This window comes from Triturus cristatus, chromosome 9, assembly GCF_964204655.1.
Source record: "Triturus cristatus chromosome 9, aTriCri1.1, whole genome shotgun sequence".
Classification (NCBI taxonomy): Eukaryota; Metazoa; Chordata; class Amphibia; order Caudata; family Salamandridae; genus Triturus; species Triturus cristatus.
The window spans coordinates 620,240,173-620,528,530 of record NC_140592.1 but is presented as its reverse complement, the minus strand read 5'-3'; the positions used below and the strand labels follow the sequence as shown (position 1 = coordinate 620,528,530).

The following is a 288,358-nucleotide window of genomic DNA, read 5'->3' as shown; positions in this document are numbered from 1 at the left end:
GATGTGGTGGTGGACATGGTGGTGGACGTGGTGATGGTGGACGTGCTGATGGTGGACGTGCTGATGGTCGATGTGCTGATGGTGGTGGTCCATGTGGTGGTGGACGTGTTGGTGGTGGACATGGTGATAGTGGTGGTGGACGTAGTGGTGGTGGACGTGGTGGTGGTGGATGTGTTGGTGGACATTGTGGTGGTGGTGGATATGGTGGTCATTGTGGTGGTGGACATGGTGGTGGATGTTGTGGTGGTGGACATGGTGGTGGATGTTGTTGTGGTGGACATGGTGGTGGTTGATGTTGTTGTGGTGGACATGGTGGTGGTGGATGTTGTTGTGGTGGACATGGTGGTGGATGTGGTGGTGGTGGATGTGTTATGGATGTGGTGGTGGTGGTGGGCATGGTAGTGGACGTGGTGGACATGGTGGTGGTGGTGGTGGACATGGTGGTGGATGTTGTTGTGGTGGACATGGTGGTGGTGGATGTTGTTGTGGTGGACGTGCTGATGGTGGACGTGCTGATGGTGGACGTGCTGATGGTGGTGGTCCATGTGGTGGTGGATGTGTTGGTGGTGGACATGGTGATAGTGGTGGTAGACGTAGTGGTGGTGGACGTGGTGGTGGTGGATGTGGTGGTGGACATTGTGGTGGTGGTGGATGTGGTGGACATGGTGGTGGTGGACATGGTGGTGGATGTTGTGGTGGTGGACATGGTGGGGGATGTTGTTGTGGTGGACATGGTGGTGGTGGATGTTGTTGTGGTGGACGTGCTGATGGTAGACGTGCTGATGGTGGACGTGCTGATGGTGGTGGTCCATGTGGTGGTGGACGTGTTGGTGGTGGACATGGTGATAGTGGATGTGGTGGTGGTGGATGTGGTGGTGGACATTGTGGTGGTGGTGGATGTGGTAGACATGGTGGTGGTGGACATGGTGGTGGATGTTGTGGTGGTGGACATGGTGGTGGATGTTGTTGTGGTGGACATGGTGGTGGTGGATGTTGTTGTGGTGGACATGGTGGTGGTGGATGTGGTGGTGGTGGTGGATGTGGTGTGGATGTGGTGGTGGTGGTGGGCGTGGTGGTGGTAGACATGGTGGTGGTGGTGGACATGGTGGTGGTGGACGTAGTGGTGGTGGTGGTGGATGTAGTGGTGGTGGACATGGTGGTGGTGTTGATGGTGGACGTGGTGGTGGTGGACATGATGGTGGACGTGGTGGTGGACGTGGTGGTTGTGGACATAGTGGTGGTGATGGACATGGTGGTGGTGGTGGACGTGGTGGTGGTAGACATGGTGGTGGATGTGGTGGTGGTGGACATGGTGATGGTGGACGTGGGGGTGGTACTGGTGGTGGACATGGTGGTGGATGTAGTGGTAGACGTGGGGGTGGATGTGGTGGTGGGGGTGGTGGTGGACATGGTGGTGGTGGTGGTGGACATGGTTGTGGACGTGGTGGACGTGGTAATGGAGGATGTGGTGGTGGTTGATGTGGTGGTGGACATGGTGGTGGTGGACATGGTGGTGGTGGACGTGGTGGTGGTGGATGTGGTGGTGCACATGGTGGTGGTGGTGGTGGACATGGTGGTGGACATGGTGGTGGATGTGGTGGTGGTGGACATGGTGGTGGACGTGGTGGTGGACGTGATGGTGGTGGACATGGAGGTGAATGTGGTGGTAGTGGTGGTGGGCATGGTGGTGGACATGGTGGTGGATGTGGTGGTGGACATGGTGGTGCTAGACGTGGTGGTGGTGGTGGACATGTGGACATGGTGGTGGTGGACATGGTGGACGTGGTGGTGGACATGGTGGTGAATTGGGTGGTAGTGGCAGTGGACATGGTGGTGGACGTGGTGGTGGTGGACGTGGTGGTGGATGTGGTGGTGGACATGGATGTGGTGAAGGTGGACGTGGTGGTGGACATGGTGTTGGTGGACATGGTGGTGGACGTGGTGGACATGGTGGTGGTGGTGGACGTGGAGGTGGTGGTGGACGTGGAGGTGGTGGTGGACGTGGTGGTGGTGGACATAGTGGTGGACATGGTGATGGACATGGTGGTGGTGAACGTGGTGGTGGATGTGGTGGTGGTGGACGTGGTGGTGGTGGACGTGGTGAACGTGGACGTGGTGAACGTGGTGGTGGTGGACATGGTGGTGGTGGTGGATGTGGTGGACATGGTGGTGGATGTGGTGGTGGTGGACATGGTGGTGGTGGATGTGGTGGTGGTGAACGTGGTGGTGGTGGACATGGTGGTGGTGGTGGATGTGGTGGACATGGTGGTGGTGGTGGATGTGGTGATGGTGCACGTGCTGATGGTGGATGTGCTGATGGTGGTGGTCCATGTGGTGGTGGACGTGTTGGTGGTGGACATGCTGGTGGTGGACGTGGTGGTGGTGGACATGGTGGTGGACATGGTGGTAGTGGTGGTAGACGTGGTGGGCGTGGTGGTGGTGGACATGGTGGTGGTGGTGGATGTGGTGGACATGGTGGTGGTGGTGGATGTGGTGGTGGTGGACATGGTGATGGTGGACATGGTGGTAGATGTGGTGGTGGTGGACGTGGTGGAGGATGTGGTGGTGGTGCTGGTGGTGGTGGATATGGTGGTGGTGGATTTGGTGGTGGAGGTGGTGGTGGATGTGGTGGTGGTGGACGTGGTGGTGGTGGTGGATGTGGTGGTGGACGTGGTTGTGGTGGATGTGGTGGTGGTGCTGGCTGTTGGCATGGTGGTGGACGTGGAGGTGGTGGTGGTGGATGTGGTGGATGTGGTGGACATGGTGGTGATCGATGCGGTGGTGGTCGAAGCGGTGGTGGTCGACGTGGTGGTGGTGGTCGATGTGGTGGTGGACATGCTGTTGGATGGGGTGGTGGATGTGATGGTGGTGGACGTGGTGGTGATGGACATGGTGATGGACGTGGAGGTGGTGGTGGACATGGTGGTGGTGGACATGGTGGTGGTGGACGTGGTGGTGGTGGACGTGGTGGTGGTGGACATTGTGGTGGTGGTGGACATGGTGGACATGGCGGTGGTGGACATGGTGGTGGATGTTATGGTTGTGGACATGGTGGTGGTGGTGGATGTTGTGGTGGTGGACGTGGTGGACATGGTGGAGGTGGTGGTGGTGGACATGGTGGTGGACGTGGTGTGGATATGGTGTGGATGTGGTGGTGGTGGACGTGGTGGTGGTAGACGTGGTGGTGGTGGACATTGTGGTGGTGGACGTGGTGGTGGTGGATGTGGTGGTGGTGGACGTAGTGGTGGTGGAAGTGGTGGTGGTGGATGTGGTGGTGGAGGACATGGTGCTGGACGTAGAGGTGGTGGATGTGGTGGAAGTGGTGGTGGTGGACGTGGTGGTGGAAGTGGTGGTGGACATGGTGGTGGTGGATGTGGTGGTGGTGGTGGACATGGTGGTGGTGGACGTGGTGGTGGTAGATGTGGTGGTGGATGTGGTGGTGGATGTGGACGTGGTGGTGGTGAGGGTGGACGTGGTGGTGGTTGACGTGGTGGTGGTGGACATGGTGGTGGTGGACGTAGTTGTGGTGGTGGATGTGGTGGTAGTGGATGTGGTGGTGGTGGACGTGGTGGTGGTATTGACAGTAGACGTGGTGGACATGATGGTGGTGGACGTGGTGGTGGATGTGGTGGTGGTGTTCACGGTGGACGTGGTGGACATGGATCTGGTGGACCTGGTGGTGGTGGTGGACATGGTGGTGGTGGACATAGTGGTAGTGGTGGTGGTGGATGTGGTGGTGGTGGATGTGGTGGTGGACAAGGTGGTGGTGGTGGATGTGGTTGTGGTGGTGGTGGTGGTGGTAGATGTGGTGGTGGTGGACTTGGTGGTGGACATGGTGGACGTGGTGGTGGATTAGGTGGTGGTGGATGTGGTGGACTTGGTGGTGGACATGGTGGATGTGGTGGTGGATTAGGTGGTGGTGGATGTGGTGGTGGACGTAGTGGTGGACATGGTGGTGGATGTGGTGGTGGTGGACATGGTGGTGGACGTGGTGGTGGGGGCATGGTGGTGGAGGACATGGTGTTGGTGGACATGGTGGTGGTGAACGTGGTGGACGTGGTGGTGGATGTGGTGGTGGATGTGGCGGTGGACATGGTGGACGTGGTGGTGGTGGACATGCTGATGGTGGACATGCTGATGGTGGACGTGGTGGTGGTGGACATGGTGGTGGATGTGGTGGTAGTGGATGTGGTGGGGGTGGTGGATGTGGTGGTGGTGCTGGTGGATGTGGTAGTGGACATGGTGGTGGTGGAGGATGTGGTGGTGGTGGTGGATGTGGTGATGGTGCACGTGCTGATGGTGGACATGCTGATGGTGGTGGTCCATGTGGTGGTGGACGTGTTGGTTGTGGACATGGTGGTGGTGGACGTGGTGGTGGTGGACATGGTGGTGGACATGGTGGTAGTGGTGGTGGATGTAGTGGTGGTGGACGTGGTTGGGGTGGACGTGGTGGTGGTGGGCATGGTGGTGGTGGACATGGTGGTGGTGAATGTGGTGGACATGGTGGTGGTGGTGGTGGATATGGTGGTGGTGGACATGGTGGTGGTGGACATGGTGGTGGATGTGGTGGTGGTGGACGTGGTGGAGGATGTGGTGGTGGTGCTGGTGGTGGATATGGTGGTGGTGGACGTGGTGGTGGAGGTGGTGGTGGATGTGGTGGTGGTGGACGTGGTGGTGGATGTGGTGGTGGATGTGGTTGTGGTGGATGTGGTGGTGGTGCTGGTTGTTGGCATGGTGGTGGACGTGGAGGTGGTGGTGGTGGATGTGGTGGTGGTGGATGTGGTGGACATGGTGGTGGTCGATGCGGTGGTGGTCGAAGCGGTGGTGGTCGACGTGGTGGTGGTGGTTGATGTGGTGGTGGTGGATGTGGTGGTGGACATGGTGTTGGATGTGGTGGTGGACGTGATGGTGGTGGATGTGGTGGTGATGGACATGGTGATGGACGTGGAGGTGGTGGTGGTGGTGGACATGGTGGTGGTGGACATGGTGGTGGTGGACGTGGTGGTGGTGGTGGACATTGTGGTGGTGGTGGACATGGTGGACATGGCGGTGGTGGACATGGTGGTGGATGTTATGGTTGTGGACATGGTGGTGGTGGTGGATGTTGTGGTGGTGGACATGGTGGTGGTGGACATGGTGGAGGTGGTGGTGGTGGACATGGTGGTGGATGTGGTGTGGATGTGGTGGTGGTGGACGTGGTGGTGGTAGACGTGGTGGTGGTGGACATGGTGGTGGTGGACGTGGTGGTGGTGGATGTGGTGGTGGTGGACGTAGTGGTGGTGGAAGTGGTGGTGGAGGACGTGGTGGTGGAGGACATGGTGCTGGACGTAGAGGTGGTGGATGTGGTGGAAGTGGTGGTGGTGCATGTGGTGGTGGAAGTGGTGGTGGACATGGTGGTGGTGGATGTGGTGGTGGTGGACATGGTGGTGGTGGACGTGGTGGTGGTAGATGTAGTGGTGGATGTGGTGGTGGTGAGGGTGGACGTGATGGACGTGGTGGTGGTGGACATGGTGGTGGTGGACGTAGTTGTGGTGGTGGATGTGGTGGTGGTGGATGTGGTGGTGGATGTAGTGGTGGTGGACGTGGTGGTGGTATTGACAGTGGACATGGTGGACATGATGGTGGTGGACGTGGTGGTGGATGTGGTGGTGGTGTTGGCGGTGGACGTGGTGGACATGGATGTGGTGGATGTGGTGGTGGTGGTGGACATGGTGGTGGTGGACATAGTGGTAGTGGTGGTGGTAGATGTGGTGGTGGTGGATGGGGTGGTGGTGGACTTGGTGGTGGACATGGTGGACGTGGTGGTGGATTAGGTGGTGGACTTGGTGGTGGACATGGTGGACGTGGTGGTGGTGGATGTGGTGGTGGACGTAGTGGTGGACATGGTGGTGGATGTGGTGGTGGTGGACATAATGGTGGACGTGTCAGTGGGGGCGTGGTGGTGGAGGACATGGTGTTGGTGGACATGGTGGTGGTGAAGGTGGTGGACGTGGGTGTGGATGTGGTGGTGGATGTGGTGGTGGACGTGGTGGACATGGTGGTGGTGGACGTGCTGATGGTGGACGTGCTGATGGTGGACGTGCTGATGGTGGTGGTCCACATGGTGGTGGACGTGTTGGTGGTGGATGTGGTGGTGATCAATGTGGTGGACAAGGTGGTGGTGGACATGGTGGTGGATGTGGTGGTGGACATGGTGGTAGTGGATGTGGTGGTGGTGGAGGATGTGGTGGTGGTGCTGGTGGATATGGTGGTGGTGAACGTGGTGGTGGTGGACATGGTGGAGGTGGTGGTGGATGTGGTGGTGGACGTGGTGGTGGATGTGGTTGTGGTGGATGTGGTGGTGGTGCTGGTGGTGGTGGTGGGCATGGTGGTGGACGTGGTGGTGGTGGATGTGGTGGTGGTGGATGTGGTGGACATGGTGGTGGATGCAGTGGTGGTTGACATGGTGGTGGTGGTCAACGTGGTGGTGGTGGATGTGGTCGTAGACATGGTGGTGGACGTGGTGGTGGACGTGATGGTGGTGGACGTGGTGGTGATGGACTTGGTGGTGAATGTGGTGGTGGATGTAGTGGTGGATGTAGTGGTGGTGGTGGACGTGGTGGTGGACATGGTGGTGGTGGACGTGGTGGTGGACATTGTGGAGGTGTTGGATGTGGTGGACATGGTGGTGGTGGACATGGTGGTGGATGTTGTGGTGGTGGACATGGTGGTGGTGGATGTTGTGGTGGTGGACGTGGTGGTGGTGGTGTACATGGTGGAGGTGGTGGACATGGTGGTGGTGGTGGACGTGGTATGAATGTGGTGGTGGATGTGGTGGTGGTGGATGTGGTGGTGGACATGGTGTGGTAGACGTGGTGGTGGTGGATGTGGTGGTGGTGGATGTGGTGGTGGTGGATGTGGTGGTGGACGTAGTGGTGGTGGAAGTGGTGGTGGTGGATGTGGTGGAAGTGGTGGTGGTGGTGGAAGTGGTGGTGGACATGGTGGTGGTGGACGTGGTGGTGGACGTGGTGGTGGTGGATGTGGTGGAAGTGGTGGTGGAAGTGGTGGTGGACATGGTGGTGGACATGGGGGTGGTGGACATGGGGGTGGTGGACGTGATGGTGGACGTGGTGATGGATGTGGTGGTGGATGTGGTGGTGGAGAAGGTGGACGTGGTGGTTGATGTGGTGGTGGTGGACATAGTGGTGGTGGTGGATGTGGTGGTGGTGGATGTGGTGGTGGATGCAGTGGTGGTGGACATGGTGGTGGTGTTGACAGTGGACGTGGTGGTGGTGGACATGATGGTGGTGGACGTGGTGGTGGACATGGTGGTGGATGTGGTGGTGGTGTTGGCGGTGGACGTGATAATCGTGGATGTGGTGGTGGAGGACGTGGTGGTGGATGTGGTGGTGGACATGGTGGTGGTGGACATAGTGGTGGTGGACGTGGTGGTGGTGGATGTGGTGGTGGTGGACGTTGGTGGACGTGGTGGTAGACGCAGTGGTGGTGGACATGGTGGTGGTGGACATGGTGGTGGTGGACATGGTGGTGGTGGTGGATGAGGTGGTGGTGGTGGACGTGGTGGTGGTGGCTGTGGTGGTGGACGTGGTGGTGGATTAGGTGGTGGAGGTGGATGTGGTGGTGGACGTAGTGGTGGACATGGTGGTGGATGTGGTGGTGGTGGACATGGTGGTGGTGGACATGGTGGTGGACGTGGACGTGGGGACATGGTGGTGGAGGACGTGGTGGTGGTGGACATGGTGGTGATGGACATGGTGGTGGACATGGTGGTGGACGTGGTGGTAGACATGGTGGTGGTGCGAGTGAGAGCGAAAGAGAGTGAGTGAGGGGGGAATGAAGAGAAAACAGCACAGCCCATGCCAGATAAAGTACTGACACTGCTTGAGTTATTCAATGCACTTTATGCCCCGCAGCTGGTAGTAGGAAAGTAACATGCAAAGATAATGCAATGAATGTGATGGGACACTTTGGAGAGAGAGCCGTGCACGAGGGAAAACGTATATTGTGATATTTTAGGGCTCAGTAGTGTCTGCCTCATATTGAGGCTATTGTTAATTGTCGTTACAAAGAGAATTGTAAGACGAATTGCTGTCTCTGTGTGACCTGTGACAAGAAAGAGAGAGAGAGCGAGAGACAGAGTGAGAGCGAAAGAGAGAGCGATTGAGTGATGGGGAGAATGCACTGTGTTTAATGACTGTGAATGACTAATGCTGAAACTCAAACAAGCAGCAGCTGTTTTCAAGCACACTTGTGCTTGTGGTGGCATCCGCCTTGCGGGAGCGAGCAGTGGCCAATTAGCATGCGCGCCACTGCTCGCTCCCGCAAGGTGGATGCCACCACAAGCACGAGTGGGCTTGAAAAGGAGCAGACCAATGGCTAAAGGCCCTCCTAGGGCAGCACATGCACGCTGCCTAGGCGAGAACTAAAAAGACCCAAGCGTGAAGGGAGACAAATGCAGGAACAGATGAAATTAAGAGAGTTAAGAATTAACTAGTGGAACTGCACATGAAACTAAGAAGATTACCACGGAAAAGATATTGAAGCTTGTAAGGAAGAATTGTGCCTGGTAGCCCCACTGGTGTCTATTTTCATCAGACAGCCAGCAGTCCAGGGCATTTGAACAAGTGTGCTTCTGATTGAAATTGCAGCTGCTTCAAACTATGTGTACTGGCAGCGTTTATTTTAGAAAAACCGGCAACATTCAAGTGAACTTGCTACATTAAATTTGAGTGGAACTGGCAGTGAGAACTAGAAAGGAACCAGCAGCGTTTGTTTTGAAGGACAGTGTTTTAGTTTTTCAGTTGTATACTTCATTTTGTGATGTTACTATGATGCGATGATAGGTGGCATTTACAGGATCGCTTCAGTGATGAAACTGACAGCCTTCTTTACACCGAATGCAGCAAAGTGAAGTATGTTAATGCTACAACCGATGCAAGTAAATGGGAATCAGATGGTGTAATGCTGGCGTTAGGAGCACAAGATTGGTAAACTGCACGATGTGGGGCCTGTGTGTCGCCTGCCAACTTAACTTTAACATACCTCTTTGGGGTGGGCAGAAGATGTCCCTATACCTTTGGTGTGGCATTTGAATGCTGCAAGGCTGCCATGCGATGCGGAGCACGTATCCGAAATCCGATGTGGCATTTGAAACGTCGTTCGTGGACTGATGTGCATCCTGCAAAGCCACGGGCGGTGGGAGTCTCTCCATTTTTCGAGGATTTTAGAGGAATTTCGGGAGAGAAGCTGCTCACTGGAGTTAAGAACACTGGATTGCCATTTGGAGTTGCTGCCTGCGTGCATGGTGTATAGGGCTGTGTGCTATGTTAACATGGCGGCTGAGTGTGTTTTGAGATGTAATTATTTTGTGATGTTTAATGCTAATCTGGATTTGTTACATGTGTAATGCAACACCTGCATATGCTATGTTGTTTATGTTTTTAAATTGCTTATGCTGAGTTGTTGTATCAGTGCATGTGTGTTATGCCAAATGTTCCTGGGGCATGTTATGTGCACCCAAACGCTTCTTGGAATTGAGAACCCTGGTCTTGTTTGAACACAGGAGGGGGAGGGGGGGGAGTGAGGTTGGTCCTTATGCGAGACCAGAGTTAAGGAAATCCATTGTCCGGAGGTGAGACCATGTTTGGGTATCTCTAGTCCTGAAATATGACTTTTGTTAAGTGAAATGTTGGTCCCGTGTAAGATTTGCAAGATACCCTTTGGGAGTATGCCTTTTGTGTGTGGCAATGTGGGTTTAAAGACACCAATTCGCAAATACCATGTGTGGTGATGTGTAGAGTTGAAAAGATACCTATTTGCAAGAATGACCTGTGTGGGGATGTGTAAGGGTTTAGATACCTTTTGTGAAATGCCCTGTGTGTGAGGCAATCTAGTGGGAGACACCCATGGTTTAAGGGTTGAAAGATACCCATTGTGAAGATGACTGTGTGTGAGGTGAGGTGATTTGAGAAACAACCATTGCGTAAGGGTTGAAAGATACCCATTGTGAAGACTCCTAGGGGCATGTGTATTGCACCTTATGTTACTGTCTTTCCTAGTTGGGTAAGGGCGTGTTGTATGAACGTGTTTCTACTTTTCCCTGTGGGATTAGAAGAGGGCTTAGGGGGCTCCTGATTAACCTTTTCTATTTGCTGCTTTGGTTTGATATTGATAAATTTGTTAGAAGTGTTGCTTGTGTGTTTTTTATCTTGCGTCCATAGGATTTTCTATTATCTATATAAGGGTGGAGATGTGTTGTAATGTACTGTCTGGTATAATGCATCCTTCCCATTGATGTTCTCTGTCTTGCTGCTCAGCCAGCGTGTGAGGTCATTAGAATGCTGAGAATGTTTGTGCTTAGATAAGAGGCAGCTGGAGTATATGGGCTGAGCAGCAAGGAGGCTGCTCCCGGTGGGCCATTGCTCTGGAACCTACCATCTTCCTGTAACCTATAACTGAAGATATAACTTGAAGGATAAACCTCCATCCTTTTTCTACGTGAACTGACTACGAGGCATACTTTGTTTTAACAAGTACCACAAATGCATTCTGCTGAAATCATTGTCAGATTGCATAGATTACCTGAAAAACACATTCAAACATTTGGACACCCGAGGATTTAGTAAATGGAAAAACAATTTAAGCCCCCCAAAATGAAATGGGAATCAAGCGCTAAGCCCACTCCACCCCTTTTCTCCAGTTCCTGTTCTCTTCTCTTCATTCCATCCCGCGTTCCATGTTAAACCCCACATAACATTCCACTAAACACTTACCATGTAAGACCACACAATAACTTATAAGAGAAAAGGAGGCCGTTTTATACAAATCCCTTTTGAAATTCATATTAAGCAATGGGCTATTATGAAAGAAAATAACAGTTAGTTTTCTAAAGGTAGAGGAACCAATTCACAAAGGTATTTTCTGCAGTAAATGTAAGTATGCAGCAGCAGTATCACAATTTATTTCTGACAGGAATTCAAAAAAGGATTCATGGAAGGCATAAATGGGTTCTCTACTCCAGATTTCTACAAAACGAGTCAGGCAAGATCCACAGTAGTAAGTCCTGTGTAAAGAGGTGGGAAGTGGGAGAAACAAGGCGTGGTTAGCCTTGTAAGATTTAGAGTGCGTACAATTGGTAGATGTGTGTGGAATCTCAAACTCGGTTCTGACCATTTCCACCATGGGAATAGTTGAAGATTTAGTCTAGATCCCGTTCCAGGATAGGCAGGATAAAGAATTCTCTTCGACTTTTCTGAAATCTCCCACCTGGTTTAGGTTTCCTGGTGTACAACTGGGAATGTATATGAAAACAGTAGTAAGTTTGCATCTGTACGTGGACACATTTTTACAACTACAGAATTACTCATTTCTTTCAAATTTCCCCCAGAATGTCACAAATAGTTCAACCTGGGAGGGCAAAAACTGGTTTCTCTTTTTAGGCGAACAGTAACTGTAGTGATGGTTGACTCAAATAAAATGTTAACAAGGCCCTTTGTTTAATGTTTTTTAATTCATGACAATTAATAGATTGTAGACGCTTGATCTATACTGTCAATATAAATGTATTCTTCTGCTGTAGGTTAATGCCAGTGGCCTTTGATGAATAAATCTCTAGTAATGACTAAGTGGACAAACTGCTCAGCGTTTACCTTCAAAAACGCCTGTCGAACTAATGTGAAACAAAAGAGAATTAATCAAATATTATGTCAGCCAACCAACTAGTCAGGCCAGGAACATTGACCCTTTGGCCACAGGCGCCTATGAAAACCTTTGAAGGCGCTGGTGAGTTTCAGCGACGCCCGAGTGGTTTAAGACACTGGGCACCCATTCAAACACAGTGTCTTCGGTGCCAAAGCATACCTGCCACCCTTCCGATTTATGAGGTACTCTGCTACCTTTTTTTGTGTGAAAAACGAAGCCTAATGTTTCTCAGTCTCAACCTACTGGTCTGAGGAGGCAGCAGAGATAACGTGTGAAGTAGTGCCTGAGCAAGAGATTACCAGCAAGTATCTGAGAGCTGCGCAGTTTTGTGAAATGCATACAGAGGGAACGGGTGAAGAGGTGCTCGAGCAAGAGATTACCAACAAGTCTCTGAGAGCTGCGCAGTCTTGTGAAATGCATGCCTCGCAACGGTTGCTGCAGTTACTGACATCACTGCAACACGCATGTTTACTGATGAAGAGATGAAGTGTGCACAGACTGTAATTTACGCCATGACATATATTTCTCAAGAACGGCACCTGGGCCGGAAGTCACGCGGTCCTTTTTCACTGATCCAGGTTCCAGTAGAATATACATGATGTGATTTCCGTGGTTTCATCATAGGCCGGGCATATGTTGTGTGAGGTCATTTCCAGTGATGAAACCGTTCTATTGAACAGTGATTTTAAAACTTGAAAAATCGTGTACTCTTTTTCTCTAGGAACCCTGGAAAGTATGCAAAGTGGGTCTTTGCATACGTTGTGCTATTAGTAAGCTTAGAAGAGAACGTGCGCCATGAGGCAACACTGTACAGTGTGCAGTCTCAAGCAGCAGTTCATGTTTGGGCTATTCTGATATTCCAATGCCGAGTTAGGCAGAAGACGAGAGGCCGCTCTAAGAGAGAAATAAACCATGCCACAAAGATAGACTGCCCACCATTCAAATGTGGCCATCCGTTTTTTGCACCAGATAAATTGCCATCACAGAAAGGGAATTGGACACAGTTTTGGAATCCCAAATGAAGTCTTTCTGGCTTGCGTTAGCATGCTTGGTCCTGGAAGAAATGAATTAAGTAAGGACCTATATCGTTCAATCCAAGACTACTGGAATGGGAGGTGTGGACGTTCTGAAATTGAGTCGTATAGGCTTGGGATGGGCAGGAGATGTTAAACAAAGAGTATTAGACGTTTGCTAAACTGCTTCTGATGGCACCATCAACTGTAGACTGGTTCCAGTGGCGCAGCTAGCTCTATTACCGCCCATGTTCTCTGCTTTTGCCGCCCTATAGGGGCCCCATCGAAGAGAGTGTGTGTGCGTGTGGGTGGGGGGGTTGTTGGCATGATTCGGCTGCAATTGCTGCCCCGCGACGGCCGCAATCTAGGGGGGTGGGGCTATTGCCACTCCCGAGACGGCAGGTAAGAGCGGGAGAGGCCGCCGCCCCCAAAACTCTCGCTCCTTGCTACACCGCTGACTGGTTCCACTGCAGTCACCCGCCATACCACACACCTTTATAACAGTCAGCGTAACTGGCCCAATTCAGTCACTGTGTAAGTTGTCTGCGATACCAGGGCAATCACATTACAAATGCAGATGTCTTTTTTTATGTTTGAAAAAGCTTTATTGAAATAATATTATACAGGAAAATATCAGCAAGAGAAAACATAAAATAGTGAACAAGTAGCACAAGATATGAACATAGCTGATATCATTTTAAAAACCGAAAAAGCTTCTTTTATAAACTTTTAAGGGGAAAAAGAGGGAAGAGGGAGGGAGGGGAAAGAAAGTGGGAAAAAAGGGAAGAAGAAGAAGGGAAAATAATATTTAATGCTAAAACATGTCAACAATAATCATTAAGGAATGCAAAACAGGAGTGATCCACGATCAGTACATAAAATATAAAATATAATACAATATAGATAATAATAAACCAGAGGAGTAAGCAAAAGGCGGCAGAAAAGAAGAGAGTCAAAAAAAGAAAAATAAATAAATAAATAAATATTTCAAGGTGGTTTAAAGTTCTCCGAATTAGTTTGTGAAACCTTCTTCGTGGCCAAAAGATCTAAATAAGAAGTGAGAGGTAACCAGAAAAGATCCACATTACGAGGTGGCTTACAGGAAGAGGCAAAAGAAACATCAAGTCTATGAGTGTGGCATAGTGCGTTCCACCAAGCTTGAATAGAGATGCTGGTGAGGGATTTCCAGTTCGAGGAAATGTGTTGGAAGGCAAGAGCAATCATGAGGTCGTAGAGACCATGAGAGTGTGGGGGAATATCAAGCAAGTCAGAAAGGCTGCCAAGAAAAAGGAGGGGGATAGAATATGGACAGGAAAGATCAAAAATATGGGTGATATATGACCAAACTTTATCCCAAAATTTTAAAACAGAAGGACATAAAAAAAAGAGATGAAAAGTATCAGCCATAGGCGAAGCACAGGTCCAGCAGTTAGCATTAGGAATAGATGGAGAAAAACGAGATAGAGAGAGAGGAGAACGGTAAAGGCGATGATAAAAATAAAATAGGGATTGAGTAAGAGAAGCAGAACGAGAAATTTTTAAAGATCTGGCCCAAATTTTATCCCAAAGAGCAACAGACCAGGAAGAACCCAAATCCAATTCCCAAGAGAGTTCTAATTTAGTTTTATTACGTGCAGGATTGGGGGAAGAAAAGAATTTATAGATAAGAGAAGCCTTGGGCAAAGTAAGAAGAATTGGAAGGAGAGGGGGAGGAATAGAAGTGGATATGGAAGAGGGGAGAGAATAGAAACGGTCAAGAACAATCGTCATAAGGATAGAAAACTTTTGTAAAAAGGAACGGGGACAATGAAACAGAAGTTGAAATTTAGGGAAAGAGCAAGGTACTAAGCCATCAAAAAGCTGATTAACCCATATGATACCTTTTGAACGCCAAGACTTCCAACAGATAGGTCTGTTTTTGAGAAGAATGAGTGAATTATACCAAAGAGGCGAATTTAAAAAAGACTCACGCGTCATGTTGGAAAGGAGAAATAGGGGACGCAAAAGAGAAGAAGTATGTTTAAATAAGGGTGGAAGAGTATATGGTGAGTTGGCGGAAAAGCGTAGGATTTCGGGAAAAGAGAAGGGTAACAACAACGATTGTTCGATCAGGAGCCAAAGAGGAGTAAAAGGAGAGGAGCCTGATGCAAGCCATCTGGATGCCTGGCGGAGAGAGAAAGATTTATGATATAGACGGAAGTCTGGAAAATTGACTCCTCCATTAGACTTAGGCTTTCAAAGGTTAAGTAAAGAGATTCTAGATTTTTTGCCCTTCCAGAGAAATTTTGAGAGACATGAGTCAATTCGTTTAAAATAGAGAAGAGGAATGTGAAGAGGTAACATAGAGAAAGTGTAAATCAAGACAGGAGCTATCATCATTTTTATGGAATCCAATCGACCCCACCAGGAGAGAAAAAGAGGGTTCCAAGTAGTAAACAGTTTTTCAATACGAGATTGAACGGCAGACATATTTAATTTAACGGAAGTGGCAATAGAAGAAGAGAACCAAATTCCTAAATATTTAATTTTTGATTTATTCCATGCAAAACCTGTAGAAGAGAAGAGATGAGGAAGACAAACAGACGTAAGGGGGAGGATCTCAGTTTTGTCAGCATTGATTTTATACCCCGAGACTAAAGAAAAAGAGGTGAATTCAGATAGTAAAGAAGGAATAGAAGAAGTTGGATCAGATATGAATAAGAGAATGTCATCAGCATAAGCAGATAGCTTTAACTGGTTATCACCATATGGGAAACCGGATATAGAGTCATTATTGCGAATAGAAGATAAAAAGGGCTCAAGAGCAAGAACAAAAAGAAGCGGAGATAAAGGACATCCCTGACGAACCCCTCGATGGAGCATAAAAGAAGAAGAGATCTGACCATTGACAAGAACAGAAGCTTTGGGAGCAGAATAAAGTAAGGAAATAAGAGAAATAAAATTGGGTCCAAAACCATGCCAACGTAAAGAAGCAAACAGAAAAGACCAGTCAACTCTATCGAAAGCCTTCTCTGCGTCAACAGAGATGGCTGCTAAGGGGATAGAAAGAGAGGAAGCTTTATTTAAAACGTTTAGAAAAAGACGGGAATTATCAGAAGTAAGCCTACCTTTGACAAAGCCACATTGCTCTTTGCCAATGAGGTGCGCCATAAAGGATTCCAGACGCAGAGCAAGTACTTTAGCCAGTAACTTATAATCCACGTTAACTAGCGAGATCGGGCGGTAATTTTTGCAAAATTGAGGATCCCGACCCTCTTTAGGAATAAGGCAAATAGTAGCGTCCTGAAATGTGCCATCTGACTTACCAGAAGCATAAAAGGATTGAAAAAGAACAAGAAGTTTAGGAAGCAAAAGGTCAGAAAAATGCAAATAAAACTCAACCGAAAAACCATCTGGACCAGGAGTTTTCCCCTTAGTGAGAGTATTCAAGGCGGTGGAGAGTTCATGCAATGAGAGATCAGTTTCTAGATCTGGAAAATTGAGGTGAGAAGTAATGGGTCTAGGGATTGCCTCCAAATAAGTCTGGATAAGAGTAGGGGTAGGAGGGGATTCTGGAGTATAGAGTTGCTGATAAAAGGAACAAAATTGGTCGAGAATTTACCCATCCTTATGTAAAAGAGTATTGTCTGAAGAAAAAATAGAGTCTATAGTAGTACGATCCTTCCGCGCCTTAAGATAATTCGCTAAAAGTTTCCCTGATTTATTGCGACCACCGTAGAAACGGGCACTACTACGGAGAAGAATAGATGAGGCATTGTCCGTGGTACATTTATTGAACTCCAATTTAGCACGCAAAAGGTCCGGAGGAATCAATTTGTCCGAAGATGTATAAAATTTATGTTCTAATGCCTTGATAGCAACTAATGTAGACTTTTTTATTTGGAGACGTTGTTTCTTTTTCTTGGAGACAAAATCAATTATAAAACCTCTAGCAGTAGCCTTAAAGGAATCCCATAAAATATGAGGGGAGATGCTAGGGTCACAGTTAATTAAAAAGAAGTCGCGAGTAAAGGCACGGAATGAGGAGGGAAAAAAGAGGGTCAGTAAGAAGGGAAGCATTAAAACGCCACCTAGAAGATTTAGGAGAAGGAGAGAGTAATTCAAGATCTGTCACAACAGGTGCATGATCCGAGATAACTATGGGCTCAATAGAAGAAGATAGTAAGGATTGAGATAAAGGTTGAGAAAGAAAGATGTAATCAAGACGAGAGAAAGAAAAGTGAGGCGGAGAGAAAAAGGAATAGTCTAGAGTGTCAGGGTGGGCTAGCCGCCAAGAGTCCACAAAGTGAGATTGGAAAAGAGTGTCAAGGAATTGTTTATGAGATTTGTGGGGAAGAAAGCGTACTGCAGATTTACGGTCAAGAAACGGATCAACAATCTGATTACAATCTCCACCTAAAATAAAAAATTCATCTTGGTATTGAATACATTTTTCTGTAATAGAGGGCCAAAAAAGGAAATCAGGTTGCGTGGGGCCATAAACATTGAAAACAGTCAAAGAAACAGAATTAATCAATAACTTAGCAAGGATCCATCGACCATCAGTATCATTTTCTTGAGACAGAATTTTACATTTCAAGCGTTTGTGACATAATATAGCAACCCCGTTTTTTTTGTGAGCAGCAGGGGAAAACAAGACCGTACCCACCCAGTTCCTTTTAAGTTTAAGTGACTCAGCTTCTGTAAGGTGAGTTTCTTGCAAAAGAACTAAATCAGGGTTATAAGATGCTAAGTGAGATAGGACTCTCTGTCGTTTAACTGGGCTAACAAAACCTTTTACGTTCCAGGAAATAACTCTGAAATTGCAAACAGTATAAATCAATAAGAACAAGGATCACATTAACACTCAAAAATATAAATATACCAAAAATCGTATGAAAAGTACAAAGGATAAGAAATAAGGACAGGTAATAAAGAAAAAGAGCATAGTAACAAAAATCAACAAAGTATGAAGAGAAAGAAGATAAATAAGATCGTATAAGGAGGATGATATAAGAAAAATAAAAACAATACGGAAAGGTGGGAGAACTAGAAGAGAAAGGAAAGGAAAGTGGAAAAAAGGAAGAGGAAAAACAGAAGATAGAGAAACAAGAAGAGACAGTACATGTCCAACAGGACGACTGAGGGAAACATACCTGAGGGGAACAGAATGAAGAACGGTGGGGCAATGGCGACACGCAACAAGACGAGCCAGCCAAAGACCGGGGAATCCAGCGACCCCAGGACGGGAGAAGTAAGGGAATAGAGCCAAATATAACGGAGGGAAATACAACGAATTGATCTAAATAAATGAGAAAAGAATGTACAGAAAGAAATTAACAACAAGAAATGGAGAACCAACAAAAACAAAAGCTTCAAAAAGAGATAAAAATACTATGACGCACTTATCATAAAACCTGTGAGGAGAAAAAGTTAGGCATAAAGCAGTAAGCAGTAAAAGAGATGAAAAAACACTATGACGCACTTATCATAAAACCTGTGAGGAGAAAAAGTTAGACAAAAAAGCAGTAAACAGTCAACCATTAGGAGTAGCTGAGGTATCCATGCCGCTATTATTCTGGATATGAATAAAATTTTTAAGTTCAGCAGGATCATGAAAGGACCAGGTGCGATTTTGATGAGTAACTTTAAACAGGCAGGGGTGAAACAAGCCATATCTCGCCCCAAGAGCTCGAAGAGGCGCACGAAGATTTAAGAATTCTTTCCGTCTGGAGGCCGTAGCATTGGAAACATCCTGTGAAAGAAATACACTCTGACCCTGCCATGTTATTTGACGCTTAGATCTTGCTGCTGAAAGAACAGATAAAAGATCAGTGAACTTCAGAAACAGAATAATGACACCTCTTGGCTTAACCGCTGCATCAGGGCGGGGACCCAAACGATGAGCCCTTTGGATGGTAAGGGACGTAGAAGGTGACATATCCAAAAGCTTCGTAAGGAAGGAAGTAAAGAAAGTCACAGGGTCATCTCCCTCAAGGGACTCCGGCAGACCATAAATACGAAGGTTATTCCTCCTATTTCTATTTTCCAAATCTTCAGTGTGCCGCTGAAGGGCAAGAACAGATTTTTCCAAACAGGAAATACGTTGAGAATGGGTATTTGTTTCGGAGATTTGCTGCTCAACCGATGACAATCTACTATCCAAAGCCAGCCATTTCTCCTCAAACTATTGCATCTTGGTATTGGTCTCTTCAACAAAAGGACGCAGAGCGCGAATCTCCTCTAACAATAACTCCATTGAAATAGAGGACGGAGAGGTAGAAGGCGGCGGTGAGTCTTGCTTTTGTCGTTTTGTAGATGAAGAAGAAGAAGCAGGTTTAGTCGAAGACGACTGTGTAGAGGGGAGACGATGAGGAGCAGCCCCAGCCATGTGACCTGCAGGTGAAGAGGGAGTAGATTGTAGAGAAGAGGCTGGTGGAATCGTAACAGAGGTGCCCCTCGACGGAACAAAAATAAATTTGGGTTTGCGCAGTTTGCCCATAGACTCTCTTCCAGAGAAATGAACTATGCGCAAACCGCTTGACGTGAAGAGATGGAGGCCCAACCAAGGCAATACTAGTGAAACCTCAAGGGTGGTATCTAGGTAGACAACGATGACTTGACAGAAAAAAAAAAAAAACAGCTCCCAATATGTATCTCGCCAGTGAAGGATATATTTCAGGCCTTTAAAAAACTGAAAATGGTGGAAAACAGCGCCATCAAAAAACTGACATTTGGATGAAGTTGTCAAAATAAATACATGCCAAGCACCATGACAATTGAAATGTTATATATATAAAAAAAAAAACCTTCAGTCTCACAGGTAAAAGGATGGAAGAAGTCAATGAGCATGCCACCCGAAGCCAGGAACATCACAGAGGCTAATTGTGGGCATATTAACTTAAAGCAGAAGGCTTAATGAAGGAAAAAAATTCTCCACAAAGGGCGCAGTTGCATGAAGAGGCCAGCAGATGGCATCAGCGTATCACGCCATGTTAAAGAAAAAAAGCTTCGTGAGGAGAATGTATCCTCGACGAGAAAAGGACCAAAAACGGCTCAATTCATGCCGCAAAAGCTCTCACCGGCGTCGCGCTGTGTTCCGGTTGACGGAACTAATCCAATTAGGGAAGTTTAATGACCCAGGCCAGGAGCGGCGAAGAAAAAGCCGTCCCGTTGCGGCGGAGCTCCCGTCTCAGGCGGCCATCTTGATCGGCGCCGATACCACGCCCCCCACAAATGCAGATGTCTTGATCTTGCTGGTCAGGGCGTTGTGGCATTGCTAGGGTGCAGGGGTGGGAGGAAGGAACAATCGAAATCGGGCTAGCACAGTCAGGGGCAGGGCAGCACCTCTGTTAAGTACCGCCCATTGAAGGCCCCCTTTCTGCATTTTGTTGCTAGGTAACAGAAGGCCCCTTTGTTTCCAGGACCAGCAGACACAGGTAAGGAGAGGTGGCTGAGGGGTGGAGGGAGCAGCCAGATCAACTGGCTTTTCTTAACCTTTGCATCACCCATGTGAATCTGCATTTCAAATGTATGTAGAACTGCCTGACTGTGGTAGGGCACTGTTTTGCTAAAGGCCTCGTTACTGCTTCGAGCCCCAGGAGAGGGGCCCCCCTTCCCTGGGCCTCGAAGCACTGGAGCAAGCTGCAAGGTCCAGGTGTGGGGGGACCCCTTCCCTGGGCCTTGTAGCTATTGAATATATGTCGTTACTACGCATTCCGTTGCAACGCATGCCTTTACCACGCATGCGTTACAACGGAATGTGTTTTCCACGCTTTGCCGTTACCTCGATTTTACCTTTACTCCGCTTTTTCTTTTTTGGGGGGGAGACCCCCCCAACCCCCATTTCTTCTTTTTTTTTCCTTTTTCCGCAGGTCTCCGCCGACACTGAAAACAGACTGATGCTTTTTTTCGGATTAGGATGACGTTGTTCCGTGATGACGTTGGTTGCGTGGTGAAGATGGTCGTTGAAGCATTACGCGTTGTGAAGACGTTTACGAGGTAAGTGTATCGTTGTAAACGTAATGCGTAGAAAATGCTTCGTGGTAAAGGCTGTTTCCCGTAGCTATTACTCCCTCTTCCCTCTTCATTTATTTATGTGTTCCTCCGTGGATTTGATCACAAAAAGAAAAACACTTTTGCTGGAAATTTCTTTTGTAGACATTTTTCTACTCCAAGGTGCAGCCTCTGGATGGACAGAAATATAAATAACTAAATAAAGCAAGACAGGGTGGGTCGCAAAGTGGCCAGATTGATTTTATTCACACCCAAAACACATTAGCGCCACTTTACAGATTTTGCCATTGAAGCACTATTTTTTTTATCTTGTCTTTCTTTGAACAACATTATTTCCCCAGGTGGGGAAGTGCACCTTTCATGGAGGTACTGTGCAATACATGCTTGACGGGTGGATTAGATAATAAAAGGCGTACCGTGGCTTTGTGTTCACGAATGCAGTCTTTTTAAACCATACTGTTTACGTTTTGTAAGGATATAATAGCTGGATATTGAAATGGGTCCCTTCGGGGCCTTGTAGTCATGTCCTTAACTTTTCAGGCAAAAGCATTTCTTGCATTCCCTTGAGTGTTTGCTTTTTCCAGGATGTTGTTACTTTTCTTTTTTAGGTAGCATATTACTCTGGCCTAGTCCGTAATTTGAATTGAGTCGCATCCAGGTGTTTATAACGGGGCACAATTGGGTTGTATTTGAAGGCAGTGCAAGTTTCTCTCAATAGGATGTGGCACCATTGTCAGAGCTGACGAATTTGGGACTTGAGACCCAGGATCAGCCGACCTGACTACTCTTCTGAGGGAGCACATTCCCATGCTAGACCTTAGAAGGCCCTGGAAGACATTAGAAGCCCTGGTGTCTTAGCACCAGCAGGTGGACCCTAGCAGTGTCAAGTGTGGGTTATCTTTGAAGGACTGTCCACCACAATCCATACTGAACTTCACCTCCAGTCTTGTGGGCAGGCCTCTAAAGCAGCATACCCTAGAGCAACAGTGACTCTGTCACTGAGGGCACAGGACCCTTGAACAGGGAGGCTCTAGGGTGTTGCGACCGGTGAGATTGCACCCATCGCTGACTTCAGGTAGGGGCGTCATGATTACAAGTATATTATGTTTTTAAAAGCACTTGTGGCCTCCTTCCTGGCCTCCAGCAATTTTCGGCAATAATAAAAATGTCATGCTAACTCCAGTGATTGATGTTCTTCCTAGAAAGAGATGGAGTTTGTTAGGTGGAAGTTTTGATACATGAAAAGGTAGCACAGAGGATTGTGCCTGCTGCAAAGGACATGTACCATGCAGATTACAAAGTGCAAATAATGTAAATAGGTCAGTGGGTTACTGATTTTGTCACTGAGATCCTTTTGTTACTTGCAGTTTATAAGTCAAAATCCTAACATAGAACAGTGAGCTAATAACTGTCCTCTAAGAGCTGTATGCAAACTGCAAGGTATAAATTAGATCATTATGTTTTTTTCCCCAGTCTTTGATTATCCTAATGTTGCAGAAAGGATTCTTTTAGATAGAAATCAATTCTGGTTATTAAAGAGAACCCCCAACCATGGCATTACATTCTAAATTCAGAGTTTGTGTTTCTCCAGACCAATCACTATTAAACTTTACTTCCTACTAGTATGATTGTCATGTGACTCCTACACATTGTAGTCCTTTGTCTTATTTTTTTTTTAAACAAACTTTATTGATTTTCTCCGGGATCAGTACGAGAGGAATAAATGCTCAATATAACGGTTACAGCTTAGCATCTGCATATATATGTACAAGGTAGCAGCGATGTTCTTTAACAGATACAACATATGGTGCCCTCATTCGACCGTACTTATCCCATGACTACTAGTACCCGGTACAGCGTTTATCATCTTAACATAACATCTCTTCACGCTATTATTATGTACAAATTGTACAATTTCCAAAATAATTATCTACATAATAAAATAATTTGTATTAACTCCCACCCCCCCACCCCCCTTCCTGCTGGCGAGCCTTCACAAACATGTGTCAAATCTCATAAGAAAAGAGGATTAGTCCAGGACCTAACTTCAGATAGTAGGAAGACGTATATATTTCAGGCACTCAAGGGTAGTGGAATCTCTAAACCCAGCGACTGATCAACCTAGGCTATCAAAGGATGTCTGTACTTTGGATTGGGTCTAAAGGCGGGACAGATTGTCTCATATATAGATTGACCTATGACGTAAGCGTGTCAGATGTTTTGAAAGATTCCAGTAATTAATCCCAGTACAGTGTGATTGGTTCCTTTCTAATGCCTCTTTTCTCCTCTCTGCGGATTGCCACACTCTCTGGCAGTCCCCACCTCTCTACTTCCTCTTTCCAACTAAGTAATGTGGGGAATCTTGGGGATTTCCATCTTCGAGTAATACCTTGTTTAGCAAGGAGTAAAGCTAAATCTGCAAATCTGGCTTGCACTTTCAGTTCTTTACGTCTCTTGTATAGACCCAAGTATACGTGTCTCAATCTTAGACCATCCGAATCCTCCTACCACCTCTTTTAAGACAGTAAGTATTCCCTCGAAATAATTTTTCAAAGCAGGGCAGTCCCAAAGCATATGCAATAAATTTGCGTCTTGTTCAGGACATCTAGGGCAGTGTGGTAGAATGGAAGGAAAGATGGCATGTAATTTATGAGGCGTTAGATACGCTCTCTGCGTAATCATATATTGAATAAACTTGAAATGGGCGCTGCGAGCGGTACGTTTTGGATATTGCAGTATTGTTGCCCATTCCTTGTCAGACAGTGGCCTGTCAAGATCCTGTGCCCATTTGGAGTGAGTTGCAGTAAGGGGGGTGGGACGGTGTGTACGTATGCCCTGGTAGAACCAGTGCGTTAGGTGGCTGCCTGTCCCCATGAGGAACATTAAATGGACAAGTTCATGAGTGTCCGGTTCCGCTCCGTTTAGTGCCCAGTGGTTTTTTAACATATCGTGACAGACTAGCATGGGTCATAAATGAAGTATCCGCGACACCCCGCTCATTTACAAAATCAGTATGTGTGAGTAGCATTTTATCCCTAAATAGGTCTTCAATTGTTATCACCCCTGCTTGCAACCATGGGTTTAATTTACAGGTAGTGAGTGTGCCTAAATTAGTTGGGATACCTAGTAATGGCACATTTGGAGCATATGCAGAGAGAACAGTAGTGTAATTTAATGGCTGTTTCCAATATGTAAATGCAATTCTGAGAAGTGTACCTGCTGTGTGTGGTAATGTTCCACTCGGGGAAAAAAGCCTGTGTAGAGTACCTTGAGCTAGGATTCGGTCCGAAAATGCTATTTCCTGCACGTTACGACCTGCTATCCAATATGATAACCAATGCAATTGTGAGGCCAAGCAGTATGCATAAAAATCTGGGCTCCCATTCCCCCGACATGTGATGGAAGTTGTAACTTTGCTAAACTCAGGAGGCTACATGTCTGTCCCCCAGGTAAATGAGATCAATACTGTATTTAGGGTTGTAAATACAGCTTTCGGGATTACCACTGGAAGATTTACAAAATAATACAATAGACGCGGGAGCATGATCATTTTAGATATAGCCAGACGTCCCGCTATCAACAGAGGGAGTGAAGTCCATAACGCAATCTGTGCCCTCAGTGAACGGATCGCCTTGTGTAGATAAGATCAGTTTTGGTTCTATACACCTGAATCCCTAGATATTAAAAAGTGTTATGAGCTATAGTTATCTCGCTGTGTCCGAATGGTATAGATTGGTCAATTATATTGGAACCGAAGGGGAAGGCATAAGATTTTCCGTAGTAAATGGCTAATCCAGCACTGCGTTTGAATTGCTTAAACAGCCGTGCTACGGGAGTTAAATTAGTCCGCAGTTTCCTAGTATAAAAGATAATATCATCTGCATAAAGAGATACGGCATGGTGCGTGTTGTTAATGTTTAGATCCCACTCACTAGAAGACTCTCGGAGTTTGTGAGCTAAGGGTTCCAGGGCGAACAGTATAGGGGAGAGGGGGCATCCCTGTCTTGTACCTCGCTGTATTTGATAGGGTTCTGAAATATGTGATCCAGTACGCACCTTTGCTGAGGCAAGTCGATATAGGAGTTGGATCCAACAAATGTAGTTATGTGGGATCCCAAATTTCACTAGTGTGGCCATCACGTAATCCTAGCTCAATGTATCAAAACGCTTGGGTGAGATCCAGCTTGATGCATCCTGTTTCAGAGGTCTACTTGGTGCAGGCAAACATTATGTTACACAATCTACGTATATTCAAAGATGTGCTGCGTCCAGGGACAAATACCAACTTTGATACCAGAGGTTGTAAGCAGTTAGCCAGGATTTTACTTAAGATCTTAAATTCTATATTCAACAGTGAGAGCGGGCGATATGATGATACCTGAGAATGATCTCTCTCGGGTTTAGGGAGTGAAGTTATTAATACTTGTGTTGTAGAGAGGGATAGTGTACCTTTCTCAAGAGCTTCATTGTAAAGTTTTGAAGTTGTGGGGTCAATTGTTGTGCATAGGTTGAGTAGAATTCCGCAGGTAGACCATCCAGACCCGGGGTTTTATTCCTAGAAAGATCCTTAATTGATGCTTTTATTTCCACCATTGTTAGGGGGTCAGCTAACATTTTCTTGGTTGTTTTCGCCTGATACCTTCGGTAGCTCTACTGAGTTAAAAAATGGGGACAGTTCTGAGTGGGCGACCTGCGGGGGAGCGGTATACAACGCTTTGTAATAATCATAAAAGGCTGCATTAATATCAGTATGTGTAACAACTTTAGTGTGTTCAGAGGACCAGATTTCCGTTTTTTGGGTGGGGGAGCGGCATTTCTCAGTATACATGCCAATAAAGTACCTGGCCTGTCTGATTCTGCGTGTGTTTTATGCAGATATGAACTGTAGTCAATTATACGCGATTGATCCAATAATTCAGCATATTTAATACGTGCGTCCTGGTGATCAGGTTCAGCCAGGGGGTCTCGGGCTACCCTAGATTCAAGTGTGTGCAATTTATCTTCGATGACATGCAAATCGCGGTGAACCTGTTGTCGGGCTCCAGTGGATGTGCTAATGTCTGTACCGCTGATTACCACTTTAAATGCCTCCCATTCCATTCCTGTTGAGGATGATGTGTCAGCATTTTCTGTAAAATAGTGGGTTATGTGGATGCAAGTGTTGCATGAAATACCCCATCTTCTAAATGGCCAGGGTTAAGGCGCCATATGGGCACCGGTGTCAGAATGTGACCCCAGGGGAGGGTAATTTCCAATGCGCTATGATCCGATATGGTTTTGCCCACATATGCGGCTTGAGTAGTCTGTGTTATAAGTGATAGGCTGCAGGAAATTTAATCAATTTGTGTATGGCGATTGTGTACATCCGAGTAGAATGAATATTCCCTGAAGCCCTTATTGTGGTCCCACCATATATCTGTCAGGTGCCATCCCTGTGCCGAACTAAGTAAGGTTTTCGAGTGGCATATAGATTGTGCCCCAACTAGGGTAGGGTGGGATCTGTCCAAGACAACATCTGCACCTCCAAGTATCCATCCAACATCCGACGAGTCAGCTAATACCGCATTAACTCGGGCATAGAATGCTTCCTGATCCGAGTTGGGTGCATCTAGGCTTCCCAGTACTATTGGGCTCCCATCTAGTGTGCCACGAACTAAGACGAATTTGCTCTCCTTATCTATTCTCGTTGCCTGCTAAACAAATGGGACCCCAGCTCTGAGCCAAATAGTCACCCCCCGGGCGAAAGCAGAGTAAGTTGTATTATATAATTGTCCCCTCCATTTATGTTGTAACTTAGAGGCTTCTTGTGTAGTTAATTGGGTCTCCTGTTAAAACACTATCTGTGCTTTTTGGATGCTCAATTGAGCGTGCACTCTATTTCCCTTATGTGGTGAACCCATCCCTCATATTCCATGTAATACAAGTATACAGTTGTATTGTATTTGATCAAGCCATCAGTATATGTCAGAATAAACCAATAAAGGGTCAGCTGCTGTGAAATCTGGCTCGTCAGCACCCCATTCAAACACCCCAATACATGGTCCAACTGAGGAACTTGGTTCGACCAAACTTTAAAAACAACACATTTAAATACAGAAAATTTTACTTTTGCCATTGCAATAGGGGTCATGGCTAAAAAATGCTTCGGGAGCTAACAATGCTTCGTAATGATTGTCTCGCTTAAGCTAACTAGAGGAGGGGTACTGCCACCTCCTGGCCCCAGGACCCCCACCAACCCGCCGTACGTCAGTGTTAGAGCCTCAACTAATCAAAGGAGCACTGGCACCCTTCTATGTCTGGGGCAAATGTAGGGTTCTAACATGTATTGGGTGCTTGAAACGTCTATCGGACCGTCTTACCTCAGACAGGAAAAACTACAACTTCTCTCCTAGTAGAGTTATAATAACTTACAAGGTACAATACAAGAAGTCCGCTTGGTAATACGACCAGTTCAGTTCCGAAGAGTCTTACTGTGAGACTTTCAGTTAAGGAGTGTATTCTCCGCATGCGAGGAAAATGAAGAAGACAGTGGTGGGCTGCGCTCCGGTTCCGACTGAGCCGCATCTCCTGTGGAAGATTCGTCGTCTGTGATCGTCCTTGTGTCTCTGAAAGTGGCGGCAGAAGTAATAGCCCTCCTCTGATCTTCCAGGGCTTGTGCTGGTGTTGGGGTTGTGTCCTCTTCATATCTCTTAGGTTTAGTTCACTGACGCTGAGATTGTCTTCTTTTGAATTGGGATTCCTGCAATTGCGGGTGAGGTGTATCAATAGTGAGTTCTGGGAAGGTGTGTTCAATCCACTCCCATGCTTCTGTAGGAGTATCGAATAAATGGCTTTTTTGTCGTGCATTATTTTAAGTTTTGCTGGCTATAGTAGTGCATACTGTACATTTATTGTCTGCCGGTGTTGCTTAACCCCTTGATATTGAGCTCTCTGCTTTTGCACTTGGAGAGTGTAGTCAGGAAATAGGCAGATGCGTGCGTTGTCTTTTTATAATGTGTGCCTTCTCCCTAGCAGTTTGTAGTATCTGATCACGGTCTCTGTAGTTAAGCACTCGAGCTATGACAGGGCGGGGTGGCATGCCCAGTACTCGACGTCGTGCAGGAACCCTGTGTGCCCTTTCAATACAGAAGGTGGTGGACAAACTTCCTGGAGGCATAAGGGATTGGAGCCATGCTTCTATGTAGAGCGTATCATTTTGACCCTCAACATTTTCCGGCAGGCCTATAATTTGCACGTTGTTAAGACACAACCTCAATTCTGCATCCTCCACCCTCTCCTGTAGAATCTCAATCTTGTGTTGCATCCGTTCCTGCTCAGTAGAGTGTTCTTTTTACTTCGGAAGTAGATCCTGTACAGCAAATTTGTTGGCAAAAACTTTTTGGCAAGTTTCTTGCGGTTATCGCAAATAAGGGCTATATCCGGCGTCAGGGATCCCAGCTGTTGTTCCATCAGCGCCCAAGACTGACAAATCTCCTGCAAAATTAAATCCAACTTGTCCGGTTGAATACCTTCTGCTCTGGGACGTACTATTACAACAGAGGGAGTGGTCGAGGCTGGACACGATCTACAGTGTCCCGATTTTTGCCCTTCGTGAGTCCCATCTTGCCGTAAATGATGTGACTAGGTTCATTATAGAGTAATAAAAGTAGGATATAGGAACGGTTAGTGCTCGTGCCGTTACACTGTCGAGAATGTAAGTGATTTCTCTAAGAACAGCGATCCGCAAGCCAAGCGTTTTAGATAGATCTGCCCCAGCGTAGGGATCCGTTGGAAGTGTCGGACACGATGCTGTTGGTCTCTACCCGCAAGAGTGATAAGCCAAGGCAAGTGGAGGTTTCAACCATCAGAACCAGGTGCTGGGATTGTGTTGCCTGTGTTTACCTGGCATCTCCCTGCTATTATCTGCGTGCCCTGTGCTTTCTAGGAGATTGCCGGCAGGGTTCCAGCTGAGTGTAGTATTGCAATTCCAGACAGACTACTGCCGAGTAGCCAGTGCTAGAATCCACATAAGCTGCACCGCCCTTCCCTGTTAAAAGCAGCTCACTTCAAGCAAAAGCAGATACAATGTGTTTTGTTGCACGCAGTTATGCTCACCCCCTGGCCGGTCCAAGCTTAAGTCCTCGCCTAGAAACGTTCATCACCGTGCTCGTGCTCAGGAAGGTGAACTACAGTGTCCCAAGAAGGAGTTTTGGCCAGAGTCTGCTACTCCCCAAGCCGGCAATTCTTGTAGCCTTATGATGAGCTGTTTGCACCACCAAAGTAAACGTAGACATGATCTCCGCCTATGAGGGAAACACTGTGAGTGCCTCAGGGGTCAACACGCCACACTCAACAGACTGCGCTGTTGTTCGAACACAGCTTGTAGCCTCTCAGTGCTCCTCAATATGGGGACTGGAGACAAAGCAAATCTCCTCAGGTTTATTGTAACTAGGAAGGTCCTGGGGTGCCCCTCACGTTGATTATTGCCACCGGTTACAGCTATTGGGCCGGTCCCCATTCTCCCGGCAGCAATTTGAGGCCCAGATCAGTCCAGATGGCCCGGCCCAAGCACCGGGCTCTCCGCTGCTCACCTCATAGTATCGTCATTGGCATCATTTTACACCCCTCCAACAATATATACATTTCCCAAGAATAAACACACAACACAGATATTTGTTTGGGTAAAAAATTGCTGCAGGTTTATTACATACACCGTTATGTAATGGGTGGGTTATCTTACGGGCGATTCAAGGGCAGACAACCAACTGGGCCGCCTGCCCGCCTGATGAGCCAGGCAGCACCGGGGCAAACCCCGCATGTGCTGCCCTTGCTAGTGATCCTCTTCTCAGATCACATAACCGTTGGTACCTTCTTACTCACGCCCCTTTCAGTACGGAGCATCACATAGCAAACCCCCCGGTTGTTCAGGCCCACAACTGCCCAAAGGACTAGCGTGGCGCCGACACGGTTTTCCAGGAACCTCCCATGAGGCTCCTATGATTTGGCTCTGGCACCCACCATGGTGCCGCACAGAGGTACCCTTCTGTACCCATTTGCTTCCAGATCGCCCTGTAACTCCACCTGCAACGAAAATGAAAACATTACAATATTCTCTGCCTCCCTCCTGCCACCACCATGCCGGGTAAGCGGTAGGGAGGGAGACGGCGTGCATGGCGACAAAGAAATCAGTGAGTGCTTTTGCCTCAAAAGTTAAGGAAATGCCTACAGGGCCCAGAAGGGACCCATTTCAATATCCATTACTTATATCCTTACAAAATGTAAGCAGTATGGTTTAAAAAGACTGCATTTGTGGACACAGAGCCACGGTACGCCTTTTATTTTCCAATCCACCCGTCAAGCATGTATTGCACAGTACCTCCATGAATGGTGCACTTTCCCACCCAGAGAAATAATGTTGTTCAAAGAAAGACGAGATAACAAAAGTAGCGCTTCAATGGCAAACTGTGTAAAGTGGCGCTAATGTGTTTTGGGTGTGAATAAAATCAATCTGGCCATTTTGCGACCCACTCTGTCTTACTTTATTTAGTTATTTTTAGTTTTCTGCATCCCGAGGCTGCACTTTGGAATAGAAAAAGGTCTACAAAAGATATTTCTTGCAAAACTGTTTTTCCTTTTTGGATCAATTCCATGGAGGAACAAATAAATGAAAGAAGAGGAAAGAAGGCGTAATAGCTACAAGGCCCAGGGAAGGGGTCCCCCCACACCTGGACCTTGCAGCTTGCTCCAGTGCTTCGAGGCCCAGGGAAGGAGGGTCCCTCCCCTGGGGCTCGAAGCAGTAACGAGGCCTTTAGCAAGACACTGCCCTACCACAGGCAGGCAGTTCTACATACATTTGAAATACAGATTCACATGGGTGGTGCAAAGGTTAACAAAAGCCAGTTGATCTGGCTGCTCCCTCCACCCCTCGGCCACCTCTCCTTACCTGTGTCCTCTGGTCCTGGAATAAAAGGGGCCTTCTGTCACATAGCAACAAAATGCAGAAAGGGGGCCTTGAATGGCCGGTACTTCCCAGAGGCGGTGCCCGCCCCAGACTGTGCCAGCCCCATTCTGTTTGTTCCTTCCTCCCACCCATGCACCCTAGGAATGCCACCACGCCCTGACCAGCAAGTGCAAGACATCTGCATTTGTAATGTGATTGCGTGGGCCAGGGGGCCCTGGAGAAGTAGTTGGGCTAACTATGAAAGTATGGCCTTTCACAGTGAAGTGGGCCACCCTCTTATTTAGCTGAGCACGAGGCCCTGGGCAGCTGCCCACCCTGCCCATGCCTGGGGCCAGCCCTGGTTGCAACTTCCTTGTACCCTACAACAGCTTTCATCCTGCATACAGGTGTCTATTCAGCATAGTTGAGAATCAGTGTAAATGAGTGCTCTTAGATGATCTGTTGGTCATTGAAATCTACCCCCTGGAGATGGCCCTGCTCTGATACCACCATCACCACACATGGGTGAATGATGCTTCAAGAGTGCTAAAGGGCCATGGGACTGAGTTGTCCAACAGTGAAGTTAGATGTCGGTAGTGAGCACAGGTCAGGGCCATTTTTGCCCTTGTAAGCTCAGCATGGATGTTCTGGTACTAATAATTTAGCTGCAAAATGGCAGATGTGCGAGGCAGGAAAAGATGTGGGCTTCATGTAAGGCAGGAAGAGGCTAGTTTTGGGTAGATGAGATACGATCCAATGACATTGGTCCAAGCACTTGGGGAGTGGCAACCAGGAAGATTTTAATCTGAGTCTATGCACTGGTAATATCCCTTGGAGTTCTTAGATGGCTGAGGACTAGGTGGTGCTATGGTTATCACTGGAACCCAGAGCTGGGAGCACAATTATTTAACAAACAAACTTTGTCATTTTTATAAACAACATTGTTCTGACAATGCACTACTCGATGTGCAGATGTGCGATGCATTTGTTTACATTGTGCCCATGCAGTTAACACAAATTTCAATTTTACCATTAACAGCCCCACCGGGTATTTCCAGATTTGCTTATTCAGTATAAGTACCTCTTTATTTCTGCTTTGTCTCTTGGGGGGGGGGGTGAGGGGGAGTACCCCCCCACACCCCAGTCAGTCATGTGTCACACTTCTGTATGTGCTGTCATTGTGTCATCCTGTTCTTGAGACTGAAAGTATTGGGTGTTAGCCGTCTCCAAGAGATATTGTTGCAGCGGTTTCCAGATGTCTTGTGGCCTGGATGCTATCGGTTGCAAGTCGGCGTATAGGTCACTATTGGTGTTACAGTAAAATAAAATGTTGAGCCATGCCTTCTGTGTAGGAGTGTGTCTACTTCCCCAGTGAACCGCTATCTCTCGCTTTGCAAGGAGGAGAGCAATTGCTGTGAAACACTGTATTGTTTTAGGGATTTCATGTACATAGCCCATTAGTGCCACTTCTGGTGCTGGTGTGATATTGCTGTGAACCATTTGCGATAGAGCTGTAAATATCTCCCCCAGTAGTGTTTGATCTTAGTACAGTTCCATGTCACAGGAGAAAAATCTGCGCTCGGCGCATTGCATTTGGGGCATTTTGATACCCGCGTTGGGTCCATCTTGTGCAGTTTGGCCAGTGTAGAATAGGCACGCCTGAGAAATTTTAAATGAAGTAGCTTGTGTTTATGATTAAAGGATACTTTTTTGATCTGTTCACAGCAATAGTTCCACTTGGAGTCTGGGATCTAGCAACCAAGGTTCCGTTGCCACGCCTCCCTAACCCTGGCTTCCTTGCTGGGGAATAGGTTTAAACTGGCCCTATATAGTTTAGACACTAAGTGCACCCCCTTAGAGTCAGAGATGATTTGTGCTGGGTGATGCTGTCTGGTTCCAGTGGGAAACTGCATATCTGGGATCTTAAGGCTCCCTGCATTCTACTCAGGACAGACTGATCCATGTATAGAGCCCCTCTAAACCCGGCGTCTTCTCTCCTCGAGTAAACAAGCCCCCCAGGGAACAGGTCTCCCATAGTGGTAAGAGAGTACTTATTGAGGGTGCATGAAGCCAGCGTCTCTTATGTGATTGGTAGCCACGGGTTACCAATCAGTGGGATATTGGCGAGTACAGCAGCCAGTTACCTTTTATTTGAGTCAGTCTTTTCCAGTCCCAGCTGGTTGTCGATACCGTTTGAATGTCTTTCGGGTCTCTGGGCAGGCTGCTTGGTTACAGCACTGCCAGGGGCGTCGGGTCGGCTAGGTCTGCCTCCGGCTTTTTATACGGGATCCCAGCATCTGGGTGGTACCAGTGATGTGCAAAGCTGCACTGCGCCACCAAGTAGTATAGCTGTAAATTGGGGACCCCAAAACACCCAATTTCGAATGATAGGGTCATCATGTCCCAGCCTACCCATGGCTGTTTGCCCCCCCAAATCAGGCGAGTAAGAGTGGTACGTCACGTGCGGAAGAGTTTTTGGGTAAGTGGAATGGGAATGTTCTGAAACATGTACAAAAATGTAGGCAGAACTACCATTTTAACAATAGCCACTCGTCCGGGTAGAGACAAAGGGAGGTTCAGCCAACTTTCCATCTGCATGTTTAACTTTGTCATTGCGGGCCATAGTTCAGTCTCACTGTCTGCTCAGCTTCCTATGAATGTGTATCTGAGTCTTTCTTATTGTTCATGTATCCATAGCTATGGTGCAGTTGTTGGGGCTTCATTCTGTTGAGAAGAGGTCGGTGCTGGTTCTGGAGTTGGATGTGTATCTGAGTCTTTCTTATTGTTCATTTATCCATAGCTATGGTGCGGTTGTTGGGGCTTCATTCTGTTGAGAAGAGGTCGGTGCTGGTTCTGGAGTTGCTGTCGGGAGCGACCCTTGCGGTGCTTCCTTCCTGCATGTTCCATGAGCCCCGAGTAGTTATGGCAAAATTCTTGCACTTCTGTTGGAGTATACAAATTTGCGCCTTGCTGACCACCATGAACCGAAGACGTGCTGGGTATATCAACCAGTATACGAGGCCCAGGATGCGCAGAGTGGCCTTGACACCCGTGTATTTTCGGCGTGCGTCCTGCACCATGGCGGGGAAGTCAGGGTATAGGGACACTTGGGAACCCTGCCAGGTCAGTGACCCCTTTTCTCTGGCCTGTCTTCATGCGTGTTCCTGTCCAGATAGTTCAACAGCCAGGCCACAGGGGGTCATGAGGGGCAACCAAGATTTGAAAACGGTCCTAGTTTTCGGTGGGCCTTCTCCAACGTGAACATTGTCGTGAAGGGTTCCTTACCAAACAAATTGGTGAGTAGCTGTTCCCTCAAAGAGGTCCAAAGGCCCGGTGTTTGTAGATATTGGGATACCTAGAATGTCTATATTATTGTGCATACCCCGTGCTTCTAAGTCTTCATATTTTATTGCAACAGTTTTCAGTAGTTTTTCCATACGGTCCAGTTTTTTTGTCGCTTGTGCTGCACCATCTATAAGGTTGAACACCCTGCCCTCCACCATATCTAATCATTTTTCATGGATACACAGTTGTGCTCCCAAAATGTCTAGTCGCTTTTCCAGTCCATAAAACTGCCCATCGAGGGCTTTGAAACCGGCACCAAGTTCAAGCATGATGTAGTCCACCCCTGCTGGTTTCATGGGTGTGGGCCTACCACAGGGCCCTTGTTTTTTTCAAATTGTAGGTGCTTCTTCTTAGGGTCCCCCGGACCATCGTCCAGGCTGTGGTAGCGCTCCCTCATTCACAAAGACCCGAGGTGCCCCCGCCTCAGCCACCAGTGCAGGGGGGGGTCAATGCAATCCTCCTGTGTTGTCAGTATGTTATGGGGTGCTGCTATTGTGTCTTCTTTACTTTGCAGGGACTTCAGTTGCAAGAGGCCTGTACAGCCAATCGTCGCTGATATTGGGCTGTTGTGCGAGGGAGCAACTGTGAGCTGGGAGCACATTACCTTGCTGCCCTACCTAGAATGTATTGCTGGGATGGAGGTTTATATGTGAGTTCTATTCTTTTCCAGGATCGCATAGGAAATCCTACTCAATTCACAATGTATAGGTTTTAAGAGGATAAACAAAGATACAGGTTTAAAACAAGCATTGGCATAGCCAATAGGTCTTGCTTTTGGGACCTTCTAAGTATTTAGTTATGCAGCACAATATCCTTGGTGCAACCACATCAACTGTTGCGTGGCTAAACACTTATAAGGTCCCAAAGGCGAGACCTATTGGCTATGCCAATGCTTGTTGTGGTTATGTGTGTGGCTGTGTGTGTGGCTGTGTGTGTGGCTGTGTGTGGCTGTGTGTGTGTGGCTGTGTGTGTGTGGCTGTGTGTGTGTGGCTGTGTGTGTGGCAGTGTGTGTGGCTGTGTGTGTGGCTGTGTGTGTGTGTGGTTGTGTGTATGTGTGTGGTTGTGTGTATGTGTGTGGTTGTGTGTATGTGTGTGGTTGTGTGTGTGGTTGTATGGTTGTGTGTGTGTGGTTGTGTGTGGGTACAGTTGTGTGGGTGCGGTTGTGTGGGTGCTGTTGTGGATGCTGATGTGTGTGTGGATGTGTGGCTGTGTGTGTGTGGTTATATGTGTGTGTGGTTGTGTGTGAAGTTGTGTGTGGGGTTGTGTGTGGGGTTGTGTGGGTGTTTGTGTGCGTGGTTGTGTGGGTGTGTGGTTGGGTGTGTGGTTGTGTGTGTGGTTGTGTGTGGTTCTAGTTGTGTGTGTGTGTGTGTTTGTGTGTGTGTGTGGTTGTGTGTGTGTGTGTGGATGTATGTGTGGTTGGTTGTGTGTGGGGTTGGTTGTGTGTGGGGTTGTGTGTGGGGTTGTGTGTGGGGTTGTGTGTGTGGTTGTGTGTGTGTGGGTGTGGGTGGGGGTGTGGGTGGATGTGTGGTTGGGTGTGGTTGGATGTGTGGTTGGGTGTAGTTGTGTGTGGGGGGTTATGTGGTTGTGTGTGTGGTTTTGTAGGTGTGGTTGTGTGTGTGTGGTTGTCTGTGTGGTTGTGTGTGTGGTTTTGTGTGTGGTTGTGTGTGTGGTTGTGTGTGTGTGGTTGTGTGTGTGAAGTTGTGTGTGTGCAGTTGTGTGTGTGCACAGTTGTGTGTGTGTCGTTGTGGGTGTGTGTGGTTGTGTGTGGTTGTGTGTGTGTGGTTGAGTGTGTGGTTGTGTGTTTGTGGTTTTGTGTTTGTGGTTTTGTGTGTGTGGTTGTGTGTGTGGTTGTATGTGTGGTTGTGTGTGTGTGGTTGTGTGTGTGGTTGTGTGTGTGGTTGTGTGTGCGGTTGGGTGTGGGTGTGTGTGTGGTTGGGTGTATGGTTGTGGTTATGTGTGGTTGTGGTTGTGTGTATGGTTGTGTGTGGTTGTCTGGTTGGGTATGTGGTTGTGTGTGTGTGGTTGTGTGTGTGTGGTTGTGTGTGTGATGTGTGTGCGGTTGTGTGGGTGTGTGTGTGTGGGTAAGTTTGTGTGGTTGTGTGTGTGTGGTTGTGTGTGTATGGCAGTGTGTGTGTGGTTGTGTGTGTGGTTGTGTGTGGTTGTGTGTGAGTAGTTGTGTGGTTGTGTGTGGTTGTGCGTGTGGTTGTGGTTGTGTATGTGACAGTAATACTAAAAGCATATCAAATTAAAGTAACACAAACATCAAGTTTGTGGAAAGAGAAAGCACATTGTAAGTCAAACTGGCGCAGCAAAGCATTAACACAACAACATGTTCTTTGATGTTTGGTGTTCTTTGAACGAGATCATCAAAGGGGCGCCGCGAAAGTGATCGCGGGCAAAAGTGAAAGTGATCGCAGGCGCTTAATGAGCATGATGAGGTTTGCCATATGGTGCCTCTGCTCCTAAGCGCGCGCCTGCGCACATGCACTGTAGCTCTAGGCTGGCCATGGTAGCATTTTTTGAGCCCTCACTAAACTTCTCGCCAGACCAGCGCATGTGCTGGGTCAGGCGAGACCTAAAAAAAAGTGTAGAAACCTTTCAGTTTGAGGCAAACACCATTTATTATTTTAAGATTACAAGTTTGTTTTTGCACTATTGATTCATTACGGTCAAGAAACATGAAAACTTTGCATGGGCTATTTAAGGAGACATTTAAAAAAAAATTCATCTCTTGCTTTGACCATTGCTTATCAGACCGCTTCAAACCCCTGTCCCCAAGCATGCCAGGCTAATCAGTGTCTTATATCTTCATTATTTGATTTTTGAATTAATAAAATTAATTTGCATCTCAACTGTATAAAAAGAGAACGACTTAGAACCCATATCACAAACAGAACACCTTATCTGAAAGAACTTATGCTCCAAAGGTACACAGTCAGACATTTCAGAGTGAATCAATGTATTAAGCCTTCTTTTCTGGAGTATTGATTTTATTAAGTTACTCTATAGCAAACCTGCATCAAAAAGGAATACATCAGAACCCCTCATCTGATAAGGACCTACCTGGGCCTGAGCAAGGCTCATAGTTACATTTGAATCTCCCATAGTCAAATAGGTCTCAGGGATCACTCTTGCCTCTTTTTCAGGGCTGCCCAATTATCTACACCCAGGAAGCTACTTGACAACTAAAAGTACACTTCTCAGAGTGCTTAGACTTTCCAATATGGCTGACATGGAACCCGAGTTATTGGACGAGTTTACCCAAGTTCTGAACAAAAGCAGTCAGTCAAACAATAGATTAACTAAGCAACTATTTCTTCAGAAATGGCAATTTGTAAAAACAAATTAGTAATTCCGTAAGGTACCTAATCCATACCATACGTATACATATATAGCTTAGGCAAAAATGTTAGAAAACGGCCGCCAAAAGTGCGAGGTGCGTCCAAGGGAACAACAAAAGCTTTATTCAACATTCAGCAGAACAAAAGTACCAAACTCTACAAGACCTGCCCGATTTAGTTATATTGTTAATAAGAGAGAATAAAATCAAACCTAGAATGAAGCATTTGGTAAAATTACGAAACAGTGAAGCACATAATCCAATTTATGTGGCAGCAGGTTGGAGAGAAATGTGTAATCTTACTGCCATTGCTGTTTTAAGGGGCACATTCCCACTTACCATTCGCATAGTGAACCTAATGCCACAATTGACGAACCACATTGGCAGCTTCAATGAAACAGTAAGGGTTTTTGACCAGTTTCCTTAAACCCTGGAAAACTGGCCATAGTGTAAAAATCTTCGCGGGTGGAATATTTTGCATTTGAATCGTGTGTTTTCTGATGGCTGACGGTATAAACTGGTATACAGTATATTGTGATGTACTTTTGTCTGTTGGTTCAAGAAATGCATCATCTCTAAATAACTGATGGTAAAGTGCAAGTCGTTATTCTGTAAATACAGCCACTGATAATAGTCAAGCAACTGATCTTTACTACCTCTCCAATTAAGAAAGGCATTGACAACGCGCATCTATCCATAGTCTCCGATTTCACAGGAATGGTTTGTTTAGACCATGAACAGTCTCATCCTCGAAATGGTCCACAACAATATACCCAGATTTGAGGCATAGGTAGTCCCTGGTATAGTGTCATTTTGACTCCACCTTTACAAGTCACAAATACATAACCCAAACATGCACTTAGCACATGTTTCATGTGTGGCCCAACGACATTAATGAAAATGGAGCACTTGAAATTATTGATGTGTATTCACTGTAGAATTTAGAGAATTACTGTGTACCTTAACCGTAATAAATGATATTTTCCTTGAATACGCGAAGCATAAACTATCCTCACATATCATGAATGTGACTACTCTAGAAAGGATAATGGATTTATTTAATGTGTGCACTAATGTTGCACATATATTTCATATAAAATGTAAGTCTTAGCCATACTCACACATGACTATTAACGATCTGCCATATCCAACATGCACTATGAATCTAATGTACTGACAAGTTATATTAATTTGTGTTTAAAAGTGCACACACATATTAAAAATGTGCACCATTGATTTAATAGTTAAATTGCCCTTACTAGGCCTCTTTTGCAATCTGCATACATAATGTTCTCCATTTCTGCTGTTATGATTTTCCCTTGCAAGTATTGACGCACAGGGTTAGTTTGAGAATAGCTACAACACTGTATTAGCTATAGAGAGATAGCCTGAGAAGAAGACATTGATGAAAGAACATGGAAAGCTAGAGCGTTAACTGAAGAGTCTTATTCAGCAATGCTATCACATGGGTTGGTTGAAAAAGGATGATGTTGTTCCCATGATCGTGGGAGATAGCTGACCGATGTTTCAGTTTACAACGTGAGAATGGAAAAGGACGATGGAACCCCTGAGGATGCGAACAGAGGGATGTTACCGGAATGATTTTAGCGTGAATAACTGGAGTCTTCACTGCCTGATGCTGGAGCTCTTTTTCTAGACTTTGAGAGGTTTAAACCTATTTGCTTATTCCTTTTGATTCATGCTGAGTGTGGCTTAGGCTAATACTCAAAATTTCCCAGACCTAAGAAGCCTCTTGACAGAGTTTCTGCAATGCTGACACCTTACTTCATTTATCTTACTTCCCGTACTTCCATAGATTTTGCTATTTTGCTGCATTTCCCTGAATTTTGAGATTCCTTAGACTAATGAATCATTCTCTTAGTTTGGACTTTAACTCAGGCGATTGTAGGCCTCCTCATGTATGAAAGACAGGATCAAAAACTCATCTCCCAGCACCTGATTTTAATGCTAATTTTTTTGTTGTATCTTACCACAGGTAGCCTAGATGAGATTTGTAAGATACTTTATTAACTTCTTAGTTGCAGGATAATTAATATATACATCTGTCCAATAGTATGATGTTCCTTAATCTCCAGCCTCTTTAGCTCTTGCACCAGCCCCACAAGGAGCAGCCTGCCTGCTGCTCAGCCCGTCTCCAACTGTCACCACGTATCCACACAGGCACCCAAGCATTCCACGCATCACAGTCACACCAACATTCCAATAACAACTCTCACTCTGGCTGAGCAGCTAGGAGACAGCTAGGCTGGGAAGTATACATGAATACAATCAAGATATAACACTTTTGTATTGCTGTGACTGAACATTTTGTTTGTTTGATTCTGGTACTCCTAAACGTCTTTAGGAGGCTGGGTTTCCGAGTTGTTAATCTGTAGCTCTTATAGCATGCTACTGAGTTTCGTGTACCTTAACTTGATTACTAAATTATAATAAACTTTCTTGACCTTAGTTACCGATTCCTGGTCCTTATTGTGTATCTAAATGGTTTACAGTGTTAATTGGAATTGGTTGTTGTAATGTTAACTCAGTGGACGAATGGTAAGAGGGTAGGCCCAGAACTCTGCATCACCCCCATCACAGTGCTTTCGATTTGTTAAAATATTGGTTTCAAATCAAAAGTCGTTTTAATCAAGGCACTACTGGCATACTAAAAAATAAAAGGTGTTTCTACTTTATGTGACACAGGTCATTTTTAAAGGAGGTTTCAATAACAGACGGAGCTTGAAAGTTTGGCATATTCGTGTACAAGCTTGATACACTAGTGAGTATGAATCCTGGTAATAGAAACACTTAGATTTGGAAAAATGACATGTTGTTCGAGCTAGAAATCTGGTTAGGTAATTGCTGGTGACAGTGTGGATGGAACACATTATCTATCTGGTTGTGTCATGGAGTTGTTGTACATAATATCCCTGTTCTGTGGCTAGGTCACCATCGTGCCAATAGTTCTGGTATCAGTGATTCTTCTAGGAGAAGCTGCTGAATGAAAACAGAAGGACTTAAGGCGTTTGAGGTGGGTCTAGGTTTGTTAACCAGATGGACAGCCCACAATTATGAGACAAAGTCTCTCCCCCTCTCACACACACAAACAAGTTTTATAATCCAATCACTTCTGCATTCACTGCTGCTGCAGGAGTTTTACTCAAAGTGCATCATTTGTTCACCTATTGACTTCTTTTAAGTATATCAGTACACTCTTCATGAGCACTTGGTTTTGGAGGCAAATCTTTATGCAGCATTTTTTTTTCAACAGCATCCTAAATTGTCTTTTCATGTGAGGTCAATGTCATGGGTTCCTACTAGCATTGCTGAATTACAATAATGTTGGGGTTACAAGCTAGCCAAGGGTCTCATAAAAAAAGAACAAGCTATATTGGTCAAGGCACCCAGTTTTGCATACTTCCGTTTTCCTCTAAAATGTCTAGAAAACACCATCAACGTGTCCTGTGATTTCTTCATTTTAATGACTACAAGCAAAGCCCTTCACAAAAAAACTCAACCTTCTATATGACTGTCTCTCAATGCTTTACCGCTAGGTATACACCCCCACCAAGGCCATCTCACTGGGTAGACTTGTTTTCAAGCAATATTTACCTCTGTAGTGCTCCGGATATTGGGTGAAAACATGCAAGCAATGTCAAAAGTTCAACTGGAGCATGCAACACGTGAGGTTACACTGGCAAGCGGCGTCATTTCACCCTTTCAACATGTCCTCCAACTCTGAATATTACTGAAAATTGATTGTAATCTGGTGCAGCCTGTGTTACAGCATGAGTAATATTTGTACTCTGGTAATTCCAATTAGCAAGGGCTGTCACTGTGAGGGCACCTTTCCTAAAAAATCATGTCAGGAACCACAGTCAGTAGATGGGTGGCATTTATAGGACCGATCAAATGATGTATTCATCAAATGTCACAAGAAAATCTGTAGCATGGTATAACAAACTCGCTATGAACTTTGTAGAGATGATTCTGCATAATGCATTTGTCCTCAACAAGAGTAAATCAAGGATTCAAACGCTGGCAGTTTTATACCTCCACATTGCTTTTGTCTCCTGCCTGCTTTACAACCAACGTGCTATCCAGGAGGTGTTAAAATGTAAGATTTTCCTATGCCTTAGAGAGCGACAGTATGGTAGGAGGGTGCTTTACACCTCAAAAAAGGCAAATGCACAGAAATGCTGCAAAGTGAGGAGGTAGACTGAAGTAAGGCGGGACACTCAATTCTGTCGGGACAGCGAACGCCAAAACCTGACCTCTGCCTTGATGGGTGTTTTTAAATGTATTATACCAAAATGGAGTACTGGGTACAGCAATAATTTCCACAATAAAATCAATTTGAGACTTTGCCTTCAAGGTATGTCACTCTGGAAAATTTTGTTAGATGTGATATTTCTCAATTTTGCTCTCAAAACCCTTGTACAACATGACTTTTTAACTTTTTCAGTCATTCCATATATATGACAAATCACAGATAATGCAGGTCTTGCCATCTGTAATTGATGTATATTATAATTTTCACACAAAGTAGATTTAGCTCCAGCCTTAACAGAGTCCTTTACAATTGGTGTAAATATGCTTTTGGAACAAATTTCGACTTAAAAATATATTTAAATTACAGAGGTGTCGCATAGGGAGTGACCTTGATTTACCAAGAGTCACACAGGCTTTGTGGTCAAGTGGTGAAGTTACAACTACAACTCATTTATGCTCATCAAGTATCACAACACCAAGGAGGCTTATGGGAACGATCATACTTTTCCCCAACCAACCATTTATCTGGGAGAAGAGGAGGCAAAAAGGAAATGGTCATTATGAGGATGTTCGCTAAAAAAACACCAAAACCACATAGTCAATGGTACTTTTTCATTGACTTACAATCTGGATCGCCTTCCATCTGAGGTGTCCTATGTAGCAGCACCAAGCGCCTCAAGTAACTATCGCAAGCTGTTTTAAAATGAGATCTTGTTATAGAAAGCAGGATGTAGAAACTGTACTGTTGTGGAAGAAACAACCTGTATGCCTATTGTGATGTGTTGCATGAACCGCTGATTCTTATGTTTTTATCTGTATCTTAACTGGTGTGTTTTGTCTAGTTTCCATGACATGAGTTATCGAAATAAAGCTTATAGTACTACTACATAGTCAATGCAGACTCATTGATCACCAGTCAGAGAGAAGAAGGGCTTGTACTCCGAAATCCCAGGTAAACCAAAAAGTGGTACAAGACTTGGCAGAGAGATTCCTGTGTGAGGGAGACTGAAGATAATTACCATGTGAAAACTCTCTGGTTGTCACAGGTTTCTCTGTGACCATGGGACGGTCTTCCAGAGAAACAAGGAAAAAAAAGCCTACAAATCTACCAAATCTCTACTGGGGGAGCTTAATTTCTGTTCAGCGAATTCCTAGACTCTTATGTGCAAAGTATGTCAGGTATTCATATATTCAAGAGACCAAGGGCAACCCTGGTGTGTGTCAATTCCTGGCAAGCAAATAATCTGCATGAAAGAGACTGGAAAGAAAGAACACGTTTAATAAATCAATTGCTGACACCCTGTCAAAAATCATGTTCAGTGTGTTATCCTGGCCACACAATCACCCAACTCTCAGAGAAACCCCATGTAAATGTTGTATACTCAGGAGACTTTGGGAAACACAGGTGTGGGTCTAGTCTCAGAAGGAATATGTTACAGGACCATGAAGACTGGAGAGAATTACCAAATTTTGGAAATCAAAGTGCTGAAAAGGTGTCAGAAATATTATATAGCAAATTTTCCTGACTTCATAACCAAGTGAGGTCTGGCACATTGCACAAAAATACCCTCAGATGTGTGTAGATGTTGAAGACATTTTTGTAGTAGGTTTCTATATAGATCTTGGTAATCACTGTAGCCAAACACAGCTTACCCAAACAGGCATTTTACTACTTTAAGTTGATTCCAAATTTCTCATATGTAGTGCACCCATTTGAACTTCTGCAGGCACCCCAAACTCACAGACAACAAATACATACTTGGTACATCCCCCCCAGGAGACCTAGAAGATTACCAAGTCAAGACAAAGTTTATTGTGTAGATTACTTAAAACTATGACAATAGAAAACATTTAAAAAGAAGAAACATGATTATACAAAGGCAGAAGAGAATAATGGTTCCTTACAAGACCATATAGTGTAGATGGCTTGTTGTGCCTGAAAAAAGAACTCTTTTGGTGTACAGGCTTTCTCTCTACCTTCTTCCCTTTCCCTTATCTGTTATGGGAATAAGGAATAAAAATAAGTAGAAAATCCACCATAAAATGGATTAAAAGTCTCAACTAAAAAGAGAACTCAATTACAGCGTCGTCAAACTCTTCTGTGCATCAATGTCCGTAATCCAAGAGCTAAGAGATAACGGTTCATGATCATCTCAGTGCTTTGTTGGGAGTTTTTAAGGAAGTCATGCACAGCTTAAAAAAATTTGCTTATTTTTGCCAATTCAAGGGGGACCATGGTGCTAAAAATCCAGTTCATTGCATGGTTACATGTTCTTATACCAGGAATTAAGAAGAGTGGCTTTAATAAGGTTCGGCGGCAGTCGAGCAACGTCGGGCAGCTGCACAGTAGATGGAAAAGAGTTTCCGGTTTGTAGCCACAGAGTCTACACTTTACTACTTTAGAGAGCAGCTGCCAGTTAGGATTAAAATCTTGGATTTGTAATGCCAGCATCCTTACTGCCAAGATTTTAGTCAGGCAAGCTTTCCCTATTGTGCAGTTAAGGTAAGGTTGTGCCCTAAGTCCAACTTGGCTGTCATTGTTGTATGACGCTGCCAGGGCCCTTAATGGCGAGGTAGAATTAATTTTTTGCAGGTCCGTGGTCTTTGAAAGTAGGTTAGTCTGTTTTTTCATTATACTTTTTATTTCAGTGGACATAAGTGAAGAAGTGTTTAGAGTGGTCAGGTCGATTTGTAGGGTTTCTACTGCCGTCCTTAAGTAAGTGGACCATGGGTTGATTTTATATTTGAAAATGTTTTGCAAAATGAATTTCAGGGTACCCGGCGTTGCCGTAATGCATCTGTGGTAGTACTTTATAAAAGACCCCATACTAGACCATACGATGCCCTCCAGGCCAAATTCAAGTCTCACCAAGGGTCCCCTGGTGTAATAGGGCAATTTAAACACTCTTTTATATATTTTTAGATGTAATTTTTCGATGGTTTTGGTGAGTTGACCTGGAAGGCCTCGCTGCTGTAGATAATTGCGGATGGTAATACTGCCCTGAGCACCTTTCTAATTGGCGCGTAGGAGGGACTTTCAAGGGCTGTATAGAGTTGACAAAGTCTTGTAGTTATTAATGCTGCCTTGTTCTTTAAGTGACGCTTGTGTGTTGTTGATGCGCCATTTGCAGAAAACCATGTGATCAAAACGGAGCTGGGTACTTCGGTGCTTGTATTTTCGGTGCTTGTATTTTTGAAATTCCTATACCCCATTCCTCAAGGATGTCCTTGCAGTCTAGTATTTCTTCTGCCAGTGAAGTTGTTTTTAAAGTTAAAAAAGTGGCTTCCCTCCCATTGTGGCACTACGGGGTGTTTTTAAATTCCACACTCAGTATGTCATCTGAGGTTAGCTTTGGGTGAATAGGAGTAGCCTGAAGTAACCTTAGTATGTTGGATCGATTCAGTACGTCGTGCCTCCCTTCCGACGGATAGTATGGGAAGAGGGCCAGCTTGGTCGGTTGATCCTTTCCTAGGCACCTTTTAGTATGACCTTCATTGTTAGGGTGAGCTAGGGGAAAGTGATTATTAATCACTGGTCTAATCGATTCATGTACTAGCGATGATCTCCGTGGGTCTCCACTTTCTGTCGCAGATGGAAAGGCTTCTTGTGGGACTGAAGTCACCACCCATATTGGAGGTTGCTGCGCCCTTTGTGAGTGAATTGAGGGCTCTAAGTTTCGAAGTGGGGGGCTTTGATCGGTGATGGAGCCTAGGTCTTTCTTGGTTGTGGAATGAGCTAATATCTCAGTGCATTCGGATAAAAAATGCCTGCCGTTGTCCTACTTCTGGATCTTTTGTTGTGTTACCACTGTTACAGGGTGGAGGTTTCTTCTGGTCTTGCGTAGTTGAGAGTGGGTGCCCCGGCAGGTGTGTTCCTAATGTAATGGATTGTAATGTTAGGCTTTGTGCCGCGGTGGGGGCTGTATTTGGGTTAGGTAGTGTCATTGACAAATCCAAGGGTGCCCGGGGTAAGAAGGGTTGTGCAGATCGTAATGCATTCTTCACATTGCCACAACCTTTAAACAGCGGATATACGTTAGGCGAATTGTTATCTAATTTTATTAGCTTGAGTGGAAGCTGGTTTGAGAGACAATCTCCCACTGCCTTGTTTCTGGACTTCTTTTGTCTTTTTTTGCTCTTTTAGATAGTGCAACGGGCCATTTGTTGTCATTAGTTGGAGATTTTCTGTGTTGGTAACATGGCGATTTTTCTTCCTTCGCTTCCAGGCCCAATTTGTGCTCTATGTGGGGCAAATCAGCCCCCCTGTTTGTGATTTACTTCCAAGGTGCGTCATGGAAATTTTGCGAGGTCTTGCTTTGGTAGCACCACGCCCAGCAGTAAGGTTTCCCCATCAGCTAGCTCCAGTATGGTAGTCTCTCTTTCCATGTTGCGGCCTCATTCTTGGTCTGTTGCTTTCTGGTCGAGCCTGCTATGGCTACTGCTTAGTTGTTGCAGTAGTGCCAGCTTTATATCCGTTAGCATTAAGTTCAAAGCATCTGGCAGGGAGCATAATTTTTACGCAATCAAATGGCAGGAACTAGAAGATTACCAATGTAGACCAGTCCAGAAAGGCTTATATTTAGGAGCACGCAAGAGAATTTCCACATTTTTGCATTATATCATTTTTTGGATTACTATTTGGGACTCTACAGGGTGGCTCATTGATACATTGGTTACTGTGACCCTGCACATTTCATTTAGTACTTTGAGTGTTATCACATCTTGAGCAGTGAAAGTAACTGCATCATTTAGTCAGACTTTGCAACACCATGCTGTAGAATTGAGAGAGACTTAAAGTGGAAATGTTATGTAAGGAGTGAAATGAATGTTATGCTTCAACACTACCTAGATGTAGTAGTAGTGGTTGAGTGTTCTTAGTAAGAAATTATCAAGGCTCACCTGATGTTTCCACAGGAACGAGAGACAGGAGACAGATGAATAGGTCCCAACTTCCCACTACCACTAGCCCACCCAACAAAGTCATAGCAGGACTAGTGAGCAGGGGGAATAGGGGAAACACAGGGAGAAGAAACTGAAGAGGATCCCTCGGCAAGAACCAGGCAGCAAGGATACGTCACTGGAGATGTTGGTGATCCTGTGAATAAAGTATCGACAATAACCTACTCTGAGCTCTATTGTAACAAAAACACAACCATGAATAACCATCAAACACATATATCATGGATGTCTACCTGGTTTGTTCCCCTCTTCTGCTAGAGTCCAACAAATGAAATCAGGAATCAATACATAATACTGCATAAAAAGAACAGAGAGAAAATGACTGGGAGCACTTAACTATAGTGTGTAATGATGTGATATAAATAAAGCTTACCAGTAAAGGTAGAGTAGAAACTAGCTCTAGCCCAAAAATAATAAAGGCTGACTGAATAGACTCCGTTTAGGTAAGGTGACCAAAATATGCTAAAAAGGTGTGGGCTAAAATTACCTCAACTCCTTAGTAAACAGCAGTTTGTGAGATAGGCTGATATGGGATTGACTAGCCAGGAAGAATTAAGTATAAGGTGCCTCCTTGCTTCAGGAGTTAATGCTGCTGAATATACTAATTCTCTCAGCCAGGAAAAACCAAACATGCGGCTTCTCCTTACATCAGGAGTATGCTATTCTGACCTCAATGTAAATTGCCATCAAGCAGATAATGCCTCCAAAGAAATGCAGGTGCTCAAAATCACCACAAGTGTACTTCAGAGAAGAATCTGCGAGCTGCACATTCGCAGACGTCTGCCACACACACCAGCACTAGCATGTTACCACCATGTTAAGTATGGTTAGTGTTCTGGTGTTCGTTATGGATGAAAGGCCCCACCGAGGGAGATGCGGCTGTGGAGAGCGAAGAGATGAAGTGCACGCCTCGAGGTGCCGGGCGTCAGTGAATGCGGCTGCTTCCGACGTGACCTGGAAGTGAAGGCATGCAAATCCGGACGGGAAGGATACGCTCGACAGAGCTGGAATGCGCTCCTCCCGTCTGGAAGAAAGTACTTATTGGTTAAGGGCTCCGCCCCTGGCGCCGACTGCAGCTGGGACGGAGCAGTTATGACAGAAATTATATATATGTAGCAGATCTCCTGTGGTCCTGGTTGGTATACTTACTGTGTTATTTGCTCTTGATTACTTACTAACTAAACTCACTGGCCCATCTCCAAAGCAGAGAACAACAGAGATAAACAAAATGTAGTTTGTCAATAAATCTGGTTCATCACTTCCACTCAATATACTAATCTGTTTCTCATCTCATGTTCCAGATCTCCTTTAATTCGGACACTTCTATTCCTTAACCCTCCTGTCATCTGGCCACTTTCAACCTAAGATAATTTGAAACAGAGTTTGCATTGCCAAAGGGGGACTTTTGAGGTTGTACTCCAAGAGGGAATAGACTGACAACTCAACATGGGATAGCATGTCACCCAGCCAACACACTCCAAAGACCACATCTTCAACTTTCTGTTCTTGACATCACCAACCATCCTTTGCAAACCACCCCTATCTTTGGATTGGACTAACTACCTCACCATCTCCACGATCATGCTTAGAATCCAACCAATACACTAAGGTCATACCCAAAACAAAATAGCAAATATTCACATCCTTCAAGGACTTCTAAATGGGCAACTTATGCACAGACTCATCTCTCGCAATGCAAACTGTACCCCAAAATCCAATTTCAACTAACTTCTAGATGACTTCAAAATCGTCATCTGCAGAAGTGCGCGAGGACTCAGACTCTAGCCACAGCATACAAGGGAAAGCTGAACCCTCAGCACAGTGGTGTTCCAAAGACCTCACCAACAACAACTGTTCCAACCACAGACAAGAAATAAAATGGATGAAAAGCAGAATGCATAGCAATTTTGCACTATTAATGTCCCTGTGTAAAAAACACTCAAATCACCATCACAACATTCCCTTAAGAAAGTTGCCAACAAAAGCAGGATGCTCTTGGTCAGACTCTGTTTGAGAGACCCACAAAGCAGGCAAGGGCTACTGGATCACAACTATGGTTTTGGCTTTATTTGCCTCTGGTGTCTTAAGGTTCATTCTGTTATGAATCCGCAAACTGGGCTAAGTACACCCCTTCAGAACTTGACTCAAAGTAGCAAAGAAAAACAGTCAAAGACTTCTCAGGGAGGCAGATACTCAGAATCAGCAGTCAATCAACAGAAACAGTAATGCACAATCTAGACCAGTGCTTGTATTAATAAAAGGAGGAGTTTTTTAATGTCTCACCCAAACCAAATACTACACACATTAATTTCAATTCAGCTACAGTGTTTTACGATCCTGTCTACGGGTTCTAGCCAAGTGTCACATCTTCTATAATGCCCTGTCCCAGTTTCTCAGTTCTTAGGATGTCACCAATATCTATAGTGTCTAGAAGAGATAAAAGGAAATAGGCAATATTCAGGCACAGGTGGGATTTCCTTTAGTGACCTCCAAGTTAGGCAACCCTTAGGTCAGTTTTTTCAGTACTTAACTCATAGAGGTCACGCTGGCAATGTTAACTTTCTTAACAGCTGACTTATCTTTACGAGTTCAAGATAAAGCCTCCCTTATTTTGTTCTCAAACCCTGTGTTTCTCCTTCGCTTGGTGTGGCACTGGGTGGTGTACTTGTCAGCTGGCACCATTCCCATCTGAGCCAGTGGTGCAGCACCCCAGGAGGCAGTCTCACTCCTCGCCCGGGTACAAGGATTTACAGCACAACTGGCTTGGTAAGCGAGTGCCCTTTTGTAGGGAGTGAAATTCTCCAGGCTTGGTTGCCGGGCATCTGTTGGGACAATACATCTCACATGAGCACCACACACCAGGAAGGGCCACACAAGGCCCACCAATCATGATGCAAGATTGCTGGACATCACACTGTTGTTCTGGCTTGTATTTCTTCATCTAGTTCACCACATGAACCACGAAGGGGGACAGTAGATTCCTCATAGAAAGTTGGTGTCAACTTCATTACCACTTTATGTCCCCTATTCTGGGTTCTTCACAAACCAGGATATGGCTGGGCTTTGCCTGTGCTGCTCATCTTCCTGCAAGGTAAGGCATTCCCCTTTTCGTTTGAGGAGCAGACAGGCTTCTAGGTGCTAGACAGATCCAAAACTTCTCTAGCAAGTTGCACACTTCATTTGATATGCCTTAATCTCTGAGAAACCGGTTGCCATGAATACATGAGCCCTGGTCTCACAGAATCTCCTCCTGAGCTCTGCAGAGCATGCAATACTTTGGTCAAGAAGATCTTGGAACTGGACAAAGTGGGATGGTTTGGTTGCCACCTTTATACTTTTTTTCCAAATGTGGATCCACAGTGGAGCCACTGGATGTCGATCCACTGTCTAAAGCCTTGGACCCTGGTCAGGGTGGTTCATTTTAAAATGTTATTTTCTGCCTGTACTGCAGACATAGCGTTTTTGCAGAGTTATAACTCTCACAGCAGGTAGTGATAAGGATGGCTCCCAACCGACGAATCCAAAACATGGGCACAATGAAGACAAAGGGCAGGCCCTGCCTGGAAGCTTAACCGTCATTAAGAACAGAATCTGTTGACTCACCCCTTCTACCCTACTTTACACCAAATGTTAGCGAAACAGAAAAACTAATCATCAATCCCTTGCTAAAAGATCTAGAATTTTAAAGAATAGCCCATCTCCATATTCTCTCACTTCAGTGAAAGCAAGCAACACACTTCTACTTTCTGGGGATGCTGTATCCATACACCATCTTGTGTCATGCTAAACAGAGTGCAATCCAAAACACATTCCTTGGTCCCAAAAATCATACACTCAGGACACAAGAAGCATTGCTATCACATATGTTCCATATATACACCAAGCATACATGCACTCGGCATGCATACTGAATATCAATGCCAGTGTCAAGCTGTTGCATCTAAGGAAAACTTTAATCGGCCAAAAATCAGTACACTGCCACCACCCATTTATGTCAACAACAGAGGACATGACTGTACAATGGTCTGTTCTTGGCCTTGGCACAGGTACTAGATTAGCGTGATAGGCCAAGAAAAGGTCTGGATACCAGATTCACATGCAGGCAAGTTACTCATGGTAAGGGACTTTGCCATTTACCGTGCACTGGCCAATCTCCTCTCAACACTCTTCCAGACTATTAGGTATTTCCATCAACCCCCTGCCTAACCCTCCAATCCCACACTCCACAGACAAGTGTAATGCCATCAATCTCTTTTTCAATGAAAAAAAATAAAGATGCTCAACAGCAAATCAACAACACCAAGCCTGATTTTATGTTACACCCATTCCTCCATGCTACAGCCTACAATGTCCATCTTTCAAACCTCAGTGTCTCACAAGTTATACTGACATCTTTAGAGCTACCACCTGTAAGGAAGAGGTCTTGATTTCTTCTTACATAAAGCTCTCTCAGGACAAACACTCTCACACCTACTCAATATTGGTAATTAAATCAAGGTCTCTTCCCAGAAGCTGTCAAGACAGGCAACAGCCTTACTTTCATGTGGAAACCCACAGCAGATCCTAATGAATTTGTCGGCAACTGGCCAATCACTGATCTTCTCTTTATAGACAAGATTATTGGAAAAGCAGCCAACGCAATGCTTCAAAATCACACTAATGTCAATCATCGACGGAATGACTACCAGCCCCACTTCAAATCACATTGCATCATCGAAAAAGCTACCTTATAAAGCGTGGACCACGCTCTCCTGTCCAAAGATAAGGATGAGGCATGCCTCTTGATACTGCCAGGCTGTCTTTAATACCATTGACTGTACAACCTTCATCCACACCCTGAAGTCTTGAATAGGATATTCCGTTGATGTCTTCCATTGGTTCTTCCCCTACCTCTCCAATCAACACCAGTTCATTCACATAGGCTTTTCCAGATCCAAGAATCTCTCAATCACTTGCGAATACTCCAAGGATCCATCTTGTCAACAGTCATTGTTAACCTTTAAATGAAATCCCTTGGAACTTCACCCAGTGTTAACAATATGAAATCCAGCACTAAGCTGTATCTCACATTTACCCATGACATGTACCTCACGCTCAGGGACCACTGTGCCAAGAAAACCAAGATGCCTTGGTAACAAGTCTCTTTACAAAAAAAGGGAAAACTGTTACTCTCAGAAAGGGATTTTAGGATTTCTGTTCAGGCCCTCAGTCTCCTCTGGATGTTGGCAACACCCTTCTTCTTGATTTCACAGACTCCTCATTGGACAACCTATATGCCACAACATTTCTCTTCAAGAACCTAAAGAAAAATGTCCACGTCACCCCTATTCTATTGGAATTCCACTGGCTTCCTTAGCCAGTCCACACCGCTTTCAAAAGCTACAAAGTCATCATGGCCGGAAACTCTAAGTGAGAAGTTTACCATCTCCAGTGGCTCTGGGCACACCCACAACCAGGACACTATGAGACTGGAGACAAAAAGTTCAAGAACAAAAACAGGCAAATGGCCTCTCTATAAACTCCTCTACGGTCTAGAATAACATCCCCGTTTCCAGAAGGACTACATCTCCCCTCCTTCTAAACAGCTGAAGACATACATTTTTTACTCATATATGGTTATTGAAATATCGAGAAAAAAAATGAAGGGCAGGTAAAAACAGATACTGAATGATGGCATCAACACGAACAGTCCCGTCCACCGCCTTCATCAGAACACTCCAAAAGGCTAGTTTGCCATCTTCTCAGATACACATGCTTGTATATATTGTCAGTTTATGGCTGACCCTCCCCCATAACGCCACTCCAACCCCTGTGAGTGCACGCAGAAGTACAGATCATCACTTACCACAACGTGTTGCAAGGTACTAAGCTCTAGTCTGGATAATTATTGTAGCTGCGGAGAACATAATTTTACACATTTATTTTGTATATGGTTCCGATCGTGTGACCGTTTTTCAAGAGCTTAAAGTTTGTCATTCTTTTCCAATAGGCAACTAATAGGAATCTAGTTGCTTCCAGTAAGTTCCATATCAGCTGTGTGTCACTAAAATTACAGAGTTAAATATATTCCCTCTGGAGGCCCATTATATACACCCTGGGTTCAACAGGAACCTTGCTCCCCATAATTGCCTAAATATGACTTTCCATGAGGCACAATGCCAGGACACTTCCACCAGATGTGCATTAGAGCCCCCTTTTCTAGGCTGCATCTTCAGCAGATACCTGGAACATTAGAATGAAATTGATATACGCAAGCAGGGATGATGTGCTTCTGATGAAGCAGAATGTATGCTGCTTCCCTTTTGGGAATACCTCAATGGGCTCTGCAATAATCACCCACAATCCCTTTCATTCCTCCTTGGAGGTGTATGTGACCAAGCGCTCTGGGAATTTCCATAAATTCCTGCAAGAGGCTTTTTGCTGTAGTTTGTACAGTCCCAAAATCATTCCTCAGGTGCCTAAGGGATTTATCACACATTTTCCCATAGGAATTAGGATTCTAGCAGCCACGTGCTTGGTCATAGGGTTCATTACCCAATACCAAATGTGTAACTATTGCAGTGCGCCTTCTTCTGGGATATTGTAGCCTTTCCGAAATTGGGAAATCTCTCCCTGCTGGAACATGTCTGGGATTACCCTGCGCTCCCCCTCTTTCCATAGTTTGTATTCATTTTCTTGCATGGCAGAGGTGAATCCCCAATTTGCATGTGTTGATATATTTGAGGATTTTGCATATTTCTAGAAACCCTGTCCCATACATCCAATACCACCTTGATAGGTATGTACAGATATGCTTGACAGGTTTTATGGTGTTTTGCCAACTGCAGGAGATCTGGATCGACCTGCTGCGGCTTTGTCCATAAACAGCCATTTCTTTTCAGTTTAATTCAATTTCAATTTTTATTCATTATGATTTGGAATTACGAAGAATTCCACATAAAAATACATCTTAAAAACATTACATTCCATAAAAATTGCCAATCCAAATTCATCTTGTCATTTCCTCTAAAAACACAAATGAGCAAATCAGTAGCAGCCATTCTAGAGGTTTCCCAGTGCCAGAAGGGATGAACCATGAGTAGTCGGATTACCATACATGAATTCTTACAGACTTATACGGATTTATAATCTAATACTATCATAAAACATTCAGAATTAAAACTTGTTGTAAAGTGCAAAGATTTAAAATTCGCTAAATAGTACTAGATAATGAACAAAATAACCATGTAATACATTTTTTTTTTTCTATTCACTAAACTGTACTGTATAAACAGCAGCATAATGACAGTGCAAAGTAGTTCAATACTATAGACTCACCTTTTTTAGCGTGAAGTACACGATAGTTTAGCAGAAAAACAAGGATTTAGTAAGGTGCTTGAGATCCTACAGAATGAGTAACTAGCAGCAGAAAAAGTTTGTAAGAGTGCACATGCTCGATTGCAAACATAGTAAAGTGGCTTTAAAGACCGAAGGGTCAAGAAAGTGCAAGTGCTCAGTGCATACATATTAAGAAGATCCTTTCGACTTTAGTATATATTTAAAAATTGTTTAAAAAAACTAAAATATCTGAAACACATAAGTTCAGATGGGGGAGGGGGAGGGGGGGGGGGAAAGCAGACAATTTCGGTCCTCTTCTCCTGTGGTGATATTATGCTTTAAAAAACAATTCCTTAGATACCTACAACGTGTTAATTGTAATGCGGGACAAACAAATAAAACATGATTCAGGTCTTGTATACAGGAATTACATAAATGACAATACCTTTCGTGTCTAGCAATACCCTCCCAAGCTCCTGTTACAATTCTTAGGGGGAGTAAATTCAATCTCAGTAGCAGAATCACCCTGCGTACTCCATGTTTAAGATTCCATAGAACATAAGGATGGGTTTTTTTTCGCAATACTGATCCCCACAATACAATCAGTATTTCTATTCTCTGAGCACATTTTATTATCTCTTTCACGAGAAACACCATAGATTGTTTTCTTAATTATAGTTTTCAATGCCCTTTTGCAAAGCACCGCCACCCCATCCTTATCTAAACCAAACATTATTAATGCTTTTAAATTATTCCTAAAAATAGCACTTTTTTCTTTCGTATTCACAAATATTTCTCTGTACAGTGCTACCCGTGGCAGGTTCTCAGAGCTATTTAACAATGCATTGCTCCATCTTAAGCACGCGGCCATTGATAGCACATAAGTGGAAAGTAAACCAAATTCGAGCCTAAGCGCTGCAATAGGTGCAGAGCGATTCAAATTCCATATTTGGCACCAGATTTGCCCTTCCACTTTCTCAAATTTGTCCCACTCTTTTGCATCTATTGTTTCACTGGCATAGCTCAGGGTTGGTGGGATCTTTATTTTATAGACCGATATATTATGTGAGAAATGTCTTTTCCCAAAGCGTGTGAACAGACGGTTAATTGCAAAGGCTTGTGAGAATGCTTTGCCTTTGCAATGGTCCATATGACTATTAGCTGAGCACCCATTTGTAAATATTTTTCCTAAGTATGGCAAAATTTTACTACTTCCAATTTCTCTTTTCCCAAAAACCAGTTCACATTTTTTCTGACCTTACATCCTTGATAACTAAAAATCATGACTTTACTCTTTAAAATATTTATTTTGAGATAATACTCTTCTGTGTACCTAATTTGCTCGGCGAATCGTCTTTGTAGTCCAATTGGGGTTAAATCCATTATTATGGCGTCATCTGCATATAGCAGACAGCTCAACTCGAAGTTTCCTAATTTAGGGGGATCCCCTTTACTGAGCCCCATTCTTCTTGGCAAATCATTAATATAAATAGAAAAAAGAAAAGGCACCCCTGCTTCAACTCATTATTGGTTACTATTTTCCTTGAGAGGCCTTGTGTTCCCCCCCAATAAAACCTGAGTCCAAGTGGAGGAGTGAAGAGCAATTATTAATCATAAAAGTACCCAGGTATCCTGATGGTGACCAATTTCCTCCACAGCTTCCCCCGATCTACCCTGTTGAATGCTGTGGAGAAATCTATAAAAGCCGAATATAACGGCACACCCCGACTTACTGTACATTTTTCAGTTAAAGTTTGCAAAATGGTGATACTATCCAGGGTGCCACTATTCTTACGAAATCCTGTTGGTTCCAAAGGGATAAAATTATATCCAAATGCCCACTCTTGAAGATGAGTGAGAATACTCTTTGCAAACAATTTCCCAGTTGCATCCAGGAGAGAAATCTGTCTAAAACAGGCAGGGGAATTTTTTGGACTCTTTTTATATAGCGGAGCTAATATACTTCCCTTCCAGGATTGTGGAATTTCACCATGGATATAACAATGGACGAACAATGGATGCAGAAATGTCGCCCTCTCTTCACAATCCTGTTTTATTATGGCTATTGGTACATCATCTGGGCCCATTACGCTGGAATGTCTTGCCTCTTTAATGTAACTCTCAATCTCCATGTAGGACGGTGCACCATAGTTGCTCTCCGCAGTCGGGGTAATGCTAACCTCTTGATTCTGTCCAACTGTGAGATTTGAAGCATAAAGATGGGAAATATACATGGACCATTCTGCTTCTGGGATTAAAATAGGTTTTGACTTCTCTCTCCGCATCACAAAATGTTGCTATCAGAGCCTAATACTTCCTAGTGTCCCCAGAAAGAGCCACCTCATGAAGTCTAACCCATTTTCCATCTTCAGCCCTCCTACGGTCCAATGTTATTTTCCTTTTCTGTACCTGTTTCAGTCTAATTATTTCTCTCTGCCTTTGTATCGTGAGCTTCCTAAATTGGTCTCTAATTAAACCATTAATTTCCTGATTCTGTTTTTTAATTTCCCATAGTGTTATTACAAATGGAGTAAAACTAATGACTTGCTTCTTTCTTCCATAAGTTCTAATTGCAGCCAAGACTCTCTCGAACCTCTGAACCAGGGTTTCTTGGCTGGAAATAAAGGCAGTATTTTCAAAGATATATATCAAAAAAGAAGAGGGGGGGGGACTAGGAGCTAATAAAGGTCCAGTGTCCATGCTCCTAATGCCTATATAAACAACAAGAGGACACTGTTCCTATAGCAGGGTGCAAAAAGTCACCCATGCTTTAGGGTGCAAAGTCACCCATATAAAATTAGAGGAAAAAAAGGAGAAGAGAAAAGAGAGTCCTAGGAATGGAGAACCCATAAAAAGGGAGAAAGGAAGATCAATCTTTGTCCTTTAGTGCCCTCACACACCCCAAGGGGTGTCATGCTTCATCATCGGGCAATTGCTCCTCGTAGGGCCGGCGCTGCAATTCCCTACGGGTCCCCCGAAGGGTCACTTTATCGGAGATCTTTTCAGGACTGCCGGATGGTGCATGGGGGTGTGTGAAGGGAGGGTAAACTGAGGGTAAAGAGGTGCGTGCAAAGTGATACGAAAAGTATATAAATTCAAGGGTAAACTTGCAGCATAGTTGTAAATATTTTGTAAATATTTTACCCTTTACAATAAAAACATCGCCCCAAAGGCACACTATGCCTGGATGTCAGAGGTCATAGGTCAACATGTTTCGCGCCTAAATCGCCATAAAGGTCGGTGGCGCTTCTTCAGGACCAAAATCATCAACAAAGTGTAGTGCACGTGAACCAATATACATTACATTAAAATACCCTCTTTATTCTTCGGTCAGGGCAGGGCAAAATTCTGTATACCCTCATTGTGGTTACAGCTGTGTAGTCGAGACTGCTCATGACCGTGCCTAGGAAAGAGAAAACGATATCAACCACAGATGTGGGCATCAATGAAACTAGATGTTTTCATAATGTGTTAACACTGTGTACACATCGATTAGACAATAGAAACAGAACAGGCACACGAAGCAATTTAATTGTTGATGCTGCATTGAGCCCCAATCATGTATGGTATCATAAGCGATATGTCGGGACCTTACTTCCGTGCAACAGCTAAATTAGCCAAAATGTACCATGCTCGGGTGGCGGTCCCGCCAAAATAATGTTACTAAACTGATAACACACAAACCTCTCTATTGAAAAGGGGGGGTGTGCTTACCTAACAATTTAAGAATGTAACTCCTCTTGGCAAGCGCAATGGATGCCCACATATAACCGGGCTGTAAAGACAGACAAATAACATTTTGTCATAAAACCCAAAGTATTAAATGCACTGAGCAATTTGCTCAGAATATTACAACATATATAAAGCGCTTTTAAAAGTACTCCACTTACAATTTCGTACGGGTGTTCCCTCCTCTGAACCTACCCTGTCCATGCGTATGCCGACAATGAACTGATCATGGCCAGACGTGATACTAATAAAGTCGCGGGATCAGAAGTCAGGGTGGATTCCCCTTCCGGGGTGTGCTCAGGGCTTCCAAACTAGAGGGAGCGCATGCACGAGTGCACAGATGTAATGCGCATGTGCATATGGGGAGAACTACTCCCCAGTATCTGGATTCCGACTCTCAAATTAACAATGCGTTAATAGGGAAATGCTTGAGCGACAGGTACTGACGACAAGAATTCCCGCAATATTGGCCGTGATACATTGTAAAGCTGCCTCACGCTAAACGAACCCTTCTAAAGATATTCTTACTGGGCAAATATCCCATCCCGTATGGGATTCAGTGTGCATTTATATTGTAATTAGTTGGTCTATTAGTCAATACTTTTTGGGAGGTATTTTCTGTCGAATGGGACTTGTGGGGCTGAATCTGGGGCCAAAAGGGCTCTGCACACACAGGTGCCTCTCACCCCAAAATTCACCATAACAGTCAAGTAAAGTGGTGGGCTGGAACTTTAGCCATAACAAATGTTTTGAGGCGAAGTCCGACCACCTTATAATTTAAATATAATAGTGTCTCGTGTGTCTGAGAAAGGTGAAAAGAGAAATTTTATATGGGTGACTTTTGCACCCTAAAGCATGGGTGACTTTTTGCACCCTGCTATAGGAACAGTGTCCTCTTGTTGTTTATATAAGTATTTTCAAAGACCCTCTTAAAATTTGGAAGTGAATCATTTGACCAGCAAGTACGCCCATTATTACGATTATATGAGACCTTTTCATCCCTCCGATTCCAGAGTTCAGGCTTCTCAATTTCTATGTCCATTATTACAGCTAAAATACTATGGTCACTCATATTGGTGGCAGATACCTTAAATTGTGTACATACATTAAATAGTTGAAGAGATACTGCCATATTATCAATTAGGGAGTGACCATATGCACCCCGGAAGGTATAAGCAGCAGGGGGGAGTCCTCTGGGAATCTACCGTTTAACGTTACGAGGTCTAAACTTCTAAAATTTTGCAAAAGTAACAAGCCTCGTTTATCTGACCTTAGATGGTCCAGCAATACAGAATCTGGGATGGCCCATACCTCCTCCAGTTCCGGGTTAGAAAAAGACGTAACTGCACTATTGGATAATTTAGCGTTAAAGTCACCCAACATCATTATACGTGAGCATTCTTCATTGTTACTTAACCTTTGCACAAAAGTACAGATTGAGTCGACCAATACGTTTGATGCAGTCCCTGGAGGAATATACACGTTTACCAGTAAAAGAGAAATTGCTTGCCCCAAGTTATCTTCACCAATCCTCAACTTTACTCCGATACAGCATTTTGAGGAGTGCTTATAGATTACAGGATCCTATCTTATGTCACAGCCAAGTAAAATAGCTAAACCTCCACTTGCGTGCCCTTTTACAGATTTTTTTGCTGTACAACAATACACATAAAAATTCTCAAACTGAAAATCTTCCCCCATCCACATTTCCAGGAGGCAAATTATTTTGGGGTCAAATTATAATAGTGATTTAGGCTTGCAACTCGTTTTTCCTATCCCCACCACATTCCAGGATAGGATGTTTCCCAATTGGCTACCCCCGCACTCTGGGCTTTGTGGTGGATATTTTTGACCCATTCAGGGTACCTGCAACCCAGCTCCACTTTGCTACCTCATCCTCCATATTGGGACTACTAGGCCTTCGGGCTTCAGGGCCTAAAATGTTAATTTCTCTGTTTCCTAGGATTCTCGCCACCGTTATTTCGATGTCTTTAAGGTTTATGGGGATTTTTGCACCCCTATTGTTAGAGAACCCATACCCCTGCATCTGATTAATCGTTCCTGAGCCTTCTGATGGAACTCGGCAAGGGGGTACACTAGAGATCACAGCTATACCTCTTTTTCTAAAGCAGTCTACATTAGCTATAACTAAAGTTGAAACTACCCCTGACGAGAATGTAACTCTAGTACTTGGGGGTGTGCTCCTCCAGTCTAGGTAGACCGTCTCAAGATCTTTACTTGTTATTGGACCCAAGTCCTTTATCTCTGTTAACAACTGTAGGAGGGCACTTCTATTTAATAACATTGGTTCAGTTTCAAACAGAGAGACGAAAAACAAGGTCCTGCTCACCTGCCCAACTCCTGGCCCTGTATTCCTTATTGACCTATTACCGGGCTGCCCTAAGACCGGGTCCCTCTCTAACATGCCCCTATTGCTGTTAAAAACTGTGACCAGGTACCCCTCCCCAACTGTCCCCTGGCCGGAATCAAACCGTGCTGGGAAAGTATCCCGTCCACGGGGATGGAAAGGGGCACCTCTGGTAGCTGAATATTGATCTATTGCAGGCTCATGTAAGTTTTCAGTTACATTTCCGGGTATGGGGTCTCTACTTATCTCATGAATTATCCCACTTTCTTCCTAGCCCTCTTGGCACTGTGGGTGAGTCAGCACCAGGTTCGAACAGATCGACTAGTTATCATTATCTTGCCCAGTTTTTTGACCCGTGTTCAATTTGAGTTGCCCCAAAGTCCCTGTGTCCTTTCTACTCGGAGGAGATTTTGTACTATTTAATTCGTCGCTTACTGGAGGGAACCGCAATTTTTTCTGTTTCCGTTTAGGGATACGTCGAATCCTGTTCTTCTGCTTACCCCTTCTACCAATTCTGATATTACTTTCACTCAATACTGGGGCCTCCCCTCAGGGTGCAATATCTAAAGTATTTGCTAATTCTTCAATTAACTGTAGGCTTGGGTTGTTTGGGTTACGTTTTTTTTAAAAATATGGTAGACTTGTAATGGGGGAGTTCCCGAGGATACTTTTAAATTTAAATTCCCACCTTGGCTGGTATGCTGTGCACTCTCAGGGTGTTTAACTGAGGGTAAACTTACAATTGGACAACCTCTGAACTGGACACTTTTAGAGCCCTCATTCATTTCTTTCGTTTCCCCATCCACAAATTTAGTACCACTTTTGGCATCCCGTTACATATCTGACATAAGCGACTGGGTACCTCAGGAACTTTTACCAAATTCTTTATGGCTTGCTTGATCTGATTGAGCTCTTGGACCCCTCTTAGTATGGGCAAGAGGACTTCCAATATATGATCAGTATTTACTGTGCTTTTTTCTAGCAAAGATAAAATTGAGGAGAGAATTCTCTTTAGTGCGTAGAAAATCTCCAAGGTTCCCCCCATCCGCGCATTCTCAAATGAGTTCATAATGTTCTCTGTCCCCTTATCCGGTAATACTCCTGATGTCCTTTCAGCAGAAAATTCTAATAAATGAGCATGGGGTGAACTAGTAGGTGTACTACTATACAGAGCAGGCATATGTGGTTGACCGGCTAATAAAACCGGAGACACTCCCAGTTCCGGATCCATCTCCATGGCGCCTATCTTTTTCATCTGCGCCGTCAGTTCTTCATTCTTTTCCATTTGTTTAGTGATATCCAGTAGATTGTAATGCTCCATTTTTGCTTGCTCAGTGCTAAAGCTAAGTTTTGTACGCTGTGGTACTTTTAGTGCAGTTCACCCAATTTAGGCGGAGAGAAACCAGACTCAAATCCGTTTGTACTTCTTGGATAGACTTGAATGAAGAAGCATTTATAAAGCGCCTGGTTACCCGGAGGCATCCCCGAGCTAGGAGGACACTAGATCCAGTCAGCAACATATCACGGAAAAAGAAAGATTTTTAGCGGTTTACTGAAGTGACAGTGGTTAGGTTGAGAGCGAATGTGGAGGGGGACCATATTCCAGAGTTTAGCAATACAGTGTGAAAACATACGGCCTCCACATCTGGTTCGTTTCAATTTTGGAGCTATTAGCAGAGGTTTGCCCGCTGATCTTAAGGCTCTTTGTGACTGATAAGGGTGAACCATGGCCTGGATCAGCCGTGATCCTTTTCCTGTCAATGATTTATGTGCGATGCACATAGCTTTAAATTTGATCCTTTCCTGAATGGGAAGCCAATGCAGTGAAGATAAGGCTGATTTGGCTGAGGTGCGTTTCGGGATCTTCAATAAAAGCTGTGCTGCACAATTTTACACAGTCTGTAGTACTTTAATGGTGGACAGCGGAGCTCCAAGATATATAGCATTCGCATAGTCCAACCTTGACAGGATAAGCGCTTGTACCAACAGTCTCCTGGCCAGTAAAGGAAGAATGGGAAGGATTGAGAATTGTCAATGGTGATAAAGGTGTAGGTCCCTTTCTTTTCACATGCTTATTCGAGGGGCCTTCTACTTTGCCCACCGACAGATCCATTTCCGTCTTGCTACTCACCTCTCCTGTTTATAAACCAACCATTTCACCTGGTGACTGTACAGATAACAACTGAGAATTTTCACCATTATTGTTCTGTTTAATAATTACGGCAGGGTATAGGGCTGCCTTAACTTCTAAATTAGTGGACTGAACGCCCTCCTCGTTCTCTGATGTTACATGAGTGTCCATCACCTCATCTTTCTGGACCTCCTTTTTTAACACCTTTAAGCCCTTCCCACGCTTAGAGCACTTTACACCTTTTGTAAACATTGACATCACCGATGGGTAAGTTTCCAGACGAGAGAGGTGATCCTTATTTCTCCTGCACCGAATGATTTTTTTAAGTTTAAGGGGACTCCTATGGCTCGTATAACAACTTTCTGAGCTTGCTGCTTTTTCGCTGATACGCTTGCGCGCAAACACCTAGATGGCATTACAAGATACTTAATTAGATTTTGTTACAGCTTACTGGGCTGCTTGAGGGAAATGGGAGTGGAGATTTCAATTCTCTCAGCTGACCACAACTGTCCTTTACTGGCCTTTACCCATCTTTACTGGACAGTACTGGGAAATATAAGTTCCATGCCTCAAGCCCAGGGGAACCAATAGGCCATAGGCCCTCTGAACTCCACAGAAAGCCGGAGTTTCAGGATCCAAGGCCGTTTCCTTATTCACACCACTCTTGACCACTGCCTTTGCCACTGCCTTTGACCATCACTGACCTTAACCTTCGCCTCCTGCTGCGTACGGGGCAGCCAGGGATGTCGATCGATTGCTCTTGAACTTGAAGCACAGGTCTCAAACAAAAGACAGGACATGAAGAAGCTTGCTCCAATGCACCAGCACTCCAAAGCCTCCACAGCCTCCGCCTCCACTGACCTCAACTGACCTGACCTGAACCACCCGCTACCTCCACCCCCGCCACCTGCCACCTCTTGCAGTAGGCGGGAGGGCCGCAGAGGTCACACAGATGACCCGGGGTTGATCCGGAGCAAATCCGGTCGCGGGGACTGGCACAGGTACTACACTGGCACTGGTACAGGCATGCGCTCCTCCAATACAGAGTTCAGGCACAAATTGCACAAATTGTGAGGGATTCCGTTTCTTGCCCACTCGCTCGCTCAACTCGGCGCTGATCAACCTGCTTCAGCACAGAGGAACAGAGTTCAGGGCAGGGCTGGGGGGGGCGGGATTCCAAACTTCAGGGGCGCAAATCGCCTGCTCGGTACACCTGCTCCTCATCTGCTTGGTCGCAATTCAGGGCACAGGTAGCGGTCGCTGTTACCTCCGGGCTTGCTTCCCGCTCATCGCAAGACTTTCAGGGCACCTGCCACGGTCATAGATACCTCCGCACCCGCTCACTTCACCTACTCCTCTCTCCTCGCAACCTACCACCCAACCTGCCTACAGCCGCGACTTCGGCTTTAGGATTCCGCCATTCAAGCCGTTCAAACCACACAGCTGGCGGCTACACCAATGCTCCGACGCTGCTCCAAAACTCCGACACGGCTCCAACGCTCCGACGCGGCTCTCGGATGATGTACCGGAAATCGCCCCTTCTTCGCAGTTTCCGCTGCCATCCATTCAACAATAATTTTCAAATAGGCTGCCATATAATAAGAGATGAAGCACGCCTCCTGCACTGTGGGTGGAGGGGATTGTAGAAGCTTACCACTGATTCTGGCCTTCTTACCTGCTCATATGAAGCTTGCTAAGTCCCACTGGGGAGATTCAGGCCCTCCCTCAGGTATAGGGACCACACAGGTCTGCAATAGATACAGCAGACAGTATCAACTGGAGATTTTCCATTTACTTAATTCTGAATCTCCAGATGTTCTGTTTATGACAGAGACCTGTTTGACGGACGATTCTGTGCCAGATATCTTGGCAACTCTCCCAAAAATTTCTGTCTACTTAATACCAATCGTTTGCAGGGAAAAAAGGGGGAGGGGTAGCAATTGTCAAAAAACACCTTATATTTGACAATTCCCATTGTGGACAATATTGTGATCAAACTTGATTCCCCTACTTCCTCATTGATATTTGTCCTCATGTACAGAACTCCGGGACATTTACAGAACTTCCTGCAACTTTTGGATGAGTCGCTATCCGCACTGGCCATTGATCACATGAGAATCCTTATCCTTTGTGATTTTAGGGGAGACGCATCGCGCCGTAGCTTGTGCGGCCATCAGCGGGGGCAGAAGCGAGGACTCTAAGGCCCAGAGACCAGCGGGGCCTCAAGCTGACCGGCAGCCCCTCCTCCTCACTATCGGGGGTATTTAACTGCCGGCAGCCTCCCGCGACGCGGGACGCGCGCGGGTGGACGCCGGGCTAAGCCCGGGCAAAGGGCGGGCCGTCTGTGGCCGTCTGAGACCGAAGGAGGCCGGGCTGGGCCATCCCTCTTAGCACCTCATTAAGGTGAGTGATATTAAGCACTATGGGGAGATGTACTGGCCCCTCTACTGCATTTGTCTGGAGGATCAGAGCAGGGTAATTCAATTGCCCCTCTCCCACTATCACCCAACGTATTAATTACAATTTCCAGTAATCGAGAAATGTTGTCTGTGGGCTTTGAGATTGATAAGGATGATGTGGAAATTCCTGACAGTCAACTACGGCCTCAAGTTAATGCTAGTATTGGAAATTTGGCCCCGGTCACTAAAGCAGTGGGGGAAAAAAGGAAGAGAGGTACGTCAAAACTCACTAGCAGTAAGAGGAAACAGCCACCCCGCCTAAAAACCCTACCTACACCCTTGAGTTTGTGGAGACGAGGAACCACTGCCGTGACTGCGAGCCCCATTGAGCAAACAAATGATAGCACCGTAGACTTGACCACATCAGAAGCAGCACTTAACTCCATCCATACTCAAACTGAGCATACAACTGCCCATGGTACTCGTGAAAGGTTGGGTGATACCCTGATCGACATTATAGTGGACTCTGTTTATGACCGTTGAAAAAATTTGGTAGATAAACAATTTAATGCTCTTTTTAAACGTCTGGACAGATTGGAAAACCTGGTTAAGAAGCCGGATATTCATAAAAAAGCTGTCACTATTGTTGATAAAATCAGGGGGGAACAGCACCCAAAATCAATGGAGACAATTGATCAGGGTATATCAAAGGAGAGTGGTGATTGTATGCTTCCTATTGTTAATACTGCATGTGATAAGTGTGGCAACTCTAAGAGCAGTTTTTTCCCCAAACCTATCCCCAGTTTGATGCCCTTGTCAAACGCAGCACTTGGCAATAGAACCATTAGCATTAGTTTGTCTCGAAATTTAGTATCAGCCAACCCTGTGTCGTTGGCCCCCATTCTCACAAGTATGGCAACTGCTCCGAAAGTTACTTCTATTTTTGAAAATCAGGTTAAGAATCCATCTGAAGATGAATTAGACAAAAGCTAAGATGCACCACAGATTTGTAAAACAATCAAAAAATTTTTTTTCAATATATATATATCAAAATCAGTTTCAGAGAGCAGAGTATTTCTTGATTCCAGTATCTTTATTCCAAATTCATTGGACAATGCAATGCGATACAGCCGACGCGTTTCGTCCTAACACAGGACTTCTTCAGGGCTGTTTAAAAAATACATAGATACAATACAATTACAAACAAGTCATACAGTTAAAAATATCCTACACTAGATATTGGTCTAATACACTAAACCTACATTACAACAGACAGTTTTCATAAAATCTTTTAAATTCAGAGACATGATTTACAATCCAATGCAAGTATAATGAGAGTTGTTGTATTATATCTCATGTTCATAATCTTTCAATGGACCCCACACTGAAAATACAGTCAAACAATCTTATATTTTTTTATTATATATACAAGATGTTCCTGTTAATAGTCATCTTGCATGAGCATTCAGGAACACGGAGAAAGCATATGAATTGCAAATAAGAAGATATAATGTATATTAGAGCTATTTAAAGATCTCGATCCTTATCAATAAAATCCCGATCTAACATGGCGATCACTTTATAATATATATATGGTCTGCCTGTAATGATATCTAATGTTTATTTATTACGTTCGAGAAGAAAGCCTTTTACAATTCCTGATCAGTAACAACACCAGTGTGGTAGCCGAAAAGGTATGTGATATATGGACTAACCATGTGTTCTCATTCTATATTTTAAATTTAAATATCCTGTTGAATAGGTACTATATGTTTTTATGTGGACAGCTTCTATAATGGATTTTGTACCTACTCATAATAATTATAAAATAAATATAAATATTATATATATCCTCGTTCTTTTAATAGTATCTGTCTCATATTACAGACTGAGCTATATGGATGAAAAGAATTTGGACAGAAGACTTTCAGCTTCGTTCACACAAAATCAAATTATTATATTTAGGAGTGATCTAACCTCCATTTACAATTTGGTAGGTATATTATAAACTCATTTTAATATATTATATGATCCGGTTTGGACTCATAGGTGTTTTACACACAAAACCTGCAAATAATGAATAACCCTATTTATAAGATATAACATAGTTCGAAGGATCTAAGTGAATAGCAGTATAATTCTATCTCCCTTCCTGTATCTATCTGCTCTTTTCGTCCTTCCTTCCCCTCTTTCTCCGTGTTCCTGAATGCTCATGCAAGATGACTATTAACAGGAACATCTTGTATATATAATAAAAAAATATAAGATTGTTTGACTGTATTTTCAGTGTGGGGTCCATTGAAAGATTATGAACATGAGATATAATACAACAACTCTCATTATACTTGCATTGGATTGTAAATCATGTCTCTGAATTTAAAAGATTTTATGAAAACTGTCTGTTGTAATGTAGGTTTAGTGTATTAGACCAATATCTAGTGTAGGATATTTTTAACTGTATGACTTGTTTGTAATTGTATTGTATCTATGTATTTTTTAAACAGCCCTGAAGAAGTCCTGTGTTAGGACGAAACGCGTCGGCTGTATCGCATTGCATTGTCCAATGAATTTGGAATAAAGATACTGGAATCAAGAAATACTCTGCTCTCTGAAACTGATTTTGATATATATATATTGAAAACATTTTTTTGATTGTTTTACAAATCTGTGGTGCATCTTAGCTTTTGTCTAATTCATCTGATTATGTTCCCTAGGGAACTAGCATTGTAACAATGGGTGCTACTCAGAATGCACACATCCCCTTGGTTTATGTGTAATAACATATCATTGTGGGAAAGATACTATAGGGTGACATTAATTTCAGGTGCTGGCAAAATAGAAGGTCCCATTGTTAGTCCCGTTGGCACTTTTGTAATCCATCTGAAGATGTTCTTCACTTACCACCTGAAGCCTGCCCCTATGTTGTAATTTTAGCAGGCGCTCCTCCCTTGAAGAAAGACCAATCAGAGTCCTGGGAACAACTCAAGAATAAGAGTATTGATTGGTTATCGAAGCTTAAGGGCCTAGGGATGTTAAATGCCAATGACATTTTAATGGTGCGACGTGTAGGATGGGTTGGACCCTCAGATAAGAACATTACAGGTGACTGTATAGTCGTGAATTTTAGACGTCCCTCCCTGGTGAAATGGCTACTGAGAGCACAAATGCACCACAATATTGCCCCAACCCTCATACACTCACTACCTCTGGGCTTTTTCTACAAACCTCCTCTGGGCACACGTAATCTTACTATCCCGACACACATTACACAGAATCAGTTTACCGTTCTGTCTAGTCTGGAGAGCCAGGACTGACTATCGAGTCAACTATCGACTACTGCACCAGAGTTAGTGGAACCCTTAATAGTCTGTCCGGTTTTTACTGAACCCAGATCCCTAGACCCCAACTTAAATGTGCTAAGTTGGAACATCGCAGGACTGAGATCCAAATTGAATTCTATGGAGTGGGTCGATATGGTTAGTAATTATGACATTCTGATGTTCCAGGAGACATGGTGCACAAATGAATTGTTCCTTGAAGGATTTGGATGTTATAATAGCATTGTACCTAGCCCCAAAACAGGTCGTCCATGTGGGGGGTTATCAACATGGATAAAGATCTCAGCCGGGGGTAGTATAAAACCCCTGGTGACAAATAACGAGAACTTCCAAGCCACGGTCTACTCACAGGGGGCCTTGATATGTTTAATTAATTTTTAGAATAATGATTTTACATCACTACCAAATAGGAACTTTATTAATTTGTTTGAATATATTGATAAACTAGAAGACGAGCAGAGGTATGGTAAATTGGACGGAATCTGCCTAGGCGGGGACTTCAATGTACGATTGCATAGCGGTATTGACAATATTACCATTGCCCTGGTTAGGGCCAACCTATGTAAAAGAGGGGAGGAACTTTGCAATTATATATCCTCCCATAATTTAATTAATGTAATGGAAAAGGCAGGCGTTGACTCAAATAAGGGTCCACTGCCTACCTATAGAGGACGTGGCTGTTCATCTATTATAGATTACGTTTTTATATCATCTTCATTGATAAACTTTTAGCAAAGGCTGAGGTTTTATGTACTAGTCAAGGTGACCATAACCCAATTTTAACAACTATTAGATTTGTATCTAAATTTATTACCCAAAGGGAAATAGGGGGCAAACATTTGGAGGCATCAACTGACAAACTTAGAGTGATTTGGAAGGGCATAGATAATAAAGCCCTATTTGCACGCATGATAAAATCGTATCCCCTACTGGTAGAGACGTGCCTATCAAGCAGCACCTTGGGTGCAGAGATTATTGAGGCCTTTAGTGGTTTATGTGTCGGTATCAAACATATAATCTCAAGACCTGTTATGTTATGTTATGTTATGTTATAGTTTTTTGTATAGCGCACAGCTGCCGCAGCAAAGTGGCGTCCTGGCGCTGAGGAGACGGTAACATAACAGAAAGAAGTGCCAATCATAGTAAACTAACAAGAACTAGGTCGTGGCAAACAGAAAAGTTTTCAGAGATTTCCTAAACGGAAGAAGACTGGTGGTAGAGCGCAGCGAAAGGGGGAGGGCGTTCCAGAGCAAGGCAGCCAGCACCGAAAAAGAGCGTCCACCCATTCTGGCTCTTTTAAAGCGGGCTAACAGAGAATTGAGTGAAGCATTAGCGGCCATACCTAGGGATATAACCCTAGTTAGATCATTAAGAGCCTGCTATAAGAAAGCAACTAAACTACACTCAGATGAGATATTGAGAGAACGCTGGGATAACCTTGCTAGTGCTGCCTCACTTAAGGATGTAACTGGATTCTGGAAAGAAGTTAAAGCCATGAGGTCTATGGGCTCGAATGTTACTCCTAAAAGTTGTAATATAACTAGCGAATCATGGGAGGAGCACTTTGCCAAAATCTATACAGCTCCCACAAAGATCTCTAATAGTCATACCTGCCCCCCCCCCCCAGTTTTAAAGGTTGCCATAACTGTAATTGAAGTCGAGGATGCCATAAAACAAAGTATAGGGAATAAAGCCCCAGGCTCGGATGGGCTACCAATCGACCTTATAAAACATGAACCAGATTTTTGGGCTCCCCTTTTATGCAATGTTTTTAATAACTAGACCAATACGGCTATCCTGAGCACTTGGTCGACCAGTATCATTGTGCCCATTTTTTAAAAAGGTGACAGATCCAATCCCAGCTGTTACCGCCCAATTTCCCTGATAGACAATACTTTGAAGATCTTGGGCAGGGTTGTCCTTAATAAGATTAGGAAATGGGCTGAAGACAACCAAATTTTAAATGGTTGTCAGCTGGGCTTTAGAAGCAATGTCGGAACTGTCGAACAGTGTTTGAATTTAAAACTTATTCTGGGCAAATATATGATCGCTCAAAAAGTTCCACTTTGTTTGGGTTTTATGGATTTAACCTCAGCCTTTGATTTTGTTAGTAGATCGCGTTTATGGGAGATCCTTTTCAATTATGGGTTGGATGAGGCTTTGGTCCATTTTTTGGCGTATTTGCACAGGAATTTGAAGGCACGGGTGAGGATAAGCAATGATGCAGAGGTTTCTGGGGATATTGTCATTGGTAGAGGGGTTAGACAAGGTTGTGTTCTAGTCCCGCTACTTTTTATCCTTTATATAAATGAATTACATAACTCCCTGTCTAAATTGACCAATGATGTACCGAAAATTAATGGCAAATTATTCCCCGTGCTTTTATACACAGATGGTGCGGTCCTCATGGGCCGCACCCCCAACGCACTTCCCACTTTAGATACGGGGTTTGTGTCTTTTATGGCCGAATTGGACCTCTGCACTAATTTAAAAAAATCTTATATAATGACGTGTGGGCCGAAAAAGCACTGTATTCATTCTATAACATCGGGCAGCGAATCCCTAACATGCACAAGTACTTTTCCTTATCTGGGCCTAGTTTTCTCAGAATCAGGCTCTTGGCAAGTCCATGTAGCCCACAGCAGAAGCAAACTTTCCAAAGTGGTTAATTCTATAATTAGCCTTCGGCAGCCAAAACAAGCAGAGGTGTTGTTACCTTAAATTCAGATATATAAATCGCAATGTGTATCAATGGCCACCTATGGTGCTGAAGTCTGGGGGTATGTAAATTGTTGCGGGATCCAAAATGAAGAGAATAGATTTTGTAGAAAAATTCTCGGGGCTCAAATTTCATCTCCAACTTACATATGCCACAAGGAATTGAACCTATATTATGTGGAGGACTTTATCAGATCTTGTCCAGCTATATTCTGGCTAAAAATATGGCAGAACCCCGCTGCGATCTTAACAAGAGAGATATTTATAGATTGACTTAAGAGCGATAAGGGTGGTAGTATACCCTGGCTTGCTGCAGTTAAAAACAGTTTAGCCAGTGTGAAGTTGGAGCACATTTTTTTATGTCCACTAGCACTGGAAGGCATAAGTACAAAATCACTCAGGGGGGCACTGTACGACTTGTATCATAAAGAAAGACAGAACATCGAGCACCATAAATCATCGATTGTTAGGTATATGCCCCTTCTGGAGGTACCGAGCATTCAACATCATATGCCACAGAAATATCTCAGGAAGAATATAGGGAGATGGAAATGAGCTTACTTTTACGCCTTAGGGATGGTAGTATAAAGTATTCACTCTGCTTCCCGATAGGATTTAATAGTAGCCTTGAGCAGTTGTGTTGCCCATGCGGTATTGGCAGTTAACAAACATTGTTACATTTTTTACTTTTTTGTAAATTTTATGCTAGATATACAAAACAGTATTTAACTCCCTATTTTAAGGCATGGGCTATTTTTGATTTTAAATTAGCATGTCTTGAAATTTTACGGCTAGGAAGTGATGACTTGATTTTCTGAGTAAGAACGTTCTTACAAGCTGCATGAACGAATTCTAATGTGTCACAAATTTTGTAACACTGCCTAGTGAAATCCACCTTTTACCCTTGCTCTTATAATGGTCATTAATATTGCCCGTAACTAAATATTTTGATAATGCTGCTAGTATTGGTAGAATTGGAAATGGGGTTTTAGTTAAATTATATCTGTACCTTGATGCCTATCATTGTCTGCCTTATTGCATGTTATTGCACTTTATTTGTAACATACTGCCGACTTTGCACATTGGTCTAAACCTCATACTGTGTTATTAATGATGCTAGATTTTGCAGGTTTGTCCAACCTTTTTTTTTTTTTTTTTTTTTGAAACCGTTTATTGCAATCTCAAATATATACAGGTATGGGCCTACAACCTTCCGGCCGGCCGCTAAAGTGACGATAGCAAATGACATACATACAATGAGGCACTTGGCTTTGCATAGACACTAAGGCAGGAGGTATCAACAACGCGGGCCATATGACTCTGAGCCCACCATACGGTTTCATTTTATACAACACAACAACATAAAAAACACACACCCGCAAGGCAACCCACGATCGAAAGTGGCAGCACGTGCTCCTCAAATGGGGGACCCCAAACCATCCACAAAAAACCCCCGAGAGGGGAAGGGAAACAGGTCCGGGACTGGGAGAACACTGTGCCCGGGACTGAGGGAGGGGGTAAACTAGGGGGATGGAGCTGGCGAGGCGGGAGGCAACAACGGCGGCTCGCAGATACCCCCGCGGTAGGCGTTCCAGGGGCCCCATATCTTCACCCATGCCCCAGGCTTACCTCGCGCCACATACACCACCTTTTCTCGGAACATGCACCAATCCATGTGTTCTTTCCAGGCCGACACCGCCGGGGGCCTCTGGGATCCCCACAGCTGCGCGACGTCCCGTTTAGCCACCATATAGCCCAGAGTCACCCATCGCGTCTGCGGAACCGAGTAATCGGTCGGTTCCCACACATTCAGCAAACATCTCCTCGCTTCAGGCAACAGCGCGACATGCGTAACCGCTCGCAGGACCTCATGCACACCACGCCAGAATCGCTCCACCCTCGGACATTCCCACAGAATGTGCAAAAAGGTCGCTGAAGCACCACACCCACGCTTACACAATCCGTCCTCGGCATAGCCCATACGCAGAAGCCTTGGCCCCGTCATGTACACCCGGTGGAGTATCTTAAGCTGGACGAAGCAAAGGCGAGCCGGGATGGCCACCTCCTTCGGAGAGGCCACCGCGGAAATCCAGTCCTCGTCGTCCAACTCCAGCCCATCGGCAACCCAGGCCTCGCGGAGGCCAGTCAGTAAGCCCGAGCGATCATTTATCAATTTCTTGTAAATGAGGGAGATCGTGCTGTCCGGAACATGGCCATCTAGCACTCGATCCTCCAGGGGGGAGGACTCCGGGATGGAGGCCACGTCTGGGAAGACGGAGCCCAGTGCGTGACGGACCTGCAGGTACCGAAAGTATTCACTGCCCCGCAGCTGAAACTCCGCCTGCAGCGTCTCGAATGTTTTGAATCCTCCCCTCGTCCAGAGATCCCCCACTGTACTGATGCCTATCGTGTCCCACTGCTCAAAGCCCTTCGAGGTCCACAGAGAGCCCAACCTCTCAGACGCATACAGCGGTGACGCCCGGGTCAAACGGTCCTTCCAGCCCATAGCTGCATTAGCCGCGTGCCATACTCGCACCATGACACGCGTGGGTCCCGTCAAGCGGGAATCGGGCACGCTAGCATAGAGCGCTCGATTGTAGTCGCCACCGGGCAGGAGCATCTTATCCATTTCAAATGCCGGGTTTAGGGCGGGCCCATAGAGGCCATGATTAATTGCAGCTAACTGGGAGGCCCAGTAATACCGTTTGATATCCGGGAGGGCAATCCCTCCGTCGTACCACGGGAGCGTCAACTTTGCCAGGGCTATACGCGGCCTCCCGTCCCAGAACAGGCGGCGCTGTAAACCTTCCACCTCACGGAAGTAGCGCGCTGGGACCAAGTCCATGGTGTTCTGGAGGGCGTACAGGAAGCGCGGCAGTGACATCATCTTGAACAACGCCGCCCGGCCGAGCGGCGAAAGCGGCAAGCGCCGCCAGCGCGCGACATCCTCCTTCAAGCGCTGGAGGGGGGGAAGCGAATTTCGCTCGTAGCGGGCCACCGGGTCCAGCGTAATGTAGACACCCAAGTATCGAAATCCCTGCGAGGCAATCTGGATCGGACAGCCCCGCGGGAGGACAGGAGCCTCCCCGGAAAGCACATAGACACAGGATTTGGCCCAGTTGATGACAAGGCCTGAATTGCGGCCAAAAGAGCGCAGAACATCGACCAGGACAATCAGTGATTTGCGCGGGGAGGCTAAGTACAAAAGGATGTCGTCTGCATAGAGGGACACGCGGTCCTCATACTCGGGGGTCCAACGGAGACCTCGGATAGAAGGGTGCCACCGCAGCCACTCCGCCAGGGGTTCCAAGGCCAGTGCGAACAGGAGCGGCGACAGGGGGCAACCCTGTCGCGTGCCCCGTCCCAGCACGAATGGGGCCGAGACTCGGCCATTCACCACCACCTGCGCAAGTGGGTCCGAGTACAACAATTTGACCCAGCTGATGAATCCCGGCCCAAAGCCAAATTTCGCCAGCATCGCCCAGATGTACGGCCACTCGAGTGTGTTGAACGCCATAGTGGCGTCCAAAGACGCCAAGATGGCCGGCTCCCGCACGAACGGAACACGCGCTAGCACGCCGTGCAGGCGTCGCAGATTAAGAGCCGTGTTGCGATGGGGTATAAAGCCGGACTGGTCTTGGTGGACCAGGTCGCCCACCACACCGACCAGCCGGTTGGCGAGCACCTTGGCGAGGATTTTAGGCTCCGCATTCAAGAGCGAGATAGGCCGATAGGATGTGACCCGGTCTCGTGGTCTCCCCTCCTTGTGGATGACCACGATGGTAGCCAGACGCTGGTCCGGCGGGAGGGAGCCCCGCGAGTGGGCCGCAAGAAACATTGCGCGGAGGTGGGGTGCCAGTACATCCGGTCGCAGCTTGTATAACTCGATAGGAATGCCGTTCGGGCCCATGGCCTTGCCAGAAGCGACCGAGCGGATGGCGAGGGCGATTGCGTCCGAGGTGGGGGCGGCATCCATCAACTCCCTGTCCTCCACAGAAAGGGAGGGGAGCGCGATGTCACGCAGCAGGGCATGGGAATCCTCCTCCGAGCAGGGAGAAACCGGGGAATATACCTCGCGGAAATAATCCGCGAAGCAAGAAACAATGCCTTCCGGCTCAGTAACACGCACGCCATCCGTCCTCTCAATCAACGGGACCACACGACTAGCTCTCTCCTTCTTATCCAACCACGCAATCAACTTGCCCGCCTTATCACCCACATCATACAATCGCCCCTGTTGCTCTCTGCTGAGGCCCCTGGCCGCCTCCGTGACGAGGGCCCTATAGGCCGCCTGCTTAAGGTGCAGAACGTGGAGCGCAGCGTCAGTCACCTCACTCCCCAAATCACCCTCCAAGTCAGTAATTTCGGCCTCCACCCGGGTCACCTCCTCCTGTGCGCGCCTCCGGGCATGGGAAATAAAGGAGAGGGCCTCCCCTCTAAGCACTGTCTTGAAAGCCTCCCACAGGGAGATAGCCGACAGGACTGACCCCACATTCTCCTCAAAATACCGTTGCAAGGATTTAATCAATTCAGCGCGAATAGTGGGGTCGCGCAAGTACCAAGCATTGATTGGAGCTACCCTGCCCTCCCCCCTCGGGAAGACATCAAAGTGCAACAGGAGTGGGGAGTGATCTGAAATGCCCCTCGCCAGATGGCGCACCTCCCCCACTCTCCCGGCATAGGCCGCAGGGACAAGGATATGATCAAGCCGCGAAAGGCTACCATGGGCACCCGAATGGAAGGTGTACTGCAGCTGAGTGGGATGCTTTAAACGCCAGCAGTCCACCAATCCCAGTGTGTCCAAAAGGCCCGACAGCCACGCCTGAGCCCGGGGGAGGTCCCTAGGGGGATAACGATCCATAGTCCCAGAAACCACCGCGTTGAAGTCCCCCCCAACCACCAGAAGCCCCCCCGGAAGGTCAAGAAGGAGGCGTCCCAGGTCCGCAAAGGTGGTGGACTGTAACCCCGGTGGGACATACACTGAGACAAAGACGACTACTTTGCCCTCCATTCTCCCCACCAAAACGGTGTAGCGTCCCCTCTCATCATGGCGCACCTCGTCTATTTCTAGCGGGAGCGAGGTCTTGACCATAATGCCCACCCCTCGTGAGCCTGATGTAAAGCCCGAATGGGCCACCAAACGATAGCCACGTCGATTCATGGCACAAAAGGAGTTACCAATAAGGTGTGTCTCCTGCAGAAAGACCACATCAGGCGAAATCCGTTTCAGATACTGCAGGACCACACCCCGCTTAATCCTATCCCCCAGTCCGTTAACGTTCCAGGACAACAAAGTCAGGTCCCTACCCCCCATCACATACAGAAGCCATCATTTGTCCCCCCGAGAGCATCTCAAAAACACCAATACAATAAAGGGTTTGCCTTGCGGTAGAAACGAACCACACCCCACCCCAACCCACCCATCCCAACAGAACTCCCCCCACCCTGCACCCCTGCATGAGCCCGAACAGCCCCCCCAAAGTGCAGTGTGCCTGTCGCCCCATAGAAAGAAAACTAACTAGTCCACCAGAGGAGGAGGGAGATCCCCCAAGAGACCCCATACGACCTCCATAGGAGGGGAACTTACCCTAACAGTCAATGGTGACAATAACACAGTCCGGAGCAAGGCCTACCATTAGTCCCTTAGTCCTGATCCGGCGGGCCCTCCCCACCAACCGCTCCCCCCCCCGCCCCCCCGGCCCCGATCTCCGGGCAAAGTGTCCAGCCAGTCCCCGGCCGCCTCGGGACGATCAAAAAAGTGCGTGCGGCCATCTACCTCCACCCTCAGCTTAGCTGGAAAAAGCATCGAATATTTGAGGTTCAGGTCCCGTAGGCGACGTTTGACACCCAGAAAGCTCAGTCTCTGCTTTTGGACCGCCGGAGTAAAGTCAGGATAGAAATTGATATCCATGTTGTCAAGTCTGACTGGCCCTTGGAGCCTAGAAGTCTGCAGGATAGCGTCTCTGTCCCTAAAATTGAAGATCCGGGCGATGAGAGGCCTCGGAGGGGCGCCGATCTTAGGCCTACCCCCGGGGACCCTATGGGCCCGTTCCACTGCAAAGAATTTGCTCAGCCCCCGGGGCTGTAGATGGGTGAGGACCAGGTCCTCCACAAACAGATCCGCTGCCTCTGCCTCGCGTCCCTCCGGCACCCCGATGATGCGGACGTTGTTCCTCCGGGCCCGACCCTCGGAATCCTCCAGTCGACGATTCATCAGGGCGCTCGCCTGGCCAAGCCTGCGCACCTCCTGTTGGAGGGCCGCCACGTCAGTTGTGAGGCCCGAGGTAGAGTGGGCCAAAGAATCGACCCGGTCATTTGTTTTAGACAGATCGGCTCTCACGAGGCCCACGTCCACGAGGACCGAGTCGATCTTCTGCGCCAGAGTGTCAAAGCGCTGGTCCACCGAGGCCTTCATCTCGGCGATGGCGCCCATGACGTCCCGGAGGGTCAGGTCCGTGGGCAGAGCAGGAGCATCAGTCGGGCCCGTGGGGGACCTACGCAGCGCCTCTGGAGATCCCTTCTGGAGGGTGTAGCGGTCCATGTTATTGGATTGATGGGCCGTGCCACGACGGGTCGACTTCACCTTGGCCCGGTCGCCATCTTGTTTTGTGGCCATGGTCGCAATCCCCAAATCGAGCCAATCTTCTCGGAAAGGGGGTAGACAATCCCGTTCAAGGGCTCCGGGGGGGGGCGACCACCGCTCCTCAGGACGGATCGCAGCCGGCGGGCCGGCAGGGCACCCCAACGAGGCCACGGCACCGCACACCGCTCCGCAATCCTACCTCGCCTGGCAGCAAGGAGGGCGCAAAAGCGAAAGCGCGGGGCACGCGAGTCACCCAGCCTTGCCCGCCGCTGTTGTTCGCTTTGTCGCCGGATCGCCCCACTACTCCAGTACGGGGGGCCGGTGTGGAGAAGGCCGCAAACCTCAATCGGTGCTCCCGCCGGTGTCCGAAGTCCGATTGAAAAACGGAAAACGGGCGTCACCTCAGCTCGGGTTCACAAACTCAGTCCCCTCATTCAGGACAGGATTCGGTCAGGATTTATGCAGGAGGTCGCGGAGGTCCTCGGGAGCCTCGCACCTACGCGGCCATCTTGGTTGCGCGCTAGGCTCCTCCTCCTTGTCCAACCTTTTTAATGTGATTTTATTACTGTAATTTTGCATTCGTATTCGATGATATTGTATATTTATACGTTTTAAAACTTGTATTGTATTTTCCATTGGTAGTGATGAACTGTGCTTTTATGGATATTATTATCCGAATAAAGATTATTTGACTTGACTTGACTTTGTGATTTTAATTACTGGGCGAATGAGGTCATTGATAGTCAAACGTCTTTAGACCTGGCTGATATATTAACCAGTCTCAATTTTGATCAAGATGTAATTGAACCAACATTAAAAGTCTTATTTTAGATCAGGTCTGGTCCTCCAATTTAACCATAGCTTACCTTACTGTTTACCCTTGCATTTGGTTGGACCATCACCTCATTAAATTCAGTTTAAAAGATGTATATCTCTTGAAACCCCTTACTTTCCTGGGTATTGTCTCCAGAATCTAGATTTGTACAATTCTTAATTTGTTTTGTGACATACTGACACATTCTTTACCTACTCCCACTGAGAACCTGGAGGTCTACGAGGAAGCAATATCAGACTGGCTAAGGGTAGCCAGCGATATCTAGGCTCATCTCCGAAAAATTAAACTCACCCATCGCCACAAAGCTTCCAAATGTTTTTGGGTGGAGTTGAAAGCTGAAAAATTTGAACTTCAGCAGGCAGAATGGAAATGGCGTAATACCTACCAGCCTGAAAGTAGGGGCGTTTTTGCCCAACAGCTAATAGCATACAAAAAACTAATCCTACAGTTGAAATGTACCTTCATTTCAAATAAAATTAAGAATTCGGAAACTAAAACCAAAGTCATCTTTGAGACAGTTAGAAAACTTTCTAATCTTGACAGACTAACCCTATCTGTGGTTCACACTCAAAATCTATTTACTGACTTGAACTCGCTTTTCATTGAGAAAATAAAAAGTAATAAACGACACTATCCCATCCAGTACACAAACCTTTGCCACTTTACTGGAAGACCGAAATCCCATGACACTCTCTGTCTTTCCTGTCATTATTAAAGAGTGTCTTGCTGAGTTTATGGCCATAGTCAAATCAGGCTCTCAGAATGATATCTGCCCCCCCCCCCCACATGTTCAAAAAACGATTTTCTCCTGTTTTCCTGATATAGCCATTTCTCTTCTCAATTTATCCCTTAACTAAGGCAAAGTCCCTCATTCTTTTAAGGAGGCTGTCGTGTTCCCTCTCTTAAAAAATCCGGGGAGGACCCCGCCATATTAAAGAATTATAGATCGATTTCTCCACTTCCCTAATTAGCAAAACTACTAGACACCCATGTTGCACAACATCTTTGCTATTTTGTGGAGGAGTCCGGTTTTCTTGACTCCCATCAGGCTGGCTTTTGTCCTGCCATTCAACAGAGGCAATCATCTTCTCTGTAATGGATGACATGAGGAAAGAAGCTGATAATGTTACCACTCAGGCACTGGTTCTATAAGATCTTTCAGTAGCCTCTGACACAGTCGACCATGCTATATTGATCGACCTTGTCAGCACCGCAGGACTTTAGGGCACTACCCTTGATTGGTTGGTCTCCTTTCTTAACAATCGAGTCCAATTGGTCTATCTTCCCACGTTTTGCTCTGCTAAGGTTCAACTAAATTGAGAAGTACACTAGGGATCGTCCTTATGCCCCCATTCATTCAATATTTATATTCGCCCTCTGATACATTCCCTTCAGGAGCAAAAGGTGAAAATATACAACTACGATGACAATATGCAGCTGATTTTCACCATTGACAATACCAAGGAATTAAAGGTATTCTTTCAAAATACCATGCTTCACATTCGGGACTGGATGAATAGTCACCAGTTAAAGTTAAACTCAGCCAAAACTGAAACTGTGGTCATGAAGAATAAACTGCATCAATTGAATCCCTTCCTTTGGCACCCCGAGATGGGATCTCCTCCCATCCCAAGAAAGCTATTAAAAGTCTTGGGATTCTCCTTGATAAGGATCTATCCCTGAAACATCGGATAGGAGCTATGTCTTCTTCCTGCTTTCTCCAACTTCGGAGAATAAGGAAAATTAGGAGATAATTAATGGTGGAAGCTGTCATACAAATTCTTATTGCCTTAGTGATATCCATGATTGATTATGCCAACATGCTTTATCTGGAACTCCTTATTAGCTTTAATCATAGGTTAAAATTAGCTCATAATCAGGCAGCCCGGCTGGCCTTCTGTCAGCCTACATTTTGTCACACTAAGCCTTTGATAAAAAAGCTATACTGGCTTCCAGTAGCTCAAAGGACAATTTTCGAAACAGCCTGCGTTATTTTTAAAGCTCTTCATGCCAAAAGCGTGGCCTTCATGTTCCTCTAGAATTTAGCGCTACACCCCAATCAATATCTTAGATCAGCTCATCCGAATGTGCTCACTGTCTCAAGAAGTAAAAGAAAGAGATTAGGAAGGGTCAGATTTTCTGTTTTGGCTACCCACACCTAGAACAATCTTACCCCGACATTAGATCATGAGCCAATTATGCGGGATTCAGAAAACTCTCAGAAACCTGGCTGTTTACACAGGCTTATGGCTAACTAGGCTGCTAGTTGCTGCTTCCACTACCTTAGCGCCAAGAGACCTTATGGTGTACATGTCCTCTATAATTTCCCTATAACATAACAACATTACATAACAGACAGGGGATGACATTCATTTTAAGCACCTGAATTCTACCTATCTAGGATATGTATAGGGAATTCCATCTGTGGAGGTCAGATTGGATTTGATTTGTGAGGTTAGGCTAATTTACCCCTTATACCAAGAATTAATAAGTCTTTGTGATTTTCAGGCCTAGGTATCAGAGTGCACTGGAGGTCCACCGAAAGGAACATGTTGCCAAAGTCAGTACAGACCCGCCCACAAGGTCAAGTTCAGAATTTCAGATTTGCATTGGTTGACCCTAAAGTCAGAAACTTCCTCAAAGTCAGCCAAAATGAACATCACAGTTGGGAGTGAAACCTCTGGGTCTGTAAGCGTTAATAGGACATCATCTGTAAACATGCAGACCTTATATTGCTGGCTATCGAATGTAACCCCCTAGGCTCTCTGCTGCCATCTCCGAGTGCCTGCTAAAGGTTTGGCCACCAAACCAAATAGGAGAAAGGACAGTTGACAGCCTTGCCATCTGTCCCTCATAAGGATAAAGGACTACGAAGGGATGCCATTAACTCTGATCCTTGCCTGGGGGAATTTAAAGTTGGCCAACATCCAATCAGTTATTTCAGTGTCAACATTCAAGCAAGCCAGCAGGGCCTCTATAAATTACCAGCGAACCATATCAAATAGCTTTTCTTCAGAGGCCAAGAAGTACCACTTAGCTTTTTTTGTGTGTGTGACCTTTACAGCCAGATGTGCAATTCTTCTGAAGTTGTCACTACCCTGTCTACAAATCCTGCTTGGTCTACATCAATCAGGACTTTAAGAGTAGCGTCAATCTTTTCTCCAAGACCTTTGTGGAAATGCTCAGGTCTACATGGAGTAATGTAATTGATCTACAAGTGGAAAACTCTTCTAGGTCCTTACTGACTTTATTGGTCAGGGAGATAGTAGTGTATTGCATTTAGAGGACAACTCCAGAAGACCTATTGAAGGAGTTGCATATAACTGTGATTAGTTTTGCCAGTACATGATATACGTTTTGTAAAATAACACTGTGAAGCAGCACAACCCTGTTGATTTAGGAGGATCTCTCCTAGGGCAGCTTAACTTCTGAGGCATCAATAGGCTGCTCTAGTTCCTCCTCCCAATAGGTGTCAAGGAATTGCTTGTCACAGTGCTGAAAATATTCTACATTTTTGTGGTGTCTTGTAAATCATGGAAGTGCAGGGTTTGAAAGAACGTCCTACAACTGTAATATCTGTGTCCTGTTCTGCAACTCCTTCTCTTAACAACTCTTCATTTTCTCTAGAATCCTGCTCAGGACCAAAGAAACGAAACTGCACATCGTCACAAACCTTTTCTACGTCTGTGACACAGTACCACGTGAAAGTGTTCTATTCATTTCTCCTAACCATAAAGAAGGACTGGCAGTGCAAACATTTGGGAATGTTTTGAAGGGAAGGCGGCCGAATAGCAACTGAACCAGATGATGCGAGTTAAAGCCAACTACCACTCAATCCCCCTGAACTGATTTCATGGAATACTCCACCCTGGCCTCCCTTCTTGCCATTAAAATACAGGGTAATAGCTCCACCTGACCCCCTACATGTTTGCTGATCCATTGGAATGCCTTTGTGAAGAGCTGCTCCGTGGTTTCTTTCTGGTTTGGGTTCAGTTTGGGAAAGTTTGCCAAAAGTATCACATAGGGACATGCAACTGTGGGGAGGTCTAGCCTTTTATTGCAACTTTCTTGAGCCTCATTTGCCAATTCATAGTCGAGGCCTCTGGTGGGCGGCACAATGGATCGTATATAGGAATTGGGAGCACTCTGTGAGTTCAGTATGTTGTTACAAAGTTGAATGGGGGTTTCACGGTCTTGCAAAGATAGAGTTTCAGAGTTGCTGATCAGCCCCCCTGCTATCGAACCAGCTAGTTGAGAACCTCTTGGCTTACGGCCACCTCTTTCCAAAAGTATGTTGTCCCGGGAATTAGTAGAGGCACACTGAAGTGTTGAGGGCAAAATAGGTTTCAAGGGTTGCAACATTGGCTCCGTTGCCCTCGCCCCTGCCTGATTAAGGTTAGTTGTGTCAGTTCTGGTGGGGATTAAGGATTCTAGGCAAGTCTCAATTTTAGATAGTCTGTCTAAAATAGGTTGAAGCATGCGAGTAAAGGACTGTTCAATTTTAGAAAGTATATCGACCGGTAGAGATGGATAAACTGACTCGACTCCTAGAGAAGCGGTGGGGGGTGGCTTAGCGATTGATCTACTACCCCCTTTTTTCTTCTTTTAGGGCGGCTCAGCATGGGCCGGTGGCGAGTAAGCTGTGGTATTAGCACAGGAAATTGTGTGTTTTGAGTGAGATGGAACTGCCTTGAGTGGTTGAGAGGGAGCAACCTCCTGCACACTCGGGGGGTCAATAGTGGCACCCTCCTTTGGGCAGTCAGGGGGCATGTGGTCACCCATAGATAGTCTGCGTTCTGCAATCTGTATTTCTTTATTCAGTGCATCGGAGGCCCTAGTGAGAAAAGCATCTAAGGTGTTTGGGTGCTCACCTCCGTTTGTGGTGGGCTTCCTTTTCCCCATCTGGTGGTCCGGGTTTGGTGTGGACTAAAATGTTGAGAGTTCCGGGTGTTAGAGGGGGGCCCAGCCCAGCCTCTTCTGGGCTCTGACGTGCCCACCCTTGGCCCCGGCCGGCCCGCGCACGTCCACGCTGCAGGAGTCCCGAGCAGCCTTTAAGGGCCTCCTGGTGTGAACGATGAGTGTAGGCGGTGCCTGCCGCAATGCCAGGTGGAGGCTCTGGCTCCCCAGGAAAGTGCGATGTTCCAAAATGCAATGAAGGGCTTCCGCTCCGCGGGATCCCAGAGCAGACTTTAAGCAACTCCTGGCGCAAACGAGGAGCGTAGGTGGCGCCTGCTACAGTGTCAGTTGGGGGCTGTGGTCCCCCAGGAAAGTGCAATGTCACAAAATGCGATGAAGGGTTCCCGCGCCAAGGGAGACCCAAGCAGCCTTTAAGCACCTCCTGGCGCGAACGATGAGCGTGGGTGGCGCATGCTGCATGGCCAGGTGGGGGCTGTGGTGCCCCAGGAAAGTGCAATGTGCCAAAATGTGATTAAGGGCTCCGGCGCTGCAGGAGCCCCAAGCAGCCTTTAAGCTCCTCCTGGCACGAACGATGAGCGTAAGCGGTACCTGCGGCAATGCCAAGTAGGGGCTGTGTCTCCCAGGAAAGTTCAATGTGGCAAAATGTGATGAAGGGCTCCTCTTTGATTATTGTTTTGTAGTGCTACGTATCTTTTTAATGATAATTCTGGGGTGACCATACTTTGGTCTGCCACTTTTCACAAAATGCGATGAAGGACTCCCGCACCAAGGGAGACCCGAGCAGCCTTTAAGCACCTTCTGGCGCGAACGATGAGTGTGGGCGGCGCATGCTGCAATGCCAGGTGGGGGTGGTGGTCCCCCAGGAAAGTGCAATGTGCCCAAATGCGATTAAGGGCTCCAGCGCTGCAGGAGCCCCAAGCAGCCTTTAAGCTCCTCCTGGCACAAACGATGAGCGTAAGCGGTACCTGTCGCAATGCCAGGTGGGTGATGTGGTCCTCCAGGAAAGTTCAACGTGGCAAAATGTGAAGAAGGGCTCCTCTTTGATTATTGTCTTGTAGTCCTATGTATCCTTTTAATGATAATTCTAGGGCGAACATACTTTGGTCTGCCACTTTTCTAAGTTAAGTAAAATCTTGCTCTTTGTTTATTAATGCATAAACAATACTATGTTGCTACCTTTTTGTTTGATCCATAGGTTGTCGCTATTAATGATACAAGTTGAGAGGTAGGCCCTCTCTTCATTTATTACATCTAAGCATACTCAACACTTACTATTTGCAGTGTAGAGATACATAGACACAGCCCTGATGAATGCCTTAGAAACACGGCTTAAAAGAGGCAGAAACATGTTGGCATGAATACTTAGTCATATACAGTGATGCATACAGGCCATTATACCTAGTTATGCCTCCTGTATTTACCCATTGGTAATCTTTTAATTAACCTACGATGCCACCAAATTAAATTATACTTTAGTGGTTTATCCTACGGTTTTTAACTTACAGACTGGACCCAATCTTTGTCCTGAAAAAATAGAAATATCTAAGAACTCCCTCAGGTAAGCCCCAATCTGAGGTTGAGTCTGCCCTAGTAGTACCATCTTACCGGGGTGGGACGAGGTGGCAAATGATGAAGCATGCCACATTACGTGAGTGAGCCATCCTCGTCCAATTCTTGAAATTGCCTAGAGATTAGGTTAAGCATAGGTAGAAGCACACAGGGACCTCTTCAGGTCCCTGACAACGATCTGATTATTAGCCAAATAGGCAGATAGCAGATATTTAAGGGCACCACACCAATATTTGTGTTTACTTAGGTAACTAAGAGTAGGCCTGAGCCCTATAACGCCCTACAATCTCTCCTTTTTGTGTGATATAGTAGGAAATGTTACTCCCACTGAGACTAGATGTGATGGATCTCCATTTAATTTAGTTAGGACAGTAGTTTGAGATCAGCTGAGGAAAATGTATCCTAGCAGACCAGATATTGGGTCTCTCATGGCTCAATCAATGCAGACAAATGAGGATCCCGCCCAGTTTCTCAGTAGGATGAAAGAACAAGCATTTGCAATGCAATAGGTCTCGCATTTATGCGAGTTTAAGCTATTGGTATTATAAATGACATTGTGTTTTATTTATGTTTCAAAAACCAAAACATAAATAAAAGGCATTGTCATTTACAATGCCAATAGCTCAAACTATGGTAAATGCAAGACCTTTTGCATTGCAAATGCTCGTTTCCGTTTCAAATTCTGCCAGCAGTAGCATAATACACAAAGATATTTCTTTCACGAAGGAAAGGGTGCAGGACCAGGGACACCTAGTAACAGCCTGTGGTACTGCACCCATTTCTTCGTGAAAGGAATTTCTTTGCGTATTATTATTTTTTTTTTAGGATTAGCGGTTATGATCAAATACGTTTAGATAATCCAGGGAATAAAAGGGAACCGCAAACATAGGGAGCAGATGGATGGCCTGTGGGATCAGAGATCCCAACATGCAGACAACGGGAAATAATTGGAAAGTAATGGAACTCTTTATATTGCCACTGCAGCCGCTGTACTATTGCTCGGTAGCAGGGGAGGGGGACAGCATGGTCGCGGGTTCAGTTTTGCCTGATGTTCTGGTCAGTGGAATTGGTGTACACGCAGACAGCAGCTGTGTTTCTGCAGCGCGAACTCAACCCGAAGGTATTGGAGCGCTTTACATGAACGCCGTATTTACATTACACATTCAGGCACGGGGAGATTAAGTGATTTGCCCAGAATGACAGGATGTGGACGCGACCTCGAGGCTCGAACTCTGGTTTCCAGCACCAAAGTCATCAGTTTATCCCACGGACCACATCCTCTCCCCATGTCCTGGCCTCGCTCGCGACACATGCAGACGGCGTTCACATGCATGACACCCCGAGACATGCCTTGAGAACAGAGGTCCCAGCGGTCGCATGTGCTGGTGACACCATCACAAAAGCATGTTTAATTTTAAAATGAAAACAATCCATTAGCAGACCTTACACACGAATGTGAACATGCGTAACTTCCGGACCATTTTACACACAGGCAGAAGGCGGGCGAGCAGACAGGCCGGTCAGAAATCCTAGACTACCGGGGAATTAATTGTAAATTACAGCCTAAAAGAGCACACATCACAGGGCTATGTAGTATTCTCCGACGCGGGTAGCGGTGCAGTCTACCCGCGTCGGAGGAGTTTGCGCTAGCGCTGGCGTCTTACGTCACGCGCTCAATATAAATAAAGGGACGTGGCCCGCGAAAGGCAGTCGGGACCACGCAGTGACTATAACGAGTGTCCTAGGGTGTTATTACCGCCGCGGCGCTGAGACCATGTGCGCGAGCGGCCTAGTGATCATTACAGGCTATTCCTTTTATTGAGATAAAAACATATTAATGACATCAGATGAGCGCTCCACTTTCTGGGGAACACTTACACCTCCCAAGTGTGAAAAAATGCAGTCACTCCAGAGGTTAATTAGTGGGGAGAAAGATATGCTCCCTCGGTGGAGATGAATCCTAAATGAAGCATTATGTAAATGTGAGCGATTGGTGTTGCAGATGCTAATTGTTTTTTTTCCATTTCAAAGTATGCCAGCAGTACGCAAAGAAATGTATTTCACGAAGGAAAGGGTGCTGGACCAGGGACACCTAGGGACCGCCTGTGGTACTGCACCCTTTTCTTTGTGAAAATAATTTCTTTGTTCATGTTAATGCTGGCATACTTTGAAATGAAATAAAAATTTGCATTTGCAATGTCAATAGCTGGTTTCCATTTCAAAGTATGCCAGCAGTACGCAAAGAAATTTCTTTCACGAAGGAAAGGGTGCAGAACCAGGGACACCTAGGGACAGCCTGTGGTACTGCACCCTTTTGTTCGTGAAAATTATTTCTTTGTTTACGCTAATACTGGCATACTTTGAAATGAAATAAAAATTTGCATTTGCAATGTCAATAGCTGGCTATTTTGAATAATATGAGAGGTATTGCACTGCAAATCCTCTGAGCAGCCTCCTGTGTGGCTTCAGCAGTGAATATGTAATTGCGGCAGGAAGCAAAGAACAAACCTGCAGTTTGCCCAATATAAGTTAAAAGGTAGGACAAAGTGAAAGGAAACACGTGGCTGAATGGAAGTGAGGTATCCTCTGATACAAGGAAACAGGAGGCTGCAAAGACAAGCGGCCGGAACGAGGGAGAGTAGGCCCACCTCCCCCAACCAGATGGCACACTGCAGGCAATTAAGTGCGAACAGAAGCAGACGAAAACAGTAATTAGTCACCGCTGCCTCAGGGACTACATGGAAGTTACCAGAGTATCAACAGCCAACAAAAATCAAGAAAACAACAGCAATGCCAGACTTCATCCAATCGCGAGGAGCAGGAGAAATCACACAGAGTTGAAGCCAATATAAAGATTACTTTAGGTCTCGCTGAGACAGCGCATGCAGCGCATGCGCTGCCAAGGCGAGGCCAAAAAAATTGACCTAATAAGTAGGTCAGGGTCAAAAAGTAACAGAAGGAAATGCTGTTTTATTTTACAACATAGTAAAGAAAGGGTCCCCCTCTGAAATACAGGATTATCTTGATACCATAATGGCACTGGAAGCCAAGCCTTGGGCAGAGAGATACAGGCACATATAATTATTTTGTGAAAGAAAAAGCATCAGAAAAATATGGAAGACCCCCCGACCCAAACGTCTTGGTCTCACTCCATATTGAACAGGGCCAAAGCGGAGGGAACTGCCCTACACATGGATGATACCCTAGTAATACTGAAGTTCCCGATTTCAGCCCCTGGAATCTGATATTAATGATGCTCTAATTAGAGTTAGCTCCAGGGGACACCACAGACAATCTTAACGAAGTGCACCCCGAAACACGCCCACAATAGTATTGATGTCCACACAAAGTCTGGTCATGTGCAGATATCAAATACTACATACGATACGGTTATGTGTAGGTCTAAGGTAATGCAGACGATTACTCTAAGCTGCTAGAGAGACACGGCGGGCGCTGATATACACCCCCCTCCATTAGTTAGGCCCACCCCTTTGCCTTTTTGTGTTTTTAGGTCGAGCCTAGAGCAGCATGCGCAGCTTGCTCGACTTTTAGTAATGGGCCTTAGAAAGCTCACCACACTCTTGCACACGCTCGTGCGTGTGCTTTTGTCCCAGGCTATTGGCCTTTCCGTGCGTCTTTTTAACAAAGATAGCATGCAATTGGGCAAAGGCGGGCGCATGTCCCGCCTTTGCTCCGCCCACGGCCTATTGCGTGCGGTTACCCACACAGGCACCATCTGGTTTGATTTATCGTGCCCAGACGCGTGCGCGATATTTCAAACTAGATGCCTCGCTGTGGCGCGCGCGCACCACTCGTTAGATCTGGTACGGAAACGGCTTTAGCTGTCTCGCCTTCACACACGGGCCGCCGGCGTGAAAGTATTCCCTGCTTCTTGAAAAGCTTTACGAGACATAACATGATGTACACACCCTGCGCTCTGAATGTAGCCGAGAGTGTCGGAAAGGACATGCCGAGACAATCTTTCCCTACCTCTGGAAACACAGCATGCCACAGCCACATCGAGGAAGCGTTCAAGTATAATAGCCGAATTGTTCTAGCAAGCCTTTCACAAGTGTGTCACGCTTCAGCCAAAACCTCTTATTTCTCATTGTCCCAGAAGGACTGCTACTAAATGTATTCAAATGGTTTCCAGGTTTGTGGACGAGACGCCGCGTCGCTTCTAAACAGTAGTGCAGTACAATCTTGCAGACCACAAATAATGTGATATCTGCCCCGAGCTGCGATTATTCAAAGAAACCTTGCCCTGTGTATATCCCCTTATTTCATGTTCTCGCGTGACATCCAGTGGACACGACGGTACACAACCAGCGTAAAATACAGGGATGTCGCGCTTATCCTCGTGCCAACAAGTTACTTCAAAATCGAAACACAATACACGGCACCCTGGAGTATTCAAGGGAATGAGTCACTGTTTATAAAAATGGTGCCCGCTTTTAGCACTGCTACGCATTATATAAGCATTTTCAGCCTTTAGAATGCATTTTTCCAGAGTCAGGCATTTACCGTTTTCCGCTTGGGAAGTATTCCGTGGACTTCGTTTAACGATTTGTTTTAACTCTTATTTCCCTATTCTAACCCACCATTATACTTTTGGCTACTCGCCAAAATACACTTCGAAGCCTCGTCAGGGGTAGTAAGCGCTATATAAATACAATCGCAATTACATTGATGCAAACCCTGACGTAAAACTGAAGGGCAGACCAGTCCTTTTTTGTATCCACGACATGGCTGCAAATGCCGACCAAGCTCCATAGGAACTATATATTAGAGTGCATCACAAGGCCGGAGTCTTACAAATATGTGAGCAACTTTGACTTGAATGCGCACTACGTGAAGTCTACGGGAAACGTTGCAATTCTTAAATCTGCTCCTGCTGTTTTTTTTTAATTAAAAAAATAATTGTGCTGTGATGTATGCCATGAATGCCACACATGGAATTTTATTATAACCGTTACTCGATGCAAGGGGTTTGGGTGTTTATAGAGGGTTTGTTTCATACAAATGTGGTACACATACACAAAGTGGTGTGTGTTGGGGTATTTGCCAACATTTGCAATGCCTTTCCCACATCGCATGCACCTCTAAACTTAAGCATGCGCATGTGTAATTCCCCAATTTTTAAAGGTAATATGGCCAGCGTTCACAATTAAAGTTACTTTCACGGGACTGAAAAATAGAAGGTAAGGGTGAAATTTCACACTAACACCTGTGATTAATTTTTTTCGCTGCTAAAATGCGCACAGGTAGGGTTAATGGTTTCATATATGTCAGGGAAACCTCAACAATGCAATCTCTCCATCACTGCTGCAACAGGAGCTTCAGATTTTTTTTAAAGATTCAAAGGTGCATGTGGCAGATAATCTGATTTTGGTTTCCTGTGTCCTTATGTGCATTCCTCTTTGCTAAACTGGTATAATTCTCATAATGCTTAATACAATATTTTAAATTCATAAAATACTCGTAATTGAAGATTATGTCAGAGCTTTTCTGCAGACGTTTAAACAAGGAAGAAAAACGTTCCATAGTGAAACAACATAAATACAGTCTCTCTGTCCTACACACATTATGTAGCAGGCCAGCCCACATAAGACCTTGTCTGACGACAGTCTTCCTTTTCTTTGCAACAGCCAGCTGTTAATGTTCTCTGGAACGGAAAGCAGAAAGTTGATTGCCAAACGAAAACAAGCATTGGCATAGCCAATAGGTCTCGCCTTTGGGAGATTATAAGTGTTTAGCCATGCAACAGTTAATTTTACACTAAGGATATTGTGCTGCATGATTAAATACTTATAAGGTCCCAAAGGTGAGACCTATTGGCTAGGCCAATGCTTGTTACACATTTGTTACGACTCAGCCGATTGATCAATGGCCACTGGAGATACAACACTGACACATTGTTTTACAAGAGCGCCCAAACCCAGCCCTTGCACATTCAGGTTGGCAACTCCTGCACGAAATATAATGGTCTACTGTCATAGACACATGTCGGATTACTGTAAAAGAACTATTTACTTTAATGCCAAATTGTAGTGTTGACACATGGTTGAATACATGCTATTTGTTGATCAACAATTGCTATGATATGCAAGTCAAGTCAAGTCAAGTATATCAGTCTTTATTGCGAATTTTCTTCTTAAAAGACATACTAAAAAATAAATCCATCAATAGTAGTTATGACAAAAAGAATCACATTAAACATTTGTATATAAAAACATATAAATAGATTTGTATATTAAAAGCACCAATAAAAAAGTATTAAATATGCGACATTACAATGACTTGAGGAAGTAAAATGTTTGATTTAGGTTTATAAATCAGACTGATCAAAATATTGACAACAAAATAGTTATATACTAATGCACCTATTACGTAAAAGCCACGCCCAGCTGATATATTTGGCTACCCCGATGATGACGAAGCTTGATGTATCTGTTGTCAATAATCGGCTGGCACTAGAAGCTGTTCTAGTACCAAGTTTACGACATACAGGGCGCAGCCACAGCTTTCTTGGGCGTGTATAGACCGGGCAAACATATAAAAAGTGATCGACTGATTCGATCATATCCTCACAATGGGGACAACTATCGTTACCTGGAATAGACCAATTTTTGGTGAAGGTACGTAAAGGTAAAGTGCCCACTCTAAATTGATGATAGAGTTTCCTATCCTGCACTTTTGTAATTAGGTCCCAGTATGCCTCGAGGTGTGGATCATCCTTACTGTTCAGATAGGTTATAGTCAGGGGACCTCCAGTCCTAATGAAAAAATGTTTAGCTTTGACCCACTGCCAGTATAAATCCCTAAATTGCTTTTTCTGGGGGAATACCGCTGTCTCAGGGTTAAACCACAATTCGCCCAAACCCATACCAATCAGTACGGATTTGATTTCGGACAACCAGCCTATTCTGTGGGAGCCCCCAAGGTTTTTGACCTCGGCCAAGGCATTGGCATAATGAGACAACTCACATATGCACAAAATGTAACTATGTGATGTTATGCGCTCTTGTTAACCACTTAAGTTTGATATAACCAAAACCGTGGTAAAAAGCCTTGGTGTCTGGGTGGACGCATCTCTTAATTTCCAGACCCACACCAAGAAACTGGCTGCCACCTGTGTGGGCCTGTTGAGGAGCCTTCATCCGATCCTTGGCTTTTTTGACCACCATACGCGCAAAATGATAGTCCAATCCACCATCCTGGCTCGACTGGACTACGCCACTATCCTTTTTCTTGGCCTTAATAAAGCTGAGATGGCGCGGCTACAACGTATACAAAACTCTGCTGCCAGGGCAGTTGTAGGCCTCCCTCGTAGGTGCTCTGCAAGAAACACCATCAAGAAACTACACTGGCTGCGCATGGAAGCCCGAGTTCAGTTTAAAGCCCTCACTACTGTTTTTAAAATTCTCAAAACTGACTGTCCTGGCCTCCTGCGTCCACTCCTAGAGCCCTATACCCCTCAGCGGGCCCTACGCTCCTCGGGTCTAAACTTGGTAGTTACCCCACGTATAAGGCTAAGCAGAATGGGCGGTCGCTCTTTCAGAGTCTTGGGGGCAAGACTCTGGAACTCCCTCCCACCTCACATTAGCTCTATGACTAACCTGCTGGCCTTCCGCAAAGCGATCAAAACATTTCTATTCTCCCCATCTTAATCTCCTACAGCCCGTCCTTTCCTTCTCCCCTCTCAGGTTATTGTTATAGTTCAGCGCCGGGACGCCTCGTTGCTGGGGCAGCTGTTCGCGCTCAATAAAACGTTATAACATAACATCAATAAAACGTTATAACATAACATATGTGTAATCTCTCAAAAAGCCAATTAAAACGGAACAAAAAAATTAAGATGGTGGCTTATATTACGCAAGGTAGTGTGGGGCTTCACTATAACACCCCCCCCCCACTCCCCCGCCCCCACACACTGATCAATGCAAAAATAACAACAGTTTGAGAACAGAATGACATTAAGCTCTCAGCCAACATAGTTGCTCTGGTATCTGGATGAACGAATCAGTTGATCATTTCAGTTCACTCCAGATATTCTTGCCACGGCTAGAGATCAAGATGTTCAGGTCAGGATGGACAACAAATCTACCTAGGCATATATCAGGCTGAAGTGACCTTCAGTTTAGGATGAGTGAATAAGCAAATTTCTTGCTTTCATGCTATGTTCTGCAATCAGTTTCAGGTTCTAGGTGTTTGGGAATTTAGATACATTAACTCTTTGGTGGCTAATGGCCACATTTACTCATTGTCTTCCACTGTACTGTTTCTCTCATCAGTGGGGAAGTTCAGGAAAGAATAAGCTAAAATAGCAATCTTACTCTGTTGTGGCTAACATGGCATTATGTACGTATGGTTTGCTGCACCAGCCGGGGTAGTTTGAGCAGGAACCTTCATACCTCATTGTTATGGCCTTTCTGGAGAATAAATGGATACCAAAAGCAGGAGAAAGAGACAAACAAGCAGAAAGCGACAGAGAAACAGCAGCAAAATTAGTGCAGCAAAAGTTGGTGAAAAAAGGAGCAGTGGAAGAAGCAGGAGTAGCAACCACCACTCAGATGACTGCAGTGTCTGTGGGTTCGGTCCCAGGGACAGCTCAACAACAGTACCCACAGCAGCAGGATAATGTAGTAGAGGAGGTAGTAGAGAGGGACGAGGAGGAATCGGAAGAGACAGGATAAGTCCCCAAAGGATGGACCAAATATGTCATTACTGTCACAGATATGGACATTTTATCGGAGATTGCAGAACTAAGAGATGGGATAAACAAACTTGAAAGACGGAAGTTTACAACCAGCCAGGAAATACAGCAGTACAGCCACAGTCAAACCCAAAAAATTATATAAGTACCTCAGATGCCACCACACAATGTGCAGCAACAGTAATGCCTAAAGCACAACAAGTGCTACCACAGCAAAGTTACCCCCAACGGTGACTCCACCTAAAAGTAGACAGCGAATACAATTGTGAGAGGAGAAAATCCTCTCCAGACAAATTATGTGGGAGGATACACGCAATGAAGGTTCCCCCAGAGTATTTCCATGTGTCCAGTATTGTCAGTGACGCACAGGCCAGATGAGGAAGTCATCGTGACGGTAGCTATCATTAACAAGAGGCATGCATTCCTCATAGATACCTTATAGATACAGGAGCAACTCGATCCTGTATTAGAGGGGGACTTTCCAATCTCTAATAGCTCAATGGACACACAAGGATTCTCTGGGGAACTCATGAGGGTTCTATTTACTAAACCAGTGGAGATGCAAATAGGAGGGAGGTACGTTGATGGCGGTTTTCTCTAGCTGCCCCAGCTAATCTGTTAGGGAGAGATCTTATGGCCCAGTTAAATATGACCATTCATTTTAAGTCTGATGGTACAATGATTTGTTTTACCCCTGGAATACCAGTTTCCAGGATTGTAGCAGTAATAGTAGATTCCTCTACTGGAGATCAAATCAGAGCATGACCTGCTAATGTGGAGGCCTTTACCACAGCAGTGTTGCAGAATCATAGCAGAGACACCATAGTTACTGGGAAAGGAATTCCAGTTACCTAAAGAATTCCTTTTTGGCGACAAGGACAGGAATCTTAGATACCCAGCACTGAATTAATACTGCAAATAGAGGCCATAGATGTAACACCAACCTATGGCGCTCTTAAAGCCAGTGACCATAACCATGTTTTATGGGCGTGCGTTCTATTCATTGAGCTAGTTAAAATGGTTAGGAAATACTGGATGATCAACTCTTTGATGAAAATTCCATGAAGACAGTTGTAGTCTTTCAGGATGACATACCCTTGAGGACAATATTAGAAGTATGAACTCCCACAACAGGTAATGCTTTTTATTCTGTCAGGGAAACATCTTTCTCAAGTACCAGACACCTTGTGGACCAAGGGGCCCCATGATGTTAACCTTATTCATATTGCTACACCATTCAGAATTACATTAAAGGAAGGTGCTATCTTACTACAGTGAGGCAGTGTTCTCTTTTTAAAGAAGCAGATGGGGGCATCGCCCTTACCATACCAGCACTGCTAAGCAAGGAGTGATTTACCGTGTAGTATCTCCTTGTAACTCTCCAAATTACACCAGTTAAGCAGTCCAAGGCTAATACTTAGCATATGGTACTGCGCCCCCTGAACAATGTATTGATATCAGAGTTTCCACTTGTTCCTGACCCCTGCATCATTCTAACACATGTACCTCGGAATGCTAAATATTTTTCTGTTATAGATCTGAAGAATGCCATTTTCAGCATCCCTCTCCATCCAGACAGCCGTTATTTGACAGCATTCTCCACTAACTGGACTCAGTATCTGTACTCTCCTTTATCCAAAGGGTATTGTGAGTCTTCTAGCATTTTCAACAGAGTGGTTAATATGATCTGTCAAACTTTCAGTGTGACAGTACATAATTGAAGTATGTCAATGACATACTTGTTTGCAGTCCTACAGAACAGTGTAGGAAATATACTATATCTCTTTGGGTTACTTTTGCACAGATAGGTTACAAGTTAGAGAACGTTTAGTACTGCCAGGAGGAAGTCCATTATTTACTGCAATTTCAATCAGCTTTTGGTCGATGAGTAACCCCTGAAAAAGGAGCATCCGTGCGTCAAATGACTGAGCCAGAAACTGTTAAAGGAATGTAGACGTTTCTTGGTCTCTGTAATTTTGAGAGACAATGGTTTTTTGTATTACAGCATTTTAATAGCACCTTTGCTGGCTTCTATTAAACAAGCAAAAGACCGGAATGACAATATAACATAGACGCTAAAGATGAGGGAGAGTTTTTAGAAACTGAAAACTGAGTAAACAAATGCTCCAGTTTTGGGAACTCCCGATTATACCAAGGAGTTTTATCTATTTTGCCATTGCAATGGTCAAGTGATGACAGCCATCCTTACGCAGAAATATCCTTAGGACACTAACCAATTGCAACCTTTAGTGGACAGTTGGATTCAGTGATGAGAGGACATTATCCATGTGAGCACGCTCTCACCACTGCAGAATTTGCAGTGCAGAAGAGCACACCCATTGTCATGGGGGGACCGTTGATGCTCTATGAAGAGCATGCAGTGTTTGCTATCATACAGAAGGCTAGGACTACTCTGACTACACAGAGTGTGTCAGGATATGAGGTGATACCATCAGTACCATCTTTGAAGGTAGTGAAGCGTCATACAGTGAATCATGGAATATTCTTTGCTCGTCCTATATTAGATTCTGAGCATGATGTGCATAACTGTGCAACTTACATTCTTTAATGAATTTAGTCAAGCAACAGAGGAGCCTATACCAGGTAGCATTGTCTATTTTGTGGATGGTTCTTCTACTATTGACCAGGATAGAGAAGTAAGACACACGGGTGCTGTAGTAGTCAGAGAACAGCAGCATGACTCTTGACAAGCTTCACATAGTAGATCAGTGAACACTACCAGCATATTATTCTGCACAAGCAGCAGAATTAATAGCCTTGATAGCAGCTCATAAGCAACAAGCAAGAAAAGTCATCACAATTTATTCAGATTTAGTTTATATGACTACCACTGTACATTTCCGCATTATAAGATGGAGTAGGAGAGATTTCTTCAAACCAGACATAAGTCCTGTTATGCACAGGAATCTCCTGGAACCTCTAATAGAGACACTCGTGCTACCACAGGCAGTGGCAGTTGTGAAATGTACAGCACATTCAAATGGACAGGATTGTGTGTCATGGGGTAATGCATTTGCAGATTGGGCTGCAAAGATGCAGGTAGGTGCGCACCCCCATGTGTGCCATCGGGTTCACATGTCTCTGTTTTGGTGGCTCAGACCGTTTGAATCTGAGCCTAGCCCCACCACAGACAATGTCATGTCCCATTATACTGAGACAGTTCATTTACATGTTCGAGATTTGCAAGAGGCTGATCCACACTATGAGAAACAGTGTAGGAGGCTAGAGGATGCTCCCAGTCAGAGGATGACCTAATATATAGACAAATATCCACAGGTAAGCCAGTGATGCCTCAGGCTTTACTTATGATAGCTCTTGATCAGTTGCATTTACAAACTCACGTCTAAAGAGATCCTTTGTCTATGTAAATACAACAAGACCGGTTAATTCTGAATTTGCATAAACTCCTTACCATGTACCTTCACAATTGTACTGTCTGCCAACAATTTTCTCCCAATCCCTCATTAAAAATGAGCACATTAAAAATAGCACGTTTTCTAGTTAATCCCACATTGAAAGTAGAAAATTTGAGTCAATGCCACAAAACATGACTCTTCAGATGTTTCATATATTCTTACAAATAGACAAGACATTAAGTATGAGCTATCACACATGAAGAAGACAGGTCGTCCTACCACTGTAGATTGGATCCAAGTTGTTTTAGATTTAGGGTTTTTAAGAGTAACATACCCGCCCTCGGAGTGTAATAGTTAATCAGTAGATCCTTTACCGCCAGATTGTGATTGTAGGCCAGGATTTAAAGTCCCTGGATCAGTTTTCGGCCATGATCAATGGCATTCTGATATTAAATTCTCCTGTAGGGTCATGTCTTTGTGAAATGGTACTGATGTTAGTCAGGATGCCGTAAAAAAAGTGTGTGCAAATTTGGGGCAACAACTTTGTGCGTTACACTTGGATAGTAAAGTGAGTCCTCAGGCAGTCATGACACTAACATCTGTTTCTTTGTGTTTCAGAGGAAAGGGCACTGTTGATGTATGACACAATACCAACTTTAGAGCCACAATAGATAACACCGACATGAATCGGGGCACCTCCAGGCTCACGGACTATTATTGGCAGCGTGGAGAACTACTGTACGCCCAGTTACCACCGAACTGGGGTGGCCTCTGCACATTGGTCACTTTGCACGCCCGTCTTGGTAATCCCTGGAATTAATATATCAACTCTACATGAACTCCCCATTAGCCATCCAACAAATTTGATACATCATCATCGCAGGAAGAGAACTGCAGAGTATTATGTCACTACCATGTGGAGCAATATTCTTCAAGAATATCAGTTGCTAAATGATTCACAGGTCTTCTGTGGGAGCGTTCTGCTGCTTGTTCACGCTAAGGCAACAGCTTGATGGCTGCAGATAACTTGATGGGAGCTCTTCAAGTGCATCAACACTACAAAAGATGGATTCAATGCCACAAAGGAAGAACTGCGTGCTATAAGAATGAGGATAATGCAGCACCTTTATATACTTGACCTTATGATGGCCATGCAAGGAGGGGTATGATCTAAGATAGGAACTGCTTGCTGTACTTTTATCCCAGAAAACGATGTGGACAATGGAACTTTATCACAGGCTATACAAACTTTGTACAATCTACAGAAGAAAATGGTAAATGAAGGAGGTACCCAAGATAATTGGTTTACCAGATGGTTTTCTTTTCTGCCATCCTGGATGTTGGGCCTATTAGGAGCCTTGTTACCAGCTATTGTGGTCCTACTTGTTGTGTATTGTGATATCCAATTAGTCTTAGCATGTTGTAGAAGGTTTGGTACCAAAGCAGGACATATGTTTCCAGTTAGGACATCAACTCAAGTAGGAGATGCTCAGGGCAACATATATCACCTAGTTCCAGGGGTAGACCAAGGTTTAGATCCAGTAGTTGAAATATCAACTAGAGGGGGGAATGTTATGAAAGAAATAAAATATGAAAACACGGTCCAACAACAGGCAGCATCACACAGCTATACGTGGTGAAAGAGTAGTGCAGGCCAAAAACTTGTGCCGAAAAAGAGGTGAAGAGATAACTTGAGAACAGAGTGCATGACCTGTAAGGTCACAGTTAAAGGAAAATCCATGTTTGACAAGCTTGAAGGAATTTATGACCTTAGCACACAGGCACACATTCTGTGTTTCCAATAGATTGAAAAATGATTAGACAATGGGAGCAAGAAACTGAATTAGCCAAGAACACACACAATTTGATGGGAGGTCTTAGGAGCCCAATGACTAAGCACACACACAAATAAAGTGCATTCAACCCAAATATACATGCTGTTAGAAATGGCGATTTCTGGTTGGCTAGGGCTTGCGCCAAAGCCAGGCAGAAACCACCACTCTAGTCAGGGCAAGGAAGTTACACGCCAAAGATAACCCCTGCTCACCCCCTTGGTAGCTTGGCACGAGCAGTCAGGCTTATCTCTGAGGCAATGTGTAAAGCGTTTGTGCGCGCACCCAGCAACAACACCCAAGGCCCACCACAAAGGAAACTCCACACAAGGTATTATATAAAAATAGCCTTTGTATTACCAAAACACATTAGATAAAAACACACACTTTACAATGTGCCAACAGGCACGGGCAGAGTTTACAAGGGATTATATGTACAGGGGACAGGGCCACATGGACCACTGTCAGGAATTAGCACTTTGTAGAAATTAGCACATAGGATATAAAATACTGTAGTACAGAATAGCAAATGTAGCACACAACCAGTAACTACTGGTAACAGGTAAGTACCACCTACGCAACCCTAACCACCTTAGGAAAAATGTCACGCAGGGAACTAGAACCTCACTAGCACCACCTGTACTAGGAGAAAACAAACAACCACCTAAGTATCACAATACCTGTAGGGGTAATAGCACGTTACACATGATGCATCACATTCAGAGGTATAGGGAAGGAAAACACATGATGCATAAAAACATTCAGCGGTGTAGAACAAGGCACATGATGCATAAACACACATTCAGAGGTGCAGGTTGGGACCAATTGCGCAAAACTCACATTCGCCACCACCTGTGGCAGTCCCTAGGCCAACTGGCCTGGTAGGGGCTAGGACGCCCTGTCCAGTAAGGCTGCGCAAGCCAGAAGCGTAAAGATCCCAACCTAAACGTTGCAGCTGCCCACTAAGTGCTGGGCAGCTGGAGGAATGAGCGTGGGCACCACTGTGCCCTCCAAAACAAATCTGCCGCTCTCGTGGAGCCTCTCCTGGGCTCTAGCCACGCAAAATGCCCCCTCGCAGTTGGAGCGACCTTGCGCTCTACACCAACACTATAGAAATGCCCCCTTCTACCTGGGAGCCTTGCGGGGCTCTGGGAACCACAATGTCCCCAACGTTGGAGCCTTACCGGCTCTGTCAATAATGCGCCCCGTTGGAGCCTCACAGGCTCTAACACGTACAGCCCCTCTTCGTTGGAGCCTCACGGGGCTCGTGAGCACTGCCCCCGCACCCCCAACACATGCACGGAGTCCCCCAGCCCTTCTGCACTCACCGGGCTGCTCTCCGGGGACTCCCGCATCGTCTCTGCTCTCGGCGGACGGGAGGACTCCGAGGCTTCTTTGCAACGCGGAGGGGCAGGCACCGACAATGTGCCTCGCGCCCCCTCCGCACCAGCTCCGGCCGCACTTCTCCTCACGGTCCAGCGCGGGGTGGGCTCCCGCCTGGATCCTCACTTCCCTGAACAGCCGGCAACCGCGCGGGGCTCCCTCAGCTCACGGGAGCCCCGGTCACTTCCTCCACCTCTCCTTCCGGCCTAAGCCCCCGCCCACATCTCCGTCCGCGCTGCCTGACTTCCTGGGCTTCCCCGGCCGCGGCGGTGATTCTCGGCTCATGAGAGGGGTAGGCTCCCTCGCAACCACCACACATAAGCGGGGTGGGCACCCGCCAACTAAAGGTTCCAATAAGCGGGGTGGCCACCCGCCAACGCACCACAATGCGGGGTGGGCTCCCGCTCGATCCGGCACACGAGGGGGGGGGGGAATCCCTATGCCGGGGATTCCCTCGTTTGCGACGAGGCGACCCAGGAGCGCGCTAGAAGCGCCAGGGCATCAAATAAAGCGCTCCTAGCGCTATACAGCAAATCAAAGCGCTCCCAGGCGCTGCAAGCAAAAGTCCAGCAACCAAAAAGTCTTCAAAAGCAGGGGGGCAAAGACTGGGCCCAGGGGCCAGCTCACAGGGCCCTCCAGCAGGGAGGCAGTCCCCAGTGGCGGTCTCTCCTGGCGCCTAGCAGCAGCAGGCCCCCCTCAAGTTGGATCAGCAAGAGAACAACATCTGTGGGGACACAGCCCCATTTTTATACAGTAATACCCTTTGTTCTTGGTTCAGGGTGAGGGGGAAAACCAGTCGCAGCTGTTTGGGGAGCACCCTTGATGTGCTCAGCCCCTCACTCTATTCACTGGCAGGGCTAGGGTCGTCAGTCGCACCACAGGGGGCGGAGCCAGCATTATTCAGGTCCAAGGTGCACTCCTGCCCAGCCATCAGCATGCTAATCTCACACTCACCACTGGGGCAGACCCAACCAGACTCCTGGAGCCAGGCTCACCAGCCAGCTCCAGCCAATCACACGCCAGACACACTGCACACAGAAGTGCCCACTTCTAGAAGTGGCACTTCCACACTAGGTACATGCACGCCGCACACATCATCGCGCAGCATTCAATCACACGAGTCCGCACATACCAAACTCGAGCTTGCACACCCCACGCTTCAGGAACTACCAAGGATACATACATTCCCCATGCATTCCTATGGGAGGGCAGGCCTATCTCACCACGTGCACTCAGAATGCGCACGCACTTTACTTTGGGACACAGGGAAAGTGCCCAGAAACCAAAAATCACTACACCAGGTCACCAATAATAAGCAAAAAGTTTCGGGGGTGAACCTGCCAGAAGGGCCAAGTCTAACACATGCATTCAAAAGAATACTTAGTTTGTTGAGCATTGTTAGAACTGCAATAAAGGATGTGCAGAGAATTAGGTTAAAGTCTAGGGTCACAGGTTACCTCATATTTTTCATAACTAATGTCTACCAATGTGTAACAGCCTAGTAATTCATTGTCTGAACTTTTGTAACAAGCATTGTTTAACTGTGTATAAAAATAGCTGCCTGTGAAGCAGCAATTTGAGACTGGCTGTTTACTTGTCTGAAGACGGTTAGTCTCCCTGCCGTGACAGTAAAGAGCTGTTTTTATATTGCCCAGAGGAGTCTGTCTTTTTCTTCGTTTTTAATTTACCCTGCAACAGTTTCAAGCAAGTGTCTCTTTGCCTTCAGAAACATCCTGAAAATATGCTTGTATGTTTATGATTGCACATTTGCCGACTGCCTTAGATATACCATGTGCAAATAATTATATCCTCCCAATTAACAAGTAATGTATTGACATTCATTTTAATTATCTTGGGAGTTCTATTCTATTTGATAGGGGAGTAGGACAGTGAACTCAAATCTCACTATCATCATTTATAGTGCATATTGTATACATTGGCCAGACAGGAAGCATAATAAGTCAGCCGCCTTATTCACCACCTGACAATTGGGTAAAACAGCCGTAGTTTCCGTATGGTATAGTACCAGGAATATCGAGGACTAAATATTGTCTGTCAAAAATATTGAGTCCTAAATATCGCTTATAAAAATTTTACCTTTTTGGTGTCAATAAAACAATATACACCAAATGTAGTGATATTTTTGTAAATGATATTTAAGCCATGATATTTGTGTCAGAGGTATTTTTGATTTCAGTATTTTGACATACAACCTTCCGTAAATGACATTAGTCCCCAGTGCTGCCAACAGGACCTTTGAAACACTTGAGATCCACAGCCTACCTTCGCATAAGCCCCTTGTGTCTACTGAACTTACTATGGGCTCTTCATTATCGGCAAAAATGTACTTGCCCGGGTCTCCCACATCTCTCTGCATACCAGACTGGTTTATAATCTAGGCTGACCGGTGAGGGGAAATACAAGGACAAGCAACGAAGATCACTTCGCAACCAACTGTAATTAAAGCATGGTGTGGATTCTGAACTATCACATACTTTATTAAGGGAATATTGTGTCTGGAATTACGGTTTTCTGACTCAGTTCCTTCCATTGTACTGGGCAGTTATGACTTTTCAGGCCTGGAATGGATAATAACATGCAGGTCTTGGAATTAAAGAGTACTTTCCCTGATTGTTTTTTCCTCAATCCCAGGCTCTTTTCCACTCAGAATGCCCAACTGCTTTCAGCATGTGGGAATTGTGAGCCGAAATGGAGAGGCACACTAAGTGCAAGCCAACATGGGGTAAACTTGCAGTTGTGCTGAGTGGTATCTCCCGAGTAGATGCAATCCACACAACTTGTAATCAGCACCAGCATACCTCAAGACTGAGAACAGTTTTAAAAAGAATATAGCAAAAGACACAGAATTGATGGACGGAATGCAGAACAAATCAAAACATTCACCCCCAGTCAAGAGATCTGGGTTAAATCCATCATTCTTTTGCTCACCATGCCACCCCAGTTTAGACCTGGCTATATGCAAATCAGTCTTGACCCTGTGCCTCATGGGAACAGTCCAGCCCGAACTGCCAAGCCAGGTCCTCTATTTTTGCATTTAAAAGAATATAGGGCATTCAATTCGGGACACTATTGTCATGGAGATTAGATTTAAACCACAAAGCTGTTAGTTTTTACTCCAAAGATGATTCAGGGACCATAGAGACAGTCAACTCCAAAAACCTTTACAGAGATGGAAGATATCCCTAGGCAACAAGGCTACCCTTAAATAGCCTCTGGAAACATGTCTGCAACATTTTCCTCTATCATCTTTGAAGAAATTGTAGGCCATCAGCAAGTTATCCTGGTAAGACTCTGAAATGTGTCCCATTTTGCAAAGAGGATTTTGTTGCCCATTAAAAAATATGTTTCCAGTCAATAATGATGAATTTGTCAATAGGAGGCATGTTTGGTTAAAACATTACCTTTACAAGGCCCATCTCACAGAACCTATTTAATTTAGCATTAAACTTCCTAGCTAGGCGTACCCTGCAAATAGCAGTAGGGGCTTTAGTAGTCACGATACAGGCAGGAGACAGGGGGACTGTCCTTTGTTTATGTCTCCAGCAAAAGCTTATGACTTCATCAGCACATGCCTGGGATGTAGTAATTTAAGGCGGCGCGGGATGAGGAATCTGTTGCTTCTTCCTTCACCGTGCACCTGCATCCCGGAGCAAACAGGATGACGTGGCAATTCGCTGCATGGGACTGGAGTTTGTTGCACTCCTTGGTCAAAGAGTTCCAGGTGAGTCCGGTGAGCGGAGGGGTGCAGTGGGGGGGAATACATCAATGTAGTCTATGTATTTAGCAAGGATGTTTGGGTGTGTTGTTGCGAGCTAAGGGTCCCTGGGGATCAATGCAAATATTTAGGTAGGACAACCCAGTTTTTGTTTAGATTCCATCCGATTTTATGTGCATGGTCAAGCCTGTGATATTTCTTTTGGGGAAAAGAGCGTCAGTCGGACAGCAACAGCGGGTCCCGGATCAGCATCATAACCTTTATTGCAGTTGAGAGTGCTTTGTACCCTTCGGGGAGGCAGTGCACAATATTAACGCTTTACTGTATGCTCTGCCTGCACAATAACCACGAAATATCATTCATGCCTGGAGTAACATTGTCTACGACAGTAGAGCAGTCTCCCGCCTACAAGAGAGAACCTGCAAAAATGCAAAGTCGACTCTACGTGTAGACAGCCACTCCGGTATAGGTGCTGTCCTTATTTACCCATGCAAAAAGACCTGATGATATATGGAATGCTAAATTAATTAAAACATTCATCCCTAGTCACAGATCTGGCTTAAACCCATAGTTTTTGTGCATGCCACACCATTGCAGTTTAGATCCAGCCAAATGCAAATCAGTCTTGACCCTGTGCCCCATCGGAACAGTCCAGCCCGAACTGCCAGGCCAGGTCCTCCCTGGACCACCAGAAACAAGCATCCTGGGACCGGTTTTGGGGTAACAACCCTGAACAGCCAGGCTAGCTTAAATCTGGTGGCATCGCGAGCACAGGACCCACGTCTGGGCATACACAGAATGTAAGAGTCACCCTTACTAAAAGATGCATTTTAACATTCTGAGTTTAGGCATACTAAACTTTATTTTCCTACTGTGTTCCCAGGGGTAGTTATGTTTATAAGATGTTATAAGCAAACTCCCCATTCTAATCTATGGGAACGGGTAGACTTGCAATAGTGAAAAATGAAATTGGCAGTATTTCACTATCAGGACATGCCACACACACCTGGGCATGTCCTACCTTTTACTTACACTGCACCCTGCCCACAGGGGTACCTTGGGCCTACCGTAGGGGTGACTAATATGTAAGCAACGGGAAGGGTAGGACCTGGCAAGTGGGTGCACTTGCTATGTCGACATGGCAGTACTAAACCGAACTACATTTTCAGGGCTACTCATGTGGGTGGCACAATCAGTGCTGTGGCCCACTAGTAGCATTTGATTTACCGGCCCTGGCACACACAGTGCACTTTACTAGGGACTGACTAGTAAATCAAATATGCCAATCATGGAAACACCAATTCATAATAACAGCTTACAATAGGAGCACTTGCACTTTAACACTGAACAGCAGTGAGAAAGTGCACAGAAACTCTAAACCAGCAAAACCAGAGTCAAAACCAGGAGGTCAGAAAGCAAAAAGACAGGGGAAACGCGCCAAAAGATGCCAAGTCTAACACACTGTGGTGGTGTGGCGAGCAAAAGATCAATGGATTAAACCCAGATCTTTGTGGTTGAGGGTGAATGTTTGCATGTTCAGCATTCCGTCTATCATTTGTTCCTTTTGCTCTTGTCGTTCTAAGTGGGACGGGTATGCTTAGGCATGGGTGACGTGCTCACCGCGCCACTGGACTCAAGCTAGCCTGGCTGATAAGTGATGATGCCCCGAAACCGGTCCCAGGATGCTTGTTTCTGATCCAGAAAGGACCTGACTTGGCAGTTTGGGCTGGATTGTGTAGTGTCCTGGAAGTGGACACTAGGACCTGGGGATGGGCGATAGCCAGGAAGGTCATCGGACACCACATCCGGTCGGGGCGAGAGAGGACACACAACGGGGGAAGTAGGCAAGGAGGAAGGTCATCGGACATGCGATCTGTACACCGAATAAGGAAATAAAAGAATTACACAAGCTTACCAGTGTGTCGTGATCCTTTGCTGTGGTACGACATGACAACTGGCGTACGAAGGCAGGAAGAGACGCCATCTTGGAGTCAGGCAAAACGAGCCAATAGGCTTTCAAGAAAGACGGCAGCCATTTTAAAGTCAGGCAATAGTGGGAAAAGCCTGAAAAACAAAGGAAAAAGAGGAAACAAAGGTCAAAGAACGTGCAATAAAGGAAAATAACAAAAGAAAAGCATATAAACTTCACTTGAGGACACATAAGAAGATAAGAAAAAGAAAGAAAAGGAAAGAATACAGAAAAAGATGAGTGACGAAGACACAAAGAGCACACAAGCTGTGTTCCGCAGGCCGCTACCATTCAGCACATCGGAACCGCAAGCAGGCATCAGATGGGAGAGATGGATACGGAAACTGGAACGCGACATGCGCGCAACAGACGTCGTGGAGAGCAAACAGCTAGATCTGCTTGTAAACCTTGCGGGGGACGAAATAGAGGACCTGCTCCTGACATTCCCGAGTGACAGGACGACAGACTACAAAGGCGCAAAAGTATGCCTCACAGAGAAATCTGACCCCCAACGCAATATCGACTTCGAGAGGTACACATTCAACATGGCGTGCCAACAAACAGAAGAAAGCATGGATGATTTTGTGACAAGACTGCGGAAATTGGTGACGTATTGCGAATTCGAAAAGTTCGACAACGAAGAAGAAATACGTCTACACCTCATCGAAGGGTGTCAGTCGGTAGATTTCAGAGCACGCATTCTAAAGGAACCAACAACACTTGAGAAAATATTGACGATGGCTCGCACAGAAGCACGGGCCACGGAACATGCCAAGCAAATACAGATAGGCAAAGAGAAAGGAATGGCAATGGCGTATCGTGTCACGGAAACCTTCAAAAGAAATGATAACAGGGAGCAGCCACCTACCAGAAAAACTAACAACACGTGCTACAGGTGTGGCCTTGAGTTTCCGCACATCGGCACCTGCCCAGCCATGGGCCAGAAATACAGAAAATGCAATAGAGACAACCACTTTGCAAGTACATGCATGAGCAGGCAGTTCAGGAGTGAGAGGGGACGAACAGCCAGACCAAGGATGACAAGCACAAGACACACCCGACACATGGAGACGGCGTAGAGAGGCTCATCCGAGGAGCCGGATGGAATGACAGCATCAGTAAGGGAAGAGCAGCTATATCTCATGTCCGACGTGCCCAAAGAAGGGAGACAACAAGAACACATCCAGCTGGTGGAGAAACAGCAAATAAAAAAGACAGCCACAGTAGACATCGAGGTCGGACGCCATAGAGCGAAGTTCGTGCTCGACAGCGGAGCAAAATGCAACATAATGTGCATGTCAGAATACATGAAAATGAGAACAAAGCCAACACTGTTGCCATCGACTGTAGATGTGTTCACGTGGGGATCAAAGAAACCGGTCGAAAACATGGAAAAAAATTCACCTAGACTCTCACATATAAAGATACGGCATGCCAAGAAGAGATAGATGTGGTGAAAGGGGACATTCCAGCACCGTGCTTGCTGAGCAACGTCACAGCACAGGTCATGGGGCTACTGGCCATGACTTATCACATGGCGGAAAAAGGCAACATACTACAAGATTATCAAGGAATACTTAAAGGTCTGCGAAAACTAAAAGGCAAGCAGATTACGCTACACATAAATGAAGCAGTCAGACCTGTGGCACAGCACCACAGGAGAGTGCCAATTCATCTGCAACCACAAGTGGAGGAAAAGAAAAACAACCTACTACAGCAAGATATAATAGAGCCTGCAGACGGTCCGACACCGTGGGTGTAACCGATAGTGGCGGTTCCGAAGAAGAACACCTCCAAAATACGGATTTGTGTGGACATGAGAATACCGAACACCGCCATCTCAAGAGAACGTCACCCGGGGCCTCATCTAAACGACATGATAAGTCGTCTGACAGGGGTGTGCAGGTTCTCAAAGCTAGACCTGTGCAAAGGCTATCACCAACTAGAACTGGATCTCCAGTCGAGATACATAACAACCTTCTCCACACACCTAGGACTGTTCAGGTACAAAAGACTAAGTTTTGGTATCTCGTCAGCGGCTGAAATATTCCAGGAGACAATAAGGCAGGTGATACGGCCAGTACACAACAGTTTTAACTACAGCGAACACATCCTAGTATTCGGGAAGTCAGATGAAGAACATGATCGTGCCCTACGTCAAGTGTGCAAACAGCTGGAGCAGGCAGGGCTGACACTGAACGGAGAAAAGTGCGAACTAGGGAGAAAAGAACTTGTATTCTTCGGACACATATTTTCAAAAAAACCGACTTATCATGTCGTTTAGATGAGGCCAGATCCCAGCAAAGTAGAGACATTAAAGAACACAAAGCCACCGACAGATGTAGCAGAAATAAGATCATTACTGGGCCTGGCAAGCTATTGTGCCCGATACATACAAGACTTTGCCACAGTGAGCACACCGCTAAGAGAACTAACAAAACAAGGACAGAAGTTCATCTGGTCTCAACAATGCAATGAAGCGTTCGAGGAAATCAGGAATGCAGTGATGACTGTGGAGCACCTCGCATACTTCGACCCTCTGCTCTGCACTGAACTGACGGTTGATGCAAGCCCAGTAGGGCTAGGAGCGATACTAGCACAGCACCTGCCAGGAAAGGAGTCACCAAGGAAAATTGTTGCCTACGCCAGCAAAAGCCTGACAGACATCGAGAAGGCGTACTCACAGCCAGAGCAAGAAAGATTAGCGGTGGTATGGGCATGTGAGCACTACCACATGTTCACGTACGGGAATCAGTTTACCATCATTACGGACCACCAAGCGCTGGTAACAATATATGGCAACCCAGCGGCAAAGATGCCGCCAAGGATCGAGCGCTGGGGCATCAGACTAATGGACTACGATTTCACAATTGTCCACAAACCAGGGAAAGAACATAATCCGGCGGACTACATGTCGCGACATCCACTACCGCATGCAGAGGAAAAGGCCTCAGTGGCAGATGAATACCTAAACTTCGTGCTCAAACAAAATACACCGGCACCAATAACACTAGCAGAGATAGAGAGAGGAACTGAGGAAGATGCCACTCTCCAAGTGGCCAGAGAAACAATGAGACAACAAAGGTGGAGACATGTCAACAACTACTGCACGTGGAAGGCAGGAGTAAACAAAGAAGAGATGCTAGCACTGCAGAAGATAAGCGGGGAACTGTCAGAGACAAATAACGGAATAATAATGCGAGGCACCAGGATAGTGATGCCAAGTTCACTACGGTGCCAAGTAGTTAGCATTGCACATGAATCGCACATGGGCATCGTTGCAACAAAGAAGCTGCTGAGAGAAAAGGGTGGTTCCCTTGACTAGATCGTCTAGTAGAAAACACGATTGTAGCCTGTCACCTCTGTCAAACAACAGGCCAGCCAGCAAGACAGGAACCTCTGCACATGTCGGAGCTGCCAAGGGCTGTATGGACGACACTAGCAGCTGACTTCTTCGGACCGCTAGACACAGGAACTTACTTACTGGTAATAATGGACGAGTACTCCAGATTCCCAATCGTGAGGCCAGTATCATCGTCAGCAGCAGCAACTCTACCAATAATAGACTATATATTTGCGGCGTGGAGCTCACCAGAACCGTTGAAGACAGAGAATGGTCCTCCGTTCTCAGGAGACGAATTCCGCAAATTCATGGCCTACCTTGGAATACAACACAGGAAGATAACACCGCTGTGGCCACAGGCAAATGGCATGGTCGAACGGTTCATGGGAAACATCAAGAAGGCGGTTCAGAGAGCGAAGCTGTCACAGATCTCCCTGGGCCAAGCGCTATGCCAAATACTGAGAGACTACAGAAACACGCCACATGGGTCCAGAGGGAAATGCCCGGCGGAGCTGGTACTGGAGAGAACAAGCAGAACGAGGCTGCCGCAAGTAGAAGGACAGACAGCGTCAGGGCACGAGAACATAGCGGACAAAGATAAGGAGGCAAAGAGAAAAATGAAGGAATATGCGGACAGCAGACGACACGCCACCAGGTCGCAACTACAAGAAGGAGACACTGTAGTAGTGCGACAGAGACAGCAACGGAAATCTGACAGCCTGTTCGCACAAGAACCATTGACGATAACGAAGAAAAAGGGAACAATGATTACAGCAGAATCGGAATGCCGACGAATAACGAGAAACAGTTCACACTTCAAAGGTCTAAAGGAAGAAATGGACGAAGAGCAAGCATCAGGCACCGAAGAGATGAAGAAACTGGAGAGATATGGCATGGGTCCAGCAGGCAACACAGGGCCAAAAGAAGACCAAGAACTGGAGACAAGGCCGAGAAGAGACATAACGCGACCAAAGAGACTGATAGAAGAAATGTGATACACCTCTCTGGGTACCATTCAATGTTTCACATCTGTCCATATCACCTTATATTACTGATAACTATAGCTTGTCAAGATGTCGCATGTCTGATATTTGGCTAGTATTTGTCATCACATCGTTGGGACAAAGGGGGGGGAGATGTAGTGTCCTGGAAGTGGACACTAGGACCTGGGGATGGGCGATGGCCAGGAAGGTCATCGGACACCACATCCGGACATGCGATCTGTACACCGAATAAGGAAATAAAAGAATTACACAAGCTTACCGGTGTGTCATGATCCTTTGCTGTGGTACGACATGACAGATTGTTTCCATGAGTAACAGGGTCAAGAATGATTTGCACATGGCTGGGTCCAAACTGGGATGGCGTGGTTAGCAAAAGAATGATGGATTAAACCCAGAGCTTTGTGACTGGGGGTGAATGTTTGCATTGTTCAGCATTCCGTCCATCATTTGTTCCTTTTGCTTTTGTCAGCCTAAGTGGGAAGGGTATGCCCAGATGTGAGTCCCGTGCTCGCTGCGCCACTGGATTCAAGCTAGCCTGGCTGATGAAGGGTGCTGCCCCGAAACCGATCCCAGGATGCTTGTTTCTGGTCCACGGAGGACCTGGCTTGGCAGTTCGTGCGGGACTGTTCCCATGAGGCACAGGGTCAAGACTGATTTGCACATGACTGGGTCCAAACTGGGGTGGCATGGGGTGGCATGGTGAGCAAAAGAACGATTGATTAAACCCAGATCTTTGTGACTGGGGGTAAATTTTTGTATTGTTTAGCATTCCAGCCATCACTTGTTCCTTTTGCTTTTGTCGTCCTTATTTACCTTGCTCAATCATTCTAATCCTTCTTTGTCTGCGTCGTACTTGCAGCAGCAGACACCTTTCAGATCTGTATCGTATTCAGCATGACAATTATTCAGCGCACAGGCCGATTTGATTCTGCTTCTTGCCCGCATTGTCTCTTTCATGGCAGGCAGCAATCTACACATCAGCTGGGCAAGGCAGGGCGTTGCTGGTACGGTGAGTTATTGTTGTGTACGATCAGCCAGTTCAGGTCCAGTGCGCATGTGCGTATTTGGGGGGGGGGGGGCTGAGCAGGGGTTAAGGTGTTACCTCACATGTGTACCAGTTGGAGGGGGTGGGATTGTCTCTCCGTAGGCATCATGATAACGAACCTCAAAGTGCTGTCAAAGCTTCCACGTGTTAAAGAATTACACTTTTTTGATTTTAAAGAAACTATTTTACCTGATGTTTGATCACGATGAATAACCTTTTCTTTCATGCTGGGTATCCCTAGTGGAGTCAGTTAAAGGCTGCACCCGAGTTCCCCTACCTAGGCTATAGCGGTGTCCCTGGTCAAGAGATTCACGGAGGTACTAACACGAGGTGCCCTGGACAGGATGTGCGCACCTGGGAGTGCACCCGGTAACAGCACCCAGGTGGTTGTGTAATGAAGGCAGGTAGCGACCTTGCAACTAACTAGATTCTCGCATAAATACGGGAGGAGAGGTCACGTGCATAAAAGTCGCGCGTGGCGGAGCTTCGCCTAATATTTTCTCTCTTTCAATGATAGTATGGCTTCAAAACATGTGCACCCAGCTGCGGATAGCAGCCACTCGGAAGGAACTCTGCTCTTTTGGTGAGCTATGGAAAGCGGGAAAATCCCATGGCATCATTTGGGCCCTGAGGATGGTGTTCGAAGGGCCGAGTAAGGACCAGCAGGCACCTGCCCACGAGGCAGAGGAGAGTACCAGCACGCTATAAGGACTTCCTGCCAGCTCCGGGGAGCAGAGGGGGAGTCTGCAGGGCAACCTAGCCCGCCCCTTCCCCCCCATTAGTGGTCTGAGTACCTTGTGATATTGACGACGCCACAGGGATAGTGGCCCAACAACCGGTCTGCCCTCTCCCTGGTACCTGCAGCTGCGATATCTCCCCATTCATATGGTGCAGTCCAGGCGGGCAACTAGAGCCAAATTTTTTTTGGGGGGGCTGAAAAATATTTGGGGGGGGGGGGCTAAGTCTTCCAGCCATAGGCAGAGTGGTTGTAAGAAGGGGTGAAAAGTAAACACAACAAAAGCCTCATTAACGAGTAAATGGTCTTTTAAAGATCTGTGAAGTACTCGGGTGAGGCTGCAATTAGACGGACGCCAGCCCGCGAGGCTGTCTCAGCCGGGCTGACTCACATGACGGGCGGGGGGCTGAAGCCCGGTGAGCCCAATGGGTGTTGCGCGCCTGGTGCAGTCTCAGCCAGTGTCCTTGGAGTCATCAACATTGATAGAGGGTTCAGGATCCGCGACTACTGCTGGCAGTGTCGTTTTGAGGGGAGGCCTCGGCAGTTCAGCTGTGGGCGGTTACTTACAACTCCCGCTGGTGGGAGCGGGGCGGGCTTTGTTCAACTCAAGCCCTGCTCTCTTCGGCACGGCCTCACCCACTCTTTCTCCCCTGCTATCTGCCATAGCGTGGCATAAACCAGCAGACTCTAGGGAAAAGTTCCAAAAACGGGAGTTTGTGACGTGTTTGACCTGATAAATGCAAGTGTGGTCCTGGGAAAGGAAAACTGGATAAGGAGGGTGAACAGAAACCAAAGAAAGGCTGGGTAGATTGGTCCTTCAAGAATTGGGTGCCTGGGCTTTCTATATACTCAGCAGCCCGGGAAGAAAAGTACCCGGCCTTAGTGCCTGCATTATTTGGATAAACGTCACTAATACACAGTGCTTCCAAGTTCCAGGGTACAGCCTGGTTACATTATGACTCTAAATTCAGACAAATTAAGGCAATCAGGTCTGAGGTAGCGTGGAACCAAAGGTAGACTAAGATGTGTCACTCCAAATTCAACATGGGGCCACCCTCAAGGGAGGTAGCCCCAGTCCTTTCGGTCTGAAAAAGGGTTGGCGATAAGAATTCGGCCTGCTGGCAGTACAATAAGAAAGACTGTCTTAGAGAGTCTACCTGCAACTTCAAACACCTGTGATCATTCTGTGGAACCCTGGGGCATCATGAAACCAAGGGCCATATTACCAACAAAATGCGATAAATATCGCAAAACGCGCTTAGCGCATTTTCTGTCATTGCCGTCTATTGCTGGATCACATCGCCCTCATAGCAGCGTATTATCAACGCTTTGCTAAGAGGCGGTGTGAAATCCAGCGATAGCGGTGATTAGCGTGAGAAATCCTGTGGTAATGCGAGTGCGCTAATGAAAAGCTTGCGAATAGGCAAGCGTGGACTTAACATATCAATCCACCTCCCATTGTAAAGGTGGTTAAGTAATGTTTTTATCATGTGTTAAATAGCTGCGATAAACGGTGCTCAGCGCAACTTTATTCATAGCTTCGCGGATATGGGTCCGCATTGATAATAGTGCGAAGCGGTTTTAGCGACATATTTAATTGACTTTTAGTGAGGAACGCCTACTTTGCATGCCATTAGCGATAAATATCGCTGGCATGCAAAGCGATGTCAAAACAGGCTACTATCGCAAGGAAACAAGCGTTAGCGAGTCCTTGCTAATAGAGCGATACTAATTTTGCCAATTTTTCGGCGAAATGGGCCGCAAAAGTCGCTTGATAATATGCCCCCAAGTGTTTCAGAAAACACAGGTGGCCTGAACAGCAGCCCGCCCTAAAAAGACATTAACGTTCGCAACTATTTAAATAAATCCTCTTGGCTTACTTGCCTAAACATATTGGCACACCTCTTGGGAAAGTACAAACGGAGCTGTGAGTCACAATTGCTGTGTTACGGATTTAGGGATGGTTTCTGCATCCCATCAAGTGCTTCACCAACTCTAGCCCCCACCGAGGATTGAGTGTGTGGACTGGCAGCCGCAAGTAGCCAGGGAAAAGATACAGAAGGAAGGCCGACAGGGAGGGAAGCAGGCCCATTTGATTCTTCACACATGGAAGGCCTGGTCTGCTCCCCATTAGGGCTGGTTCCTAAGAAGGAGCCAGGCACGTTTTGCCTGATTCACAACCTGTCCTTTCATTCCGGGTGATCGGATAATGATGGCCTGGAGCAAGAATGGTGCACTGTTAGGTACACTTCCTTTGATGAGGTAATTGGGAAACTGGAGAAGCTGGGGCAGGGGGCGTTAATGGCCAAATCTGACATTGAAGCTGTGTGCTGCCTTTTGCCGGTACACCAGGAGGACACCCGCCTTCTGGGGTTCACAGCCGAAAGGCAATACTATAAAGACCTGTGCGATAGCATGCTCACCAGTTGAAACCTTTGATTGCTTCCTGAAGTGGGCAATAAAGGATCTGGTAACATCAGACAACATAGAGCACTACTTAGATGATTTCATGTTCTTGGGACCACCGGGCTCCCCAGCTTGTGGGAGGGCCCGGCTGGGTTTCCACGAGCTAACACGAGCATTGGGGGTATCGCTGACAGAGGATAAGACAAAGAGTCCAACAAGCACACTTTTCTTATTGGGTACAGACAGACTCAGTGGAGAGGATTTGTCTGTTACCATACAGAAAGGTATCTGCTTTTAGGGCTTCCATTGATGCATACCAAGTGGGCAAAAAAGTTACTCTACCCCAGCTTCAAGTTCTAGTGGGATAGCTGAATTTTGCACTCAAGTTCATCCTCGGGGGGGGGGACTGGCAATCTCCAGAAATATAGCAAGATCCATGTCCGGTCTCAGGGCTAAACATCACCATACCAGGCTATCCCCTGAGGGTGTCTTGCTGTTCCTGGCAAAGCAGAGGATCAGGGCAAGTCCTTAGCCCTGGACAGTAGGAATCTTTTAGCAAACGCCTTCTGTGCGGGTCTGAGGGACGTTGAGGACCCCACAAAAGACGATAGGGTGAGGAGGTCAATCAACGGATGGGAGCGCTTGGCCCCTGGGGCTCAGGATGGCAGGAGGCTTATTAATGTAGCTAGCCTGTCATGTATCATTGGCATACTGCCTGATGTGTGCTCATCACGTTACAAAACCCAGCTCTTTGGCCTGGCCTACTCTCTCGTTTTATTTGGGGCCCTCAGGATATCCAAACTGGTTGCGACATCCAGGCAGGATCCAGTTGCGAGGTTTGGTATCTCAGACATATTGTAGTCTGACAGCTCCCTCCAGCTTAGAATAAAGAGGTCTAAAACAGATCCACAGGGGAAGGTTGTATCTCTCTGTAGCCCTTGGCACGGCCTAATGCAGGAGTATCTCTGCTGCCAGCCCAGGAGCAGTCTTTCCAACCCATTGGTACACCCGGGTGGTATCCCACTCACGCACTTCTAATCTGCATGGGTTTGCAAGTATGTATTGGCCATTCTGGGGGAACAGACAGATCACTTTAGTTCTTATTTATTCTGGATAGGGGAGGCCACTACAGCAGCAGTGGTGGTTTTGTTTCCAGAAGCCATAAAAGAGGGGGGGGGGGCTAAAGGAGGGCCTCCCCTGCATCTTGCATTCCCCCCCACCTGTCTTGCCTGTGGATACTTGGCCACGCATGGAGCCAGTCCCGGTAACCACTGTCTCCTGTCTTCTCATGCAGCTTCCAATTACATTTTGGCAGTGCTCGACGCTGGAGGCATCCCCTCGCCTGATATTCTAGTCATCCACGCAGGGGGCAACAACAAGGTCCTCTTGGGTAGGCGGGGCATGTGGGAGACACTGTTCTCGAGCCCAGTCTAAAGTGAGAAAGAGGCTCCCAGGAGCCAAGATACTGTGGTCGGAGGAAATATATAAGTCAATATGGCCGAGGGGAGCACCCACTAGAGCTATTAATGAGTCCTGGAGAAGCTCAACCATTTGGTGCAGAAGGTTCTAGAGGGCTCCTCCATAGGCATGAGCTGACATAACCTACTGCTGTTTCAAAGGGATGGGGGCATGTGTCGCCCAGGGACCATGAGCTCTTCATTCACACAATTATAGGGGCCACCACAGAGGCAATTCAGCTGCGCGGGGGGGGGGCATGTTCACAGTTGACCTCATCGCCCTGAGGCGCAATTTCTAGCAGCAGACAAAAAGGGAGCTACCCAAAATATGTACTGGGATTTCCTGGACTGACCCCTTGATGGGGTGTTGATTTCTGAGGGCCGAGGGCTGCCAGGAGGGGGGACTGCCGTGCTGGTGGTCCTGGGCCTTTCTGCCCTACCCTGAGATATCTAGAGGTGGCGATTAAAGGGGGCTTCGCCTGGTGACAGGTACCTTGGCATGGACTGAGCTATATGCGGGGCTCTGGTGTTACGGGTTGGTATGCAATTGTGGGTATTGCCCATCCCTCTGTGAGATAGAGTGGAAGTTGTCATTAAAATGTGTGTTGCCAATAAAGTCTCTGATGCCCGTGAGTGATGCATATGAAGAGGGGCCTCCTGCCACAAAGCATTCTGGAGAGGTTGCAGTCAATAACGTTTGTATTTTTTGTACAATTACAATCTGTGCGCTGTATGCCCATCTAACATCCTGTATGCTCATTACCAATGTCTACATAATGACGTTTTCATTCCTCTCTGGAACTGTGAGAATTATATTAGCTACATGTTGGTAGAACCACCGTAATCAATATTTTGTCGTCTCATTCCTCAGGGGTCTGGGAGGGCGGCTTCGGCAGGGGTGAGCAGCGACTTGCCGGTTGCGAGCGCACAAATACTAAATTGCTCCTTTAGATGCCTCAATTTTCCTAAATTCTTCACTGAGGCTAGGGAGTGGTTGTGAAATCTCTCCGGGCTAGTTTGAGACTCGGGAGCGCGCACCCCATCAACGCAAATAATCATACCCCAACTAGAACCAGCAACATGAACAGAAAAGACAGACCAAAGACCATTAATGTTTATGCGTAGACTACATTTTAATGATGCACCGGTCACAGAAACTCGGAAGGTAAAACCATTTCCACATCATGCCTAGGCACAAAAAAAATTCGTCACCTGTACTCCAAGGAGGCTTGTTACATTTACAAGGGCGTTCACAGTGAGCCGGCGCCTAGATACAGAAAAAAAAGCAGATTGCCTGGAAGACTCTCCAGGTACACTCCCAGTCCATGTCAACACTCCCCGGCCTCCCTCCTCCCCTCGTCCCAGTCAGAGAGAAGTGCGAGCCTCGTGCGACACGCTGAGCACCTGCGGCCACGGCTATGGGCAACACGGTGGCGAGGAAGGATTTTGAATGGGTCTACACAGACCAGCCGCATTCGGACAGAAGAAAGGAGATTCTGGGTGAGTTGCATTCGCCATGGGGGCTCTAAATATTTGTTTGCGGATAGTCAGTGATTTAAATGGGCCGGTTCTGTCCGGTACGGAGTACCGGCACTTTTTTATTTTGAGGAGGGGAGTACCGGCACAACTCGAGAGAAATGCAATACCTTTAATTGGAGATTACGGGCACTTCTCAGAAACAAGCAGGTGCTCTGCTACAGAGTACCTGCACTTTTATTTTTCCATTTCAAGCACTGCGTAGAGTTATCTTTTGTTGTGAAGAGCTACCAGGTTACCCCGGTTGTCGCAGTCGACAATTGGTCCACCTTGTTTTAGGTAAGATGTGAATGAGGAGTTGTGATCTAAAAAAGCTGGCCTCGTCGACGTTACATAAATTACTCAATTAATATAGCGATATTGTTGGAGGGTGTATTTGCAGGACTAGAATTGAATAAAGCTGATCGTTGTCAGCTGCTAAATTGAATTTCAGTAATTGGATTAATTTAATAATTGCTAGTTTACGAGCTGAAACGACAATAGGAGTTGCGACTCTTTTACATACTGACGATGCTGCTGTGGCACTGGGAGCTCTGTTGGGTAAGGCATCCCCTGCTAGTTGCACATTTAATCTATTGCCCCCAAACCCTACATTTGCTATCGCGAATCTTTTGGGCCACTTTGATCTTTTATCCTTCCTAGATGTATAAAACTTACACTATGGCATCCATTGTCAGCGCCTAGTTGGAACCGGAGGCGCCTCTCTGCGCTTTACAAACAGAATATCGGTATTGATCTTTTTTCTTGAATTCACATACGATGAATCCTAAAAACAGGGCAAAATGAATGCATGGGATCTGTTTCCTTTGCTCTTCACACGTTGAAGCTGGAGTATTAGCTATAGATACATCTCTAACGCTCATTGCCTACAAATGGCCAACGCTGTTGTCGCATCTTAATGTCTAAAGATTTGGATAAAGAAAAGTACATTTTTATTTGAAGAGTCCCATTGCATCTCCAAACCGTGGTAAAACGACGGCCTCTCAGTTTACCTCCGATGTTAAGGAGGCCGTGTAAATGCCCCAGAGGAGAGGCGGCACAGAGCGTCCCGTAAGCCGCCTCACAGGTGGAACCGGTCCAGCCAGGGGAGCTACTTGGCCCCCAGTTGACAGCTTCGTTCTATCCGCCCACTCCCACCGCCGGAAACGGAGGCACTAGCGAAGGGGCGTCCGACGTTTGTTCAGGTTCAGCTCGGAAGAGTAGGCAAGGCGTGTGTAATGTTCACCTGCATGGTCTCATCTAGCAAGATGCGCTGTTTCAAATTAAATGAAGGCAAATAAAGAATAAACCGTGACGTGCGCAAAATAGTGTGTACTCAATGTGTGGCATGGAAACAAGGCGAGATTATAGGTCGATAACGAAGTTGGGAAGGGAGGAAACCAGGAACACCCACTGCAAGGGACTGCTTGCACATACGATTATGTGCATTGAGAAACATTCCTTTCCCCATCCTGGTGACAATGTTATTAATGAACTAAGATTAAAGTCGGTAACACATGAGCAGTTTTTGTACAATGCAGACCCTGAGCGCATGTATCTGCAGGTGCTCCTATAAAGGATAACAGGCGGGCAACTAGAGCCAAATTTCGGGGGGGGGGGCGGGGCTGAAAAAGATTTCGGGGGGGGCTAAGTCTTCCAGCCATAGGCAGAGTGGCTGTAAGAAGGGGCGAAAACGCAACAAAAGCCTCATTAACGTGTAAATGGTCTTTTAAAGACCCGTGAAGTACTCAGGTGCGGCTGCAATTAGACGGACGCCAGCCCGCGAGGCTGTCTCAGCCGGGCTGACACACATGAGGGAGGGAGGGAGGGGGAGGGAGGGGGGGGGGGCTGAAGCCCGGTGAGCCCAATGGGTGTTGCGCGCCTGAAGGATAATGAACAACAAGCATTGAAAATGCAATAGGTCTCGCCTTTGATTAAGTCAAAGCCATTTGCTTTGCTAATGGTATTGTATAGCAAAGCAAATGGCTTTAACATAATAAAAGACAAGACCTATAGCATTTTCAATGCTTGTTTCCCCTTGGCTCTAATACGCGCACTGTGCTCTCTGCACAGCTTGGCAGCTCAGGAAGCTAGTTGTAGTCTTTGTGGGAAGTTTGTAGTTTGAGATCCTGTTGTTTATGGCAACTGATTCACTCACTCTGCGTTCCACATATGCCACTGCAGTAAAGATAACGATCTTTACGAGCCTCATTTGCACTTTATTATCCCGTTGTTGTCTTCTTGCCCAGCATGTGAAACTATTCAAGCCTATCACACTAGTCCAGACTACTTATGCATCCACCCTTCTTTTTCTGGTTAAAAACATATGAATGCATTACAATTACCTTACAATATAAAGGTAGCCTAACGTCAATGTTACCGTGTGTGATCATTTAAAACAACTATCGACAAAATGGTGTTGCTTTATGTTTTATTCGAGCTTGAGTTGGTGCATTTAATAAATATATATTTTTATTTTAAAAATATGGGTACAATTTACTGTTGTGGAAATTAAAGGAGAAGATGTGGCATAATGGCCAAAGCTGCCGACTTCCTATTGGGAAGTTGTCTCAACATCTTGTGATTCTGGCCAAATTACCTATTCTCCCTCCCCTACCAAAGATTGTGTAATGTAACTGGTGCTCGTATAAAGCACTCAAATACCTTTGGGTTGAGTTGTCGTTGCATAAAAAACAGAACAGCAAAAAAAAACAAGCGCTGTCTCTTTTACCCTACTGAATGGTGACGAGTTGGCCAAAAAAGCCGGGCTTTCGTGGCAGCGATTCAAACTGCGACCAAAAGAACTCCGCAGATGTCAGCCCCGAGCGTTTAACTCGCCGGGCCACTGTTCCGACATTAAGTTAGTGTGTATTTTTCAAATATGAAGTTAAGTGTGTTACGGCTAGCCTATGTGAGCATTTTTGTGTAGCGCCATGTGACACTAGGAGGCTGCTAGTATGGAAACTACCACGTCTCGGGTGAAAGCCCAAAATCGAATTTTACCTCTTACTGGATGACTGTGTGAGAAAGTTGGCAGACTTTGTATTTTGGCAAAGCAAGCATACTTAGGCGGTATGTGAGGGTTTTCTTTACAGAGCACTTTTAAAGAAGGCGGGTATTCTTATTACCCAGTGAGAAAACTCTATATTTAAATGATTTATTTGTCTTAAGTGATAGAAACCTTATTTCATGTTAGATTCATCATCCCCTCTGCCTTCCCGGGATCCTGACCCTAAAAGACCCGTATTTGCCGGGCTTCTCCTACTGGGCACTACCGGGCTAGTGTCATCACCCTGTTTGTGAAGCTGGCTTTCCCATTCGCAGAGGAGTAAAGTACCAACAGGAGTAAAGTGTGTAGGAGAGGTGGGGGCTCACTCAGTGAAAAAAAATATCAAAATAAAAAGACGCCGCCTGAAAACTTGTGTCAAGAAAGTGGATGCACAACGTTTGCAGAGGGCAACAGAGAAGTTGCCTTCAAGATATGTGGCGAGACTTAAACAAGCATTGGCCGCACGCGCGCCTCACGCTTAAAGTAAAAAAAAACAAAAGACAAGCCCGGCAGAGCGTGGCGCGCGCGCGCTTGGGGGCGGGGGAGCGGACCCTTTGAAGTGCTCCCAAAAGGCGGATTGCATGGCGGCACGATGCGCGTGATTGTGCGCGTGCTAGCCATGCAATCCGTTTTTTGGGAGCACTTTTCAAACCCGCTTTCTATAGTCACGCTTTGCAATCGCTTACGCGATAGCAAGGTCGAGACCTAAAAAGGAAGTTCAGTGAAATAAAGTATATGCATAGGATCACACAATTTGGTCGAGCAGGGAAGCCGGCATTGATTCCAGACTTTCCATGTTGACACTGCAGTTCAACCACTAAATGGGTATCTCTTTCTGACACCAAAGGTTAATGCTTTATCTGTGATTTCTGGAGGTTGAGACAAGCAGAACCCACATTTTATTTTGGGGAGCGGGAACCATTCTTGACGGATGTAAGAGCTCTTTACAAGAATAACAGACTGATAAACATGTTTTTTGAGGCACAGTGAGATTTGCCAGTATTCACAAGGTGCTGAGGCTGAGATTGAACCCGGTCCCCCATAATACAAGTTCAGCAGCTACAGAAACGAGGCAACATCACCTCACGTAACAGCTCGGCTTGTTTTGGACTCGAGGTTTCAAGAGGAACTCGAGCTGATTCAGAGCCAGGCATGTGGCTCGAGCTTTTAGTGGCTCTCCAACCTCTAGTAACACACTCTGGTTCTCTTGTAAAGCATGCTAATGCCCACAGGCTTAGTTCGAGATATATAAAAGTGCAAAAATAAAAGATTGGCACAGTGGTTGTACCATGGGCACTGGAAATCAAACCATGATAGTGTTGGAGGAATTCAGTGTCAGAGTTCACACCACCATCTGTCCTTTGCCAGGTCATGACATACAGATAACACTCAGATTTAAGCTTATTGAGACAACAGTGTACTTCTCCTTTGTTTTGAAGACATGCATGTTTTATAACATGTTCTTTATGCAGTCGATATGTGTGAGATATCAGTTTAGGTACTGGGATGGTGTCCATATGATTAATGTTTGTGCTGAACACGTATGTGTGACATCCAGGGGCGTAACTAGACCCGAACTTCGGGGGGGAGGGGGCTAACACTCCCATACAGGGCCAGCTCTAGCCTTGGTGGTGTCAGATGCGACAGTCTTTTTGGCGCCCCCTACCCCATGACAACCTTCTCCATGAATTCTCTCCACTACCACTCTCCAACCGTGCACCTCATTTCTCTGCAGCCTCTCAGACGTACTTTCATTTTTTTAGAGTGCTTCTCATAGTTAACTCACACTCAGTTCTGTGATCTGCCTGGTACATATTCTTTGCAGCAGGCACATTAACCCTCGCTCTACTTTACGATGGGCCTTAACTGCCACTAGACAAAATTCGGATCTCTCACCAGTAGGAACATTAATCACCAGAGTTATCTTGACATTTTTATTGTTGCCTGAGAGCTGCTAGATGCACAAGGACAAGTTATGAGGTCGACTGTGCTGGCAACAAATCAAAATGTCCATAGTTACAGCCACTTCAGTTAGTGTATCTTGAGGATACTTTTTCCTGTGAATTCTTCTAGCAGGTCTGTTTTTTGTGACCTTGAGTTCTATTATCATCTCTCGCTGGTCAGATCTACTGTCTCATGTTAAGTTATCTTGACCACTGTCTACTCTTCAGGCCACAGGTCAGCTTTCCAGGATATAGGGCAGGTTACTCTGAAGCAGGGTAGGCGTTAGGTCTCATGGCGTTCCTGCTCCGGTCAGGTTTTCCTGCTACCTACTCCTGGGCTATTCTTCAGAAGAAAAGAAAATTAAAAATTAAGCATCCATGCTGCTGACCATATAAAGGTTGACAGTGGCTATTCCTCTAGGTGTTTGCTGTACAGGCATGGGCAATTATTGAAAATAACATGTATTTAGATCAATGAGTACACACTGAAGCACAAATATGCATCAGATCACTATCCATGCAATGCCACATTTAATGGAGTCCACTAAACATGTACGGAGTGAACAAACCATAACTGAGCCCATATTAATTTAGAAAAAAATAATGTTGCATGAATATACTCTACTAGAAAGGATACATATTACAACAGGACAGCTGTGCACTACCTAGCTCGTTGTAGTCACTGTCAACCACTTACTAAGACTTCAAGGAATCAAAGGAAGAATGGGTGCAGATAGGAACTGTGCAAGATTATTGGAAATTATTGAAAACAATGTGATTTTAAATAAAGCGAAGTGTAATGAAACCACTGCACAGCTTCTGGATAATGACTAAGGGGAATATGTATCAAACGATTTTTTAATCGCAAATGCTGCGATTCGCAAAATAACAGCGTTTGCGATTAAAAAATCGGTAATCGGGATGTATGAGCCAAATCCCATCGCAAAATTAAGGAATTGCTAATTTAGCGGTTTCTTAATTTTGCCTAAGCATTTAAGAAATCGCAAATTGCGATTTCTTAAATGATATGTAAAAAGCACCCAAGTTGTGCGAATTATCCTTAAGAAATCGCAAATTACCACCAACTTCCAGTTGGTGGTAATTTGCGATTTCCTTTCAAAATGCACTTTTTTGAATTTTACAAAGTGCCACGTGGCGCTCATACATGCCCTTATGGCATGTATGTGCGCCATATGCACACACATGCTCATTTCAGGGGTGCATCAGGGTGTCATCATGACACCCTTGCACCTTTGAAATTATTCTCAAATTGCGATTAGCAAATTGCGATTCGCTATTTGAGAATTACTTCCCATTCATTCCTATGGGTCTCCTGGCCCATAGAAATGAATGGGCAGGTATTCCTTAATTGCGATTTCGCAATTTGCTAATCGCAATTAAGGAATTTTAAGAAATCGCAAAAAGTTTGCAATTTTTTAAATACATCCCGTTTTGCAATTCTCAAATAGCGATTCTTTAAAAATCGCTATTTGAGAATCGCAAATGGTGATGTTGATACATATGCCCCTAATACTCTACAACCATTGCATCAGTCTGGAAAAGTTACAATACTTGTATAGTGTTGTGATGCACTTTTGTTTAAAACACCTTAGTTAACAGATGCAATTGGTTCTGCTCTTCAATCCCAGTACTCCGACGGACATGCCTGTTGCTGCAGCCCCAACATGCCTCATGCTGATCCTTCCTGTTGCTTCAATGTAGTGCTTCAGTTTGCTCTCCCAACTGTAGCCGCCCGCACACGTGCTGCTCCCCGAAGCCATGGGAGCCAGATTCACAGTTATGGGGATAGCACAGACCACTTGTTTTACTTTTGACTATAAATTGGGGGAAATTACAGATAGCCTAGAGATAGCTTGAGAGAGCTAATTCACTTATTAAATGTATGCAATTATATCCGTGTTATGATTAGACAACACTTTTAGTTAATTACAAAGCCTTTGCTCCTGTCCTTTCTGAAGACAGTGCACACTCAACTCTTAAACTGTCCTCCCTAGAACCTCCAAATTCTGCTCACTAGTGCAGACAAAATAACTATGTCAGTGGTGGGGTGTGATACTTCCACCAAATTGTAGCAAGCAAAACAAAGTAACAGATTTCTCTTAGGTGGTTTAAGGGAGAGTGGGCTTTCCCCTGAGAATTATTTCAGACTTTTGGTGTCAAATTTGCTAAAACTCCACAGATCCTATAGGGCATTCATGAAATATTACAGTACTGTCATGGTGCACCAGTCAAGCCTGGCCTTTCCTAGGAGTAGAACATGTTTCCTTCAAATGTCATAAGTCAGAAACTAGTTCCACTATACTAAGGTCAGCATTTGTTTCTTAGGTGAGTCCCTTATGGCAAGGAGTACATACAACAAGACAGTGTCACAAATTTACCATGGATACTTCAGCCATAGTCATGGGTGCCTGTAAAAATTCCCTCCAGTATAGAAGGGTCCGCATTTTGCATTTGACACTGTGAGAAGTTGGCCTGGCATATGCTGTCTCCTAGTTATAGGGACACCTTGCACCAGTCCAATTCGACTCTTATTGATGATAGGTTTAAGACAACCTTTAAAGAAAGCTATCCTAGTGGTAACTGTGGAGAGCAGCCTTCAGGCTAAGTCTTGAAGGAGTGTTAAGCTTATTGTTTTACCATAGATAACCTCTTGAATAACCAAATGAAAAAGTAGCCCACACAGGTATATATATATAAAATATATGTATTTATTCTAGACAGAATCCCACAGTCTCTTTATGAAGCTGTGGCAAAGTACAATTCAAACAAGCATTTATAAACACAATAAATAGCACAGGAATCACAGGGCCCCAGGGGGGGACCAAACCATATATCAAAAAAGTGGTATAAGAACCACGACAATTCTACAGACAATGCCTAGGGCATTTAGGATCGCTGGCCCCTTAAGAATCCACCCCAGGTTATGAGGAAGGGGACCCACGGGAGGCACGTGCAGTGGAAATAGCTGCTATCGGGATCTCTATTATAGCCTACGGAGAATGTTGCGGTTGAAATTACACAGATTAAAGTAACTTCTAGCAGGAGTACAAAGTTAAAACTTTAGACTTAAGCTTTTGAGGAGCCCACTACCACGAGAGTACCGAGGTACCACTGTTACCTGCCCCAGGGATGCCGGGTGCATAGGTCGTTTTCGATGTCGGGTCGTGGGCTGATTTTCTATAGGAAAATGTTCAAAAGTGCTGCTAGCCAAAAGCGTCGATGATGCCGTGAAGATCAAAGATGTGAAGATTGTAGAGAAGAACCTGAAAGCAGAGGGGACAGAGTATAGTCTGGGTCACGGCAAAGTGACCAGGAGGCTCAAAGCAAAGAGCCCTTCGATGTCGGGTGCTTCAGGTGGAAAGTGGTGTAGCTTGGATCTGCAGCCACGGGCTCCGAGAGGCTTCAAGGAAGGCCAGCTTCTGGAGGGCAACTGTCCCACGTTGGATGAGGGTCTCTGCGGTGTTAGTGTCCGGATTGGATCCACTAAGCCTTGGCAACCGCAACCCACGCAAGATAAACAGATCTGCTACAGTACAGACCCACGAGGTCTGGGAGAGGTCTCTTTTGGGGAGACTGTAGAGCAGGCCTGGAGCAATCAGGGGAACTCTTGATTGTTGAAAAAGACCTCTGCTGGGGCCCACAAGTCGAGAGACAAGGGACCGCGGGAGGCGGCAATTTGGAGGGCGTAAAAGGGCACCCACGGGCCACCGGAGGAGGCTAGGGCGCTGGTCTTTGGCACAATTGCTGTAGATAGGTTGGCTCATAAACGGGCCAAAGCACAATTTCCCCACTGGTCAGGGCCGTGTGCTACGCAAGAGGTGGCCGGTGTCATGGGGTATTGGGGATCTCGGCACCCACGCGGTCCACGGTGCCCAAACTCGTTGAGCACACTCACTGGCCTCTGGGATGCGCTGGAAACCCACCTCAAGGGTGCTGGAAGTCGTCGAAGTCCGTAGGAGCAGTGAGGTTCCAACCGAGTCACTTGCAGTGTTTCAGGTGCCTGCCAAGCAGGGGATAACTCCTTTATCCCAAGGGAGATTTCTTCCATCAGCTGGGCAGCAGCAAGTCGAAGGTCAAGACTGTAAAGTTCAAGATTAATCTGAGGCTCTGGGGCCACGTTGTTCACCTTTATCCCCAAGGTTAGGGGAGTGTCCAGAGTCGTGTCCACCAATGAGTGGTGAGGCGGGAAAGGGTGGCTACACCCTCTCCCCTTTGTGTGTTTCCCGCCTGGGCAAGGGGCAGGATGCCCCTTAATCCGGTTCCAAGCGGTGTATGCAGAATGAAGGCTCTGCAGTTGCCTACGTGCAACTCTTTTTTTCAGTTTAAAGAGGATTTTATTGAAAAACGAAAGAAGTTGCAGTACAATAATAATATACACTTGTGATAAAAAATACAATGTAAAACATTTCAGAACAATAGAAGAAGTAGAGAGAAAAAGAGAAAGAAGAAAAGAAGGAAAGAAAAAGGGACATCATCAAAAACATATTACAACAATATATTAAATAAGTGGCAGTATAAAGAACAAATATGATTTCATAATACAGGAATTAGTATTTTAACAAGAGATAGAACAAATTGGCAAAGTTACATACATTAATACTATCAGAATTATTAATAAAAACAAGAACATCAAGGAGGTTTAGGTACTTCCTCCCTGCAGGGGTTATGTAAGGGAATGGATTGGGCAGACAAATTTAGAAAAGAAGTAATGGGTAGCCATAATAAGTCCCTTTTAATCGCAAGGGAAATAGGGTGGACATATGCTCTATCTAGCCTATGGTTATAACAAACCCCATACTACCATGCTTGGTAGGAAATAAGGGAGGTATCCTTCCAAGCTTTCATGATTTGTTGAAACGCCACAGCAAGAAGGAGATCAACAATGGAGGTATCAGTGTTGGAGGAGGACCACATTTGTGAGAGACTCCCAAGAAAAATATGAGAAAAAGAAAAGGGGAAATTGGTAGAAAAAATGGAATTAATTTGTTGCCAAACTTTGCCCCAAAAAAGGTGAACAGCAGGGCAAGTAAACAACATGTGTTTAAGATCAGCCACTAAAGCCGAACAGGACCAACAGATGGACGGGATAGAGGGGTCAATGTGGTGTAGTTTGGATGGGGTGATTAAAAGTCGATTGTATATAAAAAATAGCGTTTGAGTTGTATTTGCCGCTCTAGACGATTTCCTTATTTTGATCCAAATGTTATCCCAAGTAGTAAGAGGAAAACAATCCTCTAAATCTGATTCCCAAGCACACTCCACAGCAGATTTCACTCGATTAGCAGACGAATCTCGCAATTTTTTGTAAATTTGAGAAGCAGATGGAGAGGAATGCAAAAATGGTAAGGAAATGAGAGAAGAATTATATTGAATGGAAGTACCCGTAAGAGCATCAAAAGTAGCTTGAGCCGCCGATTTTAATAGAATATATTTAGGATAAGAAGAGAGGGGGAGAGAGAAACGATCCTGAAGAACAGAAAAGGGGATAAAAGAACCATCATGAAAGAGTTGATGAGTCCATTTAAGACCTAGAGATAGCCAATCATTCCAAAAAATAGATCTATTTTTAATCTTGATAAGAGAGTTATACCAAATAGGGGATTGTAAAAAACGAGCACGGTTATCCAGGTTATGCAAAATAATAGGTTGAAAAGTCTTGCAAACATGTTGAAGAATAGGGAGAGAAAATTTCTTTGGAGCTTGTGACAATGAAACAAATTCTTCAAACGTAAAGGGCTGAAAAAAGGAAGTCTCAACCTCTACCCATAAAGGACAAGAAGAGGGGTCAGGAGTATGATCAGAAATGAAAGAAGCAGAATGAGTAAGAAAAAAGGAAGTATGATATGACGAAAAATCAGGAAAATTGACACCACCTAAGTGTTTAGGAGATTTAAGTCTAGAAAAAGACATTCTGGCAGTTTTGTTTTGCCATAAAAATTTAGATAATACGGAATAAATATTCTTGTAATAAAACTTAGGAATGTGAACCGGAAGATTCGACAAGAGAAATAAGACTAAAGGTACCAACATCATCTTGATAGAATCTAATCTACCCCACCAAGATAAGAACAAAGGATGCCATTGTTTCGTAGAGGCACTAAGAGCTGTTAGTACATTTTTAAAGTTCAAAGCCACTGTGTCCTTAATAGAAGGTGTAAACCAAAGACCAAGATATTTGATTTTGTTCGGGCTCCAGTTAAAGGAAGAAGTTAAGAAATCGGCATGAAAACAGAATTTATTAAGAGGAATGATTTCGCATTTGTCTACATTAAGCTTATAGCCAGACACTGATGCATATTTCGAAACTTCTGATAAAAATGCCGGGAGAGATGTATGGGGATTTGAGAGAAATAACAAAATATCATCTGCGTATGCAGAGATCTTTAACTGTGTAGAACCATAAGGGAAACCAGAAATATCAGCGTTCATACGAATTTTAGTTAAAAAGGGTTCTAATGCTAATATAAATAGGAGCGGAGACAGCGGACAACCCTGTCGAACCCCACGAAGAAGAGGAAAGGAAGAGGAAACAAGGCCATTGGCTAGAATAAAGGACCTAGGAGAAGAATAAAGCATTGAGACATAAGAAAGAAACTTAGGGCCGAAACCAAACCAAGAAAGGGAGGAAAAAATAAATTGCCAGTTGACTCTATCAAAAGCTTCCTCAGCGTCCAATGCAATAGCTGCCAATGACGACTTATGAGAATGAGATTTACTTAAAACATTAAAGAAAAGACGGGTATTGTCAGATAAGTGACGTCCTTTGATAAATCCACATTGTTCTTTGGCGATTAATTTTGGAAGAATTTTTTCTAAACGAAGTGCAAGGATCTTGGCAAAAATTTTGTAATCTAAATTAATTAAGGAAATGGGCCTATAATTCTTACAAAAGGTGTGATCTTTACCATCTTTGGGGAGAAGACAAATAAGGGCCTCCTGAAAGGTACCTTCAGATTTTTGGGATGTTATAAAGGATGAGAATAGTTGGTGAATTCTAGGAAGAAGTAAGGAGGAGAAATGGGAATAAAATTCTATAGTAAACCCATCAGGGCCAGGGGCTTTACCCCTCTTTAGAACTTGAATAGCCTCCAGAATATCTTTGTGAGTAATGTCAGCTTCTAAAGGGGAGAAATCAACCTCTGAGGAGGAAGGTGGGGCAATGGAAGATAAATAACGAGTAATTTCGGATACGACCGGAGAGGATTCCGGAGTATATAAACGCTGGTAAAAATCCGTAAATTCAGCCAAAATATCTTCGTCTTTATGAACCACAACATTAGAGGAGGTAACAATGGATTCAATTTTAGTACGTTCCTTCTTGACTTTGAGGTATCTAGCTAAAAGATTACCGGCTTTATTTTGGGCAGTGTAATACTTAGCACTAGACTTAAGTAAAAATAAATTGGCAGAATCAGTAGAAATTTTATTAAAGGAGAGCTTAGCCTTAATAAGATTATCTAGGTCGGATTGTTTCTTAGAGAGGTAAAAGGAGTGTTCTAATTGTTTAATTTGTGTGTTAAGCAACTGAGTCGATTGAGAGGCTTTACGACGTTTACGGGCAACAAATGTAATAATGAAGTCTCTAGAAGCGGCTTTAAATGTATCCCAAATAAGGGAAGGGGTTAACTGAGGCGAGTCATTGTCTACAAAAAATGAAGAGGCAAAGTCCATAAAAGCTGGTGTAAATTGTGGGTCCAGTAAAAGAGAGTTATTAAACCTCCATCTCCTAGTGCCTTTCACGGGGGGGAGTAATTCCAGACTTAAGGAGACTGGAGCATGATCAGAGATTAAGATAGAACCTATGTCTGAATGAGTAATAAGCTGAGTGAGGGCTTTGGAAATGAAAATATAATCTAACCGGGACTGGGAGGAGTGAGGAGGTGAGTAAAAGGTGTACTCTCTAAGAGTAGGGTGGCAAAGCCTCCACGAATCAACAAGGGCTCTTTGGGAAATAGTGGAGGTAAACAAAGAATGCATGTGGGAGGGGGAGAATCTAGAATCAGATCTTCTGTCCAAAAAGGGGTCTATAACCATATTACAGTCACCACCCAAAATCAGATAATCATCAGTGACTTGCATGAGCAAGGAAAGAATATGGGGCCAAAAGACTTTATCTGGAACAGTGGGAGCATAAATATTAATAATAGTCAGAGGAATTTTATTAATCAACAGAGAAACTGCTACCCACCTACCATCTGCATCATTATCTTGATTGACAAGCTGAACATCTAACTTCTTATGGCATAGAATGGCGACACCATTGCGCTTCCCAGACCCAGGAGAGGCAAAAACATGACCAACCCAATTACGACGCAACTTAGGAATTTCAGTATCTTTAACATGAATTTCTTGTAATAAAACAATATCCCCTTTTAAATTTGCTACATGAGATAAAACTCTTTGGCGTTTAATAGGTGACCCAAGACCTTTAACATTCCAGGATAAAATATTCAAAGTCATTCACAGATAAGGAAGAAAATGTAAATAAAAGGAAAACCGAAAAGCATAAGTAGAGAAAAACTGGATAGTAATCCTTACATTAGTAAGAGAAGGAAAAACAAAGCATTGCAGGGAGAAGAGATAATATCAAGTACAAGAAAGAAAAGCAGATACATAATTTAATAAATACGACCAAGGAACCACCATAAACACATTACATTGAAAAGGGAAGAAAATCAAAGAGTACAGAGAGAAAACGAGAATGAAATAGGAATCAACAAATAAGAAAAAGGGGTAAAAAATAGATTGAAGTAACTGGATAAAGAGAAAGAGAGAAAGAGAAAGAAAAGAGCAGTAGGTAAGAGTAAAAGGAAAAAGAATGAAACAATGGTAATGAAAAAAGAAATAAGGAGCAAGAGAAGAGAATAGAATAAAGAGAAGAGAGCAACAAAGCAAAAACAACCAATTCCATAAACATAAGAACACAATGGCAAAAGACATACCACAGGAGAACAAGAAAGGATGAGGGTGTTGGAACCACATCAGGGAAATGGAACGCCGAACGGGAAACCACAAGGCAACAATGGCAGGGAGGACGTCATCCAGGAAAATTGAAGAGGATAACAAACAGGGGCCCAAATATCCAAAACTAAGGGGAAAAAGACAAAATACAAATGTTAACAATGCGGAACAACAGAACCATATACAGTAAAACAGCAAACATTCTACATGAGGGAAACAAAACAGTTACAATCTGGAAACATCCATGGACTCATGACGACAAGTAGTCAAAAATTGTTGGAGAACAGCCGGGTCATCATAAGAAACAGTCTTGTTATTATATGTCACTTTAAAAAGGCATGGATGAAAAAGGCCATATCTCGCATTAAGACTCCGAAGAGCAGGTCTCATTTCCAGGAACTTTTTCCGACGATCTGCAGTCACTTTGGCATAGTCCTGAGTAAAAAATAGAATGGAGCCATGCCAAGAGATCTTTCCTTTTTGTTTGGCAGCTTGGAGTACTTTGAGCAGGTCCGTATATTCCAGAAAATATAAGATAGTACCTCTAGGTCTCGCTGAGGAGGAGGAAGAAGCAGACAACCGGCCCAAACGATGAGCGCGTTGAATGTTCAAAGGAGGAGATTCAGGAAGACCAAGAAGAGACAGTAAGAATGACTGGAAAAATGAAATTGTATTAGAACCTTCAAGGCCTTCAACCAGACCATAAATACGCAGGTTGTTGCGCCTGTTGCGGTTTTCCAATTGTTCGACTTGTTGTTTAAGACGATCAATTTCTGTATGTAAAATGGGTACCTGATGTATGGTATCCTCAGACGCGTCAACTCTTTGTTCAAGGGCCACAACTCTCTGGATGGTGTGAGACCAGTTGTCTTCAAGGCTTTGTAAGCGCGAATTAGTTTCCTCCATATAAGGCTTCAGAGCACGAATTTCATCAAGGAGAAGCTCCATAGAGACTGAAGAGGGTGGATTAGTAGGAGAAGGGGGGTTAATTTTTGCCCGTTTGCCAGAGGGCGAAGCTGCTGGTAGTTTGGAGAGTTGTTTGGGGCGAGTATCCGCCGAAGAGGAGGTTTTAGGATCAGAGGATTCCGGAGGAGCTTCATCCATATTATCTCGTAGGACATTAAAAGGGTTGTTATCAGCCAGTGGCGGGGAGATATCTTGGTGAGCCCCAGCACGAGCACCACTGCGAGCACCACGCGGCATTGCCATGAAGAAAAGGAAGACAAAGTCTCTTTTGGTGATGGAAGAGACGGTCACAAGGAGAGATGATTCAGATAACAATACTTGTCAAAGTTGGAGGAAATCCGCAACAGAGCGATGATGAAAAGAAAACGAAAAACTGAAGAAAAAAGATTCTGCAGGAGGTACTCCAATAATTGTCACAAAGAAGACCAGGAAATTACACCGCAAATGAAGAAAAACCTTTGTTCATATGATATAATATCAATCCCGTAGTGAATGGCACTGATAAAAAGGTAACAAATGCATCAGGAAACTATCGTCACAAAAAAAAAAAAAAAATGGCGGCCGTTGTTCTGACTGACCGCATTTTCCGAAATAAAATCACCTTAACGGCATGGAAACTCTCCGCTATTCCTCACACCGATAGCTGAGGTATTCCGACGGAGGACATGCCGATTTCTGCGACCCAGTACAGAGGAAAAGAAGCCTGGAAGCTCTCCACTGTCTACGTTGCCGCGGAGCTCCCGAAAGCAGCGGCCATCACCAACGGCTCCGAAGCCACGCGCCCCGCCTACGTGCAACTCTGAAAGGACATTTGATGCACCCACCCTGTTCCAATCCACATTATCCTGTCTGGGGAGATGCTACCCTGCCACAGGAGCCCTATTGTCCAGCTGGCGAGGCTGGGATTTTCCCCAGCAACAGCCAGCCAGGGTCGTGTAGGTGGCGAGTAGTATCCATTTTGTACTGCTTGTGCATTTTTAAATTGGTGTCTAAATTCTTCCGCTTTTCCCATATCGCCCCTCTAGCAGGGGGGAATCGTACCCTCATGCCCATGGTTGGACTGGGGGTATGATTCCTACATGTTTGACACCAAACACGATATGGTTCTGTGTAGCCATTCTCAAGTTATCGCGTTATCGCGATAGACTTATAATGCGGTTAAGAGTATATGGTATGGCTACACTACAAACAACCCAGCAATGATTTTACGAAGGTTGCAGGGAGGTCCTACTCACGTAGGGGTCCCCCCTCACACATACCTCAACACCCTGCCTTGTAGGATTAGCAAGGCCTGCTATAGGGGTGACCTATGGGAGTATGTGTTGTAATGGGGTGGGATATAGGGTACCTATATCCCTGTAAGGGGTGCTTGCACCACCTTACCTAGACTACAGTAGTGGTCTGGTGGTGTCAGTTTGTATGGCTGTCCCAGGGTGGCACAATAAGTGCTGCAGCCCTGGTAGGCCTACTGAGGGACCCATACCCTGGGTACCTAGGGTACCATCTACAAGGGACTGTCAGGGCATCTCTCAGCATCCAATGGGTTTGTACCTAGGGTACTTCACATTAGTTTTAGGGAGAAAGCAGATAGGCTGGGGTCCTGGATAGCAGGATCCCAGCCAGGCTAGCCAAAAACCACTCAAATACCAGGCAAAAAGTTGGGGGCAACCATTAGTCAGATTCCACCTTCCTACAGACACCCCCCTATAAAATGTGTACAAGAAATCTTATGAGAAGTCTTACCTCAAAAATTAGATCCAACATTTTGCTATGGACCCACCCCATATGGTAAGAATTACATGCAGCATGTCAGGACCTTCGGCCAGATGTGGTGGTGCATGTTCTGTGTCCCTGCCACTGGGAATGGGTGGGCTAGCAGCTTTTTCAGTTAGATAGTTCCAGTCTACACAGCCAATGATGGTCTCTTAAGAGAAGCATGTCAGGGCCTCAGGTTTGCCATAGGTAAAAACAACTCCCATACACATGCTATTAGTGCCCTAGGCCATAAGGCAAGTATGCCAGACCAACAGCACACATGCATGCATAACACACTTACACTCGCACACAAACACATAGTCACACACATATTCTCTCACATACTCATTCTCCCTATATCTTTTGCACTCTTTAGTGAATTTGTACTCTCACACAGACACACTGCCACTCACACTTCCATTAGTCAATCTACTTTTGCCCTGCTGCTTCTGCTATACCTGTCTTGCCTTTCAGTAAAGCTTTATAAAAACATATTTTTTATACGCTATTCAAAAATAAAAAAAAATGCCATGGCAATGTTTGTTACAAGTATGATATGAACGAAAAGTGCAGTTCCTTAAAATAGCTGTACAGGGCTTATATTTGGTTTCACATATGGATCAAGCAGTCACAGCATTGGAAATGAACGAATCAACATTCTAACATGTAATATTACATAATCCAACTGATATTATGATATGCTTGACTTCTTCAACAACCATGGATTTTATCCAGTAATGCATTTTGGGATTTCCAGACCCAACGATGTAAAAAAAAAAGAAGACATTTCCCAGAATTAAGTATTGTGGTGAACGGAAAGCCAGGACTGTCTGAAGGCGTCACATGATCTTCAATCCAGCACCATACCATTAAGTCTCAGCCCCATTCTCCCTCCTTGTGCCATCTCACATTCTCAGTCGACTCCGCCCTCTTACACCAGCCCCGTTGTTGCAGATGGAATTAAGTAGGCATCTTAGAACCACAGAAAGAGCAGGTATTCTGTTGGTACCTTTGTAGAAATATGTGTATATTCATGAGATTTTGTGAAATTTTTGTGTGTGCAGAGTAAAAGGTGTGCTCATGTAAGTGCTGGGTGATGGTGAATAGTGTGCATGAGTGGTGTGAGTGTAGTGTGGAAAATGTGCCGATGTGAGCAGGGCCGGCTTTAGCGCTGGTGGCGCCAAGTGCAACAATGTTTGTTGGTACCCTCCAATGACCACCTCTGCCACGGATTACTCAATACCACCCTTTAACAGTGCCCCTCAAGTCTCTATAACCACTCTCTCTCAGATGCATTTAATTAGTTTTATAGAACTACTCATACCAGTGTAGGGTTTCAGAGCACCTTACATCACATACCTTACACAGGGACAATCAATCATAGGTGTGTAAATCAGTATATAGGAAATGTTACATAAGAAACAGGACTACAAGGTGTAGGAATTACATGTCATCCATACTGGTAGACTCTATAGTTTATTAGAACATTGGAATGTTGGGAGCTCCATTGAAAACAACTGAGTGCTCCGGGCTTCTAATTGCTCCGACATTCCAATCTTTATTCACAGCTGTTGATGTGAACAAAAAGCATCATGGAGCCCAAAGGGATTTTAATCTCCTCGGGCTCTGTGAGTCCTTTGTTGGACAAATTAGAACATTCTGCCTCTAGGGCGGAATGTTCTAATAGCCTTAGAGTTCTCCATAGCGGGCTCTACCGGCCATTAAAGGCCCGCACCGAACACTGGATTGGGCCTGTAATGGCCAGTAGATCCCGCAATGGCGGGCTCTAAGGCTATAATAGTTCTTGGTCTGGAGAAGCACAAACTCAGAATTTAAAATGTCACACCAAGATTGGGGGTTCACTGTTTTATGTTTTTGACTTATAACCTGCAAGTAACAAAAGGTTCTCTCAGACAAAAGCAGTAACCCACTGACCTATTAACAATATATGCACTTTTTGTTCTACATGGTACACATTCTTTGCAGCAGGAAGATTAACCCACTATGCTACCTTACCATTAGTCGAAATTTCCACTCAACAAACCTCCGGTCTCTCTCTAGGAAGAACAGTTATCACCAAAGTTATCTAGACATTTTTAGTGTGGCAGCAGGAGCTTTCCAAACCAGAATATACTTGAAAACACGACGCCCGCGCCTGAAGTCAGTGCCCGGTGCGGTTGGTCTGCCCTAGAGCTGGCCCTGGATGTGAGTGTCGGGTATGTTACATGAATGCAATGTGAGCGGAGGGCTCATGTGAGTGTCGGGTGAGAGAAGTGCATGCAGAGTAAAAGGAGTGAGTGCAGGGTGGTGTGAGCAGTGTAAATGCAGGATGAGTGGTATGCCTGTGTGTGGTGCAGTGTGAGCGGCAAGAGTGAAGGGTGACTGGTGAGTGCATGGTGAGAATAGTTAGTGCAGGGTGATGGTGTGTTCCTATGAGTTCCGGCAGACTGCTGTCCCTGTGTGCAGGCAGGGTGAACAGAGTGCCTGTATGAGTGCAGGCTGAGAGGTCTGTCCATGTGAGTACAGGGTTAGATGAGGGAGTGCAGTGTGAGTGATTTGTCTCTAGGGTGAGTGATGTGCTTGTTTGCATTATGTGAGTGCTGTGCCAATGTGAGAGAAGGGTGGGATGTGTGAGTGCACGGTGAGCGATGCAACAGTGTAAGAGTAGGGTGAGAGGAGTGACTGCAGGGTAAGTGATGTGACTATATGAGTTTAGGTACGGATGAAAGTGCAGAGTGGGACAAATGAATGCATGGTTAGTGGTGTGCTTGTTTGAGTAAGATGGCAGAGTGAGCAGTAAGAGTGATAGGTGAGTGAAGTGTGTCATGAGTGCAGGGTGAGTAGTGTGGTCGTGTGAGTACAGGGTGAACAGCGCGCATGCATGGTGAGTGGTGTGAGTGCAGGCTGAGAGTTGTGCTCATGTGAGTGCAGGGTAAGAGAAGGATGACTAGTCTGAGGGCAGAGTAACAGTGCGAGTGCATGGGGAGCAGTGTGAGTCCAGTGTAATCCCTCTGAGTGTAGGGAGAGCAGCGAAAGTGGCAGGTGAGCAGAGTATCATAAGTATGCAGGGTGATCGGTATGCTCGTGTGAGTGCAGGGTAGGAGGAGGGTGAATTGCATGAGTGCAGGGTGAGCGTGAAAGTTGAGGGTCAGTGGTGAGAATGAGCAGTGAATTGTCTAAATGCAGGATGTATTCCAAGACACTTGGAGTAACTCAGCATTGTATTGACGGCTGGCATAGGGTTTCAGATAAAAGTTAAACCATTGCTATTATGGCATCATTCAGGAATGGAGGATGGAGTAAATAAATAATGTGCTGATCCTGCAACAAACTTTCAGTCTGGTATTTAGGGTTGCCAGCTCAGTCTTTTGATGTCCCAACTGGTACACAAATAAGCAAAAGCCGGTATTTTAGCACTTATCTGTGCATACTTCAAACAGCAAATATAAAGAGAAAGCACTTTTAAATGTGTTCTAGAACTGCATTAATGATCCATGACTAATAACGAAACAAAACCAGGACAGAAAAGTCTGGTTACAAATAAATACACACAATTGTATTTACAGCCCTATTTAGTGTTCATACAATTGTATTTGCAGTCCTATTTAGTTTCAAGACAAGTCCTTTGCAGGCTCTTCAAACAACAAATGGGCAGTATGTTTCTTTGAAAAGGTGGCATCCCTACTGGTGATATGCTTTTTCATGAAATACATTCCCCCAATGTGGCAGTAAAAGTAAAATCAGGGCCACTGGAAATATAAAGCAGGAGAGGACCAAATCATGCAGCAGAGTTAACTAAATCATGCGGGGGGGGGGAAAGACAAATTATGCGGCATAATGCAGCATATTACGTAGTAGTTTTACTTCATTATTTCGTTATTTTAAACTTGGCAACACTGCCTGGGCATTGATTGCACCTCATTAGTACAAGTTTAATACCAAAATATAACAGTAAGCAACAGAAATGTGACCTGTCCAGCTTTGCAAGGGCCTTACACTGCAGGGCAACACAGGTCGCTGCATTTTAGTAATTTTTGAACTGTTTGAGCTAGAGACACATTTTTTTGTTGAAATCTGCAGATTACGCAGCAGATGAAGGATTATGTGGCAAATGCAGCAAATCTATAATTATGTGAAAATCGCGGTGGCAGCACAATCGCATAATACCAGTGGCCCTCAGTAAAATACAAAGGTAAGGACTAGGCAGAGTGGGGGCCCAGGGGGTACTGAACCAGTGGAAAACACCTAAAACAAAGCCTTGTTAAGCAGTTCACAAAGGCATGTAAATGGTCTTTTAAAGACCTGTGAAAAACTCAGGTGTGGCAGAGATAAGACTCCAGACAATGCCCAGTCGATTCCACAGCCAAAGTTTAGAGTGGAGACATACATATAGTAAATAACTAGAAACTAGGGTCCAGGCAAAGATATTCAAGTGATTCTGGGAGTCCGAGTAACCCAAGTTGTGTGAGGATGCGAGTGACTTAGTGGAAAGTGAGTGAGATTGCAAGTGAAAGAGGGTTATCAGTAAACAACAAGAACTTCTAAGGAGTATGTGACTTAGTGAATTGAGGCAGCCAGTGAAATTGTGAATGAGGTAAACATGGAGCGAGTGAGACATTGAGTCACTGAGATGAGGGCTGAATGTGTGTGTTTGTGAACTAGCTAGTAATTGCCTAAGGTAGTGCAATAATAAGTCGCTGAGACATTGAAGTATTCTAGTAATTGTTTGTGTGTGTGCGTATTGGTGAACAACTGAGTGACTGAAATAGTTGTGTGAGTGTGAACACTTATGATTTCGAAACATGTCACCTAAGCTCTAGCTGAATCCAATAGTGACTCCGGTGTGCCATTGTTAAACATTGGTGCCCCCACAGAAGGCAAATATTATTGCCTGATTAGAATTTCTTTGGCACCCAGGCAGTATTACTTTGGAAAATGAAGTTAATTAATAACTACTAAGACCTCTGAACAGTGACACAAGATAACCAAAAACCCATTTTACAATCTGAAACAAAGGGTTGTCACTCGGGGGGAGTGAGGATTGCGAGGACAGAAGATTCCAGAATAGAGGGCGCATTTTGTTCCCTACTCCTATTTTGCATTGTGTTTTTGCAACATAAAACAGGGAACAGTGAGACAAACATTCTCCTTAGCTGGATCTGACTACTCTGCCTCACTGCTGTATAAATATAATGTAAATATAAAAGATTCTGTTGTTAAAGGTGGGGACGTTTCTAGGCAGGGCCTGCCCATGTGTTTTGTCCTCAATTATTTTTCAGGAGGGCTGATGACAACCAGGTACACAGTCTTCCCACTTCATTGTGCCCATGTTTTGTATACTCTGGCTTGGAGCCTGCATTTCTACCTCCTGTGAGAGTCATCACCTTGCATCACTGCTCGTCTGCACCACACACCCACAAAATAGGAGAGGATGTAACACCCCTTACCTGTGAGCCGAGGCAAGGTTCTCCGATGCGGTGTCTTCGGGTCTCCGAAGATACAGGCGAAACGAGCATCAAGATGATCTCCTTCCCAGTGAAAGCTCCAGGAGTTATGCGTATCGACTATCGGGGGGCTCCATTATATACACGTGGCAGGCCAAGATGGCCACGCGTTGCAGCACGCTACCAAATATGGGACTTGTGGTCCGGTTCGGAAGAGCTCCCTACTTTCAATAAAAAGGAAAGGAAAGCAAGACAGTTTGATCTACAGGCCAACAAACAGGTCTCGAGGAGTGAGCGTTTGTTATTCAGCACATCTCTTTGTTCAATGCTGGGGACCACAAGCACCTGCACATCACATGCATTGCAATAACATAAAGGATACCTGGTGCACTGACAAGCCCTATCAAAAGGGAGTAAAGAAAACGTCATACTGTTTCCAGTCTCGGTCTCTCTTCTCTCAGGTTCCATTCTTTGCTCTAAGAATGAAAAGCCACGCACAGTTGCTCGCTCATGTCACACCCTGACACAAAGAAACCAAAAAATAGTTTTTCTATGAAAACGTGGTTCTAAATGATATATATCTATATATCATATGATCCAGTAGAAGGCTGTGAGCCGAAATGCGTAGACCTTCCATTTGTGTTAGCACTATGGTGTGATTAATACACAACTATAAAGAAGTAACCTACTGTCTATGGTGCCGTGAGTTATTCATTGTGTAGAGGATAGAGAAGGAATGTGGAATATATATTTATGTGTGTATATATATATATATATATTTTTTTTGGACAAAAAACGATTCCTCTGTCACAGCGCGCTCATGATAGGTGCGAGTAATGCGGATCAGGAATCGAAGTCCGCATTGCATATTTTCATCAAAGACAAAGGATTACTCGCACTCCAGGAGATGTTTTTCAAGCTTCTTTAATCCAGTGTTTTTACAGCCAACACCATCAGCTCTCACAAACCAATGCGTTTCGACCAGATTGGTCTTGATCACGGTTAGCGGGGTTCCACTATTAGTGTCTATTTATACACAACTACCCAATCAACTTATTAAGGTGCATTATGGGAAATGTGGTCTTATAATTGCCAGTCCATGTCCTCTCTGGACTGGAGACATGCATCCTAGGACCGGTTTCGGGCTGTCAGCCCTCATCAGCCAGGATAGCTTGACTCCAGTGGCATGGAGAGCACGGGACCCGCGTCTTGGCATACCCGTCCCACTTGGGGTGACAAATGCAAAAAGAACAATTGATGAACAGATGCTGAACAATGTCATACATTCACCCCCGTACAGAGATCTGGGCCTAAATCCATTGTTTTTTTGCTCACCATGCCATTACAGTTTGGACCCGGCCATATGCAAATCAGTCTTGACCCTGCGCCCAATGGGAACAGTCCAGCCCGAACTGCCAGGCCAGGTCTTCCCTGGACTGGAAGCCTGGTTATTGTTCTCCTATGTAACAACTACTGTCCTCTTCTATGATTGTTTTTCAATTTTCCTCTCTATGGTAAGTAAAATTGCTAAACGAGTTCATGCAGAGTTGGCGAAAATCTGTATACAACAGCAAGTCACTTTCTCCCATTGTCCTGCCAATCCAATAATGTTTCTGAGGTCAATAATACGAATATCGTTTATTATATTTATATTTTCGGTTTCATCTACTGTTTAACACAGCTCAAAGTCTGCTGCGAAGAACTTTGCCTCGTGAAGTGTGGTGAAGTTACGAAGGAGTGGTGATTCTTGTTTTTATTTAGGGTATACCGTGAGGTGGGTTATAGAGTCTGCCAACTGTTCCAAATTCCAAAAGTCTGTGTGCACTGATGAGCTTTTAATTTTTCCGGATTTTCTATTTTCATACCCATTTTTATTATATAACTTTCAAAGACACTGAAATAATGAAGAAAAAAAACATTTCCAATGTTTAAACAGTTCTACAAAGACAAGAGGATAGGTTCTGAAATTACTAAATTGAGATAATCATGAAATATATATCGCTAATCAGCAAGCTAAGTTAGAGGAGTAACAGCAGAAACATAAAACAAAGAAGTGGAATAAAGGACAACAGACGAATACCACAAACGTCAATAAAAAGAAATGCAAACGTAAAAGCAGTGACATGAAAAGTACACAAAGCAAAAACCAAAGGAAATGATGGACTGAGTGTTGAAAATTGCAAACACTCACCCCCAGTCAACTGATCTGGGTTTAATCCATCACCATTCTTTAGCCCACTCTGCCACCCCAGTTCAGACATGGCCATATGCAAATCAGTCTGACCCTGTGCCTCATGGGAACATAAGGCACAGGGTGCCTGAAATGCCAGAAACCGGTCCCAGGAAGCTTGTTTCCGGTCCAGGGAAGACATGGCTTGTCAGTTCGGGCTGGACTGTTCCCATGAGGCACAGGGTCAGACTGATTTGCATATGGCCATGTCTGAACTGGGGTGGCAGAGTGGGCTAAAGAACGGTGGTGGATTAAACCCAGATCAGTTAACTGGGGGTGAGTGCTTGCAATGTTCAACACTCCGTCCATCATTTCCTTTGGTTTTGCTTTGTTCGCCATAAGTTGGCAGGGTATGCTCAGACGTGAGTCCCTTGCTCACTTTGCCACTGGATTCACGCAAGCCTGGCTGAAGACGGCTGAAATGCCAGAAACCGGTCCCAGGAAGCTTGTTTCCGGTCCAGGGAAGACATGGCTTGGCAGTTCGGGCTGGACTGTTCCCATGAGGCACAGGGTCAGACTGATTTGCATATGGCCATGTCTGAACTGGGGTGGCAGAGTGGGCTAAAGAACGGTGGTGGATTAAACCCAGATCAGTTGACTGGGGGTGAGTGCTTGCAATGTTCAACACTCCGTCCATCTTTTCCTTTGGTTTTGCTTTGTTCGCCATAAGTTGGCAGGGTATGCTCAGACGTGAGTCCCTTGCTCACTTTGCCACTGGATTCAAGCAAGCCTGGCTGAAGACGGCTGAAATGCCAGAAACCGGTCCCAGGAAGCTTGTTTCCGGTCCAGGGAAGACATGGCTTGGCAGTTCGGGCTGGACTGTTCCCATGAGGCACAGGGTCAGACTGATTTGCATATGGCCATGTCTGAACTGGGGTGGCAGAGTGGGCTAAAGAACGGTGGTGGATTAAACCCAGATCAGTTGACTGGGGGTGAGTGCTTGCAATGTTCAACACTCCGTCCATCATTTCCTTTGGTTTTGCTTTGTTCGCCATAAGTTGGCAGGGTATGCTCAGACGTGAGTCCCTTGCTCACTTTGCCACTGGATTCAAGCAAGCCTGGCTGAAGACGGCTGAAATGCCAGAAACCGGTCCTAGGAAGCTTGTTTCCGGTCCAGGGAAGACATGGCTTGGCAGTTCGGGCTGGACTGTTCCCATGAGGCACAGGGTCAGACTGATTTGCATATGGCCATGTCTGAACTGGGGTGGCAGAGTGGGCTAAAGAACGGTGGTGGATTAAACCCAGATCAGTTGACTGGGGGTGAGTGCTTGCAATGTTCAACACTCCGTCCATCATTTCCTTTGGTTTTGCTTTGTTCGCCATAAGTTGGCAGGGTATGCTCAGACGTGAGTCCCTTGCTCACTTTGCCACTGGATTCAAGCAAGCCTGGCTGAAGACGGCTGAAATGCCAGAAACTGGTCCCAGGAAGCTTGTTTCCGGTCCAGGGAAGACATGGCTTGGCAGTTCGGGCTGGACTGTTCCCATGAGGCACAGGGTCAGACTGATTTGCATATGGCCATGTCTGAACTGGGGTGGCAGAGTGGGCTAAAGAACGGTGGTGGATTAAACCCAGATCAGTTGACTGAGTGCTTGCAATGTTCAACACTCCGTCCATCATTTCCTTTGGTTTTGCTATGAAAAGTACACATACATCTTTCTGGCCTTTCTCCAGGTCTGCTGAGTGAGGCAGTAGTAGAGGGAAAGAAAGCATTAGGTAAGACCTTAAACCTATAGTATTTGTCCTTTAAATGCTTGAATCTCGCTGGGTAGATGTACAATCGGTATTAAAACACTGGTTATTTATAGTCAGGGCTCGAGTCGGGGTACCACGCGGGTGGACGGCGTCCCCCCACTTATTTTACCAGGTTTTTCCGGGTGGACGCCGTCCCCCCTGCCCAAAAGCTGGACAGCATTGTGTGAGCAGAGAGCCCGGGTGGGAGGGAAGTTTCCCGTAAATTACCAAAGATATGCTAATATTTGTAATTGGAGACTTTAAGAGGCTCCGGTGGTGTGTGCAGGCTGGAGTGATTGGGAGGCGGAGCGAGCAGGCGTTGGCGGTTAACGCTTGGAATGTGTGTCCTTCTGTATCTTGTGCACTTTTGAGCACTTCGTTGTGCAACTGGGGCACCCCCTCGGGGGAGTGGGGGGGAGGGGGGGTTGCAAAGGACATCGAGGAACAGACCAGGGGTAGCAGTGCTGTGAAATGCCCCGTCATCTAAAGGCATATGAATACTTATGAGATTCCTGTTGTGACGTCACTTCCGGTGACAGCGTCCCCCCACTTCTTTTCACGAGATTCCTGTTGTGACGTCACTTCCGGTGACAGCGTCCCCCCACTTCTTTTTTTAGGACTTGTGCCCTGTTTATAGTAAATCTTATTCAGAGGCCATACACAAGTGTGAGTAGTTCACCAGGGGTGCTGTTTTTTGCACACACATTCTGATTTTAGATTTGTATTGTAAATAGTTATTTCCTGGCAACTGAATGAAAAGAACAAACAGTGGCAGGCCTGCTAAATCAGACGGTGCCATCATGTGCCATGCTATTTCGACTTCCTTCATAAGGTCACCAAGTGAAAAGCAGATTGTGAGCACCAGGGTGGATGGAAACCTCTGACACAAAGTAGGTTTCCAGCTCGTTTGTGGAGGTTTTGCACAGCCAATGTCCATTACGGGTTTTAAACCTCCCCAGGAAATTGGCAGCAGTTTCAGAAATGTTTGTTAATGCATCTGTGGGAGTAAGAGGGCCTCTGGGCGCGACGACGTAGGGAATGTGATCCGTCGGCTAGACTGCCGACTTTGGTGCTGGGGACCAGGGTTCGAGTCTCGGGGTCGGGTCCACATCCTGTGATTCTGGGCAAATCACGTAATCTCCCCGTGCCTGAATGTGTAATGTAAATACGGTGCTCATGTAAAGCGCTCCAATACCTTCGGGTCGAGTTCGCGCTATATAAATATGAAGAAAAAAAAAAGCTGTTGATATGTGTCACCAAGAGAGAGTTCTGGATGATTCGAGAGCTTTTGGAAACTCAAAGTGCCTGTTCCCTCCTCTAGAACACTGGTAGTTGACTATCTGCGTTAAGTGGACTACCATTTTGAGAAATCAGAGGCTACTGTCGCAGAACCCCAGTGTATTCTGCTAGTGCCCGGTGGCAAGTGCAGGCCGGCGTTATAACCAGCAGTGCATTAGAAATGGAAACCCACCTGTTAGTTTCGGCTGGTTGTCAGATTAACGTTTCTGAAGAACCTTAGGCAGGAGCAATCTCGCAACTGGGAGGTGAAAGTCAAACATTGCCGGCCATGCCCTATTCCCACGATTAGGCCAACCTCAAATGGGCGTGCAGCATTCCTCCCGCATTCTCGAGGTATCCGAGGTCTCGGCAGGCACAGGAGATAGCACTGCTGACACAAAGGGAACGTTTAGAGCGCGGCTGCAGTGGAGGAAGGGGTCGTGCCGTACTCCCAGCTTCCTGGGCTGTGCAGGGGCGCAGCTATTTCGAAACAGTGGTTGGAAGCCAGTCTGCGCGATTTGTGCCTAGCTCTTAGTCCAGGACAGTTCAGGGCAGGCTCAACCCACCGAAGAAAGTGCATTTCTTCTCAGTACCTGATCTGTGCAGGCGTTGGCAAGCAGGGCCAGGCTGCATCAGAAAATAGTCACTGGCACCAAAAGAACAGTGGCCTCCATTTTTAAATACGATAGCTTAAAAAACACGGCCCAAGTTTGGAAATTAGGGCAGTTTCGAAATCGAAAAGACAAGCTCTGTGTGTGTTTTGCAAAGAGATGAGCGACTGCCTTGGACGTCAGTTCATCAAAATGCCTGCAATTTGGAAACCTTGACAGCATACAGAATTTGGCCTAGTATAGCCACAGTGCAAGCGCCTTATTGGCCCTGGGATGTGAGTCTTTCTGGACAAACCCTGAGAAGATAACACCTGCAAGTGCAGCCTACATTAAGGGTGAATAATGGCCCAATTTGAAAGTAAAGCAGGGACATCAATTGGCACGATTTTTGTAATATAAACCCTCCAGTAAGTTTGAGCAGGGCATGGATCAGCTTTAGCCTGACCTAAAAAGATCTCTGTAGTGGGGCCAGCCCATCCTCGTCGCCATAAATGTAGTGGGCTGGCCCCACGTGTGCAGGATGAACAAGTAGACGCTGTAGACGTGGCCAGGTAGGAGTAGATGAAGTTTATTGAGATCTTAGGTGTAGAAGTAGTAAACCCAGAACAGGCCCAGATCAGGCTCCACAATAGGCCCCAGAATAGACCCCACCAGGAGCAGCATCCTAGATGCTCAGCCCATCTTCCCAACTGTCTCAGTCCCACACAGGCATCCAAGCATTCCACTCACACTAACATTCTACGTGGAACACTAACACTGGCTGAGCAGCCAGGTACAGAATGAAAGGGAACATATTAACATGACCTGAGGATACTACAATCTCGCTATAAAAGATTTAGGCTGGGCACATTACCAGTAAAAACATTCGCTAAGAAATGGCACAGAAAGGCCTCAACCTCATGCACTTGCAATCAAGGTGGTGAGGAGACTTTACTGTTTTTCATGTTTCTATGTACTTGAATGCAAGGCGACGGGTACCTGCGACCCCTTTTTATCATATTTAATGTCAGACTATGCAATGCACTTTGTCATTATGTCTCCGAGTGGATACTGATATATATTCGCTCTTGTGGCTTTCTACTTCTATGCGGCCTGGAGTGCAGCAAGACTTTCCACCCACGAGGCTTTACCCTCTACATGTTCATGAGGCCCCAGTGGATGTGGTACAGAGTGAAATGTATAACCCAGGCCCTCTTTCTTAAATGCCAATTGGTGTGCCTTGGGTAAAGACAGTGCTTTACTTGTAAAAAAATAAATAATTGCCAGGGCTCTTCCAGGAGGCTAATACATCTTTCATCACACATTGCCCCTGCTATGCTGCCAATGATAGTAACAACACAACAGCTAGCCATCACACTACTACAAGTGTGAACATTGGGACTATTCCAGGCCCCCAAAGCTTTAAGAATGGCTTGGGCTGCAGGCAGTAGTACGTTTTAATGTATACTGAATTGATAATTAACTGTTGTTGTGGTCCTCTCTAAATTAGGCAGATAGTGCCCCCTTGTGGCAGACTGTCACAAGCACCTGTGTTGACAATGAAGTACCAGTGCAGAGGACCGGAAACCACTGGCTCAAATTAAGCACTGGGTAAAGACCAAATGCACGTGACTGATGAAATTTGCCGTAATACTGTTACCTACTACTGAGGCACCGTATGCTTCTGAATGTTTGCAATTCGTTTCGGTTAAAAGGTCATGCGTTGTTTTTTAATATTCATTTTCATCTGAATGAATATTTGCATAGGGCTTGGGCTAATAATGCCCCAATAGCGCCACTTAATTAGTCCTGCTGCCGTTTTTATTATTTTCACGGGTTGTTGCCTGCTTATGACCTCACATATTACATCACTTGTGGCATGGTCAGTGACATCACTGAGATGTCCTCAGTGATGTCACTGACCATGCCATAAGTGATGCAATATGTGAGGTTGTAAGCAGTGGATTGAAGGGACATAAGTTAAAGTTAGCTTAGGTAACTATGACTGCTGAATTTTACTGTGTTTATATGAGTGGAATCTGTGCTTAACTTTGATGTCTCTGTAACGTTTGTTTTTTTCAGTGAATTTTTACGGGGTTTTTTTCAATCTATATTTCCTAACTATAATGTCCCTGTAACCTTTGTTTTTTTCAGTTAATTTCAAAGGTTTTTTACATTTTATTTCCTAACTGTAATCTGTAACCTTTGAGAGTGAGTGAGTGTATGAGTGTCTCACTGGGTACGTAAGTGGATGCATGAGTGTCTCAGCGGGTGTGTGAGTGTCTGCGTGGGTACATGAGAGTCTTAGTGAGTGTCTGAGTGGGTCTGTGAGTGGGTGTGAGTGTGTCTCAGTGGGTTTGCGAGTGCCTCCATGAGTGTGTCAGTCAGTCTGTGAGTGATTGCATCAGTGTCTGATAGGGTCTGTGAGTGAGTGCGTGAGTCTCTTAGTGGGTCTGTGAGTGTATGTGTGAGTGTCTGAGTGGGCCTGTGAGTCGGTGCATGAGTCTCTGAGTAGGTCTTTCTGCTTGTTTCGGTCCCCTGCTTCCTCTTTCTGCTTGTTGCTGATATCTATTTTGTCTCCTGCTCATTGATGGCTTCTATTTTTCTTCTTTCTGCTCATTTCTGTCCTTTTACTTTGCCTCTTCCTGCTCGTTTTGACCTTTATTCTGCTAGTTTCTTACCTTCATTCTGCCTTTTGTTGCTTGTTTCTGACTTCTATTTAAGTTAAGTACTGGATCCACCTAGAGCAAACTATGAGCAGAGAAGTTTTTATTTTATTTTCAACCACACTCGAGATCTAGGGTGAATTGAGTTCAGGTACTGCATATCCCCCCCCCCCCCCCCCCCCTTCCTCGCTTGTCTCACCCCCGCTCCAGAAGTGGTGGATTTCTGTAGCACCATGTCCATGGGCAGCGTTAAAACCAACAGGGGAAGCATGAATGGGGTTTGTGCCTGGTAAGACAAGAGAGGGGATTGTACCATAAATGAATATATATAAACAAATACCCCTAATATTTTTCACTGTTCTACCTTGTGGGTTGCAGAAGCCATTTCAGTACAATATTATAATTGAATTGTACACGTATAAGTACTCATTTACTGTACATGGCCTCTTCTGCAATCATCATATGTTCTCGGAAGTAAATGAAGATGGATCCAATGTTATGATTAGGCTTCAAAATATATTATGAGCAGTGACATTCAATATAACTAGTAAAATATATTATGATTAGATTTTAGAGAAAACAAATGTTAAATTATTCATACAGGTATGCCGATAAGTGCCCAGTATCAACAACATTGTGCAACAAGCATTTGCAATGCAATAGGTCTCGCATTTATACGAGTTTGGGCTATTGGTATTGTAAATGACAATGTTTTTTATTTAAGTTTGGTTTTTTTAAAACGTAAATAAAAGGCACTGTCATTTACAATGCTAATAGCTCAAACTCTCGCAAATGCGAGACCTATTGCATTGCAAATGCTTGTTTTCAATTGTCAACACATTTGGACTTCAATAGGGTCTCCCACCCACCAAATTTTTCATCCTATGAAAAAGTGTTTGCTTTCATTGACTTCAATGTGCTCACCTTCTACAAACATTGGACTTAGGGCCTGATGTATATGTTGATGTGAAGGGAACCCTGTCGCAACAGAGTTCCCTCCCCACCAAAAACAGTGACGAAAAAGGTCCTTTGGGGACTGCTTTCAATTACAAAAAGTTGAGAAATCAAAAGCGAAGTGAAAGCACGTGACCAAGGAGGAATGCAGCTATTAAGCCCCTGTATGGAGAGAGTGGCGCGCTGCATAAATGCCCAATAGCAGATCATACATTTTAACCGTATTTTTGTATATTTTAATATGTTTTGGTGATGAGTGTACCCGCAACCACCAGGTGAAATTAAGCCCCTGAATGAAGAGAGTGGCGCACTGCACAACTGCCCTATAGCATCCAGTGAGCACCTTCTGTTGAAACAACTTTGAGAGGGAAGTTTGAGGCATTCTTCGAGTTCATTTTTGTGCTCAGGACAACATTTTCATTACTGCTGTTGTAAAATGTGGCACACGGTTCTACTGTGTATTATTATTTAATAAACTTGGACAAAAACAGTGACAAAAAAGGTTACTTGGGGACTGCTTTCAATGACAACAAGCATTTCAAAGAAAAGCCGGGCGGAAATCAATTAGTAACAGGATACTAGGTTAACCAAGGGCGGCAGCATCTGGAAAGGCCATAAATGTCATTAGCAGATAACAACCAAAAGCGAAGCGAAAGCACGTGACCAACGAGGAATGCAGCTAATAAGCGCTGCACAAATGCCCTATAGCATACCATATATACTAGCCAATTTTTTAAAACATTTTAATATATTTTGGTCATGAGCGTACCAGCAGACACCGAGTGAAAAGAAGCCCCTGTCTGGAGAGTTCGGCGTGCTGCACAACTGCCCTATAGCCAAGCATTGGCATAGCCAATAGGTCTCTCCTTTGGGACCCTAGAAGTGTTTAGGCAATTTGATTTCCAGGTTAATTTCAGGCCCTTTGCCGCAGTTACACAAGGAAGAAAAGCCCACATTAACTGCAGCATTAAGTCATGTAGGTCATCATGATGAGTGCCACAATGTTATTTATTGTTTTAGAAACACATAGAAAAACAGAAGAAAAGAAAAAATTGTGCATATCTGGTTCTGCCTGGACTGCTCTATCCAGCGCTCAGGAAATGTATGGGAGAATGTAGAGGACTTTAGTTCTCGCAAATAACTTACCAGCGTTTGGACTTCGTGTTTTAACAATCTGCATTAGATTACACGGGGCCCCGGGAGAAGGGTTGGTCGCACTGGACACCGGGTAGTGACTGCTGCACACACAGCTGGAAGGCATGTATATAAATCGTAGAAATAAATACGGCCATTTGGTTGTAATAGCCAAGTGTGGTAGTTGCCAAAGCAGCCAACAGAGCGGCCTCGGCTCTACCCTGCACCCTCCAGCAAAACCTGCTCTGTTTGTGGCCTGCCTGCTTGCTGGGGGATCTTTGGTAGTAGAGAGATGTGAAAGAGGCTGCGGGTGGCGGGCCGGCGTTTTGGGGAGATGGGGAGAGGTGGAAGAGGCTGCGGGCTGGGGTTTTGTGGTGATGCGCATTGCTTTATCTAACATTAAACAGAAAAAGAAAGGCAAGTAGTGATGCTGCTGTGTGGTGCCCGGGTGCCGTGCATAATAAAAAAAATGTAATTAAAACCAGCTTCATCCACCGTAACATTAACATGGAGCCAAACAAGGCAGAAGATATATGTGTCATTCTTTCTGCCAGTGAACGAGACAGCTGATCTCCTAAGCAATTCCTTAAGACAGGCGAGTGAGAGCTGAGGACGCTAGCGAGCGCACGACGCGCGAAAGTGAAAGCAAGCGCGCGTGCTTGGCGGGGGCGGGGGAGCGCATTCCAAGCGGGGGAGCGGACCCTTTGAAGTATGATGCCGAGGGCGCCAGTGGGCTGAAGCGCTTCCCCAAACGGATTGCATGGCGGCACGATGCACGTGATTGTGCGCGTGCACGCCATGCAATCCACTTTGGGAGCACTTTGAAATGCCCCTCTTACTAGAGTCTCACATAGCGATTGCGTAAACGCAATAGTTTTGCGAGACCTAAAAATGGTGCTTGTTTGAAGGGAAAATTTATTTTTCGGTCACTACATAAATTCATAGTTTTATTTATCGAATGAATACATCAATAAACGGCACCACCAGTCCATTTTACTTGAAAAAAGTATAACACATAGTAGGAGAAAGATTTTATGGTCTATAATATGAATGTGAAGATGGTTATGTACATAGCAAAGGATAGTCAGTGGCATATTTGAATGCCTTTTGGAAGTCTATGCATTTGAATGTCATGATTTATGTGAATGAATAAGAAGCAAGCAAATGAGTGACGATGAAGCCAATCAATTGTATGCAATGTCTGCGCTCTAAGCCCACTGTAAGATAACAATATGTCTCGTAACAGACAATAGGCAAGACCTAAAAAAGGGCAAAATAAGGATTGACCTGGCATGCTTTCTCAACTTGTAATACATTTAGCAATCGTGAAAAGTACACATACTACTTGGTTTATGATTGTGCGGATGCCTGCGTGACGACTATCTTACTTGAGGGTATGCTCTGAATACAAAAGTCACGTAAGACGCTGCTTGATAGCCTTAGTGCCAGGGTGCAACATTAAGCCGTACTGTACAGCCACCTTCAAGGTGATAGTTGTGCATCCAATGCATACCTGGGCCGCATTTCATCCAGAAGGCCCAGTTGAGTAACTCTATTTGTGGATATTTCACTGTAGCACCGTGGCACATACACCGACACACTATTTGCACAGGTGTATGTGTTGCAGGAATTTTGTCTGTCTCTACCTGCTCTATTTCTTTTTGTTGTGTTACGAAGAGTGGTTCTGTCCATACTTCCCCTTCCCACTCCCTCACTTCCTTTTTTATGGTGTGACTTGACAGCACAGCTATCGGCAGACAATTAAGTGAGAATCACCAAGAGAGGGGTTTGGCTCCGCCCATATGTTGGGAGCCAGGAGTACATATTTTGTTTGAGCGGAAGTTGTGTCCTTCCACAAAAAAATGCTTGTCCTCAACACAGCTGTGACCATTTTGTTTATTTATCTAGCTGCCTGAGCTTCAACATTGAGGCGCACACACGACTTTGTCTTGGATAACTATATAATTTATGGTGTTTTCCCTGGCTACAGCACAGATGGAAGGAGGACAGTCATTAAGCTATATGGACCTTTAGATCTGGCTTGATGGTGCAACTGTCATCTGGTCTTTCCACCTATGCCAATATTATCCTACAGTTATTTGCTTCCTTCCAAACACATTTCCATTCCCATTCTATCTATTTCTGGTTGTCACATTACCATACAGCATTCCTTTAAAGCCAGACCTATTGTCTTTGCCAATGCTTGTTAGTCCCAGGCTTGATTTTTCCAGGCGCATGTAGCATTTGACCGCCTTCTTCTACTTCATCGATTGTTTATGCAGTGCAGGGCGGGTGGTGAAATGTTATTCAACAGTTGGATCACAATACAAAAGCTACATACCCATAAACTTGCATCTTTACTCTTCCTATTCAGAAGAGAGGCACACTATTTTTCGCAAAACGCGGTTTTACCTTATGTCACTTTGCCCGCTTCCCTCTAGTCTCACACTCACCCTGCACTGTGCTCACTCCTGGCCACTGACCCATGGGTGCTTCACCAACAGTTCATTACCCCGGTCAAGTGCTGTGCAATGCACAACCGGACAGTCCCTCCTCCTCTCAGAAAACATTAGAGATGTGCTAGTTGGCTAGAGAACAGGGAAATCCTATGAGAAATAGGTGACAGCACCCAGCTGTGCCGACATGTGAGAGGTTGGTGGGATTAAGAAAGAAATTGCAGGCCTTGAAGGAGATTGGCCACACTCCACCAAAGTAAGTTAGTTGTATGTCAGGATATTCTATTCAGAAATTTTAACAGACATAATTTTAATATGTGCTAAATAGTGTATATAAAGACATTGTCTCACTGGCTGTATATATTCTGTTATCAACTCCAATAAGGGGATATTTTTGTAAGAGATATTTAGGACACAGGATTTATGTCCAATACCCCAAAGACAGGGCCTTGGGGTGGTGCTGGTGTATTGAGTTAGCTCCCCAGTATTTGTATGCCTCCTTTAAGTAGCAGTGTTTCCATGCTTCCACTCACAAGTAGAAGGAAGGTCCAGCTATAAGGCCACGTGTTCAAGGACCATTTAATAATCTATGGGCCAGATGTATGACCCTTTTTTGCGGCCTTAAACGGCAGAACCTCCCGTTTGCGGCCGAAAAAAATGTTAATAGCATGTACAAATGCTATTCTGCGAGTCCCTGACTTGCACAATAGCATTTGCGACTCTCGTTATTAGGAAGGGGCGCCCCTTCCTAATAGCGAGTCAACATGCTATGTACTAGTGTTCTCCGACCGCATTTGCGGCCGCAAAACACTCACAGTTTACCACCTACTTCAAGTAGGTGGTAAACCACTCGCAAAGGGAAAGGGGTCCCATTCCCCTTTGTGAGTATGTTGGAAAATATTTTTTAAGAGCAGGCAGTGTTCCCAGAGACCACTGCCGGGCTCCCAGAAACCACTGCCTGCGCTTAAAAAAATGAAACTGAAAAGTTTCATTTTTCTTTTTTAAATGCATCCTGTTTTCCTTTAAGGAAAACGGGCTGCATTTAAAATTTTTTAAAAAAGCCTTGACGCCCTTGGGCTAAGTCCGCACTCTACAAATGTTATATTCCTTCATTTATTCATTCATTCATTCAAAAGCAGTCCCAGACATGGTGGTCTGCTGAGCCCAGCAGGCCATCATCCCTGGGAGAGCTGTCATTCCCAATGGGCTCGCAATTAGCGACCCCATTAGGAATCGCAAACAGTGTGAAATACACTGTTGTACATTGGAAATTGCGCCTCTCAAATTGCGACTCGCAAAAGAGTCGCATTTTGCGATGCTCAATTTTCTTTGTCGTACATCTGGCCCTATATCCTGTCTTTGGATACATGAATAAAAATAATGTCCGGGTGCTCGCCCTATTGTCAGCCAGTAGGAGGATTAAAAATATAAGCATGCCTGTGCACATGCGTGGAATGCCATGCTTTTGCATCTCCGGGAAAGCTGCACTCAGAGATGGGCAGCTTAAAAAACACAGAGAACACCACAGGACCCATTCACGCCCTCTTCCACAGCCATCCATTTCCATGCTCAAGGGACGCAGATGGCCATGATTTTAAACCTGATGGCGTCCGCCTCAGTCTTTATCAACTTCCACTACAATATGAAGTTGGACTTTGTGCTGGGCACCTCCACTCCAAGTGGAACCATTAAAGAATGACGCCGCAGAAGGCGTTACCTTCTCATGCGCTTTAACTACCAAGGCCAAAGTCCATCCCCACCCTACCGCTCTTTCCATGTGCGTCTAAATGTGTTCACTGAGGGAAATGAGGCACAGCAAGATAAATGGATTTACTCAGTATCACACATTTACTCAGTATCACCCAGTTTGTGTACATTGCACTAAGAATGTAGGTCTCCTGTTCTCCCTCCTGCGAAACCACTTATCCACTAAACCATATTTACTCCACTAGGAAGAAATGAAGGAAATAGTGGCTTGTGGGGCAGCCGAATTTGGATGTATTCCCCCGGGCAAGTTGGACTTTTGGTGCAGTCCAGGCAGACTGCAGGACAGGGTGTATAGTGAGGCAATTCTAGTTTGTACAACAAGGTTTAATTTGTAATGAGCACCTGCTTCTTTAAAGCGCCCTTTTTCACACTACCCTGTTGTCAGTGGTGTGCGCTGCATCCTTTTGCCCGGGGCAAAATTGAGCTGATGATTTTAACTTTTGCCACCCGGCTACTCATTCTGCAACAAAAACCTCTGAAAAGGAATAACACTGCGTTGAGTTGGTCCTTGTGGTGGAATGTTGATTTTCCCAAACATAATGGGAAATCATTTCCAATATTGGTCCTTTCCTTTGTGACGGGATTGCCGCACAGTATTCCAATTTTCACATTACTTTGGCCACACAAATTGCATCTGGTTGTCGGTTTTTGGCCAGGCAAATTCCTCAAGGACTGTAGCAATACCCGTGATTTGAAATTGGGAGAAACCACCAATTACACCCAATGTCAAAGCTACTGCCTGATTCAGAATAATGCCACTTGCGATCTTCACTCAGTGTCCCAAGCAGCTCTAAAGTTCCTCCTCTGCACCAAATAATACCTGATTGGCTGATTTGAAGCACAAAAAAAGCTGCATGGCATCGTTTCTAATTTCTTTGTGTTGGTGTTTAATATGACTATCTTAAATGTATATGTGTATATATATATATATATATATATATATATATTCACTGAAAAAACCATAGGTTTCACACATGTTATAGTTAGCTGTACATTTTACTCGTAAAAAACAAATGAAATTCCACGTTATAGTTAGATCAGGTAACTATAACTCGCGCGACCACCACTCTTATCACAAGGATGATGTCATCAGTAATGTCATGAGTGATGCCACTGACCATGTCATGAGTGATGTATTATGTGACGTCATCAGCAGTGGATTGCGGGCGCGCAAGTTATAGTTACCTGATCTAACTATAACGTGGAATTTCATTGGTTTTTTAGGGTAAAATGTACAGCTAACTATAACATGTGTGAAACCTATGGTTTTTTCAGTGAATTTGCAAGGTTTTTTAAATGCTAATTCCTAACTATAACGTGTGTGAAACCTATGGTTTTTTCAGTGAATTTGTACGGTTTTTTAAATGCTAAGTTATGTATTTATTTTTAATTTTTGCGCGCACCGTGCGCGCGCTGTGGGCACCGTGGCGCTTTTCGTACCGTGCACGCCACGCCATTTTTTACCAAATAACAATTGTTTTTTTCTCTCTTGGGGGTCCTTAGATTTATATATTAAATGTGATTGTTAATTCTTTTTTATTTTTTTATTTTTTTTTACCGTACGCGTACGGTAAGCTTACCGTACGCACACCCCGCGATTTTTAAAAAAAATTATTAAATTCATTTTTCATACTTTTTGGTCCTTCGTGAACCCCCTGACGAACGCTAGGGGGTCTGCAACTCTCTTCATGGCCCCCTTTTCGTGTTATCAACCTTTTTTTCTCAGTGCGAGAGACAGAAAATGGCGGCCGATACTTCCTGGTTTCGACCGATTCGAATGTTTACTTTGATCCAACAACCAATCAGAAACGCGCTCGCGCACGGCACCGTACGCGTACGGTAAGCTTACCGTAAGCGCACGGTAAGCGCACGGAGCGCTGCCACAGATATATATATTGATTTAAATGCTATTTTCTCAGGAACTACTGAACAGATTTACACCAGACCTACAAAAGGCACTTCCTTGACCTTATGGCTACCTCTCTGCCAAATTACAAGTAATTCTGTTCAGCCGTTCGGGCTGTAGCTGTGTCTAAAGGTCGTATGGAAAAATGCATGGGGAAAACGCGTTTTGGGACCCCCCTTTTTTCTCAGCCCCCGCTTGACGAATCCCCCCGAGACTTTCAGGGTAGGAGCGGAGCGTAGCGCCCCATTAGTTTTGAAAATTTCGCGAGGATTCGTCGACCGGCGCCAAAGTTATTCCAAATAGAATGTTGCGGATTTCCTATGGAAACAGGGTCCTAACTATAACTACCTACTGGCGACCGCCAGTAGGTAATATGTATATATATGTATTTATATATATATATATATATATATATTCACTGAAAAAACCATAGGTTTCAGGGGTGTTATAGTTAGCTGGACTTTTCACTTGTACAAAACCATTGAAATTCCCCCGTTATAGTTAGTTCAGCTAACTATAACTCGCGCGCCCGCAATGCACTGCTGATGACGTCACATATTACATCACTCATGACATGGTCAGTGACATCACTCATGACATCACTGATGACATCTCAAATGACATCACTGATGACATCACTGATGACATCATCCAGTGAATGTGTGTTATTCTGAAAATTAAATATGTTTTATATATGTATATCTCAAGGTCGATGGAAGAATAAATGGGTATATAAGTGTCTAAATGGATGATTTGTTTTTGAAAAATTGATTGTGTAACTGACTGATTAAGTGTATCATAGTGAATACATGGCTTAGTGAGTAATGTTTAAATATGTAAATATCTGTATCAGTCTCTCACTTTTTGTATAAGTGGCTGCATGGGTTGGTGAGTAGCTACATGGGTGTCTATATAGGTTATTAGTTGGTTTTTTGAGTATCAGTCTGAGGGTCTGCATGGTTCGGTGGGGGGTATTACGTAGTGCATAGGTGCATGAATGAGTGACTCACTGTTTGTATGTGTTGAACACAGTATGTGTGCAGGACTGTATGGGTGGATGAGTGTGTGTATGGGTGTGTTAGTGAGTGAATGACTGTCTCAATAGTGTCTTTATGAGTAACTACATATGTTGTAAACTAGTATATGTGACTATTGGTGTATATATGTGAGTATATGTGAGAGTGAGAGATTGAAAGAGTTCCTGTATGAATAAGTATGTGTTTCTATAAGTGATTGTTTAAAAGACTAAGTATGTGTAAGTTTCCGTAGAAGTAAGTGTGGTGGTGTGTGTATAACTGTATATGCAAGTAAATGTATGTTTGATTCTTTATTAGCATGAGTGACTATGTGTGTGAGTAACTCTATGGATGAGTGGCATTGTGTAACAGGATGTATAGGTGTATGAGTACATATGATGAGTGAGTACATGTATGAGTGACTGTATTGGACTGTTGGTGAATGAGTGGATGTGTATGTGGATCTTAGAATTACTGAAGAGGTTGTTGTAACTGGTATTGGTATGTCCATTGTTTTGAAAATTTTAGTCTCTATTTTTGAATGTGTGTATCAAAGGTTATATTAGGGTGAGAGGAGGTCTGCCACTCTATCACAAGGATGATGTCATCAGTGATGTCATCAGTGATGTCATTTGAGATGTCATCAGTGATGTCATGAGTGATGTCACTGACCATGTCATGAGTGATGTAATATGTGACGTCATCAGCAGTGCATTGCGGGCGCGCGAGTTATAGTTAGCTGAACTAACTATAACGGGGGAATTTCAATGGTTTTGTACAAGTGAAAAGTCCAGCTAACTATAACACCCCTGAAACCTATGGTTTTTTCAGTGAATTTCTGAGGTTTTTTAAATGCTAATTCCTAACTATAACGTGCCTGAAACCTATGGTTTTTTCTGTTAATTTCAAAGGTTTTTTAAATGCTAATTTCTAACTATGCCTACAGAGATAGGACATGTGAAGAAAGAAGAAAAAATGCACAGAAAGAAACAAAAGAAGTGCAGAAAGAAGCAACAGAAGTCCTCAAAGACGAAGAAAAGTGCAGAAAGAAGGATAACGTGCAGAAAGAACAAAAAGAAGAGCAGAAAGAAGCCTTGTTGCAAAATCATCCTGTACCCTCAACTTTTTCAGACGGATACTGGTGGTAACTGAGTCTGACTAACCAGTCCTAGAGCCAGTGCTATGTTAAAAGACACTTAGAATACAGTGAAAACACCTACATACACTAGGGAACATTATGCGTTGGGGTCCCCCTGTGATTAGCCTTACCTCCTCTATAAGCCCCTAGTATATAATAGGGCATGGGGATTAAAACTACCTCTTAAAACAGGCCACAGGGCGTTTTTGCACACGTTAACTCAGGCCCCGTCCCCTCCTTTCACTATTGTGTAAACACGCCCTGTGTCCGTTTTTAGTTGGGAGATTAAGTTCATTTGAGTCCTGAGGGTCCCTAGGGTCCAACTAGCCCACTAGGTACCTCCAGTAAGTGCCACAGAGCTGCGTTGCAGAGAGGTGTAAAAAGTGGCATGGCCTGGACCAACTCTCTGCAATGCAGCTCAGTGGCGCTTACTGGAAGCACTTGGTGGGCTAGTTAGCCCCCAGGGGCCCTCAGTATTGAAGGGAAATTATATCCCCAATTTAAAACGTGCCATGGTGCGTGTTTGCACACGTCACCTCAGGCCCCGTCCCCTCCCTTCACCACTGTGTAAACGCGCCCTGTGGCTGTTCTAAGTTGAGAGATTAAGTCCCCTTGAATCCTAAGGGTCCCTAGGGTCACACTAGACCACTAGGTACCTCCAGTAAGCGCCACAGAGCTGCGTTGCAGAGAGGTGTAAAAAGGGGCTTGGCCTCAGAACACCTGTCTGCAGCGCAGCTCCCTGGCGCATACTGGAGATGCCTGTTGGGGGCGCGTTTGCAGAGTGCTGCATGGAGGGGGCATGGCCTCCGGGACGATGCCAGTCTTTTATTTATTTTATTTTTTTAAGAAGGGGGGCTGTGTGGTTCCCCTTCTTATTCTAATTTATTGGCCCTGATGACCCCATCCCCCAGGGCCTGTCTCCTAATTATATTTTTTTGACCCCAATCCCCAGGGCCGGCCACTGTTTTTTATTATTTTTAAAAAATATATATTTATAGACACACCTAGGACATGCTGGACAAACCGTACGTACCTATCACCATGACGATTTGCGTGATATTCATTAAAAGGCGACTATGCATGCAATTAATCCACGTGGAATGTATTTACACCACTAGTGAAGCTCTGACATGTCTGATGCTCTACCGTGCCTAATCCCGGTAGACACCCTTGTCGTTTATTTATACAAACATGGGTAGCTATTGACGGGCACATTTAATACACATGCACACCAAGCCATTCAAAGGGGATTCGACAAAAATTCGACCAAAACTATGCAAGAAACCCCCCTCACAGTTAATAAAACACACATCCACTGCCGGATGTGTAATACTTTTTATTTTACTCTCTGGAAAGGGGACGAACATCACTTGCGAGTCACAGCGCGCTCCTGACAGAGCCCAATGCTGTGTTACACCCACCATTGCCTGCCGAGTGCCACACACCTCTGTATTGTATTCCACTAGCTAGTGCATATGCTATGACACTCTCTAGCCCATGTGCACTGTAACACCACCCCGTGAAAATGTCATGCCACACTTGTCTTCGCACGGGTTATATTGCCCCATCTAACGTGCCTTCCTCGATGCCTATGTTATAACGCACAGTGCTATGCCATACATATTACAATTTGGGATCCATATCTTTGTCACAGTGCATATGCAACGTTACACTCCCCAGCACATATTTTATATTACAACTTTAGAGACTAGTTAGGTTACACAACACTGCCCTGTGCATATTACACTCCAAGGCGCATATCGCATAGCACGCGCTAGTGCCTGTGCTATCTCGCGCTCTCCAATGAATCTGTCATTGCGCACAATGTATTGCATATTATATTTCACGCCTGGTTCATCTTATATCACACTTTTTGGTGCATAGTTTATACCATACACTATATCTAGTTTTCATTTTCAATCGTGCTCTCAGGACTATGTTCTATATAACACTGTGTTCACCTACCCTTTTCACGGGCATTACATTTTGCGATAGGGGGTGGAGGGTCAGGGGGTGTTTTTGCCAAGTGAGCCCGGAGTCACAGTCACTAACGTCTTCTTCTTCCTGAATAAAAGTGAGATTATGCTGCATACTTGTTCATATTTTAAGTAGTTTGCACAGACAAAATGTTTTAAAAACAATAAAGTTTCTAATACCCGCCTTCTCTGAACAGTTAGCTTGCTGCCCCATCCCCCTCCTCCCTATCCTCTGTTGTGTGAATCCATGGACTAGCCTCCTCCCTCCTGCCATGCATGGTCTGATGTGCTGCCACTGCCCTCGATTTAGTATGATGTACCAGTCCACTCCTCCTGCCCTCCATTGCCCAATTCTATGCCCCATCATTGACCTCCTGCTTAAACTCTGTGCTTAGCTTGCTGCCCCTATTCTCCTTCCCCCTGCCCTCCGATGTCTTTGTGCATGCCCCTGCTCCATCCTTTTTGCCCACCATGTCCCATGGACCTGCCACTCCTATCTACTCTGAGTGTTCTGTTGAGCTGCCACTCCCCTCCCACCTGCCTAGCATTGTCAGATGACTGTAACCTGTCCCTGCCACCTCCACCCTGCCTGTCCACATGCCATGCCTCTATCCTCTTCCTCCTGTCCTACATGGTCCATTGTACTGCCACACCCTTCTGCCCTCCCTGGTCTGTTGTGCTGCAACTGCTCCTCCTGCCTGCCCCGTGTGGTCTGTTGTGAGGCCCCTTCCCCTGAACTTTCTTGTCTGTGCACAGGTCCTGACCCTCCCTTCTATCCTCCATCGTCCTTTGTGCATGCCCCTGCACCCTCCTTCTTGCCCATCATAGCCATTGTGCTGCCACTAACCCTCCCACTTGCCATGCATGGTCTTCTGTGCTGCCATGGCCCCTCCCACCTTCCCTGTGTGGTCAGTTAGCTGCCCCTGACCCCCTCCCACCTTCCCTCCATGGTCTGTGTGTATGCCATCACAGTCTCACTGTTGCTCTTCATGTTGTGTCTTGCTTCTAGTGTCCATCCTGCCTGACCTCCATGGCTATCTTGCTGCTCCTGCCCTGCCCCCTTGCCCCCAGCCCTCTGTTTACATGTGCAGACCCCTACTCCCTCCCTCCTGGCTTGTCTGTTCCATTGTAATGCCCCTGATCTGTCCCTCCTGCCCTTTATGGTCTGTTATGCTGCAGCCTTCTCTCCTGTCTGTCCATTATGGTCAGCTAGCTACCATTGCCTCTTGCCCCTCTGTTCTCTGTTGTCCATGTGCATGGTCCTGTCCCCTCCCTCTTGCTTTCTATGGATTGTTGTGCTGCACTCCCGTCCTGCATGCCCTGTGTGGTGTATTGTGCTGCTGCAAACCCTGATGCCTTCCCTGCAGGGTCAGTTTGGTGCACCTCTCCATGTCTCTCCTGTCCTCTGTTATCCAAGTCCATGTCCCTATCCAATTTCCTTTCATGATCCAATGTACCATACTTGCGAACATTTTGAACTTGGTAAGAGGGAGATTTTGAAAAAAAACTGGGGTATTGATTTTCCCCTTTGAGTTACATTGAAAAAGAGGATATTGTAGACAGGAGACAGATCAAATAAAGCCCATTTGAGCTTAAAAACATTGGACGTTTCCTGGCTGTATCGGGTCTGTTGGCATGTATGGTTGTACTACCATTGCCTCTTCCTTCTGCCCACAATGGTCTATTACATTGCCACAGCCTTGAAGGAGGGTAGATTTTGTATCACAGGGGGCCCCTGGCCCGTTCTGTCCACACCTGAAGTATGAGACCCTTGTCCTTGCCCTGCCAGCCGCATTTGTAGGCCGTATTAAATTGACCAGCGGGTCCTGTGTTGCTATATAATTATCCTGAGACATCCTTACCACTCAGCCAGCATAAAACCCCTGTGTAGGCCCTTCTGTTCAATATGTAGGCCTCTTTGTTAAATTGACCATAGCTCTGCAATTTTAGTGTATAGCAGTCTGAAGGCAGGTCTGCGAGGCCTTCTGCTCCAAACTAGTAGCCCCCACCCTACCCGAGTGCTCCGTGCTCGGTATCAAAGTTCAACATCCCCCTGAAGCTGTCGACATACAGTAGGCTGCATCCTGGACTGGTACTTGCTTCCTGGGCAGGTTTCCCGCTTTTAAGGAAGTGGCAACCGCAGAGCGTCAAGTTAGGAGAACTGAGGAGATTTTATACATGAATATATTGAATTCCTGTAGAATACCCATTATTTTCTGCTTGCTCTATGGAACTTACGATAAGCGATTGGCCTGAGAGACTGACCTTTTCACCCAGTCCATTGTCAGCATTAAGTGGGTAAATGACGAAATGTCTGGTAAAATCTGCAGACGAAGCTTTTGGGTAGCATACGTAGGTAGATGTAGCGTGCAAAGGAGCCCACAAAATGATATAAAAAGGGAGCACCCACAGATATCGACGGACAACCTCGCCGTCTGTATGTAGGTTAACAGGCTGTGCAGGTTTTCCCCAAGAACTGGGAGCTCTTGTCTTCCTTTGCTTAAAATGTCTTGCTCTGCTTTGCTTGAAGTATCTTATTCTATTTTACCTATATGAAATGTCATGTTATTTTTTAACCATTGTTCTCTTTACTTTTGCATTTAAAAGATGTTGTATTGTAATTGCAGGAATGCTTGCTCTAAGAGTAAATGTGAGTGTCCCTAGGTAACATTTTCCTTGGTGTAACTTGTTTCTCATGATGCATTTATAGATGTGTTTTCTCTCTCTCTCTGTCAGTCCATTAATTGAGATACAGAGAATATCATGACAGCTGTATGATTATCTGGATTCTGTATTTTGTACTTTATGTCTCTATTCTGCGGTTTCTTTGAAGTTGCATCTTCTCATTAAACTGCCATTGTATTCTGCCTCCAATTCCATGTCTCATATGTCTGTTTTCTTCATTTTTGGAGCAAGCGTTCCTAGGCACCCCGGCTCAAATTAAGGTGCCCCTTTTGTCCCTGACTCACTCTCCTGCTCAGTTCTGTGGTGGCTCCCGGGGCTCTGGGGACCGCCCCTAGCTTCCTTGACCCGTAATAGATCTTCCCTCCAACAGCCTCTCTTGCAAGTCCTGTATTGTTGGTTTGTATTGTTGGTTTGTTGCCCCTGCCCCCCTTTCCACTGCCCTCCATAGTCTGTTGTGCTTCCACGGCCCTTCCTGCCTGCTCAGTGTGGTTAAATTGTTGCCTTTGCACCCTCCTACCTGCCTTCAATTTTCAGAGTCCGTGCCCCTGGCCTCTGCCTCTCAACAGTATCCTAATGAACAACTAGATTGCTAACATTCTATATTTATTACAAAAGTGTGGAACGCCTGACATCATCTTAATGTAATCAAAACTGTAATACCTAGAGCACTCCTTTAGAAATTACATATATGAGAGGGTCTTATTGGCTTCAAAATTATGGTTAGTGCTCTAAAAGACTAAAATAAGGACATATTTTCTGAGTTTTCAAATAGCGACAAAGCACTTTTAAATTATTTGTTATCTTTATGTTTTTTTATCTAGTTGACAACTCCAATACCTGACAAGTCTGCACTATATAACACTGCAAAAACACAAAATAATAAGTGTTTTGCACACTTCTGTCATTGGGCTATTTTTGGGCTATATCTGGGTGATTTTGGGCTACATTTGGGCTCTTTTGTCTCCGGTGGCCATCTTGGGAGATTTATTTGTTATGAAGTTTCCTAATTTCCTCATGTACTGCAGTCTCCTCAGTCGGAAATGCTTTCAGTTTTTTTACTTTGATTCCATCATGAAGGTATTCAGATATGTCACACATTTGCCATAAATTCTGAATGTTAGCACTCTAGTTGCTCATTAGATCACTGTAGTAAAACTACTGTTCACCATGGAAGTCTGCTCCTGGTATTAAAAGTGCATGTTTCAGTCTGCATGTCAGAATTTTTTAATGAAATAGAAGAGGATTTGAGAAGTCACTCAAAATGTGCCCTCATTTTCTTTCTTCAGCATTAATCATAATTTCTATGGCAAAATGAACCCCCTCATTGTGTTCCTTTTTAAATTAAATGTTTTAAGTGTTACCAGTTTATTCCAATCAAGATGGCTTCAGGTGTGCCATACTTTTGTCATAATGAAGACAGTAAGTGCTCTAGTTGTTTTTAAGAACATTCTTGGACATTCTGTCATTGGGCTATACTTGGGCTACATCTGGGTGATATTTGGGCTACATTTGGGCTCTTTTGTCTCTGGTGGCCATCTTGGGAGACTTATTTGTTATGAAGTTTCCTAATTTCCTCATTTACTGCAGTCTCCTCAGTAGGAAATACTTTCAGTTTTTTACTTTGATTCCATCAAGAAGGCATTCAAATGTGTCACACATTTGCCATAAAATCAGAATGTTAGCACTCTTTTTGCTCATTAGATCACTGTAGTAAAGCTACTGCTCACCAGGGAAAACTGCTGCTGGTACTGAAAGTGCATGTTTCAGTCTGCATGTCAGAATTATTTAATGAAATAGAAGAGGATTTGAGAAGTCACTCAAAATGTGCCCTAATTTTTCTTTCTGCAGCACTAATCATACTTTTTATGGAAAAATGAACCCCCTCATTTTGTTCCTTTTTAAATTAAATGTTTTAAGAGTTACCACTTTAATCCAAGCAAGATGGCTTCAGGTGTGCCATACGTTTATCATAAGTAGGACGGTTAGCGCTCTAGTAGTTCTTTGGAACACTCTGGAAAGCTGCAGTAGAACACAAAGGAATCAACTGACAGTCTCTGCCCTTGTTGGATGTACATGTTTTACTGAGAATGTCAGACTTCATTCTCACATGACTGAGAAAGATAATGTGAATTTACAGAAAATAAGCTCTCAGTTTAGCTTATAGATCACCTTCCAAACCTCTGTGGTAAAAGCATGAGAAAATATTTTTCTCTCAATCATGATATCCCAGCAGAAGGCTTTTTCACATGGTGAAATCACCTTAGAACATACCACAATTCCTAAAATGAGTATGGTACCATCAACAAATGATTTATAATGTAACTAAAGTCTTAAAACCTTCTATTAACTGCAATGCTTTTTAATGAGGTGCTATCATGTATATTGGTCCCAAGATGGCTGCCAACACTTCTTGGATGAAGTGCTGACAGCCAATCAGATCTCAGGATGAGATGTGTGGTTAGGCTCCGCCCACATATATATATTGATTTAAATGCTATTTTCTCAGGAACTACTGAACAGATTTACACCAGACCTACAAAAGGCACTTCCTTGACCTGAGGACTACCTCTCTGCCAAATTTCAAGTAACTCTGTTCAGCCGTTCGGGCTGTAGCTGTGTCTAAAGGTCCTATGGAAAAATGCATGGGAAAAACGCGTTTTGGGACCCCCCTTTTTTCTCAGCCCCCGCTTGACGAATCCCCCCGAGACTTTCAGGGTAGGAGCGGAGCGTAGCGCCCCACCTATTTTGAAAATTTCGCGAGGATTCATCGACCGGCGCCAAAGTTATTCCAAATAGAATGTTGCGGATTTCCTATGGAAACAGGGTCCTAACTATAACTATCTACTGGCGACCGCCAGTAGATAATATATATATATATATATATATATATATATATATATATATATTATTTTATTGTCTGATAAATTAAAATCTTAAATGTGAATTCCATTGATATTCGGAAAGGCTGACGGGCGTTACCAGCCAAATAGCGTCGCTTATGCCACACCACATGATCTGGTAGAAACATACATTATTTCTCTAGGCGAAATCAAACAGTGGAAAGTCCCAACCAGACAAAAAAAGGTGGTAAATTATGTCACTAAATAATCACTACGCAAAACCTTGAGAATGGTGTCCCAGACATAGTCAGATGACTTATTTCACAAACAATATTTATGGAAACAGTATTGTAACTGGCATGATGGGTATAGTGTTATAGAATGGCCCCCACAGGAACGGTTGGCTCAATCGATTAGATTCGGCACTAACGCTTGGAATCAGGTACTCTAATACCCCACGGAGTTCGTACAGAGAATAAACGATTTGACTACCAAAATTATCGTCATCATTTGATTCAGGAGAAGTCACGTGGTTGGGAGAGAGCGGAGCGGCAAGCAACGACAGCAATGGGAGCAGCGAGCTGCAGAAACGAGCAAACGGGAGGCTGGAGGCTGGAGATGTGGAAACATCGCTGAGACGAGTGAGAGAGTCAGCGGGTGCCCGGGTGAGTGCGAGCGTGAGCGGAGAAATCTGCGGTGAATTCGAGAGCGCAAACCGCTAACCGCTCCTCCCCGCATCCCTCTCCCTTCACATCCCGGTCCGGCCCGACTGTGCACGTTTCCACGTTGTTGGGGCCCGCCTAGAACGTGGCCATCTCACTCATCGGGTTGCTTTTCAGGGTGAAGTCTGGAAAGACCCTTGCTGGTCCCCCGCTGGAAAAGACCCCGCTGGGGGGTGGTAGGAGACCGCCGGTGATTGCTCCGACTTTAGAGTGCGAGCGTGAGTGCGTCTTTAACAGACAGCCGCAGCAAGTGCAAGTGCGTGCCTAGGCGTTTTGGGGAGGCTGGCTAGCTAGTTTCGGGCGCCGCTCATAGGCTTTGGACTCTGCATCTTCTATCGGCTGGGCTCCCTTCGTGGATGTGTTTGGCGGCTGATGAAGACAACAATTCGCTGTTTTTTTAAGGCACGGGGATTTTATCTTGAACTCTTCTTACTCGGGACTGCGAGGACCAGGGTGCTTTGTGCACTACTCACCTGCTGCACCTGGTTCCTCTTCCCGACTCCTCCCCTTGCCTACTTAACCCACACGTGGTCTCGCGTGAGCGGGACGCGTGCGGGGCGTAGGCCGGGGCTAAGCCCGGGCCTATTCCCCTACGTTCCTTTGTATGTTGCATTGATTTGTCTGCTAGTACTGTTGCTATGGCCCAGAGTCTGGTTAATGTTACTTTAGAAAAGGCGGGCGGGTTGTTAAACGGCACTCTCGATAGTTATTTTACAAGGGTTCCCACCGATCTGGATAGGGAGGTAATACTAGAAGAGCGTAGGGCGGAGCGCCGTCGCTCGGTTGAATGCCTGAAAAACTTGGCTCCAAAAGAGCTCACTGCCCTCCCTCTTAGTGGAGTAAGCCCCAGTGGTATTGACGACCCTATGTTTCTTGAGAGTGTCCCCCTTTTGCTACGCGATTCTATATCTACATCTACACTTTCCATCGAACCGTCTTGCAGTCATACTCCCCTCTCTAGTACCAGTGACTTAATTGTCAATTTAACTAATCCAACTATCAGTAGGGGAAAATCTGTTCGACATAAGATGATTAAATCAATCCCGCCGAAGGTACATGGCCCCTCTCCAGGTAAAAGAAGACGTAAAGGGGTGAACACCAAAAATCCAAGATTAGCCACAAAGACTTTGGCAGGCCTTCTAATCCGACCATTAGATTAGATCAGGCGCCAGTAGCTGTTTTGGCTAACCCCTCTAAATCTATCCACATTGATAAGGAAGCAAGCAACATTGTACCCACTGCTACTCCTGCCAACTCCCCATTGAAAACCGTACTCTCCACCCTTTTACCAGATAGCAAGGAACAACTATTTAGGTCTTTCGTCTCTCCAATCATCGAGGGGCTAAAGAGGGTGGAGAAACGTCTTGAGGTTATCGAGTCCGTTATTAACAGTAAGGACGTTGCAACTAGGGTTATTGGGAGTACGGCGGTGTCCCCCATAAATCTGGCTGTACAACCAAATGGCTCAGACCCTAAAGTTATATCAGTATCTTCCAATCTAGTAAAACCCATCAACAAAGGCCACCTCCCCCAATGTTGGTTAACAAACCAACTGTAATTCCTGCAAACGATCCTATGAGAGGAATAGATAATGTATCTGCAGGAAAAATGCGGGAGGGGGGGAGGAATAGATATACAAGGGCTTCAATGAGCAAATGTCCAATAGTTGAACTCCCCCCTGAAGCAGTGCCCTACGGGGTCGTTTTGACGGATGTTCCAGCATTGACAGATAACAAAAGGGAAGGGTTTGCCCAATTAAAAAACAAAATCATGCACTGGTTTAGTATATATACACCAATCACAAATAACATCAATGGTGAAATAGTGCATGTTCGGCGACTCCCATGGTTGGGTGGTAGAAGTAAAGATCTCGAGGGTGATGTAGTCGTGGTCAATTTCAGAGACCCACGTGTGGTCAACCACATATTAAACTGGCCTTTGGGTAATGGAATGAACTCCATCATACCTCGTGCTTTGACATACTTCTATCCCAGATCACTTGTGTTCCCTACAACTCATGTCAGCGGCCAAGCACCCATTTACCCAAACTATTCAGTACCTTATATTATGGGGCACCCTGCACAAGCACAATATTTAGCACCTGTTCCGGACCCCTTTGTGTGGAATATTGTTCCTCCTAGATCCCATAGAAACATTAGTAGGAGAATGGAGCATTTAAGACCTTTCACAACTTTGGAGACTGTAAACAGGTTCGATGTGCTCACAGATATGGAAGGGTGCGATTGAAGATTACAGCCGTTGTGGGGCTCGTGGGCTCGCCCGATTGGGGGTGTTACCCACGCGATTCCGCAATGTTATGTATCTTTTAGTAACCAAATAGTTTGGTCTGCTCCCCTTACTGACCGTGAGCAAAATATTGCCTATGACAATACTTGCAGGGACGATGTCTTGATGGTTGGTGTGACTCCTGTTGTAGATGAAAAAGGTTTAATTACAACCTCTAATGTGCCATCGCTCTTGTCTGTTTCAGGCAGGAATGATCTTAACAAAGGCGGGGTTGAGGCTGGAAGTTTAATGTCATGGAACATAGCGGGCTTGCGTCACAAACAGGAGTCGCAAGAGTGGGTTGACTTTGTCAATGGTTTTGATATCTGTCTATTCCAAGAGACATGGGCGTGCGAACCCGTGTTCCTTCAGGGCTTTTTGAACTATCATGTCCCAGCAACCAAGGGTAAAAAGGGCCGACCTATGGGAGGTTTGACGATCTGGGTCCGGCAAAACCTGTGTCTTAACATTAGAGTTATTGAGACAGGGAGCAGGGATATCCAACTAATAAACCTAGATTTGGGATCGTTGGGGTGCCTTAACCTATACAATGTATACGTTAGGGGCAACAAGGGTGGGAAGTCAGAAGTTTTAGCTTCCTTGGTGGCTCTCTTAGAGACCCATTCCCTGGTTAGCAATATTATAATTGCTGGTGATTTTACCTGTACATTCAAACCACTAGATATAGGTGATGACTGTATAGGGACAGAAGATAGGCATTGGGGGTGTCCCTCCACTTGATCTAGAACCGATAAAACGATGGTCCGATGATATCATTTGCATAAATGCTATCTGTCTAGAGAGAGGCCTCCGTGTGCTGAATGGGAGAACCAAGAGCGATAGGATGGGGGCTTGCACCTTTGATAATAATCGGAGCAGGAGCAGAATAGACTATGTTATGTGCAACTTGGAAATATGGAATCAGGTTAATGACATGGAGGTTATACACAGGTTGGAAAGTGATCACGATCCTCTGTGTATTTGTCATAGATGGTGGCCCTTGCCTAGAGGGAATGTACGAACAGAGTGGGAAGGTCTCCCTCTACCAGTCTCTTCCAATAACACACGTCGGTTAAAATGGCCCCGTGTATTGGCCAACCAAGATTCTATGGCTAGTATAAATATGGAGGTGGATAGAGGAATTGAGGCCTTGGAGCAGGTTGCCACTGCTACCCAGGGGTCGCAGGAAGCGACAATAATTCATGATTTACTATTTTTAACTATCAAGTCACACTTCCAGAAGGTAGGTAGGATTAATAACAACAGGGCCCCTAAGAAGACTGCGAAGTGGTATAATGCACAGTGCAGGATGGCAAGGTTGGCCCTGGGCAGTGCTATTAAGTCTAGGGATTTGGTGGTAATTCGTGGCGCTAGAAATAACTATAAAAATTGCATAGTCGCAGCTAAAAAGGAGTGGGACGAGAGGCACTGGAGCGAGTTGTTGGAAGCCTGTGGTTCCAAGGACTCCAGGCTTTTCTGGAGTATTGTCAGATGGGGGAGCGGTGGAGTGCCCAATTGCCCTGATAACAATGTTCAGGAGGAGGAGTGGGTTAAATATTTTAAGCCCCAATATGCTGAACCTAATCCTGGCAGGGAGATGGAAGGGTTTAAGGCTGTCTACCCGAATGAGCCTTTTTTTAGCCTCAAAGAGGTTTTGTTGGCTCTAAGTGCTGTATCGTCGGGTAGAGCCCCTGTGATGGATGGGGTTCCGGCTGATCTCTTTACATATGACAAGGAAAGATGGGGTAGATACATCTTTCTCTTAGCTAACGCAGTTGCTCAAGGAGCACCGGTACCGATGAGTTGGAGGGGTGCAATCATCATTCCCATATTTAAGAAGGGCAATAGGGGGTCGCCTGGGAACTATCGGCCTATTAGTCTGATAGCGACCATTCAAAAGGTTGTGGGGAGGATGGTTGTAAACAGACTCATGAATTGGGTAGATGAGCACAATGCATTATCACCCTACCAAGCAGGGTTCCGGAGGGCTACTAGTACGATGGACCAGGTGTTCCGATTCACTCTGGTTCAGTGGCGAACTGTGACACTGGGTGGTGGCAGCTTGTACGCTGCTTTTGTAGATTTACGGGCCGCCTTTGACCTGGTGCCTAGGTCCAAGTTGTGGTCTGAAATAAGAAGCCTGGGTCTGCCCGACGACCTGTTGACTATGATCATGCGGCTACATGAGGCAAATTTCGCTAGGATCCAGTGGGGTACGCAGGGCGAGACTACTGATGATTTTCCGGTAGAACGGGGCGTGCGACAGGGTTGTGCGATGGCGCCACTGCTCTTTTCTCTGTTTATTAATGGGGTAGTGGCCAGAATGTTAGCTGAGAATGTGGATGCACCCTCGTTGGCGGGCATCAAGATACCGATCTTGATGTTCGCCGACGATACGTTGATCATGTCCAAGACCCCTAGTGGCCTGCAAAGTGCTCTCTGTATCTTTGACGATTTTTGTAGGAATTATGGTCTGGAAGTCAACGTGGCAAAGACCAAACTCATGTTTTTTAACCCGCACCGTAGTGTCAGACCCAGGCTGTATTTGAGTGAACGTCCCCTGGATGTAGTCAGAGACTTTACTTACCTGGGCATTTACATAACTGACGATTTAAGATGGGCTCAGCATATTGAACTGGCAGCTTTAAAGCATAGACAAGTGTCTGGAATCCTTGGGCTTGAGCACAGGAAATCACAGTCGAAACCCATTGCACCAGCTCTGAAGGTGTACGAAGCAAAAACTCTGGGATCTGCACTGTATGGTGCAGAATTGTGGGGATTTGGCCATCTTAATTCGATGCAGATGTCTGAGAATAAGTTTCTCAGGTCATTAACTGGTCTCCCTAAAAGTACACCCCTGATCCCACTCAGATATGATTTGGGAAGGAAAGCAGTAGGGGATTTGGCAAGGCTACGCCCGATCTTGTATTGGAGGCGGCTCTGGACTACACCAGAACTTAAGCATTGTGCTGAAGGATTTGCGGCTGTGATTAAGGCCGACGTGTTTCATAAAATCCAATGGCTGACCAAACTTAGAGCATTGTTATGTATGCTTGGGTTGAAGACGTTATGGGACACTCCACAAGAAGTCGCCTTCCCAAGCAAGCAAACAATTAAGGAGCTGTATTGGGCCTTTGTGTTCGAGCAGGCATGGAGAAAATCTGACGCAGGCTCTATGTCTGGTCGCTTTTTGGAGGTTAAGTCCCTCCCTAGACTAGAATTATTTTGGAATATCATAACTAACCCAAGGGATAGGAAACTTTTCTTCCAACTGAGGATAGGTGCCCTCCCCTTAAGGTCTTTAACTGGGAGGTGGAGGGGGTCCACTAATATTACCTGTCCTGCCTGTGGAACTACAAAAGAGTCCATTGGGCACTTCTTGTTTTCCTGCAAGGCCTACACAGCCCCTCGGCGTATTTGGCTAGCACCGGCTTGTAGAAATGTAAGCGTCCCTAATGGTTCTGTAGCTATGAGAATGATCTCTACTAGTTCCTGCCTCCAATTGTCTGTTGCAACTGCTAAATTCCTGGGGTGGGCATGGTCCATTAGGCAGAGAACAATTGCCTAGGAACTAATCGTCCAGACAAATGTAATATTGGCACTGTGTTATTTTATTGTATTTATACTTACTTTTCTAAAATGATGGTCTGTATATTTATGTCGTATGATTTTAATAATTATTATGTGTATTGCTTTTATGAGAAATTCTCGAATAAAGCTTTTTTTGACTTGATTTGACTTGACTAGAATGGCCCCCATTAGAGTTGTATCATTTGACCAACATCAATTGAGGACTAGGAAGTGACGTACAGGCCTTTGATCCTAATTGGCATTTTAAGTAGCAACATCACACAGCCTGAGACTTCAGTATAGGGCAACTGTTCAGCGACACGTTATTGAACAGTGAATTTTTACAGGCAAAACTTTCTTGCTTCTAGCGGTAGAAAATATGAAATCATTCCAACTTTTAAAAGATCAGAAGGCAGATTGGGTACATGAATCCACATTGTAGTATTCATTGGAATCACTTTATACCTTCAATTGAAAAGGCTGGCCCAAGGTGATTTGGCTTGGTTGCTTTGCTTGTGTGTTTTTTATGATCTTTGCATGTAATTCAAAGTAACCTTGACACATGTATTTTGAAGTTAAAAGAAATGTTCCATTTTGATATGGCATATACTCAATCATTCATGTTCATCAATCCACCTAATTTATACTCCACACATGCTGCATTCAACAATGATTAAGGCACTTATAAATCGATTACCACTTCTTGTCACGATATTAATGTATTTTAATTAGTATAAAAAGTATACAACTATGTATTGCACATAAAGAATTTGATCACATCGTTAAAAAACACATAATAAACACAATAATCTAAAATGCACAATTTAAAAAGAAGATTTTGAAAAGAGAATTCACTGTGTCATCTTAGTGTTAATTTGGGTATACATATAGACAGCATAAAGCATGGATCTAAATTCCCTGTCTATAACTTGTTGCTGACTCTTCCAAATTTAACACAAAATATACTCTAGGGGCCATATGTAGAAAGCAAAATTGCGATCGCAAACGCCGAAATTCGCCAAATTTCGGCGTTTGTGATCGCAATTTTGCTAAGTGGTATGAAATAAGGAATCGCTAAATTTGCGATTCCTTATTTTGCAATTGCATTTAAGGAATTGCAAATTTTGCGATTCCTTAAATGCAATGTAAGAAGCACCAAAAAAGTGCAATTTGGCCTTAAGGAATCGCAAATTACCACCAACTACAGGTTGGTGGTAATTTGCGATTTCTTTCAAAAATGCATATTTTTGCATTTTTCGAAGTGCCATGTGGTGCACACACATGTCCTTAGGGCATGTATGTGTGCCACATGTGCACCCATGCTCATTTCAGGGGTGCAACAGGGTGTCCTTTTGACACCCTGGCACACTTGAAATTGCATTCTCAATTTGCGATTCTCTAATTGAGAATCGCAAATAGAGAATGTCTTCCCATTCATTCCTGTGGGCCTCTAGGCCCATAGGAATGAATGGGGAGGTATTCCTTAATTGCGAATTGTAATTTGCAATTTGCAATTAAGGAATATGTAGGATTCGCAAAATTATTTGCTAATCCTACCTACATTCCATTTTGCAATTCTCTAATTGTGATTCCCTAAAAATTGCGAATAGAGAATCGCAAAACACGTTCTACCTACATATGGCCCCAGGCATCTAACATGTATTTTGAAACCTACATCTAAACTAAAACAATTATTTGTACTTTGTGGAGCACTGTATCCTCTTCTAGGTCACTTAAGCGCCGTAGCAACTGATGGCACCATTATCTAATTGCTTTTTCGCTTTTACCTACAGACAGCATTAGCTGTACATTGGCAATGACCTATTGCATACAACATAGTCTAGGGAGGGTTTTATGCTTGTCCCTTGCTCATGATTCATTGGCTTTTTATTGCTCATCTCAGTGCCTTGCTGCTGATTCAATTGCTTCCCTCCCTGTGCTTATCTCTCCCACAGACAGCTTTAACTGTTTGTTGACAATGGATCTATTGTATCCAATTTAGGGGAAGTAGGCTTTGTGCCTGCCCCTTGCTCATGCATCATTGGCTTTTTCTGTCTATCTCTTGATTTGTTGCCTTTCCTCCCTATATTCCTTGCTCCTGATTTGATACCCTTCCTCCCTATATTCCACCCAAGCAGTATTTTAGTCTCACCGTCTTTTGATTGGATGACTTGTATCCATCTACTGAGAGTAGACCTCGTATTGCAGTAGCATCAGGCCCTATTTCTTCCTCCCTCTATCCCCTCTAGCCACCGGCTTTCCTTTTCCACTCTCTTTATACCTCCCAAGCACACTCACACTAAGGTGCATCTGTGCACTTTCATGAAGGCCATGCCGGAATGATTTCTCTTTTGCTTTAAGAATGATCATACTAAGATGACCACCGTACATGAGTGCATATGCATGGGGACCATTGTGAAATGATGTATTCATTGCTTAAAGACAATTCATTCGCTGATGGCCTTCAGGCATGCATGCTCACAGAAGATGCATATCAGGGGAAAACAAGCATTGGTAAAGTCAGTAGCTCTGTGTCATGGTGAGGAAACATCCTTTACACTGCAGTCATTACATCGCACTACCTTTACAACACAGTCATTACAACGCAACATCCTTTACATCGCATGCCATTACAACGCAGCCATTACATCCCATGTCACTACAATGCACGTCATTAAAACGCATGTCACTATAACGCATACCATTACAACGCATACCATTATTGTTTTATTAATGTAATTGATTTTAGATAGTTTTTAATGTCTTTCTTTTTACTCTGTGCACTGTATATGCAGTGAAATACTTCAAAATAAAGATAATTGACTGACTAACTGACTGAATAACACTCTCCTACACTCCCTCCTATTCGTGCCTTGGTGCTTGTGAGTGTATCCTACTCTGTCATATGCTTGCCTGCATTCCCTTCGACTATATGTCCGCAATCAAATCATAACCCTCCTTAAAATCATAAACTCTCCTCCCGAGTAATGATCCCTGCAATTCTAAAACCTTTTGAACTTATCTGCTCATCTTGTTCCCATAAATCAGTTTTCTCTACTATTTAACCACTCTTTGTTATCAATATCTACATCCTCCAGCGCATTCACTGACCTCCCTTTTTCAGCTTGCATTAGTTCACTCTAATGATTACTTCTAACTCCTATGAACTTAATACATCACCACTTGAAAACGGAGGAAACTCATCAATTTCCTTAGAGCACAGGACTAACCCAATAATCCACAAATCTACAACAATAATTAGCAACCACTGGATTAACCACTAATTTCGGCCTATTGAGTAATGTGCTACCCTCCATAAAGCACTTTAATGCCTCATCTGTGGCAGTAAGCAGGCGCACAACACCCATTGGACTCAAAGGGCTTCAGCCAGCCCCCCCCCCCGTCGTGTGTGGCAGCCAGCGGCGTAGGAAGGGGGGTGCGGTGGGTGCGGGCCGCCCCGGGTGTGATCACTGAGGGGGGTGACAAAATGGCAAAAATATGTGTTTTTAAAATAAAAAAAACATTTGGGGGCTCAGGCACTTAAAAAAATAAATATAATATTTAAAACGAGTTTAATAACGTCGTCTGACAATTAATTAACCTCAACACAAAGTTAGGAAAAAAAGGTTTTAAGTGCTTATGCTCACAATGTTAGGTAAATAAATCAGAAAATAACACTTGCAGCTGTAAGTATCATATTTTTTCTTCTTTTAATAATTTCAATGTAGGGGGGGTGACAGGAAATTTTCCGCACCTGGTACCACCTGACCATGCTACGCCTCTGGTGGTAGCCCGGGAGGAGACAGAATCCCGGGCACACACACAGCCGCACCCGAGCACGTCACAGGTCTTTAAAAGACCATTTGCATGTTAATGGGGCCTCGCTGTCCTTTTACCCCTTATAAGAGCCCCTGCAGCTCCACTCTGCCTATTGCTTAAAGATTCAGCACCCCCCCCCCCCGAAAATTTTTCTTAGCCCCACCCGAAATGTGGCTCTAGTTGCGCCTCTAGCAGTAAACACTATATAAATGCAATACAGTACAAGAAGATTGTTTGTAGCGGTTTAGAAAAATCCCAAACAATATCAATGAAATTCTATTATGTTGATGGCACAGAAAACACACCAACAGGAGGCCTCGAGTTTGCTTTGCGCTTGAGAGCCATTCTCGCAGTGTGTGGTTTGGGCATTAAGGTGGCTTGTGCTGCCACGTCTGTAACCGCAGTCTTGAGCTCACCAGGTTCCCTGGTGGTGTTCCGATCCTACCGATAACCTTCTCCGCAGACTGTACACACACTCCTCTGCTGCGGGGCTCCAGGTGCCAGTCTCCAGGGTACGGGTAACCTGAGCTCCCCTGCTGCCTGGCACAGTGTTAGGTCACTTGATGGGCATCAGCATGGAGTCATGCTTCGACAATGGTACATTTTGTTTTGAGAGAGGTGTTATCTTAGCATTTTGGCCCGACATATTTTTTTCCGTAGGATGGGGTGGTTCAGCACTTACTGCTTTCTCCGAGCTGTGCATTTTGAAGCAGATTGCTGCATGACGTTTTGCAAACAGCCAACATAGCTGTAACAACAAATAATGCTCAGACAATGAATGTGCAAACTAAGGAGCAAACTGTGTGTATGAATGAACAATGTAACTGACGTAAGAGCTCACGTTCTGTCGGTGACGTTCAGGGAGGTCCGCTATCCAGGCATGCTGGGTGTATTAATTATTGCCTGAGTGTGCACTCGCGTGGCACAATGTAGATTTGCACTGTGCTCTCGGGCCTTTATATTGTATAATAAATATGCACTTCACGTTTTGTGTCACGTTACAAGAGTGTCCACATAAACATTTAGTGAATGTCCCCCCCCCCCCCCCCCTTTTTAGGTCTCGCCTGACCCAGCGCATGCGCTGGTCTGGCGAGACTTATTGAGAGGGCTCCAAAAAGTGCTATCAGGCCAGCCTAGAGCTACAGTGCATGTGCGCGGGCGCGCGCGCCTTTTTTACCACAATTACTTTCACTTTCGCGGCCGCACAGCCGCTTTGATGTTTGATCGCGATCGCGGCCGCTTGGCATAGCCAATAGGTCTCGCTTTTGGGACCTTATAAGTATTTAGTTATGCAACTGTTGCATGGCTAAACACGTATAAGGCCCCAAAGGCGAGACCTATTGGCTATGCCAATGCTTGTTGTTCATTTTAACAGACTACACAAAACGCTTGTGAACTAAACAATATTTCTGCTGATGATCCGATTCTCATCCCTGGACACATTGCTCAGCCTGTCTTTCAATCTCACTTTATACTCTTCCTCATTTTATCTGTTTCTCCTGTTGCACTGCGACAGGGCCAGCTTTAGCACTGGTGGCGCCCCGTGCGACAATCATTTTTGGTGCCGCTACTCCATGACCTCCTCCGTGGATTCTCTCACTACCACCAGGCAAAGGTGCTCCTCATCTCTCCAATCATGTTATTGCTAAACACAGCGCCCCCCTGAGGTCAGCGCCACCTCCACAGGTCAGCGCCCAGTGCAGCCGCACCAGTTGCACTGCCCTAAAGCTGACCCTGCACTGCAGTGTTGCTCACCAAGGGCTTTATTCTAAGTCCTGCATTATCTCTGCAGAGAAATAGTGGGGTTGGACACCACAAATATTTACCATCTACTTGGGGGAGGCGGTAAATGTTACAGGAGTGTTTTTCTTGGCACTCGGGGGTAGATGTGGGATGAGGGAGGCTCAGCAGCACAGCTTCATAAACATCTGTAAAGTATAAGGACTGGGGGTGGCAGGCACAGCTGCTGCCTGCAGCGGTCACACCTCTTCAGAAGCCTCTGAGTCTGGAGGCCCTGGGCCCAGAATTATTGGGTCTACAGTTTGAGGAACCAATATTTCAGAGCCCAGGGACACCAGAAAATATGTAAATGCCCAGAGCAGTATTCTCAGCACCTCCACTCCACATTTCCAGGTATACCGCTCCGGTCAACTCATAATGAGGGCCCAAGAGGGATCCTGACGGTCAAGTTAAGTTGTATCAATTGTGGTGGGACCACTTCATCCAATATTTGTAAATTATGTTACTTAAAGTCCTGTGTTATTAATAGGAAATAAAAACTACAAGCACTAAAATGCAGGAATGGAAATAAGACTCAATGGTATGACTTATGCACTCTAAACATGGAACACTTTGAGATCTCTAGTCTCTTATGCTGGAGCTCAGTTCCACTCTTGGAAACCTTCAATAGACTAACTGGCTTTAACTGAGCCTCAAGCAAGGGAGGCATTTTATTTTTGCAAAGCCATCAATGTCAGGTCCAACCTGATGGGATCTCACTCCTGCAAAATCGGCCCTGTAACAAAATCGGCCGAAAACTGGCCCTCGCAAAGAGCTCGGCGGCACCCCCAAGCCCGAGGGGAGGGGGGGGGGGGCGGCCGAGCACTTTGCCAGGGCCGGTTTTGGTTCCCAGTCCGGCCCTGGTCATCAGGGCAGGATAAGGCAAATGGAGATTGCAGTAAGAAGCACAGAGGTTCAAGGAGATAACCAACTACCCTGTGATACCCGCCCTATAACGCTAGCCAATCCCACTTCCATGGGACATATCTTAATCAGCAAATTTGGAAGAATGCGCGTCTGAGATTCACCAACAACCAATGAGGTGTCCCTAACCAAAAAATATAGGGGAACAAAGGGAAAGAATGGTCAAGATGTGTATTGAGGTAGCTGATGGGGCTTTAGAGGTACCATTGGTTAGAGGTGAGATACACTGAAGCAGAAGCCACGTTCTCAAAGCCCTTAAAATGTATCACGTCGGGCTGTTGTACATGCAGCCTACAGGCTTCAATCCCAAAGAGAGAGCGCAGGAGATTGTCTGCTGCAGTGACCACTAGGTAGTGTGTAGCTTTGACATTCCATTTTCAGTAGAATAGCCTGCTAGATTCATGCTCCTACTGCACAAAAAGGGGTGGGAGAGAGACACAATGAGTTGTATTCTCAAAGAACGAAGTGAATCTAGACTTACAGACCTACATGTGAGTGTAGATTCCCATCTTCTGCTGATTCTCAGAAAGTTACAGGAATCTGCACCTAAAAGTGTGCCAGGTACAGGTTTCCATATGGATTCTGGGGACAGTCATATTGGTGGGATTACCATCCCTCTCTGTTTTTTCTCCATGGAGAATCCCCTTCCCCTACACCCCCACCAAATCTGAGGGTAACTTATTCCCCTTCCCATCCTCGAAAGGGATTTTTGTCAGCTATGTGGTGGAGTAAATAATCCAACCCTCTCCAGGGTTAGAAAGGGGAATAGGATAAGTTTATGGGTGTTCCCAACTTGTCTTGGGAAACCACACCTCGCAATACCTTGGAACGTTCTTATCCCAACCCCTTGAGTGGGGTTTACGGCTAAGGAGAACACCACACTTGTGACTGATCTCTACTCTCATAAATGAGCAAAAAGACACATGTTGTCGTAAATTTGTTTTTGCAACAGCATTTACGTTGTTCAGTATGGCCCAGTGCATTTGAAACGGTGTGAACTTATCTCAAGACAACATTGGAGGGCTTTACAAAGCACACTTGTATGTTGGCAGGGGCATTGTAAACTCAAAATGCTGTGCATAGAGCAGTATTGAATGCGTTGGGTGAAATGTCACCATAGTAGAAAGTATGGAATGTGATGGAGTGGGGAGAATGGCAGCTACATCTTAAACATGACTAGATAATTCACTGCACACTTTTTTTATTGTGTTTAGTTTTACTTTACACATATTTATAATTTGAGGGACTGGGAGGTACAGCAGTTCATCCTCAATCACACAGCATGGCGAAAATGTGAGTAAAACTGAGGTCTGAAGGTTCCAGGGTATAAATGAGTAAATGTTAATACTGAATAATACAAGTTTGGTTTTTAGTTGGGAGGGTCCGGGAACCTGTGTGCATCTACTTTGATTGCTCACTGTGCTTTTTTTTTTTTTTTTTTTTTATAAAGTGCCATTCATTATTGGGAGAAAGACACAAAATATGTACATATTTTCCAAATATAGGGCAGGACGGTTTCTCTTAAGAGTAACCGCGGGATGATTTCTCAGTACATTTCCTACATCCACCATAAAAAATTACTCCGATGGATGTTGTGTACTTTTGTAATATTCTCCCATGACAATTGCCACCCTCGTCTGAAAAAAATAAATAGAAGAGCCTCAGAAGTGAGTGTCACTAGCATTACTACTGTTGTCTCTTGCACATAACAAAAAAGATATTTTGAATTTGTATTTTGTGAACCTTCACGTGGCCAACGGCAAAATAAACAAGTGAGAATTTCGCTAAAGGCGGAAATGGTGAGAAGCATTTCTTTAAAAGATTAAAGCACAGGTCCTGACAGATCCATCAGGAGTCATTTCAGGGTGACATCTCTCTTTCTTACCTATGATCTGTGTTGTGCAAGAGGGGTATAGGAGATGCTCTACACAAATACGTCACAGATTCGGTGTTCATGCACCTGTGTCCCAAGTGCAGCTTATCCCAAGGTATACTTGACAAACATTTTTACTGGAACTGTCCGGACTCGACACACTACCAACTTAATAATAGACAGCTTTAGGGCATAGGGGAGAGACAAGTGCTTAATTTGTAAAATATTAAGTGTCAGGGCTCTAAACAGGAGGTCTCTGCAGCTTGCACCACCCATCGCCCCTGTCAGCGCTGTCAAAACAACTATAACCATCTCTCTCGTCAGCAAGTGCAACAGTTCAGATTATTCCAGGTCCCCAAAGCTAAAGGGATGGCTGGGGAGGCAGGTATTAGTAATTTTTTATGTATAATGTATTATAGACAACCGTTGTACTGCTCATCTCTAAATTAGATGAGCAGCGCCACCATGTGGCAGACTGTCCTAAATGTGGTGCTGGCAATTAAGTCCTGGTGCCGAGCACCGGAAACCACCAGCTCAAATTAGGCACTGGGAGAGACACCTATACACCCATTCCTGAAGATACACTTTTGCTCTACTCAACCCCATAAATGAAGTGTAGAAAATCCCCATTTTCACAAGCTTCTCGCCCTTTCTCCTTGCCAGAAACTGATGGTATTTTTACTCTTTGCACAAACTGGTTTCTCAGGGCATGTGTTTCATTTATGGTGTATAAGTTCATTGTTTTCAGTTTCTCAGCATCGGGCCACAACCTACTGGTTGTTTGCAGGAGAGTTGCAGAGTGACTGAATCCCTTTGGGATTTCCCGTGCTCCAGTTAAATAGCAACAAATCCGAGATCATACTGTTTGGAAAAGCACAGGAATTGTGGTCACCAGATGGGTGGATCTCCGATCTCAGCCGAGCTCCCCTTTCTAAGCAGGTAGTGAAGAATCTAGGTAGTGAAGAATCTAGGAGTAAAAGTCGACCAGAAGTTATCTATGAGAGAGCAAATCAACACAACATGTGGTATCTGTTTTGCCACAATGAAATCGCTAAAAAAGGTTTTCCCTTGGCTGCTTTCCACCTCCAGGAAACTGTTAGTCCAGGTGCTGATTATATGTCACCTGGATTATGGCAATGAGTTGTTGGCCGCCACTAATACTTTGTTGGTGGCCAAACTGCAGGTGGTGCAAAATATTGCTGTCAGATTTATATGCAATATGCCAGCCCTTTCACCCTCCATCCTTAAAGCTCTGCACTGGTTGCCATTAAAGAAGCATGCCATTTTTAAACTGTGTTGCCAAACCCACAAGGCCTTGTATCAGGCTCAGCGCATGTACTTGCAACAAAAATTGAAGATTTATAGACCCACCAGATGGCTAAGATCTTCTAATAAAGCTTGGTTACAATTTCCCGCATACATATCGTTAAGTTTGGGGACAGGGATATTTCCTATCTAGCACCTCTTCCTTGGAATACCCAACCTCTGCATATCTGTTCCTGTTCCACTTTTAATAATTTAAAAGAATTTCTGAAAACATGGTTGTTCTAGAGCACGGGTACTCATAGTACGGCCCGCGGGCCGCCAGCAGCCCTGCAAGCCTTCCTTGGAGGCCTGCGGACCTTGCAGACATTGTACCTGTGTTTAAAAAAAAATAAAAAATTAAAGAGTGTCAGCAAACACCGCCGCAGCAGCGCGGACTCCGAGACACTCTGCGCTATGGGGGCCTGGCGATTCCAGCAGAGTGGAGATGCAGGGGCGCTAAGAGGTGAAATACAACAAAGCCTCATTAACAAGTCAATGGTCTTTTAATGAGCTGTGAAGTACTCAGGTGCGGCTGTGTGTGTGCCCCTGGAAGCTGTCTCAGCCTGGGCTGCCACACGCGCGGGGTGAAGTGACAGACAGAGGGAGACAGATAGCGGGAGGGAGACAGATAGCGGGAGGGAGACAGATAACGGGAGGGAGACAGATAGCGGGAGGGAGCCAGATAGAGGCAGGGAGACAGATAGAGGGAGGGAGGCAGAGAGAGAGGGACAGAGGTAGGGAGACAGGGAGGGAGGGAGACAGAGGGAGAGAGAGGGAGACAGCGGGAGAGAGAGGGAGAGGGAGGGAGACAGAGGGAGGGAGACAGAGGGAGAGAGAAGGAGGGAGACAGAGGGACAGAGAAGGGGGAGACAGAGGGACAGAGACAGAGGGAGACAGAGAGGGAGACAGAGGGCGACAGACAGAGGGAGACAGACAGAGGGAGGGAAACAGAGGGAGGGAGACGGAGGGAGACGGAGAGAGAGAGACAGAGGGAGACAGGGAGAGAGAGAGAGGGAGACGGAGAGAGAGAGGGAGACAGAGAGAGAGAGGGAGACAGAGGGAGGGAGGGAGAGGGAGTCAGGGGGAGACGGAGGGAGTCAGGGGGAGACGGAGGGAGTCAGGGGGAGACAGAGGGAGGGAGAGAGGGAGACAGACAGATAGAGAGAGACAGATAGAGGGAGACAGAGGGAGGGAAACAGGGAGGGAGAGGGAGGGAGGGAGAGGGAGAGAGAGGGAGGGAGAGAGAGAGGGGGAGGGAGGGAGAGGGAGGGAGAGGGAAGGAGGGAGAGGGAGGGAGAGGGAGGGAGAGGGAGGGAGGGAGACAAAGGGAGACGGAGGGAGGGAGACAGAGGGAGGGAAACGGGAGAAAGAGGGAGGGAGAGGGAGGGAGAGAGAGGGAGCTAAGGAGAGAGAGGGAGGTAAGGAGAGAGAGGGAGGGAGAGGGAGGAAGGGAAGGAGAGGGAGGGAGACAGAGGGAGGGAGACAAAGGGAGACAGAGGGAGGGTGACAGACAGAGGGAGGGAGACAGAGGGAGGGAAACAGAAGGAGGGAGAGAGGGAGGGAGAGAGAGAGAGGGAGGGAGAGGGAGGAGGGCGACAGAGGGAGGGAGACAGATAGAGGGAGACAGGGAGTCAGTGGGAGACAGAGGGAGGGAGAGCGGGACAGACAGAGGGAGACAGAGGGAGGGAGACAGATAGAGGGAGACAGATAGAGGGAGACAGATAGAGGGAGACAGAGGGAGGCAATCAGGGAGAGAGAGGGAGGGAGGGAGAGGGAGGGAGAGGGAGGGAGACAAAGGGAGACGGAGGGAGGGAGGGAGAGGGAGGGAGACAGATAGAGGGAGACAGATAGAGGGAGACAGATAGAGGGAGACAGAGGGAGGCAATCAGGGAGAGAGAGGGAGGGAGGGAGAGGGAGGGAGAGGGAGGGAGACAAAGGGAGACGGAGGGAGGGAGGGAGAGGGAGGGAGACAGAGGGAGGGAAACCGGGAGAGAGAGGAAGAGAGAGAGAGGGAGGTAAGGAGAGAGAGGGAGGTAAGGAGAGAGAGAGGGAGGGAGAGGGAGGGAGGGAGACAGAGGGAGGGAGACAGAGGGAGGGAGACAGAGGGAGGGAGACAGAGGGAGGGTGACGTACAGAGGGAGGGAGACAGAGGGAGGGAAACAGAAAGAGAGAGAGGGAGGGAGGGAGAGAGAGAGGGAGGGAGAGAGAGAGAAGGAGGGAGACAGAGAGAGGGAGACAGAGGGAGGAGAGCGACAGAGAGAGGGAGACAGAGGGAGGAGAGCGACAGAGGGAGGGAGACAGATAGAGGGAGACAGACAGACAGAGGGAGACAGACAGTGGGAGGGAGACAGAGGGAGACAGAGGGAGACAGAGGAAGAGAGAGAAGGAGGGAGACCGAGAGGGAGACAGAGGGAGGGAGGGCGACAGAGGGAGGAGGGCGACAGAGGGAAGAGGGCGACAGAGGGAGGAGGGAGACAGATGGAGGGAGACAGATGGAGGGAGACAGGTGGAGGGAGACAGGTGGAGGGAGTCAGATGGAGGGAGTCAGATGGAGGGAGTCAGATGGAGGGAGTCAGATGGAGGGAGTCAGATGGAGGGAGTCAGATGGAGGGAGACAGATGGAGGGAGACAGATGGAGGGAGACAGATGGAGGGAGACAGATGGAGGGAGACAGATGGAGGGAGACAGATGGAGGGAGACAGATGGAGGGAGACAGATGGAGGGAGACAGATGGAGGGAGACAGAGGGAGGGAGACAGAGGGAGGGAGACAGAGGGAGGAGAGCGACAGAGGGAGGGAGACAGATAGAGGGAGACAGACAGACAGAGGGAGACAGACAGAGGGAGACAGACAGAGGGAGACAGACAGAGGGAGACAGACAGAGGGAGACAAAGGGTGGGGAGAGAGGGAGACAGAGAGAGGGAGACAGAGAGAGTGAGTGAGACAGAGGGAGACAGAGAGAGGGAGAGAGAGAGAGAGAGAGAGAGAGAGAGAGACAGACCGAGACAGAGACAGGGACAGACAGAGACAGGGAGAGACCGGGACAGACAGACAGAGGCAGAGGCAGAGATAGGGACAGACAGATAGAGGTAGCGACTGAGACAGATAGAGACAAAGAGACAGAGAGGGAGACGGAGAGGGAAACAGAGGGAGACAGAGAGAGAAGGAGTCAGAGGGAGGGAGACAGACAGAGGGAGACAGACAGAGGGAGACAGACAGAGGAAGACAGACAGAGGAAGACAGACAGAGGGAGACAGCAAGAGAGGGAGACAGCAAGAGAGGGAGGGAGACAGACGGAGGGAGACAGACGGAGGGAGACAGACGGAGGGAGGGAGACAGAGGGAGGGAGACAGAGGGAGGGAGACAGAGGGAGGGAGACAGAGGGAGGGAGACAGAGGGAGGGAGACACAGAGGAGGGAGACAGAGGGAGGGAGACACAGAGAGAGGGAGACACAGAGAGGGAGGGAGAGGGAGACAGAGGGAGTCAGGGGGAGACAGGGAGGGAGACAGAGTGAGTGAGACAGAGGGAGACAGAGAGAGAGAGAGAGAGCGCGAGAGAGAGAGAGAGAGAGAGAGAGAGAGAGAGAGAGAGAGAGAGAGAGAGAGAGAGAGAGAGAGAGAGAGAGAGAGAGAGAGAGAGAGAGAGAGAGAGAGAGAGAGAGAGAGAGAGAGAGAGAGAGAGAGAGAGAGAGAGAGGGAAGACAGAGAGAGAGAGAGAGAGAGGGAGACAGAGAGAGGGAGGGAGGGAGACCAAGAGAGATACAAAGAGAGAGAGAGAGATGTGTGTATGCCGGGTCTGCTGGCTCAGTGGACGAAGGCGTCCGCTGCAGGGGCCTGTGTTCAACCTAATGGTCACAGTTTTTTTTTGCTCTAGTCCCACTCCCTCCCCCACTGACCCCGCCCCCACTGGTGTGGCCCTCAGCCACAAACCACACTGTAAATTTGGCCCCCCCGAAAGAAAGTTTGTGAGTACCCATGTTCTAGAGTTTCACTTGTCTGGTCAATTACAGCGCAGTGCCAAGATATCCCCATGGGGAGGAATCGCACATGATATCTAGTACTTAGAACATAGAACAGTCTCATCACAAGGGTATGCTTTCTGCAAGCTGCGAATGGTGGTGTCAACCACCTTCCTATGAGGCTGAAAAAGGCAATATTTTATGCACATGAGTTTGGTGGTGCTATCCTACTACTACAGTGAACTGTCAGAGAAATGAGATTGCCGGAACATGGACCCCCTCTTCACTGCTATGTAACTCCAGTTACACCCAACTGATGAAACCAAAATAGGCTGATGCCACTCTGGGGTTGCTTGTGGTCCTTTCTGGAGGGGTCTTACCTGGCAGTTCAGGTGGATTGTTCTCATGAGTAGGAGGGTCAGTACTCCTTTGCATAAAGCAGGTCTTTCACTAGAGTGGCATGATGGGTGAAAATGAAGGAATGGAATGCAGCCCCAAGTGATTGCCATAGCAATGACTGAAATTAATGCAAACGTTTTATCCATCACCTTGGTATTTATTGCCTAAGAACAGAGGTCACCAAACCAATTTAGGTGAGACCCGCCTTAGTATTCAACAGGAGGTAATCTGTGAAAATAGGATAAACTAGGGCGGTCTGTTTTTCAATATTACTAGAGTAACCTTTTATAAGTTTTGAACTGACCATTCACTTAACTTTCTCTTTGCACCAAAGGAAAGACTCTAGTGAATTATGGATGGGAGAAATTAGAAGAAGGAGTTCCCCAACCACCCACACACCAGCTTTTGTGAGTGCTCCATACCTGATGGTGTTTCAGAGGGAATCATAAGATTTGACTCAGGCATACTTTTGCTTCTTGTCACCTATGAGACCGGGACACTGACACTCTGAAGGGGGTGTGGCGGATTGTTCGTAGCCAGTTAGCCGCTGATCCCAGACTTGCGGCTCTGCAAGGAACAGAGATTTGCACCACCACTAACAAAAGACGATTACACTACAAACCTTTGAAGGGAAAGCAAATAAGTGTTCTAAAAAACTGTTTGAAAATGTAAAAAAGAATGGGCATTATAATGTTTTAATAGTTTTTGTTTTAGTTGGGAAATGGATAAGGGAGAGATTTAGGGTTTGGGAAAACATTAAGGATAATGTGTGTTAGGTTTAGGCCTAGGAATTAGGGTAGTGATGGGGTCAGGGACGAGCTATAGGCTTATTGCTAAGCCATATGTTCAGCAGTAAGGATAGGGTTGTGAGTTAGGGCTGAGGAAGTTTATAACTTGGGATATGTGAAGGGAGAAGTTAGAGTAGTTTACAGCATGGGTGAATAGTTTTAACATAATTTTTCTGACTTTTGCATTTATAACTAATTGAAACCACAGACTACTTTTAGTTATGTTTTCCACTTCCAATTTTGAACTTTTGGTGATTCCTATTTCTAATTTTAACTTTTCAACATAGAGCACTCTCCCTAGCACTACTGATTCTAGGGCATGAGACATCTCTCATTGATATATCCCATAGACAGACCTCTGTCACACTCAGAGGTCAGACCAAGGCTGTGTAACTGCATCCTCTTTCTTTCTAGTAATCCCCAGAAGCCCCCCTCTGACAGGCGGTGATCCCTTCATTCACCAGTCTGTCAGCCGCCATCCATTGATCTGCCTCTTCGCAATGTACTCGGCCTCTGCTCAACTCTTTTTGCAAGGATGCGCTGTGGAGCATCCCCTTCTAGAAATGGGTAGCAAAAGAGGCAAAGTCCATACCTGTCAACTCACATGTATTTAGTGGGCATCACCCCAATTGTACGTCTATTCACCCACCAGACAAACAAAATGTCCCATAAACTTTAATGGATCACACACTTTTCAAACCTATATCACCCACCCCAGTAAGAACACCATACTGAAATCCTTCTGCTCCTGTCAGACACACTTTGCCCAAAGTGACAAGTACTAGACACTGACCAGAAATCCTATCCCTCTGCTTCACGTAAAGCTGGTTTCTTCAGAGAGAGAGTTCCTATTTTTATGGGCAACTAAAGGCCAACTTAAGAATAGATTTCCCACGTAAATGACACCAAACAATGAGAAATTATTACTTCTGAATGGTTGTAGTATGCAACATCAAGTAAGGAATATAGTAATACCTGTCAGACTTGTCAGCCTTAGGGAGGTGTTCCTCCAAACGTTTTGCCTTACTCCTCCATATTTTTCTGATGTCATTTTTGCTGGCCCTAGGACTCTCTGCACTTAACCACAGTTGTACTGCTAACTAGTGCTAAAGGTCCTGGGCTCTCTCCTCTAAACATGGTAAAATTGTCTCATACCCAATTGGTATATCTAATTTACTTATAAGTCTCTGGTAGAGTGGTATGACATGTTCACAGGGCCTGTAAATTAAATTATACTAGTGTGCCTGAAGCAGTTATTGAGCCACCCACTTAGTTGTCTTTTAAACATGTCTCAGGTCTGCCATTGTACCCTGTCTGTGCAGTTTTAAACTTCCATTTCGACCTGGCAAAATATACCTTTTTTTCAGGTTCAAACCTGCCTTTTTAATACATATAAGTTACCCCTAGGTTAGGCTCTAAACAGCCACAGGGCAGGGTGCATTGTGTTTAAGAAGTAGGACATGTACTTTTAAGTTTGACATGTCTGCTAGTTAAAAACTCCTAAATTCGTTTTTTACTATTGTAAGGTCTACATCTTCCATAGGATAACATTGGAGTTACATCATTTCTTTTAATAGGCTGTAATGTCCAAAGGATAACTGGTAAACAGTTTATGTTTGGTGTCTTTCAAATTGTAGTGAAAAATCATCTTTTATGTTTATTTTATGGCTATTTTCTCAGTCCCCTCTAGGGGAATCCATAAACCCTGGGTAAATTTGTAGTGAAATCTCCAGATTTTCCAAAGTATTTCGTAAATGCAGTAAACCCATAGTTATGCAGTAAACACTAAACCCAGAGACTTGCATAATCCACTGGCTTATCAAAAATTAATTTGTTAAAAGTAAACAAAACCTAAGCTTTCTAACTCCAATCAGTGCCTATAGTCAGCTGCACTTTGAACAATACAACTTGTTCAAGCTAACTACCCCAAAATAAATATGTAATATAAAAAATACTTAACAGGTACTGTAGGAAGGTGGATATCTGACTATGGTTACCCCCAACTTTTTGCCTAGTGTCTAGCTGGTTTTTCGACTTAGTTGGCCTGAGATCCTGCCATTCAGGGTCTCAGGCTGTCTGCTCTCTCTTTAAAATGGACTCCATGTACCCTAGGTACATACCCAATTGGTAAGGATCACCTTATTGGACCCTGTACAGTGTACCCTAGGTACCCAGGGCATAGGTGTACCCTAGGCCTCCCAGGGGCTGCAGCATGTATTATGCCACCCCTGGTCTAGCCTTCCAATCAGACACAACTGGCTGATCACTCAGCTGGGGCAAGGTCGTGTAATCACCCCTTGCTTAGATATAGTATACCTATATCTACCCTTAATATAGACACATGTGTACCTATCAGCCACTCCTATGGCAGGCCTTAACAATCCTGGAGGCAGAGTGCTTGGTAACATGTGAGATGGTGCTCTAGCATGAGCTGAGCCTGTCTGCAGCTTTCGGAACCATGTCCTTATAGCTGTTCTATGATATAGCCTACCATATACTCTTAACGTGCCTTACAATCTTAAACGGTTATGGTAACTATGGTTTGGCTTTATCAAAACATGTCGTGTAAGGTGTCTAACACTTTGGAATAATACCCCCATACCATTTCTGGTGATGAGGATATTATTCCTCCCTTCTAGAGGGAGAGACATGTTAAAATCCTACTTTGCTGTTTAACTCTAACCAAAGCCTCAGCATCACAAAATGGATGCTGCTGCCACAGACACGAGTCTGACCTCCTGCTGCTGGGAGTGATCCCGGCAAGGGAGGCTTGGACAATAGGTTTCCTGCTTGGGGAGGTGCTAGCACCTCCCCAGACAGACTTTAGTGTATTGGGGCAGGGAGGGCTGAAAGGAATGAGACATGCCTGGGGCACACAAGGTGTCCCATGCATAGTCCAGTTCAAACCAGTGCTGGGGCACTCCAGCCCCAGTCCTGGCGCGAAATTGGACAAAGGGAAGAGGGTGTAACCACCCCCCTCCCAGGTCCCACCCATAAGGCGTGACCTAGCAGGCAACCCAGCCCCCCAGATTAGTATAAGAGTGGTAGCTGGGCCCCAGGAGATTAGATTATCCTGAACCTGCAACTTGAACAGAAACTCTGGACCTTCGACATTCGACGAAAGAAGAAGACTGAAGAATCTCCCTTGTGGCCAAGGAGTGGCTACCCTGTGCAAACAGGCACCATCAAGAGACTACCCTTTGCTTTGCTGAATTTCTACGAGGGACCGACTGCAGAGCCCGACCAGAGCCTTGACTTCCAGACTTCTCCGACCCTGATCCACATCCACAGCCGAGCTGAGATCCGTGGAGGCGACGAGAGACGTGGTACCGGCTACCTGGGAAAAGTGGCGAGTATCTTCCAGCGCAGCTTCTGAGGTACCCTCGAAGTTGTGCGCCGGGGATTGAGAAGCCCAACCCCAAGCACCATCTGCACCGAAGATCAGCCCCCCACACTCCACGAGTCCTGCGTGGGGCCCTTCTGCATTTTCCTGCTTACCGCGCCTGTCCGATTGCTTGCCCGTTGGCTAGTGGCCTTTGTGACGACGCATCCAGAAATCTTCACTGCTGGTTTGGCTCCTCCAGACTGGCTCCCGCTTCCTTGCAAAAGAGAAGCACCCCAGACCTTCCTGGTCTGCACCAGAAGCAAGTCCTCCGTTCTTCGTGGGTTCCGCTTGCCAAGGCTTGGTGAGTCCTAGTCCAACTTCGACGCCGCCGACAGCAAGAGCCTTTGTGGGACAGCTCGCCTCCTGGTCCTGGTCGTCCTCGACGTTCCCTGGTCCTCGTGGCTGCAGCGACAAGCTTCACCTTCACCTGCAATCTTCACGACATCGCCTGGTTCCTTCCTGGTTTCACGTGGTCACTGGCCAGTGACCTTGACTCTGTCCCTTCTGCTTGCAGGTCTCCTCTCTTCTTGATCCCAGCCTTGGGATCCACCGGACACTCCTCACTGACTGCCTGTCAGCAACTTTCCTTCAGGCATCCATAGAAGTCCACGACGAAACCCGACGCAAGTTCACACCTATGCACCCGCAGTCTGTGGGCTAGGTAACTTGGGTACTTCGGTGCTCACAAGGGTAGTGACTATCCTAGGGTCTAGTTTCCGAGTCTAGACTCTCTAGCTGCTTCAGAAGTGTCCTTAAACTGTTAATTGCTAACAACTACTATTTCTATCGACTTTTACGCATTACGCGTGAGTGTTTCCACTCTGCACCTGAATCCCGTGGGCCTCCCACTTCCTAACTGTTGCTAGTGCAGTGTAGCCCCAGCGATTCCCTAGGCCTAGGCCTATCCTATTTCCGTGACAGTGGTCCTTATACCACTTCTTTAGTATATGGTTTGCGTGGCCCCTAGGGCCTAACTGTATTACTTACCTGTGTGACTTAATGTATGCATAAATAAGACTGTGTTGTACTTACCTCTAATCTCATAAAGAGTGCTGAGGGTTTGACTAGAATAAATACACTTTATTTTATATTTATATCTGTTGTGGTGTCCTTTCATTTGGTATTCAAGGGACTATATATGGTATCACAGCTGGCTTCACATGCCATTCAGAGTTTAGCCTAAGACTGCTCTTGTCCATGCTACCACTAGGATAGCTGGTCTATAAGGTTGACTTTACAACCAATCACCATAAGGGTTGTTTGGACTGATATAAGGTGTACACTAGAACTAGTGACATCATACATCAGGCCAACTTCTCACAGGTACCATGTGCAATATGGTCCTAGCTTGCCATCTCTGGGTTCTGTTGACATTTAGAAACCACTGTACTTTTGGGCTAGTGGTTTATGATGACACCAGAGCCCCTTGATGATAGCAGTGGACTTTGTTATACATATAATAAAATGAAGTACTACAGATGTTAATACTTTTTAAACCTAAAGTACAAAAAAGTTATAAGAATAATAATAATTTGAAATGGTTAAAACTAGTGTAACAGTCAAAAGATAATTCACCTACAACCTGCTGAGTATATAGAACTAGTAATCTGCAGCTGCCATATATAAAAGTGTTATAGAAGCCCATCATTGTAGATGTGGGCAAGCCAACAAATTAGCAGGGAGAGCCGAGCCAAGGATCTGGCTTGGCTCTAAAAACACGTGCACCAGACGAGTCCTGAAAATATTTTGCATGTAGGCCATGCAACAAACATCATGTTAAAATATGATGAAGTTGCTTCAAATTTCTTTTAAAAAGTGTATTCTTTAACTTGCAGATGTATTTCAGTACTACAGATTATATCACTGCATTGAGAAGTATTTAAAAATGATAGTTTAAAACATTAAACTTAAACGCATTCCATTAGCCACTAAATGGTATCTGTTTCTTTCTTTTCTGTTTTATATCAAAGGTTTGTCATCAAAGCTTTATCTTTATTTCTTAATACATCAGGTGACAGCCTAAGTGGAAGGCAGAAGCCACATGAAAGCTCGGCTCATTTGGGCTGGAGTGTTCAAGAGGACCTCGAGCTGAGCCAGAGCCAGGCATATGGCTCGAGCTCTCAGTGGCTTGTCTACCCCAATTATCAAGCCGATCCTTCATGTCACATATCCCAACATTTGGGTTGCAGCAGTCAACCACTCCTTGGGTGCTTGCTAAATTTTAATTTCCAGGGTACTGGAGCCTTTTCGAGGACCAAGCTCATCAGCCCTCGCTGGGATCCTGGACACTGAAGCTATTCTATTTAATCATATCCAGTGGGGAGTATACTCACAATTGGTGGGGTCGGAGGGGAGTGAGAATTAAAGAGGGATTGATGAGGCAGAGGGAGCCAACAGAAAGAGAAAAGAGTCCTTCGCATCGACTGCAAATCGAAATGTGACATAATTGCAAGATTAAAAACAACTATTCAAAACCCTGAGACCGAAATGCTCCTGACAGACTTACCAGTAGTTAGGAAAGCCACTCAGTCAGAAACAGGGAAGTGAGGTAGATAAAGAGCTATCAAATCACGAGCAAAGGGATGACGTAAAGTCCCATATAAGTATATGTAATATATTGAAAACTGTAAGTCTACCTAAAGACAACTAAAGCAGTCTGTAGATGAAACCTAAAAATTACTGTTCTAGCGTGAAGGGGTGGGAACAAAGCCCAAATTGTTGTTGGCCCTACCGGAATGCACACTTTAGATTAAAATAATACTTGATCCAATTCCCTCCAATTTCACACCTGTGGACTTTTGAACCTTGACATTTTCACAGAAATTTTCAATTTTTATTTATAAATGACCCAGCCTCTCTCCATTGCCTTTCTGCTTGCCCCCTGAGGTTTTCTGAAGTGAATAGCTTTATGGGTAAATAAAAAGTTCTATGCATAGTCAACAAATTGGTCTGAGGACAAGGAGCTGAGTATTTTACAAATCAGGCACCTCACAGCATATTCCTAGTAGTAAAGTCACATCCACCAATGTACTGATCAAAAGAAATAAAAGAGAACGAAATATGGTGGAAATCACTCAAGCTTTCGTGCAACACAACTCTCAAACTCCTAGACCACCCACCTTGAAATCCGATCTTATATGAGCAGCATTAAAAAAGCAATGTAGACTAATTTATTGCAGTATACTTATGGACACAGCTAGGCTCCACTGGGACTACCTCTCAGTATCTGAGGAGGGAGTGACAGTTCCCCATCTCAGGTCTGAGAATCCTACACAACAGCACTACCACCAACTGGAGAATAGTAACGGTGCGTTTGGACTTGTTGGCTCACCATCACCAACCATTACACCAAATTTGAGGCATATCCAGTTTACTCATTGCTGCAAAGTGACCTTTTGAGACATGTTGCCTTTGGGCCAAAATCCAGTTTCACAAGAGCAGATTAAGTATTGGCATCATTACCTTCAGCAACTAATGCACCTGAAGACTCTTCGGTACACTTCTCATGCTGTGAGGTGAGATTTCACAAGCTTTGAAAAGTTTGTAAAGGTGATGGAGTACTGCTTGGGCTCTAAATGGTGACAGAATAGCTAGGCCTGTAGCTCCCTGCTTGCTGTACCTGGCACCTCATGCTGCACATCTTCCGCTTGTTTTTTTGTATAGAGTGGATGTGATCCAACATAGCACCAAAATTCCCCTGTTTTTGAAGTCTGAAAAAGTATAAATGATGTTAGTCTTTACGTTTTAGCTCACAGAAATGATGGTCAAAAGCATTCTAGAAGTATGTAAGTGAATTCCCAGTGCCAGCCTATGAGAGGAGTAGGCCTCACAGTAGTGAAAAATGAAATAGGCTGTTTGTCACTACCAGGACATGTTAAACATAAAAGTACATGTCTTAATTTTAGTTACACAGCACCCAGTCCAATGGGCTACCTAGGGCCTACCATAGGGTGACCTATGTGTAATAAGAGTGGAGTTTAAGCCTTGGCAAGTAGTTTTAAATGCCAAGTTGAAGTAGCAGTAAACTGCACATTCAGGCTCTGCGGTGGCAGGCCTAGGATATGGTTAAGGGGCTACTTATGTGGGTGGCACAAGCAGTGCTGCAGGCCTACTGGTAACCATTATAACCAATGGGGTGACCCAAATAAGTCCATGGACCTGGGTGTCAATTATTACAAAAAACAGTTGTCCTAGACCAATAAGTCCGAAAAGTATTAAAAAATCAGGAATTATTTATGAACTTATTTGGAGCTTGCAATATGTTAGCTCATAGACCTAAATAATAACAACATATGTTGCCAATTTCCAGTGGGAGTCTAAATACGGAGTTAGTTGGAGGCTGAGTATCACAACTTACCCACAATAACTCCATCAAGAAGATCATACATAGCCATTGGCACCTAGTGGCAGACGAACTCGGCGGCATACCGCCACCTATGCATGCTTTCCGTACAGGCAAAAATGTGAGGGAACAGGTTGTAAAATCCCTGCTACCGTTAAAAACAGTGTCCTCACAGACCATGGTATGGAACATTCCGCCTATCAAAGGGCATTACAAGTGTGGACAATGTAGGGCGTGCCCCATGACTAATGAACTAAAAATATTCACACACAATCACTACACACATACACTTCAAGATCCCACGAATTGCAACTCCTCCGGGGTAATTTATGCCATATTTTGCCCCTGTGGCTTTGTATATATCGGCTAAACCATGCAAAAAGTCAAGAACCGGATCTTGCAACATTGCAGCCACATACGCTGTCAAGTACAAGGAGCACCCCTTGTGGAACATTTTAAAACTTTTGGACACACACCCGAAAGTCTACGCTGGTGTGTACTAGAAAAGGTTCTACCCAACCAAAGGGGAGGTGATTTCTCTAGAATCCTGAGCTACAGAGAGTGCAGATGGATACACCACTTTGACACTGTAGCGAGAGAGGCCTTCACGAATACGAAGAGATCAACAGACAGGTATCTACACTAAGCAATGGCTGGGGGTAGTAGGTTTCTTTGGCGTTGCATATGCTATGTCCCACTGTAAACTGACATGAACGTACATGGGTTTTAATCTCACAACCTTATGTGTTTTGTGATCCCTCACACGATCAGCGTATTAATGTATGTAATGTATAATATGTATCTATATAGTGTTAGGAATGCTTGGTTTGTAGTATGTTTATAGTATTTTTGTTTAATTTTGTTTAATTTATTTTGGTTAATTTTGTTTATATATTCATGGTTTCTTCGAAACCACGTTGTCAAGCCTGATTTAAATCTTCAAATGTGTTGGTAAATATCATGTCAATTGTCTACATATATTGTATTATATTGTCACAGCAAGACATGATAATTTGGTTGTAATATATGTCTGACTGTTCGTAATAGCACTCATGACCAGGATTTTTGAAGTAAGACTCGTTTATCACAACCTGGCCCAAGTCTTTTGCCTATTGCCCTTGATGCTTGCGATCGTTTCCACCCCCTTTAGTCTCCACCCCTGCGCGGCGCATTCATTCTCCCGCGGCAGCAGGGCCAGTCGGCTACTACCGCGTTGGAGTGAGGAAGTCAAGAGTCGCTCTCTAGCATCCCAAGGTAATCAAGCATCTAACCGGCTAGATTTAGGAGTGTGATAAGTCAGTGAGGATCATATCCTTAACCTGATTGCTCTTCATATCAGCTTTATTGAATTAGCTGATTAGCCAACTGCGTGTCCCTATTGTCGGGAATTTGGATCATATTAACACTACGAACTAACGCCAATTGAACACCAAGACGAGTTAGGACCCTTATCCCCTTGTGGGTAAGATGTAATACTCAACCTCCAACTAACTCCGTATTTAGACTCCCACTGGAAATTGGCAACATATGTTATTATTATTTTGTTTCAGATACTGATCTCATTCATTGGACCATTGAGCGGTTTCACGAGCGCGCAATTCCCCCCTAGCAAGGTGGGTTCCTACCCCACACCTTGTTGTGCAGACACTTCGATTGATTACCCCTCGAAGTACTGGTATTAAGTTTAATTGTTCTCATTGTGTAGGGTCATCCCATCCCTTTCCTGTCCTGAAGAAGATCCACATGGCCGAGGCATTAAATTCCCCTCCTTGTCGCTAAGCCGGATCAAAACGTCAACGCCTTTCCCCTCACGCACCTCGACCATTCCTCCTACTACCCTTGTCCCTGTCAAGAACATTCAATTTGCAATTTAGAAAAGAATTCACAAATGATCGTTTTTGAATATGGCCAGGTTGCACTGAACTGTATATGAAATATCCGTTTCTGTACAGTTATGTAAATAAATATATGCTTCTTATTCTCTGTTTGACAAACTCTGAGTCCTCATGACTCGTTCTTATTTTTGAACAACCCCTTTTCACTCAATTCTCAAATCATCCTTCTCCTCCCTTTCTTATGACCCTTGAAGGTTTGTTTAATCTCAGTTCATTTTTTCTAAAATAAATATATTATAATAAGAAATATTGCTGTGCTGCACTTCATGTTGTTTTTGTCTATGGAATTTGCGATTGATTTAGGTCTATGAGCTAACATATTGCAAGCTCCAAATAAGTTCATTAATAATTCCCGCTTAATTAATACTTTTCGGATTTACTGGTCTAGGACCACTATTTTTTGTAACAGCAGGCCCACTGGTAGCATTTAATATACAGGCCCTGGGCACATATAGTGCACTTTACTAGGAATGTATGAGTAAATTAAATATGCCAATTGGGTATGCTACTATGTTTTTTGTTCAGAGTGTCCTTTTCCTGATCAGAAGTACGCCCAAAGGCAATATAAGTAAGGCTGTTTTTTTTTTGAGGTTCTAGTGCATGTTTTCAAATATTACACGCAATTACATTTTTTGTGCCTGGGATGGGATGTTCTTGGTGATGTAATTGTCGGGGATACAGGCGGGTCTCTAAAGGATACAGAGCTCGCTCGCTGTTGTATAACTGGTTCATAAGTATGCTTCTTCCAAGCAGGTGAGAGAGGCCCTCCCTGCCCCACGGGGCTCACAAGTAGAACAGGTCAGGCTCGGGGAGGAGGTGACGTGGGGTAAGGGTGAATCATGCAGAGGAAGTGGGAGTTGGAGGAAAGGTTGTATTGTTAGAGACGTATTGTTCAAACTCTTTCTTACTGTCAAAGAGATAGCGTAATGGGATGCTGTGTTCTTGCAGTTGCCATGACATGGAGTTTCCTTGATGTCTTATCCCTTAACCTTCCTCCTCGGTTGTTACAGGGTCAGCTTTGCCTTGACAGCTATTGTTGTGGTGATGCCTAACGTCTTACTTAGGGGTTGTCATCTAGACACAAGCGTCGGTCTTGAGGCTGTGACTAATCGTGTTCTCCGCCTGACCAAACTGCGTCACTGTGGGCAACTGCATTATCTGCTTGGGCCTCCGTTACCTGTCAACATTGGTTGCACTAAATGCACTATGAAGCGCTTTCATAACACACTTTGAAAAAAACCTAATAGTTGTGGCTTTTGTATCATGAAAATATGTGTTGATGTGGTACAAGTGGAAGCTATATCAGCGAGGCCAACTCACTCCATGTTACCCGGACTCTGTTTCCAGTCCTGGGCGTGAATGGGGTGACCTAATGGATTCTGGTTGTTGTAGTCTTAATTTACTTCAACTGAGTAAGAATAAGACGCCTAACAAAAATAGGATGTTGTGGGTTTAAAGCCTGGGATTGCAAACAATGTGTGTGATGACACGGAGAGAGGAGGCCATGCTAGCACAAAGAGTGGGATAACAGAAACATAGACACACATCCTGTAGTATCTAACACTCATAATACTGAAACTGATCAGGCTTATGGTACTTGGAAGAGCGAGGTGAAGGAGTGAGTTAGGGGAGGTGGCTGTAGAAGGAGAGTGAGAAGAAAGGAGTGTAGGTGTGTGATGGTGCAGATGAACAAACAGTTTAGACGTCATGTGTGATATGAACCCTGGAGAGAAGAGGGTGTGATTGGGCGAGGGATACTAAATCTATGGAAGAGATGGGGTAAACAGGTGGAGGTGGATTGGGGAATTACAAATATTTGAAAGACATGGAGGAAAGAGGTTAGATAGGCTCTGAGAATAGCATTTCTCGTGTTGGGATGTTTCCAGAGAAAGGAATCTGCAGAGGTACTTTTCTCTAGAGAAGTCTAAAATGTCTGACGTTTCCCTAGTACAAAAGGCGGGGTCAAAATTTAAGATGGAGGATCAGCGAGGCAAACTAGTAGCCCTCAGTTTTGAATATGGACGAAAGAGGATATCAAACTCCGACAGGAGCCCCATAACCTTCATTAGTGTCTCCCCAAGTCGGGTTCTATGTGAATGCGAGTCTAGGAGCTGTTTGCATACCACTGAAAACGTACTTGGTTTTTAGACATCAAACAATTATGGTGGCTGAGAGGAGCTCTGTGGTATTCAATACCCTTATAGATGAATGAGACTAGAGATACAATCCACACCTGTTAGTTTGTGTCACTAAGGAATGTGTATATCATGTTTAGGCAAGGTAAGCACGCTCCTGTGAAGGAAGTGTCACTCGTGTTGCACTCGTTGAGAGAGAATGGAGTCTCTTTATCTGTGAAACTAGTTACACAAGACAAGGTTGTCCAAGGTCAAATTAATTTATTGAATCAATTTCTTCAACCGATTATGTAGAATTGTAATCATTCTTAGCGGATTAATTCATTGTCCGAATGCCCAATGCATTTCGGGCTGTTCAAGCCCTTCATCAGGGGAAACACTGGTTAAGTGGTGTAGTCACAAAATCATCACGTAGCGAAGATGCGTTCGAACAGTGCATTGTGAGAGTCTGCTGCTGAATCTTTTAGCCTTTTGAGAAGAATGGCTCTAGACATGGTATTATATGTCACAGAGAGATCAGGGAGAATAGGCACAACTTCCTTGCATTGGTCTTTAGCAAAGAAAGTCTTTTTTTTACCTTCCTGATACTCTTTTGGTATTGTATTCGACCTACCTGGATTTGTCAGCTTCAGGCCAAGAGCTGAGCTATTGTTGTTAGAATGTTTGAACGACCCATTTCAGTTTGGCCAGATCACGTAAGACCATTTAAGTTTTGTCTCTGGTTTTTAGTTTGGCAGGGCCTATTGTCCAGTAACATTACAGAGAAAAGTTTACAGCAAAGCCTTTGAGTCGAAGGTATTTGAAGAGAGGGATGTTGTGCTGAGTCCCATGGAACCAATGAAACAGGCCCTCAGGTCAAATTAGTTCTTGATTAGTCCTTTATCACAGATCTTCTGTTTTTATTTGAAATTAAAGTGATCACTGAAACAAACCATGTATTAGATCTCTGAAACATACAGTCTGGAGTGAAAAATGGAGACACGGGTGCTAAGAAAGGTACTCCATCGGTTGCGGAGTGGGGCTGCGTATGTGCCTGTGAATTAAACAGTGGGTTATTAGATGTGAAATTAGGTGAAAAAGCATATAGAGCACCACCAAAAATGTCAAGAGAATATGAAGGCCAACAGGGTGATTCACGATTTTATTTGTAGCGAAACTGGTTAATCTCTACCCAGTTGGTCGCCTATTTTTTTTTTAAGAAATGAAAAAAAGACATGAAACACATGAAGACACATGGGGATATAAATACAAAACTAAATGGCCACTATAACCTGGAGAGACTGTCTGCGTACAACTGCCAATGTCTATTTACCTTAAAGTTTAGTGGGACACCAGGTGGGTTTACTTGGTCTTACTTAGTGTGAACTTTGTAAGTTGGGAGCTGGCTGTGGTTGTAAGTCTTTCATGGAAGCTAGGGCCAGCAGATTTCACAAATGGCAAGCAGAAGGCTTATGAACCCTGCACTACAGTTGCTAGTGGAAAAGCCGTGAGTGAAATCTGTCATAGGTCTGTGGAATTATAGCACCAATCGGAGACATTGCAGTCTGTCTCTCCAATAGATATAAAGAAAGTGTTGCACGTGCTTCCTTTGGAACATTGCCATTATGTATAAATGTAACTACACTGAACAAAGAGGTTTCTGTCTCGCATGAGCTGTCAAACCACATAACTTCATCAACCACATTCCTGGTTTACATGCATCGCCTTGGGGCTCGACCCCTGTTCAGCGTTCCATTTGCTAACCATCTCACTTAACTTTAGAAATAACAAAACATGCATACATACCATGCCTCTAAAGTGCTCGAATAAAAACTCACCTTGCAGAAGCTGACAAACCAGGTAGCACTACTCTTGTTGGTTCTGATTGGATGCCATTAGGGATAGAGGAATTTAAAGTTCTGCTGGTGAAGATTTGTGAAGGTGACAAACTTTGACTTCATCACTTTCTTGAATTTGTGAAGTTTGAAAACCACTTCAAAAAGTTTGTAAAGCAAAGTCTAATGCCACTAGCAAATACCTGCTTCTTCCTTGGAAGAAACATACAAGAGAGACATATTCCGGCGCATAAAGTACCAGACATACGCCTGTCCAAAGCATATGTTTGTTTCATTTTAAAATGTATTAGAACAGAGGCTTGGACACAGGTGTGTAATTTGCTAAATAAATGCATTAGCTCAAAGCTTTTCTTAGGAGCCCATCACCGGGACTGCCTAGTCTTGATTCAACCTGACTCGCTCCCTTCCACCACCCTACACTTATGGCCTCTTTATCTTAGTCTTAAAGGTTCTTTTTCATCCCTCCTTTCTTTTTTTGTCACGTTTTCCAAGCTTTCTCTTCCTTCTTTTTTTCTTTCTTTTCTGCCTTTCCTCTCTTGATCTGTGCCAAAACCTGATGATGTAAGATAACTCCTGGTCCCTATGAATGGGTGACTGTGCCAACCCGCAACCACCACCACAAATTAAGCATTGACCACAGAATTGTTTACGTTACAATGAAAAATAAAAGTATCTTGCAACAAAGTTCAACTGAGTCTATTAGCACCAATGTGTATCTGAGCACAATCTGGCAAAGGGAATAATAGCTGGTAATAATCCAGGAACAAATTGAATAAAAGGTCTTTAAATAACATCATTAGTATAAACTTAGTGCCTTTGACTTATCTCAACTGGAGGGTTAGTCTGTTTTCATGTGATTTTAGGGACAGACCTTGCCTACTTCATCAGTGTAGGGTGCTGTACAGTTCCACCCTGGCATTTTCCCAGTAAACTGTAAGCTTATGTTGTTGTTTTCAGAGCAGGATGGACAGCCATGACCCAACCATGCCAGCATGGCCCCATTCTGGTCATGAAATCGTGCAGACTGGATATGCTTTCAGTATTTTTGCCAGAGCTGATTTTAGTTTCCCACTAGTCCTGGCGCTATGAATGAAATTAAGGCAACATGGCTGCTCACAACACTTATCTCGTTGATAGGATACGGTTTCATGTACATCTCTGGAGTGTAGAACATGCTTTATTTTTTGCTTTAGATGTAGGTACATATGTTCGGCACGTTCACTAGTATGCCCAATCCTCTGTTCCATTTTAAACCAGGACAGGTAAGTATGTGTTAAATAAAGGCAATCATAGGTTTAAGCCGTCTCTGCTGTAGAAACACAACCAGCAGTTACCTGTTCGATACATTCTTGGCCCAGACACTTAGAACTCGAGTCAAAAATGTGTTATAAATCTCAGGCGTACACCTATGTGTGGCAAAGATTAATTACTACATACTAAAGTCACGTTAGTGCCAGGCCTACAGTATGGAAGTTATTAATATTTAATAATTTCGAACACCTATACCAAATTTTTCTTAACATACAAGTGCATCTGCTTATTGCCGAGAATTCCTAAGTAAGGTTTGGATGTTTGTTAAATTTACAAAATGCATATATTTTTATCACAAATAACGAATTCTCTCACAAGTCTTTCCTTCACCCACACACCGTGTACCTCTCTGTGTAGGCTGAAAATTGGAAATAGTATGCTGAAAGAGTTGCTAATCTTCGTGAACACCAACAAGGGTTCCCCTCATTTGCATTGAGAGCCACTCCAGGTCTTTGTTACTCACACGGGCAACTAGAGCCAAATTGGGGAGGGGGGGGGGGGTATTGGGGCTAATTCTTCCAGCCGTAGGCAGAGTATCTCTAAAAGGGGAGAAAACACAACAAAAGCCTCATTAACAAGTAAATGGTCTTTAAAAGACCTGTGAAGTACTAGGGTGCGGCTGCAATTAGACGGGCGCCAGCCCGCGAAGCTGTCTCAGCCGGGGCTGACACACAGGGGGGGAGGATGGGGGCTGGAGCCCGGTGAGCCCAGTGAGCCCAATGGGTGTTGCGCGCCTGGTGGCAGTTATGAAGTATTTTCAGCCAAAGCTGAATTTCTTTGTGCGCACCCGTCATCACTACATGCAAAACTGGCTATGAGAATCACCCACCAGTTTTGCCGCAGAAATTACGGATTTTACGTGTAAATAAAGTGAATTAGGCCCTTATTAAGTGCATAGCCTGCTCTAACACAGGAGCTTACACACATACATACACATTCCAAACTTAGATATAGTCCTAGTTTCCTCACATTAGCGATAATGCTTGAGCACAGGTATAAAGAAGCGTAGCGCTAACTTATACAGGATCAGGCTTGTATGCTGCTTTGGTATACTATGTTTAGCTCAGGGGCATAAATAATGCATTGTGACTCCACACTAATCATTGGGATCCAGGAAACCCTCCATGTAGGTTTTAGGGCTGGGCGAAATTTAAATTACACTGTTATAATTTGCTTACAATTTACAGTGAAAGCTCAATTTGGAGTAGAAATTTACAGCAAATGCATGGGAGAAGCATTTCACAAGTAGCTGTTGTTTGCAGCACTTATGTTTACATGTGTCTTTGTGCCAAACTTCATGGGGTGCATTTCAAGCTAAAATGTAGAGCAAAATGAAAGACTTGTATTTCGTGTAATTACTCATAATTTTATGTCATTTTGCCATAATTTCACATAATTTCACAAAAGCAAACTGCATAAATTTCGCTCACCCCAGTCAGTTTCACACATTTACATTGATAACGTGCCCATAAATGTATGGAGACTATACTCTGTAGGTTTCTATACATGTTCTCTGTCACAAAAGGACTAATCATAACTAATCACAGACCACCGGTATTCTAATAAACTGGGTACAGTTTTAAAACTTCAATTATATGCAAAACACAAAATAAATTTGGATAAATACAGATAAAATGGCTCAAAAAGAAATATAGATAAATACAGACTGAAATGTTTAAAAAAAAATACCATAAAACTGGGAGCCCTTATCATAACTAATCATAGACCACCGATATTCTAATAAACTGGGTACACTTCAGCAGTTCTATGGGGAATCACATAGCGTCTCATTTGGTTAGTCAGGCAGCCCACTGCTCAGGAGGTCAGTGGAGGTCCTGGACTCCATTCCCCTGGCTGTGGATCATCCACAATAGTTTGAGATCTGGGTTAAAGGGCCTATAGTGCAGAGTCACAACAAGTCCCTGACTATCTGTCTACACAGGAATCACCCAGTAACAGTGCCTGTTCTTTATCCTCAGCAGTTTGCACTTGTTTTGGATGAGTTCCCACATAGACGGCCTCAGAGAATCTGCCAGTCTCTGGATCCGTCTGCGCTACCAATGGACCGTATAGCTGAAAGCAGGTGGCCCAGGTTCAAGTCCCTCTATAAGTAAGAGGCTGATGCAGTGCTTTCTTGGACCACTTGCTTACCATTGGTCCTCTGATGGACCTTTTTAACTCAACCATGTGAGAGGTGATGGGAGTTAGCATTTACATTCAATCACATTTCAGTTAACAGTGCAAGTCATTTGGCTACACAATGAGGACCAGGAATCAGTAGCCAAGTTTAAGAAGGTTTATTACAAATTAGGAATTACATTCAAATGCACAGAGCAAGAGATAACAGCAAAAACGAGAGAATGAAGGAGAAGATAAGAAAACAATGACCTAGGCAGAAAGCGTTGATGAAAGAGAAACACAGCAGTAATTGTTCACAAATTGAAGAAAGAGTCGAGGTGGGATTAGGGCAAGGCAATTGGCGCTGGCTTCTGGCAGTGAAAGTGACAGGCTTCTAAGAAAACGCTTGGGCCCACGTGCCTATGTTTTTTGAGCAGCTTTTAATCTGTAAAACAAATATTCTGGCTGGGCTGTAAAGAAACGGCTTGCAAATTACTGGAGACTCCTTGGTGCAACACAATATTCTCATCTTCTACCATTGAGCACATTGATGAGTCTCTCATGAGGTCCCAAGTGTGAAGCTATAGGTGTGGTGGAATTTGAAAAAGATTGCTCAGTTCCCCAGGTTACAGCTACTGCGCACTACCTGCTTCTCTCCCCTGCAGGTACCCTCCTTCCACCTTTGATGAGCTCCAGGAGCTTTATTTCCCACCAATATCCACGGCAGAACATCATGTAGCTGGCAGGGAAGTAGAGACTTGTAGCCGGCAATCAAGCAAAGGCTGCCAGGAGATACAACAGCAGTGGTGACACGTGCCACGACAAGTGTGGAGAGCCTGCCACAGGAGGAGTGGGGAGACCAATCTCTGGATTAGATCTATCCATCGCCGACTTCATCAGCACGCACGCCCTGACCTCCACTGACTACATCCTCCTCGGAGACCTGAACTTTCACCTTGAGAACAACAATGACAGCAACTCCACCACCCTGATTGATAACCTCGCCAACCTCGGACTGAAGCAACTCATCACAACGCCTACCCACTCCGCCGGCCACACGCTCGACCCCGTCTTCTCCTCAAGCTCCCACGTCTCCTTCAGCCACACCACCAAATTCCCCTGGACCGACCACCGCAATATCCACTTCACCTTCACCTTCCAGAAACCCACCACACACCACCGCACCCTACAGATCCCCCGCCGCTGCTGGAGGAAAATCACCGAAGACCAACTACACGCAAACCTCGCTCTCAGCCCACCCACCGAACTCTACAACACCGACTACGCTTCCCACAACCTCAGACGCTGGATCGACGACTGCACCAACACCCTCGCCCTGCTGAAGAAACCCTCCTACAGAGACACCAGCAAGAGGGCCAGCTGGTTCCCCCCAGGACTCCTAGCCTCCAAGCGAGCCTGCCGGAAACTAAAGAAGAAATGGTACAGTGAGCAGACTCCCGACAGCCACGCAGCCCACAAGGACGCCACCTGCAACCACCATCACCTCATCAAGACTGCCAAGAGGACCTCCTTCAAAGACCGCCTCGACAACAATGCACAGAATAGCAAGGAGCTCTTCAAAATAGTGAAGGAACTTTCTAACCCCAGCTCCAACACCAACGACATCCCGCCGTCGCAATCCCTGTGCGACTCCCTCGCCGTGTTTTTCCACCGCAAGATAGCAGACATCCACGACAGCTTCAACACCCAGACAGCCCTAACAGACATCAACACAACAGACTCTCCGCACACCATCGACCATGACCCCCTGCTAGCCTGGGCCAACGTGAGCCTCGATGACACCATCAAGATGATGAGCACAATCCACGCAGGCTCCCCATCAGACCCTTTCCTGCACCACATCTTCAACAAAGCCAGCAGCTCCATCGCACCCCATCTGCGCAACGTCATGAATCTCTCCCTCAAGACAGTGACCTTCCCAGAGAGCTGGAAACACGCCGAGATCAACGCCCTACTCAAAAAGCCCAAGGCGGACCCAAGAGACCTCAAGAACTTCCGGCCCATCTCCTTGCTTCCGTTCCTGGCCAAGGTCATCGAAAAGATAGTCAACAGACAGCTAACCCGATACCTTGAAGAAAACAGAATCCTGGACCCTTCCCAGTCAGGGTTCCGCAGCAACCAGAGCACTGAGACTGCCCTCATCGCCGCCACCGACGACATCAGGATCCTCCTAGACATCGGTGAGACCGCGGCCCTCATCCTCCTCGACCTCTCCGCCACCTTCGACACCATCTGCCACCGCACACTACGCACATGCCTCCACGCCATAGGGATCAGAGAAAAGGCTCTGGAATGGACCACCTCCTTCCTCTCTGGCAGAACCCAGAGCATCCGCCTCCCCCCTTTCCGATCCGAAGCCTCCGGGATCATCTGCGGCGTACGCCAGGACTCTTCCCTCAGCCGGACACTGTTCAACATCTACATGGCCCCGCTCGCACACGTCGCCCGACAGCACGACCTCAACATAATCTCCTACGCCGACGACACTCAGCTGATCCTCTCCCTCACCAAGGACCCCATCACCGCCAAATCCAACCTTTACGAAGGAATGAAGGCCGTCGCCGACTGGATGAAGATCAGCTGACTGAAGCTGAACACGGACAAGCCGGAGGTCCTCATCCTGGGCTCCAACCCTTCAGCCTGGAATGACTCCTGGTGGCCGATGGCACTGGGGGCAGCCCTGACACCTACCAATCACGCACGCAACCTAGGAATCATCCTCGACTCAACGCTCTCCATGACCTAGCAAATCAACGCCGTCTCCTCCTCCTGCTTCAACACCCTCTGCATGCTCCGCAAGATCTACAGGTGGATCTCGACAGACACAAGAAGAACAGTCACCCAGGCCCTCGTCAGCAGCAGACTCTACTACGGAAACGCCCTCTACGCAGGAGCCCCGACCAAGCTCATCAAACGTCTGCAACGCATCCAAAACGCCTCTGCACGACTGATCCTCGACGTACCACGCCACAGCCACATCACTCCCCACCTGAGAAACCTGCACTGGCTCCCCGTCAACAAGAGGATATCCTTCAAGCTCCTCATCCACGCACACAAGGCACTCCACAAGACCGGTCCAGCCTACCTCAACAGACGACTTTCCTTCTACATCCCCAACCGCCAGCTCCGCTCTGCCGACCTCGCACTCGCCACCGTCCCTCTCATCCGGAGAACAACCACCGGCGGAAGATCCTGTTCCCACCTCGCCGCCAAGACATGGAATACCCTCCCACTGAGCCTATGACAGGCCCAAGACCTGCTCACCTTCAGGAGGCTACTCAAGGCCTGGCTGTTTGACCAGTAGCAGCCCCCCGCCCCCACCTCCCAGTGCCTTGAGACCCTTGCGGGTATGTAGTGCGCTCTACAAATGATTGATTGATTGATTGATTGATCTATCATCTGTATTGTAGCAGCACTTAACATAAGCGCAGACTTGTGAGAATGAGTGAACTTGAACAGTGGTGGCAGGAGGAGAGCAACTGCAAAATCTGATCCGCAATGCCAGGAAAGCATGTAATAACAACTTGTTCTCAAATTATAACAAGTTTGGTTTTAGTGGGGCAGATCCATATGGTAATACATCATGTCCTGTAGGTCACTTAGCTAAAATGTATTCTATGCAGTGGAGATATGATTTAAGGCAACTTGTAAGTGTATCCTAGAATAAATATGATTTGGGATCATTTTACAACCGATAAGACTACATACCTGCACAACAAAATATGTCATCAATGAGCGTGGAATCCACGATTAATGACGGGGAAGAAAGTTGGGAAGCTCCACGGGATTCTATTACATAATTATAGGGGAAAGCGTTAATCATGGCACCAAAGGTCCAACATGAATTGATATACTGTGTAGCTTGTTATAGAATCTAACGTTGAGGCTTAACATTTGTAGTGAACCCCTGACGAAGGGCGAAGAAATGTGCCCAAAATGCATTGGGAAAATGATACTACAGAGGATGACTTATGTATATTTCCTTCTCCAGAAAAAGGTCCGGATGGAGATATCTGCAGTATCAGAAATGCTATACATATACTGGCTCTCATGTGACAGAGAAAAATGGAATGAATGAATGGAACATTGGAATACCCGGAATAAAAATGATGAAATGGATTAAACAGCAGTACCTTTATTGCAATGTAGTTTCAAGCTGTGCTTCCGGGAAACTTTTGTGATGGTTCAATGACGGGAAGCCATATTGGTAATTAAAATGACCAACCACCTGAGGAGATCCTATAATTTTCAACTGTATCTTACCTGTAAGTAAGTAAGAAGGACCAACACTTCAGACCAATTTTAAGTAGGTCTGAACTGCATAGATGGGTGGCACAACTCTGCTGGAGTCCTAATTGTCTACTCTGTTCCAACTAAGTGGGACTACAGGGGAACATGACAGGTCCCGTGGCTACTTGACGATAGGCGACTTTCTCCTAACACAGGGTCAGACTTCATATGTCTAGATTCCCCTCAGCTTTCAGTTCATGGATTGCTTGTTGGCCAATAAATAGTTAAGCGAACTGGCTATTGTGCTTGATTGTTAACTTTCTATCCTGGAATCTCAACAGTCTATTTTATAATCAGACTAAATGTTTATGTAGTGCTGCTGTTCACATATAAAGTGCTTCAATAGCTGAGGATCTTGTACGTGCTATACAAGCTCTAAATAAATAAATAAATAAAACAAAGCATGGAATTAATAAAAGGACTTTAGAATCATCATGGAACATAAATTGATTGGGTACACCCCTGCTGGTATCTAATTGCTTGATAGCCTGATCTCAGTCTTAGCAAGATTACTTCTTGATACGTTATTAAGCCAGACATGCCAGTTTGTGAATATTTTTCATTGTGTGAGAGGAGGGGGCTGGACCTAAAAGGGAGGGGCTCTGGTTGGAACACTGATAGTGAAGCACTTCCGCCCCCCCCCCCCCCGAAAAAAATGGAAGATTCTCAGTCTGCCGCCAATGTCCTGGGATGTTTTAAAGCCACGTGATGGACATTGGCTGTGCAGAGGCTCCAAACACGAGATGGAAACCTACTCTATGCAGGGGTTCCAGCTCACCTTTTGATCTACTATGTGATATCGGCTCCTCACCAGGAGAGTGCTTGAAGGGAGCTGGTATCATGGGAGGCAGGGTGACACCATATCTGTTGGCAGGTCTTTGATGCAAAACTTTTAATACTGAATGCATGGGTGGGGCAAGAGCGCCAGCGGAGGCTCCATCCCGACTTGGTTGAGTCACGCTGACCCTTGTACTGTGTCATCTCTGGTGAAACTCTTGCATTGAATTCACAATCGCATAAGCCACACCCAATGGGTCCATCTATGGCTCGCCCTTACGTCTTGGAAACAGGTTTTTCACTGTTAATAATTCACTGCTCCAGTGTGGACGTGCTTTGTTTCTCTTTCAGTGAATAAGATTTTAACTTTGATCTTAACCTCTCTAAAGGGTGCTTCTCAAAAAGGAAATGCAAACTGCTTGTTGACCTCATTAAAAAGGAAACACCCATACATTTACCTTAGAATAAACCTTTAATGTGTGTACTCTACCCAGCTTGTGCCAACTGATCTAGAACTCCATGAAATTAGTCAAAATCTATGTTTATATCCTGTCTTTACAGTAGTGCTGGACCAAATTTTAGAGTTGGAGTGCTGTCATCAATGAACTGATGTACATATTTACATGGAAACAATAAAGAAGTCTTCTAACTCTTCCTGGCTACCTGTGTCAACCTGTGCCATAGGGCACAACAGGTACCTAATTGAAGTAATAGGGATTGTGAAAAATTCAAGTATCAACATCCCACAAACAACGAGTGTAGCCAATAAGCAAAGCCCATTTTGACCGGTGGTGAATTTTAGAACTCACTGCTGCACATATATTACTCAAGCATGGTGTGGCAGGGCACTGTCATTTACAGAGACCATATATTCAATTGAATGGCCACTAAATTTGCAAAAACATGCAGTTTTACTGATAAAACATATGGTGCACATACGAAAATGAGTGGAAATTTGGTTTCAGCGATTATGTATCGTTTGTGCATCACCCTTGATTTGTTTGGAGCCTGTTAAAATCTTTTGTTTCCTCACACTTCTGAATTACAACAAGCATTAAAAATGCAACAGGTCTCGTCTTTATTAAAGTCTAAGCAATGCTGTTTTCATTTATTTTGTTTTTTAGTGTTGCTTTTTATTAGTGTTTTTCATACTTTCATGTCCTTAATATACATATGTTTCTATGTATATTTATGGCTGTATTAATATTTGTAGTAATATAAATATGCGGATGTATATATTTGTGTTCCTAGATGTATGTATATATACACATATAAACATACATATTTAGAAATGCATACGTATATATATACATATATATGCCCTCAATTGTTGTGTGTCGTGCTTTTCCTTCTGGGAACTGGCGTGGTTTTGGTGTAGAGTCAGCAAGCTGGTTGCTGACAAAACGACACACCCCCTCGTTCTGGAGCACCTTGGGAAACCAGCACTGTGGATTCTTGCTTTGGTTGCAAAACAAGGCGCCCCCCCAGCAGGTGTATCGCCATTTGGTTGTATGGACTGCATTGGGGAGAGAGGAGGCATCACGGTGTGCCTGATTAAGGAATCAAGGAGGACTTTGCTTTTTCACCCCCGCGGGCACTTGAGCTGGTGTGTGGCCCGTGCTCATCAAATTGGGAGCATCACTGGATGTTTTGGAGCGTTCCTGAAACTCTTCAGCCGCCCAACCGGACTGCAGGTACCAGAATGCAACTGCCTGTGGGAGTGTCAGCGCGATGCAGGGGCACATGATTTGGAGGAGGGGCACAAAAAGATCATTTAAACAGGAACGGTTTGAAGAGCATCTGTACTGTTTGCTGACCCCTGATGGACCCTGTGTAACCGGCACTGATGAAGGCGACTTACCGCTGAAACGCGTATGCCACTAGTTCACATGGACTGCCAGCACTGAAAATTGCCTGAATCTCATGGACTGCTAGCACTGAAAATAAAGCCCTCAATTGTTTCCGGAGTGTGTCGTGCTTTTCCTTCTGGGAACTGGCGTGGTTTTGGTGTAGAGTCAGCAAGCTGGTTGCTGACAAAACGACACACCCCCTCGTTCTGGAGCACCTTGGGAAACCAGCACTGTGGATTCTTGCTTTGGTGGCAAAACAAGGCGCCCCCCCAGCAGGTGTATCGCCATTTGGTTGTATGGACTGCATTGGGGAGAGAGGAGGCATCACGGTGTGCCTGATTAAGGAATCAAGGAGGACTTTGCTTTTTCACCCCCGCGGGCACTTGAGCTGGTGTGTGGCCCGTGCTCATCAAATTGAGAGCATCACTGGATGTTTTGGAGCGTTCCTGAAACTCTTCAGCCGCCCAACCGGACTGCAGGTACCAGAATGCAACTGCCTGTGGGAGTGTCAGCGCGATGCAGGGGCACATGATTTGGAGGAGGGGCACAAAAAGATCATTTAAACAGGAACGGTTTGAAGAGCAGCTGTACTGTTTGCTGACCCCTGATGGACCCTGTGTAACCGGCACTGATGAAGGCGACTTACCGCTGAAACGCGTATGCCACTAGTTCACATGGACTGCCAGCACTGAAAATTGCCTGAATCTCATGGACTGCTAGCACTGAAAATAAAGCCCTCAATTGTTTCCGGAGTGTGTCGTGCTTTTCCTTCTGGGAACTGGCGTGGTTTTGATATATGCATACATATGCATATGAAGTACATGAAATATTGAATAACAGTAATAAAAGCAAACGTAAAAAGCTTTTGATTGTTCTCTAGTGCCTTTAGTCAACAGCACCTTCAAAAGTAGTAAGCCGTACACTTTTCCATGAAACCAATCTTGCGGAAAACAAACATACTCCAGGCGTTTGAGCGTAAGATCCCGAACATAAACAGTTGGGGGAGGGTCAAATTTTGAAAGGGGAGGGCAGACAGCAGGCTGTCTCCATGTTGCTCTTTAAAAAAGATCAGCATATTAAAAAAAAAAAAAAAAAAACCACAATCCATTTATTTAGTGCCTGAATCCGACACTTTCTGCACCCTAAACATATCAAGATTTCAAAGAAAGGAAGAACACCTTTCCGTATCCAACTGTTTACCTATAACGACATATCATTTAAGTAAATCGACTCACCCGCTGAACCCAAACGTGTGCTAGAGTTGGTACATGATGTACAAAAGGAATTGTAAAGGGTCTCCGTTCCTCACCCGATGATAAACCAAGTTAGTCCAAGCTTCGCACTTTCCCGCCTTAGTCCGTTAGTGGAGCACTAATTTGTGATGCATGTAAACGAGGCATCGAACAGCAGATTCTACACGGGCACTTAAAAGAATAGGGATCCTACGGCTTTGCAAGCATATATTTCCTTCCGTCTCTGGCACCTTAGTAAAAGTTTTTTTTTTCAGTTCTATCCGCTTTTACTAGCGAAGCATGAGCGTTTCGATGTGTATTGAAACTGCTTCTAATGGATCTGCAACGCGTCCCGGGCACATCATGGAAACAAAAAGCAGACTAATTAGAAAACACAAGAAGGACAGACGCCCGTTCAAATTCCAAATAGCGCTATAAGTAAAGCACCGTGTTTCCACTAACGGATATCCTTGCTCTACTTCTGTTTACAGATTACTATAATTTAGGGATCAATTTGACGTCTTAGTCCTTTCTTAGTTTCATTGAACACTTGTCAAACGCCTTATAACAGTATTGTAGGCGTCTTTTTTCCTTGTGTCCCTCGCGCTTCAATGTCATTTTTAGCGGTTTCCCATTGGTGCTGTGCGCACAGCGTCCGATGCAGGCTCACACCTATCGGCGCGATGTTCCTCCCGCATGACTCTTTCGTGGTAGAAGAGTCGAGGTTCAACGCTGAACGCGAGGGAATACAAGCAACGCCAACAACGCCTCCCGCTTTTTTTTCTTTTTTAGAGCCGTCCCAGTTGGACTGGCTCGCGAGCCGTCCCAGTTGGACTGACTCGCATGACTGGTTTCTTATCTTTATGGGGCCATGTGTTTGGCCCCATAAAGATAAGAAAAGCTTTTATGCCAGCAGTAAGTCGGGGCAGCCAGTCCAACTGGGACGGCTCTAAAAGAGAAGAAGTGTACATCAGAGATGGTCTTTTCCAATGGCTGGCCACCGTTTAGCATAAACGGTGATGCCAGCCAATGGAAAGGAGGGGCGGGGCTTAAAGCCCACTAGAGAAAACTAACCGAAAACATTAAATCTCGCCAGCGAGACTGCGCATGTCTGCGCAGCCTACGCTAGCCGAGACCTAAAAATGGGCTTCATTTGTTCTTTCCTAACTGCTGATATATTTTCAAATATGCATACAGTTTATTTATAGACATTTACATTTTGCTGTGTGTTAGAAAAAAAATACATTCTACAACCTTTTGTTTCAGACTCCTGGTACCCTAGCAAGATTGTTACATAGTTTACTTCTCAGTTTGCAATCAGAGAAAGAGAAGTAAACACCAATCGCCACGTTAAAAGAATAAGCAGCAATGTGTCAGAAGACATAGCCTGACATTAGACATCTGTCTTTTAATGTACAGAAAACATGAGAAGCTGATAACAGCATTTCTTTATCTATTGCTCATTCCCCTTCTGAATTCAAGCATGGTTATTTTGGGGGTGCTGCAATACCTCACGCAGCCCTACTTCCGGCACATGGGCGTCTTTATTGACAAATAAAGATAGTTTTGAGCCCTCTTAGATCCTGGCAATTTAACATTCCAGTGATGTCCACTCAGCAATTTTTTTGCTTCACAAAACTCCCATGAAAAATTGGGATGCCTCCCTAATCCATCCTTCTTGGGTGCGAACCTATTTTTAAAAAAAAGAAAAAAACCTTAATCTATTATTTGCAGCCCTCATGGCCTCCAAGTGGCCATGTTCGGTGGCCTTTCTCTTGGTGACTTCCTCACTGTCTGTGCTTAGTTATTGAACCTCTTCAATCCCTTCCCTTAGTTATTGGCAATTGGCTACTGCTAGTTGTTTTGAACGTTGGAATGGCAAGAATTAACCCTTGCTGCCTACTTGCCATAGCCCACTTCCTTGAGCAGAGATCCTCTTTGTTCATCACAATGTAACTGAACATTTGCCTTGCCCACAACCTGTTTCTTCATCACACAGTGTTTGCCACTCAGGAGACTCCTGTCTTTAGAGAGGCTGGCTCGGATAAAGCACCTCATGACCAGAAGGGACCAGAGGGATTGGCTGAGGGTGACTTCTCAACCTGCTTATCACTTGAGTATTTTCTGAGCCACCAGTTCTTGCTCCTTTTCAGGTGAAGCGGCAGACATTTAAGCTGATAATGGCTTGAGTAGAAAATGAAAGTCCTTCATGGTGGAGGCAAGGGGCCGATTTGACATTTTAGGCCTTTGAGGAGAAGCATGTAAACCAGTAAGATATTTTTGAGTCTTCGCTTGTGTAGTGGACATTCTCCAGTATTTCCATTTCATTGCCCTCACCATGGCTTAAATGTTAGGAAAGCTGCCACTCTTTAAGCGCTCACTTAGGATTTTTCACATTTCCTTAGATAGGAGATTTTGGTCAGCATTATAGGTTTTGCTTGCTGTTTCTTATATCCTAGAGCAGCTGTCCAGTTTCTAAATGTAAGTCTTTGGTTGTCATTTGGCAAGAAGAACGCAAATGCTATGTACGTTCTTTTGAACTGTTCTACGGTGGTTATTGATTTGAATTTGCTTATTTTGCATGCTGGCTACTCAGTTGCATAGCAGGGGGGGGTCCGCCCTGGGCGGCACAGGTTTTAGGGGTGGCGGCTGTTGCGGGGATGCAGGAATCGCCAGCACCCCCTCATCCCGCTCTTACTAGCGGCCGCAAAATCAGTTACCGGAATCAGGCGGCATGAGGTTGAGATACCCCTCTATGGCTACTACTTCTGTGGAATAAATCGGTGCAATGCTAGCACTAGTGTAACACACAGGCCCTGCATTGATAATGAGGAAATGCTACTATCAGCAATCTAGGTACCGATAGATCGCGTAGCTGTCACAACAAATGTGCAAATAGCGCTTAGCTTCTATCAGAGCCAGTGGGCCACCAACAAAAGACCAGAAATTTGCATCCAAGAAAGGAATGCTCCCTTCCTGAGCATGCCAGCTGTATGCCGTTCTCTCTCAACCAATCGCAATCCATTACTCAATACCAAATACCTCGTTCTTCCAGATCTTTTTTTATACAGTGATTTGTCATTAACCCCTTCAGCGCGGCGCGGATTTCCGCGCCACGCTGAAGGTTCTGAGCGCGGGCGGGGCCATGACGGAACGGTTCCGTCATAAGCACAGCCCAACCGACGTGCATGACGGAACCGTTCCGTCATCGGCGCCGAAGGGGTTAAAGGAACAGATACAGTAAATAACCCTCAATAGCTTAGGTTTGCAGTCAATGCTTTACCTTCTGAAGAAAATTAACTTTATTTAACAGGTGGGTAAATAGAATATTTCCATTAAGATAAGACAATGAAAACAGGACGGTGTCTGGGGAAGAGATGGGACTTCAAGTATATGTATAGCTCCAACACTGTAGATTTTCTATCACATTTCTTTGATGGCCAGTGGTACCCTATGGGACAGTTCTTGTATCAACGGTAGTATCTTTGGAATTGTCTGGGTCTCTAGTTCTTTGCAAGAACTTTCTCTTACAAGGGATCCATGATGGTGGAAGGGATACATGTGTGGAGATCCAAATCTTGCCCTCGTTCCAGTGCATGTGCTACACCGGTCCATTTGGAGCCTCAGCTGCTGCATTTCTAGGACCCTAGAACAATACGTGAAGTTGCTTTAAATTACCCTTTAACCAAAAAATATCAATGAAGTCCCAGGTGCTGCTCCAAAGATCTTTTGATGAAATCAGTGGTCACCAAGAGGTCCAAAGTCACTGGAGTCATAACACCAGTTAGGAAACCAAAGGGCTGACATTTCTTTCTATGGGAGAGATGCATTGTTGGGCCAGTTCTCACTAGGAAGTGCGAAGGATACCTGATATTTCCTGGCTCTATATTTTGTAGTCTAAAAGATGGATTCATTGTTACAAAACAGAACTCCCTTCTCCAATAAACAGAATTGTACATATCATCAGAGGTGTGGAGTCATACTGCCTTCTGGTTCTTCTGGGCTTGGGGAATGGTGCTTCAGGTCTCATCTAGGCTCTTGGTGGTTAAGAATAGTGCTGACTCACTCTCTCAATGGTGACAGACAATGATGCTGCTCTAAAACCCAAATCAAGCTCTTCTGTTGTTATCCTTTGACCTGGTCAGCGGGGCTCGGGGATCTCATTGCTTCTGTGTGACCTCAGTCCGTCGAGATGTCCTCTCCACAAATCTTTCAGAAGTTGGTCTTTGTCTACCAGGAGAAGTTCCTCAGAAGGGCTACCCAGAGTCGAGCTACTTTAGCAGCTGATTTGTCTTTTGACATGTTACAAGAGCGAGAATTAATTCAGGTTTGATAGGTGTCCAGTGTAGAGTTATAGTAGCAAACCTGACACTACCATAGCACTACGTGTCTTATTTCCTACAGTGGTGTACCTCCTTGATGTCCCGACACCCAGAAATGTTCAGTGGGGTAAGTATGGTTTATTTAACAGTATGAATACTCTTCCAATCCTTGAAGAGTGCATTTTGCAGTTAGTATTCTGCTTTTCTGGGTTTTGAAACCAAGAGTCACAGATCACACCATTTTGAACTGGTCACAGGGAATTTTGAATTGCACTTATACAGAAGTCTGCATCTATTCCTGTTGCCTTGAGAAAAATCAACAATACAGGGAGATGGTTGGTTTCTCTCTGAACAAAGGAAAGTGCTGTGACCTCCTTCACCCACCATGTACAATAGGTTTGAGGGTCAGCAGGAACCTGAAACGGAGTATATCAATGCTGGCATGCCCAACATGAACAGAGCCAACTATCATCACTATCTTTTACAGCAGCACAGGGTGACCTAGATGGACCTCATAATTCACCAAGCAAAAATAAATCTATCTATCTATCTATCTATCTATCTATCTATATCACTGTATTTATCTATCATTCTATCGCTCTGTCTATTTCTATTTATCTCTCTATCTATCTCTCTATTACACTTTCTTTCTGTCTCACCCAGCATTCTTCCTTTCTCTCTGTCTGCTCCTTCATAAATGCGCCCTAGTGATGAAGGCATAGGACACAAGTATGGAACCACACCAGGGGAGAGCCAATAGGGAGTGACTTCAGAGGGGTAGAAATTAAATTTTCTGTGCCTTAGACTAAAAACCTACATCCAAAAGCACAAGGCGACTGTTGAGGTGGGTAATAGAATATATTTCATTAAATTACAATTACTGAGTTCACTGAAATTAAAATACAAGCTAATCCAGAAACAACAACATACTGGGCAGGGCAACATACATTTTTGAAGCAGTACAGAAGGCTTTCACCACAACAATGGGCCTCCGTGTTGACTATGTGGCCAAAAACATCTTTACTTAATTAGAGTCCAGAAGATGAGTTTTGAATGTTGCCCTCTTTAATCTCCGATAGACTGCCTTTGGATTACTAGCCATGTCTCTTGTTGAATATTGAACAGCTAATATGAGGGCGAAAGTAAAAAGCATTTTGCAAGATTGCTCACATAATGTCTTGGGGAATTTGGCAAAATGTTTAGTTGTCTGAAGGAACTCAAGCAAACAATAATTAACTAATAAATCCCAGCTCCTGCAGATATCCTTTGAATGGTGTTTTACCACGATGTAAAAAAATAACAGGTGCAAAAATATCCTGATCTAAATATCCACACCATAATATCGTAGAGGTAAGTATAAATTTACTTTACTTAACACTCCATCTGTGCACAATATTGTAATGAAATTCCCCTTTTTCGTATTGTCACCCCCAGGTTTTGGAAATGATGCTACTGATTTTTCGACTCAGAGTGCACTGAGGCCGGCTAATCAGACCTCCGTGCCTGTGCCCTTACCCTTAAAGTGGTATGTCGAATTGGCTGTGCTAGCTTACCTGTAAGTCCCTAGTAAATGATGTCTTGGATGCCCAGGACATGTAAGCAAGAAGGTTCCCCCGGGGATTGCATCACTGGTTGTTCCACCCTGAATGGGATAAAAATAAAATGAGGCTCCCTTCCTGCCATTTGCAGGCTGGAAGAGCAGTTTAACGGTTGAGCTGACTTTGCTATTTAAAGAAATGGCAAAGCCAGACTTCCCCCCTGGTATATGTATATCACCCCAATGTCAGGCCTATCGAGTCCAAAGGCAGGGTGCAACATATTCCATGAGCAGACATGTAACTTTACATGCTTTCACAATGAAAATGCGGGACTGTTGTTTTTACTGCCGAAAAGCTTGGTCACCCATTTGGCGAGTGCAGAGTTAACCGCTGACCCCTCAACTGTTCTAACTATGGAACGGTGCGCCCAAAGTGGGTCATCCAAGGTATCCAAAGCCCGACTTTGATTCTCAGGTGGAAATTAATGTAACAAATTGCAGTGTGCCACATTAGCAAAGTTGCAACTTTGTTGCTCTCAGTCCCTTGTGCCCATACTTGTTGCACATGGGGTCCTGTAGCCGAGACGGCTTCTTCCCTCCCGGGGTGATGTGCTAATGAATCCCAGGAAATAATGCATAGGGGCCTGCTCTGTAAGGCGGCGTCATCTCCCTCCTGAAGAAAGTCACACAAGTGTTTGCCCAAAAAGGCGAGCCTCAAAGGAGAAGCCGTCCTTAAAGGGCAAATGGGTAATGCTTGGAAGAGGGGCTGCTCTATTGTTCAGGCAGATAGAATGGCACTTGGGACAGAAGAGGTGAAACTAGTCGCCACACTGGTTTTCCAGGGGAGTGTAGCCCCCTTGGTAGCCACACCTCTGGGTTGGGCTAGGAAGTTCTACACACCTGGTGAGGGGTCCTGCCATATTGGAAGTGGAAAGAATTGTGCATCCTGGAAGCCCAGATGTTACACTCGGCAGGAAGTGGTCATCAGGTGGGAGGGAACCTGATAGCCCATTGGCCACCAACCACATCTTGTGCTGAGGGCATTTTCTGAACATAACTAAGGCACCCCAGGCAACCCAGAACTCAGATCTCTTTTGGACTGGAAGATGACTGAAAAAGGACTGCCCTGCTGCACTGTATAACCAGCAAAGAGAGTGGTGTGGACTGCACCTGCTTAACCTGGTGGCTAGCAAAGGAGAGGGACTGTGCCTGCTAAGAGGAGAAGTCATATACAGAGCCCAGCCAAAGCCAAGAGACTTCAACAGTCAGTAAGCTGATCTCCCGTTCACAGCACAAGTACACGACATCTGGGAAGCCTCCTGGGGCAAGTTGGTAGCCCAAAATCTTTAACCTGTTACCAACTGCTGCTGTGTAGCACCAGAGATCAGGACCCAATGCACAAGTTGCACCTGCGTTCGCTGGGCCCAGGAGTATCGTCGTAGTGCAGCTGAGTCCCCTAAAAGGATGAGTTATCGTCCCAGGAAGGATTGGCCAGTGACTGAGATACTGGGCAACCAGGAGTCCAGTGGCAACTGGACTTCTGCCAGCACTGAGAGAACTTCGAGGGATGTCAACCCAGTGACCAGGCCCGCCTCATCCCCTCCAAGGACCAAGGAGTAGTCAACTGCATCACATCCACAGCATCCTTTGAGCACCCTGCATCAGACCACTTACATAGGAAAGTCCTGCAAAGGATAAAAGTGCCTGCAACTGACTGAAGACTTCTTCACCTGCTGAGGTAATTGTTTCTGAGACCTTGCTGGCCTCTCTGAGTGGCTCCCTACTGGAGTTGTTAGCCTAAAGTGACTGTAAGTGACCGCATTCCAACTAGCCCAAACGTTTGGTGAAAAACGTTGACGATGCTTGTTTGTGGTTGAGTGAAATAACCTGATTTATACCTTGCAAATTCTATATCTCCGGAATCCTCAGACGACATATTCCTCATCTGATACCTCATATTTCTCCCTTATCCACTTCTAGAGACTCTTCCCCCCTCCATCTCTCCTTTACTTATCCCAAACCTCCTACGTCTACTGCAATGATGTCCAAATAAACACTTTCTAGACCCTTTCCTCTTCAATCCCTCCTCTATCCTTTGCAATCCAACTAACAGATTCACATGTCCATCGCTAAAATTAATTTAATATTTCCCTATATGTATTCACCACTAATCCCTTTTGGGTTCCAGAGTAGCGTGCTACTTGCTGTAAAGCGATTCAACACCTTGTCAGGGGAAGTAAGAGCTATATAAATGCAATTACAATGACAATATATATTTATTACAGTGAGGTAATCGTATGATGAATCCCAACACATCAACTCTGCCTTCTTCAGATGATGAAGCTCTCCTGGCCATACGTTCTGAATGGCGATTAAGACTACAACAGACTGTGGCAAGGTGGAAAATTAATTTGTACACCATAAGTCAATCTTAAACCAATCAACTGACTTGTGTAATGGGTGGCTATAGTTTTATGGTGACGGGCAGGGGAAGTTACAATATCTTCATTTGACTCTCAGATGACTTGCTTTTCTTGTGGAAACAGTGTTATTTTATGAAAGACTTTGTTTCTTCTGAGATGTGCAAAGTTTACATAGAGGTTCCCTTTGGCACTCTAAGTGCTATATGACCTGATTGTACCTGTTATGCAAATATATTATGCATCCCTTGGTTTGATAAAAATAAGAACCGTTAAAAACGGCTCCTTCAGTTTGGAAGAAATTACCCAGTGAATGTGTCAACATTAAGAACGTAAAGGATGGAAATAAATACGAAATATTTAGAATTTACCACTGTTAAATGCCTCCTGATCTACAGCTTATACGGTTATGCTGGCTTCCTTTGTACAATGTTTTTTTCTCTAAAACGTCTTCTCATCTTTTTTTTTAATCAAATATATTATTTTTCGATTCCGATTTTGAAAAAAAAAATCATTATGTTAATTTCTTTAATGTGGTTTGTGCCAGGATTTGCACTCAAAACCTGTGCAATTATAAATAAGTATACAAAGCATCATTTTAGGTCCTGTACTTTACTGTCCAAGTAATGTTTAGCATATCTAGTGATATCAACGTGGCACACTTTACTGATCTAAACCCTTGGATATCTCCCAGCCAGATACAGAAAACAATTGTCCAATTTACCAAACTGCTATTTGCCCTTCTCATCAAAGGCTATACATGGGTCCATGTGAGGACTGCATGTCTAGAAAAATGAATTCATGTATTCTCCAATTAAATACGCTCACCGCTAACCATCTATTTAAATATTTTTTTTTGCAGCCAAATACCCAGAACTGAAAAATCTCATGGGCCCAGACCCCCATCTGAAGTGGATCGTTTCCGTTATGGTTGTTGTTCAGATTGTGGCCTGCTACTTTGTACAAGACTTGCCTTGGAAGTGGGTAATATTCTGGGCATACGCATTTGGGGGCTGCATCAACCACTCCTTGACTCTGGCCATCCATGACATTTCGCACAATGTGGCATTCGGCAACAAGGCCGCCAAGTGGAATCGCTTTTTTGGCATGTTTGCCAACCTGCCCATTGCTATGCCCTACTCAGTGTCTTTCAAGAAGTACCACATCGATCACCATCGGTACCTTGGAGGCGATGGCTTGGACGTGGATATCCCTACAGATTTTGAGGGACGCTTCTTCTGCACCCCGTTACGCAAGATCATATGGCTTTTTTTGCAGCCCTTGCTTTACGTGTTGAGGCCTCTTTACGTTAACCCCAAACCTATTACGCAGATGGAGATGGTCAACGCAACTGTACAGTTTTCCTTTGACTTGCTGCTCTACCACATGTGGGGATTGAAGACAGTGGTCTACCTCTTGGCAGGGTCTGTGTTATCCATGGGACTGCATCCCATTTCAGGGCATTTTATAGCCGAACACTACATGTTCTTGAAAGGCTACGAGACATACTCCTACTATGGGCCCCTGAACTGGCTCACCTTTAATGTTGGCTATCATATGGAGCACCACGACTTTCCCAGCATACCAGGGAGCAAACTTCCAGAGGTAAGAAATCCTGTAATTTAATGAGATGGATAGAGGGTAACTGTGTATTAGGGTGCAATAACAACATCATGTGTTTATGGTGACATAATAAGCCCCAAGATGAGGAATGTCATAAGAAAACCTATGTACTGATTCTATGTGGACTGGTAAATGTCAATCCCTGGACAAACTGTGTTTGCTTATACATTGGATCTCTCTATGGTGTAATGAAAAGAAAAAGATAAGTGCATTTGGAAAGTGAGATACATTTCCCAGTGTGTAATTTGTACATTATATATCATTAGACACTGGGCAAACGGGAACTTGGGGAATATGGGCCTTGACATTCCAGGTGACATGGCAAATGACATCATTGATTTGGCAACACATTCTGCATTGCATAAAGAGGAAAGGTTGCTGCAGCTTCACTCACAACGAATGAGCTACATTACAAATGTAATCCTGCTTTATACACAGACATCTACATTAGGGGAGTGCACATTTTAGTAATTTGTTTTCATCTAATTATGAATTTGTCACAATTACGCGTAATAATGCAAAATGCAAATACATAATTTAGCACTATATTTTAGTCAAAATTGCATCCTTTTGTCAATTTTTTTGACAGGACACATTTCATTCTAAAAAATGTGCAAAAATCACCGCTAACAACAGCCTCACGTGTTCTGTTGTATCCGTGCATTCCCAGTGAGTTAGTAAAGTGAATATCAAGTTTGTGATAAATGTTATACTGCAAACGGCACATAATTATGCCAAGTGGGGCAATGGTTTCTTTCACGAATTTGGCAAAACAAGCGTGACGCAAAATTCCCAAAATTATGTCAATTGCAGTTGCATAATTTAAAATTCACCCACGTGCTGCATAATCTAAATGTTCTCTCGCATGATGTATAATGAACCAACATGCTTTTACAGTTGCTTTCTCAAATCATTGGATTTAATTACTTTAAAATTCGTTTTGTGGCTGTACTACCACTGTCAACAATATATAGTCTCACACTAAATATTTAAATACGAAAGTCAGACTGGTTAGACTTCAAAGCCTTACACGCCGTCATACATATTAAATGCAGCTAAGGCTGAAGAACACACCGGCACATTTATCAATATATTCTTGCAGTCAATCTCTTCATGGTAAAGGCTGCTGCAAATGCACGCACAAGTCACACATATTAAATACATTGGGCCCGATTCTCAAAGCTGACATTGCAAGCCTTGTTAAAGAGTGCAACGCCACTTCTCTAATTCAGAAACGTTCATTTCACCCCCGTAAATGTGTTTCCTTACACACAGATGATCGTGGGAGTACATTTGTACACAGGTCGGGATCACAGGGCAAGAATGCTCTGTGAGTTTCAAAACACCCACAAACTAACAGGGTTGTTGATATTGACAAACTTATCTCTGGCCCTTCCCACCTAGGAAAAAAGACGAGATTTAATCTTGTCAAAGGAAGAAATAAATGCCTTTCCAGAGTGAGACTGAAAAGGCAACACAAATAATTCAAGGGGGTGTATGAGAGGGGATATCCGGTTTTAGGAGGCATCACCATACTCCAGACAATATCCTGATCCTGCAAATGGTAGTGGAAAAATATGCCTTCTCTGGAGGGATGCCATTATGTACGACGTTCATTGATTTCTTCACAGCGTTTGATCGAGCGGATCACCAAATGCTGTGGAGGAAGCTTTTCTTTCTGGGTGTTCCACACCAACTCTTGGGTCTTATTATGGAGTTACACACGGATACTTGGTGTCAAATTCTGATGGGAGGGATGCAGGGTCTATCCCTGAAGGCACAAACCCATAAAAGTCTTAACCCCTTCGACGCTTATGACGGAATGGTTCCGTCATGCACGTCGGTTGGGCTGTGCTTATGACGGAACCGTTCCGTCATGGCCCCGCCCGCTCTCAGAACCTTCAGCACCGCGCGGAAATCCGCGCAGCGCTGAAGGGGTTAAGCAAGGATGTCTATTATCCCCCTTTTGTTTTCTTTATATATTTTCGACCATCCAGACAGCTTAAACCAAGTGAGAGGCAACCCCCATCCCCCCCGAATTGGCACAATGTCCATTGCCTCTCTACTGTCTACTGATGACTGATGATGTTACTATTTTGGACTTAATGCTCATTGGTTTCCAAAGTTGTCTAGAAGCTCATTTTTTGAAGATCGTATTTCTAAAAGCAAAGTTTTGATCTTTCATAGGAATGGGTTAAGGCTAAGGAGGAGCTTTCAATGGTCTTTGAGTTCTGATATACTTGGAATAGTGGCTTTGGATCTTTATCTTGGGAAGGTCTTCACCAAGAATGGGCTGGATGTTGATCACATGATACTTTGTGTGAGTAGAGCCCTCTCTCACATGATAGCCCTGTATAGATTTAACAAAATTTGTGGGAGACATAATTTTGAGCATGTCTTGTCTGTTTCAGGCCCAAAATTCCCTCCTCTTTGTGCTATGCTTGTGAAGTGCTGGATCTAAGTTATTGGTAATCTTTCAAAGGGACTGAAGGTCAAATTCTTCATCAAATTTGTAATTTGAATACCCTTGCACCCCCCATGTTATGCGCCTGGAGTTTGGTTAACTATCTTCATGCGCCTTCTCCCTGGCAGTTGTATTAAGGAGGGAAACTCTGTCTTAGGTGGAGAGGAGGGAACATTAAGGGTAGTTTTGAGGGTTGAAATTTTCTCCCTGTTAAAAGAAAGTAGCATGTTTTTTAGGTCCTTTGAGTGGGCTACTGAAATGTTTGGGCTTAATTTGAATACTGATTATTTAATGCCCAAGTCTGCCCTGAAGAGCCTAATAAAGGGCTGCATGTGTGAAATGAGCCTGGCCAGAGACATTGCAAGAAGCCAGTCAAATCTGCGTAATCAGGTGGTGTGTGAGAGCAATCTGGGGACCAAACCTCAGCCCTATTTAGTATAGATTTTGCCTCATAGTATCGAAAGGTTTATTCTATCGTTGAGAGTAGATTTTCTTCCTCTACAGGATATTACTCGCATTTGGGACGAAATCCCGAAATAGAATAGAAGATGCGAGCTGTGCCAACTATATCGCCACGATCTTAACCATATACCATTTGTGTGCCCTGTGTTGCAGAATGCTTGTTGTCATTCTTTAAGACCTATGCTTATTAAATGTAACATACACAATGCCTTGGAGGCCCATACATTTGTACTGTACCCCCTGAATCAAATAATGTTTTTTTTTAAATTACCAATTTTTCAAAGCTTTTTTGAATATTTATTAGGGTTTGCCACCCATAGATATGTGATACTGGTACATTCCAATTTTCTGCTTGTATGCCTCTATTTTTTAAGTTTTTACTAATAAGATTGCCCCAAGCATTACTTGCACTTTGTAATGGTTTGAACATGCAGTTTTTGAATAAGCTCTTTATAGGTCCTATTTGCTTTTATATTGTCTTTTGGGAATAAGCGAGCAGAAAATTCCATCCATTTGTTGTGAACGGAAATATGAAGTTTTATGGTGCTATGCATGCTGTTACTTTTTATAAGATATTTACAATAGATAAATGCAACGGATTGGAGGTTACATATTTTTTTAATTTTGGAGTTTGAGGTGTATAATGTATTACTGTTTAATCATTTGTTTTAGATTATGTGGACCTCCATAGGAGTTCCGTGTAATTATAAAGTTAAATTGACAAATTGATCAATTGAGAGGGGATATCTGTTATAAGGTTTTTTCATCCAAAAATGTACTTAAGAGAAATGGAATACACAAAAGCACTCTAGGGCTAAACAGAGAAACCTGCTTCCGTCCCAAGTTTCTTAGCATCACTGAAGAAACTTTAGTGAATCTGAAAAGCCAGATATTTTCACCCATACGAGGTCCAGAAGCCTATTTTGTAGATTTTTCTTTCTTTTTTAAAGATTCCGTCCCAATAAATTCAGTTGTAAGGCAGAAGTACTACTGTCAACATTTAGATGTCCCAGCACAAATTATACACAGAATAAAGGAGGTGATAAGCAATAGATGTTGTTAAGCACATTAAAATGGAATTGTAAAGTTTCAGTATAATGTCAACATCTAGCTGTCCTACAGAACTTATATTTCTAAATAAATAATGCTTTAGTCCCCTGTTAGAAAACATATTTGAAAATGAGCAGTGGTTTGGAGCTATTATGGATGATGTTGTGGGTGAAGACAGATGTGGTTGAAGAAACCAGTGATGTCCTTGATAATGTAATTTCTGATGACATCTAAGATGTCATGCTTGGGTCATGAGTAGTGCATTAGAGGTGCATTATGGTTGTCTAGCTCATCATAATTGAGGATTTGGTGTTTTTTTAAAACTCAGATCGTAATCGTTAACACAACATTCTTTCAAGTTATGTTTGTATGCTTATTTCAGTTTTTATAGTTCATTAGTTACTGAGGTCAGAGGCGTAGCTAGAGCTTGTGGCGCCCGGGGATATCCCTCAGATTGCCGCCCCTGAGGGGGGTGGGGGGGGGGGGGTTGCTGGAGAAAAAGGACGGCAAGCACTTGGAAGAGGACCGAGAGACACGTAGTATCGCCGCTAATAGTTACCTCGATCATGCAAATTACATGCACATACATGACATGGTCCAAGGCTACACAGTTGAATACACCGGTGACTGGCAGTGACTGGCAGTACAAAAGAGAACACACAGACTGCATGATCTATCTGGGAACTCAGAAAAACCGCATGTGACATCCATCAGAGAGCTGCGAGAACAATTACCTGGTAATCCCCTCAGCACAATGCAAACATGCACATACATGACACTGTTCAGGGATCCATCATCTACAGCTGACATTAAATTACCATTCATCATGATCCCCCCATTAAAGCAGTGCACTTTGTGATCTGCATGGTGCATGTTCTTTGCAGCAGGCACATTAACCCTCTGTGCTACCTTTCCAGGAGTCAACCCTTCCACTAGACAAAACTCCTCTCTCTAGGAAGAACATTAATCACCGAAGTTATCATGACATTTTTATTGTTTCTGAAAATTGCTGGAGGCCAGGAAGGAGGCAGCAAGTTTTTTTAAAACCATTATATACTTGCAAACACTACGCACCCACCGAAATAGGTACCCAGTGTGGTCACACCGTTCGCACCGCCCTAACCTGCTCAAGGTTCATGTGACCTCAGTGACAGAGTCACAGTGACTGGATCACTGTCGCTCTAGGGTGTGCTGCTTCGTAGGCCTGCCCGCAAGACTGGAGATGAACTTCAGTATGGATTGTGGTGGGCAGGCCTTCAAGGTTAACTCACAATTGACACCACTAGGGTACACCTGCTTGTGCTAAGACATCAAGCCTTCTAAGGTCTAGTGGGGCCTTGTAAGGTCTAGCATGGGAATATGCTCCCTCAGTAGAGTGGTCTGGTGGACTGGTCATGAAGGCTGAACCCAGTTCCCCAGTTCCTAATTCGACAGCTCTGGCCATAGTGCGACATCCTCTCCCCCACTGAACACCATACTGCCCCACAAAGAGAAACTCTCACTGCCTTCAGCTACAACCTAATTGTACCCGCTATAAACACTTGGATGTGGCTCAATTCAAATTATGCACTTGATAAGAGTAATATGCTGCCTAAAAAAAAAGTAAAAGCAAACACTCATAGGGAATGCAAGATTAAGTAAATTATGTGAAATGTAAGCAGAAACAACATGGTTACCTTAACAATCTCTCACTCACTATTCAGAAATCAGCGAGTGGTTTTACCTGAAAAGTTAGGGACATAACTACAGGGCCCTGAAGGGAACCGTTTCAATGTCCATTGCTTATATCCTTAATAAACGTAAGCAGTATGGTTTAAAACGACCACAACCATAAACAGAGCCATGGTACTCATTTTGTTTTCCACTCCACCCATCAACCAGGTATTGCAGTACCTCCAGGAATGGTGAACTTCCCCACCTGGGGACAACAATGCTGTTCAAAGAAAGACGAGAAAACAAAAGTAGCGCTTCACTGCAAAGTCTGTAAAGTGAGGCTGATGTGTTTGAATGTGAATAAAACCAATCTGGCCACTTTGCAACCACTCTGTCTTGCTTTATTTAGTTATGTATTTATTTTTAATATTTAAAACCTTCTATTTCTCTCCATCCCGCTGCACTTTGGAATAGAAAAATGTCAGAAAAAGGGCATTTCCTGCAAGAGTGTTTTTCTTTTTTGGATCCATTTCACAGGGAAGCAACTAAATGAAAGAAGGAAAGAGGTTGTGAACCGTTTCTTCAAGTTACGGTTTTCAGTAAGTGAGGAGCAAGACAGAAAGAGAGGGAATAATAGGAAGAGAGGGGGGGACAGCTGCCAGCACAAAAAAGAAGAGGACATTGCCCGAGCCCTATTCCTTCTCTGCCCGTTCCCGAACATCCACGAAAGCAAGCCGAGCCTTATCTGAATGCCTTTGTCCGCCCCTAAAATAGTGCCGCCTGGGGCGGCCCGCCCCCACCGCCCCCACCTAGCTACGCCACTGACTAAGGTTGTCAGACAACCACAACACCCTTTAACAAAGTTTTGTCTACTAATGTTGGGGATTTTCTTGTGATATACTTTAGCAGTTGTATGGAATTGGCCTGTTCCCTTCCCTCCATTGCCATCTAGGCATGGCCTGTGTACACGTGGCACTAGGCACACAATTACACAGTAGTAAACACCACATTTCCATGGTGTTAAGGGTTGTATCGAAGATTGTGAATGTCCACAAGCTCACAAGTTTGTGCATGTTTACATACTTTAAACTAAACTATGTTTACAAACTTTAAACTAAACATTGTTTTTGCCCACTTTCCAGCCCTTTTTACTCCACCAAGGAATACACTTTTCCCTATAGAGGATCTTTCACATCTCCAATTTTGGTGATGATCCATTCCCTTTCCTACCCTGGAAGGAGAGGTGCTTTGTTGGAGCAGACTCTAGCAATTCACATTTAACCTGAAGAACATTATATGTGACTGAGTTCCTACTCATTGCTAGGGATAACTGTTGTGATGCATTGCCATTATGTTACTGAAATGAGTAAAATAACATATTTAAAAGGCGCAGGCGTATTATTCAAAAGAATCTTCAACTCTGCACCATCATATCTGTGACAGAAAATTATTTTGACAGAGAGAGATTTACTGCTTTTTACTATTGTATAAACTGCTACGCAGTAGTAAGACCATTCACTCCTGTGAGGAGTCATTCTATGGACTCCTAACTGGTGTACATGAAGCCATGTTCAGATGTAAGTGTAATTTAATGGTCTAAATTGGGAGGCTAACTAGGGTATACATGAAAACTTAAAAAGAGGAAGAGTTAGTTATTCTACAGAATGACTTAGAGAATGAAAAATGGAGAACATATGTCTGGTTATGTAGCACACATACACAGTGGTGTAACAATGTGTCGCGGAGTCCAATGCAAACAAGGCAAATGGGCCTGCCTGGCCATAACTGGGTAGAAAAAGACTGCTGCTACTAAGATACAGTGAATCTTCCACATACTTGGGCCCTGAGGACACTCCCAATGTTGTCATAGCCACGCCCCCTGCACATCCACACAAGTGTGCACAGGAACAATCTCACACACTCATGGGCGGTCTCGTACGCACATGGGCAATCTCGCATACAGAGAAGTAATTCTATTCAAAGGTACTTTATAATTAGAATGTAGGATCACAAAAGGTGAGAATGTTCAATGTATATGTTTAAGGACCCTTGAAAGGACGAGACAGATCAAGCTCAGGACACACATTCTCAGAGCCCTTTGTCTCTTCCTGTGTACGTCGTGGAACAGAGCTCATTGTTGCCCTTTCTCTTTAATCTCTTAATCTTCTTTCCTTGATCGTGACGAAGTTCATAATCTCTACCATAATTTTTAAACCAGAAAAACCAGTTCGATGTTGTGTGTGTACAAAGGGGAAATCTATCTTTGTCTTTTTCTAGCTCTGTTTACCATGTTAATGCATTTTTATCATGTATTCTACCTTCACATTGGTTTTTGAAATTGTGGATATGGGTATGATGACATTGCTTTGGGCGAAAGCGCCTCATAGGATAAGGGTTACCCCAAAATCAGGTATTCATGAGAGGTGGATGCAAACATTAGGGCTCCGTCTCCATCTTTTCTGAATCCAGATGGAAAAAGAACATTTGGTTTAAAAAACACACGCCCTGACCATTCAATAGACCTCTCTGACCGTTCGATAGTCCTTTCTACTACCACATTAAGTGGCATTTGTCCCCAAGGAGGTCTCCTAGCTGTAATGCTTCTGAATGTTTTGGCTACTGCAGTGTAGACGTTGGTGCAAAGCTAAATTAATAATACTTAGTCGTCCTTTGTGCTCACCATACATGTGTGCTTGTCAGTCCCCTCCCCCCTCACACACGCCTGCCATCTTTCTTTTTTATTGGATCAGAGATATTCCCCTATATCAGCACTCCCACCTTCCTGTTCCTCTCTGTCTTATTAACCCTATCCTGTATTTACCGGTAATGTTTCTCTTACATTCATAAGTCTGCCCACCTGTTTACCAAGCCCACCATTCCCCCATCTCTTTTCGGACTTACTGACCCAAGCTTCGATCTTCGGGACCAGCCTGTCCTCTTTTTGCCCCTACCAGACTGACCTTTCATTTACACGGCCGACTATTCCTTCCAATTACTCCCTCCTTGATCAGCATCTGTGCACTTTATCTACACTCAGGAGTGGTCTTTGTACAACAGCTCTGAAAGGTGTTTGCATTTACAAGATTCCAGCTTTTCCCATTCCCACTCAAGACCAGGACTAGCCCTAGGGATCGGAGAGAGACGCTGTCGCTGCTGGTAGAAGGAGAAGTGTAGTGACCGGCTGGTCACGTTCTAGTGGTTACAAGTGTTGTGCATCCACCAGCCACTCCCAGAGGGCTGGTTTCCACAGTCACCCTACACCCATCCATCACAGTTGTCACTGGTCATGAGACTCTGTCAATAAAAGGGGCCGGATGCACATGCCCTGGGCCTGTACTATTTAGTAACTCTCTGTCTGTGAATGCTTTTTGTGCATGGGGGCCTAGGGCCCGATCATTACAAGCAGGGAGGTGTGCTGCTTGGTGAGCAGAGAGTCAAGCTGCTAAACAGCATATCGAGAGCCAGTAACCTTAGAGCCAGAAACCTGCTGTGGCCTAGTAGGCTTCGAGCACCTCGTATCCACAAGGGCTGGCAGCCCATTAGACTTGTAATTGCAAGACTGGCTGGAGGACTGCACACATAAGTTAAGGAGTGATAGTGTAGTGAGCCTGCATCACCACACTTAGGAAATTGTGATTTCCTTTCATAAAAATTCACATATTTTATGTGAAATTGAAGGAAATGCACTCATGAGTATCTCATGTGAAAGTTAAATATGGAGTAAAACAACATGTTCAGAAGTCACCCAAGATACTGACAGGAGAATGTTTTGGGGAAATAATTTCCCTCTTTTGCAGTTATACTGTTTCTGCGTGACAATTTCTTCTCAAACCACTTTCCCATGGTCGAAAATTATGTGAAATTTAGCACCTGCTAAATCGTAAAAAATGTAGTAAAATCCACAAAGTTTGCGAAATTTTGCCTGCATAGTAAAGATTTTGGGGAGGCCTTCCCAGAACTGTTCCTACATCATCCCTGACATGGGTGATAATTTCCGTACCTTTATTCAGCTGAAGAAGGACACGGATGCTTTTCCCTTAATCGTAAGCCTTAGGGAAGTGTCCTTTTTGGCTGTGGCTTGCTGATCTGATTCAAGAGCTGTTTGAACCATCCATGATACCTTATTGTTTTAGAAAAAGTTACATGTTAGATCTTAACCTTGAGCCTCCGTTCTGCAGTCCCAACTGAACTGCTGGTGGTTCCAGTGGGTGTACCAGGTCCCCCCTGAGAATCATCATGTGAGTAGTCTGTTGTAGTGATGTATGTCTTTCAAGTTTTGTGGAAATGGGGGGACCTGCAGAGGGTACAAAGAACTAGTATTCACAGTCCCTGCTGAATAACAGTAGTTCGGAGCTCCACATGGTAACTGTACATAGAGGCCTATAACCCTGACTCATGAATCGTCGGTCTACAGGTTTTTTGGAAATTTAGATGCGCTTGACATTGGGAACTAGCCCTTAGTATCCTAAAATCATCAGCATTAACTTGAAAGGGACTTTGGGCCTCAATTATATCTTGGGTGATGGCTTGCCACTCTGCCATGGGGACGGAGTAAAAATCTCCATTCTCACGACGGAGGGACTGCCCACCAAATTTATAAATGACCACCAATCAGGCAGTCATTTATAAAGCATTGGCGAGAACTGCCACCACAGCAGTTCCTGTCAATGCAGTCTGCTGGATTGGTGCAGGGCTACATCAGCAAGTCACAACCCCGCACCAAACATTAGTGGTTTTTTTTATTTTCAAAAAGAAAATCCCAAAACAGGATTTTCTTTTTGAAAATAAATACAAGTAATGCTTCCATCACCATGAAAGTCATCTTCCATGGTGAGAGGAGCATGATTTCGTTTTTACTGTCCCTCACCGCCAGGGTATGCCTGGTGGTGATGGACAGTAAAAAAATTGCTACATGTTGACCCCTCCTGATAGGGCGAGTGGTTATGTAACCATTTATCTGACTGCCCTTTATCCGTCGGCCAGTTGAAGACGTTTGGCTATGGCGATGCGGACTGCGGACGTAAAAATACGACTTGTAAATTACCTCTGTGAATACCAAAAATCGTAAAGTTAGACTTTTGTCTCAGATTGCCTTTGTGAATCGGGCCCAATGTTTTTTTACTGCGATTACTTGTTTCATTCGTTATCGGTGTTTTAAACTCTCTCCCACTTCTTGGAGTAAGCTGTACATGATTATCAAGGACACAAAATGTGAAAAAACTTACACATCCAATTAGAGGAGGCTAGGACCTGAGTCGCTAGGACATCAGCAGTGAATACCACTATCCACAGTGGATTCTGTCAGCAATCACTAACAGGTCCTGCATAAAATCCCTGTCCTTTGCTCATACCCAACCTTCTAATATACTCTTTTCCATCTAGCCTGTTAAGATTTGCACATCCCAAACCCACTTAGGTGCTCATCATGACAGTTGCAGATCTCCCGATACAGTTCTTCCGCACCAGATACCCCACAACCGTGGTGTGTGAACTACAAGAAAGTAGAATGAATGTAGAAATCTTTATTTGTGGACTGATTCCAACATCTCACTTGGGTTACCCAGTCAAATATGCTCATGAGAATAAAACAAATCATGGTGTTGTTGCACAACTTATAATCCTAATTCTCTTAATGAGGGCCAGTTAGTAAAATGTCCCTTCTCTGTATTTATCTGTTATGTTTATGAATGAGAGCTCTCTATGAATGAGCTAAAGCAGGTTCCCTATGACATCCTGACAATTTGGATGAATCAACCTCGCACTAGACACCAGAACAGTGCACCTCCTCTATAATTCCTCCCACTCTTTTTATGTAAAATGTTTGTGTGGCTAAAGGCTGCTGTAGATCATGCTCTGCCACATTTTCCACCCTAGAGATAAAAAGCAGGTTTTTCCTGTTCATATTCACTTTCCTGTCCATGAGCCTGCTGCCTCATAGTACAGGAGCTACACGCAGGAGGTGTGCTCAATTCTTGTAATTTGCTTACAAAATTTAGAAAAATCACATGAAATTAATTATGTGAAATGCAAATCCTGCATTTGACACTATATTTTAGCATGAAATGCATTCTTGTTACCATTGTGAAAGGTAGGAAGCATTTTGCTCCCAAAAAAGGACCCAAAAAACCCCAGTGCTGCAAACAGCAGCCACTCATATTCTGACCGTGAGGGTTGTTCCAGTGCCCTCAATTCTTTTCATGAATGGCGCGTTATTACACAATGGGCGTAAAAGTTAAATTTGGGGGATTTTTGCATAAACAAGCTTAACTAACAAAGTGACATGACATTATGCCAGTGTGAAACAAATTTTGCCCGGACCTACTACAAACAAAGGCTAGAGCCCTGAATATCTGCAGCACTATACCTTTCCTCTTCCACCTTTTCAGTCATTCCTACATACCCTGTTAGAACTTATTTTTGTTATTTATTTGTAGCACTTAACACCAAAGCACTTCATAACTAATTATACAAGATGGTACAATACAAAAAAGATGATCTGAAAAGAATCTCATAACAAAAGAAGAGATTGAATCAAGAGAAATCCAAAAGACATTATCTTGTTGGCAAATACAAACGTGTAGCGGTTGTAATGAATGATATGTCTAAAATGTTAAATGCAATAGTCAAGTTTCGCAATCTGCCTCAAATTGAGGAGGAGAGGCAGAAAAGCAGCAACAGAAAGAAACGCAGTAGCAAATAAAACAGATGACTCATTAAAATATGAACCCAACAACGTCCTAACAGAACCCTTGGCTGATAGAACCAGCAGCCTTTCCAGATGACAGGACCAGACCAGTCCACTGAAACAACGGCGGGCAGTAGCCCAAAACCTTTCTTAGGTGTCCGCTGCCAAATTACAGGATTTCCGAATACAAAGGCTGACAAGCCTTGATTTCACCTTATGCCTCTTCTTTCCACCACACTACACCTTCTTTCGCATAATGTCACTCGGATAGGTTTTTTTTCCTTCTCCGCTTTATCCAATCCAAAAATTCTTTATTTCGGTCATATAGACCATAAAAGACACAATAAAAACATTACAGACAATAAAACATTATTAAAAATACATTTGAATAAAAACGGGTCTCCCAGCAAGGTATGGGTTAAAATTACATTTAGAAGATTCTTTAAAAAGTTCAAGGAGCTTCAGACAATTTTTTTCCTTCTAATCAACCAAATGGCCATAAGAAATTTGGAAACAGCAAACACAATGTGGCCCAGGGTACTAGTTTTCAAAATCCTGTATGCTTGTGCATACTCTCTGAATCCCAGGTTCTTACAGATTGGCGTTATCCAATATTTTCTGGGCCTTTGGTATGCAGGGCACACAAACAAAATATGGGGGTCATCTTCCACATGGTTGTTACAGCAGGGACATATTTTGTCGCCCCCATTTGACCACTTCGAAGTGTATGAATTAATAGGTAGTGTGCTATACCTCCACTGAACATACAATTTCCTTGCCAGGATGGGAAAGATAAAATCCATAAAAGGTTCGAAAACGTAAGAATTTTTGGATTCTAAAAATTGCAAAGTTAAGGTGCCACTATTTTGAGCAGCCGTCAGATGTGCAAGGGACCTGGCTTTATAGATTTGTGCCAGAGCCTTGCGCGAGATTGCACGGCAGCCTCGTGCAGGGTCCTCCCACAGAACACGGAGATTAATGGCAGACAGTTCGTTTTCCACGAAGGTAAGCCAGGGGATTTTACCGCTAGAGTTTAAGCTCATGACATGGGTAAGATCCTCCCTATAATGATGGAGTTCGTCCGTAGACCAGAGCCTGTGCCAGAACTTCACTGGCTTTGACACAAGCTCCTCTGCGATAGGGGGGAGACCCATGTCCATTCTCAAAGGCTGGAGTGGCGTGGCACTTGGAAGGGCTAGAAGGCGCCTTAGAAAGCTATTTTCCACTATTGATAGGCCCTTCACCGTTTTATGTCCCCATAGCTCACTGCCATACATGGCCGCTGCCTTGGCCTGGGTCTTATAGGTTTCAAGGGCCGGGCTTATGGGCTTGAAGGAAGAAGTGTTAGCCACTTTCAGGATTGCACCCGAGAGTTGGGATAGTTTAGCCTTGGATCGTACTATCTGTCGGTCCCATGCCAAGTTTTCCTGCAATATAACCCCCAGATATGTGAAGGTGGACACCCTCTCAAGGCTAGCGGTCCCCAGGGTAGGATTAGGCCTAGTTTTAGTTGGTGGGTTAAAGATCATAAACTTGGTCTTTTCTGTATTCACCTCCAACCCATGCTGGTGGCAGAAGAGACCAAAACCATCCAGGATCCTCTGGATCCCCATTGGCGATTTTGAAAGGAGGAGGGTATCATCGGCGTACATGATTGCCGGTACCCTCCTACCTGCCAAACAGGGGGCGTCGTTGTCCTTGACGTTTTCCAGATGTGAGATGACATTATTGATGAATAAACAAAACAGGGTCGGTGCCAAGACACAACCCTGCCTCACACCTCGGCACACAGGAAACCTGGATGAGAGTCTACCATCCTTCCCACACCTAACTTGCGCATAGTTGTTCTCATGCAGCCTGACCAAGATGTTAAGTAGCTGGGGGGGAATACCTAACTTTTCCAACACCTCCCAGAGTTTCCTGCGCGGGACTAGGTCAAAGGCTGACCTCAGATCCACGAAGACCATGTACAATCTCCCGCCCTCGATCCTCACCGTCTTCCAGTAGAGGAGAACTAGGCGGAAGATCTGGTCCATGGTCGATGTGTTTCTCCTGAAGCCAGCCTGCAAGGAACTCAAGATGTCATTTTCCTCGACCCAGTCTAATAGGTGGTTCAGAATGAGGCGCGCAAAAAGCTTTTGGGGAACATCTATCAGGCTGATAGGCCTGTAATTTGCAGGACTCAAGGGGGACCCTTTCTTATAAATCGGAACTATTTCAGCCCCTAACCAGGAGAAAGGGATCGCCATACCTCCCAAGATGGCATTGAAAAGGACTAGAAAGTACGGGGCCCAAATGTCAGGGTGATATCTGAACAAGTCACCGGGTAACTTGTCCAGCCCTGGTGCCTTCCCCAGCGCTAAGCCCTCCAGTGCCAGCTTCACCTCCCCCAAAGAAAATTCCAAGGCCACATCTGGCAGGCAAGGGGACTCTACCATCATCCCCTCCGAACAGAGAGTGGATTCTTGATATAGAGACCCAAAATGAGCCTCCCAGACAGAGGGGGCAATATTGGGTTCTACTGCAGACAACAAATCCCCTGTTCCATTGTTTACAAGAGCCCTACATTTTCTAAAATCTTTAGATTTGAGGGCTCCAGACAGGTCATGCCAGTGATTCCAATCCCACTCTGCCCTTGCGTTGGCCAGTGCTGCCTTGTACTCCCTCCTAAGGGCAGCGATCTTCACCTTATCACTACCATCTTTAATTGCAGAAAGAAGCTCAGACTTAGTTTTCCTACAAATGGAGGTATACCAAGTCGGAGCACGAATCTTTTTCCTTCTAATAGGCAGGGCCGGGTTGAAGACATCTGCGAGGTCCCTTACTAGGGCCTGGTGAATACCAGATAGCCTCTCATTATAATCTGCGGGTCTAGATTGGTTGATGAGGGCGTCCACCTCCTGGAACCTAGGGAGTGCCATACCATAGAGGTTTGTTAAAGCTTCTTCTTTCTCAACTATCTTCCCCCATTTCACTCACCGCCTGCTTGTGGTGAGTAATATGTCTCCCTGATCGGTTGCAAGATCGGTAGTTGGCGTCCCTAAGGCAGGGGCTGGGTGCTGGATCTCCAAGGAAAGGGCATTATGGTCACTGTCTATCCTCGGGATCACTCTAAAATCTAAAACTTTAGGCCACAGGGAAATATCTATAAAAATGTAGTCCAGCCTTGACTCATGGCCCTTTTTGTTGAAGGTGCACACCGAAGGAGTGTCAGAAGGGGTGCGCCCATTACACGCCCTTAGTGCAAAATTCAGGGTGAGAGAAGTAAGTTGTACTGCCAACGGAGACCAAGCTTTGGGGTAAGGTGATGAAGAAGGAGGGACTCCCCAATGGTCATCCTCGGCAGTAAAAGCACCCTCCATTAGGCCCTCCAGGGGTTCAAAGTGGCAATTAAAATCTCCTCCCATCACTATTTTCAGGTTGCCTGTCAATTGCCCCAAAAAAGATGAGAGATCAGCCAGAGTGGGAGATTCTTTGCCCACAGCGACAGGTCGAGAGTAGACATTAACAATAGCCCACGTAGGGGGAGGAGCCAAGATGGCGACCGGGACGGCAGCGTAGATTCCCGGCTCCGTGAACCTCCGCATCCCGCACGGATATCCTGCATGAGATCCTTATTCTGCGCTACGAGATCGTGTTCGTAAACGAAAGTGGCAACCGATCGTGTGACCCTGAGGGTTCTGACTGCAGTACCGCCGGAGAAATCAGCGATTGAACTTTGCGGCCCGTGCGGTCCCGAAGCCGGGACCTCGAGTGGACGCCTTGGCCGGGCGGCAGTTTAACAACAGCGGCCTGTGGTGACTGGGTGGAGTCGGTCCGCCGGAGTGGTGCTCCCCTCGGCCTGCATTTTGCTGTGGTCGCTCCCCCCCTGCTGAGCGCTGCGGACCGAGGACATGCCCGGGTGTGCAATTCTCGGATTCTGTGGTGTTTGCCCCCTGCCTTTGACGGTGAGCTGCCCGGACGCCGTCCCTGGTTCGCCCTGATCCTTGCGGGCTGCTCCCGGATTTTAACGGGAGCTGGTCCGTGGCGGAGACGACTATTGCCCGTGACCGCGCAACGGTTGAATCTGTTCCTCCCCCGGGATCCCTGTCTTCAGCGACGTGGACCTTGAGGCGTTGGTCCCGGGGTCCTGGCCCCAATACGAGTCGGGCCTTCCCAGCGGCCATTTTGTCACTATGCAGCCTACCATCCTGTCCGCTGGGACGCAGCGGGACTGGGGGTGTGTGACAGTCGGGAGTGTGGCAGAGCGATCGGAGAGAGCTGCTCTGGGGTACGGCGACCTCCTGGAGGCCCTTGGTGCCCTTCATTACTCCTTGGCTCATGGCGCCGGGGTCCTGGGGAGGAAGCTGGATGGTGTGGTATCAGCGTTGGGACAGTGGCGGCATGCTGGTCCACAAGTACACAGTGGCTTTCCACACTGCACACAGGAGGAAGATGTTGCGGCCCCCCCCGCGATTAGTGTACAGCCGGACACTCCGGACAGTATGCTACCGTGTGGTCGGCTAACTGTGGGCTTGATCTGCTCCGGAGGTATTGGACCTGAGCGGAAGATGGTGGCCTTGTCCCGTGCGCGGCCTCCGGCGGCCCAGGGACGATTCCAGCAACGTGTGTCTCATTTGACTGCTTCAGCCTGTCTGGACCTTGTGTGCAGTGTAGATCCTGGGGTAGCACTGGAAAAGACGCCCCCCCATGAAGCGGTCCGTGCTGATGCTCAGAGACTTCCACCCCACCTGTGTGCGTCGCTTCCCGACTGTTTTTGGACACTCCTGTACCTTGGGACATCGGACATGGTGCTGGGTCGAGGGGCAGGCATGGGCAGAATCGCAAAGAGCGGTCAAGGCTGAGGCTGATCCTTCGGGAGTGGTCACCTAGTAGACAGGCGGACTCATGGTTGCGTGCTCTCATGGTTATTCGCATAGTTGGTGCATAATGCTCCCCACTCCCCCCCTCCCTTTTTTGATATGATCAACTTGGTGCTGCTAATTGTTTGCTGTGGGGAGACTTCACCGTGCGGGAGGGAGAAGCCGGGGGTATGTTTTGAAGGCCCTCCTCCAGTTTATTACATTCCTTCTGCCCCCGGGGGCTCTTTCTTACTCCTTTTTTCCCTGTCTCTTCTATATTTCGGGTCTAGTTCCAGGGCGACAGGCACACTGCTGGGGGGTGGGGCCATACTCATTCGCAGAGGTGCAGGGTGGGGGGATGGGGGAGGGGACTCTCTAGTCTTTATCTCTTTTTCCATGGCCTCCTTTTTTCTTCTCTGTTTCTTTTTGCTTGTTTTTCTGGGATCAGCGCGGTACACCTCTCTTATTGTGAATCGCTTGCTCTTAATGTGTGCCACAGTTTCCGGGGGGTTCGCTGGGCTTTAGGTACGGGGACCTGTAGGCGCAACTATCTTTGATATTTCTCCCCATCCGTACTTTCCCGTGTCTGCGCCATTGATTCAATGTATTGCTGCTTGCTGCTTGCGTCTCTTATCCTTGCCCCTTATCGCTGTTGGGAAACTGTTTGGCACCTGATCCTACTGTTTTGTTTTATTATAAAATGAAAAACCCTTTCTCTCCTGGTGTCCTACCTGAGCGGCTTATTGGCCGGACTATACTGTATTGTAGACTTTGCTCTCCGAGGTGCCGCCTGTGTTTACATGTGCTTTTATTGTTCTGATTGCTTAGCGGCCGGCCCCGGGGGGTTGTAGGCCCATACGTGTAAATGATTGAAACGTCAATAAAGGTTTTTCAAAAAAAAAAAAAAAAAAAACAATAGCCCACGTGCTTTTGTCAGGCCAACTGAGGAGCACACACTGTATGTCCGGTGAAAGTGTATCCATACCAACCACCTGGCACCCAATGTGGCTCGCCACCCAGATTGCCAAACCTCCCGAGGGTCTCCCTCTCCCATTCGATCTTGCCGGGATTTCAAAAATGTCATATCCCCTCCTAACCTGAGGCGCCCTGGCCCATGTCTCTTGAAAGAGGAGTATGTCACCTTTGCTAACCAAAGTTTCCCACTCTGGGATATTCACCTTACTGGAGATGCCAGCTACATTCCAGGACAGAATGGTCAAACCTGGGCCTTGGAATTGAGGACCAACTTCACTAAGTGCAGACGGGATATCAAATGCAGAATTACCCAAGTCACCCAAGCCAATGGTAATGGGCGGCCGAATGGGTAATTCAGCAAGCTCCACCAATTGCGTTGCAGCAGCAGATAATGTATTTGGTGGATCCTCATCTAACACTTGAGTGCTTCCCAATGTGGTCCCTCCATCTTTTGCAGGGGCCAGGGACCTTTTTTTATTTACGGGATCGGATGTACCTTCCCCCCTGGATGAAGACCCATAGGCAGAAATTATCGGGTGTTGCGGAATGACCCCCCTTATTGGTCAATCTACTAGGTCCAGACAGGAGAATCTATTCTGAAGGACAAGATTACCATGGACAGGCAGTGAATTAAACTTGGGTCTGTACCGTGAACCGTCTACGGCAAAGCCCACTCTAGTCCAACTCTGTTCCCTCCCCACTCCTAGATTGGAAACATTTAGATAGAAATGCGAGAGAGACACTACGTCTATGTTGGATTTATCCGGCCTTACCAACCAGTTGCAAATGTACGGAGCAACTAGTGGGCTTTTAAAGCTAATTATGATACAGTCCCCTGCCCTATTTTTGGGGGTAGTTCCAATCCATGGGATCCTTCTGACCATCAGCACATCACCTTTGATATTAGAAGGGAGGGGCCTGTTAATATTCAGCCAGCTAATTACTTTATTACGAAGTGAGTCCTGTGGCTCTCTGGTGCCACCAGTGAGCTCAGGAACTCCCACCATAATCGCTGTATAAGGCACAGCCTCGGGGGGCAAATTAACCGCCCTACGTCTACTATTAGGACTCATGGGGCGATCAGTATAATCATTATTGGCTCGCCCCCCACTCGTTGGGAGGGATGGTGTTGGTTGTTTAGATCTTCTAGGTGCCGGAACAGGGGGCCTAGACAGTTGTAGAGGGAGCAATGGGGGAGCATGGCTACTTGTATCACTATCTTGTGCCCCAACCGGGACCTGTATGCTTGTTCCAGCAGTAGACGGTCCAAACCCTGCAAAATCCAGGGGAGCCGTCTGTGCACCTGGACCCAACCCCCTGCTAGGACTAATCCTATTATGTGCATCTTCTAAAGCCTTAAGTCTATCAACTATGGAATCCAATTTTGCAGACAGAGGCTCCAACATGCTCCTAAGGATATCCCTAAAAGAGCCAATCAGAGCCTCTGCTGCATTTGGAGGATTTCCTCCGAATACAAACGGGGCAGAACACCCAGGTACCACTTTGACTAATGGCGGATCTGAATGATCACAGCCAATTCCTGGGGAGATAACCACGGAAGAAGCCGGAATGGCAGAGCTAGCATCTAAAATTGGGTTGATTTTATCTACTTTGGCCCTTTTTTGCCCCTCTTAGTTTCCTTAACCTTTTCCTTTTTGAAGGGTGGTAGACTCTCCTGCCTACGGGATCAGTTGGCGCTGCAACCTGCCCTTCATCCTGCACTTCAGATATTTCCGCACAATTAGTATGCGGAGTGGACTCCAGCACCCCCGAGGGACACAGAGACTCACTATCCCTCAATAGATTGGAAGGGGTCCTAAGTTGTTGGAGGACTGTCTCAATTGTCTGGTCAATACTATCCATAAGAGATAGATGGGTGGCATCAAAAGGTGTTGGAGTACTAATATCAATGGATGAAGAGTCCGAGGGGACCATTGATACTGACACATTTTCCACACTTGCCTCAGGGAGAATGACTGGTGGTGTGCGGCCTTTACTAGCCGCAGCACTAGTCTTAGGAAAGAATTTGTCCAATGTGCTAGAGCACTGTTGGGCAGCCTTACTCCTGGATACTCTAGTGGCCATGGCGGGCGGGACAGTCAAAGGCACAGGCTAATGGAGTATAAAAATGAGCCTTGGGATGATGACAACGTTAGAGAGGGGGCCCGGTCCGGTCTCTGCCGGCCTCTAACGGCCTAAGACGGCCCGCTCTTTGCCCGGTCTTCGCCCGCGCTGCGATCCGCGCTGCGAATTCGCGTGGACTGAACTAAGTAGTGAAGGGGGCGGGGCTGCCGGAAGAGGAACAGGTGAGCTGGATGAACGGAGCGCAATGCTCCCAGGTCCTCGCAGTCCCGGTGAGTTAGACAGTTCAAGGGCCCCACAAGCAGCGTAGCGTCCTGGGCAGAGAGAGCAAAAGGAAGACCCAACCTTCAGCGCGCCAGCCGAGCCTTTAAGTAGTGGTAGTGATGAAGCCTGCGAGCGGCACCCGCGCAGCGGGGGCCGCGAGGCGTGGCGTCGGACTGATCAGCGGGAAGAGGAACAGGTGAGCTGGATGAACGGAGCGCAATGCTCCCAGGTCCTCGCAGTCCCGATGAGTTAGACAGTTCAAGGGCCCCACAAGCAGCGTAGCGTCCTGGGCAGAGAGAGCAAAAGGAAGACCCAACCTTCAGCGCGCCAGCCGAGCCTTTAAGTAGTGGTAGTGATGAAGCCTGCGAGCGGCACCCGCGCAGCGGGGGCCGCGAGGCGTGGCGTCGGACTGATCAGCGGGAAGAGGAACAGGTGAGCTGGATGAACGGAGCGCAATGCTCCCAGGTCCTCGCAGTCCCGGTGAGTTAGATAGTTCAAGGGCCCCACAAGCAGCGTAGCGTCCTGGGCAGAGAGAGCAAAAGGAAGACCCAACCTTCAGCGCGCCAGCCGAGCCTTTAAGTAGTGGTAGTGATGAAGCCTGCGAGCGGCACCCGCGCAGCGGGGGCCGCGAGGCGTGGCGTCGGACTGATCAGCGGGAAGAGGAACAGGTGAGCTGGATGAACGGAGCGCAATGCTCCCAGGTCCTCGCAGTCCCGGTGAGTTAGACAGTTCAAGGGTCCCACAAGCAGCGTAGCGTCCGTGCCCTTCTCGTCCTCGCTCTGGCACCTCTCCCCGTACTCTCCTTCCACAACCAGGCAGACATTAAGGTATCCAGAGCCCGTAGCCAGTTCCAACCTGCGAGCCCTGCAGCCTCCCGGTCCCTGGACAGCCTGCTCGTCCCCAGTCCGCTTTATGCCTTTCCATTGTTTTTCTACCTTTTCTTTATCTCGTATTCTCCCTTTTTTGCCTCTCCTTTCCTCTGGGTCAAAGTATGATGATTAAAAATACGTTCTAGTCCCCAAATTGAGGGCTGGTGCCCCCCACCTGCAACCATCTGTACAAAATAAACATTGGACCTACAAATAGCGTTTGAGAAAGCAAAGTAAAAAAACTACTTTTAAATCTCATTTGATCTAATAGGAAATTTGCTTTCGTTGATGGACAATGGCATCAATATAGGAGGCTTCAGCTGGAAAACTTTGATATCCAGCTGCCCAAAGTTAGGATAAGACTAGGGCAAAAGGAGATCCTGAAGGCATTTTAAGTGCAGCATTTATTTAATTAATCATTTATATCGCGCACGAATCATCCCCAAGGGGATCTCTCGGCGCTGGAAAAAGAGATCAGCGATCAAAGAAAGTGAAGAACAATTAGAAAAGCCATGTTTTGAGCATTTTTTAAAATAATGCCAAGTTTGAACATTGGCAGTTTGATTCAGGAAGGCTAATCCATAGCTTGGGGGCCAAGTAAGAAAAGGCACGACCCCCTATCCTTACCTTCCTAATTTTATGTTCACACAATGTTTTGCGATTACTAGATCTAAGCAGCCTTGTGGGCTGAAAGCAGTTGAGGTTATCCGTGAGATAAACCGGCCCCAGTCCATGTAGGGACCTAAAGACCAGACACAGCATTTTAAACGTGGCCCGTTTTCTAACTGGCAGCCAATGTAGTTGGTGTAAAAGCGGCAGAGAGGGAGTTCGCGCAGGCTTGTCAAGAGCAAGGCGAGCAGCGGTATTTTGCACCACCTGCAATCTGGAAAAAAGGTCCTCCCTGATTCCGACCAGTAAGGAGTTGACATAATCCAAGCGACTTATTAACAATGCCTGGATAGGGGGCGTGGCCAGGCGCCGATGAAGATGGCCGCCTAGGAACTGAGCTCCGCCGGGACCGCTGTTGTCCCCACGAAATCCGGCACTAAATCCTAGTTGGCGCACACCCTGAACGAAGCGCCGACTCCCTTGGGCGAAGCGCTGGTGATCGGCGCTTTGAGCGCAGTCGGAGCACCCAGCGGGGGCTTATCGCCGCGATCAACGGTGCCGCGGCGGGCCCGTGAATGCGGCTTGAAGCCTGAAGGCCGGGTGAGCTACAAACGGAGGCCCCGGCTTGCGGCCTGTATCCTGTGCGGGGTCGGAGCGAGGCCCGATCTCCGGCGGCGCGTTCCCACCTGAGACTCTGCCCGATCCGGTAGATGCCCCTGGGAAGGGGTGCTGCAGCCGGTGGAGAGCTACGTGGACCTCGGCCTACGCCGCGGCCGGCCCGAGGATACGGCCGGCCTGCCTCTAGATGGGCCTCGCCGACTACGCTTGCAGTACGGACGACCCTCACACCAAGCCAGTGAGTGGAGACACCTCCGGTCGCGAGTGGGGTGAATTGAGGCCTGGGGGCTATCGACTGTCTGGGTGAAGCACCTTAGCGGTGGGCGCGACAGCTGCAATCGGGGCCTGGTGGCGGTGACGTTTGGGAGACGGGAGGACCCCCACGAAGGGTGAGAGCAGGTTACGCGTCCGGCCCACACACCTGAGCCCCGGTCCGGGGGCACGGAACTGCTTTTGGCGCAAGGAGAGCCCCTGGGCTGCTGGCTAGTGGCCTGGTGCGGCGCACCCCGACTCCCCACACGGCGACAGAGCCAGCCTCCCGCACAGATTAACGGCCTGCCCAGCTGAGGAGGTGGTGACGGGGCGCGACCAGCGATTGCCGCCGCCCAGACTGGTGCCCTGACCCCGGTGGTAGGGGTGCCTGTTTTCAACATGCGGCCCAAGCTGGGAACAACGACACAAACGAACAAACTTGATAAATATGCGGTGCCCACTGGCCCGACACAGTCTGGAGCGACGGTGGGACACACCACGGACCAAACTGAGCCCTCCCTGACGTCTATAATGGCCGCGATACAGACGCTGGACACGAATCTCGAGTCGAAAATGGACAAGATCTCCATTGAAGTTAACTTGCTGCGCACGGATCTGGGCAAGACCACGGAGAGATCGAGAACCAACGAGACAGCCATCAAGGCACTACAGGCCTCGGAAAAGCGGCTCGAGGGGCGAATAAACGAGCTCGTTCTCCAGCATCGCCAAATGGCTCTGCGGCTCGAGTACCAGGAAGGGAGGGCGCGCCGGAGTAACATCCGCGTGGTTGGTGTGCCGGAAGGAACGGAGGGGCAAAGTGTGGAGTTATTCCTGGAAGACTTAATTCTCAAACACTTAAAGCCTAAGAGACTCTCTACGCTCTTCACAATCGAGCGTGCGCACCGTGCCCTGCTCCCTAGACCCAGGCCGGGGGCTCCGCCGAGAACAGTAATCGCCAAGATATTGAATTATCGGGACCGGGACGCCATCCTCCAGGTGGCCAGGCAACAGGGGGACCTGCACTATGACGGGGCAACTATCCGATTCTTTCCGGACTTCACGCTGCGAGTCCAGCAAGAACGACGCTCCTTCATGGGAGTCAAGGCAGCACTCAGGGAACGGGGCATCAAGTACATGATGTTCTTCCCTGCAAAATTGAAGATCATTGCGGGGGGCAAGTCCCACTTCTTCACCTCGCCAGCGGCGGTACAGGAGTGGCTCGACATGGCGGCACCGGAAGAGTGGGTTGGGCACGACCGTGACCACTTGAGAGACACCAGGGCCGCCTCCCCCGGTTCTGCGGCGGGGAGGCAAGCAGTAGCCGAACAGAGCCAAAGGTCATGGCGTTCAAGGTCGAACAGTCCCCGCTGGGACTCGCTCCCAGACACAGCGGCGCGATGAGGATTCAGACTGTGGAACCATGCCTCGTCGAACTGTAATGTATAAAACTGGCACCGGGTAATGGGTGGTGTCAATGGTGTGGGAAGCTGACCCGTCTGTTCATTGCTTCCGTGACTTTGTTACTGATCCTCTAGTGCACTATAAACTTAAGGGACTTATAGTCTGGGGCAACACCGGTACGGCGGCCGGAGTTGGAGCCGGCCCACGTTCTCCAAACGGAATTTCCTCCGGGGGGGGGGGGGGCGGTTCACTCTCTCCGGGGCGGGGTTGGGCGACAGGCGCTCTGCTAATTGGGGTAGTGGGTACTTTGAAACCTACAGAGCAGGGGGCAGGGTGGGGGGGGTTTGTTCGAAGGGGCGGAAGGGTATCACCGAAAGGGATGAAACTACAGAAGGTGTCGGGTCCACAACATGGGGCCCCAACCACTCTATGTATCGTATTGATTTGTTGGGAGGGGAGGCGGGAGGGGGGGGGGAAGTTGGAAGGTTTTTATGGTCACATATTGTTGCTATGTACACAGTTTCGGACAACACCGATGCACAGGGACAGGCCAGCTCATACAGTAGCGGATATGGCTAGTAGATGGGAGAGGAGTCTCAGGGTCCTCAGCTGGAATGTGAACGGGCTGGGTGATGGGCTCAAGCGTACCGTTGTCTTGCAGTTTGTTAAACGACACCTCCCTGATGTGGTCATCCTGCAAGAAACACACCTGATGGGTAACACATGCCAGGCCCTAAACAGAGGGGGATACACTTTGGCGGTCCACTCCGGCTTCACCTCTGGTTCTAGGGGCGTGGGGATCCTGCTGCGCCGCTCCTTGTCCCTCCACATTGACCACTTGGAAACAGACCCGCTGGGCCACTTTGCGGCGCTGTCAGGGAGGTGGGAGGGCCGTAGGTTAACTCTCCTTTCTGTTTATATCCCCCCTGGCCTTCAAACCCAATCCTATACCGACCTGGGCAAACTTCTACTCTCCCTCCCTGACGGTCCGGTGATCATTGGGGGAGACTTCAACGCAGTGGTCTCTGGAACCCAGGACAGACACCCTCCCAGAGACACACCCCAGGGACAGCAGTGGCTGTCTGACTTCCTCGACGCCTTTGGGCTTACGGATGTGTGGCGGCTGAAGCATCCCGCGGATAGGCACTTTACCTTCTACTCCGGCCCACATCACTCCTTCTCCCGCCTGGACTATATATTGACTCCACTACACCATGAGATGGTCATACGGGAGGCCTCCCACCTGGCCCGCGGTATCTCCGACCATTCACCGGTCTGGGCGCACATCACGATGGGGAATGGCCGGGAGGGCTGTGTGCAACCCATAAACGCCTGGTATCTAAAAAACGAGGATCTTAGGAGAAAGCTTTCCCGCTCCATCACTCAATATTTTGAACACAACGTCGGGTCGGTGAGCTCCTCGGTCACTCTCTGGGAAGCCTTTAAAACGGTGCTCAGGGTAGAGGCCTTATCGGCCATCGCGGGCAGCCGTAAGGAACGGGTGGCACAGATTACCGCCGTGGAATCGGACCTAAGGGGGCTGGAGGAGTCGGCATGCGCTGATCGTGAGCCGGAGGCGCAGCACCGGCTGCGACTCAAAACTGCAGAGTATAGGGAGCTTGTTGCGCAGCCTGCCCAAGCGGCGGCCAGACACAGGGCGGGTAGGATCTACGACCAGGGCGACAAAGCAGGCAAACTAATAGCCTGGCTCGACAAAAAACAGCGGACTAATAAAGTGGTACCAGAAATAAGAACAGCTTCCGGGGACATGGTTACAGAGCCCAGGGAGATCACAGCGGAATTCGCAAGGCACTTCCGGCAGGTCTATAGTAGAGGGTCTGACCGTCCGGAGGAGGACTCGGTCGCCCTGCTTACGGATATTCGTATGCCATGCCTGTCGGACGCCAACCGGGATGCCCTGGAGGCCCCACTCGCCACGGCCGAACTGGAGCGTGCGATAACGGACCTTCGCTCGGGCAAAGCTCATGGACCTAATGGTCTCCCAATCGAGCTTTACAAGCTCAAACCTGACGCCCTTAGTCTACACCTTAAACAGATGTTTGAAGAGAGCAGAGCGACAGGAAGACTGCCGCGTGACCAACGCCTGGCCACAATTGTGGCTATCCCTAAAGAGGGGAAACCGAGGGAGTCCTGTTCCTCATACAGACCCATCTCATTGCTTAATGCAGAACCGAAAATACTGGCCAAAGCACTCGCCAACAGGCTCCATTCCGTCCTGCCCACGCTGGTCCATCCGGACCAGTCCGGCTTCATGCCCCAGCGCAACACGGCGCTTAACATTCGACGCCTGAATGGTGTACTGGGGAGGTGCCACAAGATGCAAGAGGACGCGGTGGTGGTGTCGCTAGACGCCACCATGGCATTCGACACCCTAGAATGGCCCTACATGATGGCGGTTCTCCGCAAACTGGGCTTCGGCCCACACTTCATAGCCTGGGTCTGTCTTCTCTACTCGGAGCCCCTGGCCCAGGTGGTTGTTAACAACAAGGTCTCCGAGGTCTTCGCCCTGGAGAGGGGTACCAGACAGGGCTGCCCGCTCTCACCCCTCTTATTTGCGCTCTCCTTCGAGCCGCTAGCGGCGTGGATCAGGCAGGATGTCTACCTCACAGGGATACAATGGGCGGATGGTTGGGAGGATAAAATCTCCTCTACGCAGATGACATCCTCCTTTACCTGTCCAAACCACGGAGGTCTATTGTGGTAGCAATGGATATTCTCACTAACTTTGGGAAGAACTCGGGGTTCCGCATCAACTGGAGCAAGTCTCTCCTATATGTCCTCCATGGCAGCCCCCCCAGGCTGCCTAGCGACTGCCCGCTCACCGTTGCGGAGGACGGATTCAAATATCTCGGAGTTTTTGTCTCCACTGACAAGTCCATTCTGTATGAAAAGAATCTACTACCCCCCTTGCGCCGGCTCCAACGCGACTCTAAGACTTGGTAGAAGCTTCCTCTATCCCTGCTGGGCCGTGCGGCCCTTTTCAAAATGATGGCACTCCCTCGGTTTCTTTACGCCCTCCAAAACTATCCGGACCTAGTACCGAACTCTTACTTCGCGGCAATAGAGGCGGCGCAGCGAGCCCTCCTCTGGTCCGGTACACCTAGAATAGCGTTGCATAAACTCACGCTGGGATGGTACGACGGAGGGATAGCACTCCCTGATATCCGCAAGTATTACTGGGCCGCTCATTTATCTGCGATAAACCAGGGGACGTACAGTGACGGTAACGACCCGGCTTACGGGATGGATAGATGGTTACTCCCAGGTGGGAACTATGAAGTCGCGCTCTATTCTAAACTCGGTAAACATCAGCTCACTGGGCCGACGAAACATTCTGTGCAAATATGGCATGCGGCGCAGCGTAAACTAGGTTGGTCCGATACTTTGACCTTGGCCACTCCATTGTGGGCATCGGAGAGACTGGGCAACTTGGGGCACACCAAGGGGTTCCATAGCTGGGACCTTATTGGCATCTCACAGGTCAAAGATTTGTGGGGGCCCGAGGGGATCAGACCCTTTGCTTACCTTCAGGACACATACGACCTGGCCCGCACTGAATACTTCAGATACATGCAGATTAGGCACTCCCTCCAGTCCAACATACCACCAGGAACTAAGCCCCCACAGGCCTCCCCCCTCGAGGACAGGTTGTTGGATGGCCACATGCCGGAGCACGCCATCTCCCTCACATATAAAAAACTAATCAATAATTCCCCTGATCCACTCGGGTCCCTAAAAGAGAAATGGGTGGCGGATGGACTCGAGATTGACGATGAGGACTGGGTATGGGCGCTGGCGTCCCCTAGAGTGGTGGCAATTGCGGCCAGATTTCGGCTCATACAACTGAAGATATTGCATAGAGTATACATCTCTTGCACTAGACTGCAGGCGATGGGAAGGGGGGGGAGGGATTGTGCAGGCGGGGCTGCGGAGAGACCGGCTCCTTCTTCCATATCCTGTGGGACAGCCCGAGTGTGCGGAGGTGGTGTCTTGCATGCAGGAGGTATGGGAGGTAGAAATACGCCCAGAGGCGAAGAGATGCCTCCTCAACATCTGGGAACCCACGGACCTGCCTGCGAAAGGGAAACTCTGGGTCACATTGGGGCAAATGGTGGCTAAAAGGAATATTGCCCGCCTCTGGGGTGCATCCGCTCCGCCGAAATTGGCCGAATGGCAAAGAGACATGGACAGGTGTATGCTGCAGGAAAAGACGGTGTACACGGCACGAGGGTGCCCCCGGAAGTGGGGGGAGGTGTGGTCCAAATGGAATGAATACAGAGGTTACATCTGTGAGGCCCGCCGCTCCGGCTTGGAGGCCATAGACTGAACATACTGACCGCTTCTAGCTAATTCACAGGAAACTCTAACTCATACTGTCACTGTGTGTCACCGGTGTTCGAATGACGTTAATGCGAAACCATTGACCATGTTGTTGATTTGTTTATTTTTGCAAATAAAAAGAAATTAAAAAAAAAAAAAAAACTTGAACAATGCCTGGATAAGGGTCTTTCTAGCACTCAGCGGGATCCAAGGGAAAATCTTCCTCAACATCTGCATGGTCCCGAAACAAGAGGAGGCCAGAGTTTTCACTTGAGTCTCCATTGAGAGCTGGTTATCTAAAATGATCCCTAAGTTCCTCGCACAACTTCTAGGGATGGGGGCTGGACCCAGTTCTGGTGGCCACCAGTCAGGAGTCCAAAGGTCCGCAGCTTTGCTAAACAGGAGAATCTCGGTCTTAGAGGAATTCAGTTGTAAAAAATGACTCCTCATCCAGTCAGCGATATTAATCATACAAGCTTCGAACTTGACTTTCATTGCGACGGGATCATCTCCGATATTTATAATCAACTGCGTGTCATCGGCGTATGAGATGGCCTCAAAACCACAGTTCCTAATGACTGAAGCTAGAGGGGCCACATATAGATTGATTAATGTGGGGCTCAAAATAGAGCCCTGTGGCACCCCCTTATCCACCCGTACTGAAGATGACACGCAAGACCCCAATTGGATAGATTGGGATCTATCAGACAAATAGCTCTGAAACCACCTAAAAGCTGAGCCGCCGACACCCACCTCCCGCAATCTACTTAACAGTATACCGTGGGAGATGGTGTCGAAGGCTGCCGACAAGTCCAGCAACACCAGCATGACCGGAGAGTCCCCATCAAGCAGCAGCCTGATAGAATCCGTAACTTCAAGCAGAGCAGCTTCAGTGCTATGAGATGTACGGAACACTGACTGAGTGGAGTCTAATAGCTTATTCTCTTCTAAATAGTTGGAGAGATGACAGTTTATAATAAATTCCATGACTTTAGACCAACAAGGAAGACGAGAGATAGGTCTATAATTTAGAACCTCTGTAGGGTCAGCTGATACCTTTTTAAGTAGCGGCTTAACACGAGATACCTTCCATTTTTTCGGGAAGGTGGCTGTCGCTAACGACATATTACAGATGACAGCCAAGGATTCTGCAAGGGTCAAGGCAGAAAGTAAATTAAGGACCCCTCTCTCTCACACCCTGCAAAATACTGCTCCACGTGCACAGCACAATACAAAGTGCACCAGGGCACAGTTGGTACTACTCACTGGGCATCGTCCACATCCCAGCTGAAGTTCCATAACTGCTGCCGGATAAAGCATTCAGATGGATTCCCCTCTTTTTAACCCTGTCCATAATAAAAAAAAGTACCTGCCCTTCGCCAGATTTTGAACCTGTTTGAGCAGTTGGGATTATATGAGTCCTTTATGAAATATGTATTAAATGGATTTGGTTAATCCCTCATAGCACAGTTAGCGGGGGCACTGCTGATGCCACCATTAAGACATGCATGTAGTTTGGTGGACACCCACCTGCTGCTCCATATACTGTTTTGAAAGACACTAGTGCTCCAGGCTCTGACTGGTCCCTGCTTATCTCATGCCTGATCCCACAGCCCTTGGCAGTATCCCACTGGGCATGTTCGTATGCATATTTGTGTATGCCTGTGTTTGTATGCATCAGCATATCAAAGACCAGACACATTGCATTTGTCAATTTTTGATTCCTTTGTTTGACAGTCTCTTTGATCATCCACAAACATTGCAAACTTTCCTACACCACTTCTGGCATGGTGAATTTCATCATTCTGTATAAAAAAAATAAACATTTTTACAGCCAGAAGTTTCACAAACTTTCTTTGTTGCCTCATCAAAGGTATGAAGCGCCACATGAGGACAGCTGCAATACAATACTGTTATTAGGGAGATAAAAAGACACATACCTTTAGTTACCAACAAAAGAGAAACGACTGTAGCACGTGTTTTCTGCACAACACACAAATAGAAAAGCAGATGGAATAGGCTGAGAACAGTGGTGTAGCTAGACCTTTTGCCGCCCGTGGTAGTCCCTGCGCTTGCTTCCCCGCGACGTCCACAGGTAAGAGGGAAGAGCGGGGCAGTAATTCAGGGGTGTGGTGGCATATAAAAGTGCAGCCGGCCCTAAAACTCCTGCCGCCCGGAGCAGACCACCCCCTTTGCTACGCCACTGGCTGAGAAATGTTTCTGCTGTAGAGCTATAGAGGTATAGAAGAATCTGAAGGTTCGAGCCCAATGCCTAGCTCTAGTTGAGCTTGAGGTCCTCGTGGACTCTTGAGCCAAAAAGAGACACGTTTTCATGTGGCTTCTACCTGGTGCTTTCACTTCATTCCACCAGCCACCCAGCCACTCCCTGCCCATCCTGCCCTTAATTAGTGAAGGTGCTGACCAAATCTGCCTCATGGTCATTTCTTATCACCCCCTGGGTGGGAGTGGTTAGGATGACGGGGTGTCCTAAAAGTGCTCAAAGATGGTAATTGTCCTAGTGATTTGTTTAGTCTGCTGTGTGACATGATGACTTAAAGAATGTGTAGCATTACTTCTCTATCCGAGCACTCACACAGAACTCCACAGCATTCTTTTAAATCAGGCTAGTGGGTAATCAAAAATGTAAAAAACTTGCAGTCACATGAATGACAGTGTGAGCTGTGTGTGAACATCTTTCTGCCAAAGAGTGCTCCACTTCACTTATGTCACAGTAAACACCTGCCACTGTGGGATACCTGAAACCTCTTAGGTTTGTGTAAGGCTTGGTTGCTCTAGGTGAGGTGCTGAGCATCTTCTTAAATCGGCCTCTTTGTTAAATAGGGGGAAACTAGTGATATTAACATTAAAACAATATTCTCTGCCTTCCCTTAACTTAGTATTATTTATATAAAAACTACTTGTGTCAGCTTAATTCATCATGTAATATGCGTATTTATTTAAGACAGTGAACTGATTTGGCTCATCTAAGACTTAAACACAAAGCATTGACGTTTAGGGTGAAACCGAGAGAAAGAGGTTCCTCCCCAGTGGCTGAATTGAACAGTGTATAACAGAAAACCTAGGGTCAATGTTGGCTTCCTAGCATGTCCAAATTATGCTATTCTAGGCAATCACGTTACTTAACTATGCCTCCTTTTTCTTTATTATTGTTTTGGAAACGACCTTCAAATGCATAGGTTCAGGATGCATAACCTCTTTTATATAGGGTTTGCTGAACAATAATATTGCCCTGTTAGGCCAGCACATGACAACTGACTAGCCTCTTGGTTTACTAATACCATCGTCCTGAGGATGGACGTGGCCTATCTGACCAGATGGTGGATGCTCCTTGCTAGAGCTTCGTGCCATCTGCCCACTTATCCGCCCTAATCTGTCGTGAGGGCTCAGCATTGGGACCAGCCCCTGCTGTCAGTAGTGTTCTTCATTGGGGATAGCCCAATCCTCTTGAGCGACGATGTTGAGGGAGGCATCTGGGCCTGACTGTGGCCTGCGCGCTAGTAGCCCACGCCGATACAACGGGGACCAGCGAGGTCTGGACCAGCCACCCTCTCCCACTGCCAGTGAAGGGCCGGCCCTCCAGGAATGCAGGGTACACGGGGGAGACGATACGTGGAGGTGCCTTTCTCTTCCACCTGAGCCTGCACCGCCATTGGGAGAGCAGCTGCAAAGACTGAAGAGACACCGTGCCTGTGGAACAGCTCTCACACCGCGGATGCCTGGCAGGTGCAGACCACAATCTGCTGACAAAGACTCTGGTCCCACTAAGTCCCGGTGAGCTCCCAACTCAAGGACTTCTCTTCCCCGAAAGCCTGACATGGGAGTGGGCAAGAGCCCACTCTACCCTCTCCCATCGGAGGTACTGCAAGGAGAGGTGAGGGCAGGAGCCAAAGGGCCTGGAAAGAGAGCACACAAAATCAGACCGCAGCAGTAGTGAAAGCTCAAGAGGTAGGCCCCTACCCGAGGGGCCGCATTAACTTTGCTGGAGCCTGACGGACCAGGAGAGGCAGGGGAAATCTGAATGGTACGTCGGATGGGGTTCCCAGTGCTTCCTCATGACTGGAGGCCTCCTGAGGAGGGGAGGCCCTGGTACTGAACTAGGCCGCAGTCTACTGGGCTAGATAAGACCGCACTCAACAGGGAGGAAGGAGCTTGCCTGGATCTTCTGAGGGCCCCCTGACCGAAGCCACTGTGATCCTCCTGTAGCCCGTCTATTGTCTGAACACTGGATAAACATGATTTCATCCCAATACTCAAACACTAGTTGCACTGGTTGGAGACCTGCTCCTGCACCTACTGCCCCAGGAACAGAGCCACTGAGGAGTCACAGCAAGCAATAGACACATGCAACCCCACACTCACAACCTATCACCTGTGCCATATCGACGACAGCCGTATGGGCCTTCTCTCCCCTGGGTGGAGAATCTCAGCCTGTTGGCCTGGTGCTGGGACATCCCACGGTCTCTGGGGCTGCCACCGTTTGGGAGCTGTCCATGCCACTGGCCCCACAGCAGCAATTCCAAAGGGCTAACCCCTCGAGAGAACAAGCCTGACGTGGCCGCATCTGCCCTCAACTGGTCTCTTTAACAACTGGTGTTTACCTGACATTGCTGCTTCTCTTACGATGGGCTACCTGAGATCAGCTGTGCCTGATGGCCGGCCCGTCAAACACAGTGCTGGAGGCTCCTTTGCCTGAAGACTCCATGCACCATCGGATGTCACCCAAAGACAAGCTAGATAAGGTCCTTGCAGCTAATGATCAATCCAGAATATCCATGAAAAGCATGATAGGTTCCCTAGTGGCCGAGCTAGGATTTCTACGAGACACTCATCGTATACTCACGGATAGAGTCACAGAAGGGGAGAAAACACTGGCCACACTACAGCCATAGGCTGCGGTTAACCAGACTGCAATCTCAGATCTGCAAGACCAGGTACGATTGCTCGAGGAGAGGGCAGAAGACGCTAAGGGGGATTCACGCAGAAGCAACATCTACAACCTGGGCCTGCCTGAAGGAGCCCTATACCGGTCAGATGCTGGAAACCAGGGCTGAACCACCCTCACATCTGGCACATTACTGCTACGCCACTGCCCTATCTTTCTTCATGGTTTGGTGCTTAAGTCAGTTTGGGTGTACTACCATTAGCAGCAGGCTCCATGAGTTGTTAAACATTTTTTTCCACTGCTAACTCAGTTCACCACCACACAATTCAACCAGGTAGGCAGAGAACTCTCACACGACAGTTATTAGGCAACTACACTAGCACGACTGTGGGTCTCCTCGGAGAGGCACAGAACCACATCCGGCGCATGCGAACACATATATTACGGCATCATCCGCTAAAACTAAGATCCTTACCCTGAATGTGCACAACGTGCACCCAGCAAGAAAGGGCTACTCAGTTTACTCCTACTTCAAACATTGGAAGGCACCCATTGTATTCCTACAAGAAACCCACACCATGGCTGCGGAGATAGGTAAACTGGATGGCTTGCATGTCCTCATTGCGAGAATATACTCACAGAACGCAGTTCAGGAGATGTTCTAAGATACTGTCAGAGATACTGGGAGACAAAGCTGGGATGCCCTGAATATTGGGCAGAGACTATAACTGCACACTCGTCACACAGATGTACAGCTCACGCTCCCCTCCCAATTCTCTTCCGCACACCCAATCAGAGCACCTTGCGGTGTTGGTTCGTCAGTGGGCACGCCTGGGGGACCCTGCATCCATACTACTCATTCTGCTCCACACGACATGACCTCTACATTTGCCTTGACTGTATACTCTGTTCCTCCTCCATCCTTGACATGTTCACCCATGTTGGTTAACTGGGACGCATCATTTGTGACCACAATGCCCTTGTGGTGGCCATTGCATGGAATGCTCCTGTCCCCCTGGTGCCCACTTGGCACCTGATTCAGGAGACACTGAAAGACCTCACATTTTTTGACTCCCAAGAATCACATATCAGATGCTACTTTGAGGAGAACCGTGACACTGCATCTACTAAGGCACTTGAGTGGAATGCATTTAAATTGGTCACAAGAGGGATGTGCATGTAAGAAGCGGTGGGGGTCGGCAGAGTACTTGGGCGGGAGATCGGGGAGACACTCATACCCGCACTTGAAAGGGCTGTGATCCAGGATGCCTTTTAAGGTCCTGATCTAGCAGAAGCCAAAACACCTCACTGCCCTCGTAAAGTGGCTTTGCTGTTTCAGTCTAATGGCTACATAGCCAGGGCGCATCGCAAGGGAGACAAATATAGTCGCCTTCTCGAATGGCTGGTTCAGCAGGACGCTCACTCAAATCCAATACTGGAGATATCCCTGCCCAATGGGAACAGCCTGTACACACAGCGAGCACACACAGCGAGACGTTTTAAAGGCTTTTGTTGAATACGTCTCCTCCATATATAAGGTGTATGCCTCATCAGGCTTTGATGCAGTTGATGCTTTCCTGTTGGGCCTCACCTTTCCACACATCCCTAATGCCCTTAGATATGACTTGATGCACAAATGACGATCCCCGAAATTAAACAAGCCATACGGGACTTAGCCAGAAATAAAACCCCAGGCCTAGATGAGCTACCAATAGAATACTATAGCCCCTTTACCAGATGCCTTGACCCTAGACTCGTGGAGATATTTAATGAAGCCTTGCAGACTGGAGTACTGCCTCTGTCCCTCCAAGAGTCCCTCCTGGTGTCTCTCCTGAAACTCAACATAGACCTGGCTCAACTGTCATTTTACTCAACAATCACCATCCTTGTTGCTGCTTATAAGATTCTGAGAAAAATCTTGTCCGACCGCTATGACCGGATATGGCCTGAGCTAATTCACTCGGTTCAAAATTGTTTTGTTCCAGGGCACTGTGCATCTCAGAATATCCAATTGCTGTTTCACGCAATGGACCAAGCCCCCAAGCAGTTCCCGCACACCAAATATTAGATCTGGAAAAAGCTTTCGACACACTTAAGTGGGACTACCTTTTCCAAGTGCTGGTCACACTGGGAATCGGTAGGCGCCTCCTGATCTACACGAAGCTGCTATACACTAACCCTACCTTCAGAATTCGCTTAGGGCCGCCTTATCTCACCACCCTTCTCATAGGCAGGGGCACCAGACAGGGCTGCCCCCCCTTCCCCCATTATTCGTGATGGTCATGGAGCCCCTTGCTGCCCATCTTTGCCTGGAAGGTAGGAACTAGGGGATTCCCTTGGACAATGCTGTGTGAACTACCTACTCCACTACCCCCAATATATTACCTCCAACCTCTGCCCATCCATACTACCCTCGCACATTCACACAGGCGTTGGGCCTCCAAGTCAAGTGGGCCAAGTCATGCATGTACACCCTTAGCCATGACGAGTCCCCACTTGAGGTGAGTCTTGGAGACACCCATCTGAGTTAAGAAAACAACGTGGTCCCCTACCTCGGAGTCCATGTCTATCTCTTCCCAATCGATCTCTATGAAGACAACTTCAAGAGAGCCCTCTCTGCCCTTATACCTCAAGTACTGTTCTGGAAGAATCTGCCATTAGGCGTAACTGTGAAAATAGCCCCCTCCAAAATGATAATCCTACCTCTGCTACTCTACTACTTTGTAAATGTCCCTGTAGTTCCCCCAAGTCGATTCTTCCAGGACCTCGGCACCATGCTTGGGTAGCTTATCTGGGGAGACATGTCTCATCGCACATCACTCAAAAGCTGCAGTTCCCAGTTGGTGCAGGTGGGCTCTGTGCCCCATCTTTCGAGGCATACTACCTGGTGGTGCAACTACAGTGGGCATCACAGTGACTGACAGGGAGGTACATGGCAGAGACAGGCAGTGGATCTGGACCTCTGAAGATATGCTTGCTTCGGAATTTCCAGCTTCCGCAGGCAACACCCAAGCTACACGGTCTCTGCAGGTCATGATCTCCCGCAAATGTCTTGTAAGGGTTTCCTACAACTGGCGCCACATTCCATCATACACCCCGGCACTCCCTCTGCTGGATCTGTCACAAACCAGGCTTCTACTCCACCTCTGACTTGGAGAGCTAGCATGAGCAATCCCTAAGCACCATAGGAGACCTCATCGCTGAAGGACACTTCCTCACCTTTGAACAGCTTGTCTCTGACCATGCTATTTCACATGGACAGTTGCTCACATCAGACAGCTGCTCCACAGTTGTCTCGTCCTCTGGTCCATGCGAGACAGAGAGCACCAGACACACCTTGTCATGCATACCCTACTGCACGTGAGAACAGAGCGCCATTTAATAATACAGATATACAAAGCCATCTAGGAACACAAAAAGAATGGGAGAATGATATAGGGCAAGCCTTACATGACAAAAAGTGGGAACGGGCTCTGGAATTTCCTAAGCTGGTTCCAGAAATGCCCGGTTTATTTCTCCATTCTACACAGGGCCTATTTGACGACAAGAACAGCGCAACCGATTCTCCCCTCATTCACACCCTAGCTGCCTCCCAATGCCAGTTGGTCTCCGTGAATCTACAGCACATGCTTTGGTCCTGCCCGGCCATCTACTCCTACAGGCGCTCCATCCATACAGTACTATGAGAGGTCACCGAACCGACAGACATCAACATGTGGGAGGCTTGCTCTTTTGGCGTATTCAAGTGTAGGAAGAGACACAAGGTGAGGTCGCGCTTTGCTGGCATGGCCCTCCTGCTCGCTAAGAGAATCCTCACCCTAAAGTGGAAGGCGGAGCGGGCGCCATCTGAGGTGGTATGGCGGGGCGATGCCAAAATGGGGAAGGGTTGAGTGGAAGGCGCTGCGATTTGAAGAAGTCTGCCACCTACACAGGCAGCCCCTGTCAGCGGCCTGGGATACCCTTCTTGATCACTTCAACCAACTCACCCAGAACCCTCACCTCCCCCGTGAACTCAGCATGGAGGCCTGCAATATGCATATCTTGTCTGTCTCCCTCACTCTCCTCCGCTGACAGCGCCAGGCCAAGTCACTATTCGTTATCCTACATTATGCCTGCTCACACATCATTGCCCCACAGGGTTTTTCCGCCCTCCGATACAATGCCACACAATCCACTAAGTACAACTGGACTACCACCTTACTCTTCAACCATACCAGCAAAGCCCACCACGTCACATCTAGAACTCAGCCCTGGGCGCACCAATGCCTCCGACACCAGGAAAATCTCACCTATCACTGAGTCTGAATCGTCACCTCCATTCCCCCCATCTCCAGTTCAGGGACACTACCCCAGTTCACAGAATGGACAAATTGAAACAGGCCTGATTAACGCACCTGTCTCCCTCACTACATCCTGGGACACTCTAGTGGTCAAACCGCCAATCCACCCACACACTGGCTTGCAATCACCTAGCCATTTTCCCTAAGCATCGGTCCACCAGAAACCATATTGCCAGCCCGGTAGCCATTATTACAATGTTTCCAAGAACTCTGTTCTCCATGAAGAAGTAGTCAACCAACAAGAGTCAGGAGTACTCATTAAAAATATAAAATAAACATATTTTGTGATTGTGCCGAAAGAAGTTTCAATATAAGCGGGCCCTACAGGATCATTTACAATTGGCTTGTGCAGCCCTTTAGTAATGGAGGAGTACATGACTGTTCCACATATAAGAATTTTCATCTGATTTGTGCCCTCATAGAGAAACATTACAGAATTAACCCCCGAGCCCCCCAGCCACCTTCAGATGTATTCTCAATTAGTGTGGTCCTGAAGAAGGTGTCTGGAAAAAAGCAATTACCACACCGAAACCTGCAGCGAGTGTTTTAAGAAGTCTCAGCCCACAACACTGCATTGGTTGCAAGAGAAACACCTTCCCTTTTGTTTTATTTGCTCTGTGTGTTAGTGTTGGGATTTGATATGGAAGGATGGTATGATAAGTATGTTTGTAGTATGTATGAGTGAGTGCAGGATGGGAGGTTAAATTATCAATTCTTGCATGTTCTGTGTAGTAAGTTTTAATGCACAGGTTTTGTTAAATAAGTGCAATACGATCTGGCAAATAATGTAAAATCAAGGTGTATATATATAAGAGTAATACATTTATTGATGATACTAAGTAGACCAAAACATGGGAAATAAAAAATCTTTCCAACAAAGCATGCATACTGTGTAGTGCTTTTCAAGGCCAGAACACACAGTACTATTTAGGCATAATATAAGAAATGAGGGCCAAGTGGGATTTTTCTCTTGCTCAATAAGTTTATCAGAACTGCTAGCATAGAAATGTGAGTCAGTCGCTTACAATTCCTCTAGCCATCACACCACTAAGGCCTGTGCACCGTAACATGATACCTCAATAGTCATCACGGAGGATATGGAAAAACATAGGCTCAAAGACAACACACTTCCAGCCTCACAGCCACCCGGTGGTAGCTTGTTACCCATGTGGTTTGACACTACAACACCACACCCAGGGGAAATAAGCGTAATGCAATACAGTACAAAACGCATGCAATCATCATCATAACAAGGATTTGTATACTCCACAACAATCGACATGCAGTACAAGGCATGCATCTACCACAGGAGTTTGCACAACTACATTAAGGGATTGTTTCTTCAGCTAAAGAACCTGCACATAAATGTACACAGTATAATGTTTGACACATATCTGTGCAGACAGCAAGTGTGGGGGTCCGGAGGTGGAGCATCTAAACACAGTCTAGTGTTCTCCACGTTAACTGAGATTTCCACACAGTAAACTGAGATAGCCCAGAGATGTGTACATAAAGTGACCCTAGTAAGGGAACCAGAACACAGACAGTCATTTCTTCACAAGGATTCGCCTGCACACAATTGATTGATGTTCATGTAGCTGGGATTTCAGCACCAGAAATGAGTACAGAGCTGGAGTGTCATAGGAGCTTAGGGCCAGACTTGGGCTGTCTGGAAGGTGGGGGCAGTCTTTACAAAGTCTGACAGGCCTGGTTCCCTAGTTCCATTATTCAGCACAAAAACCATAAGGAGGAGCTATTCTTGATACTTCACATCACATCTATGCCAGGGTACATTCCAACAACATGAGTATGTTCTGTTCAATTATAAATAGGGCTCCCGGTTTTATGGTATTTTTTTTTTGACATTTCCGTCTGTATTTATCCATATTTATTTTTTGCTAATTGTATCTGTATTTATCCATATTTATTTTGTGTTTTGTGGAGAAATGAAGCTGAAATTAGTACATTTCCACATTTATTTATTTATTTAACCGATAAATATGCACTCATGCTTGAATGCCTGATCAATTTCAGTATCAACCTTGTGCATATCTACTGCTGTTAAATCCTCTTTACTCAAATTCCTTTGTTTTTTAACCCCTTACCTATCAATCCATGGAGCTATTGGCCTGCCAATCATGGCAGACAGTATTTAGAATTACTCCAAAAGCAACCCAATTTCCGTTTTTATCCACATTTAAAAATAAATACAGACAAGAAAATAAATGTTTTCTGTCTGTATTTATGTGTGAAAATCAGTAAAAACGGAAAACAGGGAGCCTTCATTATAAATAATTCTCTGTCTTTTGAGCAGAAAATATTTTTTGCAGGAACTTTGATCTGAATCTGTTTTGGGGTGCTAGTGACCTGACAGTGCCAGATGCTTTGATCAGAAACCTGTGCCATGTGGCATTAACCCTGATATCTTGTAAACTGTCACTTGTACCAAGGGGCTTATTATCTGGGATCTGCCACTAGCCCCTAAGGGTTTGTAATGACACCTGCAGCAGGGTCAAGTTATCCGACTTTGGCCTCAGGGGATTGTATTCCATCACATGAAACAGGAACTTGCATTCTGGAAATGGTAGGAGGAGGGTATAAGACACTAAATCTAGGGAAATAATTTGAGTTATCAGGGGCAAAAGAACTGACATTGGTACCACAGGTCGGTTATTTGACACCTTGATGCCAGGGCCATATATTTTGAAAAGGGTGTCAAGAGGTTGTGCCTCGACACTGGTTCCGTTGACTGTGACCTGATACTTGAATCACAAATTGGCTCTTAACACCTGAACCAATGATTTGTGGTTTGATACTTGTGTGTCTGACACTGGTGTTGGATAGTGGTAAACTGCTTTGTGCAGTTCTGAAGTTGGCTCAAAGTACCATAGCAGGAGAGAAGAGGGGGGAAACTCTCTGACCTCCCTAGCTAACAGCACCAATAGAGCATTATTCTTAGCCAACTATAGGTGTAGCATTAATTGGACATCTGATCGGACACTCCGACTAGGTGAAGTGACCTAACACTTGCCACAGGGGCTGTGATCCGAAATGGTGGCCATTTTGCTTTATATGTATACGTTTCAGTATATTATAACAGTAAAATAAAAATAAAAACATTGGCAAATCCAAAGCCCACCTGTTAAAGCTAAGCCCTTTTGGCTTTGCCAATGCTTGTTGAAATGTTGCAACCTGACATCTCCCCACCCCCCCGTGGCAGAGTTTTCTCCACCCAGTCTCCCTATATCCCTCCAGTGAAGGGTTAATCTCAGATTCAAGGACTTAGCTGTGGATATGTTAATTCTCACTGGTGTAGGGAGAGATTTAGTGATCTCAAGAATGTATTAGGCTAAGGCACTGAAGCCTCGGGTCACCCACTGTAACGAGAACTGATCATTGAGTTCGTCCCCCATCTCAGATGACATGGAGTTAAGGCTTCGATCCAGTTTATTGTAGGCATCTCACAGGAGACAGCTGCCAGACATGCATATTCTGTAGATATTGCAATTAGAAAGAAGAATAAAAGGCAAATGCAAAACAAAGTATCATTATTTATTTACTCCTCCTCTTTCTCCTCTAGTTTCCCATCTTTCTATTTGGTTCGATAGCCGTAAACCCAAATCTCAAAATAAGCACAGACAAAGGCAGTAGTAGATCAGACCATTTGAATGTGCGCTATATAGGTTTGTGATCAAATTTTTCTACCAACCCTTTTTTTCTGAATATGTTAATGTCTTTTATTTTTAAATTCTGGCTTATTAGATATATATGTTGTAAAAAGGTTTGAAAATAATGTGAGATTTAGTGGATAAATATAAGCCAAGTTAGTTTTTTTTTTTTTTTTATAGTTTATAAAAACATAGCAGTTAGTAAATGAAAATATAAAGAAAGTTATGGTTTGTGAGTGCCTAAAACAACAGAAGATATTGCATTTTAGTATATAAGATTTATAGTGTTTACCATATCTACTTTAGTCCTGAAACAAGTGCACCACAGACAGCAGCCACATGTGCTCAATGCACAATAGATATGGTATTGTTTGAATACAAATGTTTGAAAGACGGACCTTTATTTAACTACGTCAAAGAGGAATGCTGTAGCTAGTTTTCACCAGGAATAATTAGTGTGCTAATATGAGTGGCTACCTTGTACCAACACCAATGTAACAAACCGCTCTTATAGATGTATTCGGCAAAAAACTAACCGCAGATGCATGGTGCAGAATAAAAACGTATATATATATTTTTTAAATGTACTTTATTAGAATATGGCCCGTGAAGCACTTTAGCGACTTGATTTAATAATAAATAATCAGTATGATATTATTAGACCGAAATGCTGCCTTTCACCATGAGCTAGGTAAACACATTTTTTTAAATAATTTTATATAGCACAAACTTGGCCCCAAGACATTATAACCCCTTACATGAGCATCGTTTTAATGCACAGAGAGATTAAGGGCCTCATGTAGGTAGCTAAATACCGGTCGGTAACGGCCGAAATTCGGTAAATATCCTGTTACCGAACGGTATTTAGGCATTTGAGATGTAGGAGGCATGATTTAAGGATTCGGTAATTTACCGAATCGGTAAGGGATCGGTAAAATACCGAATCGGTAAAATACAGATTCGGTAAATTACCATATCCTTAAATCATATGTAGGGAGCACTCAAGTGAGTGAATTTCAGTAGTAAGGATTCGATATTTAACACCAACTACAGGTTGATGTTAATTAACAAATACCTTTCAAAAAGCTAAATTTGGCTGCTTTAAAAGTGCCATGTGGCAGACTTACATGCCCTTAGGGCATGTATGTGCGCCACATGTGCACACATGCATGAATCAGGGGTGCAACAGGGTGTCAATGTGACACCCTGCCACCCATGATTATGCTTCCCCTATTACCGATTCGGTATTTACCGAATCAGTGATAGTAAATGGCTTCCCATTCATTCCTATGGGCCTCCAGGCCCATAGGAATGAATGGGAAGGGATGCATTATTACCGATTCGGTAAATACCGATTCATAAATACCGATATTTACCGAATCGGTAATAATTACCGATTGTTTACCTACATACTATTTACCGATTCATAAATACTGAATCGGTAAAATTCGGTATTTATGAATCGGTAAATAGTATGTTACCTACATATGGCCCTAAGTGATTTGCTCAGAATCACAGGACGTGGAGCTGAAGATGGGATTTGAACCTGGTTCCCTAGTTCCAAAGTGGGCAGCACTAACCGCCAGGTCATACCTCCTTTTTTTTTTCTGCCGCGGCCCCTGCAGGTAAGAGCAGGGGGCTGGGTGGGGGATTTCGACAGAGGATGAGGGAAAATGAATTATTTATTTAATATTCCCCGGTGGTCGTCTGTCGAACACCCCCCAACCTGGCCCCACTGCTCATACCTGCATGGGCCGTGGCTCCTCCACCCCCCCCCCCCCCCCCCATCTATGGCAGACCATAGATATTGACAAAAAAGCGCATGCACGGTGCACAATAAACCACTTTTTTAAAATTCAAAACACGCACTTTATTCAGGAATTCCAAAGGGGCACACTATCAGTGGTTATCCCAACAGGAACGCATTTTCTCTGAGCTGCTGCCATACGCCATCAACACTGTATTAGTACATACTACAAGCAGGTTAATGGACCCACTGGGTAGACCCTGGCCACACGAACATGGTGCATAACAACCAATACTTTATTGAAATATGTGGTAAGACTGAACACCAGCAACTGCTTACAACAATAAATAAGCACTGTTCTAGTATGACCATCAGCATCTTTCTTTCAACACCAATATCGTAAAAAATAAATAAACAGCACAAAAAGTTTTTAAATCCCATTAGCAAACAGAATTATGTACAGGATACAAATTCAAATATTAAGCCTGCACAAAGCACTATCTTAGATGTGAAGGGGAGAGAGTGAGAACATGATGTAACTGTGCAAAATTAAGGAAAAACAACCTGGCTTGCATTACAGCGCCATTTCAAACAAGTGACCCTGGAGAAAAGTTAAAAACAGTTATCTTGATCTGTGCGCTGTGGCCTGATGGGACAAAGTCATGTCAAAAGGAAACAGCTGAGCCCCTACCACATATTTATAAATAGGAGCACTTTCACCAAATATAACCTATTTCAACACAGCACAAAGGTACAATGTCAAAATAAGTGCTAAAAGCACATCTGTACCTGTGACATAACAGCATAGTCACAGAAAGACAAGTTCCTGAAATTTACATACGTTTTCAAATACAAAATAAAAACATGGATACACAGGAGACGAAATGTTACAAGTGTGCCAGGAACGCTGTCTGATTTCCAGCAATAAAATCCATTACTTAGAATTCTGCTTTAAGTGTAACAGGCCAGGAGTTATCTTGATACAAAGTAAACAACAACTGAAGATTACAACATAAATGGTAATACTTTTACATTTGTCTTTCATTAGGTATAAACTTTCGTTTGGTTTTGCAGTTTTATATAGCAAAATCTTTACTTGTGGGCTGCTGTCTATGAAAAACAGAGGATACGCATATTTGTTCTTAGATATGGGAAGATTAAGTAATTCACCCAGAATCACAGAATGTTGAGGCAAAGCTAAGATTCGAACCTGGTTCACCAGGTCGAAAGTAAAGTCTACAGCTCTAGACTTTAGGCCACACTTTTAAAACGTGTTTCTTGTTTTCAGTGCTGTCAATTAAGATGGTAACTGAAATGTCTTTGCAAAAAGTCTACTTGGTAAATGGAAATATATTAACTACGTGTTATGGAAAAAGAAGCAAACGTACAGCAAAAGTAAACAACTACTGAAGGATACAACATAAACTGTAATGCCTTGTCCTTAGACCTTCTTTATGTATGTAGTTTTCTTTTCTTTTGCAATTTTATACTGCTTAAATTTGGTCTGAGGGCATTAAAGTGCTTTACATGGGAGCCAGAGATTACACATTTTTTCCGTAGGAATGGAGAGATTAAGGGCCTGATTGTGAGTTTGTAGGTCTTCCTGTCGGACCGCCAATGGGATTGTAACTAGGGCTTCCGGTTTTATGGTATTTATTATTTAAACAAGCGATTTGCTGTGGCTTTAGCAGTGCTTTAAATGGTCCGGTACTGAGTAATTTGAAAAGGAGAGGGCCTGTGCTTCTCAGTTCTGCTATAAAACACTTTAGAATAGAGTACAAGCACTTATCAGGAGCAAACATGTGCCAGCCCTTCTGTATTTCCTAAGTCCTGGGGTGGAGGTTGGTTGAGATGCGTGGAATCCTGGGCGCCTGCCGTGAGCTCGAGCTGCCGGGATCTGCAGGCTGTGGGATTACACGTCATTATGTCATGAACATGCGGAGTGGTAACACAGAAAGGGGGGGGGGGGGTGAGCAACCAAGGGCGCCAGGTGGGATTGGGCGAAATTGATGGACACTCGAGGCAGAGACAACACATCTGTCTGGGGGGTGGGTGGGCTAAAGGCATCAGTGGGCAGAGCTGGGCAACTGTATGGGGCCTGGGACAGAAGGAGTCCGGGGCGTTGGGGGAGGCTACGGCATGATGTTGGCACACCTTGGTGGAGAAGGGGCAGGTGAGAGCCCGGATAGCACTGATGTGGGAGTGCAAATTTTGGGGACTAGTTACCATAATAGGGTAGTACTGGAGAGGAAGTACCAATCTGCCGGACCCAGATGAGTGGGTGGTGGTGTGCCCTGGTTCTTTTGGAGTCTCAGATATTTACTTTTTACATAAGGGAAATACACATACTTTCGAGTTGAAATGGCAGAGGGGTGGCGCAGAGGTCACTTGAGAGGCAGAGCCTTGGAGATGGTGAATTCTCCGAAGGGCCGGGGCAGCAACAAATGCTCCTACCTGTACACAGATTCCAAATGTGTTTCAGAATATGTGGGGAACTGAAGCTGTCTTTGTTCAATAACGTCGTACTTACTGGAAATATGGTTCTCCTAAATGGAATGGGATGCCTTTATTCTCCAATCAATGTGTACACGTTAGGCAATTCTTCAGGTTTAAAAAACAGGAGCGTTAGCCAAGATTTTATGAGAAGGCCCTATGTGTACACATGTCCAGTATGATACGGGTACTTCATGCAGGCGTGCGAAAGGTATGAACATGACTTTGCGGCAGTTAACATGGGGAGTTATTTATGGTAACAGTGTTTCCGCTCATTTATTTTATTCCTCATGTTAGCATTCTCCTCTGCTTCTCTGCCACCAGCCTTGTGCTATCAGTTGGCAAAGACTGGAATTAGCCATGCGGTACGTATGTAAAGATTCTGGAGTGTGCATTGAAATATGGGAGTGTACATTTAAATGTTGTGAAGATTCGCTGTATTTTTTTCTATGCGTTCCAGAGCCCAAATATTTTTCTCTTCCTATAGAGAATAGAACAAGACAGTACTGGCTTCTGAGCAGCTGAAGCCCTTTGAGCCCAATGGGCTTTGCGCGCATGGTATTAACCATTGTGCAAGATACAGGTCACACGTTCAATCTCTGTGCGGTCTCGTTTTTACCCTTCCAAAGCTCGGCACATTATCCCATTTGCAGTGCTATGAATCCGTAAGAATCTGGCAGCAAGCACTACACAAAAAACTGTAGTTTGCTGTTTTAACTTCCTTTTATTTTTCCAATGTCCAGGTCGTTTGCTGAAAATTGGTTTGGTTCCCGAGTAGCGCTATAGGGCATATGGATGGAATCCATGCGCTATGTAATTATTTATTATTTGCACTATTGTTGCCCTTAATCAGATCTTCAGCAGAGGTGTGTGTGAGTGTGTGCGTCTGTGTGTGTGTCGCCACCAGTCTGCGCTTGTCCTGAAAAGCTGCTGATTTCTGTTGCCTTTCACACTCTAAATCTAAGACTAGAAAGCTCAGTAAAAACCCGGTCAAAGTGACGCGTTTCCTTTTTTTATTAAATAAAATGATTTTATCCAGGACCTTCTTTTGATAAGGAGTTCGTATGAAGAACATGTCACAAATCATTGCAATAAAATGTTCAGCCCAGAGGCGCAACTAGAGCCAAATTTCGGGGGGTAGGGGGGAGAAATAAGAAAAAAATTCGGGGGGGGGCTGAATCTTTAAGAAATAGTCAGAGTTGAGCTGCAGGGGCTCTTAGAAGGGGTGAAATAACAAAGCCTCATTAACATGCAAATGGTCTTTTAAAGACCTGTGAAGTGCTCTGGTGCTGCTGTGTGTTTGCACGGGAAGCTGTCTCTTCCCGGGCTGCCACACACGACGGGGGGGGGTCTGGTTCAGCCATGTAGGGTTGTTTAATATGGGGGTCCAAGCTTCGGGCAGCGACTCAGTGCCGCTCAGAGCGCACTCAGTGATGCTTCAATCTGACTAGGATAGGTTTAAGGGCACAGCAGTAGGTCACTAAAAGACCCTGGCTGGAAGCATCAGAAGGAATTTCCAGCAGCAGGAAGGGGGCGTGGCGAGATAGCTCTGGATTTGAGCACGGCAGCGCCGCAATTTTGTAGTATTTTGATGTTTTTACATATATATACAGACAAAGGAAAAATTGTTTTCCGTCTGTATTTATATGTCAAAATACGTTTAAACGGGAAACCGGGAGCCCTAATTGTAACCAATGGCTGGCGGTGCTTGGTGACGGTAACACTGCTGTGATATGTTTGGCCCATAGGAGAGCCTTACACGCATACCGCCGCAGTGACTGTGCCTCCACGTCGCCCGTGCACGGTGTGGCATACATCATGTTGTGCATGTCATACAGTGCACACACAACTGTGCACTTTTGGGGGCATATGTGCCCCCATGCACGCACCCCCATGGGGAGATTTGGCCAGGAACCCTGTTGTGGGACACTTTGCATGCCTTTCTGCCAAGCATTTCATGGTGGGCTCCTCGACATGAAATGCTTGGAGGGAAAGGCAGGTCCTAATCTGGTCGGCGGTGCTTGTCTCGGCACCTCCGCCATTCTCGACTGCCAGTCCCAGCTGCACCGTTGGGATCCTAGATACTGGCGGTTGTGGCGGTGTGTTTTTAGACTGGTGACAGTCTGACCGCTCTACTCCAGATATGGTGATCGGAGCACCACCGACGGGCTGGTGGCAGTCCGACCAATAAATTCATAATCGGGCCCTAAGTAATTGACACAGAAGATTAAGGCAACGCTGGGATTCATCCGGATTCCCTACGTCCAAAGTTAGCTGCTATAGCCAGTAAGCTCCATCTCTAAACATGTTTCTTGGATGCAATACTGCCAGTTAACATGATAAATAAAAGGCCTTTGCAAAAGAAGTGTTATGAGTAAAGTAGCTGTAAGCATAAGGGGAAAAAGAAAACTTGCAGCAAGCCTAAACCCAATCGAATAACACTGGAGAACGTAAGCTTGTACACATGTACTGAAAATACAATGTCACACTTCACAATAGAGACACTTTCCTTGCTCTTTTCCCAATATGGTGTCCAAGATACACAACAGTCCTTTGACAAAATTACAATTTGTACGGTGACACCTTATGTCCATTGACAGCCAAATGATTCAGTAAAGGAATGGTAGTGCATGTTTAAGCCTCCTGTGTACTTGACTCCACCAACAAGTCACCAATGTACTGGTCGAAGACAGAATGATTTGGCATCCCCAGGGATTCCAGATTTTTCCTCAAAATCTGATTGAATATGGAGAGACTTTACGTATAACCTTGTGGGACACAGCACAATGGTAAAATATGCCGGCTGAACCAGAAAGCAAAAAAACACTGCTGTTCTTATGGAATGGAATGGAATGGAAAAGGAGGCTTGACACAAATCGGTGACCAAAAACCATTCAGCTTCACATGGAATTTGGAATAAAATTACTTCTGGATTCGGCACCCCAGGGCAACAATCTGATTCGTTTTTCGCAAATCCTGAAAAATACAGTATTTACTGTTGGGTTTCTGCAAATGCATGATAGGAGATTTACATGGACTCCCGATTATTTCTTTCAGAACTCCTTGCTCAATCATTGAATCATTAAAGGAGTTATTACAGCAATGGTTTCTGGACTCAGATTGTATTGCAGGATTCATGGCAATTCAGCATTGGTCTTCACAGTAATTTTTACTGGAGCCACACCTTTAATCAGACCAATGTATTTGCCTGTAAAATCCCAGAGCTCTGGAATTACGGTGTCTCTAACTTCCAAAGTCAGGTCATCTCTAGTTAACAAGGGAAACAATTCTGTGCTTTCTGTCTTCTTTTAAGCCAATTTAAACACAACATCATCATCATTTGTATGGAACTCATTTTCCTGTGGTGTGCAATACATTGGGCAATTTAATTTGCACACCAAGTTTTTTTCCTTGTAAATTTACTCGGTTTGAATTACAAACAACAAATTTGTGTAAATCCTCAAAGGAACCAATTTTCAACGCTACAGGTTTGGTAACTGGGTTTGAAATCAGTTGATTTGCGACTCCTGCATCTTGGATTCTTCCTCTCGAGAGGAGTAGGTTTGGAACATCTGCTGTTCTTACAGTGGAACAGGTAGCCCCAGGGTCAACAAGAAATGAGATAGGAGTCTCATTCACCTTGTCATCCACATCGGGACCACTCTGGTCTACCTCTAAGGATGCGCCAACCACGCATTCCTCCTCCTCTCTCAGGTATCGTCATTGTGACAGGTCTGAGTATGTGTTATCTAAATGGATCCAAGAATATTGCTGGGACACATTCTGATTTGCATTTGATCCTGCTTTGGTGTGAAACCGTTTATTGGAGTTGTATTCCTGAACCTAACCATTATTTGAGGCGTCAGGGCTTGGGGTACATTTAGATTTTTATTTTTTTCCTGTGTATCTGTTTAGTTTGAACCATGCCATCTTCCTGTGATTGGTAATTACCAACATCCTGTACCTATCCCCCAGTTCCTTGATTAATCGGGTTAAATTGGCATTCCCGCTTCCAATCCCCCAACTTGCCGCAAACATGACACATATTGGTCCTTTTCAGAGCATCAATTAAAACACCTCGAACTCTACCTTGAGGCAGCATACCCTGTTGTTGTCCTCTGCAAACCCCTCGCATTCTTGGGGGTTGCTGCACCGTGAACATGGGATCAACACCTGTTCCACCCTGGCATTTCTGAACCACTTTCATCTGAGCAATCATCAACTTCTTTCATCTGCGCAATCATCAGCTTCTATTTGAGCTTCGTGTGTTTGGAATCAATTTTGTCCCCACGCTATTTCACATAACACTTTTTATCTATGGGTTTGCTTTGCCAACAAATTGAATAATGCTGAGTCATGCTGCTAATCTCAGGTATTAATCAGTACACGAACGGATTAACAAAATGGTCCATTTCCTTTTCGGACACATTCTCCATTCCACTATACTGCTTGAATGTCTGCAAGAGCCAATGACTGTTGCTTTCAGCTCCTGGGTTGTCCTATCAATCTTTACCCAATCTATTTCTTTAGGGGACATTTTTCCATTTCAAATTGAAGTGATGGCTATGGATGGCAACCAAAAGATCAGTTGGTTTCTTAATCTTAAAAAATTGTTTTTTGCGCTTGGCTTGAAGGATTTGTGGGAAAGTCAAATCCCACCTAGTAAGGCTGACCTCAAAAAGCGCTACTGGGCTTGGGTAGACAGGATGAGCCATTTATCCCAATAGGTACAACCAAGGTATGTAATTTTTTCTCTTTATTCCCAGACTGATATAGAGGAATGACAGGACCTATAGTCACTGGGACAGTCAAAGCATCTGGTGTATTCATAACAGTCTAATTATTCATATTAGGTGTCTCTGCCACTGATGTGAAAGGGGTGTATGGAACTGGGTCTATAGGCACCTCAGGTGCATCTTGAACTATCCCCGAGGATGAGTTTGTTAAACTCTGGGGCTAACCTTCATTATAAGGTGGTGGGCAATTCAGTTACACTTCATTCATAAATTCATCAGCAAATTCATGACCACTATCTCCAGCCGAATCTAGCGTTTTCATCTCTTCAAGATGCTTTTTCTTTTTCTCACAGTTTCCTCCATTTTCCTTTTCTGCCACTAGTGCAGGATACATTTTAGTTCCCTCGGCTATATCTGTCTACAAGCCCTCTGATGAGCATCCCGCCTATCCTCGACATATCGGTTCAAAGTATTCTGGTACCTTGAATGACATTTCTGTTTGTCTTTTTAATGAGCTATGTGTTCCCATTCACTAAGTGTTTCAAACAGCATAGGTCTAGGAGATGGGTTAATCTCGTACAATAAACTCCTCAAATTTCAAATTTTCAAAGCTCCTGATATTAAACTATCCATATTGTGGGAAAGCCACTGGTCGGTCATTTTCGATGTACTTCATCCAATTTTCAAGCCCTATTCCTGTGTGATATTCTCTTTTTTGAGTCATATTTAATGCTGGTGTACCCTCAGGTGGTATGATTACCCATCCCCGATTGGGTATAGGTGCATCCTCCTGCATGAAACATTTCAAATTTCTCAAATTTGTAATTTTTTCCTAGATGTTTAAGTTGTCCTTTACAATAATTCTCTTCAATCGAATCCTGCTACACTTCCTTTTTAGTTCCTTTACCACCAATACCAGTGCATCTCTCAGTGATGTAGTCACCCTATCACAGTGCAGGTCTGCACCAACCAACCTATACCAGTGCAACACACAATGATGTTGATCTCACTCTTTGCAGTGGCTACCCCACCTTTACAATCCTTCATGTGTGTTCTCTCTAAGTAAAACTTCACACAATGCAAGCTTACTCAAACAGCTCTGTCTGCTCCACTAAAGAAATAATAGATCCTTTTGTACAATAAATCTAACATACAACAATAATCCAATCTAATTTCCCATACTCTTCGAGTGAAACCTCGACCAGAATGATCTCTCTCAGGCTGAAGCAAAGTGTTTCCCGTGCACTGAAAACAATTGTAACAACTGTAACGCTCACTCACACAAATAATTCCCCTTTTCTTAGTGGTACTGCCAATGAAATCTCACTAACAGCACCTTCGAAACAACAGCAGAAAACTTCCTCAGCGTATGCCACACTGAGACCACCCGTAGGTGTATATCCCGGGATCTTAGGACACGAAAGACCAGATAAAAACTTCAACTCTTCTGCTAAAAGCACATCACTCAAACACAAACTCTAACTGCTTCGCATAACCTCATGCAGCCATTTCACAATACCACAATCTAAGCTTTAAGCATTTGCAACCCGCAAACCTATTGATACTTACACCACTGCTTTAAACCGTCTTCGTCGTACTTCTCTGTTGACAACGGTACTTGGTCTCCTTCAACCGAACATGGGCTTTGAGCTTGGCCTGTGATGGTGCAAGCTTTGAACAGGGAGTTTCAATAGGGATCTCAGTAGGGACCCCCCCCCTATATCCTAACTTCTATGGACAGATGAGCCATCCGACACACTATCAGATATAACTGCTGTAGTGCCACTGGGCCCATTTACTTCAGTATTGATGTTTCCTGGCACTACACCTTAGAGTTACTTGCTCCTCTGATGAATCTTGAACCATGCCCAGTGGGATTGGTTATAGGGGATCAAACCTAGTTATCGAATAAGGACCAGTATTTGGGTAACTGACTCACAAACTTGTAATTAGATTCATGTATATAACTTTCAAAACTACACTATACAGGTACAGGATTATTACTGCTAAACCAAATCGCCTGAAAAAAATTCAGTCGGGCTAAGATTATACAAACAAGTAATTCAGTTAAAGCTATGCAAAATAGTAACATTAGGATTTGTTGATTAGAGGCCTCTCTGTTCGAATTTCGATCCTCCATTAATACTATTGGGATGCATAATCAATTATTGGAGATGAGTCATAAAGAAACGGAAACAGGACTTTAGAATGGTTAGAATTTATCAGTAAATTAAGAAAGTAAATACATCAACATCAGGCATCTGAATTTAAGAGTACAGAATAATCAAATGTATCGCTTTCTGGGCGATCAATTACCGAAGTTCTAGACGGGAAATTTCAGGAAAGGATATGGATCATATCACCTCAAAGATTTTTTCCCACGAGGGAAAGAAGTCCGAGAATCGCACACACAGCATATGTGTCAGCCAAGTGTGACCGCCAGTCTGCAAAAAGCAAGATCTCCAAAAAGAGGGGAAAGTCTCCAACAGCACCACAATGGTTTTGTCACACACGTATATCAATCCACATGTTCTGGGGTGACACCTCCTTGCTCATCTCATTTAGTCAGACCACTCAGTCCATTTGTCAGTTCGTATGGGGTGAATGTCATGCAGCAAGATTAAGACACATTTTATGGTAAAAAGGTGGAGATCATCACGTAAACTGTCTAAGTATTCAAAATGTATAGTTATGAACAATCAAAAGGGCACATGATGGAGCTCAAGAAATAAGCTTCTCACGGCAGATGTTCTCAAAGTAGAAAATGTGTAGTGAGTAGTCCAAGTATGTGCATGGGAACTCTTTCTGCGAAACATAGTTTCATCCCACATTGCAAATGTATGAGGCCTTCTCATGAGAACAAAATCGAGCAAGAGAAAAAATGCAGGCCTAAATCGAATTTTAGTTCATGAAATATAAATTAATGGAAATACATATTACATTCAAAAGTTTCTAAAACCCTATATTCCTTCTGAAATCTATGTCACTTATAAAGTATTTTAATGCATTGCAATTAGCACATGTAACTATATACATTACTACATTTCAAAAGTACCAACGTACAAAATGATTTCAAAACGTGAAGTCTCTAAATTGTTTCTAGTAATTCTCATTAGTACATGTATGAAGAACAGTCTCTGATAGTTTCAGTGAAATTGTGATTAGCATAAACGTCCAGCACCATTTATTGTCTTGGTTGGTGCACACTTTAACATGATACTATTGACATCAAACTCTTCAATAAACATTCCTAATGTTATCTAATTTTACATTTAGTCCTGATAATGCTTCACATACATCATTTATTCAAGAGAGACTTGTTAATGAAATTGCATAACATGCGAGTTATCATTTCGCATTTCTATTCCACGTTAAAAGTATACACTATGAAATTCAGTAAATACAAAGCTATGTTATTCAAACAAGTATTTTATTTTAAATTGAAGTTCCAAACAACGGCGGACACAGTGACTGCACTACCCTGTGGTGTTCCCTTGTTGTGTATGAAAAAAGTAGTCAATCTGTTTGAGTGTGCACAAAAAGCATGCGTCTACATTCCTGGTTGAGGATCTCTTATCACAGAAGCGGACAGCTCAACACTCAGCCCGACTATCAGATTTAGCGCACACCGCCCCTTACCATGGCGGCCCGTGCAGCCCAGACTACCACCCTACACTATCGCTTTCCTCAACCAGGAAATTAGACGCATGCCCTGAAGAAGTTCATTCTCATGAACGAAACGCGTTTGCTGGCAATTTTTTGAAAATAAAGAATTATTCAAGACTTTGAACATCACAAGACTCAATGACTAATTGACTACCAATTGTCTTAATACCGAGTGGTGCACCACTCCACAAATCTGACATACAAGTATTTTAATTTAGTCTACACTATTCTGCATGCTTTTACGATGCAGTAACTTGGGGCCAGATGTACGACCATTGGGTTTAGCGCCTCGCAATTTGAGACCAATTGCGAGGCGCTAAATCCAATGTACAACAGTGTCAGAGACACTGTTAGCGATTCCCAATGGGTCGCAAAATGCGAGGCTCATCAATATTCATGAGCCATTCGCATTTTGTGACCCCATTGGGAATGGCCAGCCTCACAGGGATAGTGGCCTGATGGGATCAGCAGACCACCATGTCTGTGACTGCTTTTCAATAAAGCAGTTTTTTTAATGCAGCCCGTGTTCCTTAAAGAAAAACGGGATGCATTTAAAAAATAAAAAATGAAACGTTTGTTGGGACCACTGCCTGCCCTCAAAAAATATTTTCCCCTGCATTCACAAAGGGGAAGGGGTCCCCTGGGGACCCCTTCCCGTTTGCGAGTGCTTTACCACCCTTCTGAGAAGGGTGGTAAACTGCGACTGTTTTGCGACCACAATTGCAGTCGCAAAAGAGTCATACATACTTGGAGGACTCACTCTTAGGAAGGGATGCCCTCGTAAAGACCCTTCCTAATAGCGACTCGCTATTCCCACTGGGTTATCCACATAAAATATAGTTTGGCTTTCTGCGTGGTACATGTTCTTTGCAGCAGGCATATTACAGGCATAATAACCCTCTGTGCTACTTTATCATGAATGGAAACTGCCCCAGACAAAATATCTCTCTCCGTTAGGGACAATAATCACTCTGCAGTAGGTGCTTCTTAAACCCTTCTAAACACGCCCCCCCCCCAGTGCCCGCGACTGGTGCAGCTGCACCGGTCACACCGCTCTAGAGCTGGCCTTATATGGGCATTCTGTTATAGTGCCCAATAGCCAATTTCGGAAGATTCAAGAGGGGCTGAGGGGGGTACAGATCTAGCAGTCTCGAAAGTGATCACTTAAAGTGATCCATTTTGGCATATCAGCGACTGGCACCATTGCAAAAGTTAGTGTTATCTCTGAAGAATGTTTACATGATGAAAAGAAGACACACGCTCTGATGCAGAGCCGGACTGGCCGGTGGCCACCGGATGTTTTCCCGGTGTGCCGAAATGGTGGGGGCTGGTTTTTGCTGCAATATCAGCCCCCTGTAACAAAAGCGGCAGCGGTGCTACTTCTCACTAGCACCGCCCCGCCCCCACCCCATTCCACGGCCGGTCCAGAAGAATTACCAGGGCTGGTTTGTGTTCCCAGTCCTGCCCTGCTCTGATGCTTAGGTTACTGGAGGTGGAACAAAAAACACAAACCTATTGTGAAAGCTAGGGTTCAACCATAGTCATTGACAGAAGTCTATTTATAAAGCGGTGAAACACCTGGCTTGTCAATAAACATAAAACCGTTTCTAACCACGCCTTCAGTGAGTGCCTGACCACAGTGCACGCTCCTGGGCAAATTGTTATATCGTCCATTTTCTCTGATATGGGACATCTGCTATGAAAAACCAAGGACATGCGCACCGAACAAGGGCCTTGGGCAGGGACATTTTAAGAATTTTGGGGGCCGGGGCCAAATGTATTTTGGGGGGCCCTGTTTGGAACAGCTTTGAATTTATGAACCAATTTCAGCTCTTTCATGTCATCCTTGGTCAGGTCACTGACGGAACACAGGCCCACTCACCCAAATTCTAAAGTTGTTACATCTAATATTCATGGATAGTGACGTGTGTTTTCAGTATGGTAACACAGCAGCTCACTAATATTACTGCAAATAAGCTCTGTAACCCTCTCCCATTTCTCAATGTGATGTTCTGTTTTGATGTAGAAGAAACTTTTTTGTGGATGTTGCATGAAACATCAACACAGCTTTCTCTGCAAAGTGTCTGTAATAGACTCTCACAGATCACTCACAATAAAAACAATCTGTTTAAGAATTCATCAAGGTCATCAGACACTCTCTGCAAAACAGAGCTGACACTATCAGGGGCCCCCCTGAAAGGCTGGATCCCTGGGCCAGAGGCCACTTTGCCCATGCCTTAAAACGTCTCTGGCCTTGGGCCTATTGAAGTTAAGCAGGCTCGGCAGCAGTGGGGCCTAGGGGTGTGAACGGACCGCTGCCCAGCAGTTTTATCTGTTTTTGGTTACAGCCTGGGAGAGGGTTCCCATTTTCCGTGCTTTTTATTAATCAGGGCCATCGAATCCTTGCTGCGTCGCTGACTGGGGAGCCCAGTACTCGCAGCTGGTGAACAACTTGGACTGTTCTCCCTCCTTGCATTTTCTCGTGGACTGGCCTCGCGTAACGGCCATAAATGGGATTTCCTCGTCATTTCTAAAGGCTAAATACTTCTATCCTGCTGAAAATGGTCTTTCCGTGGGTGGCCTTGCAGTATGTAAATGTGCAGTCGACTCTGGAAACGTGATCTGGCAAATAAGTTGTAGAGGAAATACATGTTTTTCTTGCGCCATTTATCCTGTGATGACGTGGTAAACTACTGCTAAGGTGACGCCAATCATATGAAGTGTTGACATACCCTGGAATTCTTCCCTCGGATTTAGCTTAGAAACAAGATACGACTGGATCTCTTTATTAACTCATTAAGACTGAAAACTTAGCAAGACACCTTGGATGTGTAACGTGCCAAACTCGTTTTCTCGCTTTGCCCAACATGTTTGCGCTTTCAGGATGATTGCCTTTGTTTTTGTACCTGACTAATCCTTTTTTATGTAATTCCATACACTGAATCAATTGTCATGCGTTAGCATGATACCTTTTTTTAGCAGGTGAGTAAACAGTTTCGGGTGCGACAACAGGCGGTGACAATCTTTCCAATTTTAAAGCATGTTGTTTTCTTTGCGCTTCCAAAGGCTACATTACATAAGCTCTCTCAGTGCTAACTAGACATATGCATTCTGCCATTGGTTTGGGTTGACAGGTGTCCCAAACAGTTGAAGAGCTGGTGGAGTAAAAATGTACCAGCTTTGTCAGTGGTAAATTTTTGCTTGTCACAGGAAATGTAAAGGCATGGGCTGCTGTGGGCTAAAAACGTAGCCTTTCCCGACATATATAAGTTAAACAACAGAACAGAACATAATAATGTACACAAGGCAACATAACAACGCAATTAAAACATAACATATCATGTAAGAAATAGTGGTAAGAGGACACAGCAACCACAGTAAAACACAACTATATCACATTGCAATAATGTGATACAGAAATTCATCAGCACAGAAAACATCAGAACATTTGCCAACCACTGCAAAATGGCCTGCAACAAATACATGCATACATTTTTGTCACACCATACCACCATCAGTAAGCTACTGTCCTAATAAGGTAGTAAAAGGTGATTTGTACAAAGCATTGTCCTAACTTACCACCCATAATGTGAACTATTGCCAGTCAAAAATGTGTAGTGATCCAACCCCAAGTGTACAAATCGAGGGACCTGATTGGTAGTGGAAGGAGGAGAGGTGATAATTGAGGGTGTCAAAGACTCAAAATAATGGACATTCTATTGTCTCTCGCGGTATGACAACCCAAAGAATAGTCTTTCTTAAACAGGCCTCTTTCCACTACCTAAGGAGTTGTTACAATGAGACTTCATGCTCTGCCACTGGATTTGGCTTAATTTAGTACTTAGGTTCACTACTTACTAGTGCTCTGAGATTTTAATACCTGTGTGAATAAGGTCTCCGTTCTCGCAGCTGACCACTGTTTAACAAATTTACAGACAATAGAGGATCACACCAAGCTGCAACAACCTTTTTGAATGTTGCATAGTCCTTTGACTTTCCAAAAACAATTCTCAAACTCCTATTACCATGAGATCCCTCACTCATCCTTCCACTCGCTCACCTGGGGCATGAGTTCTTCATCTAGCACTCAACCTAAAATGCACGATTTGTACAGTTCCCCAGTGGAATTTTTACATTTAGAACTTTCCCTAAATTCACTCGAAATAACATGATCAATAGACTGGCCAAAGCCTTCGTTACCACACACCCTCTGCACAGATAAAAGGGATTCTGATCTTTTTTGCTGTGCTTCCTTCCAACTCCACCACCTTGATGGCCCAATTTAGGAAATCAAAAGTGGAAGGAACTATAGGAGAAAGAAAACACCATTCCCCACAAAATATTAATCTGCAATTTTCATATTTTCAATATTTTCAGTCCAATGCACCTTGCCTCCATTGATACTACATATGAGGTTTGACCAGGGGTTTCTGCCCCAAGCCCATCAGATGTCTGAAGACTACAAAATGCTGTGAAGCCATAGTCGGAACTCCTTACAGGTTAGGGAGGCTCGTACGGGGCACAGCCATGAAGAGACACAAAGTGGTTAGCAGACTACTGCCACACCAGAATATGACTGATCAGGCCTGCCTTGTGTAATTCTGATTTCTTCACACACATGTGCCCACACAAAAGCAGACACATACACACACACATTGTTCTTTCCACCACTCCTGCTTGCACTCATATGCCCTCCCCTTACTGCCATTAACGTGGGCCTAGATCTGTCAAACCCTTCTCTTTGCAACACAGCATATCAGAAAAGAGGATGCTCATGCATGCCAGAAAATGAACAAAAAAGGCAAAGACAATAGACGTAATGCAAAAATTGAACCCAGGAGCTCAGTTGCCTTGGGACAGTAGCACTGCTCAACTTTCAGAATTCTGATGCAACACGTGTGGCTTCATGAAGCTACGCAAGATGGGTTGGTTAAGGTGCTTATGCCTTAATTACAGCTAAGGAACAATTGCTTTATGGATGCGAAATTGGTCCACAGGTTTATGGAAGTTAAAACCATGATGATCTTGTTGGTAAATTCGGATTTGTCCACACAAAATGGACAAAAGAGAATTTTGTGCCATTTGCTATAAATGATGTTTGCCTGGTTTTATATATTGAACACTTGTCAGCATAGGGTTAGTAATTTGCCCATGGGCATATAGCACATGTGAAATTAACTCATGAGAAAATTGCACCAACTATGAAATCTGGCACAAATTGGAGTTTGTATTGAAATGGCACCTAGGGTCTAGGTGTACTGCAGAGTTCATTTGATCAAGGTGGATCTTCAAAGATCACTAGTGGCTCGCATAGGCTTTTCTGAAGAGTTGGCTTTTGACTTTTTTTTCTTTGTACTACTCTGACCACTTACATTTAATTTTGTGTTACTTTCTTATTAGGTGAAGAGGATCGCTGCAGAATATTACGACAACCTGCCGCAGCACATCTCATGGGCACAAGTCCTTTGGGATTTTGTCTTCTGCGAATCCTTGGGACCCTTTTCACGCGTCAAGAGAGAATGCGAGCTGGTGAAGAAAGAGTAAAATTTGAAAAAGGGCAGAAATTCTTTGCACGGGGAGTAAAGTAAAACAACAACATCACATCCAACTGGTGCACCTGAAGTCTGCTTGTAAATGTTCTAATTAATTAATTTAAAAGTCCGCCTTTCACAATGGTTTAAAACCAGACATATCAACAGAAGCACAATCAGCATAATTAATCAATGGATTAGTAAAAATAATTGAAGTAACCCAGAGTATGATTTCTTTTCAGTCAAAACACTTCATTTCAGGGTTGCTAAAATGAGTCTCTCTCCTCTGACACTAAGACTGTGATTTTTTATCTTTGTATGCACTACGCCAAACCAAGGTTTGCAGCCTTACACCAAAATAGCAACATTATAATAATTTATTCCAAATTATATGTTGAGCCAAGTGGGACTATTTTCACCAGCATGGATGTGAGAAGTTCTCAACCTTGTCAAATGGGAACGCTTGTGGAGCGTGCCCAATGTATCACTAGGTGACGTTTAACACAGCAAAAGCAAAAAAAAAAAATGCAAGCACGAGACGTTTTGTGCCGTAACTTTATTTGGATGAGTAATACAGTTTCAAAAATAGAGGCTGCAGTTTTTTCCCCCACCAGGATCTATTTTCAGTAGGCTTTTACTTTAAAAACTTCTTGAAGTGAATAGAGGGAATGCAGCCCAAAATCATACATCCATGTTCTCAGGTATTTTTTCTATGAGAGCGTGCAAAGCGTTGGTTTCTTTGCAGCACTTGCCTCATCCATATATATTTGCATTTCAAATATTTATTGTACACTTTTAAATACACATTATACATTCATATATATAAGAACTATAGTTTTTGTTCTCCTTAAAACAATACAATTCTTACAAAACATTTTCAAAATCTTTTATTAGAAGGATACTAAATCCCCATTCCACTGTAATTTGACTTTAATACTTTTTCTTGCTAAAACAAACAGTTGGGGAACCAGAAAGCAGTAATACCAGTTTCTGTTCACCATCACCTCATTTAGATATTTCATTTCCTTCAGTACTCATGGCTGAGCTGTGCAACCATGAGATATAGCATTTGGGGTCAAACACTCAACGATTTGTGTCTTAGAAGGCTTCATATGTTAGGAGGCCATAAGGGTATATCTCAGCCCCTAACCATGCTTTCAGATATAGATATATATATATATATATATATATATATAATATATATATATATATATATATATTATTATGGGGGCACAGTTTTCTTGACACCCCTGCATCTGACTGGATCCAAACATGTACTGAATATGAATTCTGGCTTTTGCCATGTACGTTTTTACTGATGTGTTGGTTTAAAGTATCACCCTTTTGATAAAACTCTATTTGGGCAACAGCCTCGAAAAATGTATTTGCACTCAAATTCACTTGACACATCCTCCAGTTCTGTTCTCCTAACACTTGTGGAGGGTTTTGCCTGAATTCCATCTTCACAGCCGCTTAAACTTTAATAATATTAGATGCCTCATGATTAACCTCTCATAAGCCAAACATTAAAGGAGGTAAAGATTTCCGACTGTATGCCCGGATTCAAAAGACTTACGAGATACCTTTATAATGTTTATCAAAAAGGTTGCTGTCTTTTCAGTTGATAGAGTATGATTCCCGCGTTTCTTCAAATTGGTCACTCAGCTGAAGGCAGAAGCCCCAACATAACCTAAAGATACACACTCGGACAGATTTTCCAATTTCTTGTCCTCCACTTCCAGGGTGTTTTAGAGCAACAGAAAATTCAAAAGTCATTACCTTAGTTTTATTTACATTTATCATCAAGGAATTAGCATTTGAATACTAACCTAGAGTGTGCAGCTACTTTAATAAAGCATTTGAGATCTATAAAATTAATGCTGCAGCATCCTCTTACTTTAAGGATTTGTTAAACAGTTTCCTATGTTCGGGACATTTGTGACTCCTACGTTGAACAACTCAGAAACAATCCCTTACATCTGTATTGTACAAAGCAGACCATCCTGCATCTTAAATGTTGTTTTTTATGCCACAAATGCTCCCTAGAGACCTTATTGAAAATATTTATTAAGCAATAGAGTAAATGTCTTTGTCTAGCCCTCCCAACAGGATAGAGTGCATTTTGGCTGCAGCTGTTTTTTGTTTTTTAATAACGTAGGTTACTGCATTAATGTTTATTTGATGGCCACAAGTCATACTCCCATTTCTCACCCAATACTTAATTTTCAAAAACGGGGGACCAATGGTTTCAAAAATGAGAAATGTGCAACGAGACTGAATGTATTTAGCATAATGCATTTCACCGCACCTTAATACAATGTTCATTGTTTATCTAACAAATGTTTCTTGTTAAGGACGGGTTGTATTCACAAATCACTCGCATATACAAATGTTTTTTAAAATAACATTATTGTTCAAAGCTCTACTTAATTTAACAATTTTCAGGTAAAAGAAATCACGTTTTTTAAAATGTTCTTCTTACCACTAACACTAGCTTTCAAAGCATTCAAGCACATTTTATTTTACAGAAAATACACAAATAGCAAAGACAAAACGTATGTTCCCTTTAATTTACATTTGGCAGATTGCTGCCAGATTTAAAAACATGTGGCATATTTAATAGTAGCATAATCAATAGAAATTTGAAAGAAGGAAATTCTATCAGGTTGTTTCACATGCACTTGTCAGTGGCGTAGGAAGGGGGGTGCGGGCTGCCCCGGGTGTCATCAGTGAGGGGGGTGACAAAATGGCAAAAATATGTGTTTTAAACACATATTTTTGCCATTTTGTCAAGCCGGTGGTGACACGAAATTGTCCGCACGGGTTACCACCTGACCTTGCTACGCCACTGGCACTTGTGCTCTTATAACTTTGACGTAAGAGGTGAATGACAGGAGTAAACAATGTCTCTAATTTTTTGGAGAGGGTTTGCTTTGCCATCTGCCTTTAGCCCAAGGCTATACGAGAATAGGAGGGACAAAGGTGAAGTGGCACTACTGACATCTCTGGAATTAAGAAAATCATTTTTTCTATGGGTGCTCCTTTGACTACTCTGAGAGTGCCTGTACCAGAATAAAAAGTTGTAAAGGTGTTAAAAAGAATGAATAACATGGCTGAATAGCATTAGTGCAACACATATAGGGTTAGTAGTGCAAGGCATTACTCATTCTTATGTGAGCGTCAGTGCCATAATCGTATCTCTTCAAGAAAAAAAAACACACACACCACAGTTTATTTACTCTGAGAAAAAAAACATGTTTTAAACATACCAGACTTACCACCATTTTTTCAATACCACCTTCCATTTGGTGTAAATAAATGTGATTCACTAGGAGTACACATATTCACTCACATGTCTATGGGTCATCTAAGTTATATACATTTGGTATATCGTTCACCGTCAAAAAACAGCATAAGAGCACTGCTAAAACCCAACAAACCCCAAGTACCATGTAACAGGGTATAATAAAATATTACAGAAGTTGGATCCGAGGTCGAACATTACACCTGAAAAAAAGATGATGCTTTCCAAATACTAAGGATTACTTCAATATATTCATCTTTGTAACCCTTTTTCTGCTTTCCTCACTTTGTATTTGGTTGCATGACCAGTATGTGCATTTGTTCATTATTTCGTACTGTGCAAATTATTGAATGTTTTTAATGGATACATTATTTTTTTTTAGAGCAGACTCCTATTGCCTCGAACATTCACTCCTTTCCATTCACCAAAACATTGACACATGTGAAAGAATGACTTTAATGTGAAAACATACATTGAATACACACAATACACGCATCAGTGATCTAAATAGTTAACTCTGTAACTTGGCTTTGACTGGAAAGCAGCTCATTCCCAAAACGGACTATTGAGCCTTTATGATGTCACTTCCTGTGTGTCAATCAGTGTGATGTCTTAGAGCACCACATATGTTGATAATTCACTAACTGTGCATTCGTTTTCCTTCAAATGATGCTGTAATTCCATTCACTTTCCTGTGTTCACCTCTTAAAAGCTAAAATTGTTTTATTTAAATTTGTAGTTAAAAGCTATTAAAATCACAAGCCTTGATTGACAAAAAACTGAAAATCTAAGAAAAAAGGTTATGTCGATCATATCTTAGATCCCACTATTCTTGCTATACTTTTTCCAGCTGTAGGAAATGTTCAGATGATGTAAATTTCAAGGAGTCCGAGAATCCCTATCATTGTGTCTTGTGGATTTGTTTAAATGGAAAATCTGCCTGTCTAGGGTTTTTGTTCCCAGTGTTCAGCTTTTTCTCCCCAAGGGAAACTATCCTATGCAGAAACCTCTTACCCCGTAAGCTCATAAAAATGTTAATTTCGTACACAAATACACACTAAGACCCATGTTTTAGGGGGGGTTTACATGTGTGCACTTGTGCAATAAATGACATGCAAATGTTTGTGAGTGCCCCCAAAGTATGATTTTGTGAGTATGTACACAACTTCCACATATCTGCTGCCCATCCAATCCCCCCCCCCCATCTACACTTATTCAAATGAAAAAGTCCTCCTCATAGGCGACTTTGTATGTCTAAGTGTAACTCACCCTGGAAATTCTGTATTTTGTTATGTTAGGTTAAAAAATTATTGTAAAGCGCACGTTCACCGATTGGTTTCATGGCGCTGCTCTGGGCAGTTCCAATGTAGAAGTCGAAATGTCATTTATTACACAGGAAGGTGACCTGTATAAATATTCAAACTCTTGTGAAACTTAATCTGAGTATATTAAGGTAATTTGTTTCACAGTACAATTTGTGTGTAAAGAGTTTTGGCTGTGCAGCTTCCTTAATATTCCTGTTTCTCTTCTGTAAACCATTCAAATCTCAGAGACTGAAGACATCTCACGTTTTTCCTCTGCTAACATATCTCTTTGCACTTCAAAGAGTCACTGGTCACTGAGGCAACATCCTCGTTTGTACCATACCACTTGTTCTACAATTGGTTTGGAGAGTAGTAGGGACTTTTCTTCAATATTCTAGCTGTCATAGAAGTGATTTTTTACACACTTTGACAGTAAATGACAGTACTGTGCTGTGGAGCAGCCTGAAGTGGCACCGGTCCTTCACTAAAACAAAAAACAATAGGAGCTGATCCCCTAGAACCACTCTTATCCCCTTTATATCCCTTTGTGAATAGCTGTGGACAAAGGAAAGGGCAATGTATAGAATCTACAAATTGTAAACTGGGCTCTTTTAGCCCTGTTTGATTTATGTTGTAAATTCTGCCTTCAACACTCCAGAGAACTGAGATAGAAAAGAGATGTGCCAGGAGCACCAGAGGCCAAGATGGGGGTAGAAGCGTGTACATATCGCTAACTCTTATCGGCGTAAAGCATGCCAGATACCTAATACCCAGAGGAGACCTTTCTTGTTCGGTCAGCAATTGATTTGATCTAGTTTTCTTTCTTAAAATTTCATTAAACCACTGCAGACTCATGTTTACACATCTGAAATATTAACCGACATTAAAACCCAGCACAGAGCTTGCACAATGCTGGGATCTGTGCATGTTGGGCCATGTGGGAAAGAAACCCGTTTTCACTTATATCCCAAGATGTTTGGAGTCTGAAGCTGCTGAAACTTTCTTGATCCCAATGCGTACAATGTTTATTTTACCACTGTGGCAAAACGTCACATACTGGAAATTGTTCATGTGGATTTGGGAGAAGAAGTCATTTTAATGTGAAATAACCTGATTCATAAAACTAAAGGTGAACAGTGTAGCCTCCCTTTTAAACATAGAATGAATGAGGGACACATCCTAATATGAACACAGCCCTGTTGTGAAACCTAACAACAGTGCCAATGGAATAAGTGATTCTTTGAAGTCATAAGTTCAAAGCTGAGATATAGTGTGCCCCAAAAAGGGATTATTTGGTTTACTCTGATGAATGCGATCATCATACAGCTAGACAATAGCTGACCTGTTCTGTTAAATGATCAAGTGAGAGAATATAATTGTGGCTAGAGCAATGAGTGCTGAAAATCCTTAGGGGGGGGGGGGGAACCAATACCAGCCTGGGATTCCAGCATGAGCCTACTGGGCCTTGCAAGGTTTATAACTTTATTTCATTGTAATTTGTTTTAAAATATATATATATAAATATATTTTGCTAAATGGAGGTATTTTTGTGAAATGTAATATGTTTATAAATAAATATATCTGTATTGCTACAATGTGTGGATGTCATTATATTTCAAGTTAGAGTAAAAAACACACAGCACGCCTTTTTCAAAAACAACAAACTTTACATACTTGCTTATGGGATTTCCTACAACTTATGTTTTAAGGTAATTTACCTCTAGTTGATTTCCTTATTTCAAAGAGTAGGGTTGCAACATTAGCACGATTGCATGATAATGTACTAATTGCTCACTTGAACTCAAATCGGTGTGAAGGCAGCAGAAAAAAATCTAATCGGGGAATTGAAGGCTGGTCTCAAGGCAGCAGGGACTGCTTTGACACTTCTCATATACATACAGTAGACAACCATGATCATCTCACTATACAGCTTGATTTTTCAGATTACTCAGAAAAATACCCTAATAGTAATTTGCATGAGAAATTACTATGTTGTTCATGTTGACCGAAAATCTAATATAGTAGGAATTGCTTATATGATATAGGGGACTCTACAAGGTTCTACTGCCTTACGCAGAATAGTTTCTGCTGTCTTTCTGTGCCAGGAA

The 288,358-nt window shown here is 45.3% G+C and overlaps 1 protein-coding gene across 1 annotated transcript; it reads left to right on the top strand.

The window, feature by feature from the left end:
• Positions 1–116,759: 116,759 nt before the first annotated feature.
• Positions 116,760–287,842, top strand: LOC146798397 (sphingolipid delta(4)-desaturase/C4-monooxygenase DES2-like). Its single transcript, XM_085625662.1, has 3 exons — positions 116,760–116,954; positions 221,232–221,974; positions 281,512–287,842. The coding sequence occupies exons 1-3, from the start codon at positions 116,873–116,875 to the stop codon at positions 281,653–281,655; spliced, it is 969 nt and encodes a 322-aa protein (XP_085481788.1). The 5' UTR covers positions 116,760–116,872; the 3' UTR covers positions 281,656–287,842.
• Positions 287,843–288,358: the final 516 nt, after the last annotated feature.

Bases quoted from the DNA above. Each gene is read 5' to 3' on its own strand.
- LOC146798397 (XM_085625662.1), top strand. From the start codon at position 116,873: ATGGGCAACACGGTGGCGAGGAAGGATTTTGAATGGGTCTACACAGAC. The intron at 116,955-221,231 runs GTGAGTTGCATT...TTTTTTTTGCAG, and splicing joins CAGAAGAAAGGAGATTCTGG to CCAAATACCCAGAACTGAAA. The intron at 221,975-281,511 runs GTAAGAAATCCT...CTTTCTTATTAG, and splicing joins CAGGGAGCAAACTTCCAGAG to GTGAAGAGGATCGCTGCAGA.